At 35.5% G+C, this 285324-nt stretch overlaps 1 protein-coding gene across 1 annotated transcript; it reads left to right on the top strand.

Annotated features, from left to right (window-relative positions):
• The first annotated feature begins 49796 nt into the window (after positions 1–49796).
• On the top strand, positions 49797–242081 carry Ccdc102b (coiled-coil domain containing 102B). Its single transcript, XM_076837329.2, is given in 9 exon segments — positions 49797–49877; positions 80552–81164; positions 83560–83780; positions 91192–91300; positions 118336–118452; positions 145813–146022; positions 240283–240299; positions 240301–240451; positions 241950–242081. Coding segments are annotated over 8 exon segments (1554 nt in total). The 5' UTR covers positions 49797–49877; positions 80552–80567.
• Positions 242082–285324: the final 43243 nt, after the last annotated feature.

Here is a 285324-nt window from a genome sequence, read left to right as displayed (position 1 = left end):
TGCTATCAGTTTTTTTCCCCCATACACGGCCATGATATATAAGAACGATACTCTATTACATGACAGTTCCTGTACCTGTCACTACATATTACTTAAATGAAATTTTTATAGTACAAACAGTACCAAAGTATCCTTGAAATTCTTGCAACTTAAGAGAACAGCAAAAAGAGATTAGGATGTCAACTGATTCACTCTACGTTCATAATTAAAACAGACAAACCTCCTTGAACATTATTATAAGAAGTTTATAAGTTACATGCATCTGAGAACAAGCATCAAGTTTCACCCCTTATTGTATACAGCATGGTATTCAGTGCAACCTCTAACAGACTCAAATATGTATATATGCATAGATATATATTAAAAAGTACAAGAAGAAAGTAAGGTGACTATTGAGGTGATTAGAGTGTTCAAAAGGTGATAAAATACCTAGATATATAGTGTAAGATTTGACATCTCTGGAGAAACAGAGATGTGTGTGTGTGTGTGTGTGTGTGTGTGTGTGTGTGTGTCTGTGAATGCATTCTCATGTATTTCAATATTCACAGCCACAGCCTGTAAAAGAAAATATTTTCTCTTGAAACTTAATTCAAACTGTTCAAAACAGTAAAACCCACTAGAGCTATACCTATGCCTTCCAATGGTATACCTATCTTTAACTATCTTTAAATGTGGCTAGTGTGGCAGAGTAACCAAGTATTTAATTTTAGTAAACTTGTAAACTGACACAATTTAGTTATTGGAAATAATTTTGTGGTTGGAACAACTAGGGTATTTGAATCTACTCCCTCCTCCCTCATTACTGGGAATTGAACTCCAGACCTTGCCCATACTAGGCAAGTTGTCTACCACTGAGCCATATCCCCAGCCCATTTTGTTTTACTTTTTTTCGAATTAGGAATTGGCTAAGTTGCCCAGCTGGCCTGCAATTTGTAATGCTCCTGCCTCAGCCTTCTCAGTTTCTGAGATAACAGATGTGTGCCCAGCACCTTAAATATTATGTTCTACTGTAAATTTTATGAAACCTAAATACTAATCAAGAAATAAAATTTTGAAATTTTAGAGTCTGTAATGAAATGTGTTATAAATGTAAAATGTTGGGTTTCCATCTATTGAATTAATAAAACATTGTATTGATTTCAACTTTACATTTTTTCAATTTGACTAATAAAAAAACATGAAATTACATATATGACTTGTGTTATATTTTCATTGCACATCACTAACCTAGGCAATCTGAAAATGGTAAAAAAAAATTGCATTAATCTGATAATGATCAAAACAAACTTTAGGATTCTTGTGCAGAAAATATATTAAATTTCCATATGGTAAAACTTATACTAACTAAGTTCTTAGTACTTACTCATCTGTCTCGAGTAGTGATGAATGCCCTTAATATTTAAAAGTTTTTATAATTGTGACAAGTGTTTTTTTTTCTGAAAAAGACTTTCAGATGAACAATGGATGCATATATATGCTTTTTATATTTTGCATGCACATTGCTATGGTCTAAATATCAAAATATCAAAATTTATATTTTGAATTTTTATTGCTTATGTAATAATAAGTGATGGGGACCAACAGGGGTAATAAATTCATGATAGTGGAACCTTCATGAATGGGGTTAGTGTCCTTATAAAAAAGGTTAAAAGGAGCATTTTAGTCCCTTTTTTGCGTCTAACTTCTACCATCTGAAGACACAGCAAGAAAATGCCACCTTGAAACAGATAAGACACCCAGTCTGCTGGCACCTTGATAAGGAATTTCTCAGCCTCCAGCACTGAGAAATATTATTTTTAATTAATTGTAAGTCACCTAATCTGAATTATTTTGATGTAGTAACAGAAGCAGGCTAAGACGTACATCTTCACCAAAAGGTGTGTATGAGGATATCTATAATAGAATTCTTTCTGTGAAAGACTAACAACTAAAATGTCCAATAGTAGGATGGATAAATTGTGTTGTTCTCCTATAGCTATAAGAACAAATGAACTTTTGTATAGGGAACTTACATAGATACATATAATAAATTAAATGTCAAGCAAGAAAAGCCATTTTATTATGATTTTATTTTTTATTTTTAATCTATTTGTTTTGGGTCCAAGGGATTGAACTCAGGGACACTTGACCACTGAGCCACATTCCCACCCCTATTTTGTATTTATTTGGAGACAGGGTCTCACTGAGTAGCTTAGTGCCTCACTTTTGCTGAAGCTGGCTTTGAACTTGTGTTCCTCCTGCCTCAGCCTCCTGAGCCTCTTGGATTACAGAGGTACGCCCCAACAACTGGCATGATTTTATTTTCATAAGCTCAAAACTAGTGGAACAATAGCACCGAAATTCAGGGATTACAGGTAAATGTTCTGTCTCAATGTGGATTTGTAGAAATGCATCAAAGTCTTAGTGTTTGTGTACTTTTCTGTGTGTATAATCTAACAAGAACAGTTTAAAACAGAATAATAAATAAAATGATTCAGGGTTATGTTTTTCAATAAAAATATATAATGTTCAATGGTGCTTCTCAAATTCTAGTATGCACTAGTTGTTACACAGCAAAGATTGAAAAGTGGAACAGTTTTATAAAAATGCATGTTAAAAACTTAAAAGTCAGAATTCTAAAATATAATGAAAACTGATTGAAGAATGAAAAGGATTTGAGATTGGATAGGCATTAAAGAAGTTGAGTCAAAAGTTTGAAATTATCTCATAAGAAAACATTAGACCTAATTTCTAAGATGTCCATCTTTATGGAAAAACAATTGTATATACTATACATGTACACACACACACACACACACACACACTATATATATTGGTTTGTGTTAGTTATGACATTCAAGAGATATAAAACCTATAGGAAGAGATTAATTATTGGGAATTGGCACAACATGTCCCATGTTCTGCCACCTGTAAGCTCCAGAACAAGGAAAGCAGATGATACAAATGAGTTCAAGTCCAAGCACCTAAGAACTGAGAGCCAGTGATGTTAAGATCTAGTCAGAATTCCAAAACCCAAGAACTGGCAGCAGGTACGATGGGAAGAGAAGGTGTATGTCTCGGCTCAAGCAGAGGGAGTAAATTCACTTTCCCTGCATCATTTTGTTCTCTTCAAGATGTATGCGGGTGATGCCCACCCACACTGGAGAAAGCCATCTGCTTGATTCAGTTCCTGATTAAAATGCTAAGCTCTTCCAGAAACATCTTCAAAAATACTCCCCAAAATAATGTTTTACCACCTATCTGGGTATCCTTTAACTCACTCTTGTTGACACATAAAATTAACTAGCAGATTATTGTTACAAACGCTATAAGAGCAGAAAAATGAGGAATTTTCACCAGCTCATTCAATGAGGCGGCTATCAACTGGAACTATACCAGAAAAGGCATATGTGAGAAAGGAAATTATTCATTCGAAATTTCACAAACAAAAGCAGAAAACTTTCCCTCTGAAAATACCATCAAACCATATCTAATGGTACCAAAAAGACAATACATCATGACTGAAGTATATTTTCCAGAAATACAAGCATGGTTTAACATTAGATGAAACGTTAAATGTAATTTTCTGTAGTAACCTATGAAAAATAAATCCTTTAAGTGCAGTAAAATAATTTTTATATATTTAAATTTCTAATCATAACAGTAAAACTAGGAATAGGAAGTCAATTTTATAACATGCTGTGAATGGTAATTTGCATCAGTTCTGGAATTGCCCAGAGCTGTTGTGCTTAATTTCCTGCATGACACTAGCCTCTAGTCAAGATCCCAAACATGCTAATTAATAAATAACATTGCTTTCGTAATCTTGGATTCAAAGAATTTTCAGTGTTTGCTTCTTTTGTTCTTCTGTTTTGTTTGCCTGGTTGTCAGCATTGTTTATTAATTAGAGTGAGACAGTGGACTTACATTTGGTATCAGTGAGACCCCAGAGAGTTCTATGGTTGGGGCTGATTTTGTTGCAGAAATATGGGTAAGTGAGCAGTATTATATTTAAAAACCCAACTAAAATTCCACTTTGGAATTCCTAGTTCCACAGTGTTCTATGTATATGTAGGTAGTTCCTGATTCCAGAAAGAAAGTGCACATACCTATGATCCTTACAGTAAAAAAGATCTACATGCTCACCTGCTCTCTTTTCCAAACCGCTTGCAGTGAGACAGTGTTACTGTGATCCATATCATTATTTCATCACTGTTGTTATATTGTATCCTTTTCCTGCAATTAATCGTTTGGTCAACATCCTTACTTAGAATCCTGTGAAGGTTTTTTTAAGCAATTGAACTGTTTTTGTATAACCAGTATTAGAAATGAGATTACTAAATAGATTCCTGGCTTATTCTTTACCCAAAATATCAGTTAGGTATTACTTAGAAAAAAAATGATGCTGAAAACTGGATAAAAACAGTACTATTTATAGAGATAATTATTAAGCTATGCTTGGTTTGAAATACCACAATCTTTAAAATTTTATTTGTTATATATGACAACAGAATGCATTACAATTCATATTACACATATTGAGCACAAGTTTTTACATCTCTGGTTGTACACAAAGTAGAGTCACATCCTTTGTGTCTTCATACATGAACTTAGGGTAATGATGACCATCGCATTCCACTGTCTTTCCTATCCCTATGCCCCCTCTCTTCCCCTCCATCCCTTTTTCCCTGTCTAGAGTCCATTTAATCCTTCCATTTCCCTCATCCTTGCAGCATATCATGAAACAGAATCCTTAAATCAGAGAAATCATTCAGCATCTGGTTTTGGAGATTGGCTAATTTGACTTAGTATTATATTCTCCAGCTCCATCCATTTACCTGCAAATGCCATGATGATATTCTCCTTTAATGCTAAATAATATTCCATTGTGTATATATACCACATTTTCTTTATCCATTCATCTACTGAAGGGCATCTAGGTTGGTTCCACAGTTTAGCTATTTTGAATTGTGCTGCTATGAACATTGATGTGGCTGTGTCCCTGTAGTATGTTGTTTTAAGTCCTTTGGGTATAGACTGAGGAGAGGGATAGCTGGGTTAAATGGTGGTTCCATTCCCAGTTTTCCAAGAAATCTCTATACTGCTTTCCATATTGGCTGCACCAATTTGCAGTTTCATCAGCAATGTATGAGTGTGCCTTTTTCCCCGGCATCCTCGCAAGCACTTATTGTTGTTTTTCTTCATAATGCTTGCCATTCTGACTGGAGTGAGATGAAATCTTGGAGTGGTTTTGATTTGCATTTCTCTAACTGCTAGTAATGATGAAAATTTTTTCATGTATTTGTTGATTGTACATCATCTTCTGAGAAGTGTCTCTTCAGGTCCTTTACCCATTTATTGTTTGGTTATTAGTTTTTTGTTGTTGTTGTTGCTGTTGTTGTTGTTTTTGGTGTTTAGCTTTTTGAGTTCTTTATATACTCTAGAGATTAGTGCTCTATCGATATGTGAGGGGTAAAGAGTTGCTCCCAATATGTAGGCTCTCTATTCACCTCACAGATTGTTTCTTTTGCTGAGAAGAAACATTTTAGTTTGAGTTCATCCCATTTATTGATTCTTGATTTTAATTCTCATGCCACAGGAGTCTTATTAAGGAAGTTGGGGCCTAATTCCACATGATGGAGATTAGGGCCTACTTTTTCTTCTATTAGATGCAGGGTCTGTGGTTATATTCCTAAGTACTTGATCCATTTTGAGTTGAGTTTTGTGCATGGTGAGAGATAGACTGTTACTTTCTTTTTGTTGCATATGGATTTCCAGTTTTCCTAGCACCATCTATTGAAGAGGCTATCTTTTCTCCATGCATGTTCTTGTCACCTTTGTCTAAAAAGATAATTGGAATTTTGTGGGTTAGTTTCTGTGTCCTCTATTCTGTACCATTGGTCTACTAGTCTGTTTTGGTGCCAATACCATGCTGTTTTTGTTACTATTACTCTGTAGTATAGTTTAAGGTCTGGTAGAGTGATGCCATCTGCTTCACTCTTCCTGCTAAGAATTGCTTTTGATACTCTGGGTCTCCTATTTTTCCACATTAATTTCATGATTGCTTTTTTTCTTTCTATGAGGAATATCATTGAAATTTTGATCAGAATTGCATTAAAATCTGTATAGTGCTTTTGGAAGTATGGTCATATTGATAATATTAATTCTGCCTATCCAAGAGCAAGGTAGATTTTTCCATCTTCCAAGGTCTTCTTTGATTACTTTCTTTAGGCTTCTGTAATTTTCATTACATAGATCTTCAACTCTTTTGGTAAGTTGATTCCCAAGTTTTTGTTTGTTTGTTTGTTTTGAGGCTATTGAGAATGGGATAGTTTTCCTCATTTCCCTTTCTGAGAATTTGTCACTGATATACAGAAATGCCTTTGATTTATGGACGTTGATTTTATATTCTGCTATGTTGCTGAATTCATTTACTAGTTCTAAAAGTTTTCTGGTGGAAATTTTAGGGCCTTCTAGGCATAGAATCATATCATCAGCAAATAGTGCCAATTTGAGTTCTTCTTTTCCTATGTGTATCCCTTTAATTTCTTTCATCTGTCTGATTGACCTGGCCATTGTTTCAAGAACTGTGTTAAGTGGTGAAAGAGAGCATCCCTGACTTGGTCCAGTTTTTAGAGGGAATGCCTTCAATTTTTCTCCATTTAGAATGTTGTTGCCTGGGGCTTAGCATAGATAGCCTTTATGCTGTTGAAATATGTTCCTGTTATCCCTAGATTTTCTAGTGTTTTGAACATAAATGGGTGCTGTATTTTTTCAAATGCTTTTTCTGTGTCTATCGAGGTGATCATATGATTCTTATCTTTAAGTCTATTGATTTTGTGAATTACATTTATTGATTTCCAAATGTTGAACAAACCTTGCATCCCTAGGATTAATCCAACTTGATCATGGTGTATGATCTTTTTGATATGTTTTTGTATTTGATTTGACAGAATTTTATTGAGAATTAGTGCATCTATATTCATTAGAGATGTAAGTCTGAAGTTTTCTTTTTTTGATGTATCTTTGCCTGGTTTTGGAATCAGAGTGATATTGGCCTCATAGAATAAGTTTGGAAGTGTTGCCTCTTTTTATATTTCCTGAAATAAATTTGAGAGTATTGGTATTAGTTCTTCTTTAAAGGTCTTGTAGAACTCAGTTGTGTATCCCTCTGGTCCTGGGCTTTCTTGGTTGGTAGACTTTTGGTGATGTCTGTTATTTCGTCACTTGAAATTGATCTGTTTACATTGTGTATATCATCCTGATTCAATTTGGGCAAATTATGACTCTAGAAAATTAATGATGCCTTCCATATTTTCTATTTTATTGGAGTACAGGTTTTCAACATAATTTCTAATTATCTTCTGTATTTCCATATTGTCTGTTGTGATATTTTGTTTTTCATCACATATGTTAGTGATTTGAGTTTTCTCTCCCCTTCTCTTTGTTAGCATGGCTAAGGGTCTGTCAATTTTATTTATTTTTTCAAAGAATCAACATTTTGTTTTGTCATTTTTTTCAATTGTTCTTTTGTTTCAGTTTCTTTGGTTTCAGCTCTGATTTTAATTATTTCCTGTCTTCTGCTGCTTTTGGTGTTGATTTGTTCTTCTTTTTCTAGGGTTTTGAGATGTAGTGTTAAGTCATTTATTTGTTGACTTTCTCTTCTTTTAGGGAATGAACTCAATTCAATGAACTTTCCTCTTAGTACTGCCTTCATAGTGTCCCAGAGATTTCAATATGTTGTACCTGTGTTCTCATTCACCACTAAAAACTTTTTAATCTCCTCCTTGATGTATTCTGTAACACATTGTTCATTCAGTAGCATATTTTTTAGTCTCCAGTTTTTGGGGTGTTTTATTTCTTATTTTATCATTGATTTCTAATTGCATTCCATTATGATCTGATAGAATGCAGGGTAGTATCTCTACTTTTTTATATTTGCTAAAAGTTGCTTTGTGGCATAATATATGCTCTATATCAGTTAAGGCTAAATTATTGATTGTATTATTGAGTTCTATAGTTTCTTTGTTCAGCTTTTGTTTGGAAGATCTATCTAGTGATGAAAGAGGTTTGTTAAAGTCACCCAAAATTATTGTGTTGTGATCTATTTGATTCTTAAACTTGAGAAGAGTTTGCTTGATGAACATAGCTGCTTCATTGTTTGGGACATATATATTTATAATTTTTTTTAAAGAGAGAGAGAGAGAGAAAGAAAGAGAGAGAGAGAGAATTTTTAATATATATATATATATATTTTTTAGTTTTCAGCAGAAACAACATCTTTGTATGTGGTGCTGAGGATCGAACCCAGGCCGCACGCATGCGAGGCGAGCGTGCTACCGCTTGAGCCACATCCCCAGCCCTATATTTATAATTGTTAAGCCCTGTTGGTGTATGGTTCCTTGAGTAGTATGTAGTGTTCTTCTTTATTCTTTTTGATTGACTTTAGTTTGAAGTCTACTTTATTGGATATGAGGATAGAAACCCCTGCTTGCTTCCACAGTCCATGTGAGTGGTATGATTTTTCCCAACCCTTCACCTTCACTCTGTGAATATCTTTTTCTATGAGATGAGTCTCTTAGAGGCAGCATATTGTTGGTTCTTTGTTTTTTTTTTAATCCAATATGCTAGTCTATGTCTTTTGATTGGTGAGTTTAGGCCTTTAACATTCAGGGTTATTATTGAGACATGATTTGTATTCCCTGCCATTTTTGTTTATTTTTTTGTAATTAAAGTGGCTTGGTTTCTCCTCCGATTAGATTTTCCTTTAGTGTAATCTCTCCCTCTGCTAATTTTCATCATTGTTTTTCATTTCCTTTTCTTAGAATATTTTGCTGAGGATGTTCTGTTGTGTAGGCTTTCTAGTTGTAAATTCTTTTAACTTTTGTTTATCATGGAAGGTTTTTACTTCATCATTAAATCTAAAGCTTAGTTTTTCTGGATATAAGATTCATGGTTGGCATCCATTTTCTCTCAGAACTTGGTATATGTTGTTCCACATCTCCTAACTTTGAGGGTCTGGGTTTAAAAATCTGATGAGATATGAATTGGTCTTCCCCTATATGTGATCTGGTTCCTCATTATTATTGTTGTAATTTATACATTTGGTGTCCTGTAAGCCTCTTGTATTTGGTTTTCCAATTTGTTCTTCATGCTTGGGAAATTTTCTGATATTATCTCATTGAAAGAGATTGTGCATTCCTTTGGTTTGAAACTCTGTGCCTTCCTCTACCCCAATAACTCTTAGAATTGGTCTTTAGATGCTGTTCCATAATTCTTGGATGTTCTGTTGATGGTTTCTTACTATCTTCACTGGGTGATCAACTTTATTTTCCAGATTGTATACTTTGTCTTCATTACCTGATGTTCTTTCTTCCAAGTGATCTAGTCTGTGGTTATGCTTTCTATTGAGTTTCGTATTTGGTTTATTGTTTCCTTCAAGGATTTCTGTCCCCTCCCCCCCCCGGGTCTATCTCTCTCTTGAAGTAATTTTTTGCTATTTGTATTTTCTCTCTTATCTCATTGTTGGAGTGATCAATTTTTGCCTGTATTTGCTCATTTAGGTTATTCTTTAATTCACAGATCATTTAATTATGAACCTTCTGAACTCCTTCTCTGATATTTCATCCACTTGGCTGTCCATGTTCTGTTATTATATTATCCTGGTTGGTTTGGGGAACTTTCCTCCCTTGTTTTTTCATGTTGTCCATGTGTCTTCCTTTCTTGCAGTGTGGTTCTGAGATATAACAGTTTCTTCCCTATATTCCTGTAGTGCCCGTGAAGATTGTCTGTAGGTTGGGCTTCCAGACCCTGCTGGTGTCCCTCAATGGATGCTACTGCATCCTGGATCTGGGACCCGAGTAAGTTGGAGCCAGTGGATCTGGGCCACTGGGCTTGACCACCCATGGTAGTCTGCTGGTCAGAAGGGGTGGTCCTGCACCAGAGGCTAGGCTCTGGCTAGGTATCTGCCCCACCAGGAAAGGGTTGGACCAGGAGTGCTATATACCTGGGCTCTGCAGAGGCTGGTATAGGTGGATCTGAGATGCTGGGCTTGACCTCCCCTGGTAGTTTGCTCAAAATAGCGCAGGCTTTGCAAACAGTTTCTGATATGAGACTTTCAACTGCAGTCTAGAAACATGGAACATGAACTCCAGAAGCTAGAAAGGGGACAAACTGATGGCAGGTTGATTAAAAATTCACTTCTGTGAGAAACGAGCTCACCTGTACAAACCCGTAGAGTGGACTAAGAGAATGAGGTACAGCCAAAATGAGGCTTCTCTCCAGTGGTCCTGCAGAGTGAGATGTCTGGGTGAGCAGGCACACCTAGAGCAGTTACAGTCAGTCAGAGGGCAAGGACCCTCCTTGGTTCCTCACTAGCTGAGTACTATGGGGTAAAACAGTTTTCCCCAATGTCATCGAGGTTGTACTGTCTCCTATTGGGTTATTTAAATATTTCCTTAGTTGTCCCCACTGATTTTATTAACCCTTGATTGACATGTTGACTTCTTGTATAAGAAATTCCATGTTCTCTTATGCATTTCCTTCCCTTGATGTGAGAAGTGTCCTTTCAGAAAATATCTGGTTCCTTTTTGTGGAATATTGATTTCAGGGACTATATTATGGGCTGTATGTTTGCAGATTAGGTTGGTCCCATGTGGGATGCCATTCATTCAGTGGGCAGAGTGATAAGATTAAATTATATATATAATTTATATATATGGATTTTTAAATCAATCTGTGGTTATATCTCAAATTATAGAAGAGAAAATAGTTTTCAGATTTAATATATATTAAATATATATGTATATAATTTAATCTATGACAGAATTAAATTAAATCTATTACACAATTAAATACATATAGAATTTATATGTATATAAATAATATGATTAAATTATATATATACTAATTTAATCTGTTACACAATTATGGTAATTCAGATATTATTCTGGAAAGTTTGAAATCTCTGAACACTGTTTCCACTTCAATAAAAGTACAGGAGTATGAATATACATATTTTAATCAAACTATGATTATATCTCAAATTATAGAATAGTAAATAGTTTTCAGATTTAAGTTTCAGTATCTACTATTTCCTAATTTTCTTAAAAAATAAAAATAAATTTTCTCTGGCTTTTTATGCTTACGACCACTTTTAGAAACTTTCTCCACTTTGACCTATTCCAGTTACTCAAATGTTAAAATTCAGAAAGTAAAAGAATTTAAATAAATATAGTACTTCAAGGATTAACTCTTGAATCTCTTTGCATGGGCCAAATAGCATTGACATGTTTATTTTAATGAGCATCCTGTGTATTTTAAGTATTTCTAGTATTCTGTGGTATGCCCAAAAGGGGTCTGGAAACGTGGAAGTCTTAGTCTTCTCAATGGCTATTCAGCATTTCTCCAGGGATTCTAAAAGAGTATGTCCTAGTCATCTTTCTTCTGTAACCCTCACTTGACCACAGATACTGTGACATCATCTCTTCAATTTTCTATTAAATGTTTCAGAACATCATGATTCCCAGAGGAATATATGGAATTGTAATTTTGAATCATCCAAGCCATGACCAGGGACCATATTAATTAACACCAACCTGAAACGAATGGATTTCCTTTTGGATCCTCAGATTAGAAACCTTCCATAAACTGATTTAAGCTGGTGACTAAAGGAAGACATTCAATTTATAGGGAGAACTGTACAGAGAAGATGTAAGAACTGGGGAAAAGTCATGTAGAGACTAAAGAGAATCAGAGGTTAAACAGACCCATTTTATGACCCTTATTAGAACTTGCAAATGTTAATGAATTAAAGCAACTCAGCAATGGAAAGAAAGTTGGTCCCACAAGCCCTAGTGAGAAAAGGAGAGGAAGTGAGGTGGGTGTGAAGGTGAGACACCAAAGATCCACACTTTGCACACACTTGTCTCTTTGTCCTAGAAAATAAGACTATGGTTTCTGAATTAAAAATAGTGTTGTTTAGTAAGAACCCTTTAAAAAAAAAAAAAGAAATAAAGGAGATGGGAAGAACATGAATCTCATGGTGGTTGCTTAATATAGCAAAATTACAAATCTCCCTGCTTAAACACCTCCAAGTATTTCCTTGTGGTTACCAGGGAAGCAGACAGGGAAGAGATGACAATGTGACACTCACCAAGGGAGAGGAAGGGTGACCTTACAGTCAGACATTATAAAACTTCAAGATAGCTTTAAAGAAGCACTGATAGTATAGATTTCAATGGGGCTGTAGTGCTTCCCTAGTAGAATATTAAGGATTTATCATGTGGTTGAGACTATGTTATTCACAGTACAGACTACCTTAATACTCAGAGGCTGAGATCTTCATGGTTGGACTTTGCCAAATAAATCCTTATGCCTTTGAGGCAAGGAACATCACATGTTATAACTTAACATTTGTTTTGAACTCATTACTTTCCCTTATTGATGAGTAAACTAAGATTCAGGAAACAAATCACCAAAAACTTTCCTGAAATGAAAATTAATCTAGGAGGTCCTCCAGTTAGCCATTTAGGTTCAGCCATTGAAAGGGAAATCATGCACCTGATTGCCTGGGTTTACTCCTTTCACTTTGTGATGATTTCTGCCTCCTGAAAGCGAAGATGGATTTTATCAGCTTGGAAAAACATTTAGGTTCCAATATTTTTTTTAGGAATAAGTAATTACTTCTGCTGAGACTGTGTGTCTCAGTATCAGAGAGCAAGGCTTGAACAATTCACTTCACCCATATATCTATCTGTATTTCCCAGGAAGGACCACAGACACATGTGAATGTAGCAATAACAAACACCCTACTTGGTTCAGAATAACAATTTATGATGAAAAAAAAAAAAAAAAGCCAAGCTCCTCAAGACAGGGGTTTGGGAACTGAAATCTTCTGGAATAATATTTTTGCCAAAAAAAAACCTACATGATTAAACTTAAAAAAATCAGAGAGAAAGCAGTGAGCAGTGGTTGCTATAGTATCCAATACGCACCTGTCCTCTGGGAAGAAGAATGGAGAATAGTGTGCTGCCACAGGGAAGCTGGCTTTAGGGCTCATTAAAGACACAGATGACAGGACATGCTCAGCTCTAAAAAAGACAAACAGCTAGAGAAGTGTCCATCCGTAAATACTTTTATTACCATCAGCGCATAGAGAGTAGCCCAAAAGCAGGGTTTTAATACCTGTATTGTTTCAAAATCTGAACTGCATTTTACAGTCAGCATGACGCAGTGTGCTTTGAGTGCCTCCGTGGAACAACAGTGAGGGACTGCTGTCATCACCTCGCCTGGGGAGAAATTCTATGCATCACATATACTTTAACCACAAAGAGAAATCGAGAAATGCCAAGGGCCTTATGTGTACTGATTCAAATGCCACCATTGTAAGTCTACTTAAGATGTAAGGCAACACCTCCTAATTCAGTATTCTGAAAATGAGTACCCTTTTTTTATTCCTTCAAAAACCTTTACAAATGTCAACCTTTTCAGAATTGTTTTCAGGCTAGAGGTCACAACCATTTAAGTACATGTCTTGAAAAAAACACTTGTAATTTTAGTCTCCATTCTCTGGATGTTTTCCATCTTATATTTTTGCAGCTTGGCAGGACAGAGACAAAGTGTATGAATGGCTGAATAGCTCCTTTGCTGTCACTTTCCTCAACCTGCTGATATTTTATGAAAATTTAGACTAAGATTTTATAGATAGTCTTTCTTTAATATTTTTTTAATAATTGGGTTTTTTTTTTTTGATCCCCAAATACTTTGTGGTATAATCTGACCAATCTTACTGCCCATCTCCCTCATGGCAAATCATTTTAGTTTTCTCTTCACGAATGTCTATGAATGGCTTCTTTACACACAAACATTTCTGAAATCTTGCATTGCCAAGATCATATTTTATGATAACAGTATTTGAAAAGGACTTCTGCTTGTGTGTACATACAGAATTTTCTATCCAACACTTTCTCCCTTAAGTACATAAAAACATAATATTCTTTATTTTCTTGCATTCATTTTCATTGTGAGGTCTGATGTCTTTCTGATCCCGTTTCTCTGCAGGTGATCTGTAAAGAATCAAGACTGAATTATAAAAAGCTCTATATGTTTCTGTGTCTTTGAGGTTCTTTAAATCTCACTATAGCGTTTCCAGACATGGGTTTTTCTCTGTGTATCCTATTGGGCAGGCAGGCACACATGACAAGGAGACTCAAGTGTACAGGCCCTGACTCACCTTCTTACCAGATGTCTTCACCTAGCTGCCCAGAACTTTGCAAGGGGTTCCCTTTTTTCATAAGGAACACACAATATCCAGTGTAAATTCCCCAATTCGAAACATCCTGTGTTGTAAGCTGTGTGGCTCTGTGGCTTTAGCTGAGTACTTGAATCTGCAGAGGTCAACATTTGTTTCTGAAGGCCTTTGACGCCCGAGGTAGCCTGACGTTGTGTAGGCTTGTCAGCTCTATTGCCACCCAGCCACTTTTCTCCTTAGAGACCAACTAGCCTAGGTCACCACAGGCACTTTGTCCCACAGTTCTCTTAGGCCAAATACCACACATCTTATAACCAAGCAATATTTTTTCACTGTATACTAGCTTCAATTATTTAAATGAAAACACGTTTGGGCTGAGGCTATGGCTCAGTGGTAGCGCACTTACCTGGCATGTGTGAGGCACTGGGTTCAATTCTCAGCACCACATGTAAATAAATAAAGGTCTATCAACAACTAAAATTTTTTTTTAATATTTTAGAAAAAGAAAAAGAAAACATGTTTTACAAATAAATACAGAGAATAGCAATTCTAAAGGCTGTGTTAGAGCACACACTGATCAAAGGTATAAAAATTCATTAAAGCATGTCAGTTTTGAGAGTACCTTAAATTTAAAGTTGTTCAACATTTGAATCTTAGTCACATCTTTAAAAATGTGAGGCATCATATGAGGCATCATATCATCAGTGATGATAATCTTAAATATTGAATCCAAGAGTAGCTCTTAGAAACATAAAGATGTTTCTCTAGCTTCACAGTGAATTAATGTTAACAGTATAAACTAACATATGCTTGTGAGCTTCAAATTATGTTTTTCTGGCTTCTTGGTCAAACTGATGATTCGTGTCACTACACCATGCATATTCCTTTATCACTCTGTCCTAACACTATGAGTTAAGCATGTGGTTTTTATAGAACTTTTTTTTCTGGATGCAAGTGCAAATTGTTATATGTGTGCTGTGTTTTCTCATGTTTGTATTTCAATGATTTACATTCTGTCTAGTTATAGCGCATTGAAGAGCAAACATCAAGCTTTGGTTCCTAGCAGAGTCTAGGCGGGATTCTTGGCAAGTGATTTGGTGAAGAATGTTCTCAGAAGAGCATCAGGGATTCAGGACGTGGGAATTCAGCTCAGCAAGAATGTGTGAGAGCTGATCCCTGGGGAGGCTCTAGAGCAATCCCATCCAGGAGAAGTATATGACATGCACACTGCACAGCGATGCCTCTCTTCATGAGCTGGTTCACCTGCCGAGGAGAACAAGAGAAGCAACAAGCTGAGGGGTGACTGGAGTCTACATCCACAGCAGAGGAAATACCTGTGCATCTTTATCTACTTTCCCAGCTATGAAATAGAAGGAAACAGGGAGGGGCAGGCTTGAAACCTGTTAGCGGACAAACCTGAAAAAATACAGTCAGACTATGTATTAATTTCCCAAAGCTATTGCAACAAGTTACCACAAACTAGCTGAGTCAAAAGAACAGAAATTTATTGCCTCACAGTTCTGGAGGCTGGAATCTCGTGCCAGGCTTCCTGCAGGATGGCTTCCTTCTGGGATCTGAGGGAGAATCTACTTCTTGCCCTCTTCCCAGCTTTTGGCACTGCTGGCTATGCATGCAAAGTCTTGGTTTTCAGCTGCATAGCTCCAGTCTCTGACTCCGTCTTTATGTGGGTTTCTTCCTGAGTCCATCCCTGTGATCGTGTCCTCTTGCAAGGGTACCAGTCACTTAGTGATCCCACTACAATCTCATTTTAACTTACTACTTACCTGTTTCTCTAACGACCCTATTTCCAAATAAGGCCATCTTCACAGGTGCTAGGGATTAGGTCTTCATATCTTTTTGGAAGACACATTTCAACCCATATGAGACTAATAAATTTCCAATGCTGCCCTTTGACATATTAATGCTTTGATATAAGGTAAACTTAATGACATAAATAATTTATCAATAGATAATGCCATGAACCACTAACACAGATTAGTGGCTGTCGTGGTAGAGCTGAAAACATTGATTTTCTCCATTCACTGACACCTTGATGCCATTGAGTTCCTGCTAAGGTCTTTGCTGTCTCCAGAAACTCCATCATGGAAATGAAATTTGGACTCACTACCTGCTTTAGAGAACACAGCCTGCTTTGTTTTCTACCTTTCCTGGACATAGGGAGAGTTTAAACACTCTTCTCTTTATGAGAGGGACTGTCATTAACATAACTAACAGCTGGTTTGTAACAGCTCTAGCTTTATATCTGGGGAGGCCTGGATATCTGGCTTTGACTTTTAGGCAAGAGTGATGGAAATTAATATATCTGTTTAAGTTCTGGTCTATGGAATGCTTTTACCTTGTGATTTTAACTAGCATGACGGGTGAGATGATTTGGTCTTACTATGGATCATAGTGCATTAAAATCTTCTTTTGGAGTTTCTGCCTTGAGCTCTCTGGAAGGCTAGCTTCATGATATACATCTTGATGGCTCAATTCAGAAAGTGCATTGGTGTGTGAGTAAGGAATGGGAGTTAACATTTGCATGTTTCTCAAATTCCCGATGCTTGGGGAACTCTCTTATCTTTCTCTTACAGAATCATCTGTGTTGCCACTAAGCAAATTTCTGTATGAGTAAGGCATGGACAGTCTTATCCTACCAGACACTTCAAGTCATGATACCTTTGCAGAGGCCAATGAAAGACTTGGGACTGAACTAACAAGCTTCTGAGGCTTAAAGGAACCATAATCATTTCAGCAGGAGACGCCCCAGCTGTCAGCTGCCAGAAAAACCACAAGCTCATCAAGATTTTAAGAATTTTTTTTAAAGTTAAATCTGAGAAGAGGAAAACTGAGGAGGAATCAATTTCTTTGAACTTTTAATTGTCAGGGCAAGAATTTTTTTACGTTGGATTTAATTCTTTTGGATTTTAATGTCTTTGGTCTTGAACACTTAGCATTTCCATTTAATTTCTTGCTTTGAAACTATAATCAACATATGGGACATTTCTATAGTATTGCAAATTTTATTAGAGTATCTCTAGTCAAAGGACTCTGAACATCTTGCTGTCTAACTTCATTGCAGGTTGCAGATCTTGTGATGTGCTCTGTTGAAAGTCTTAACTGGTCACAGGTTGAGTGGGATATGCAACAAAGAAGCGATTTTCCCCTATGGTGGTAGACTTGTCTTGGGGCTTTATCAATATGACCTTCTGATTAATTTTATGTTCTTAAGCAACAAAATAAAATTTAGCAACAGACTGGAGGTTATAAATTATGACTGATAGTCTTTGATACTCGTTTTATGAGCTCAGGGCTTATGTGTATTCCTTTTTAATATAGTTCTTGCTTGTAAGGACAGATTACAGTGGAGTGACTAACTTCTGGGCTTAGGTCAGCAAAGGCCACACAGCTTCTCCTAGTTCTCCTGGGACACTTGTTTTCAAATCAGCATGGAGTTGTTAGATAAGAAGTCCACCTGCATTGAGATGGCAAGCCGTGAAGAACCCTGGCCTGCACAGTCAGTGTGTAGGTGTTCTGGCTCACAGCACAGTGGAGGTCCCTCCTGACAGATTCAGCCACCTGGGATCAATCTGCAGACGTGTGAAGACATTTCCCAATTACCCCTCAGCTCTCTAGTGACCTCCATCTGTCAATTCACCCCAGCCAAGACAGCAGAGATGGGAGAGCGAGACAAGGCATTCACCCTGCATCAGCCTGTGGACAGTAAAACCCACTGCTGTGCAGCACCATGTTTTGAGTGAATAATTCTGCAGCTGTGTAACCAGAGCATGGTCTCAAAACTACCCATAGAGGAGGAGTTGACATTGGAGATATGATCCAGTCAAGGCTGAAGCCAGGCACCCAGACTGACATGGGTTTTATGTCTCTAAGAGAACAGCCTCGACCCTTATTGACTGTGGGATTAGCATAGAGAGCAGAGAATGAGAAAGTGAGCAGCGCTCTGGGCAGGCTTGTGCTCGCTTACTCCTGTTCCTGGAGTCAGGAAAAGAGGCACTAAGCCCTCTCGGATTCCTTCCAGTTCCTGTCCCTCCCCACAGAGGTAAGAGAAAAGGCAGTGGAAGTCATGTACTTGTTAGAGATATATGAATAAGAAATGGGGTGTGCTTAGTTCAAATCACAACCCTCGGCTTTCTTTTCTGGGAGCCACCCTGACCACAGAGATCTGAGCGTCCTCTGCTAATTTAATCACAGAGTACTGAGAGAGCCTAGCTCAAGTGAGAACCAGTCTTGAAGTCAGCGTGCCCCTGCCCCACCACATACCCTGTATGCTACCTTGTAGAACTAAGTTTATAAATAATAAAGATGCTTTGTTCTCCAACAGCCTCTTTCCTCACCAAATTAAAAAAAAAAAAGAATTATTGGTGCATTAAGGATATTTTTACTGGTGGGATATATTGTGACATACATGCACTTAATATAATCTAGCCCATTTCATCCCCCAGTACCTCCTTTTCCCTTCCTGCCCTGACATTTCAGTCCTCTATTCTATTGGTTTCCCTTTTATTCCTCCCCCATCCTTTTTTTTTTTTTTTTTTTTTTAACTTTCTAACTTCCATATATGAGATAAGACATTCAACCCTTGACTTTCTGAATCTGGCTTATCTCACTTGGCATGATGCTCTGCTTTTCCATCTATCTACCAGCATAAGAAATAATTTCTTCTTTTTTTATAATTGAGTAACACTTCATTATGTATATATACCACAATCTACCTATCCATTGATGGACACTTGGGCTGGTTCTGTAACTTGGCTACTGTGAATTGCACATGCTATAAATATGCATGTAGCACTACAGTGTGGTGGTAGAAGCAAATGTGACTCCATTTTGTTTTATGACTTCATCCTGTAAAATCCTGTAAAACAACCATGCCAAGTAGAAGAGTCATGACTGGGGCAAGATGCTCTTTTTCTTTTGCTATAGAAACCTTTAAGAACACGGAACTACCTAATGGGGTATTGTTTCTGTAACTAGGGTGAAGGGCTGTTTCTGTAACTGGAGTGACTGGGCTAACTGTGATTGGTTAGGCTTCCTTCCCTCTGCTTAACTGCACCGTCCCGCTTCTGTAACCTGGCTTGCTTGCATTGGTTAGACCCCCCCCCACCCCGAACATCCCTTTTGCGGTTTTCAGGCTTATAAGGAGTGCCCTTGCAATTGCTGATCAGGGGAGAGCTTTATGTTCTGGTCAGCCATCACCGGTGTGCTTCAATAAAGGCTTGATTCAATTATACCTAAGTGGTCTGGAAGTCAGTTTATGAAATCCTGGGAGGAAGCTTTAACTATAACAACAGTATGTGACTTCAATTCTTTTGGGTAAATACCAAGGAGAGAGATAGCTGGGTCATATGATGTTTCTATTCTTAGTCTTTTGAGGAAGCTCCATACAGATTTTCATAGAGTTTATGATCATTGACAATTCCACCAACAATACATGAGTGTTCCTTTCCCCCATATCCTTGCCAGAATGTATTATTTGTATTCTTGATGGTTGTCATTCTGACTGGAGTGAGATCAACTCTCAGTGTAATTTTGATTTTCATTTCCCTAATGGCTAAAAATGTTGAACATTATTTTTTTCTTACGTTTGTCAGTAATGTGTGTTTCTTCTTTTTAGAAATGTTTATTTATTTGCTCATTTGTTGATTGTTTTTGTTAAGTTGTTTGTGTTCTTTACTCAGTTGGAAAAGTTGCTGGCCAAGATTATCTCCCATTCTGTAAGATCTCTCTCTTCACACTCTTGCTTCCTTTGCTGTAAAGAAGCTTTTAATTTGGATATCATGAGTTTGTATCTAATTGAGTTAGCATTTTCAAGACTTCTATATGGTTCTTTTTCAGAAAAACTATCTCTTTACTGAAATGCTTTTTCATTTTCTGCATTTTCTTTCTTATTTCACACTTTAACTCTTTTTTCTAGTTCATTGGTCATTTTAATATTCAACCTTTTCATTTCTTGCCCTGACATTTCCTTTACTTTATGCCTATAGTAGCAGTTACTGGAGGGTTAGGAACTCTGGGAGGCATCTTACTGCCTTGATTTATTATAGTTCCTGAGTTTTTATGTTGATTTTTGGCATATCAACTGGAGTGATTATCTTTTCTACTTTGCTAAAACAAGAGAATTTTTAATGAGTTTATTTATCCTTGCTATGTGCCCCAGGATGAGTGTATATCTGTGTCAAAACTCCCACTCAAATGACCACATGCTGTGTCAGTCCCCAGGACTACTTGAAGAGTCACCAGTAACTCTGACCTTTCAGAAGGAAGCCACGTAGTAATAAACCTTAAGAAAACAAACTGTAAATATTCTCCACAACTCCACTAATCCAAAAGCAGAAAAAATCAAAAATGCTCTAGAATAGGCTGAGAAATTAGGCAATAATATAGTATTAATATTGAAGAATAATACTTGTCATGATATGAAAAAGAGAAAAATAAGAAAAGAGAAAAAAGGGGATATTAGAGACAGGGGCAGATAAGGCAAGAATAAAACAATCAATACTTTAGAACATTGAAAGAAATCCATAAAAATGAATTAAGGAATGCAGTATCCAATAATAGGGAGAAACTATGAAATCAATACAGAAAATAACATCTGTGAAATCAAAATCTGATGCTAGAGAGGTTTAAGTTATTCCATTCTGAACTATCATGATGGAGAGATTTCTCTTTGGGGGAGGGTAGATACCAGGGATTGAACTCAGGGGCACTCAACCACTGAGCCACATGCCCAGCCCTATTATGTATCTTTTAAAAAATTATTTTTTAGTTGTTGATGAACCTTTATTTTTTATTTATTTATATGTGGTGCTAAGGATCAAACCCAGTGCCTCACACATGCTAGGCAAGCGCTCTGCCACTGGGCCACAACCCCAGCTCTCCTATTTTGTATTTTATTTAGAGATAGGGTCTCACTGAGTTGCTTAGCTCCTCACTTTTGCCGAGGGTAGCTTTGAACTCATGATCCTCCTGCTTCAGCCTCCTGAGCTGCTGGTAGGTATGACAGGCATGTGCCACCACACCTGGCTGGAGAGATTTCTTGGTGGATCCTACAGGTTTGGATCCCATCAGGTTTGGGGAGGGTTAGCAAATGCCCACAACCCTTGGCTCTACCTCTCAGTTTCTCTGTATGTGGAGTCTCACCCTCACTTGCTCCCATCTAATGCAAATCTAAGAGGCTCCCTGTGGTCATTGGTGTGTCCAGGCACCTAATAGCTTTTGGTAGGTTAAGAGGAAATAAGCCCTAATTGTCACCTAGTAGCCAGGTCTCTCCCTAATAGGGGATGTAGTCTTGTGTCTCCACACACAGAAAATTTTCTTGTGCCCAGAGCTATTAAAACAGGTGTGAGCTCCCCTGTGTAGACTTCAAGGTATACAGAGCGTGATGCTGTGTGGCAGAGGTGCAGTGGCCTAGTGGCAGTGTTTCTGGGTGGTATGTGGGGGGAGTGAGGTAGTTGCACATACAAAGTGCACCTATGTCTGGAAGTGCTCTGTCCTGTCCGTTTTCTGTAGGGTATGTCCTTCCACTTGCCTCTGTGGCGTGCATGGTACTGCTTCTGCCTGCAGCTCCGGTCAGCAGGGCTTACTTCAGCAGGCTTGTGTCTGGGTGTGCTTGGCAGTGATTGGCTTCTGTGGGCGCACACATCTGCAGGCTGGCTCTGTTGGACTGCTGGGGCCTACGCAGCTTCTGATAGCTAGTGGGGATAGCTGTTCGGGTATGCTCAGTGGGGCCAGCATGCGTGGTGCACAGCATACTGCTGGGGCCCAGGCAGGTTCTGTCATCTGCTGAGGCTTCAGCAGCTGGGACCAGCAGCTGGGGCACTTGCTTCTCCCTAGTGGTTGAACTCCCTGAGAAAGACTCAGTCTCTGTTTCACTCCACCTCAGTCCCCTCAACAGGGATGAGAGTTAGCAACTGCCAGCTCTCTGGGATCCCTCTATACAGATATGGAGACAGCCCATCTCAAAGGTGTTCCCTATAATAGTAAACTGCTCTGTGTAGGTGGGCTGAAGCTCTATAGATTTAATTTCGTCTAGAAAAGTGGGCTTAGGCGTGGCCTCCCCAAAATGGAGGCCCAACCACAGTTTTCTGCCAGCAATTTGAGATAAGCTACGCTGTGCTCGCTCTCTAAGTGGCTTTGCCGCTCCTGCCCCAGCTTAACTTGCCTACTGTTGTTTTCGAAGTGAGCTTTTCCACTTTGCCTCTCCCTCCTTCTCCCTTTATTATTCCTCCCCACAACTCACGTTGGTTAGAGCTTGGGGTTAATCAACTCTCCTGTTTTCTATTTCCGTATTCAGAATTTTCTAATCCCTCCAAGTCTCTAAGGTCGAATACTGTGTCTTAGTGCGTTCCCTCTGTCACCCACATCTCTCATCGGCTGTTCTCTCAGGGCACTGATTCCAGACTGCGGAGGAGTCCACATTCGCTGCCTAGGTCCACTCCACTATCTTGCCTCTCTTTTACACTAATTCTTACTATGTTCAGAACTTGGATGAGTATGAAAGGTATCATTTACAGAGTACTATGGTTTAAATGTGTGCCTCAGAATTCACATGTTAGAACAATCTCCAGTGCCTTCATAAAATGACTAATGTCCTTATTGCAGAAGTGATTTGGCTATCATGGGAGAGAGAGTTGTTATAGTAGGGAGTTCAGATCTCCCCTATTCTTTCACTCTTGTCCTTGCTTACCCTTCTGTCTCTGCCATGGGATGATGCAACAAGAAGGCCCTCACCCAATGCACACCCCTTGACCTTGGACTTTCCAACCTCCAGAACTTTAAAAAATGAATCCCTATTCTTTTTAAATCACCCAGTCTCAATATTCCTGTTGTAGCCACACAAAATGGACTAAGAATTTGAGCTTCTTAGCATATACAAGAAAATTCCCCTGTATTTGTATCAGACACTCAATCATATTATTTACAGTGTCATGTGAATTGTCTAACCACAAAGCAGAGTAAACCTTTAATGTTATTACTAACTTATATCATATTAAAAATTTATGCAGTGTATGACATGTTGTCCTTATGCTTAGAAATAGACTCCAGATGTGTGCTTGGGAGCCAGACTGCCAATATATCACTATCATATTAAGAACTTATTACAAAAGAGCTGAACTTTGCACAATTCCTAGGCCCTTGAAGTTACCCTTACTTCAGCTATTTCTGAATATAGTCTGTCACTTAAAGAGGTGAGAAAACATTTGCAGATTACTAAGAAAAACAGTTAAAGCATTTTCAGATGGGAATCCTTTTCTATCCAAAAGACATTTCAAAGGGCTGTTGGAAGATGTATAAACTTTTTCTCAGAAAGGAATCTTAAGCAGTTTGTTACCTAATGTGATGTGCTTCTTTCATAATCCAAACCATACCAGGATTGCACAAAGGAATTACAAAGTCCCTAGTCATAGAATTCCTGGTGAACAGTAATATTACGGGTTTAGAACAAGCAATGGTTCAATATCCTCTTTGATCATAAGAAAAATTCAGTCATAACTTTACCTTCACAGACACAAGTTTTCTTCTGTTACTCTCCTTTTCAGGTTTGGTTTTATACCCCACTGCTACAAATATTTTCCCCTAAATTAGCTACACTTTTAGTTGCACAGATTCTATATTATTAATGAGTTATCATATTATAAAAATTAACAGCTTTATTGCAGTATAATTGATATACTAAAACAGAACCTATTTAATGTATACAATTTGATGAGTTTGGATGCAGGTTTATGTCCTTGAATCCATTATCATGATGAAGGTAAAGAACATAATTTTCACATTAAACCCCTCCCTTTTAAGTTAAGAACACTTAACATGCAAGCTACTCCTTCAACAGATTTTAAGTGCACAAGGCCACATTAATAATTGTAGGCATTGGGCTGTACAAGGATCTCCAGAAGTTACTCATCTAATGTGACCGACTGTATACCCATCCATCAACTTCCTACTTCCCCTCCCCCTCCAGCAACTGCTAACCAACATTCTACTCTCTGCTTCTGTGAGTTGGACTATTTTAAACACTGCACATGTGTGGCATTCACCAAGTGTCAGGTTTTCTGTGACTGGCTCATCAGCCTAATGTTCTCCAGGTTCACCCATGTTGTCACATGTGGAAGAACTTCTTTATCAAGATCAAATAAAACTCCATTGTACATATGTGTTAGTCCCCAGTAATCACTGTGGAAAAACTACCTGAGACAATCAACTTCTAAAGGGGAAAGGTTCTCTGGGCTCACAGGTTCGGAGGTTTCAGCCTATGACTGGTTGGCCCTGTTGCTTTGGGGCCTGTGGCGAGCCAGTACCTCATGGCAGAAGCACATGGCAGAGGAAGCTGCTCATGTCCTGGCCTCCAGAAAGCAAAGAGGGAAGCAGGGCCCGGGGCCCAACATCTGCTTCACTCTCCCAGTGACTTGACTTCCTTCAACTAAGCCCCACCTTTTAAAGATTCCACCACCCTCCAAGTGTGCAATAAGCTGGGACCAAGCCTTTAACGCCTGGGCTTTGGGGGACATTCCAGACCAAACAACAGCACTGGACATACCATGTTTTTTCTGTGATGGATAGGCACTGCTGCAGTGAATGTAGGCCTGTGGGTTTTCCTTCCTCACGCTGGTCCCAATTCCTTTGATTGCATAGTAGTGCAACCATTTTACGTTTCCACCAATGGTGTTCAGGGGCTCAAGTTTTCCATGTGTTCACTGACACTTCTCTTTTTGCAGTTGATAATAATCAACCGAAAAAATGTGAGATGACATTTCACAGTGGTTTTGGTTTGTGTTTTCCTGATGATAATGGCTTTGTGCCCCTTTTCACATAACTAAACACTTTTTCATGATTTGGGAGTAATGTCTGCTTAAGTACTTTGCCCATTTTTGAGTTGGCTTACTTGTTTTAGTCTGTTGTTTGTTGTAGAATTCCCTTATGTATTTTGGACTTTAACCCCTTATCTTACTTTCTAAGCTAGAATCCAGATGAGACAGGATTTTCCACTTGTGTGCACCTTGATGAGACTCTGCCTTAACATAGAAGATTGAGCCTGAGCAGACAGGCTGAATGCTAGGTGTGCATTTTTCTAACTGGCAGACTTGCAATCTGCAGTGGTGGCCAAAATTTCCTAACGAGGCAGCTACATATAGTTGTTTTTCCAATTGAGTAATTTGTAGTTCTCTGACTCACTGTAGTGGTGGCAGTTCCTGAGTCAGCATGTGCTGGCGGCACAATAGCAGACAACCCAGAGGCTGCACAGGCAGCGTGGTAGCTGGCTCAAGCAGGTCCTTCAATGCTTCCTGTTTTGAAAGCAGTTTACCACATACTAATAAATCCTCTTTTCAACCTGGCAAGAACAGACTCTGTGTTTCCTGTGTTGAACTCCTACCTGATAAGTTGCCTAGGTGGTAAAAGTATAGCAACATGTATACAAAAGACGGATTCTAACTCCAGGTTAATGGTTGTCACTAGCACTCTGATGGGGGAATAAGAATGGGGAACACAGATAATTTCACTGTATTATTCTTTACTTTTTATTTCTTAAATAGCTTATGAATACCTGGAATTTATAATAGCGATATCTATTCTTTTTGCATGTTAGAAATTTTTTCTTTAAAATATCTGACTGGACATTCTTTTGGACTCTTTGGGTATGTTTGTCCAGCCAAAGGAAAAAGTGGATCTTCATTTTCTTTGGTTGAACTCATCTTGAAACTTGGAGATTAGCAGTGAAGAGGACAAGAAACTAAGACCTAAGAACCAATTAACCATCTTATTATAGATAATCTTAAGTATGTAGCAATATACATACACCCAGGCACGTGTGCGTGCACATACGCACACACATAAAGATAAAAGATATATATATATATATATATATATATATATATATACACACACACACACACATATATATATATATACACACAGTTAAGATTATCTACATCCCAGTTTTATAAAAATAACAGAGTTCTTTGTTATTTTTAAATTATAAAAATTGTTCCAACATTGTCTTGTGTCCCAAATACTAAGAATGGGTTTTGTATAAGCCTGGCTTAATACTCAATCATCTCCTTCTTGCTCAAGTTGATTATAGATAGACCTGTTAATATTACTGTGTATCAATTTCTTCCCTTGAATTTTTTTTTAAAATGTCATTTTATTACAGTTCTTGTGAGAGATGATATTTAGTTGGGTCTGAGTTGTTTATTTCACAAAGGATTTGAAGAGGCTTACAACCAAGGTGACCATGATAAAAACTGCAAAACTTTTAGCCAAATGGAAAGGCCATAAATCATTCCCTCGTTCTGCCTTGTGAAGTCCTATTTAAATATTCAAAAGATTTAAAAAAGGAAATTCTCCATATTCATTGGAAGCCAGTAAAATTTGCTATATTCTGCATTTTAAGGAACCAAAAGAAAGTCTGCTAAATTTAGTAACAATGTGACTGAATTGAATTGAACAGGCTGTGTAAGATGGCTATGCAAACCCCTCTTAAGCAAAGGATGTATAGATAGGACTGGTGATTGGACATCAAGAGGACAGGGTCAGAAGCAATGGTGGGCTGGGGAGACTACTATGGACTTACTATTTGTGTCCCCATAAATCCATATGTTGTAACTGTAACCCCTGATGTGAGGGTTTTAGGAGATGGAGTTTTGGTACATTCTTAGGTCATGAGGGAAGAGCCCTTAAGAACAGGATGGATGCCCTCGTACAAGAGGCCCAAAAGAACTCTCCAGCTGCTTCCACCAAGACGGAAATGTGTAACCCAGGAGGTAACCCAGCAGACACTGACTTCACTGGTATCTTAATTTTGAATTTCCAGTCTCAATATGTGTGAGAAATAAATTTCTGTTGCTTTTCAGTTTCCCAGTCTATTGCATTTTGTTATAGCATCTTCAATAGACTAAGAGAGAACATCAAGTAAGCTATTTCAGATTGCTTCTTTATTCTTGATCTCCATTCATTGAGAAATGCAAGAAAGCTGCATAATAATTCAGAAAATTATGCAAAACCTAGAAAGCCTCAAAACTGTTCTCCAGTAGAGAAATAGATGTCTGGAGTGGGAGATGCTGCCCAGGAAATCACTCCAAGTCTTTATCGTAGTAACTACAGCTTGGCTGCTATTTCTAGGAAGATCTAGTTGCATGGTTATCCCTCAGTCTCTTGGACCACTGGACTTGGAGACAGAGGAGGTCCAGGTATGACTGACATGACCAGGCTTTATGCCAGCCTGACAGAACCAGTTCAAGCCCTAAAAAGTCATGATTGGAGAGAAGACAATCTATGAACAATGTATCAAAAGAAAGGAATGCTGATTTCTTTTAAAGTGAAAAAGTTTATTTTTCTCTGCAGTATTACTATTGTAGAAATAGAGATATTTTATACTTATAAAAACTGCAATGTAAAGCACAAATATGAAAATTATAGTTTTGGGTTTTGTCAAACATGATATGAAATATGTAAATTGTCAGAAAAGTAATTGAAACAGGAGATTTTATATTCATGTAATTGATTCATAATAGATTTAAGTAAAGAAAAAATGGAAACAATTGATAACAAAATTTTATTAATGTATATAAATATACATTATAGTTAAATATATAGTATATATATATATATATATATATATATATATATATCCAATATTTGAGATTTGAACTTCCCTACAAACATCAATAAAAAAATTATAAGAACCTATGATTTAGAAGACCAGTAAGCAATGAAGGGCATGGTGGCACACAGCTGTAATCCCAGTGGCTCAGTAAGGCTAAGGCAGGAAGACTGAGGTTCAAAGCCAGCCTCATAAACTTAAGGAGGTCCTAAAAACCTAGTGAAAGAGACCCTGTCTCTAAATAATATACAAAAAAGGACTGGGTATGTGCTCAGTGGGTAAGTGTCCCTGGGTTCAATCCCCAGTATCAAAAACAAAAGACCAGTAAGAACTTTTCTACAAATTACAAATAATAGAAATTGTGTATAGAGTTGCCAAATTTGATCAATCTAAACTTGGGATGCTCAGCTAGAACAGGGTTTCAGGTATCAGCATTTGTAATTCACTTATCATTTTCAGGGCTCCTGTATTATATCTGGGAGCCCTAAACACCTAGGTGATGCTTTCCAAACTGCCTCTGCAGACTAAGTATTACTATCAAACTTCTGTTTTTAAGTATTTTTTTTTGGTTGTAGATGGACACACTATCTTTATTTTTATTTATTTATTTTTATGTGGTGCTGAGGATCAAACCCAGGGCCTCATGTGTGCAAGGCAAGTACTCTACTACTGAGCTACAACCCCAGCCCAAACTTCTATGTAATACAAACCCACATTACCTCAATCACTTCAAATACTGTTCCAAGAAACTGTGGAATTAGAGAGCAAATCAATAATGAGATAAGTTAAAAAGTTGGTATTAAGCATTCAAAAATAAAATACCAAGAAAATTATCATACTTTGGCTCAAAGAAGGTTTCCAATAATAATATTTTCAAATCAATGAATTAATTCAGGCAAATAAGAGAGGATAACATGGAAAAAAATGAATATAACAAAAGAGAAAATTACTTCAAACACTAAAATTAAGTAGGTTATATTGATAAATTATTTAATAGTAAATTAATAGTATCTTGTAGTTTCTAAAATAAGTATAGCAAAGCCCCTAAAACAATAAAATAGATGACCCCCTGAGATAACAAAAACAAAGAAAACATATATAAACAAATTAAAATATAAAAGACAATATAGCAGATACAAAATGTATTTAAAAAGAAACTCTTTTAGGCAATGTCTTTTTCTATTCATCCTAGTAAACTTGCAAATTTCAATAACGCTTTAAAATAGAAATCCAAATTGCATGTGTTGATTCAATAAGGAAAACGTTTTGGTAGAGTGATGGCCATATGTGCCACATATGGTAGGTATTTCTAATTGTACTGAAGGCAAGAAATGCCATGCCCAGTGTTTATTATTTATTTAAAAGCTTCTGCCTGGAGTTTTGCAATATGGCACATAGCTTGTGATGACATACCTGGTGTCCTTAACAAGAGCCAGGGAGTGTTACTTCTAAGGGACATTCAGAAGCCAAGTCAATGCAACCATGGGGGTAGTACAGAAGTCCCTCGTACTTCAGAGGCCAAGTTTTGTAGCACTATGTACACGTCCTATTGATGCAGTGCTGTGTAGCCCTTCTATGTAGCATGTCCACGCCTGTGAGTTTAACCCAACAATTGTACTGAGAGCCAATGACAACTGGATGCTCACAGCTCTGCTCTGAGCTTACCTTCTAGAAGTGAGTTCTTCATTACTTCTGTAACTAAACCTGCATTGCCCCCATCACAAAACCTTAACTGTTACCAAAAGCCTTTTTTCCTTATTCCTGACTTCTTAAGGAACATAACTGTGTTTATTTCATGTTGAGAATATGGTACTAGCTTGCATGAAGAGAACAGGCTCATTGTCTTTACTGAGATTGCAGGTTCCAGAGAAAGGTATGATTTTATGTATGACCATAGACATTTCTGCCCCTCCTAGGAATTCTAATTTATTTTCAAAAACAAATTCAATCTAAAACAGCTGTTGAAACTGCCCCCAAACTGTCATGTAAGGAAAGGAGAAATAATTCTGTTGATGAAACTACATAACATCCCCATGGAAATTTCAGTTACTCCTAAGAGAGACGTTGTCATTTCTGCATGGATGAGTTGTAGCTTGAAACATAAGCATTCAAGAGTGCACACACACAAACACAGGCATGTCTTTTGGAAATAAGAATTTTTAAGTAGCTAAATTCTTAATGTCTGGTCAGCTTACCTTTAGATAAATAGGTTTCTCTGTTTTATATGGTGGTAGAAATATTGTTATGGTTTAGATATGAGGTATCCCTCAAAAACTCATGTGTGAGACAATGCAAGAATTTTCAGAGGTAAAATGACTAGATTATTAGAGGTATGACCTAATCAGTGTATTAATCCATGGATATGGATTAATTGAGTGCTAAATGTAGGTAGGTAGGGTGTGGCTGGAGGAACTAGGTCACTGGGGTGTATCTTTGGGTTTATATTTTATCCCTGGAAACCTAGTTGCTGTTCTGAGCTGCTTTTCCCCACCACAGCCTCTGCCATGATATTGCACCTCATCTAGGGCCCAGAAGGGTGCAGTCAGCCAACCATCGACTGAAGCTCTGAAACCATGAGCCAAAATAAACTTTTCCTCCTTTAAATTGTTCTTGTCAGGTCTTTTGGTCACAGCAATTAAAATGCCAACCCACACAATTATTGTTTCACTGAGCCTTTGTTTAGATGTTATTATTTCAGTTCTGCCCATTTCCAAGGTTAGGGATAAATATAACTCAGTGCAGAATCCAATGCAACGAGGAGGAGCAGAATCAAATTCTCCTGTGACTTCTGCCAAAGATCCAAGAGTTTTTGACTCCAAGTTTGAACACACTGGTTTGTGGATCAAAAACAAAAACTTCCAGAGTCTCACATGCAATCTAGTATCATTCAATAGAACAAAGATTTGCTCACTAAAAATGGATGTATTTTATTGAAACCTTTTCTTGTTGCCAGCATGAGGTGAAATGAAAAGCTGGAAACTGCTGAAAATCTGGTCAGCATGGGCCGCTGAACCAAACAATGAAGACAAAGCACTGTGTTCTTAGAACTTGTAGAGTACAAATTATCCACAGCTGTGAATAACTCCTAGTATTTGAACAATGGGTGAAATTTTACTTTTTGACCCAAACTGTCTGTCTTGGCTCTCTCCACAAACCCTCTGGCCAATTCTCCATTTTGCTTTGTACTTTACAGTCTTTGGCAGAATCTGTACTGCTAAGAAACCAGAAGTTTTCATTCTTAATTTTATATACTGGAGCCAAACTATTTAACAAGTCTTTTCTGATTTATTGACATATGTATATCTTGATAAGTGAAATAATCAAAATATTAATATTTTCATTCATTGGGAAATTGAGACTTAAAAACAAATTTTTTCTAGCCCAAGGAAAGAAGATATGTGAACAGTAGAGTATACCCTGATTTTTCTTGATCATTCTTAACAGACTAATTAAAAGAATAGCTTGAATATTGTTTTAGGTAGAGCTGGATGATACTCATCTCCAGGAACTTCTATCGTTTAACAGAAACTTCAGAAAGAATATCAGGGAGATAGAAACTTAGATGGCAAACTGGTACAAGTCTGCAAAAGCAAATTAAAGAGCAAAATTATTACTGAAAAGGGCAAAGGAATGTTAAAACGTTTGGAATACAAAAGAAAAGTCACAAAATAAAGGAATGAGTAAATTTCAGCCTTCACTAAAAAATACATCATGTGCTATAAGAACTTATTCCAAAGTTATAAAAGAAATTTTCATTCTTGAAGCTACCTCTTCAAAATTAAGAAGAAGAAAAAAGGCCAAGACAAAAGAATTGGGCTGAGTTCTCCCCTAAATTTGACACCGGGTCGTTGTTGCCAGGGTTAGAGGATGTCTGCAGCTGTAAATAATCTGAAATCCAGAAGTTGTGGGAATGATGCTGATGAAATCCTAGTGACACTGGAAGGGATCCAGGGAAAGGGAAGGTTAATTTGATAGGTCCTGCAGAATCCAAGAAGTTAGTGTACTTCATATGTTTTCAACAGAAGAAAAATTTAAAATGAAGGTTTTAAAGTTAATCTTCTATATTTTATTTTTTCAAAACATTTTTATTTAATGTAACTCTAGACTTTATGAAAAATTAAATGACTAAAATCCCTTGCTATATAGTATCCTAATATAAATGTATCTTAATTGTAAATTGGATCTTAAATGAGGTTTTTAAAGCTATGCTTAAAATAATTTTATTTGTTTCAAACTAAATATATTTTTCTTTAATTAAAGATATTTTCCAAGTACAAAATATGCAAACCATAATATTACGTATTGACTATCATTAAGGATGAGGATTTCAAAAGATGTAAAAAAATTTAATTGTTCAGGATAATTATTTAAAATATAAGCATGTTTGTGGTTGGTTGTCATTAAAATGTTTGAGTGGAAAAACACTAAGATGTCTTGCCTAATTTTCATATTTGCACAACATTTAGGGTTTTTTCACATTTTATAATTTTTTTGGTCCCTATTCTTTTTTTTTTTTTTTGCATTTGTTCTAATTATACATAACAGTAGAATGCACTTTGACATGTCATACATAAATGGAGTATAACTTCTCATTCTTCTGGTTGTACATGATGTAAAATCACACTGGTCATGCAGTCGTATATGCACATAGGATAATAATGTCCAATTCATTCTACTATCCTTTCTACCCCCATACTTCCTCACCTCCATTCACTTCCTTCTGCCTGATGCAACATACTTTTATATTTCCCTAACTCCTACCTTACTGTGAACTAGTATACTCATATCAGAGAAAACTTTCTGGTTTTTCATTTTCCTGCAAATGCCATAATTTCATTTTTCTTTTCTTTCTTTCTTTAATATATATATATTATTTTCTATCCATTCATCTGTTGAAGGGCATCTAGGTTGGTTCCATAGTTCGATTATTGTGAATTGAGCTGCTGTGAACACTGATGTGGCTTCATCACTGTAGTATACTGCTTTTAAGTCCTTTAGGTATAAACTTAGGAGTGGGAAAACTGGGTCAAATGGTGCTCATGGAAACTCTAGTCAGAGCAATTAGACAGATAAAAGAAATTAAATGATATAAATAGGAAAAGAAGAACTCAAATTATCACTATTTGCCAATTACATGATTCTTTATTTAGAAGTTCAAAAATATTCCATCAGAAAACTTCTAGAACTAATAAATGAATTTAGCAAAGTAGCAGGATATAAAATTAACACCCATAAATCAAATGCATTTCTATATATCAGTGATGAATTCACTAAGGAGAAATTAGGAAAACTGCCCCATTCACAATAGCCTCAAGAAAGAAAGAAAGAGAGAGAGAAAGGAAGGAAGGAAGGAAGGAAGGAAGGAAGGAAGGAAGGAAAAAAACTTGGGGAATCAATCTATCAATTAAAACTATAGAACATTAAAGAAAGAAATTGAAGAAAACCTTAGAAGATAGAAAGATCTCCTATGCTCTTGGATAGGCAGACTTAATATTGTCAAAATTAATAACCAAAAGTGTTATACAGATTTAATGCAATTCCTATTAAAATTCCAATGACATTCTTCATAGAAATAGAAAAAGCAATCAAGAAATTCATCTGGAAAAACAAGAGGCCCAGAATAGCCAAAGTAATCCTTAGCAAGAAAAGAGAAGCCTAAAGCATTACAATACCACAATTTAAACTATACTACAGAGCCAGAGTAACAAAAAGGGCATGGTATTGGCACCAAAACAGACATGTAGACCAATGGCATAGAATAGAAGACATGGAGACAAACCCACATAAATAGTTATTTCATACTAGACAAAGGCACCAAAAACATTCATTGGAGAAAAGATAGCCTCTTCAACAAATGGTGCTAGGAAAACTGGAAATCCATGTATTAAAAAAATGAAGTATAATTCCTATCTCTCATTTCACCCTGCACAAAACTCAACTCAAAATGGATCACAGGCATAGGCACTAGAACAGAGACTCTGTGCCTAATAGAAGAAAAAGAAGGTCCAACTCTCCACCATGTCGGCTTAGGAGCTGACTTCCTTAACAAGACTTCTAAAGTGCGAGAAGTAAAATCAAGAATCAATAAATGGGATGAATTCAAACGAAAAACCTTCTTCTCAGCAAAGGAAACAATCAAAAACATGTAGAGAGAGCCTACAGAATGGGAGAAAATCTTTACTGCATGCACCTCTGATAAAGCATTAATCTCTAGGGTATATAAAGAACTCAAAAAGCTTAACATCCAAAAAACAAATAACCCAATCATTAAATAGGCTAAAGAACCGAACAGACACTTCACAGAAGAAATACATGCAATTAATAAATATATGAAAAACTATTCAAAATATGTAACAATTAGAGAAATGCAGATCAAAACTACTCTAAGATCTCATCTCACTCCAATCATAATGGCAATTATCAAGAATATAAGCATCGATAAATGTAGGTGAGAATATGGTGAAAAAGAATACTCATACACTACTGGTGGAACTGCAAATTGATGCAATCATTATGGAATGTAGTATGGAGGTGCCTCAGAAAACTTGGAATGGAACCACCATTTGATCCAGTTATCCCACTCCTTGGTTTATACCTAAAGGACTTAGTATCAGCATACTACAGTGACACAGCCACATTTATAATTCTTTATTCTGACACTTCTATTCCTTAAGTATTAAAATGTTTTATATCTCTTAATAAATTTATACATCTGCATAACATAAATTTCTAGTTGACATAGAAGCATTAATTTATTGTAGATTATTCATTGAAATATTCTAACAATTGTGAAATACATCATTGATACTGTTGTCAGAGCCATCCTGGAAAGTTACTTTGCAGTCACACATGTTGATTCACAGCACAAAAATACTAAAGAACATTAAGTAATAAAGGATGTAATGTTTGTGTAGAAAAGTTATTAAGATACACACAGGGGAGTGATGCTGTAAAGAAATGTCTTGCCTTAAAGAAGTTTGGAGTTTGTCCAATTATATTGAAATGTGCAAAACACAAAAATATTTTACTTAGGTTAAAATTATCAGGAGAATGTTTTGATAGGCAACAAGTATTGTTCAATGATGTTAGCTTTTGCTCAATTTATAATTTTACTGAGAGCTTAGAACTCTGTTATGCATGGAAAATGGATGAGACTAAGGTCTTCCCTTTGGGAATTCTTTGTTGTAAATTCCATTGTGACAGTTCATATTCCCTCCATAAATTTTGCTCGTATTTCCACCAGAATAGTTACTGTATTTTTATTCCATAAATTATCAAGTTATGAACTCTTATAGGTCTTTCAAATAATCGTTGAGCTGCTTTTTCAGTCTCCCATTGGGACAAAAATCTGTTTTTATATTAATTCAACAAACAACTAGGGGTATTTTTCTTAGATGTTTTCATAGTTTCTTTCTAGTTATACATAACTTTAGAATTCATTTTGACATAATTTTTTAAAAGGATGGAATATAATTTGCTCAAATTTCATCCACAGTATTTTTCCTTTTCCTCCCATCCCTCTGCTCTCCTGATCTTTCTGCTATTTGCTTGTAGACATTTTTTTCCTTCGTTACTGTCTTGTGGTTGTATGTGGTGAGAGTCACTGTGGTATACTCACATTCGTACATAGGAAAGTTAGGTTAGATTGATTTAATCAAAGTTTTTGGCACCTTTGTCTAGTATAAGATAATTGTATTTATGTGAGTTTATCTTTGTGTCTTCTATTTTCTTCCGTTTGTTTTCATGTCTATTTTGGTGCCAATGCCATGCTCTTTTTGTTAGTGTCAACCTGTGATACACTTTAAGGTTTGGTATTACGATGCCTCCAGCATCACTCTTTTTGTGCAGGGTTGCTTTGGCTATTCTCAGTCTCTCGTATTTCCAAATACATTTTATAGTTCTCTGTGAAGAATGGCATTGATATTTTGATGGGAATTTCATTGAATCTCTATAATGTTTTTGGTAGTATGATCATTTTAGCAATTTTAATCCTGCCTATCCAAGAATATGGGATTTCTTTCCAACTTCCAAGAGCTTCAATTTCTGCCGTTAGTGTTCTATAGTTTTCATTATAGAGATCCTTGGTATCTTTCCTTAGATTAATTCCCAAGTATTTGTGAAGTTATTGAGGAGTTTAGCAATTTTGCTTACCCTTTCAAAAAATGAACTTTTTATTGATCTTTTGTATTTTTTTATTCTCTATTTCATCAATTTTAATATTTTCTGTCTTCTACCAACCTTGATTTTGATTTGTTTTTCTAGGGACTTGAGGCATAATGTTAGATTTTATATGGCTTATTTATATATATTTTTTAACTTTTTTAGTTGTAGATGGACACAATACCTTTATTTTGTTTATTTTTTTATTTTTTATGTAGTGCTGAGAATTGAACCCAGTGCCTTACACGTTAGGTGAGTTCTCTACCACTGAGCCACAACTCCCAGCCCCTGTATTTTTTTAAATGTATGAACTCAGTGCTATAAAATTTCCTCTTAGAACTGTCCTTATACTCTCCCAGAGATTTTGATTCATATCACTATTCTCATTTGTTTAGAAGACTTTAAAATTATTTTCCTGATTTCTTTTGCTATCCATTCACCAAAATGCATTAGTTAGAAACCAGGTATCAGAGTGGTTTCTGTTTTATCTTTTGTCATTTATTTCTAATTTCACTCCATTGTGATCCGATAGGATGCAAGGAATTCTCTCTCTCTCTCTCTCTCTCTCTCTGTCTCTCTCTCTCTCTCTCATATTTGGTACTACACTTAATTTTGACTAGATAGTTCCTTCTTTGAACATTCATCTCTTTTTTTGAAAAATAAAAACAAGGATAACACCGTAATTCCTTCTATAGCTATAACTAAGTCACAAATTTTGCCACAAATTGAAATTTTTCTCTTGCTTAAGAGAGTAAACATTACATTTAAAAATATTTACACTTTTTCTTTGAAGGTTATCCATTATTTGTTAAAGCAACAAATAAAAGTGATCATGATATCATTAAATCTGATAAGAGACAACATAAAAACAACACTAGAAATTGGTGGGCAGATCACTAGCATTCTCTTATAGATACCATTAAAATTATTATTTTTCTGATGTTTAAATTACTCTGTTCTATTAATAAGACTAATTTTGAGTTGGAAATAGTATTGGAGGATCATATTTTGGGAGTGAGGAATAGTATTTGTTACTGGGCTTAACATTGTTCCTTGGCTTTTTTATTTAATAAAGCTAGGATGTGTATGTGTATGTATAATATATTTGTGTAGTTGTACGTGTAATTTTATGTTTCTATACAAAATAATGGATTCTCACTCATATTCTATTTAAAATCAGGACTAAGCTTTCTCCTAACCTCTTTAATCTTTTCAGTACCTCTTTTATCCATGTGGCAGACCCTTATGCTGAGTGACACCAGAATCATATTAGTATATCGCATATCACGTAATTTTTCATTTGTTTTATATACTGTCCATATATTGTTTCATATATGGACACAATAGTCTCAGAATAACAATATCCATGCTGCCATCAACAATATGACTGCTGGAAAGTTTGATTTTTGCACTTATTTTTGTCAAATTTCCATGATATAAATAACTTGAATCATTGGTCATTTTGTGGTCATGACAACTTATTGAATGTACATGTGAGTTCATTTATTTTATTTTGTCTAGAATTGTAGAGATTGATTCCTTTTTAACTTAATTTCACATGGGCTCAAAATTGATCCTACAAGCAAGGTATATTTGATTTAACTTTTTTATCCTGTGCTTTCTACCCAATTATCCTGATAGTTGCCATTTTGAAATATACAGTTTATTCTTAACTTTTCCATACATATTGATGATATAATTCATACCACTCTTAGTTGTTGTTTGAAATATTATAGTTTAATACATTATACAAAAACACATTAAGTACATGATACATACATAGCTACATATGCATGTTTTGCCTTTCTTAAATGCATTGTAAGATGATACACTTTTTATTATGTTTTCCTTGGCTTCTTCACTCTCCATTATAGATATCACTTTATAGCCATGTATGGGAATACCCCTCATTCCTTTTTACAACTGGATAAATTACATTTTTGTGTCTATATTTAACTATGCATTTCATCCATTTTAAGATTGACAGATATTTGTGCTGATTTAAACATGTTTTTTCAATTATTTTTCTAATTAATGATTTTGTTACATGTCCTTTTCTGCTTTCACCAGTTTAACTTTGGCATACTGGCATTGCTGCTGCTTAAAATGCTAAAAGAATATGTCTAATTTTGTTAGTGCTAAATTCCTTTTATTATATGTGAGATCATTTTAATTGTTTATTTAGAATGAGCTTTACATAAGATCCATGCTTTGCACTTGGCTAGTCTGCATTTTAAGTCTATTTTAATCCACAGATTCCTCTTTTCCTTTGGAAATTAGTTATTAATGTTAGTAAGTGTGACTTTTTCCTTCTTCTCTGTATTTCTTATTAACTGGATGTCAGACTGAGAGGTTCGTTCTGGCTTTTGTGTGGGGCAGTTCAATAGGCTGGAGACTGTGGTTGACTTCTCTGCTGAAGTCACAGCTGTTTGGACTCAGGTTTATGTGAGTGAGAGTCAAGGAACCAGAGCCACACCTGTCAGGGTCTCCTTCCTGCCTATGCCCTGAGCCATCCCCAAACAGAGGACCAAAGTTCCCAATTGTAGAGACATTCTCTCACAATAAAACAGCCTTCACAACCGCTTTCCTCCTTGATTTCTAATGTGACTTCCTGCTTGGCCTAATACTTCTCATTTTTTCCCACAGTTCTGCAAAATATTGTTTCTTTTTTACTCTGCTAGTTAAAAGTTTATCATTGGAAGGGCCCCAAGGAAGTCTTTAGATTGTTATGCTGCTGAAAAAAATAAAGTTGTTCTATGGTAGAGAGGATTTTAAAGTTGCTATCAATAATAAAATATTCAAATTAAAGAGCTCACAATGTCATATGCCTCAAATGTATAACATTAGAATAAGTCAAAGAGTTCTTTGCCTAGTAGCAAATGAATAAACAACAGAAAGACACTAAGAACAGTTTCCTAAATATATCAAAGTAGTTGTTGCATTTGTTTGATTCTCAAGGGAAAAAAGAAAAAAAAAAACAAGTTTGACAAGCATATTGTAATGAATTCAATGGAAAACTTCCTTCCATCTTTTAAAGATAGATTCTCATTATCAAGGTCTTACTTGCTGACAGGGTAGAGGTACTAGATTAGAAATTAGTTCAGAAGCCATAGCGCTTACACCAGGGTGTTAATTAAACCACTAATCCATAAATCTGATAAGTGAGGTAGCACTTTCAGGCACGAAATAGCAAACATAAGACTGGCCCTTTTATCTAATAGAAGAATAACTTCCTACGACAGTTTGATGTACTTGGAAATCGTGTAGGTGGTGGACCTTTTCCCTCTTTGTAGTCTAACTGTCAAAGCATATTTCTTTCAATTAATGGTCAAAGTTTCTGGTTACAGGGCCAAAATCTTCACTTGCCAACAAAGGAAGTTTCTTGATTAATTTTCCAAATATAACATCATCTAGATTTTTCTAAGATTTGTTACTTCCTTTTCATCAATCTATATTCTATTTATGAATTCATATTGGATATTTACCATTTTGGGAGGAATCTAATTGCCAGGAATGGTTTATTTTACCTCTAACAATACTTCTAATTGAGTATCTGCCAAGAGTTAATGTAGTAAGCACCCACTTTGAGTTTGCCCTCTCACCAGACAATGCTGATTGTCTATCAGGACTTTTTTTTTTTTTTTTAATAAGTAACAAGCACAGACCAAGGCACATTGATTTGTGAACATTCTCCCCAAGTTGCACATCTAATTGACATGTGTTTATGTTTATGCTGAAAAATACCAAATCTCTGATGCATCACTGATTGAGTAACTAACTTACACACTTATTCAAAATGTGTTCATTGAAAACCAAGTACTTCTCAGGCTAAAGTGCTGGGAACTGGGGAGAAGGAGGCGAAGAGGGCTGGGAACTGCTCTGGAGGGATTCCCAGAGCTGGGGAAGAAGAGCTATGAAGAAACCGTGATGACTTTTGATCAAAATGATTTCCTGCTCTAGCCTTCAACTAACTCATCCTTTCCAAATTTCTCACTACAATGATGAAAAGGAGAAAAGTTAAAGAAATACAAAAACAAAAACTGAGAAAACCCAGTGCCAGAATTCCAAGAACAGAAAACAATTTTAAGGAAGATGGTGTGTGTATGTGAAAGATGAGCCCTCAGCACCTGGCTTGTCCTCAAATTGGGTAGAGGTTACTCTGAATGATAGTGAGAAGACATTTAATGTGCTCCTATTTAATGACACATGCCACCGGGAGAACTGGACAGCCATCCTCAGGCGCTTTTCTGTGACCATAACAGAAAACTTACTGTGGCAGTAATTCTGCACGTTTGTGTCTTTATACAGGTGGGTGATGGCCCTGGACCTGATGTCAAGACACACACAGTCCTGTCACAGAAGGATTATGAGGGAGGGTGATGATGGGGTGTCTAGCAGCAGGATATGCTGGGAATTGCATTTCTTCCCAGACAGTGTGCCTGGATTGCTGAAGTAATCAGAAACTGTAGACAAAATAACAAATTTGCTCTTTCATAGTTCAATAATATATAGCACATATTGGCACAATAATTCATGAATATATTTTTATGAATGAAGACATTTGTATGGGTGTGTGTATGTATGTATGTATGTATGTATATACATCGTATATTACAGGTTTATACTCAATGTAATTTGCCGATGGCTCTGTAGTCAGAAATGTGTGGAGACCACTACAATAGAGTAGCGAAATGTCATGCAGTGAGGGAAGGAAAAGGCAGTAAAGGAGAGCTGTTTTACAGAGATAAGTTATATTAGTTATTTCCCAGGCCTTGCTCTTGATTTTAAGGAGCTCTGATAAATCTTAGGCAAGCTCGCTGCCTCACATATGGGCTGACTTTAAAAAAAAATAAGTTAGTTTCATGGAGCTATAACTCACAATGGCATATAGTCCACTTTATTTAAAGAGTATGATTTAATCATGGCATTTACACTGCACCCATGAGCAGTTACTCTCCGTTTCCCCCCAACTTCAGTGGAGGCACTCATCTTTCTGTGTTTATACACCTTGCCCACTTTGGACATTTCATAAAAATATAACTTCCTGCAAATGGATTCCTACAGCATGTTGTCGTGTTTTGACTGGCTTCTTTCACTAATCATCACGTTTTAGAGTCTCTTCAATGTTGTAGCATATTATAAGCACTTCATTGACCTTTATTGTTGAATTTCATTCCATCATCGTTTATGGGGATATGTCTCCTTTTTAAATTAAATTTCAACAGGTCCGGTGTACTGTTTTGAAGAACTGCCAGATTACTTTCTAAAGGAGCTGTCCATTTTGTATTAGTCTCAGTGGCATATGAAACTTCCATTTCTCCCTCATCCTCATCAACACTTTTTTTTTAATCAACACTTTTTCTTATATCATTTTAATTAAAGTCATAATACTAAGTCTAAAATAATGTGCCATTTTTGCTTCCTAATATCTGTCATTTTGCACTTCCTAATATCTAATGATGCTATGCATCTTTTCACATACATATTACCATTTGTATAACTTTTTTGGAGAGTGCCCACAGAGATTCTGACAAGTTTTACAAGTTTTTTATTTTTTCTCGGCTGCAGGTTTCCCTACTGCACCACTTAACTGATGCTACCTGGATCAGAATCATTTTGCACACACTTACAGTGACTACTCTGTTCACAGTTCTATGTCAACGTTTCTGTTCTCTGTTGTAACATGTTTTAAAAAGACCTGGATGGGTGTCAGACAATGACGTGATGGCTATCACACCAGGTGAAAGGGCTGCTGGGACACATGCCTTACCAAGCATGAAGGAAAAAGCCTAGGACATCAGTAAAGTCTTTAAGCACACAGGATAACACACTCAGATTAGTGCAACTTGGACATAGTATCCACAGATAAGCATGATTATCTATGTATCATCTGTATCATTCACTAATGATGCCCTTAAAAGTATAGTAATGCCTGCCAGACTTCGCTGACCATGGAGGCAATGGGTGGCAATCTTCTTTGTGCTTATTTATGTTCTCTTTACAATAAATATCTCTGACTTATGTAATATATATTATCTTTAGACAAAGGTATATTTTAATTTCCAGATAATTGATAAAAGGCTAATGAGTACATAGACCAAAAGAAACCTGGACATATATTTTTCCTTGCTGAAGTCAAGATTCTTCATCTGTAAAGTAATGCTTTTATTGTGTTAGTTGTTTTCCTAAGTGATCCCATGGAGTCTGGGTTCTGTGGATGACCTCCAAGGGCCATTGTTGGAGGAAATTAGATGTGGGGAGAGTTTCCAAGTAGGCAGGTATCCAAGGTTCCTTAGTGGGAGAACTTTCACTTCAGACATAAATGACTTCTGTGTAATATATGCTTTTTTTATTGACTCTTAGAGAAAATGCTTCATTACTTTATAAAAAATTCTGAAATATGTTTTTGTTTAATAAAGATTAATTCCGGCCTTATACTGCCAAAATATTAATGTATGATTATTATTTTGTTATTTTTCAAATTGCCAACAACTTATCTGAGTATTGCTTATGTAATGATTTGGAGTTTAAATAGAAGAAAAATGAATTGGTTTTCCCACTTTATACATTTTGAAAGTTTTTATAATAATATCAAGTATCACTAAATCCTATAAATTATCTTAATTTAAGTGATAATATACAATAACTTTAATTTTAAGATGTGAGAGATATTACAAATAGAATAGTAATTGAGGTATTTTTGAGGGCTCTGGGACATCAACAGAAGAGAAATTGTTAACACCAAAGCTGGCTTTATTGTAGTTGTGTGTTGACAATTTTTAGCATTCAACCAGAAAGTTAAATCTTCTCTGGTTTCAAATAAAAACAAAAGATAATTTCTAATTGAAGAAATAGGTGTAGTCCTGGTTAATACTATACTACCAAATATTTTACCATTATTAAATTATTTTGGAAAGTTGTTTAATATTATTTATAGGCCTGATTTTCACATATTAAATATTTGTCCTTCTAAGATTTCAATGAAACTGTACATTTTTATTCTGCTCAAAAAGATGTTTTCTAAATTAATAGAAAAATTATTTTTTCTTAAAATTATATTCTACATTTTAAGTGTATGAACAGTCTTCTTAGCGAGGCTAAGTTAAATTGTAATTATATATAGCAAAAGAGCACTTTTCATCAATATAAAGGATGTTGAATTGTATTCTGAGATAAAATAGTGCTAAACAATGTTGATGTAGACTTATTCAGAACAAACCTTTTTTTTATTTGTTTGTTTCTGTGTACATGGTAATCCTGGAGTTGAAGTTACTTACAAAATAATTACAACACTCTGACTCCACTTAATAGTAGATTTTGTATCTTTTTTTTTCATTTTTATTCCTTATACATTTGATACCATAATGCATGTCTACGTGAATGACTATGTTTGAAATATGTGAGGGAGAAAGAGAGAGAGAGAATGAGGGGGTGGAAAGAGATATTAGAGTGCTTCAATTTTTAGTAAGATAGACTTTCAAGATTATTGAATTTCCTGAACTATATATATGTGGAAAATAAGATTAGGAGCATGGAGTCACTTTACCCAAGGCCACAGATCTGTCATCTGCCAGCAGCAGAGCTAAGCCTGGCTGAGTCTCATCTTTCGACAACTCTCCATCACTAAACAGTGAATCTTGATCAACAGTTATTTTATTCCTAAGGGGACCTGGGCAAAGTCTGGAAATCGGTGTGGTTGTCACAACTGGAGTGCTACTGCAGTGAGTAGGGGCCAGGGAAGCTGCTAAGCACCCCATAGTCTACAACATAGCCCACCCCCCACCACGCTCCCCAACAAGTGTCAACAGTGACAAATCCAGAACTCCTTCTAAAATGCAGAGTATGTCCTACTATCAACCAAATAATTAAGTTAACCATTTACTTCTGCTGAGTTCAAGCAAAATTCTATGGCTAAAATTTTAATGACATATATATATATATATATATATATATATATATATATATATATGAAGTATATCTGATGATTTTAAAGGAAAATGTTTGTTTTGGGGTCACTTTTTTGTGATTAGATCTTCCAAGGAACATTCCTGAAATGTTCAGAGTCTCACAATCACAAATGCATGGATTTTATTATAAGTAATGTCCCTAATTGTCTTGGTCAGATCCTAAGTGTTGGGTGCCAGAACAAGACCACAACCATGAAACTATCACTTATTGGCAGCAATATGTTAAGCCATCAAACTAAACCATGCCTACATTTATTTAGCATTTATATGTAGTATGTAAAATTTTGCTTTAGACTACCTTATAGATAATGTAGTTTAGGACGGCATAATAATAATTACTACTGATGGTAGCTTTCATTCATTCATATGTTAAGTACCTTTTGCAGCACTTTATGTCTGTCATCTCTTAACCTTTACAATCTGTCTAACACCCACCTCATAAATGAAGGCATGAGGCTCAGAGATGTTGCTGGGAGCACACTCCACTAGACGCCAGCTCAGGTCTGTCTGGCGTCATCTCTTTTCAATGTATTAGATTTTATAAATCAGATTCATGACTCATTTTTTTTCTTAACATTTCCTTTGACAAAATAGAACTATAAGTGACTTAATGCTAAAGCCTCACATTCTTATTGAGAATATATATTGAATGTAAAGCAACCGAGAGACAATAATCTCCATTTTTAAAATAGTAAGAGAGTTAAAAATGTTATTTTCTATTTGTCACAGCAGACTCACATACTGTCTTTTGGGTTTGTTTATGAGGTTGATGTAGGAGGGTGGGGACAGGTTAGTTAGCTTAATAGATGACCATGACCTCCCAGTCCACCCGCTTGATTAACAAAGGCAACTTTGTAACATCAGAGCTGTGGCTTAGGAATTTTGTGAATTTTGTAAATGTGTGTTTCTAATCACAATTCTAAACCACCTACCGATTCTCAGTCAAAATCACAATTGACTTCCTTACAAGAAATTTTCAGTTACTGACACTGTCACGTTTCCTGACACTGTAACGTTTCGAATACTGTTAAAACCATTAAAATTGTGGCACTTAAAATTTAAAAGTATGGCTTGGTTTAAATAGTTACTAAGGTCCACAGAAAATTCTATGTGTCTTACTTGGTTAGTATTTCTATTTTTTAAAAGTTGTCTGGGAGAAGCACATATGCATGATGTTGGCCCTATTAATTCTTTTAATTTGTAAAAGCCGGAAGAAATGGTAGGAAAAATTTAAACATCAACATGGACCTTTTCACTGTTATAAGGGCATGTTTTTTTTCTAATTTATTTTCTCTACAACTTCTCCAATTCTCAGATATTCTCCTTATTTTTATTTTCTTCAATGCACTCATAGAGCATTCATTCATCAACTCATTTACCATTTGTACTCTCAGCCATTTGTCCATTGACTAACTTGTCTATTTTCAAAAGACCCAAAGACAAATACAATATTACCTCCTTAGGAAATTTATGGTCTCTGAGGCAAAGCATGTAACTAAGTGCAGAGCTTTGGCATCAACCCTGAGTCATGGGAACGAGGAAATGCCTCACAGCAGGGTAAGAGATGGATGTGTATCTGGGTGGAGGTTGCAGTATGAGTTTTCAATTTTATGCTTTCTTCTGGACCTCCCAGTTAGGGGATAATGACCAGGAATAAAATCATTTTTGATGAATAGTTATTTCCCATTGCTTCTCCAGCAGAGACCATTACCACTTTCCCTCAGCTTGAAGCAGCTCCTGACTCAGTAAGAAGGCCCCAGGAGAAACCCGACAGTGTCTTAGCCAGGTGACCACCTTTCCCCGCAACACTGAGAGCTGTGCCAGCCCGGCTCCTTCTGCTCTTCTCACTCTGTGTCTTCCACAGGAATCAGGGGCCCAGGACAGCACCATCATTCAGCAGTGGCTTCTCCACCGTCAGCCTGCTGACCTCTCAGGACAGGAAGAAGAAAAGGAAAAAGAAGACGTGAACTGGGTTGGCATCTTGAGTAGTTTTGTTTTGTTTTTTTGAAAATGCTCATTAGATCTCCACTTATGTTTCATTGGCAAAACTTACTGCCCAGCCAAGTGCATTTGCGCAGGAGGCTAGATTGCAATTTCTTTAATTAATCACATTGTTGACTAAAACAAGAATAAAATTCTTATTGTTGGAAAAGAAGGGGAGAAATGATATTGGGTAGGCAAATAACAGAATCCACAGGGAAGGCCTAGTGTATGGAATAAAATTAGAATCTGTTCAAGAAGAATAAAAATCAATCCTCACTGATGTGTGCTACGTGCCTTAAGACATTGAAAACAAATTATGAAAAGTCCAAGACTTCATTTCCCCATGCTTTTTTCCCCATTTTTTCTTATATTCCTGGCGAATGTTAGGTGAGATGGAATGTTCAGGTAATGCAAGTGGGGTGTGTGTGTGTGTGTGTGTGCGTGCGCGTGCGCGTGCGCGTGCATGTAGATTACGGATCATGGTTTCAATGCACCCTTTGAGCTAGGATGGAGACCCTGGATTACCTCTCCTTGATAGTGGTAAGAACCATGCTACCAGTGAACAAAGAACCTGAGAGCCAGACCTAGCAGTAACTGTGAAGCAGGACACCCACTCCACTATCTGGCCCCAAGGGAGGTGGGGCTGTGTGAGAAAACATGATCCTTCAATTGAGAAAACTGCAAGTGAGACAGTGCCCCCATTCACAGTCAGAGTTCACTAGATGGTAATTTAGGAACCTCCTGTAAAAAATTATAGTGAGACAAAATCCTGACTGGTGCAGGTACTGCAAAGACAGAAGAAGACGAAGCAGAGACAGAGACATAAACTGATGGTTCAAGTTTTAGTACAAAGCTGAGTTACTAAATTTGAGAGGCAAAGTAGTATAAGGACTCAGGGATAACAAAATGATCTTAAGATGGAAATAGAGTGGAAGTTTTTGGAAGAAATACAAGAGATTTGGTGTAACTGAGATTTAACTGGTTCCTAGTGAATATTTCATTAGACTGTTGGAAGTACAGATCTGAAGGCTGAGGCACTATTATGGGGATATCTTGTATATTTGGAATTTTATGTATATTAGTTTTCTAGGGCTGCTGTAACCAATTATACAAACTTGTAATTTAAAACAAGGGGCAGTTCTTGTCTCACAGTTCTGGAGGCTAGGAGTCCAAAATGGAGATGCACCCAGACCTGTGCTCTCTCTGAGGGCCTGAGGAGAGACCATTCTTCTCTTTTCCTAGCTGATGGTGGTTTGGGCAGTCCTTAGCTTGTAGATGCATCATCCCAATCTTTGCTTCTGTCTTGCCATGGCATTCCCCCACTGTGTGGGTACAAATGCCCCTCTTTTTACAAGGAGCTAGACATTGGATTAGCCCTGGCCCCATCCTGCATGGCTTAACTTGATTACATTTGTAAAGATACTACTTCTAAGTAGGTCATATCGATGGCATTGGGTAGGATTTTAGCACATCTTTTTGGAGTTCACAATGCAATCTACAATGATATATATGATAAAAGAAAGCCTCAAAAATAGATGTGATAACCCTGACAAAAGATATGGAATAAGAACAGAACCACCGATGGTTCTTTGGAGGTATTCCAACACCGAGGAGAGAAGACAAAAAGAAGGGATCAGTGCATGATATAAGCAAGAGATTAAAAAAAAAATACACGAAAGCTTCGTTCTGGAAAATAAGAGAAGCTTGAGAAGGAGAGAGTTGACCAGAGGATTAGAAATCTTCTGCGTTTCAAGTAGTATGTGAACTGGATGGAGGCCACTGTATCTCTCACTGAACAACAAGATGAGCAAGTTTGGGAGAAGAGAAGAGATTTAAGAGGACATTGCAATGATCCGGAAACGATTATGTGCTTGAACCAGGGTGGTGGCAGTGAGAAGAGAGAAGAATGGCGAAGTTATTGATGAGGATCACAAGGAACTGGTATTGGAGGGGTGTAGAACAGGAGTCATGGTGACTTCCAGGATTTTTGTTTAGTCATCTATAAGCTCTGTTGGTATTTATTGGTATAACATAGTAGGCCCACGGCATGATGATGACTTCAGATTTAACATGTTGGTTCCGTATCTGTGATATTTTCTAGTGCAGGGGCACAATGTGCTAGTGAATGAGTATTGGAGACTCAGAAGATGATTGGGCCCAAAGACAGATATTGAGAAGTCATCTGAAAGAGAGATGGTAATTGAAACCATGAGCATGTTTGACACTAACCAGAGAGAGAATGCGTATATGTTTATCTGAGAACCTACCTGATGTCTAACAAAGGGTGGGAGGAGAATGGACACCACAAAGGAGGTGGGAAGAGGCAGCTAGAGATGAAGGTCAGGAGAGTGTTGTGCCAAGGTAAGCTTCACGTGGACAGGGTTGCGAAGGGCATCGAAGGGCTGCATAGATCCGTTAAAGTGAGGATAGAACAGAGTTTGTAAACGTTATCTTTTTTTCATATAAAGGCGTGTGTGTGTGTGTGTGTGTGTGTGTGTGTGTGTGTGTGTGTGCGCGTTTACTCTGCTGCATTAATGGAAGTGGATCCAGATTAAATGGGGTTATTGGCTGGGGAGAGCTCTTCCAATCACTTGACTATGAAGGAGAGACAAAAAGTTCTTGCAAATGAAAATGACTAGCTGGAAAGTGAAATTTATTGGCACAAGTGAAATCCCCTGAGGACTTTATGATGTTTAAAATCCCATGGGGAAGTCCAGGGAGGGGGAGAATTCAAAGACAAAGGGAAGCGTGATGGAGCCAGATAGCTCAAAAGGGTTTGTTGATTCTATGGGGAGAATGGTCACATTTCCACTGCATCGGGGAATGAGAAGGAAAGGATGTTGTGAAGTAGAAATAAATGATAAAAACTGATATTCAACTGGGCTGGGGTTGTGGCTCAGCGGTAGAGTGTTTGCCTCGCACGGGTGGGGCTCTGGGTTCGATCCTTAGCACCATATAAACATAAATAAGATAAAATAAAGGTATTGTGTCCAACTATAACTAAAAAAATATTTTTAAAAACCCTGATATTCAGCTAAGAATAATCCTCCAAATTAAAAGGTGGAAGAATAAACTCAGTTACTTGACATTTACTTCCTAATTTCCAAAGCTGTCCTGGTGTCACTCATGAGGAGCATACTGATTGTCTCCTCTGCCCTTGCTCTTTACCTTCGAGAATTGTGTCCTCTGTCAGCCAGGAAAGCTCTCTTCTCCGTGGTCTGCCAGCACCCCTCATCACAACACTTCCTGACAGCTGAGTTATGTCACTGGAAAGCCACTCCTTCCCCTGGGAAGAGGACTGCAGGTCACATTCCCTGCCAACATGACTAAGATCCAAGGGTTGACAGATTTTGTATTCTGAGTTGTATTCTCAAATACTTTATTAAATATGATTTCTTTTTCTTTTTTGGCAATTTAATGCAACCCAAATTGAACAAGTGATATTTTCCATTGTTCTATGACCTGCAGTAGAATTTTCCTTTAGCTATTTTCCAGATAGGGGCTTTAATAGTTTTTGTTAGCTTTAGGCTTTTCCATTTTTAGAAGTTATTATTATTAAATACTAAATATACATGTGAATGAGGAGGTAGGTATTTTCTTCCTTTTCTGCTCACAGAACATAGTTTCAAATGGGCTGTCTGGAAAGCTTTGAATAACAATACTTTGAGAACATTGAAATTATTTTATTTTGGTTATCTTACTTGTGATCCAAAGAGGGTGTTGTGGTATCGGTTTTGAGAGAACTTCTCAACCAATGGGGATCCTTTGGGAGTTAGCGTGGGGTGTCCTTAATACTGGAACAATCCCGTTGGCCAGGACCCCAGAGCTGCTCAGATGAGAAAAGGATGCAGGAAATTCTCTTGTTTACACATGTGTCTGCAACTGAGACGCTAGCGCAGTCCCGCAAGCCCAGAGGGTAAGAGAATTTCATAACCTTCTGGTTTTCTATTTAATTTTCATACTTTCCTGCTAGGCAAAGCCTGTGTTCTCAGAGCAAAGGAAAAGACAGTTGCTTATAAGATATAGAGGAAAACTACTTACTGTAGGTCTGGAAGCAGGATTTGGGGGATCTTTTTAAAATGCAGTTGATTTCTTCGCTTCCCTTCCTTTTTTCTACTCTGGGTATTATCTGTTCTGACAGCTTCATGCATTTTCTGTCTTAAAAAAAAAAAAACCAAAAACTGCACTCTAAACAAAACTCAGGTAAGAATTTCAACTCCAATTTTAGACAGTGGTAGAATAGATTGATATTGAACCCTTACTTTCTAGTTCCATTTGCATATAAATGAATGTGTTTGAAGTAATCTGTATTCTTGTAGTAAAAACAGTGAAATTGTCATGCAAAGTCTATGCACTTTTCATTTCATGAGACTTCATGCTGAATTCTTTTTATCCTTAACAGAAAAGTATACTTTATATATAGCACTAATACTGACTTTGTTTTATATGTTACCTGTATAATGTAGAAGAGATAGGGACATGGAATAAAATCATAAAATCTTGTATTTAAGAACAAAGAAAAGAAATTGATGTTCAATTATACAGAAATAAATTGCAGGGCTAAAGGAAAAAAACATCTATGATCAATTGGGAAGAATTTGCTTATGTTTTCTACAAAGATAAATTATCAAATAAATGCCCAGTGGGTAAGTCAGTTGGACATAAATATGAGGAAGATATTCTTAAAATAAAAGATACAATTAGAAATGCTTAAGTAATATAAGGCACTATATAATGATATTTCTTAATAATCTTATTTACATTAATACCCATTTTTCTGTTTTTATAATCTTTTTGTTATCCATAAATGTCCTTATGTACACATTAAATGTTCTTGAATTCTATTTTTTCCATATTTTTGAGAAATAGTAAATTGGAAAGGAATTTAATAAGTTAGTCAGACAATATTTACAGGTTTTGTGTCATTTTGCAATCTGGACTTAAAATATCTGGAGAAATAGTTTATGTGAATTGCTTTATTTTTCAGAAACTTTAAAAATAGTTTTCTTGTGAAATAATGTTATTTTTTGTTTCTCTTTTGAATTCTGCATGTTCATTGGCTTCAACAGTTGCTTCATCCCAGGTACAAAGCTTCTTGCCTCTTGCAGTGGGTATAACCTCTAATTTACGTATTTTAGCTAATTCTTAGAGGCAGAAAGATAATGAATATGATTCTTAAATATATGAAAAATATTCTCAGGTCACCTTTATTTGAAAAAGTGCCTTATTTTTTATGCTGATATGACAAGGTTAATTGAGATCCATCAAAATCTTAAAAATTTTTATTTTTAGCAGAGATGTTAGTATTATAAGAACTCATGAGACTTTGAAAGAGGTTCAACTTTCTGATGAATATCGAAAAATTAGTGAAACTTAGTTGCTCAAAACAAGAGAAATATGCTTACTTTGTGGAAGTTGTCAACTTAAAGGCACTACTTAGCATAAAGCATGGAGGAATAGTGGGAAGTAATCTGAGAGATCAGAACATGAAAAATGCACTTTGAGAATAGTTGACATTGTGCTCCACATAGGTGGAGCAGAAAATGTTGGTGGAGATCTTAAAATCCACACAATGTCTCAAGTTTTATATATCCTGCAGTGAGGGCGATGGCAAGTTTCTGAGCTGGAGTATATCATATTCTTACCTCATTCTCACCATCAGCAGCATATCCTGCCAACACAGATGGTGTTTCCTGGGTGCAAGATGATTGGCATACATGTCTTCAATTCTGATAGCTCTGCAATAAACTGAAATTCATTTTACAAGTTACCTTCATTTACACATGAAGAAATCTGGTGTTCAGAAATGTCAAATCATTTACTTATAGCCACAGATACAGTGAGTGCTGGAGCCAGGGTTCCAGGCACTGTCTTTCTGGCTCCAGAGTATGTTCACAGTGCTATGCTGGTATTTCAGGAATGTGAATCTGGTAGAAGTCAAACAGAGAGTTTTGAAATGGGCATTGAATTAATAAGGTACAAAGAGGAGGAAGGGAGACAACAACCCAAAGATCAATTTCAATATTCCGTATAGCCAATCAATCACAACTCTATCAAGTGTTCCACTCTTTTCTTTGGCAATAGAGAACAGAAATCAATGATGAAAATAAGGAACAGTAACTGTTACGGAGACATATCTGGCATTGTGGATCTGTGTCCCTGACTGCCAGGGAGGTGTTTACAGTGTTTTATGCTATTTTTCTAATAAAGTATGAAAATATGGATCACTTGAGGAAGGGACAGTAGGTTTCAGTGTGTGTGGGCACCTGTGTGTGAGTTCATATTTGTCATCTGCATCAAGCCTAATACCTGGTTCATGGTAGATAACAAATGAAAGGCAAATAAATATTTGGGTCTGTGGAAGAGATTTACTAAAAACAAGTACAAATAAAATGCTTGTAGAGAAAAAATAAGGAGCAGATTTTACATTTGAATTGTTTTGCCTCCTCTTCAATACTCATGGCTTTCTTTCTTATTTTAAAAAACATTAAAGAGAAGGTATCTTTTGATTTCTCAGAGGAAATTTCATTACAGGTTTTCAGCAAAGATAACTGTACGCAATAGAAATACTTGAAGTGCTTGGGAATGTTATCAGGAGCATGTTGACTCTCCTTGATTTCTTTTCAATGTGTGATGTTGAGGACTACTTAGTGACCATGCCCTCTTAACACTATGGAAAGATGCAAAATTATTATCAAAGGAAAGCACCATATACATTTTAGTTTTATCTCAACAAGTGGAAGAGTACACATAAAATTTATGTTCTTAATGGATTATGTAATATTCAGTGTATCCAAAGTAAAAATACTAGAACCTATTTATTAGCAACTGTCCCCCATGTATACAAAATTTAAATATCTTTTATTTCCTCCTGAAGTAAAATAGAACTAGTGTTTGAATTAGCATTCATTTTCTTCTTCTCTCTTTTCTATGGTTTGCATGAAGTTAAAAAAAACTTCAGCTTATGCTGTTAATGAGTTTTTTTGGAAGATTTATATACACATATACAAATATATGCATATATGATGGTTTCTATGCTATCAGTTATAAACATGTTATCTGTTATTTTATAAGTATAGTATCATTTAAGTAAGCTTTACAGGAGAAACATATTTTCCATACACTGAAACAGATGAAGATATTTGAAATGCAATGATCTGGTCCCTGACCTCATGACTTTGTATTTTAAATAAACAGATTTAGGTTATGTTCCAAGATTATATTGCACAGAATGATTTTTATTCCTGATGCCAAGTTCTCACCAATTACAGATGCTCAAATGTGATAGAATATGAACTTGAGACCTTGGGTACAAAAAGGAAAACTGGACACTGTATTAGAGGAAATAAACTAGCCATTTAATTGAAATCCTAACTTTGAAAAATTATTACTATTACTATGTATTTAAATATTATCTGGGTTGATTTAAGCCAGGTGAGTGAGGGATTCTGGAAAGATGGAAATAACAATCATATAAAATGCTACCGATTGTTCAAATAAAACAGGAATTTCAGGTCTAGAGTTAACCATTAATTAGATTTAGTGATGTAGAAATCATTCATTCTCTGATTTTGTTGGGGCTAAAACTGATTGAGTAACTTCAAGAGAGAATAGAAAGAGAAAAATGTTTTCTTAAAGATTTTTATTATAAAAATCCAGAGAAATGGGATGGCTCCTGAGCAAGGATCAAGATCACTTTTTGAAATTTGAAGGTATCACAACACTTCTCTTGCTGATGAGAATGGTCTAAAGCAGGGGTCTAAACTTATGTAACACAGGAGCCAGGACTGTGTTGGCAGGAGACCTGCCTTTGAGTAGGTGAGCGGGGATGAGATGTGCCTACGAACAGGAAACCTGACTTGAAGGCATGGACAATCCCTCTGCAGAGACACATAGCACATGTGATGGAGAGGTGTAGAGCGTGGGAAGACATAACAATTTTACCAACAAAGATGACTTAAGGAAGACAGGAGTCTAGTGGAAGAGAAGTGAAATGGGATAAGGTTGAGTTGGCAGTGGTGAAAGCCCCTTTGAGGTTCAGAATCAAGAACCTGAGGTGAGACCCAAGCAGGTGTTTTCTCTAATATGAGCAGGTGCTCAGGGGCACATATGGAGCAGGCAGATAGATGGCATTGACCTGTTAGGGTTTTCTAAGCTGGTGAGGCGAATGGAATGCCAGGATGAGACTTATCTATTAAAAATGGAGTACAGAGGAGGAGGGGAGGGGAGATGAGAAGTAAGTGAGAGACAGTGAAAAGACAGTAGAGTTGATTGACAGACTCAAAGCTGGGTCAAAAAGGACAGTTACAAGGAGGATGGGAGGAGGTAGTAAGAGGTGTTTGCCATTGATCTGGAAAGAAATGCTAGTGCAGTATGGTGTCTAGGGTGTATAAGCAGCCAGTGGAGAGGAGAAGTGAAGATATTGGAATTATTAGGAACTTAGGGTGAGAATATTAGTTATAACAGTACTACATGTGGAAATGTTTTGGACTTGGAGTTTTTGTCCTTGAAATGCTTCAACTCCTCCACTACTTAAGCAATTAAGTAACACAGTTGGTTTCACTAGATAAATTTTAATACCCGTTCCCATGCTAGGGTGCTGGTGTCTTGCTAGAATTCTCTGTCTCCTTTCTGTTTACATCATGTCCTGATTGCTCATACAAACTGCATTAGAAAAATAAATCTTCATGCAGAGAGGGATAAGAGCAAGATAGAATTTTTCACATCCAACAAATTTTAAGTCCACAATTTTTCTAAATGTTTATTCTTTGCCAAAGTTTAAGCTAAAATTTAAATACAGTTAAGTTTTAAGATAATGCTGTTCAGAGAGCATGAATAGGTAATATGATTCTTGGCCTCTAACTTCCAGTACAGCAAATATTTTAACAAATACACACTTTAAAAGTTAGCCATCACTTTTTGCACATTGTCTAAATGGTGGGATTTCTCAAAGTTTAGATTGAACTGTTGAGCAGATGTATCTAATTTTTTTAATGATGACCATTTGCTTGTGATATGACAACTGCATTATGTAACTGTATGGCTGGGAATAAAATGACCTGTACATGTATATTTAAATGACAGCCATAGACATTTTGGTGTACATTTTCATTATCAGAACACACTTTTCAAGAATATATTTGCCAATTATGTTATGAGCAATCACCTTAATTTGAAACATATATAGGAAAACTCTGCATGATTGAAACAGAAATGTTGCCAAAACATGTTGAACATGCTTTTAAAAAATAAAAATATAGTTTTCTATTTCTGTAAAATTCTCCATAAAAAAGAAACATTTTGAAACTTTTTGGATACTCTAGAATTGTGCTGTCCAATATAAATATAGTTCAAGCATGGTTTTCAAAAATTAGTAGCTAAAAAATTAAAAGACAAATAAGTGAAATTAATATATTTTAGTAAACCCAATATATAACATTATCATATAACATGTAAGATATATATATATATATATATATATATATTTCTTAGTGAGATATTTTATATTTTTATTTTTTGTGCCCTGTCTAATTCATACTTTAGATCATTTTTACTCATGCTGCCCTCATTTCTAGGGAGCACTATGTCCGGCAAGTAAGTACCATGCCGGGTGGCCTGTGACTCATGCACTGTGAAATAAAGTAAAAAAAAAAAAAAAAGAAAACACTCTCAAGGCAGTCATAGATCATATCATCTCTCTACTTATTGTAAATGAATACATAAAGTTTAATGAGCTTATTAAGGATGAGACTTGATCCAGATTTCCTAAATCTAACCCACCATCCTCTGGCTTCTACCAAACCTTATGATGTCGTCTTGTTTGCATATTTATGTTATCTTGACACTGAGAAGTACATAAATTCTGGCAACCTATAGACATAACCAAGCCAATATGCTCGCTGGTTGTTATTGATTAAGAGATTTGAATAATTTAGGGAAGTCTAATAGGTGTCAAAGCAGACAAGGATGGAAATGATAAACCCAATTCTAAGAATCCACAGAATTCTTAGTATTTATTTATGTATTTATAAATTAAAATTAAATTAAATCTATAAATCTGAGGAGGCAGAGATATTTAAGAGAAAAACAGCTAAATAAGAGTTTTGGAGGAAGATTTTAGATTGAGACGTTGGAGGGATTACTTGTGAAAGAGTAGATGAGAAGAAAATATTCAGACTGGGAGACGAGGTGAAAACAAAACTTCCAGCAACCAAGATTTTAATCTGGCCTCTGACTCTGCAGCTTTCCTTACACATGGGTTACATTTTCTGTTTCAGAGACTGGAAAGTCAGATCTTTTGAGAAATATAAACACTGCTTATTCACTTCCTGTTATTTTGAAATTTTTAATCCTGTTCCCTTAGTTTTTATTACTAAGGAAATAAACAACTAAGCCAAAATAAAAGAACACAAATGAAAACTGATTCCAGATCAATTAGCAATTATGTTAAGAATTCTGCTTTATAGTTAAATTGGTTTTCTTTTTTAGTGCTTTCTTTTCCTATGTTAAAATTAGAAAATCAGGAACATCAACACTTATAAAGATGATTGGAAGCTGAGGATCCTGTGTCTACACAAATGATTAATTCACTGACTAAAATAAGGAACATATGCACAGGGACTAAAACCAGGAAAAAGTTCTACTCATGTTTATAGCAAGTAATTGTTGAATAAAGTTCTAATATTTGTTTTTTTTTTAAGATTTCATGTCTTTCTTAAGATATAAAAATCTTATAAATGAAACACTTCCAGTGAGATCAACATTTGCATCTCATTGTTATAAGGAGCTTATGCACTACAAAAGCATCACGTTGTGTTTTCCGAAGGATGTATCTGAAAACTGAGTTCTTGTTTATATTACATTAAAATGAAAAGAATTACAATAAAATGTGATTGATAGTATTTCTATGGACTCAGAAGAGTCCACAGAAATGTAATGATGCCACACATCTAATTATGGTAACTCAGAAACTCTTGGGTAAACCTCCATACACTGTTAGCTAATGTCCTGCTAATCCATGGTAATGATATATTTATATTAGGCTATATATACATTATTTCCCTTTTGTTAGGTTGTACAAGAATATTAGTCTTAAATAATTCCATTATCTGTCTTTGATTTTTTGATAAATTTTCTGAGTTTAAAAATGCTCCTTAACAGGAGAAATTACTTGATTTAACTGCATATAAATGAATGTTATTTTATTTATGTTGAAAACACATTTTTCATCTTCCTTTGATCTTTTTTTATTCATCTCCCAAGACATACAATGATATACTTTCTGAAATTCATGCTATTAGTATTCAGAAGGAGCTAGCCTTGTGATTTCAAAATTAATTGTGTACTTTAAGAAAAAACAATTATGAAACAGGAAGTTCCATATTCACTAATAATTTTATTCTGTCAACCTCTTCTGCAACTTCATTAGTAAAGGCATTTAATTCAAGGACTAAAGCTGTCCTGTGGGTTTGGAGTATTCAAAGACTTAGTTTTTGCAGGGCTGCCCTGTGAACACACCGCTGTGGAGGGGTGGAGGCAGCCAGCTTTCCTGTCTCCATAACACACTTGGAGGATATTTAGGAAGTTCAGTTGACTTTCTGCCCCAGTCCCTTCATTTTCCATACAGAAAGTAGAGTTGGCTGTGTAAATATTTATATGTGGGAGGGTAATCAGGAGTATTAAACTCCAAAAACAGGGCTAGTTTGCTTTATAGTTTATACAATTCTATTTTCCAAATAATTCATTTTCATTCATAATATAAGTTTTGTTTCATTTAAAAATGTGAACAGCTCGCTAACTTGATAAAAGTGAGTCTTTGGAAAACTTTTCTTTTTTAATACTTACTTGAATTTCTCAGTCAGATTTCACAATCACAATGGGAGCTCCTTGAGGATGGACATTCAAATCTCTTTCTTCTCTGGTACAACTTCAACCTCTAGAATGATGTGCTTGGGACATAGTGGACACTCAATAAGCACTCACTGACTTAATACAAAAATGCAAGTATAAAAATATAAGAAATATTTATCTTTATTCTACTGTAACATCATGCAGAAATGAGAAGACATTTTTGTGTGTGTTTTAATAAAATGGTCATCAGAATACAACAGACACTAGTATTGCTGTATGTATATACGTGACTGTATAACCAATATGATCCTGCAATCTGTACACGTGGAAAAATGAGAATTCATACCCCATTGAATCAAATGTATGATATGTCAAGATCATTGTATTGTCTTGAGCAACTAATAAAAAATAAATTTTTTTAAAAAAAGAAATAAAATTAGAATAGAAATGAGCAAAAAAATGGTCATCAGAATACATCATTTCATATGAACTTGCCGGCTTTTGTGTCTCTTATTTTGCTTTTGTTATCACATGAGCTCCTTGAGTGTTAGACAAAGGAAAATAATTATAGGCACTTGAAAATCTTAAAATTACTGTAGTTTACTACTTTTTGTTGTTTGATACATAATTTACTTTATATGATAATCTTTTTCATTGAAGTTTGGAGCCACAGAAAGATTTGCAACAGAATACAAATCACTTAGAGTGGAATAGAATATATTATATGCAAGGGATGCTGGCTTAGGAAACACACACACAGACTCACACAATATAAAATCTAATATAACTAAAAGATTTAAAAGGATAGTAAGCAGCTATGTACTTTTTCAGATGAATTTTATTTTTATTTTTATCTTTTTTTCAACAGGAAGTTATTTATAAATCTCATTGAATCATTTCCACAAAAGGGAAAATCATTTGGGTTACTATAGCAGCTAGCATAGCCCCACTTAGATTTTTATCTATGCTTGAGACAGATGCCTGCTGATTAAAATGAAAACACAACAGCAAAAAAGACCAAACATAACTTTTTGTAACTCTACAACACCATTAAAAATTTCAAGGAAATCTCCCCTAATCTGCTTTACCAATCTAGTAACTAAAATCTCTATTGTTAGTGTGTCTCACTCTGCCTTTTCTCTGAATGCTTCCTGAATGAAGTTTACTCTTATAATTTGCAAGTTCAGGGATTTTTATTGCAACTCTGTTTAAAAAATTTCTTAATGAGGAAGTCCGAACATAAAGTCATAAATCATATAGAACCTCCACAGTAACATTTAAAAAACTGTTACCTTTCTATGTTGATACAATGTCAACTTTAAGGAAGGGAGCAATTGACTCAGGCAGGAGAGGTTTGAGGACAGAGGGTTCTGGAAGGAATGGGCAAGGTGAAGGGGAGACTGGAGGGAGGCTGCTTTCGGGAAGGTGAGAGCAAGGGAGAGAGCAGGGATCAGGGTGGTGATCCCCTGATGCATGGAGTAGGGACAGCCATGAGACTTGGAGGTGAGTGAGCCAGGGAGGTGAAGTCTGGATCTGCAAGGAGCAAACACCAGGCTGAGTTAGGACTTAATGCACTGAGCCTGCTGACTTAAATGAGAGAGTGGCTCAGTCACTGAACATGAGTATCTTCCATATTAGAAGGAAAAATAAAACTCTGCCAAGAGAGAATAAGATAAAACCACACGGGAATACATAGGCTTGGATTTTTATTACTACAGACCAGTCCTTAATCTTTTGTTGTTAAACACTATTGTTGAAACATAAGGAGATTGCAAGAACTACAAATCATGGTTAGATTTATGAAAAAGAAAAGCAGCTTTTCATATTTCCATGAGTTAAAGTCTCTATTTTAATGGGAAAACATATTTTAGTAATTTTACTTAAAAATAAATCAAAATCCACTTATGTTAATGTATCAAATAGTCTCTATTCTACTTTATTCTACTTTATGTCAAAGTTTTAAAGTATATTTTGTGACAAAATTTAATTCATAACCAAGATAGTAATTTCAGGAGAAATTTTCCTTTTGTGTCTTGTGAACATAATAATATGTGACCATATGTGATTACCTACTTAGGGATTATGTACTTAAAAAGGAGTGGAGAATGACTATCATGTCTTGGTGCAGTTTAAATAATAGAAGTACTTAGAGAAAATATTAGGGAATTCAAATGGCATCTCAACAGGCTGGCATAAAACATCTCTTTTAGCAGAGGCTATGCTTTTCAGATCTTTATATTAACTGAGTAGGTTGATGCTTTTATATAAGTCAAGAACAAGTAAAATACAAAAATGAATAAAATATATCAAGACCCTAATGAATATTGAAGTTTGAAATGTGAACATAAATATCAGTACAAGCTGGTACTTGTATACTCTTCATGAAAGAAACACTCCTTCTGAATAAATATAAGCAACATACAGTGAAGCAAATACTGACATTCCAAGGAAATTGATTGATATCCGTAGCACAAGATTAAAAGCTAGGGAGATAGAGTAGGGGAAAAGGAAACTTGGACGAAGGGAAGGGGAGTGGAGGGAGAGCCCTTAGACGTCTGTTCCAGTAATTCAGGACAGAGGGGATGGTACTTGGACTAAGTAGGTGCCAAGAGAAAAGTGAATGGAGATGAAGAACTTTCAGAAGTTACAGTGAGCAGGACTGACAGCTGATGGTGTACGGGGACGATGAAGAATGTTTAGGAAGGAAAAACTGACAACCTTCTGGCTTCCACCAGCTCAAAGATGCTGGTGCCTTTAGATGGTACGAAAAAATGAAGGAAAGCAGCTAATCTTTTTTTAAAAATTACAAATATTTTATGAATATTAATCATATGATACATACATTTTCCTTCAATCAAAGTTATTCGTATCATGCATTTAATGGGAAATTGTTATGTCAACAGTTCCAAAAGTAAAGTATCTTTCAGACCATATACTTTCTCTTTAAAATCTCTGCGTATTCTTGTTGTGCTTCTAAAAGTAGCTTTTGGCTTGACTTAGTAGATTTGGGTGTAATGGTTCTAGTGGGTCCAGGTTCAAACTCTGTGGTCACTTCTTCTAGTGCTCTGGGGAAGCTTTTGCCGGCCGCCTGCTCCGTCTTGGCCAGGTGGTCCTCCCCGCTCTTCCTTGCAGGCTGTGGCTGTGAGGAACGAACCACTACGTTGTTTTCTCTTGGACCAAGACTTTCTCCGTGTCCCTGACTGTGGTCCTGATTTTCTAGGCTGCAGAGTTTGATCTTAGAAAGCTCTTGGGAAGCAAGCTCACTGTTTTCTTTGGGGTGGCCTGTGTCAGCCTCCGTCTTGGCCTGAGAACTGGAGTAGTCCTCTCTGGTGCGCTGGAGACCCAGTTCCAGGTCTCTCCCCGGGGTCTGACTTTCGTAAGGATGGGACGGCGCCAGATCCAGTCTGGCGCGGTAGGGTTCCAGCTCGGCTTCCAGTCTGGCCTTGCCTTGCTTCAGCTTCTCCAGTTCCGACGTTAGCATCGTAATCTCAGCTTTCAGGTCGTTCAGCTGCTCGTTCCTCTGGAACGTCGTTTCTCTCTGCGCTCTCTCGTACACTCGGATGGTCCTCTGGAGGTCGTCGCTCTTTGCTTTCACAGTTTCAATGTTCTCCAGGTATCTCTGCTCCATGTCCTGGCTCTGCCATCTCACCCTGTCGATGTTCACTCTGAGCAGAGCGATTTTGTCCTCCAAACTGTTGTATTTTTGCAATAGATCTTTTTTGGTACATCCACTAGTGGGCACCTGGGGCTGGTCACTGTCACCAAGCCTCTTGGGCTCTTCCTCTGGAGTTACTCCCAAGCCGGGGGCTGAGCCGGGCGCTTCTGCGCCTGCCTTGATTGTGTCCTGTGGGCCATCCATGTTAAAGTTTCCCCGTCCTCCGCGTGAGAAGATACAGGAGCCTCATCTCGCAGCCTCTTGACAGCTAAATGTCCAGACTGAGCAAAAATTTTCTGCTAAAAGGCTGGGGGTCGAGTTGCGACCAGCTTTTTCATATTATACACACGTGCCTTCCACAAATGACCAGTGAGTCCTCCCAAAGGGTGGTGGGCACTGCCAGTTGACCCAATGCGGGGGTGGGGGTGGGGGTGCTCCTGGCCGTTTCTTGCTTTGGTAGAACCGAGAGCAGCCGCCGGTTGACAGCGAGCCGTTCCACCGTCGTTGTCCCGGGCTTCGCTACCTTCCAGGACCGTTAGGACCCTGGTTCTTCCCGGTCAGGACCAAGTGACCGGGAAGAACCGTCAAACCGCCAGCGGCACGGAGCTGTCACGCAGCGCCCCATCTGCGCGGCTCACGGGTCTAACTCGTGGCAGGACTTTCCGTCGTCCATCCGCCGTCTCGGCCCTCGAAGCCCCTGACGGCCACCGCAGCGTCTGTGGGCCACCCCAAGGCGCCACGTCCTTAGCGGTGGCTTCACCCTGGGTCTGAGAGGGTGGGGCAGGGAGGCCCGGCAGCCGGCAGTCATCAGGGCACCCAGATGACCAGAGAGAATTTATATACAAGGAGCAACATGGTATCTGTTCCCAGGCTCCCTGGAGCCGCAGAATTCATTGATTCTTTCTAGGAAATGATGGGAATATTTCTATACTGCCTCAGGGGGAAAACTGGAATATTTTCTCTACTCCAGTTTCTAGGAAAGGTGTGAAAAATATTTCTTCAGTCTCTCTTTTTTTTAAAAAAAAAAAGGGCGGAATTTTTTAGTTTGCAAATTATTGATAATGTTTTTTTCTCCTAAGCCTTTTCTCTAAATAACACGCATTGTGCTCTGTTATGCTGGAATAGTTATTCAATTTACATGATCTCTTTCAACAAATCACACACTTTAAATTGAAATAAACTGGCTTAACCAATATTCTTTCTTAGAATCATAGAACTCTAGGTTCAAACAGTAGGCTAGCTCAGCTCCATTCAGACATTTCTTAAAATCTATCCTGTATAATTACATTGTTTTCAAAGGAAAACTGAAGAAAGATATAGCTATTTTCTGTCTTCAAATATTTCTTTTGATTCTCTAAAAAAAATTAAAAGGCAGCAATAAATGACAGAATATCATTTCATAGAAACTGTTTTCTGAAATGTTTAGAAATTAGCTGAGAGCATGCATTTCAAAAAATGCAAATGATCTCAGAAGTATTTGAAGTAGGAATAAGTGCTGTAACATTCTTCTCAGAATATTTCATTTAAAATAAAATCAAGGTGAAAGAAAAAACTCTACAATGTGTTTATTATAAGTTGAAAGACTAAAAACTAACTTTAATGAGGAAAACTAATACCTCAGAACATTTAGGATAATTATATTTATTCTTCTGCTACATAACTCTATCGCTGCTAATGTTTTTGGTGTGTTAGATTATTTTCCCGGAAAATTATTTTCAACAATATTAATTAATAGAAAAGGTTGTGTATTGTAGCTACATGTAGTTTCTTAACCTCTTTTTATTGAAGAAATAAAGTATTTTACATAGGTTATATGAGTAAACTACCTTATCACACATTAGCTTGAGGTTTTTAGTTATTGAAAGCTAAATGCTTTTGGTCACCAGTTCTGAAATATTAAAATTAATTACCATTTCCTAGTTATTATTCTCTCACCTTTTCCCTACATTTCTTTGATCCACACACTCACACCCACATCAACCACACATGCAAATACACACATACCAGAAGTGTTTTTGTCTCCAACAAGACTGAGCTCCAACAAGACTGAGGAATCCCAGTGGATACTCATACCCACATCAACCACGCACAAAAACACCAAACACATACTGAAATGTTTTTGTCTCCAACAAGCTTGGGGAGATGCCTGATGATTGGAATATGACTCCCTTGTAGGATCCCAATGGACACACAGAAACCAAAATTCATAGATTTTCAGTAACCTCTTTCTAAATTGAATTGAGGTTTTGATTCCCCCTAGATTCACTAATTGAATATCTTCTTTATTCTGGTTTCTGTGAGAACTCAAAGGAGATGCTGCCCCTATGAATCAATCTCTCTCTCCTCTCTCTCTCTCTCTCTCTCTCTCTCTCTCTCTCTCTCTCTCTTTCACACACACACACACACACACACACACACACACTGAACACTTTTTTTTTTTTTTCAAAGCTTATGCCCTACCTTCATTTCCCCAACTCTTTCTGCAGACACCAGGTCTGTTTTTCAGTCTAGACTGTGTACCTAGCATACTGTAGTGTAAACCAGGACTGACAACAGAGAGGACAGCAGAGCAATGGGCCCCGTGAGGTGAGCTTTCTATTTGGACAGGAACCAAGGGAAAATCAGCTTCAGTTGTTTACTTCAATTTATCATTTCACTGTTCCCTTAACTAGATTATTTGGAAGTGGAATTGTTTACATTCCTACATCCTGTTCATTTTTTTATCTTTAAACACTTTGTTTTCTAGATTTTATTAATCTCATTTCCCCTAATTTCAGTTTAGCAGATTTTTTTTTTCCTGCCCGAAGGAAGAGGAGAAAATAAAACACACTGTTCTTTACTAAAGATGTGACTGACACTAGCAATCAGAAATGTGTGCCAGTTGGCTTTATATTCTGAATTTTAATTTCAGCCACAGATTCACCATGTACAGAAGGGGAATATATATATAGAGAGAGAAAAAAAAGCATAAAATAATGACAGATACCATCTATTGAACGTGTGTGTTGTTCCTGGAGTATGTGAACATGTGTGTATGAATGTGTGTGTGTGTGTGTGTGTGTATGTCTATAGGGGGTGAAATAGCCACAATCACTCCTGTTTTATTGTAAAACAGGACAAGTTAACTTCTATGGGTCACACCTGCACAAAAGTGGCACATTGGTTTTCAGTCTAGCTTACTCCCCATTCCCTTTCATGATTTTTGGAAACAAAGGAGCTTGTAGAAAGGTTCTCTTGAAGAGCGATCAACAGCTGTCAAACAGTAATAATGGGTAAAAGCAGCATGACACAGGGGAAGGATCAGCTTGGCTGACTTAATCTATAATAAAACCAGAGATAAAATGTATGTTCAAAGTAACTCTTGTGATGGTTAACAGGATGCTCTGGACCGGTCTAACGTTTTCCATTCCAGGAGAGAGAAAGTAGTGAGTTGTATAGAGCCAAAAGAATCTCGAGCCATCCCACTACTTAACTGTTGCTGTTTAGACCAAACAACAACAACAACAACAATATATATATATATATATATATATATATATATATAATGTTACATGAGTTTTTATATTTTAAAATTAAGTTTATCACTACTTTTATAAAATGCTTGATTGACATGATTATACTGGTCTGAGAATTCTTTTGATCTGAAATAGTACAGAGATTCCTATAGCATAAAATAAGGTTGAATTTGTTTTTCCCCCCTAAATTTATGCAACAGAATTCCATGGGAAACTTGGGGATCTGAAGTAAAATCTTTTATGTTGCCAAGGATTGTTAGAAATTTATAAATAGATTTGGCTTTCATAAGCATAGTGAGCAAGAAGAATTCAAAACTGGAATTAAAACTTTTTCATAATATCAAGTTACATATTTGCTTTTCTCATTTTAATTTTAGCATTTGAATAGCAACATAATTATTAGAATTCTGTTTTTGTGTGTCCTAACTGTTTGAAATGGAAATATGTATAAAGATGGAGGAAGTGGGTAGGTTTTTTAATTTTTTCAAGTCTAATTATCTTTGTTTAGTTCTTGCTCATTATATTGAAGCAGGCCCAGAGAATCTTGCACTGACTTATTTAAGTTGAACATTTTTGTGAATGCAAGAATGGTATCTTTGAGTGGATAAGGTATTAAGAAATGACCTCAGTTGCCTGTTTGTATAGGATCACAGGACAGTTGATCACTTTGTCATGAGACTTCTCAAAGATCATACAAATTATTTGTTTGCTGATATTTATGCCTTATTTCTAGTAAAGGATGTATATTTAAGAATCAAATTCTGATAATATGAACATAGCATTTTTAATGAGTATTAATTTCACAAGACAAAAACATATATGGAGAACTTAATGTGGGTGTTTGTATAATCAAACATGTTTCTTTGTATTAAAGAGACAATTCGAAAAGAGCTAAATTTTTAATTTTTCGGTATATTGTCACTTCATTCCAATAAAAACAAAAATGAAATTTGTACATGTGACATATATCATGTTATTTGTATATATATAGTATCGTATATATAAATCTCATCATACTTTTACTGCAACTAAGTGAATTTATTGGAGACATTTTGCATTTTAGAACCATTCAGAATTTCCATAATAAACCACACTATTGGAGGAGACTTTATTAGACCCACTGAGGTTGTCCACTCTTTGGAGGAGTGCATCTCCTTTCAGGCAGAGCTGATGTAATTTGCAGAAGAGAGGGAACCATGTGGACCCAGCCCCGTGGCCAGGCTCTTCTCCCCCAGTGTGTCTGCAAACTCTTTTCTCCTTATACTCTCCCCTCAGCCACCAAGCAAAGGCTCAGTGCTGCTCTGTGGTCAGTCTGAACTCTCACAGGAGCTCACCTTGCCAAGCAGGACGATGCTCTTCATCACGTGTCTCCTGCCCCTCCTGGAAGCACCCCGACTGCTGAGATCTGGATGGATATATAAAGACATCTCTGGCTGCTTTCTGGTGATCTCAGTGCTGAGATTCAATGTTGGTAGATTCTCTAAAGTTATTTAGCCAAAGCACATAGAGCTCATGGATTTTTGAGAGCAGTCATGAAGTCACCCTCCAGCTCAAGTGGCAGAGCCCTGTTAGAATGTCCACCATGCCACCTCCTCATCATCACCCCCGGGCAGTGGAAAACTCTAACCTCTGTCATGCACACTTGTGCCTCCTTTGGGGCTCATTATAAATGTGAATATGCAGAATGCATTATTTTGTGTGTTTCTGAAGTTCATCCCCATGGCAACAGCATTGATTTGTGTTATGTAATTGCCCATCACATGACTATGGCAAAATTTATGCGTTCGTTTTTAGTTCACAGACAATGGATCCTTTCAATTTTGAGCTATTAGGAAAAATGAAGTGGGGATAGCTCTTGTGGTTACGGTTTTCCATTGTGGTTTTAATTTGCATTTCCTTAGTAACAGATGGCATAAGGATATTCCATATGCTCATCGACTACAGGAATATTGTCTTTCACAAAATGCATTTTCACGTCTGTAGCATGTTGTTCAAAAATCTTGTTTTCTGGTCAATATGTGACTTCTTCAGTTCCAAGTCATTCCGTGAATGGCTGATACCTTCTCCAGTGAGACTGTTTGTATTTTCATTCTGTTGATAATCTCTTCTTTTAAACAGAAAATCTTAGGTTAAACACAGTTTAGCAAATGTACAAATATTTTACTTTGTGGTTAATATTTGGTATTCTGTTTAGAGAACCTGCTTACTGTCATGTCATGAGTGATTTTTCTTAGTTAACTTACAGAAGACTTATTGCTCTGTCTTATGCATTTGGGTGAGCATTTTAGTTTTGTTTTCTTTGTGGCACTGGGGATTGAACTCAGGGGAGCTCTAAGACAGAATGATATTTCCTATGACAAATTTTTCATGTCTTTATTGTTATTGTGAGATAGGGCTTGCTAAGTTGCTGAGACTAACCACAAACTTAAATCTTCCTGCCTCAGCCTCCAGTCTTTGGAATACAGGAGTGTCTCCACTGTTCCTGGCTGAGCACTCTATTTGGAAGATTACTCTTACATATTGTGATGCAATGGTTAGTTCTATGTAAACGTATTGTTGAATTGGCATTTTTTTGTTAAAGGAAAAACTATTTCCCCTATTGAATGGTCATAAATCAGGTTCAAAAGAAATGTGTCTGTATTTAGATTTTGTATTCCCTTCCATTAGTGTATTCATCTCTTTTATTTGCCAATATCATATTGTCTTAACTACTGTAGCATTATCTTATTTCCTTCTAACTTTATTTTCTTCTAATTCTTGCTCTTTTTTTTAAGTTGTAGATGGACACAATACCTTTATTTATTTATGTAGTGCTGAGGCTAGAACCCCGTGCCTTGTGCGTGTAAGGCAATCTCTCTACCACTGAGCCACACAACCCCAGCTCCTTAATTCTGCTCTTTTGTAAATATTTTCTTGGCTTTCTTTGATTCTTGGCATTGCCAAGTGGGATGTAGATTCCAGCAGTCAACAGTGAATTCCTCACCTGGAGCCATGGACACACTTCAAGGGCTGAGTGAAAGGAACCATCCAGTATGAAGCACAAAACTGTGCTTCAGGAACAGGAAGCAAAGATATCTGATGAAAGAAGCTGAGGAAGCTACCGTCAGCAGACCTTCCCCTAAAGACTGGCCAGAGGAAGTCCTTCAGGTGGAGGAAAGACAAAACGAGTGAAGGTTTCCTGGAGCATCAGAAAACAGGGAAGAACAACTATGCAGTGGAAAGATCATGTGTATGAGAAAACACTTTCTCCTCATTGGTTTACAGATCTGATTATTTAAATAAGAATCAAGACCACTGTATACCCAAGAACGTGATATTTAAAGAAATGAAAAGGGCCTAAACATAATAGTTTTTCTACACTGCGCTGTATGTCATATTTACATATTTTAATTTCTAGACAATCACTATGAAACCTGGACAAAGTGATATACTCAAGACATCAGTCAAGTGGATTTAAAAAAAAAAACAATGTTTGAATAACATATGGCAGAAAAGAAGACAATGACAACAATGAAGAAGAAGAAGAGGAGGAGAGGGGAAGAGGGGGAGAAGAAATAGAATAAGAAACAGAAAACAAACAATAAAAGGCAGACTCCAGTTCCCAAGTATCAATAATGCCTTAATATCCTTAATATACTCACTAAAAGTCAGGGGTTGCCATTTGACCCAGCTATCCCTCTCCTCGATCTATACCCAAAGGACTTAAAAAGAGCACACTTACAGGGGCACAGCCACATCAATGTTTATAGCAGCACAATTCACAATAGCTAAACTGTGGAACCAACCTAGATGTCCTGCAGTAGATGAATGGATTAAAAAATGTGGCATATATATACACAATGTAATATTACTCAGCAATAAAAGAGAATGAAATCATGGCATTTGCAGGTAAATGGATGGTGTTAGAGAAGATGCTGCTAAATGAAGTTAGTGAATCCCCCAATAAACAAATGCTGAATGTTTTCTCTGATATAAGGAGGCTGATTCATAGTGGGGTAGAGAGGGGGAACATAAGAGGAATGGAAAAAATCTAAATAGGGCAGAGGGGTGGGAGGGGAAGGGAGAGGGTATGGGATTAGAAATGATGGTAGAATGTGATGGACATAATTTATCCAAAGTACATGTATGAAGACACGAATTGGTGTGAATATACTTTGCATACAACCAGAGAAATGAAAAATTTGTGCTCTATAATATGGATTGTAATGCATTCCACTGTCATATATAAATAAAAAAATAATTTAAAAAGTCAGGTGTTGACAAGTGAGTAAAACAAGATAAAATAAATAAAAACATGAGCAAGATATGTACTACTAATAAAAAGATCAACAAATAACTAACTTCCTTCAACTACCAATTAGCATTATCAACCATCATCCATAAAATAATGAAAAACATACTGGGCAAAGATTTGCTTAAAAAACACACAGAGAACAACATAGCTCCTAAACACATGCAGATAAAATTGAAACTGTAATCCACGAAAATTTCAGTGTGGCACTGGAAGTTCACATACCCTAGAACACTTGGGAGCTTCCCTGTAGGTGTGGAGCTGCACCAGGACACAGCACCTCACACTCAGCACCCTGCACAATGCCGACCGCAGAGTGGCCTCCCAGTGGAATACTCTAGTCTGAGAGGGATTTCAGAGTTACAGTGGGTTCACATTTGACCTAGCCTTTTCCATTTCCGTGTTACACATTCCACCACCCTGCCATGACTTGCCATCACGCAGACCTCTGAGACATCATTGCTTTGTAGTATCCAGAATGCCCAGTCTCACTATCACCTATGATCCTTCTTTCTAATTCTCATAGTACACCTGAAACCCAACATTTGTTCACTGTTTTGCTTACAAATATAGTTAACTTTAAAGTTCTATTAAAATCTTAAAGCTATATATTAATGGATTGTCACTTGAGTGGTTATTTGTACAATGAATGTATGTTTATTTATATTTTTGTGTATTTAAAAATATGCCACATGTGTTAGATATCAGTATATAGAAGGAAGTTGCAGTCACAAAGTCTACATAGGAGAACAATGAAACTTTCCATTTTCTAAAATTATAATCATAACTGCTTTAAAAATTAAATAGCTAAAATACTCTCTGATGTTTCCTTCTGACCTTAACATCTTATTTAGATTATTGTGTGATACAAATTAAAAACCAATTTTTAAAAATATCATTTTGAGGACAATAACAAAATAGTATTATTGAGAGGACAGTGAACTCAAGCACAAAATGCCCTAATTTATCCCCTTCCAGTTACCCACTTACTATGCAGTGCCTACCAGCCCAAAACATAATCACTTGGACAAGATTGCTATGGTTTAAGTGAGAAAGCATAGGTTAAATCATTAAAGAGCGGCATTTTTAAATTATACATACAGATCTATTACTTGGAGTTTTCTGATTTCTGTTTTTTTTTTCCTCCAGAATATTAAAAAAAACCCACAAACTAACTGTATCTCAACTATCTAATATTTAGTTTCATGCCTATTTATGGCAAAAGAACATAGTAGAGATGACATTTTAATTGTTGTACAAATATTCCAATAATGGGAGGGAAGCTTAGTGTACTCAAAGTCAGAGTGAATTCTCAACTGTCTTTGGGTGATCCATTCCCTGAGTAACTTTTCAGATGTATGGTGTTGCAGAAACCTCAAAGTTTTGTGTTCTTTACCCTTAAGATTTAATATGACTAGTAATTTGAAGGGAATTCCATCCATATGCTTATAATTTAAAAAGCTTTTCACCCCTTCCAATGTTTGATGTCTAGAACTCAATTAAGCCACTTTTTTCAGGGGTCTTTTGGCAAGATGGTACTAAGTGACAAACGAAAAGCTTCAGTTTGGAATTCAACGTTCACAGTATTACATACATTCTGAACTATATTAAGAAGCCTGCTCATTCTGAATCTGAATGTCATAAATTAATTGTTAGTTTGAAGGTTATTCAATGGCGTTAAAAGATAACAAGGATTACTCTAATGTTAGAAGTCAGTACATTTTCCTATTAAATTGTATGAATATTTTTATAGAAAAATGTTAGTATTATCAGTAATCTATTAATTTTTTCCTTACTATTTATTATTTAATGAGTTAATATTTAATGAACTATTTCAACAGCATATTTGCATCTACTTGACCAGATTTTTCAAAGAAGTTATATTTGTCTGCTCTTTAAAAACAGGGTCTAAAGTGGCTATGGTGACACATGCTGTAATCCCACTGGACAGGAGGCTGGGAAAGAGGATTATGAAATTTAGACTGGATTCGACACTTTAGTGAGACCCTGTCTCAAAATAAAAAATAAAAAGGGCTGGGGAGGTAGCTTTGAAGTAGAGTGCCTTGGGTTCAATCCCCAGCAAGTCAAAAGCAAAACAAAAACTTATTGTGGATGGGGGAGTAGCTCTGTGGTCTCCTCCTTTCCTCCTGTGTGGGAGGCCTGGTGCTCACTCCAATACTGCAAAGGAAAAATACATGGGCTTTGTTTGTTTCTATTACAGCATCATCCATGCTTACTAAGCAAGCATGATTTGAAGGTAAAAAATAACTGTAAGTTATCTTAATGATTATCTTTTAATTTATTCTCTATAATGAAATGAAAATTCATTGACAACTTGATTACCTTTGCAGTTACTACGGATTTTTTTTAAAATAAGAGTCTTAACTATGGTATGACCCTGTGAAATAATAAAATATAGGAATGCATAACCAAAATATATTGGAAAATAACTGACACGATTTATGTCTTTGCTCCTGTATAATTGTAGTGCACACAGACTAAACATAAAAGTAATTTGACATAGAAGTATTATTTTCTCCAAGCACTGCAGACATTCATAAATATGCACAAACATGTAGTTTAATCTACTTAAAATATTAAAATCATATATAATCCAGTTATACATATATATGTATATGTATACACATACACATTTATATATACAAATGTATTTAAATACATGATTGCACATGTTATATATTGTTTGATGGGGTCTGGGAAGGCACTTTCATGGTATGGTAACTTTAATTCTTCTGTTTTCTGTTTTGAAAAGTGATTTAATGTTATGCTCATGGAGGAAAACTGAGCTCCAAGAGTACCTTAATTCTGAAGCCAAGAATGTCAGATTAGTACATGGAGTGTGTGTGTCACTACTTTCTTCTTTATCCAATCCATCTGGTCTTTACACAAAAAATATTAAAAAAAAAAAAAGTGGCCCTGGCTGCTAAACTCTGTAGCCTAACTGGATGATACGATGGGTTGAAGCTAAACTCTTTCTCTTGGTCTTTACCCAAAGTTAAGCATTCATGAGACCTCACACTGTGTGTGGTATTGGGTCAGGCTACTGATACTCAGTTTGAATATTTAGTGAAGAAACAACTTGGTACAGTGGCAAGAGCTCTTTACTTTCAAAGATGTGAAGTAATCTATGTTGCTGCCAGTTATTATGTTTCAGATATTAATCAACACACCTAACCTTGCCTAATATAAAATAATATCTTTTGCATCATGCAAAATCAAACTTTTAAACTCATTGAGAAAAACATACAAAACTGATTTCAAGAGTTAATACATCTCTGCGAAGATGAGGAGGGAGCTGTGTGCCAAAGGAGGTGGACGACCTTGAGAAGTTGCAAGGGCAGAGGGACTGCCTGCCTGCTTAGGGCCCTGAGGAATGCCAGCCCTAACCCTCTTCACTTTATCTCAGTGAGATTTATTTTGGCTTCTGAACTTCAGAACTGTGTGATAATAAATATCTGCTGCTTCCCGTCCCCCCGCTCCACCCCGGGATTGAACTCAGGGACACTCGAACACTGAGCTACATCCCCAGCCCTATTTTGTATTTTACTTAGAGACAGGCTCTCACTGAGTTGCTTAGCAACCTTGCTGTTGCTGAGACTGGCTTTGAACTCATGATCCTCCTGCCTCAGCCTTCCTGAGCTGCTGGGATTACAGGCATGTGCCACCATGCCCTGCAATATCCATTGTTTTAATATGCTAAATGTATGGTTTAGCAATTTATTTATTGCTGCAACAGAAATAGGAGACTTGTCCCTCACTTTATAAGATAAGCTGATTATTTGAAGGGTTGTCATTTGCTTCTTAGCTAAACTTAAATTGTTCTATAATAGTACTGTTTAGTATACAGAATAAATAAGTTACAAATTAACTTTTATTATTTTTAAAATACTGTTTTACTCAACCATCCAGGCAGGAATGACAATCTTATATGACTTCTTAGGGGTACTTCAGAAATGTTGCCTTTCTGTCTACCCTACTCTTGAAGCCCAGTGTTGGTTCCATAAATCTGATCTTTCTCTTGTCTAAAATTAACCTATATTGACCCATCTTTCTTAGATGGTCCATATAGCATTTGAAGTGATTTTGTGGAACTGGGCTTTTGAAAACACTTTTAATTTGATATAATTTCTATTTTAAAAGGGTAAATTTTCTTCTGTGGTATCAGTATAATATTACTGTTTACATTTAAAATTAAATTTCAGATTATACATAAGAAAAATTAGCAAAAACGCACAAATATATTTGTTTTAGTAAGAAGCAGAGTAAACAACAAAGTATTTGGAAATATGCATAGGTGTAGCACATAAAAGTCTAAATATATTCTACAATTTCTGCTCTGAATCCATGTTTTTCTTTTAGCTCTTTGATGTGGAATTCCTTTACCCAGTTTGGATTATTAGTACAAAGAATGTACTGTTGGGAAAATGAAACAGACATTAAGAATAAATTTTACTTATTGAAAAATTTGTAACTGCTTTCCAAAGATAAATATGACAGTCATTTGGCAAGCATGCACCAAAACTCATGATTAAGCCTGAGAAAATTTCCGGACATCTAACAGAGTAGTTGGCGGTGTGCACACTCCATCAGATGGGTGTGAGAAAATGTTATTGAATCATACTGACACAGAGAGCCGTCTCATGTTCAGTATCAAGCATAGCCAGATCCATGAAGAACCTCTGACTTAACCTTATATATTCTTTAAGATGAAATGTGAATGGGGTAAATGGCTTGGGAATTTCACTTAAGAAATGCCTAGGAAAGGGGCTTGGGTTGTAGCTCAGTGGTAGAGCCCCTGCCTAGCAGTGTGAGGCTCTGGGTTCAATCCTCAGCAACACATAAAGATAAATAAATAAAATGAAGTTATTGTATTCATCTACAACTACAAAAAATATTTAAAAAGAAAAAAAATGCATAGGAAAGTCATGGGGTACGTACTGAGAGATGCACAGAAATACTGGAAAGTGTTGATGAATTCAATGTTTTAAAAGTCTATAATTTTAAAAAATAAATGGCTTTTAAATTTAAAACAGACAAAAAGTTTTAAAAATAAAAGCCCAGTCTTGGAAAGCATAAGCACCATCTTAGCACCACCTCATTTGTAGTAGAATTATGCTAGGAATTAATTCATCCTGTGATCCACAATCATCATATACATTCATAATCATAATTTCAAGTTGTCTACTATGTGCTCTTATTTTAAGTTCTTTTTAACTGAAATTTATGAAAGCAGTTGTACTGTCCTCTCTAATCTGTGGAGGTCACACGAGACAGGCTTTCAGTGTAATGCAAGTTCCAGAGAAGTCATCCGTTCAAGTTTGAAAAGTGGTAGAAGCTTTTGCCACTGCTAGACCTGAACAGCTTTATTTTCCATAAACTGTGCATGTTATCTGTGAGCCACCTGGAAGTTATGCTAAAGGTATTCGTATTTATATATTTAAAAAAGGTTTGGTGGAGCTCTATACTTCTAGTACAACTAATATTAACTTCATTTTTTGGCTTAAGATATTAAGGAATATTTTGACTCTTTATTTGGCACTATTAAGTTGGATTATACTGTATATTAAACTAGTTTGTGATTTTGTTTACAAAACTTTGTGGAGTACATAAATTAAAAAATGCTGGAAAATTCAACCAGTGTCAGGTTTTCATACAAATAGGTACTAAGTAGTATAGATGTCATATATATAATATATATATTATTTATATAATATATAATATTTCCAATATTATATATAATATACATAATATAATATATATACACTTATATTATATATATATAAATGTACTTAAGCTGTTAAACTCAAATATTTATGCCTCAAAATTTGTACAGTGGTGAGAAATTTCAGGAATACTTTAAAACAGATTTTTTTAAAAATTGGCACTCCAAGTGCTAAATTAGAGTAGTAAATAATGTATCCACCAAGAAATTTTAAATTGGGCATAAATTTGTACTCTGCAGGAAAAGTACTATAAAGTGTTCAAGATGATCCAGAAAACAGGAATTCTATTTTCCTAAGATTCATTACAAATGATGGATTGACACCTTTAAAATGGTTTATGGACTTTGGAATCTCTCTTTATTCCTTAATTTGTATTCCAGATAGATCAGACTGGTTACTTTCTGTCTCCAACTTATAAGGTTATTATTTGCATGTAATTTGGCATTTCTTTTTTAAAAATATATATTTATTTTTCAGGTGTAGATGGACACAGCACAATGCCTTTATTTTTATGTGGTGCTGAGGATCAAACCTGGGTCCTGCCAGTGGTAGGTGAGCATGCTACCGCTGAGCCACAATCCCAGCCCAAATTTGGCATTTCTTAAAGCATAGAAAACATAGGAATATCATCACAAGGAAAAATTATTCTGAAATAGCACCTTTTTTGGGGGGCGGGGGGTACCAGGAATTGAACTCAGGGGCACTCAACCACTGAGCCACACCCCCAGTCCTAGTTTGTATTTTATTTAGAGACAGGGTCTTTCTGAGTTGTTCAACTCCTCATTAGGTTCCTGAGGCTGGCTTTGAACTCGTGATACTTCTGCCTCAGCCTCCCCAGCGCTGCGATTACAGACATGTGCCATTGTGCCCGGTTGAAATAGCTTACTTTAAAAGAAATGGAGTTAATTTTTAATCAGTGAACATTATCAAAAGCATTATTCTTGTCACAATTTTTTTAAGATAATTTCTATTGTAAACCTTGGCCAGTGTTGATTTGAAGCAGTGAAGCCCCACGAACAGGGAGCCACGAGAAAGAAGAGATAGAATAAAAAATGAATAGAAAAGTCATAAAAGGTGAGGCTCATTGTATGAATCCCATGTTCATTCTAACGATAAAGGTAATTTCTATGAACAATCCAAGTAATTTATAATTTAATTATGACTCTTGGAAACTATAAATAGGCATGTTTTACTGTGTTTATGGTTATTTTATAATACCATGCTTTTGGAAAGGAAAATAGATAAGCTTTAAATAATTATCAAATTTATTTTACATTCTTTAGTTGACTATGGAATTTTTTCTGCCTTTATACAATTCCAAACTCTTTCATTTGCAACAATAAGCATGGACTCTAATTTTCCATGCAATTTGCCACAGTGTAAAGATAAATTTCAAGTACAACATTTAACCAGGAGCAGAGCCTGAGCCGCCTTGCAGTCCTGTCTGGGGCCATTCACTATCACGGTTCCTCTCTGCTGTCAAACCTGCTGTCTTCACATTTTGCATTCAGTGTTCTCTTGCACAGCATCCCCAGAATACATTATCTTTATGTTTTCAATCCAAACAAAATATATATGCTTTCATACACGTCACATGTGTGTGTTTGGCAGGCCACACATTAGAATATAATGTGCTGTTTTCTCATAGATCAGAAAGCGATTCTTCCTCTTCTCCTTTAGTCAGAGTATAAGGCACAGTTGCAATCATTGCTTTAGGCTTGTGCTTTAAATCTGTATTACTCTGTTCTCTCATTGCTATGGCTTTTGCTATTGTTGTGCATGCATGAGAGGTCCTCTCCTTCTTAAGAAAAACAAATATGGGAAAGGTTTCATTAGAATGCATTTTCTGTAGGTTAAGGGGAAGCAATAACTGTAAATTTTTTAAAAAAAAATCCCTTTGGATACTATTTTGTTCTGCCATGGTGATGCAACTTCTGCCAAAAAGGCTTTTCTTTCTGTTCCACTTCATTCTTCAGAAAATACATAAAATGTCACTTGGGAGAGATTTAACCAAGTAAATAGAGACATTTTGGATCAAAATCCACTATGTGTTGCTTTTAAAGACTTAGCTAAAATTCATGATTAATTTATTTCTTGTTTTGGGTTATTAGCAATGTCCCAGGATGGCAGAAGCCACTGTCACAGAAGACCCCCACTGTAGACATTCCTGTGAGACTTGGGCCTCTGGAACATCTGGGGTAGTAGGATTATCGGTCCCATCAGCAGTCAAGCAGAAGCTTCTACCTGGAGGGAGAGAAGCTGGGGAAGGGGTGCCAGGGAGGGAGGGAGGTGTGCCCCTGCATAGCAATCAGATGGCCTAGAGCTGAACACGCAGGGGAGGTCCTGCAAGGAAGGCAGGTCCAGGTGGCTGCAGCAAGACACATAGAGATTGGAATGACAATTGGAGGAGCTGATACCATTTCTTTTAAGCTGTGATGAGGCCATTAAAGGAACTCAAAGGATGATGTCAGCATCAGCAGACTAATGGTGATGTGATCTGATAAGAGATACTTTAGCATAAGAATATCCAAAATGGATATCATTGTGCTGCAGTGAAAATGGATAATGCTTTGAAGCTGTAGATTTTTGACAAGGTGAGGTGGGGGCTTCTGTTACATGAAATTCAGAACACTATTGTGAGTAATATTTTTCCTTATGTTCTCCTGTTTTTTTAAAAGACACTATTTATCTTTCAAAACAGAGAAAATAAACTGAAAAAATTAAATGTGACAATAGTCCAGTAACAGTACTATTGACTCCTACTTGTAATACTAAGAGAAACTTTTGCCTTACCTTGGAGAGAGCTGCTGTGTGAGCCAATCTGCAGGTGAAGTTCTATTCAGCAGTCAAAAGAAAACAGTCCTATTGAATACAAGCTGTCTCTGTCCCATTGACAAACAAGGATATTGAGTCAAAGGCCCTTTGCATCATCTGTCCAAGACCTTTTCTCCAAAATGCGGGAGAGTCAGGATAAGAACCAATACACTCAAGATCCCACTTGAATCAAAGTGTGAAATATGATATATCAAGAACTATGTAATGTTTTGAACAACCAACAATAAAAATTAATTAAAAAAAAAAAAAAAAAAAAGATCCCACCATCTTATACATTAAGCTCCTCTTTGGCCAGAAATATGATCTTTAGTAATATTGGATGGACATTGCATTTAATATTCCTATCACATCTTATTTATTTGATTATGTACAATATTAAAATATTTGCAGTAATCATGGTAGCCTGAGAATTGAGAATTTTTTAAAATGCAGAAATAAGTACAAGAAACCAAAGTCAATGGCATTAAAATGTTTTCTCTTACATCAAAGACCTTGTGCCACGATTACTGGCAAATACTTATACAGTCATCTTAAATAAATCACAGAGGATGAACGTGTATATATAGGGAAAACACTTACTTAAATGAATCCACAGAGATGTTGAATATCTCCACCTCAAGCAGGTCATCTTTGCTGGAGAAAACTCTTTGGAATAGGAAATACTATTTTAAGTTCAAGGACTGAAGGATTAAACCAAACTCATTTTTATTTAGTTAGATGTGGAAAAAATACAGAGTTAATTGGTGGGAAAGATCGGACTGTACCAGAATCCAATTATGGAGTCTTCAAAATACTAGTGAAATAAAAGTTAATGAGACATTTTAAGGACATTAGAATTTTATGATACTGATTTGTTTTGAAAAATGTCAAGGATAAACTTAAATTTAATATGATAAATTAAATTCTCTGTGTTCATTTTGGAATTTCAACAGAAAGAAAATGTAATTAAATATGTGTGTGTATGTTTCCAGTTATGAATTTCTTTTGTTCTTTTCTCTCTTTTTATATTGATCTTGATCTAATAATTATCAGAAAAGTGTGGTCAGTTTTATTATTATGTCCTCTGAATTACAGTAAATGTGTAGGGATGGATTACTCCAGTCAGCTCTAATTCAAACATGATGAACACAGATGCCATCATGTAACTACAACCATGAATCTACATTATTTTAGTAAGTACTATAATAGGGAGTGAATTGGTTTGGCATCACTATAAAGTACTTATTAAAATGTGCTTTTCTTCCTTTACAAATAAAGTTATTATACATTAGTTTTAATATTATAGTAATTAATTTGAGTATTATAAAGTTACTTAATTGTATAGTCTTTAGAAAATATTATGTAGTCTTTTACGGTCACAGGCTTATTTTATAAGTAAATGGCTATAATAAATCAGTTATTAAGTTATTCAGTTCTTAAATAGATGGGTCATAAGAAGATGGATTATCATGCACATAAAATATCATCTATAATTATTTACACCAGAAAATTATATCTGAGAATAAAAACAACAAAATCTGGTAACCATGAAACTGTATTAATTTGAAAATTCAAGTATTAGCAATTATTTTTTAAAAATGTTACTTGTTATGTTTCCAATATAGCTATATCAGACAAAGTAATAGGTACACATGTTTTTAAAATGATATGCTTTTACAAATTACTTTGTAATTTGGTATATATATATGGAAAATTTATTTTTATTCCTTTACAAAGCTTTGAAATGATTTTTTAGTGTTATCAATTCAGGGATACATCTTCATTTGTGGGAGATAGTCACAACTAGTAATACACCTTGGACATATCACAAAAATCTAGCACTAAATTGACAAATATATACCAAAAAGCAATTGAAAAAATAAACACAGTTTTATAGTGTAAATTATATGTTTTAAATTTGTATGTATATTCGTGTCATCCATTAGACTGCAGAAGTTTCAACAACAAGGGCCACATCTTATTCATAATATTTTATTCTTAGAGGTCATCACAATGTTTACCATGGTAGGAAATTAATTTTTGTATTAGGTAGATATGCTTCAGACTGTAATCAACAGGAAACTTAAGGATCATAGCTTAAATCAATAAAGGTAATCCTTCTCATCTGACAAAGGAACTGGAGGTATGCATTCTAGGCTTTAAGCAGCATCTCAGTCATGAAATGTCTCTCTTCATCTGTCTTGTTCTCAACTTACATGTTATGAGAGGGACTTCACCTTGCTTTTCCAAACCAAATCCTAGTTCAGGTAGGAAGAAAGCAGAGCAGTGAGAACTTTTCATATTGATGCTCTCTTCTGAGCAGAGGTTACCTGCCTGTCTTGAGAGTAGGGAAGAGTCCCCCCGGAGGAGATCATTAGGGAAGAAGGAGACTAATCATGGTTTGTCCTCTGGGGTTGCGATAAGGATTTCTGCACACAAAGAATAGAGTCTTCATTCAACTTCCACGAATTGGGTTTAGTTAGCAGGAGCAAAGGAGACTAGTGTGTAATTTAGTAGACAACAAATATTCCAGTTTTTTAATTTTGTGATGGACAATGTTGCAATTACAAATGCATGAATTCTTCTATAATTTTGGTTACACAGGGAGAGAAAGTATGCAATATTGAAAAGATGCTTTGTTTTTCAATTTGTTTTCTCAGTATAGGGCTTGATCTAACAATGACAATGGAAATTCAAATGTGTAATTATGTCCTTTCCTAGGCCTTGAAAGACAAATATGAACCTAGATTCCATTCATCGATTAATTGAGGAAACTCAAATCTTCCAGATGCAACAGTCGTCGATCAAGCCACGCTGTGACAAGGAAGCTCCCAGCCCCTGCCCTAGGGACACCTGTGGTTCCTGCTTGCCACCTTGTGGGCTACCGTCTCCTGCAGCCTGTGATTTCAGGGCTCAATCCTTCAACACCAACAAATGGGATATTTGTGAGGAACTCCGCCGGCGGGAACTTGAGGAAGTCAAGGCCAGGGCGGCTCAGATGGAAAAGACCATGCGCTGGTGGTCAGACTGCACTGCCAACTGGAGAGAAAAATGGAGTAAAGTTCGAGCCGAGAGGAACAGTGCCAGGGAGGAAGGAAGACAACTCAGAATAAAACTGGAGATGGCCATGAAGGAGCTGAGCGCACTGAAAAAGAAGCAAAGTCTGTCACTTCAAAAGGAGGTGACAGAAGCCACAGTAACCCAGGGCCTGGAGCTTCCTGGCTTTGAAGGGTCTCACCACAGGAAAGACCAGCTTCAAACTAGTTCACCAATGTGTGGCTCCATCGGTTTGGAGAAAAGACAACTTGTTGAGGAGGAGGACACAAAGAGTAAGGTAAGAAAATATCCGCTCAGGAATCCAGACATCGCTGCACTTTCAACATTGTTCAGACCCCTGGGGCAAAGGGACAGGAAAAAACCCAGCAGCACCTCTCCCTGGGCCAGCAGGGCCACAATCTGGGTGGGCCACGCGACACTGATTTACTCTTCCACAGTTCTAGGGGAGAGAAGTCCAAGACTAAGGTGTCTGCAGGATCCTCTTCTCCTGAGGCCTCTCTCCTTGGCTTGTAGGGTCTTCTCCCTGTGTCTTCGCCTCATCTCTTCTCTGTGTCCAGATTTCCTCTTCTTACAGGGACAGCATCACTAATTCCTCTTGAATGCCCCCTTTTAACTTGATCACTGCTTGAAAGACCTATCTCCAAATACAGCCCTGCTCTGAGCTATCAGGGATGGGTATGGAGTTTTCAGGAACACGATTTATCATATTGTGACTTTACTAACATACAGCAAAAAAAATGGTGCAGCATTTAAAAAATGTGAACAGAAAATATTTGGAGAGATTTCTCTCCATTCACCCTAAGTGTGTCAATAATAATACATTATTAGAGGAGATTGTTGCTTAAGGCTTTAGACTAGCCTGGCTACTTGGAAAAAGATAACTTTGGGCAAATATAAAGAATACATCCCATGATTCATACTTGGAGTTTTTCTAGAGTTGTTTGCATCTTGAGATTTATGGGAATTCTGCATAAAATAAAGTTTCTAAAAAAAATGTGTTTTAGTAGTTCATACATTCATTTATCAATAATCTCCTCCCCCTTTTTATGACATGGTAAGTGCTTAGGGACATACTTAGGGAAATTTTAGAAACTCATGAAAGCTTGGTCCATAAAATCATATTGTTACCCCATCTATGAAATTCCATCTCTAAAAACCTGCTAGTCAACATCTTGCAGCTTTAGAATTTATCTAAAATCTTAAGTTTTTTATACTGTTTGCAATTTATGTTAGATATAGTCTAGATCCAATTGCAAATGAAGAATTTCAACAGACTGAAGTAACATGATTACTTCTACTGGTTTGGTCTTCTAATTGCTTTTGCTTTCCTTGACAATGAAGGCTGCTAGTACCTTTATATACATCTTCCTAGGAATGGGAAATGTTCTCCAAATTCAATTGTGTTAATATACAAATTTGGAAATAGAGATTGGCTACAGGAATGCAGTCAATATAATGTGCCATAAATCCACAAAATACTTCTTTATTATTAGAAGTCACTAGACTGTATTTGAGAAAATGGAAGATTTTCTGTACACATATTATGCTAGGAAATTCTTAAATTCTTGCACTTTCATTTGGAATATTTTGTGTCATTAGTGTCAAGAACAAATAATACATAGATGTATTTATTCAAAGTTTTATTTTGGAAAAAATACACAAAATGCCTTGTGATTGCAAGAAAATAAATGTTTTCTGTTGAAGAAATTTCATTGGTTTCTTTACTTTGACAAGTTTCACTGCTAGCTCTGGACACATAAGAAGAAAACCTGTGAACATAGAACTTAGGTGAACACTGTATTTAACCAATGATTTTTTTTCTTAGACCTTAAAAATGAAGTACAGAACTCATTTTATTGTTTTTAAAGTATTGTAAATAATTGCAATATTAATTATGAAGACAATTAAGACATGAATAATACTAGGTAACTTGGTGTTCACATAGTATTTTAAAAAGAAAATACTATAAATCAAGTATCATTGAAATTTTAATTGCACTTAGCTTTCTTCTATTTAAATCTCATAAATCAGGTCAAATTTAAATTATAAACAAATATGCACAACATGAGTTCAATGGAGTTTTGGAATTATTACACAGGATTTTTGATTCAGTGTGCTGTCCTGGTAATTGATGTCCATGTTTATTAAAATGTCTTAATTTCTATGTGAGATCTGACTAGTAAACTAAAATTAAACAAACATGCCTATTAAAACATTCAGGACCTTCCTGAAAATTCTTTCTATCCCATCCTTCAAAAAAATGCTTTAAAAAATCAGTTGTTTTTTTTTTACTTTGAAACTCTTAAGGACCTTGTGACAAAATAAATTTTAAAAAAGAATTAATCAGTTTATTAAAGACTCTGCATCTATTCAAATTTACCCAGGTTTATTTTTAGTTGTGATTAGGAAAAGAAGACAAACTGCAAGTTAAAGCAGACCCCTGGAGAAATTGTTTTATAATAATGTTAGAATACAGAAAGAAATAAGTTTGAAGAAGAATGTGATTTTGTTGGGTCACACAATATGACCCTTAGGGAATGATAATGAAATGCAAATATAGACTTGATGTTTATCACACCATTTATTTTCCTTTGAGAATGTTTTCCTTATGAGTTTTCTCCTGAATCTAAAATATTCAACACGATAATTGGATTATGTTTTCCTTTTCTCAGGAAGAAGGTGTGGTTCTTGATTCATTAAGATTAAATGATGAGATGAAACCAAATCCAGATTGCACTGATTTGTTCAGGAAGGGTGGTTTTGGAAGCTGTGCCCTGAAGCCTGGGCTGAGACTGCCTGCAGGGAACCTGTCCCCTGAGAATGCAGTGACTAAAGTCTCAGCCTGGCAGCTGCCTTTGGAAGACTTCCAAGAAATCCTGTGGAAGGAGAGAGAGTAAGTGCTCATCTTTGTCTCCCTGAACAGAGTTCCTTCAGTCTGATAAGCTGGTCATTTGATGATGCATTTGACCTACGTGTAGACACAAGTTGTAAGGTCTATGCCCAGCATGTGTGAGGCCCTAAATTCAATCCCCAGGGATTGGGAAAAAAAAAGTGTACGATTTGAAAAGATGAGCTACACACACACACACACACACACACACACACACTCTTTTAATTTTGAAAGTAACTCATAACTTGTTAATCCTTACATTCTTTTAAGATGACTTTTACCATTAACATGTTTTCATCTCTCATTAGGCTAATGATAATTGTATTTGGATTTTTAATGTAGACTTTCAAAATACTGTGTATTCTCTATGTTTTATAGCTTTATTAGACTTTAGTGAGTCAACAAAGATGAATAAATGTTAATATTATTAATGGACAAATCAGTTTTATGACTCATTAATCACAGAAAGGAACCCTTACATGCTGTCCAAGGTGAAATAGAGGAAGCACACTGGACTTGAGACTAGGTGACCTGGACCTCCTTCCTCCCTGGTTCTGACATGTTCTAGCCAGAGATATTGGGCTACTGTTTCCCTTAAGGGCACAAGGTGGCGCTACTATGCTGCTGCTATCCTTTAATAACATATGTTCCTAATCCTGTTTGTTTTGTTTTGTTGATATTGGGGATTGAACTCAGGGGCCCTCAACCATTGAGCAATATTCCAAGCCCAATCTTGTATTTTATTAGAGACAGAGTCTCACTGAGTTGGTTAGGCCCTTATGGTTGCTGAGGCGGGCTTTGAACTGATGGTCCTCCTGCCTCAGCCTCCCGAACTGCAGGGATTACATATGTTCACCAAAATCCTGGTTCTTAAAGCAACGCCTCCATGTACTCTATCATAAGCATGGCTGGACAGCCCATCTCTCACACATGGTTTTGGCTGGGATGGCTCAAATTTTCAGTTAGCTGGAAGGCTGGGAGTGGGATGTCTGAAGTTTGGATCACTCACAGTTCTGGAGGTTGGCCTTGGTTCTCATCAGGGGTCTCTGTTGTAGCACTCACCACAGGACTGCATGGTTTCCTCCCAGCCCAGTGATTAGATTGCATGAGAGCATCTTAAGATCACCCAGAAAATAGGTAGCATTTTAATGACGTGAAGTCAGGGAGTGTTTCTTCTGACAGTTTTGGTGCAGGCAGTCTCGCTAGCCCACTAGGGCTCCAGGGTGAGGGCCCCTGGCAATGGGAGGAGTGTGGATTATTTCATGATCTGGGCAGGTAGGAGGCAGTCATGTGGGAGACACCCTTGTCCTGTCTTCTTCATGGCACCCTTGTGAGGATTACACACAAATGGTGTCTGGGAAAGAGGCCGAAATGTGAAATACTAGATATGGAATATGTTGTGTGTGTGTGTGTGTGTGTGTGTGTGTGTTTGTGTGTGTGTTACCTTCACTATTAGCTTAAAAGTATTAGCATAATGTGGATGGAATGTTTTGATGCATTTTAAAATATACCTACCAAATCTGAAAGTAATTATTTCTCCATCTCCTTAGTTAAAAGACTCTAAATGGATAGAGCTAGAAAAAGAATAGCGATGTACACACACCCATAGATGATAAGTATATATTATATACTTCTATATATGTCACATATTTAAATAATTATATAATATCAATTTTTATAGATGATGTAAGTGTGTAATATATTATGGATTTGATATCTGTTTTGTATTGACTCAAATAGTAAAAAGCATGTGCACAAGCTTTTCAAATGTACTGCAGCTGTTTATCTGCCATTCCTTCTCCATCAGCCTGAAGTGTCTCACTATTCACTCTCCATTTTTCAAGCAATACTAATTCCTTTTTGCAGATTTTTTTATCCGTGCTTCACAACATTTATAGATTGTGTTAAATTGTCATCTGTGTACTAATGTATACTTATTATTCTGCCATCAAGTATAAATTCCTAATAGAGAAAAAAAAACATTAGTAGAAAAAAGAACGCAACTGATACGATTTACACTTGTACACATGTTAAAATCTCATCTGGCCCTTGAAGTCTCAGTGAAATTGGAGCCTCTTAGTTTTTATTTCTTGAAAGATTTAGCTCTCTGTAGTCACATACTTCTCTCAAATCTGCCACAGTGTAATAGGAACGGTGTTCTGCATTTCTCCAGATAGAACCTTTTCTATTCTAGGATGCCGGATTTAATGGTATTCATATGCTACCTTTATGCGTCCAGTCATACACATACACAAAACATATTTCTGACTTCCTTGTACTGAATTGTCAATCCCCAGAGGAAGCAAACTCTCAGTTCTCAGCTACTTCAGCATGTAAACCTAGATATGCCAAAGAATGAAGCAGGGTGGGGGTCTGACTCGGCTCTGGCTCTGTCTTTCCACTGCCTCTTAGAAACAGTTCCACGGGGGTCATGAGTCCTGGTGTGTGTCTGTCAATCAGCATTTGCATGGAACCCACAGGAGGCCACTGCAGTCTTTATACCACAAGAGAATGTTCCCAGGGATATAGTATTGCTAGCATTCTCTCTAATCTTACAACCCTTTCCTGGAATGTCAATGAGTGGGTGGTTTCAGTAAAGAAGCTATGAATATAATTTTTTCTGTGTTTCCATCTAGTCTCTTGACTAGAACCCAGGAACCAGCTGCAGAAATACAGGGAATCATTTTACCCATGTATGTCCCTCTCTAGAACCTCTCATCAAGTCCACTAAAATTATTATATTGTTCATATTCAGAACACTGTTTAATTTTATGAACAACTTCCCAACATAGAAACCTGATGTTCTTACAGACCTAGGTGGACCTAAACATTAAGAGAGCAGAGTTTTGGCACTACCAAATCCTCTGTAAAGGAGGCCATGAGGTAAACTACTTTGATGAAATGTCGAAGCATATGAATCAGTCTTCCACTTCAACTATGCAGAGCACTCTGTCCCTTATAAATGCTTGCTTTGTGTCATTTAAGCTGAACTTCAGTTCATCCTATTTTAGTTCCTTAATCCTTAAAAGTAGCATGCTTATATTTTGCTTTGCTTCATTAAGTGTTGAAAATTTTTGATAATAAAATGAGATTTAAAGTACCATAGAGAAAGTGTAGTGAGTTAAAAAGCTTTAAAGATATATATATACACACACACATATATATACATATATATGTATATATATAAATATATAATATATATTTAGAAAGATAAATATGACATTTCTATTTCCTATATATATGTACATCTATTATTCAACACAATGCGAAAAGTAATATATATTGAATATATTGGCTGCCAGATACAAAACTAATATCAGGAGAGTGTTCAGGCAGCAGTCAGGGAGAGCTGTAGGCAGTGCGGTCTTCTTGGATGGGTTCTGTGGCATGACAGTGCACTTTGTCCCTGATTGCTTTACCTCCAAGCCTTGTTGTCTGAGTTAATGTGCTTAATTAAATTTCTTATCTAATTAAATAAATTATACATGGCTTTGTTGGCAACTTAAGAACACCCATTGATAAAAATGTAATTATAAGTAGCTGGGAATGTGATCACAAAATAACATCTTTGTTGCTTTTGAAAATATATTTGTAGTAACTTTTATTGTTAGCAGTTAAATACTAACTCTAAATTTTAGACGGTTATAAAAATAAATACATTTGTGTTTTTCATGCTCAATTATTTTTATTTGGCAAAAATATTTTGAAACTAATGACTTACTAGGAAATACTGATTAGACATTTTTTCAATGCAATTTTCCATAGTGCAAAATTATTAGTATTTATTCCCAGATATTAATGTTTCAAGACTTCACTTCCAAGAAATGTTTTGAATAGGTCTTCCTGTACAAATATCTAAACTTAATCTTCAACTACTATGAGATCATGATAGATAATAATGTATTAAAAATCAGACATAGGGGCTGGGGATGTGGCTCAAGCAGTAACGTGCTCGTCTGGCATGTGCGGGGCGCTGGGTTCGATCCTCAACACCACATAAAAATAAAGATGTTGTGTCCACCGAAAACTAAAAATAATATTAAAAAATTATCTCTCTCTTAAAAAATATTTTTAAAAATCAGACATAAAAGTAATTTTAGCATTTTATTAAAGTAATTTTAGCATTTTACCTTTTAGAACCTTTTCATTTCATATATATCAATCTGATTTTTAAAAGTTCATAACATCAAATAAAAGATAATCTATTTTTGTTGAGTCTTATGTTTTTAATTTTGTTTTTTTAAATAATGTGTACATGAAATATGTAATATTTTTTAAAGTAGATGTGGGATTTTTTTTCTTTGTTTCTTATAGTTCAAGTAGCATCACCCTGGCATTCATTTCAATTGTACATTTAGCTATAGAATTAATCATTTTTGAAAATCCCTCTGAAATGGAATAAATTGATTAGGATAAAATATTAAGGACTTGTAGGGTGCCCTCTGCTGCATAAATGTGGATGTGCAATATCCTCAATGCTTGCACTAAACCACACATTTTTAAAAAATGGGGCCACGCTAAAAATATTTAAGCACCACATGTTCATTTAATGATTTTTTTTGTGAATTACTTGCCTCCTCGTGTACATGATCAAAGTGTAATGTTTTACTTATTACAAGTATTTGACTTTTTAAGGAAACTGATATATTGGATGTTTATTTAAGATGTATACTTACAGAGAAAAAATAGTACTATACTGGATGTTTATTTAAGATGTATACTTACAGAGAAAAAATAGTACTATATTTGAAATGTTACTAATTTGTTTTATATAGAAAACAAGTCATTATTAATTTTAATTTACTTTGGCCTGATTATATTCTGTTTAATTCATGGATTGGCTTTAGATATTTAGTGTAGGTCTAGATATAATATCTTTATATCTCATGTGACTGAAAGTATATGTGAAATAATATAATTATTTATATTACAAATCCTCCAGCTAGTGTTTGAACCATCCTTACCTAATCAGAGAAAGTCCAGAGAGAGAGAAAGAGACAGAAAGACAGAAAGAGAGAGAGAGATGATCTTCTTCAACTAGGTAAAAAACCCTGAAAGAAAAACAACTCCAATAATTTTGATAAAACTTAATATTAAGCAACGTGGGTCAACATTCATTCTGCAGTGATCAAATAACGTTTTGTTAATGCACATTATTTTGCCCAAAAAGTTTAACTCAATTTGAATTATTAAATTATCATTTGATTTAAATGCAATGTCAAAAACTGACACTTGATTTCTGAATATATAGGGTTTTGAATTTGTGATTTAAATATCTAGAATTTATCATTTTTTCAAGTATAATTTTCTTAGCATTTGTTTTTCAAATAACAAAATTAGTTTTAGGCAAAATATCAAAGCATATTCCATTACACAAATGTAGTTAACTAAAATTTTTGATTCATTTTTTAGTGATTTTACATTTTGTCTGCCATTTAAGTTTTTCAAATATTGACAATATTCCAAATTTCTATTCATTCAAACCTAATAAATCAAAATTTTAAATTTTATGATGATTATCTTGAATGTCCCTTGACATTCAAGGTAATCATCATAAAATGTAAAAGTTCTAAGTTTCAATCATAAGTTTCAATCATCATAAAATTTAAAAGTTCTAAGTTTCAAGCTTAGAACTACAATTTTTAGACTATTCAACTTAAATTCAAAGTGCTAGTCAATACCTGAAAACTTTTAATATTCTAATATGCATTATCATCCCAAATTTAAAGTTTCCATGTGCCCAATAGGTATTGAATTTCCTAAAGTATTTCAATGATTTGTAGACATACTTTCTAACTCAACACAAAATAATATATTTGGTGATCTGAAAATTATTTCTGTACTTATTTTCTTCTCAACATCCCAAACACTGTTTCTGTGTTTTGTTTTTTCTTTCTTCTCAACATCCCAAACACAGTCACTAATTTGGACAGAAATAAATCTTGGTAAAAAGCTTGGGTGTTAGCTGGCTGGGTTCGCTCATCAGAAATTGGAGCTGAGGCTATTAATCAGAAGCATAGATATTCATAGGCACAGTTTTGAAACCTAGACTTCTACACTGAACTTTTTCATTTGGTAATTTTGTTTAATGTATTTGCTGTGATAATAAGGATTGCAAATCAAAATCCTTATAAAAATTATGGTGGATTTTTTCAACCTGAGTCCTTTGTAGTTAAACTAAGCTGTAAATAAGTCTTTTATATCCTTGTATGGCTTGATTCATGCAAATGCAATTATATAACTCTTTAATAGACTCTTTTTACATTTGATTGGATTAAACTAATATATTTATAGCCTGACACTATTTGAATTATTCTTACAGCATTGCTACAAGGAAAATTCATATTTCCTACAGATAGGTAAATGATGCTCAATTTTGATTCCACATGCATTTTCTAGCTTTATAAATACATTTCAAGATCTTCCTAATAGCACTTACCATTACTAAAATAAATCTGTGTGTGCTTATTAATTATAATTACAATAAGGCTGTAACTATCAAACACAAAAATCTCAGTGTTATGTAACACTCAGAATTTATTTAGCTAGAGCTGAGCATGTGCGGTCTTCACTAGTTTTTTGCTGTTTCACATCTAATATCCCCTGTCTGAGCTTAGAGTTGAGGAATGAGGAAATCAACTCCATCATGAAATGAGGAAAAAAAAGGAGGATGTTTGAACAGAAATCTAATATCTCAGACAGGCAAGGACAGGCCAGCTGTAAAGGTCAACCTATGCTAATGACAATCACACAGAAATTAATTATTTTCAGTGACTCACTCTAGTGGACATTGTGGGCAAGGAAAAAAATATCAAAGGCTTAGGTGTTAAAAGACCAGATTTTATCCTACTTCTGTTTCTATTTCTACAAATGGAACATTAATCTAAATTATTTCCAGTAGTTTAAATAGAGATCACACTGAAATTGCTTTGTTGAAACTAAATTGCAAATAATAAAAATATTTTCGATCCCCAATAAGTGACTAATTTTTAAACTTAGATGAGCTTCTTGGTGTTCTGTGTCATCTCAGAGGATGCTTCCTTCATATACGGTTACAAGAGGAAGATGTGTCAAAACCGCGATGAAATTAGAAACATGTATGTCCTTCTGTGGGTGGAAGTCATGGAAATGTGAGGAACTGACAGAAATGCACGGCAGCAAGCAGAAGGGCAGTGTTGGCAAAGCTGAGTTTACTTTGTTTGATCTACAGTAAAGCTAATTGCCAGAATAACAAATTCAACCAAGTTTTAGTCAATATTTATACATTTTATACATTAAAAGCACACTTTCTCTCATAATGGCCATTAACAAGTATCAAAGATTAGGAAGAAAGAAAACACAAAAATTGATACATTCCTAAAATCTTTTTCAAAATATGTCTATTTCAATTTCTTTTACTTCTTAAATGTTTTAGGATGCGTGTTGCTCTGGAAAAGAAGGTAGAACGCCTGGAGTCAGCTCTGTCCCTGTGGAAATGGAAGTATGAGGAGCTAAAGGCCTCCAAGGAGGCCAACGTGCAAGAGGTACATCAAGATTCAGAGGATTGTGTGTCTCTGGGGTCTCTCTTTTGTGATGGGAGACTATGACTAGAGATGATGAGTTTTGTTGCACTTTAATGCAGATTCATTCGTTTCCTAAACTGTGTACAGATTTTGATGGCATATAGCAGTCTGTGGTTTGGTCTTGGGACTTATATTTAGGTCTAATGATGTGATGGTATTGAGGTTGGTATCTCTTGGCAACCTTGGAGGGTTGCTCTACTGACAAGGGATATTAACAGGAGAATGGTCTGGAGTATTTGGGGGTAGCTAGGGACTTGATAGCACTATATAACGCCTCAGAACATTGACCTATACATATTTAGTAAACTACACATAAACAGCGTCCTGATGCTTGGGAGGAAAGGTATTAGATGGGAAGGGAAGAAGTCACTAAAGAGAATGAGAGTAAACAGGCAGAATTCAAGGAAAGGTGAATAAGGAAATTGAAAAGAAATGAAAAGACAAAAGAAAAAAATAAAAAATAAAAAAAATTAAATAATAAAAAATGTTTAAAAATTTAAAAAATAAAAATTAAAAAAAAAATTTTAAAATGCAGTCTTAGAGTTCGATTAACTTCTCTTCCAGTAGGTGGAGCTGTGCCCACCAGGCCAAGCTTCTCCTCTCAATACGCAGGAAGCAATCACTGTGAAGCGGCTCCTCCTCCCGCACTGGGCGGCTCTCCAATCCTGAGTGTCTAGGGCCTTTTCTTGTGTCTAGTCACTTCCCCACTTTTCCTCCAGCCAGGCCCTGCTCACTGGTGACGCTCACCACAATACTGGATACAGGCCAGGTCTGCTGCTCCAGAGAGAGAAGGGAAATTGCATAGTAAAGGAAGGAGACCCTCATTGTTATACAAAATTACATATAAGAGGAAGTGAGGGGAAAGGGAAAAAAAACAAGAGAGAGAAATGAATTACAGTAGATGGGGTAGAGAGAGAAGATGGGAGGGGAGGGGAGGGGACGGGGGATAGTAGAGGATAGGAAAGGCAGCAGAATACAACAGACACTAGTATGGCATTATGTAAAAAAGTGGATGTGGAACCAATGTGAATCTGTAATATGTATACGGGGTAAAAATGGGAGTGCATAATCTGCTTGAATCAAATGTATGAAATATGATATGTCAAGAGCTTTGTAATGTTTTGAACAACTAATAATAAAAAAAGACAGAAAAAAAAATAAATCCAAAAAAAAAAAAAAGAAAAAAAAAAAACATTCAGAGGAGAGAGAGCAGCAGGTTGCCTGTCTCGGAGTGGGTAACGCAGTGAACCCAGGGCAGAAGGCATGGCAGAGAGGAGAAGGTGGATAAAAGATTGAAATTCCTCTAAAGAAAACTATTTGAAACCACGTGTCAGTAGCAGACTTAGTCACACCCTGGCTGTAAGAGTCTTGTTCTGAATGGCACACTGTGCTGCAGTTTTATGTTAGTATTTCTGTTTCTTAGAACCCTCTATTATATATATTTGAGATGTACATAGAGACGGTGAGATGGTTCTTGATCAACATGACAGTTGGTACCACTATAGACTCCTGGAAAGGGTCTGCTCACGATGTATTTCCTACCATCCATCATAAACAACTAACTGCTCATATTCTTTAATGAAGCAGTCTGAAATATCAATTTATCCCTAGTGGATTTAGGTTCTGTTCATGGTGGCATTATAATTATTTATGATCAACCATTTTTCTTTCTAAAAAAAAAATTTTGTTTGTAGATGAACACAGTACCTTTATTTTATTTATTTATTTTTATGTGGTACTGAGAATAGAACATAGTGCCTCACACATGCTAGGCAAGCGCTCTATCACTGAGCTACAACCCTAGCCGCCCCCCCCCCATTACCTTTTTACATTTCTTTTGATTTATTGACTGTAGAATATTGTCATTGACCCTCTCATTTGAATGGTTTATTAATATCTAGTATTCAAAGACATGAAAAGAATGAAATCCTGCCATTTGCAACAATGTGGGTGGAACTGGAGATCATTGTGTTAAGTGGAATAAGTCAGGTGCAGAAAGACATCCTCTGCGCAACCTCACTCCAAAGTGAATATTAGAATACAGATGTCATACAAGTTGTGAGTAGAAAGGTGGTGACCACAGGCTGGAGCCAGGGAAAAAGGAGGCCTAGTAGAGGTCAAACAGTGTGGGGTGACTGAGATGGGACAAAGAGGTTTGAGCTTGGTGTTTCACAGTAGGGTAAATATAGCAATGGTAATGTGTTTCAAAAATCTGGAAGAAAATACTTTCAATGTTTTGCCATAAAGAACTGGTAAATATTTGAGGAGATAGGTGTGTTCAATACGATGTACATACTACAATGTATTCAATACACAATGTATTCATGTATTGAAACAACACACAGTGTCTCATAGACACATATACAATTTTTAAGTTTTAGGTATCAGTTAAAAATAAATTTAATAAAACAAAAAGAAAGTTGGGCACGGTGGTACACACCTGTAATCCCAGCAACCTGGGAGGCTGAGTCAGGAGGATCGCAAGTTCAGAGACAGCCTCAGAACTTAGCAAGGGCCTGAGGAACTTAGCAAGACCCTGTGTCAAAAAAATAAAATAAAATAAAATAAAATAAAATGAAAAGAGCTGGGGATGTTGTTCAGTGTTAAAGTGCCTCTGGGTTCAATCATTTACTCTACCCCCCAAAAAAATTAAAAAGGAAAGTAATTGTACATAATTCTGTGTTCATTGTATCAGTTAGTGTTCGGGAAAGAAAAATGAGCAAATCAAAGGAAAGAAAATAATGAGCAAGAATTCTGACAACTAAATCCTTTCAAGTAGGTTAACATTTAGCAGGTGCATGTGAAATATGCAGATATTGTGTACATGTACACACACTTACATGGATATATGAACTGGTGATATTTATATATGAACAAGTACCTAACTGAACCTGGAGACTCTGGGTACAAACATTTGCAATTAATCACTTTACTTTTACTGGAAGAATAGTTTACAATATGAAAATCATGTTATTCTTAAATATGTGCATATGCTATATATGCTAAAGGATTCTAAATTTGACTAAGAAAACTAATATGTGAGATAAAATTGTTCTGAAATCCAATTTTCAAAAAGGCCACATGCATGTACTATCTCTTGCCACTAGTGTGCAGTGCAGACTTGATAATGTCACTGAGTTTCATAAGCCTTTTTATTCAAGAAATTTAACAGTAACATTGCAACTGGTTGGGGAAGAAGTCATAGTTTCGATTCATTTATAAAGCAATATGTATATTTTTAAATGTTTGATATTTTATACTCAAAGATGATTTTTGGTAGCAAGTCTGGTAATGTTCACTCTAAACAAATCAACAAAAATATTTAGGTGAAAAAAATAAAACAAATATACAATTATAAAATATAAATTGTTGCTTCTTTGATGTCCATACAGAATTACATATTTATACACATGTGATGCTTTTACAATATATAATAGCGGTATGGTCTTCAGAATAGAAGAAGAAAGCTCAACAAATGAATAAAGAATTTTTATTATAGATGAAGAAAATTTATAGACATAAATGGTTTGTTCTATTTATATGGGATTGACAAAAATCTCTTTTCACTTCCTGACAAGTAACTCATGTTATTCTTAGACTCTTTTTGTATGAATGTTGTATGCACATTATTTTAATTTTTATATAATGCTGAAATGTTTAAAAATACTCAAAACTGAATAAGAATACCTAGTCACATATAATTATATGTCTTTTGTTTAATTCTTTTTAATAATGGATCACAACAGAAGAAGGATTTTATGGTATATTTTAAAATGGCATTGTCAGGTAAGTGTAAGGACAAAATATTCAAAGTATAGATACAAGTTGATTGACATTCAGAAAAAGTGTGTCATGATGCATGAGTTGAAATTTTATATGTATTATTCTTTCTTACTCTCTGTCTCCTCAAAACTTTTGATAATTACCTTCACTTTCACTGTCTGGTTTTATGGTTTTATACATAAAACTGTTCGAATATAAGAGCAGTTCTTTTGTGGATACCAGAAACAGTTTAAAAGCAAATTCATGTCTGGTTGAGGACTGCTGATGAAAAGATTAGCAATTGTTAGAGCTGGAAACAGATGTGCTTGGTCGAGCTAGATTTTTAAAAATGTATTTAAAAGTCTGGTGTGCTTTAGTGAGAAATCATTCTTAAATCACTGACATTTAGAGAAGAGAAATGGTAAGAATTTAATTGTAAAATCTAAGTAAGTATTTAAAATGCAACCAAGACAATGAGCAATAGAGGTAATTATATCCAAAATGCTGTTCCTGTGTTGAATTTAATACTTATTCAGCTCTTTCCTTGTAAGTCTATACATATTGATTTGGAATTAGATTAAGAATTCTAAGTGTGCTGAAATGATCATTCCTATGAAATCGCATGGTCTAGAGGATCAAATATTCATGCAAGAAACATTGATTACAAATAATTGTGACAACTCATTTAAAGAATCAATGACTCTTATTCTTTCCATAATGGAAGAGATCCTTTGACATATATGAGAATACTGCTAACATTTTAAATCCATCTCAATCTAAAAACCTGAAATTTTACATTTTTCCTGAAAATACTGTGCTTCTACCTCTTATTCTTTTATGGATTGTATTAAATAAAATATAAAATATTCTATCATTTTATGATCATAAAATATGTCTAATAGTTTATAATTTGCAATGCTCTTCATTAAATGTTTGTGAATGATTATGTTCAGAGGCAAAGGCATCTCTTGCTACCCCAATTGTACTTACAGCCTGCATCAGAATCTTACCTCTGACATTTCAAACACCTTTCTGATGTGGTGGAAATAGGTTAGAATTACTAGCTGCACAAGCTAAAATTTTACACTTACATTTTTTAAAGATATATCATGGGGAAGCTGTTCTACACCTACCAAGTAAAGGTCCTAGAAGATTCTTATTAGAAATAGGTATCTGGAGAACTATTAGCACAGTTGTGAGAGCCAAGCTAATTTGGAAACATTGTCTCATTGCTATTCTTGGGGCTTAAGAAATAGTTCCATAGAAGTGAGTGAAAACATTAATGTGTCTCTTCAATTCTCCCTCCAAAATACAGCTGGTACTGTTCCTTTCCATTCCTGCCCCATCCCCTTCAGAGCCAGCACAATCTCTTGCTTGGTGTCTCCGTCCAGGTCTCCTCACCACCATGCCTGACCTAGTTGACTCCCTTTCCATCCACCAACCAAGGAGATATTTCTAAAGCTTTACATTTGTTTGAAACATTACAAGACCTCCCTTGTACTTAAAGTAAGCACTGTCTTCCAAGAACTTTGGGAGACCAGGAAATGCAAATTCACCTGGCCAAACCACCTTGCAGACATTTGATGGATGCCCAGTGATGACACCACTCATTTCTACCTTAACTGCTGAGCAGTGACACAATTTTAGCTAATAGTGCCCAACAGACTTTTTTTTTTTTTTTTTTTTTTTTTAAGTAAGTACCATCCCTTTGACTCCTCTGTTTGGAGGGCAGCCTTCTTCCACTCAGCCACTCTGTGGTTCTCTGGGTTCTCAGAGGCCACATAGCTGGATGATAGGCATCAGGATAAAGATTAGGAAAAAAGAAGGAGGTCAAGTGGGAATGATTTAGATGGGCCAGGCTTCGGAGTAGAGCACATGATTTCCCATTCCCACTCACAGGTGCATTACTCAGTGGACGAATTACACCGAATTCTACATTGAGAAATACATTCAAGTGTTTTACCCAAAAGGAGAAAGAAAATAGACTAGATAAGCATCTAACCAGTGTCCCATTTGGGGTCAACATGTTATCTAATACAGCGATTCTTATTAATATGACATCTTGTTAATAAATGCCTTGGCTAAAATATTGCTTTCATTGTAATAGATGAATGATGAAGAATTCAGCTTATATTTAAGAGAACGTGGGCTTCCTAATTCTGAACCCTCATATTAAGCGCTTGCCTTATATCCATGCAGCTGTTTTTACCCCAGGGGACCCTGTCACTTCATGGCCTGTGTTCTGGAGAAAGATTGCAGGGTGTGTGCTTCCCACACACATCTCTTTCCCAGGGAAATGGGTGGTGGTGGGGGAACAGAGCTGCACATCTCCAGTTTCCCCTTCAAACTCACCAACCAGATGATCCCCCATCCACTTGGGAGACGAGTGGAGTCTTGGGGGGCAGCTGGGCATCTAGAGGGGTGATGGCCCATGTGGTTACTGGTCAGCAGTGCCTCTGCTCTTCTTCATCTTCTCCCTGGCCATGTGAACCTCTAGCTACACTGGTGTCCATACCTTTCAACAGACAAACAGAAGGACTTGCTCAGTACCTGGGCCCACGCTGCTTAGTGGTTAGGTCCACCCAGCCTTCTCTGTCCAGAACACCATAGCAGCTTTCCCTGCTCCTACCTGCCAGGCACACCTTGCTGTGTGCCGCAGTCTGGCTGGGCACAAAATCACGAGCCACTCAAGCAGGAACAAACTTTATTTTTTGAAACTGCCGCCAATGCTCCGTATGTGTCCGGGAAGATTGCCGATCGACCCACGCTGCGTTTTCCCTATCCCAAGAGCAGGGTCCTCCTCCCTCCTACTGCACTTCCCCAACCAATGGGAACTCTTCAGGAGTCCTGTAGCAGGCCGAGGTGGACAGCAGGAGTCCAATATCCATATGAATGCAAATCTTAACATAATCATATCATCTCAATGGCTTGCTGGCGTCACCTTTCAACCAAAAATGCCATGCATCATATTACTTGGCTGTGGCTCTTAGCAGCTGTGCACCTCAGTTTACACATTACGTCATTAGAGTCATTCTTTCCAACACCTGCTTCTTTTCCTGTTTACCCTCCATACAAGGTGTGAAATTTTGAAGACCTCATCAGAACGAGTAGAGCTTTGTATTCATGTGCCTCAACCCGGTGTTGAGCACAAGTTCTTCAATTTGTGGTGGATCTGAAATGAGTTGGACACCATCCTGGTATTTTCCTTGCTAGCTCTACTTGCATCTGTTCTGCACACTGGCTGTAGCTGCCGTGTGAGGAGACTAGTTGAAATCCTACACTTGGTCTTTTATTAGCCTGATGATTCCACTGCTCTGCATCCATCCCTAAGGATTTTAGATTTTCCAGAGCACTGGAATGAGTCTTTATCCCTGAAGTCCTATCCATCATGAAAATTTGTTCAGCCCGTTCTTTGTATGACATAAATTAGCTTATCAGGAAAAGAGTAAGGCAGATAAAACACCAAATTAGAATTCGGCAAATGCAGAAGAAAAATGAAGCATATGGGACCCACTTTGCTGACATAAGTACCTTCAAGACCTTTTTAAACAAATGTAATTAAGAATGATACAAGCACTAAATTACATAAGTCAGAATTAATTAAACTACTAGTGGATAATTTATAGGCATTGCCAAGGTAACCCTCAGAACACTGAGATGACTGAATATACTCTAAGATTATTATGAGACTAATCAAAGAAATTTAGCCTATTCCTAATCCATTTTACTTGTGGAAACATAAATTAAAAAGAAGATGAAAACAGATATTTTAACATTTATTTAACTTAAGCAAAACATCTTAAAAAATAGAAGGAAAGAAATCAGCTAATATTAAATTAAGATATACACATTAGTAGTTTGAGAATAATGGTAATATTAGGCTAAAAGAAATAAGGACCAAGGTCTCTAAGAAAGTGACAAAGAAAGTTAATTTACCCCACACCTTAGGGATGTTTCACCTAGTATGGAGCAGAGAATTCATGAAATATTTTTATCTCTATTCCACTGGGTGGGCTATTTTGCAGTGGTCCTTGCCTCATAAATGCAAAGTCTCTGTCTTTTTTTTTTCTATCAGAAAACCTTATGCAGGGACATTCTGTTTAGACTATTCCATAGATAAAGATTCACCTCAGTACATAGCATTAGTCTTTTTAACTGGAGGACCAGCTGTCCTGTTGAGAAGGAGATTGAACAAGGTCACCTGCCTTCTTCCCTTCTCCCTGATGGTTTGCTCACCTCCCCACCTCTTCCCCCATGTCCCGACATCAAAAGTTTTGATTGTGTGTATGGCTGGGTGAAAAATCAGATTGAAGCAAAGATACGTTATCTCACTTTAAAAATGCTCGGACATACAGACATCTGAAATGATAAATTGAAAATTGTTCATTCTTTTACATATATTGTATAACCTTCATTATTTTATAAACATCCCCTTTTAGCCTTTTAAAATACATAATCTGAGGTCGAGGAACCAAGGTGGGAGTTCAGGATCTGTGGGGTTTTGAAGAGGCATGTTTGTATGTAACAAGATTAAAATTGCTTGCATGAGGAATATAATTGAAAAATGGGTAGTGCTCCTCCTTTTTGGAATTTCTGAACCAAATGCAACATAAATTATAATGCTCCTTATTACTCTACCCAGCTTGTGCTTTGTGCTAATGTAGAGGTTAGAATTTTCTTTCTTTCTTTGTTTCTTTCTTTTTTTTCTTTTTGAGTTTTACACCATAGCTGTACACATTCTTTAAAAAATTACAATCATTTTCAAAAGATATAAGCTCACCCAAAATAAAAATGTTGGATAACACAGATGAAAACAAACATGTACAATAAATTCTATGTGGATATTTCACTAGTATATCCTGAAATAATGTGGTTTAGGCACTGAAGAGTGAAAGAACAGCACAGGAAATGAACCACACAGAAACTAAGGGAGAAAGCTGGATTCCTTTGGATGAGAGGAGATAATAGAAAAAAAAAAAAAAAAAAAAAACAACACCACTCAGGGGATTGAAATACAACAAGTAAACAACAACCAGAATGAAAACAAAAGAGGAAAAACAAATGTGCAAAAAAGCCAAGTCACCACTTGCCACTGTCCCATGCTCTGGGGGAGGGGAGTCCTGCCTCTCCACACTCCCGCCAGCAGACTGTCTGGAGTTACAAACCCCATTTCTGGGTCTTGATCACTTTTTAGTGACTCATTATCCCCCAGTGCTTCAGACTACTTCCTAGGTCACTGGTCACCCCTGGAGAGCACAATTTGATGTGGTGCAATCAGGATTGCACTGGGGATAGCAGGACAAAACGTGGCAAGTCACGTGGAAGGACTGCCTTGTAGCTGCCCCATATGGGGTTGTGCCATGGGAACACCCATAGCATCCCCAGCACCTCTCCTGGCTGGGTGCTTCCTAACTGGCACCTATAATTTACGAGCATTAAGAAATCACAGGCAGAAGGCTAAAAGAGCACTTCAGCTAGCATTTTCCCACAGATCACACAGGAGGTTGAAAGACGCATAGCCTGCATCCTGCAAGAGAGGGGACCCTTTGAAATATACTTTAGAATGTGTAATTGCCACTTGAGGCAAATTTCCTTTGCAATATAGTACAGAAGTTATGATCAAAGCCAATTGGGATATGATTTTATACTTATATTAAAACGTTGTCTAATGTGTAACAAAATGAGGTGCTGGCAGAATCTTGTATGGTAGCTCTCACATGTATAATCTGAATACCATACAAATATTTAAGATATTTTAATGCAGTCATGATGAATTAGCCAAATTCATTAGATTCAGCTAGGAAGAATTTAAAAATTATGGATAGATTGATAGATATATCTTTATCTCCAGGTCTCTCTTTTAGAGATTTTTACTTAATTGATTACAGGGCTTCTTAGGGATCTATATTCTGAGATGCTCATTATTCTTCTGTGCATTCTCCTTTGAGACCTGCTGTTTTAAGTCTCCATATTCCAAAGCTAGAAGAGAGCATGGAGATCCCAAAGACCAACTGTGATGTTTAATTCTGTGTGGCTGCTTGAGTGGACCACAGGATGCCCAAATACTTGGTCAATTATTTTCAGTGTGGTTGCAAACATATTTTGGGTGAGATTAACATTTGAATCCAGAGTCTAGGTACAGCAAATTGCCCTTCCCAGAGTAGCTATATCCCATCTAACAAATTAAAGGCCTAAATACAACAAAATTCTGACCTTCCCAACAGTGACTGGGAACACCACCAGTCTGCCTTCTTTCTAGCTGGATGCTGGATTTTTCCTGACTTCATGGGTCTACAGCTGCTAACTGCAGATCTTTGGATTTAGCTTACATAATTCTTTCTGGGCATGTGTATACTTATGAATAAACACATGAACATAACACACCCTCACACAAAAAGCAACGTACACACACAAACATCTGATCGGTTTTCTCTGAAGAACCTGGCTAATCTATCCAACCCTCTCAAAAGAGTCATAATTTGGCCCAATCAATTCCCTGCAAGTTCCAGCTTCTTTCCATTCAACTGTTTTTCCTCTTCTACTAATTGTGTTATGGGGCCCCAAAGAGGTACTTGTGTTTCTAGTTAATAACTTCAATTCTGAAATGAAATGTATAATTTATTTAACTTACCCTGCATATTACTTTGTAAGTTGACTTAAAATAATTTTGCATGTAGGGTAGAGCAAAGGATATGTTGATGAAAAGATAGTTCATATTTTATTTGTTTATTTGAATTAAACTACATATCATTCTACAAGGAAGGGGCATGATTTCTCATTTCGAAGGAAGAATTAGGGGATGCTGATGAAGTTTAAGATCAGGGCCCCTCTAGGTGGACCTCTTTCAGGTCCTTGACATGGAATAGCTGTGGAAATGTTTGGGATCTTACCAAGTCAGAGTTGAGTAGAAGCTATATGCAGTTTGTAGGCACTGGAATATAGTTTTGGAATTGTTTCTCGTGTGCGTGTTGATGATATGAAAATTGTCTTGACAATGCAGTATAGCTTTAAATAAAAGTTACCCAGAAAGTATTTTCCAAGATACCTATGATGGACAAACTTCCAGAAGTGAAAATGCTAAACAGTGAATAGACCTACATAGTAACACTGTGATCTTATTTAATCCCATTTAATTCACACACACACAAAAATGATCAACTGTTCTGGAAGAAAGGCTAAGGTTTCTCTATGAATAAAATATACTAGAAAGTCACTGCCATACTAAAAGTTTATCAAAGCATGTATTTGTTTATTTATTTATTTATTCATTCATTCGGTACAGGGATTGAACCCAGTGATGCTGAACCACTGAGCTACAACTCCAGACCTTTTTATTTTTGAGATAGGATCTCACTAGGTTGTTTATAATCTTGCTAAATTACTGTGGCTGTTCTAAAATTTGCAATCCTCCTGCTTCTGCCTCCCAAATCTCTGGGATTACAGGCGTGAATTACCAGGATCAGCTCATCAAAGTATTTACAATTAAAAATCTAGGGTCATCACTTTGTGATTTTTATGGTATTTGTAATCTTTGTGAGTTGTGCTTATCATTCTGAATAAATATTTACTTTCATCCCTCGTTCTTCTTTGTCCCCAAATTGTGAAGAAATCAGAGTCTCTAAGACCTGAGTTCTCCAAGGTCCTACTCCCTTTCTGCATGCCCCCTGTCTCCGCGAGGTGGCGCTCCTCCTCGCGGCGCTGGTACCTGCGTGCGCACAGACTGATAGCGCGGCACCCAGGCAGGTCATCTGGCCTGTTTGTCCCCTACTGTGTAATCACCTCGAGGGTAGAAACACTCTTTCATCCTTCCGGGCTCCTCTGCTACCCCAGTGTCCGACTCCCACTTACAAATGGACTTAATGGGGGCAGATGAATGCTGCAGGGCTGGAGCAGAAAGTTGCTGAGAGTCAGGACGGCGTTCTTTGTCCTATTTACCACGGTTCCGACAGGTTTTTGTTTTTAACTTTCCACCACATAGCAAGCAGGTTTTTGCTGATTCTAGATATCTGCACTGTTTACCCAAAAAAGGCACAAAGCCCCAAAGAAGAAAAGTGATTTTGTCAGCTATTTGGTTGTGAGAAGTAAGCGCCAAGGTCAGACTCCTCTGGCAGCCAGAGACTCCAAGAACGCCATATGTCGAGGGAGAGTTCGGGAACGCGTTAGCAAACTGTAAGTCACAAGATGAGCGAGGAATCATCCGAGATGGAAAGTACGCCGTACCACGTGGGCAACTTCAGGCACCGTTTCAGTTCTGAGTGTGAGAAGCAGCGTTCCCTGCTGAGCCCCATTCCTCCCTGCTGAGCCCCACTCTGGATGTTAGATTATGTCACACGTAAGAAGTGAGTGAGTGGGGCTTGGATTCTTCCTGAAACAGGGGCTCCAAACTGACAAAAGAAGCCCGGGGCCCTGCCAGGCTCAGCCTGTTGGATTACGAGAGTTCCAAACAGAAGCTCTTTACAATTTCCAGTAAAATTGGAAGGCATCACTGCCCTTACCCTTTTGATTAAAGCGATCTTTCTTTGCTTTTTACGTATTTTTAGTAGATTTATTGAAATGCAATTCACATACCATATAATTCATACATTTAAAGTACATAATGCAATGGTTTTAATAGATTCACAGAATTGTATAAGCTTCATCTTAACCAACGTCATAGCATTTATATCAGCCTCCCAGGAACCTGGTAGCCACCTGCAGTCAGAACTCATTTTCCCTGACCCCTGTGACCCCTGTGGCTTCTGTTGCCACAAACTCATTTCATGCTATAGATCTACCCATTCTAGGCATTTCGTGTAATAAAATTATGGACTGGCTTCTTTTATTTTATGTGATTTTCAAATGATTTTTGTAATCTGCTACATTAGCACCTTTTTCTGTTATAACCCAGTAAAGAACATAAACATGCTGATTTTAAAAATAAAAAAGCTGATTTTAGAAAAAATATACATAAGAAAGTTTAATGTTATCTTTTCCAATAGAAAAATACTAACATTTAGGTGTTTGAGGCATGTCTGGGCCAAGAGGTAAATTTTTTCAATGTTATTTTCCTTAAATGAAAACTTCAATTTTGGCAAATTCTTGTTCACTATTTCCTGTTTGATAGAGACGTACTAAGTCAGAATCAAAGAAAAACTTCAATTTCTAAAGCCATGCAAGAATTGTAAGATATTCTCTTATTATGACTAAAGTTAGCACTAATTTTTACTTGATGATGTCTATGCTTTAGCTTTAGTAAATACATTCAACCATGATTATTTCATTTGATTTAGTTTCACACTATTTCGATTATTTGCATCTTCAGGCAATATTTAATTAAGAATTAAATAATGTTAATTCTTTTAAAAGTCTGTTTATCTACAACTAAAGATCTAAAATGTGTTTTTTCCACCAATAACTTTGTTATGAATAATTTCAACTTCTGTGTGAGCTGAAGGAATAAGGGCTGTGGAGGAGAAAGAGGTATCTTAGATAATAATCTGTAAAGTTTTAAGTTTAAGAGCAATATATTATAAGGGAATCACTTTCAAGAAAATCTTGACGATACTTCCACATAGTATGTTACTAAAATCACAATAATGATTTGTTTTACATCTGCAATTCATAAAAATATTTATTATACATGATATAAAGACTCCTGCATGCTGTATATATATATATATATATATATGTATGTATAGACACACATGTCATATATATAAATGTGTTATATATGAGTCAAAAGATATGTATGTCAAACCTAAAAGTCAGTTAGTTTTAATGTAGTATAGTTTGTATGTAGTAATGTTTTGTTAAGTAATAATAACTTTCTATAATATTTTTAATTAAATCAATTTTTCTGAATTAATGAACAAAGTGCATTATGCACTTTTGTGTAAAACTTTGAATGTTATATTGTTTCACGATGTTAATCATTTTTTCTACTATTAATTTATCAATAGACATTGTTTCAATCACTTTTGTAGCACATTGGAAGCTACTTAAACTGATATCTAGTCTGCTTTTCTTCTCTGATGGAAAGTAAAGTAATTGGAGATCTGAAGAGTGTGAAATGCCCCAGTGTATATGAGAGTTTTGTCAAGACCACACCTACAATACAAGATTCCTGGTTCTTTTACAGTATCTTTTCAACTACTTTGCTGTTATTCTTTGATCAAAATGCTAGAAATTTCATTTGGAGCCTATGACTAAGAAGTCAAATTTACTTCTTGTGGTTTAGTGTATGAAGTTTTTAGAAATGAATAATTCATGAATTAAATAAAAAAGTCATGTTTCCAATTTAAAAATGGAATAAAGGATAACAATTGATTTCTATATAAAAATTATATTTCTCAGTTATTTCATTAAGTAATTTCTTTATACAGATCACATTTGTTTTATCATTTCTGTCTGCATGTATATTATGTAGGTTAGCAGACAATTTCACAAAGAACTATAATATTTTATCTGAAATATATGCTAGATAACTTCTGGATAAGATATAAATTAAACTTCTCAGATGTTTTTTCTCTGCGAGTCATGATCAATCCTATGTTGACTGTATTATGTTCTCTCTAACCTTGTGGAAAAATTCTTAGAAATAATAATTAATTTTTTGGAACTCATATTGGCTTTTCCCTGGCCTTTGAGTGACTGTGGGCAAAATTCAGCTATCAGCTGAAATGCATAATCTTGGGTTATTGAAGCCAATACTGGACCTTTACTTCATTGCAAGTGAGAGTCAAGTAGCATACAAAATGGCAGTACTTATCCTAAATGACTGTTTAATAATTCTCAATAGACACAATGGATGTTATTATTTTTCACACTGTTGATTTTTAATCTTATAACTTGGTAGTTCAGCTCTTGGAGGCACACCCACAACAATATATAAAAGAAAAAAACATGCATTATACAGTTTGTGTCAAAAATACTAATGTCTTTCATAGTTGACAGGTTCTTTTAGTGAATTACAAACATGAAGAGGAGTATATATTAATAGATCTTACACTTTGAGATTAACAGAAATGTTGATACTTACGGTTCTTGAGGTATGCTCATTCACAGAGACAGGGGATAGAGTTCGTAAGAAGGGAAATTGTCATTTAAAATTTTTTTTCCTATGGAAAATTTCAAACACTTACAAAATAAAAAGAATATCATCACAAACCACAGTGTTTATGTTAGCCATCAATAATAATTATCATTTTGTAGCCAATCTTGTTATTCTGTACCATCCCCATGCACATTCTTACCATTTATTATCCTGTTTCTGGATTTCTGCATGTGACTCAGAACATAAGGACTTTTTAAATTTTTTTGATAAATGTAACCATACCAGTTTAAAAATAAAATTTAAAAACAATGTACTCCTATCAAATATTCAGTGTTCAATTTTTTTCTAGTATTACAATGTTTCTTTTCAAAGTTCACTTACTTGAATCATTAATTTCAGACATTGATTGGATATATGGGTTTTAAAATGTGTAGGGATCCCCCCCCTATATATCTTTCCCCTTTTCGTCTTTGAATTTATGTAAGATTTAGCCAGTGAAGCTGAGCTTGGGTTCCACAGGTCGTACCCTGTAGTGCAGTTTGGTGTGTCTCCTGTGTTTCCTATAGGGGGCAGCTGGACTTGAGGGATTAGGTGCGACAGGGTTCCAGGACGACAAGTCAGTGTTTTCCCCCAGGAAGACCACAGTGGTTGTCTCCATGGGGAAAACACTGACTGATAATGATACTCACTGACTGTATCCATCAATCTAGGAGTTGCAAGATGTTGACATTGGACCAGTTACTTCTGCTTATTAGTTGTGCCTAGGAGAAGGTGGCGGGTTAGAGGCAGGACACACTTCCCAGCAGTGCTTCAGCTCAGGATTTGGACAGGGGGATGCTCCTCGGCCAGGAGGGAACTCACTGAATTCCACATTGGACAGCAAAATGATCACAGAGACACAGAAACGTAGAACTCTGAACATAATATAAAAATAAAGTGTTAGAGATGGCCCAGCCCACTGCAGAGGGGAAAGGAGCACAGGAGCAGGGAGCAAAGCTGAGGAAGGAGGCTGTCCTGGGGCTCTGCTCAAGACAGGAGGCGGAGCCCAGCCCACCCAAAGGCAGTGGAGGAGTCCTGGGGAGAAGAACAGTGATGATTAAACTCTCAAACAGCTGTTGATCCTGCAGTTCTCGGATCCTCAGTGTATTGGTAAGCCAACTTGCACATCAGGACTCAGGGAAAAGGTCCCTGGTTTTGTTGCAGATATCCATAGAGTTTTGACTTTGCTAGACTGGTTGCTTTGCCTGCTTTTGTGGAGTTTTGCAGGCGTTTTTTTTTTTTTTTTCCTTTTTGCAGCACTGTGGAAGGAACCCATGGCCAAATACATGCCAGGCTAGTGCTCTACCACTGAGCCACATCCCTAGCCTGAAAACCTTTAAAGTAGTTGTCAACACCGCACCCTGGTCACCTTCCCACAAGTCACCACAGGAGTAGCTACATGGTTTTCAATCCAGATTCCCAAGTATGGTCTTTGTAAATTAATCTGCCTAAGGACAGAACTTTGCCAGCAAGTTCTTCTCGCCCATGTGACCTTCCAGCCACTTGTGAAGGGCTTATTTCCAATCTTCAGTGATAGTTTGAAGCTTGTGGCTGGGGTGGGGAAGACGTCTAGAGTACCTAACAGGAGATACTTTGAACTATTGGTGTTGTGAGACAAACTAAGGGATAGGTCACAGAATCTGTAGCATTTCTGATGGTTTCCAATTTCCTTTTCATGAAAATATTGGAGCAGGAGCAACTGGATTGATCAGCTTATAGATAATAAAAACTAAAATGTTAATATCAACTCAAAATGTAGCTTTCCCATATACTTAGAAGGATAATAAAACAACACTATGACTGCTATTACAAAACATTTTATGTTTCTACCTAACATGTGAAATCAAAATTTTCAGTGCCTACATCAACAAAATAAAAAATAAAACTGATGGTAATTATTATCTCATTTTATCAATAAGTTATTTCACCTATATATACACAAATTAATTGAAAAATATCTATTCACTTATCTCATTAAGAGATGAATTTCTAGTAAATGATTAGTTTATATTTAATACTTACCTATTAAAATAAATAATTTCTTGTTTTTTTAAAGCAACTATATACTCATAGTAATTTTTATTTGTTTTTCTTACATATACATGACAGTACAGTGTATCTTGACATTTTATATATACATGGAGTATAACTTATTGGAATCAGGATCCCATTCTTGAGATTGTACATAATGTGGAGTTGTCTATTCATATATGCACAGGTTGTCTATTCATATATGCACATCAGACATTTACGTCCAATTCATTCTACTATCTTTCCTATTTCTATTTCCCCTCTCTTCTCTTCATTACCCTTTGTCTAATCCAATGGACTTCTATTCTCCCTCCCACACACTTTTTGGTGTTAGCATCTGCATGTTAGAAAAAACATTTGGCCTTTGTTTTTTTGGGATTTATTTCACTTGGCATGATTTTCTCCAGCTCCATCCATTTACTGGCCAATGCCATAATTTCATTCTTCTTTATGGCTGAGTAATATTCCTTGTGCAAATATGCCACACTTTCCTTATTCATTCATCTGTTGAAGGGCACCAAGGTTGGTTTCATAGCTTAGATATTGTGAATTGAGCTGCTATAAAAATCGATACAGCTGTGTCACTGTAGTATGCTGATTGTGGTCCTTTGGGTTTATACTAAGGAGTAGGATAACTGGGTCAAATGGTGGTTCCATTCCAAGTTTTCTGAGAAATCTCATACTGCTTTCCAGAGTGATCACACCAATTTGCAATCCCACAAGCAATTATTAGTGTGCCTTTTCCCCACATCCTCGTCAACATTTATTGTTACTTGTATTCTTGATAACTGCCATTCTTACTGTTGTGAGAGGAAATCTCAGTGTAGTTTTAATTCACATTGGAGGATCTATTCGGTAATGTGAGAGATGTGTTAAAGTCATGCAGTATTATTGTGTTATTGTCTACTTGATTCTTGAAATTGAGAAGAGTTTGTTTGATGTATGTAGAGGCTATATTGTTTGGGGCATAAATACTGAAGATTATTATGTCTTGTTGATAATATATATATATATATATAATATATTATATACATAATATATATTATATAATGATATATTTTTATATATTTATATATATAAATATTATGTATAATATTTATATATATATATTATATATATTTTCCCCTAAGCACTATGAAATGTCCTTCTTTGTCTCTTTTGATTAACTTTGGCTTGGAGTCCATTTTATCTGATATGAGGATAGAAACCCCTACTTGTTTACGAGATCCACATGGATTATGTTTTTCCCCATCCTTTTCCTTTAGACAGTGGATGTCTCTGCCTATGAGGTGCTTCTCTTGGAGACAGCATATTGTTGGGCCTTGTTTGTTCATTGAATCTGCTGGTCTATGTCTTTTGATTGATGAGTTTAGGCCACTAATGTTCAAGGTTATTATTGAGATATGGTTTGTGTTCCCAGGCATTTTGGCTTATATCTCGTTTTTTATTTGAATTAGTTTCTGCTTTGATAGACTATTCTTCTAGTGTAGTCTTTACTTTTGCTGTGTTCACTTCTTTAATTTTTCGTTTCTTCTTCATGAAGTACTTTATTGAGTATGTTTTGTAGTGCAATTTTTCCAGTTTTGAAGACTTTTAACTTTTCTTTATCATGGAAAGTTTTTATTTCTTTGTCAATTCTGAAGCTTATTTCCTACAGTAAAAACAGTAAGTTTGCAAAAGGCTTTACAGTTTTGAATTATGGAGAGGGAGAGGGAAGAAGTGATGTAGCATATGATGATTATGAGGGAGGAGGAGAGACGATAGAAGTAAAAAAATTAAAGGAAGAGGCATAGAGAGAACAGTGGAGATAGGTTGTTAGCAGATGAAAGAAAAAGAATCAAGTAAAACAGGTAAGTGAGAGAAAAATACATGTAATGTAGAAATTTTAAAAATTAAAAATAAAAATAAAAGAATACGTAACAAATCTGAAATATACTAATGAAACATCCTAGTCCTCAAAATACTCATCGATGAAAAATCACTGGCTTCAAAAATGCTAGAAATGAGAAATAAATTTGAATATGTACAAATGTCCATGAACTATTAAGGTCACAATTAAACAGAGAAAAAGAATTAATAAAAGACTCAATGAAAAGCTCAAGAATTGTTTCTGTTGGAGTTCAAAAGGTTCTTAGCTTCCCTTCTCAGCAGTGTTAGGTGCGGTGGTCTGGAGTGTGATGCTTGCTCCACCCTCAGGGTGGGGCTGCTGGAGTGGGAGAGGAAATCCTGTAGGTGGGACTCCTGGAAGTAGACTTAGGTGGGCTCCAGGTTCTTCTATGAATGCCAGTTGGTCTGGAGATTTAAATTCGCACACCTCCACAGCCGAGCAATTGCTGGTCCACCCTGGAGGACTGCACCCAAGGATCTCCCCTGAGTTCTACTTGTGCAATGGCGGAGCGAATTTTTGGTTCACCATGTCACTTGCAGACCCCATGTTTCTGGTCTCAGGTTCAGTCTATAATATCAATGTCATCCACCACTGTCCTTTTGAATTTTTTTTGCCAGGCTCATCTCCCCCAGTGGGTCCTGCAAGCAACTGGATTTGGGGGGGTGGGCAGGGCTGGAGAGCAGGGTTTCCATGACCAGTTGTTCCTGTTTAAACTTCTGCCCACGTCTGATTTTCTCCTTGTCACTTGGGCTCACTCGCTGTGGTACTTGGGTTTGCCAGGAATCACCTCCCCAAGATGATGGCCCTGGCACGGTTGGCTGCAAAGCGGTTCCTTGTTCCTTTGTTCTCTGCACACATCCGAGACGGGCTACTTTTCTGCCTAAGTATATTGCATAGCACACCTTCCAGCTTAATTGGGCTTTGTTTTGGATCTCTAAACTCTCAGTACCCAGACACTCCTCAGGCCTCATACAAATGTGAATTCCTTAAGTTTCCTCATCCATCCACTTTGCTCTCAGAGGGCAGCTCTGGCTGTTGCCTCCAGCCACGGTAGTGGGCGGTGCTGGGGATTTCTTCCTTATTTTATTATATCCAACCTCCTAAGTCTGCAATCTGCTTTGAATGTCCAGTGATAAATCCCAGTAAATTTGCCCCCACTTTTTTTTCTTTTCACCCACTTTGCCGAAAAGCTGCTTTCTTGGTCTCATACCACGGAACAGCCAGGGAGGAGGCCTTCTCTATTCCACCATTGCCACAGTCTGGCTGGGCACAATTCAGGAGCCACCTGTCAAAAGAAACGAACTTTATTTTTAGAACCACACAAGCCAAACAAAACAGCTCCTCAGGAAAAAACCTTCAGAGCCCAACTGCTACCATTGGCTTCCCACAAGCCCCTCAACCTCCCCCACTCCTCCTGCTCTTGAGGCCGATTGGCTGGGTCTCGTGGGCAGAGCCAAAAAAGTCCCCCAATGAGCAGCTCCATGGCCTGAAAGGGCGGGGAAACAGTCCAATGAGCATCGCGGCAGAGGAGCCAATCAGTTGGCAGCTAGAAGTTTGCTGGGGCCGCTGTGAGCCAATCATCAGCTGGCAGCTGGAAGTTTGCTGGCAGCTGGAAGTTTGCTGGGGCTGCTGTGAGCCAATCATCAGCTGGCAGCTGGAAGTTTGCTGGCAGCTGGAAGTTTGCTGGGGCCCCTTTGGCTGTGGCTCTCAACACACCATCTTGAAGCCTCCCTCATATTAAGATAATTTACCACAAAAAACTTGACATTTGGAGCCTTACAACCACAATATATGCATACATATGTTAAATATGGACTTTTATTGCATATTATAGAGAAAAACAATTTTTTAAGGATAAATACATGTTATACTGCGATAATCTGGAAGAAATAAAATAGAAATACGTTTTCAAGAACTAAAATTAACAGACATTAACTTTGAATACATAGCAACAAACACAGATTTGTAAGGTTGGAGTATCACTGATGGCCATAAAGTCGGATATTTCATTTAAAGGGCCATTATTTCAAATTTACTAGAAATTTTATCTTAAAAGCTGTAAAAAATGCACTCTTCTAAGACAAACTCTAAGGTATGGTGAAGTGGGCCTTTATCCCAGCAGCTCATGGTATTGGGGCAGAAGGATCATGAGTTCAAAGCCAGCCTTAGCCACTTAGTAAGACCCTGTCTCAAAAATAAAAAATAAAAAGGCTGGGATGTGGCTCAGTGGTCAAATTCCCTGTGTTCGATCCCCAGAACCAAAACAGACAAAAAAGTAGACAAACAAACTTTAAGGATGTAAGGGTTAGGCCTAACTCCCGACTCAGTGCTGTGCTCCTGTAATCTAGCAACTCAGGAGGAGGATGTAGGAGGATAGCAAGTTCAAGGTCAGCCTTGGCAGCTCAGCAAGGTCCTGTCTAATAAAAATAAATAAAATGGCCTGGGGATTAGTTTAGTGATGGAGCACCCCGGGGTTAAATAACCACTACCAAATTAATAAAAAAGAATTTTTTGAAGGATAGATCTGCACTAGAGTAAAAGAGCACACAGACCCCCCGAGATAATTCACTTATCGTCCTTTTTTTGACCTGAAAAATTTAACCAAGCTTTCATTTATCAAAGCTGGCTTTCCTGCTATTATTTAAGGTTATAGAAAAGAATTAGATGAAATTTACTTTAAAAATTTTCAGCTGAAATATTCTGAGCCATGATCTAATACATGAAGTGCCTCTCTGTGGTGTCTCTGAGTGTGTGAAGACGTCTTTGTGGGTTCGTTGTTAACAGAAATTACTTAGAACCCCAACCTGGCTGTTGGATATTCTGACATTTGAGTGCCATTCCTTCTCACCTCCCTCACCTTTTATGAGGATAGGGCAATACTGTAAGAACCTGGTAAACAGATAAATCTTGTTTTATTTTTATCCTGAATTAATGGATATTCAATAGTTATCCCAAATGTCGAATTAAAAATGTGTGCATCACAACAAAGACAATGAGAAGAGTCTTGGAAAAGCACTGGCCAGGAATAATTCGATTACAATTTCAAAGGTCAGCTCACCTTCAATGTGAAAAGAGATTTGGGGGCAAGGATGATACAGACACTGTCAAATTTGTCTTGGTCATCCAGAGAGAAATAGGTGGTTTCCTATGCTCGTTGGGGGAGGAGAAATAGGGAGAGTTGAGAAATACACAGGATGAAAAAATGGCAAAACTTGGTGATTAGTTAAATGTTGTGGATGTGTTGGGGTGCAGGGGACATGACCGAGAAGGAGAAGTTAACAGATTCCTGACGTTGTCAACCAGGTGGCCGTTCATTAGGAGACAAACAAGCAAGAAGAAAAACATAGGGGGAAAAGCTATGAATTTATCAAGTTTGAGATGGAAATGTTTGATACATCTTTGATTTAGGACCATAAAGAGAGGCTTGAACAATGACGGAGCGATGGTGGCTGAAGCCAAAGGAGGAGACGGGGTGACACTGGGTGGGTTAGCCAATAAAGCACATGGGGCTTGGTGGAATGACACCAGGAGGACAGACGGAAAAGGAGGAATTGCACAGAAATCTAGAAGGAAGGGAGAAGGATTAGCTTTTTTGAGTCCGAGACAGAGACAGGATATTTTCAAAACCATGTGCACTTCTGTCAAGGATTCAAGTAAGAAAGGGTGAGATGTGGGTGCAGGAAGGCCTGGGGAAGGCTGAAGCCAGTGGAGAACCAAGCGAGAGGGAAAGGTGGGGAGAAGGTGGTCCGCAGCGCTCCAAGGGCTTTGGCAGACCGAGGGAAGAGGGGGGGCGAAAGCGCCAAGCCTGGAAACAAGGAGGGTCTTCTCCCCTGGGCCTCCCTCACTCGCTTGTCCCCAACCTAAATGAGAAGTATTGAGGAGTTAAATATGCCGAGGAAACCTTGAGGAAAGATATCAGATCCTGAGGGCAAGTGGAATAATTAGCCTTCAATTCTAGGAGTTATTTAAATTCCTTAACAAGAGAAAAGAAGGAAAGACTCCCGTAGATGCATGCACACTGGTAGATTTTATCTTAAGTAATTGGAAATCTTGGCTATGCGTGGCTTCTTCTGCATGAAGGGAAGCTGCAGGATTCTTTACCAGAGCAATGGGAGAGATGTTTGGTGTTCAGGGGAGATTGAAAGGTGCTGTGTTGTTAATGATATTGACATAAACATTCCACAGGTTATTTCACAAAGAACAGAATTTTGCAATCTGCCTTTGTTATGTAATCCTTGCAGACCATCCTGACAGGTAAAATGACAGGCAAAATGAAAATAAATGGATGGGTTAGATTATATTTTTGTGCCCTTTTGTTATGAATTTTCCTCTTCCTACCATATTTGGATAAGTAGAAAAATTTTTATCGATATGATATACAATATTTTCATTTTTTAGACATCATCTTGAGGTTGTTTTTCAACCCATGCTTATCTTGATCCACAATACACATTTACATATAACGTTGATAATTTTCCAGAAACAAATCATGGCAGATATTTCTGAAGTCACAGACGTGGCACATTGCCTGGTCTAACTTTCTGTAAACACTGCAGCATGAAAAGTGGGTTTTTAAAGAGTAATTTTGGAAATATACTTCAGTGCGACCTTGGGGAAAAAAGACCTTACAAGAGAATATACTAAATAAATATTAAATAAAAGGACATGGGCTTGGAAAATGCTTTCTGATGCTGACTCACTCACTTTATCTGGTACCTGCTATTTCTGTCACTTGCAATTTAACCAATGTGACATGTCATTTGTGGATGACATTCATAATGTTTCTAAATTAATCGTCTCTAGCATCCACAAGCCCACTGCTTTCAAATTTCAGTTTCTAAATAGATTGTTACAACTCCATTAATCTAAACCTAAAGTCAAAGAGGTAAGTGGCAAAATTAAAGTGAGTTCCAGTTGAAACTCAAAACTGCAAAATAATCAGTTTAACTCAGTTTTTCAAGTAGAAAGTAGCTGTTTCATTAATTTATCAGTTTTCTCTGCTATATATTACTTTAGTAGCTTCAGATGCACACTGCGTCATTTCTTATATTTAGTTATTTTGCTCTTCTGTGCTTCAAAGGAACACTGAGAAGGACAGTGTGGCTGAGCAGGAGATGAGGGGGGAGGGATGGTACAACCAAGTGGATAAAATAACTTTAAAGTGCGTCTTTTGCTGATTGGGAACTTGCTGACGGGATCTGAACAGAGAGAAATTACAGGATCTGAATTACTTTCCAGAGCTTTCTTTGGCTGCTGTTTTGAGAAAAAGAGCATGGGGCCACACGTGGAAACAGAAGGATGGAGGCTACTCCTATGCTAAGTGAGGGATCCTGGCAGCTTTTAATCAGAATAGCAGTGGTGGATTTGGAGAGAGGTAACTGGATTTATAATTGTTGTAAAGGCTCAGCTAATAAATCAAATTGACTTGCTTTTAATTTGGATGGCACATGAGAGGATTGAATTAATACATCCAGTATTGTTGACCTGGTCCACAGGGAAGATGGGATTGATAGCTGCTGAGTTGGTGAAGACTGATGGACCAACAGGTTGAGGGAGAAGTTCTGACTTTGGCTTTCCAGGGTGTTGAGTTTGAGATGTCTACAGAGGTGAGAAATTGAAACCTGGAAATATATCCCAAGTTCAGTAGAAAACACAGGCTACAAATAGACATTTGGGGACGGTCAGCATTTTGATTAGTGCACAATGCCACCAGTGCATGTGAGCTGACCTATGGAGCAAATGTGTGACATTCACAGGGCCAAGGATGAACCTTGGGACACTCCAAAATTCTATTCTGTATTCCAGCCCATCTGGGAAATTTGTCTAAAGATACATTGTGAAATTTCTTAGGGGACGATCTTTTATTATCTTTAAAACTTGTATTTGCTCTGTCATAAACTTCTGAAATTTATGAATGCAATGTAATAACTGGGCACGGTGACACATGCCTGTAATCCCAGCAACTCAGGAGGATGTGAAGAAGGAGGATCACAAGTTCAAGCTCAGTCTCAGCAATTTACCAAGACCCTAAGCAACTTAGTAAGGCCCTGTCTGAAAATAAGTACATAAGTAAGTAAGCAAATAAATAAGTAAATTAAATAAAAAAGCCAATAGACAATGCAAGTGTGGCTCAGTAGTTAAGTTCCTCTGAGTTCAATCCCAAGTACCAAAAAAAAAAAAAGTAAAGAAATTAATGCAGTATACTCTTGCCTTTTCCTGAAGATACTAGTTACTTTTTAAATCAGTGTATTATTTTATTCCGTAGTTTGTGTCCTCTTGTTAGTGTCTCCCCTGCCACCTGGCATTCTGTTTCTTAATCTTGGTGTTAGCCATTTTTTCCCCTTTCTTCTTGCTCCTGGGTTCTTTGAATGTTCAGAGAGCTTTGATTTTGACATTGACATTGATGAGTAAAAATAGAAATTTTAAAGTGTCTGGTGTGGATTTCCTTTGCTGTTGTTTAGGGAAATTTACATTCTGACTCCTTTAGACAATGAGAAGATTTATTGATTGACATAGTTTCTTGTGGATTAAAAGGTAAGACTTCTGAAAGTAAGCCAGGGCCATCAAGTGTCCACAGGAAGCTGAATTTTCTTTTGGTGAACCCAACTCAAAAAACAGTTTAACTCTTGCAGCTCGCCATTTCCTCTGTCAAAGTGACTTTCCTTTTATTTTACCTTGGATTAATGTCACACTAGTTAACTCACATGGTAGTGGGTTGAACATGCAGAGACCAAGGGTCATGAATTCTGCATATTTCTTGCTCTGACTCTCAACTCCTCTGAGCTCTCTTTACGGCACTAACTGAACCATTTCGGCAAAATCAGCTCCTGTCCCTAGTGTACTCCATTGCCTTTGTGTTGGGCCTCTGGCCTCTTTGGCTAGGCTTCCTCTACTATCTCTATTAGCTTATTGCTTTTCAGAAAATCATTTTACTGGATTTTATCTTTATAACTACAGATGCAGTGTTGAATTCAGATGCAGATAATGAATTCAGTAAAAAGCCTCTTGAAGTTTTCTCCATCTAGTTAGTAACTTTGTAAATTACAAAGATGCTTATGCTTCTTTAAAATATGGTTCATGCCAGGCGTGTTGGTGCATGCCTATAACCCCAGAGGCTTGGGAGGCTGAGGCAGGAGGATCTCGAGTTCAAAGCCAGCCTCAGCCAAAGCGAGGCACTAAGCAACTCAGTGAGACCCTGTCTCTAAGTGAAATACAAAATCGGGTTGGGGATGTGGCTCAGTGATCGAATGACCCTGAGTTCAATCCCCAATAATAAAAAAGAAAATATATGGTTCATTTTTCTGTAGAGTAGGGATAATAATAGCAGTGCCTAACATTTGGATCACTATCAGCATGAACTAAGACAATGTTTCAAGTTCAGTTCCTGGAGACTAGAACATACTGGTAATATTATTAGCATTAACAATGTCATGAATAATCCTGTTTTTAAATTTTTGAATAGGCTGTACTATATTGTCTTGTATATTCTAATTTATCATGAGATTATATACAAGTTATATATAATTAATGATGGAAACATTTACCTATATGATATAAGGAAGGTATACATTAATAAAATAGAACAGCATGTATGTATAGCTACATATTTTATATATTTATTTAATTTCATATTTCTGCTAAAAACTTCTAATTATAAGAACAGGTGTGGAGAAATATCACCATTTATGTTAATAGAATTTTTTAAATTCCTAAGTTTTTATACCTGTTCCTAGGTTTTATTGGTATTTTTCGGTATTTTTATGTTTTATATACATTTTACCAACCCAAGCACCATTTATATATTTTTTTCTCCAAGTTTGCCTCCGCTACAATGAATTTAATATTTATACTTATGTTAAATAGATATAAGACTGATTATAAAAAGCACTGAGGTATTAATATTCTGGACTAAAAGATCAGAATTAATTCATTAATTTGGAAGTCAACTGACCCATTGTTAGGAATACGCAGAGGTAACTGAGTTTTGTCCACTTTTCAATTGAAGGATGAGATTTATGGAGACTTGCTGATTTTTTTTTTCCTAACAAATCAGTATTTTTCAACTACAAGCATTGTAATAAATGGTCCAACTATAATAGTTATAATAGCAACAACAAGGCCTGTCAGAATCCACATGGAAAATAAAAAAAGATTTTACAAAATCAGAAAGATTAATGGGCATTAGTCTGGAACCAGCTAGCTTTTGTAGCGTGTTGTGATTATAGTTCGAACTTTGCTTTTCAGCCTGACATTCTTCACAGTCAACATGAAAGTGAAACAGGAGGAATTTCAGGAGACATAAAGGAAAAATCTACACCTCAAAACAGCAAGGATAGAGTCATCTGTGAGCTAAGAGCAGAGGTAAGGTATTGGATAAAGGGTGTAACATTATTAAATCACACTTGAAAATTACTAAATTATATACCATTTTAAATTGCACAAATGAGATTACTTATGAGGGTGAGTGCTGCTTGTATAATAATAAGCTTATATACTTTATGTAAGATTCTTTGGAATGATACTCCTAAATAGATGTGAGCTATCTGAGCAATCCAATAGACAATGCAAGTCTTATTGTGGGTAAATATCTATTGAAAGTTCAATCATCTGATGGAACATAATGTTAACTTATTTTTAGAAACAATGACATACAAAATATGTGGCATGTGGATTCTGGTGACATTATCAACGCTATTAGCAGCTAACAACACTGAGACACAGGATAAATTCACATTGGTTATAGCTAATTGATTTATTTTCCGTTCTGACTAGCAACTGCAACCAATAAATTTTCATGGATTTGTAAACTCAGAGTGTTTGTCCTGTTTTAGATACAAAGCAGAAATTATTATTCCTGGACATAGGAGGAGGGGTTGAATTATTTATATTTCATTGAAAACTGTGTTGCGTTAAAAATAGAAAATAGCAAATTATTTATTTTATAACGGGTGATTCTGGACAAATGCTTTGGATACACATGTGTAGGAACAAGTTAGGAAATGGAAAAGAAGTTGGTGAAAATATAGGCTGGGGGGAAGGTGATTTGGATGAGGCAATTTGTTTCCTATAAAACTCTTCAAAAGACAGAGCTCATGCTGGAGTGTATTTTATGTCAGATGAACCAAGTGCATTGGGAAGTGCGTAGATTTGGGAGTCAGAAGCAGCAGAATCATCTTCTGATTATTTTGTTGAATTCCTGAAGCCCCTCTGTGTCTGAGTTTACAGAGATGGGAGTGATAATAGTCACAGCCATTACATAGGGGCTTTAAAAACAAAAATGTGCCTGGGGAATACTTGGTGGAGAAGAGTTCTTGTACTTTGGTACTCAGCCCAGCTGTTCTGGAAAGTCGGGGCTTCAGGTCTTGCCTGCACTGCCTCTCCCTGCTGCCGGGCTGTCCTTACCCCTCGCCCTCAAGACGCCTTGCAGGTGTTGGGACCAGGAATATGCACCAACAGATCCAGATGAGAAGGTGACTATTGAAAACAACCGCTTTTCAGTCAAAGGAGAAAAGAACGGCTCTTGTGCCTTTTGTTTCTAAGAGGCTTCCAATCCTCAGGACAGCTGCCACTTTCCCTGGGCTCTGCGCTCTCTAGAGCACCTTTGATAAAGCACTGCTGGACGTGCACCTAACACCAGAAACAGAGGAGGAGACCTGTCAGACTGCTTCCTGTAGCTCTCCTCAAAACCAGGGGTGTGGGTGCATACACGCGCGTGTGTAATGTTTTTAAAGAGCAGTTTTAGTTTTACTGTAGAATTTGGCAGGAAATAGAGTTTATATATTCACCCCTGTCTGTACGACATCTCTCAGGATTATGGTGCTTAGTAAAATCGATGAACCAACGTCCACACATTATCAACTGAGTCCAGGGTTTCCATTAGGTTTCACTATTTGTTGTACATTCTGTAGGTTTTGGCAAATGTCTAGTCACAAGCATCTATCCTAAAACTCCTGTATAAAACTCCTGTAAAAAGCCATCCTTTTCTCCTTTGACTGAAAAGCGGCTGTTTTCAATAGTCACCTTTCTCATCTGGATCTGTTGGTGCATATCCCTGGTCCCAACACTTATCCCTCCCTTCCCTGAAACCCTGATGACCACTGATCTTTTCTTTGTCTCCATACTTGCCTTTTCCAGAATATCGTGCGGTTAGAATCATACAGTGTGTTGTATTTTCCGATGGACTTCTTCAACTGAGCAATATGTATTTAAGGTTCATTGACATCCTTTTTTTGGTGGCTTGATAGTTCATTTCTCTTTAGTGGTGAATAATATCACATTGTCTCGATATACCACGTTTTGTTTATCTCTTCACCTTTTGAAAAGTATTTCTTCCCTATTTTTTTCTAGTATACATAAAGCTCCTAAAAATTTTTTTCTGCAAGTTTTCAAGTGGAAATAAGTTTCAACTCCTTTGGATTAATACCAAGGATGTCTATTGCTGAATCATATGGTAATTAGAGGTTCAGTTTTGTACGAGACTGACAAACTGTCTTCCGAAGAAGTGGCTGAAGCTCTTTGCATTTGCTCCACATCGTCACCAGAATTTGATGCTTGGATTTTGGAAATTCTAGTGGTTTTGCAGGGGCATGTCGTTGTGGTTATAGTCTAAAGTTTCCTAGTCAAGTGGGATACTGATGTTTGTTTCTATGCCTGTTTGTTATTTTGTCATCTGTGATGGGTTTTGTGTTCATATCTTTTGTCAACTCTTAAGTAAGCTTGTTTATTTTCTTATGATTGGGCTTTACGAGTTCTTTGTGTATTTTGTTTAACAGTGAGCTGCCAGATCTGTGTTTTGCTAATATTTTCTCCTAAACACATAAAACTTCAAGAGTATGCATTAAAGAGGATCAAATGTAAATAAAATTTGCAATATTTTTTAAAAGTTAACAACTTTAGCCCAAAGAAGTTAATTATAATAAATCTTTTGAAAAATGATGTGATTATTTTAGGATGATCATATCCAATTGTTTTATTTTAAACATTTCCATATCTAAGCATGTTTATTATAGAAATAATTGGAAAGTATAGAGAAGTAAAAAAGAAAAAAAACATATACATATTAATGTATTTGCTTATATATGTATAAATAGATATTATATATATAAATATATATGGTTTCTTAAAATTATACTTTTTATGTTCACATAAAATTGTGTAATTATATCAATTTTATTAAAATATAAACCATTTTTTAAAAATGGGTTCTTGCTTTTAGATATACAATCAACACTGTAATAAGTAGCCTCATGCAAATACATACATTTAAAAATGGCTTAAATTCCTCGAAGTAGAATGGCTTGGTCAAGAGGATGTTTATTTTTGAAATCTTTTATACACACTGCCAAGTGCTCCATTAGAAACATTATATCAATTTACATTTTCACTAAGTAGATCTAAAAACTCTATTATTCACAAAGCAAACATTAAAGACTCAGTAAAAGAGCAGAGGCTTTCCACCTAGGCAACCTGGGAAACAACTGGCAGTCTGCTGCGCTCCTGGGGTTTTCTTTGGGCCGCATATACACCACAAAGATGTTAGCCGTCTGGGAACACCAATCGGTAGAGACAGATGAAGAAACAAAAGCCATAATGAAAATGTAACCTAAGTCGGTTTGCTTTTGTCAAAGGACCTGGGAAGATCAAAAGTTTGAGGAGAGTAATGCTTGAATCCAGCCAAACTCCCAGAAAAAAAAAAAAAAAAAAAAAAAAGAGCCCCACCTCCACTCCTGCTAGCAGAGGCTGAGTCGGGAGGACATCATTTCATCCTGGTCAGGTGGTAAGAAGTTCCCCAATCCTCCTTGGGAGGATTGCTATGGTTTAGATGAGGTGTCCTCCAAACTCTCATGTGGAGACATGCTAGAATTTCCAGAGGTGAAGTGATGAGATCATGAGATACTTAACCTAATTCATGGAGTGGATTAATCCACTGAAATAGATTAATTGGTTGGTAACTATACGCAGGTAGGGTGTGTCTAGAGGAAGTAGGTCATTGGGAGTGTGCCTTTGGGGTCTATATTTTGTCCTTGGGTAGAGGAGCTCTCTCTGCTTCCTGGCTGTCATGTTCTGAGGAGGTCTCTTCTGTCACCCTCCTGCCATGATGTTCTGCCTCGCCTCAGACCCGGAGCTTTGGAGTCAGCGAACCATGCGATGGACCTTTGAAACCGCGAGCCAAAGTAAACCTTTCCTCCTCTATGTTGTTCTCGTCAGGTTATTTGGTCACGGCCACAAAGAAGGTAACTAAATAGACGTCCATTGCTAGTTGGCACTAATGAGGCCCCCCAAGCTCTGGTGATGTCAGAGGAGACCCCATGCAGAACTATCTGGATGAGGTCCAGCAGGCAGAAAAAACTGCTGTCACTGCCCAGCAGTGAAAGGAGACCCTCAGTTGGGCCTCAGGGAGGCCAAGCGGCAAGTCAACCCTTCATCTTCCAGGGGTTTTCAGTAGGACTCTTCCATAGGGTCCAGTTTTGTGTGACGTAATACCCCACATATGCAGAATACAATGAATGTTACCAATTGAATGTTACTCATCCTGTCTCAAAGCAATCAATCAACAGATGCCGCCCCTGAAATGGCAACAATTTTTACTTATTTGGCAAGAGTTTTGGACAACACTCAGTAAGCAACTAGAAGTTAAATACATTTCTTAAAAAAAACAGTAAGCCTTTTAGTAAAGAAATTGAAAGTTGCAGCAAATAGATGGAAGATGTAATCAAAGAAACAATGGAAAACTTAGGCGCAAAGAGCACACTGAAAATTTTTAAATTAAGAATGGAGGAGACAAAAGAGAATCAATGAACTTGAAGGCAGACTAGTAGAAATGATCCTGTCTGAACACAAGAAGAAAGTTGGCTACAAAAAAAAATATGCATCCTCAGGGACATGTGGAATATATAACAAAAAAATATGTATATCGGCGGTCATTATCAGAGAAGTAGCACTAGGCGGGAGAGTACTGAAAAGATGAGTGAAATTTAGGGAAAGGGTCAAAATTACAGCCCAGAAGCTCAGCAGACTCCAAGGAGCATAAATCCAAAGACACCCATCATCAAGCCACACGGTAGTCAAGCTCAAGAGAATCTAGGGGAAACGTCTTGACCTCATCATGGCCAAAGCCTTGCCCCACTGCAGGGACGAGCATTCAGCAGCCATGGCACGTCCCACCAGAAACCGTGGAGGTCAAGACAGAAGCAGCATGCCAGTGTTCAAGTGTAAAAGACCGGCCGGCTGAACACGCAGTGCCTGATGAAAGGTTCTTGAGGACACCCGGAGAGCAAAAGGAATGTGACTCTAGCAAATCAGCATGTGAAAATGTGTCATCAAGAAAATTCAAACTAGAAGGACCATGAGATGTAACTACAGGGTGGCTAAAATTAGAATAAAATAGCCACAGCACTACGTACCAGTGAAGAAGCAAAGCCACGGGCCACTCATCTGTTGTTAGGGGAGCGTGAACTGGTGAGAGCACAGTGGAGAAGAGTTTGCCCGTTTCCAGCATAACAACTATCCTCTGGTGAAGCAGAGAACACCCGGGCATTTACGTTCTTAGGAAAGAAACTTAGATTCACATGAAACTGTAGGTGAATCTGTATACGGATTTAATTCGTAAATTCCAAAACCTGGAAACAATACTTAAGACCTTCAATGAGTGAAAAATCAAACTGTAGCTGAATATTCTTCAGCAATAGAACAGGGTGAACTCCCCATTCGCGAACCATCTCAAAGAGCCTCCAGAGAAGTACACGGAGTGGGGATCGTTAGTCCCAAAGACTGCATAGTCTGTGATTTTATTTACAGAATAATTTTTGAAGCAGCAAATTTAGAAACAGAGATAGATTTGCGGTTACCAGGGAGGCAGGTGTGTAGGAGTGTGTAGGAGTGGCCGATGTGACCCTTTGTGGTGGTGGGAACCCTCTGCCTTTTGACTGCCTTGTCCATGTTGGGTTGGGGTGTGTGCTGGAGTTGCAAGGTGTCATCGCTGAGGAAAACAGGGGAAGAGACACGTGGATTTACCTATATACCTTGCAAATGCCTGTGAATGGGCAATTATCTCAGAACAAAAATTCATTTCAAACACCCTAGTCCTCTTCCAAATGTATGCCAAGTTCCACCTTTTCATGTACTTTTCTAAAAATATGCCTCCCACATTTTCTTACCATTCCAGGATCCAAGAGAGCCAGGTCTAAGTTTTTATCTTAACAGTATCTAGTGTTTGGCTTCTCAGTAATTACACAGGCTGTCTAAGATTGTTTGCTTATGAGTTTGTTTGCAAACTGGTGTTAACAGCTTATCTAAAAGATGAATTGATTCTTATATGTAATAAGTAAAAGTGGGACACTACATGTAGTAGGTACTCAATAAATATGTCTCTCTTTCCATTCACATTTCATTTAGTATATTCTACATTGGCCAGACTATCCAGATTCTGAGATTTTAGTGACATTATACGTATACTTGTCAGAATGCTTCCACGTCCCTGTGTTTACTTAACCTCCGCTCAATTGTAGGCTATTCTGAGTGTAAAGGTACTGTCTTATAGCAAGTGCAATTCCTGCAGTTTTGGGTGCCAAATACACTCTCCTGGTATTATATTTTTTTTTCCCAAGACAGATTCATATACCATCCTCCATGCATAGGTTATGTGTTGATCCATAGGCTAATCTTTGAGAATTTTTTGGACAAAGACTATGAATGTCTTGAACTGGAAAGAACCTAAGGTACAATTCCTTGTTTCAGATGCCTGTTCTGATGTTAATGAACCACCCACAGTGGGCTCTCCTTGAGTGATCTCTCAGTGGTACATTTTGTCTGATACTTTGTATTCAAGTCTTTTCACATAGTGCAATAAAATGTTATTAAAATGTTTTCTTCCCAATCCTAAATAAATGCAGTATGATATAAATTGAAGGTACCAAATGCATCATTTTTTCCTCACTTTCAGAATGTCTATAGTTATCCCCTTTTAAAATGCTGCTTCCAAATTGGAAACAAAATACTCGAATAGGTAAGATGTTAAATTTAACTTGTGATTATAAAAGTAGTCTTCTTTATTTTGCTTATGCAAAAAAAAGACATAAACCTTTTGCTACATTATTATTATTATTTTTTACATCCAGTAATATTGTATTACTGGTCAGGTCTTAGAAAGGGGATTTTCTCCACATGAGTGCCTTTCTACGTACATAGACAAAATGCAGCAACAAAGGCGTTGTAAGAAAACCACCCCAAGCATCAGCATGGAAAATAACAAGGTGCATTCTCATTCATCCAAGGTCTCATTCAGTCATTTTTTCAACAACTACTTCTCCAACGTCTTCCATGTGTTTGATACTGCGACCAAGCAGTGAGGACTCTCTAGGGTGGTTTGGTGTCAAGATCAAGCACTGAGGTCTCGGGATGCAGGGTGGCCACAGGTGGATACACAAACAAGCCAGAGAGGAAAGTGGTGTGTCATGTCTGATAGGTAAGGTAGAGAGATCTGTGCAAGCACAAAGAGACAGTCAGCTGAGAAAGCTGAACTGCCTTCATATAGTGAGGTACAAAGGCAGGCATGTGACGGAGGGTAGGAAAAGAGACAGTGAGACTGCAGGTCAGTAGTAGGAAATCAACACTACAGAAGGCGGGCACTTTGAGTACTGATGGTGAAACAAAAAGCCCTTCCTCGCCCTCTTGTACTACTGTAGATGTTAGGAAATGTTGATGTGAGGAATACTTTGAAAATCCGAAGAATACACTGTTTTTAGTTTAAGCTGAAGAAAAATGCTGAAGGCAGAAAAATCTTTTTATTTTGTGTTAAAAATGAAAAAAAAATTATCTTAAAAATGTTTTCTTAAATCATGAACTCTCTCTTTAATACTTCAAATATTGTAGAGTACCTAATGTGTTAGGATCTAATAATTCAAGAGTGTGGTAGAAATGGTCCTGCCCTCAGAGAACTGCCTTCAGGGAGGGACGCGGTATTCCTCAAAATCCTAAGGGCATCTTTTCCACTTTACTGAAGCTACATACCAGACGGGCCTGGGAGTCGGAGGATTGGCTTAGTCAGAAATCAGAGATGCTCCGAGAAGGGCAATAGCTGGGTCCACTGAACAGAATAGGGAGGAAGAGCATGAGAAGAAGATCACCATTAAATAGGGTCCAGAGTGGGGAGGGAAAGAGAGAGAGAAGGGAAATTGCATAGTAAAGGAAGGAGACCCTCATTGTTATACAAAATTACATATAAGAGGAAGTGAGGGGAAAGGGAAAAAAAAACAAGAGAGAGAAATGAATTACAGTAGATGGGGTAGAGAGAGAAGATGGGAGAAGAGGGGAGGGTAGGGGAGGGGGGATAGCAGAGGATAGGAAGGGCAGCAGAATACAACAGACACTAGGATGGCAGTATGTAAAAAAGTGGATGTGGAACCGATGTGAATCTGCAATATCCATACGGGGTAAAAATGGGAGTGCATAATCTCCTTGAATCAAATGTATGAAATATGATATGTCAAGAGCCTTGTAATTTTTTGAACAACTAATAATAAAAAAAGAAATCAGAGATGATACACTGGAGATTTTATTTACTGATATGGTTAAATAATATCATCTTTGACTAAAAAGGTATTGCATGATTAGAACTCTGGGATCATTATACTTTAATTTTCTGAGGTAGTCACAGTAGGTGTTGATCTGAAATGATGTACATCTCTCATACCTTGATTCCTCTTACTGATATACACATTTAGCAAAGAAATTTAGATTGCTGAGAACACTATGAATGTGTCAGAAATGATTACACAGTTTTGACACATGATACTGTCATTTGTAAGAGGTTCATTCAGAAGCCTGTTAGTAATATGGACTTAAACATTCCGAGTTCATATTTACAGAACGTAGGGAACAAAATCTATAAAAGGAAATTTGTTACAAGTAAACCCTTAGAGCAAAACAACAGCCTGGGGAAACTGAAAGTCACACTGTCACAGAGGGATACGCTTTCCGGGCACTAGGTACACACAAGCCTAAATACTGTAGTTGTCCAAGGCTGAGACTATCACTTATCCAGCATTCACTAAAACCTGATAGATACAAACTTGAATACTGGGTGAAACCCTGTGGAATAATTTATCCAGGAAGTATCAGATGTCTTGAATGATACATTTCTTTCAAGAAAAGTTGTGAACCATGTGGAGTGCATTAAAGTCCTTAAAACTTCTTTTTTCAGACATTCCGTCAGGAGTAGTCATTCTTGGCCAGGTGTGCTGATGTATATGCCTGTAATCCCAGAGGCTCAGGAGGCTGAGGCAGGAGGATCTCGAGTTCAAAGCCAGCCTCAGCAAAAGTGAGGTGCTAAGCAACTCAGTGAGACCCTGTCTCTAAATAAAATCAAAATAGAGCTGGGGATGTGGCTCAGTGGTCTAGTGCCTCTGAATTCAGTCCTCAGTACTAAAAAAAAAAAAAAAAAAAGAAAAAAAGAAAAAAAAAACCAAAAAGGAAGTAGACATTCTTTGTGAGCCATGTCTGTGGAAAAGGTCTCTAGCTAAGTTTACTTACTTAATTACAATCTGAAGTTTATTGCCATTAGCAGTTTTTTTTTTTATTTGCTTCTGCTGGATGACGTGATGGGAATAGAAGGGATTACATTAGTTTAAACTGTTTAAAATGATAGGTTTTCTTAGGTTCGTCCACTTCTCTTCAAAGTCCTGCACACTGTAGAGCCCACCCCAGAGCACCTAGTAAGCTTCTGGATGCCTTCCACGGAAGACCTTCCTCCACAAGACCTGCCCAGTGATGCCCTCCAGGTCTCACCCTCTCTGTGTGTTTCTGGTCCTTTGAGGGCACACAGTACGAGTCATGCCTGCTGCAGGGCCACAGTCAGACACGACACATTTGCACCAAGATGCCCTCTACGTTTCCCTGTCCTCATTGTCAACCATTCCTCCCAAATCTTTGAACTCAAAACCAATTTACTAAAACCATTAGAGTACAGTTGTGTTTGACAAAGACACAAAGTCCTAGTAAAATAAATATTCTGTTACATTTTAGAGGAAGTTGATTCAGAACTTTCCCATTATTATTCTCAAAAACATTTTCCTTGGGAAACATATTTTCATACAAACAGAACTTCTGATAATATGGGCCTTAAACCAAACGGGCAATTGCACTTGTTTTCTTTTGCCAAAATCCCAAGTTAATAAAAACAGGACATAAAAAGGCCTGTCACTTTAGATGCTAGAATTCTTACCTTCATTCTGCAATAGTTCCTGGATTATACTGGCTGAGTATTTTTTTAATTCAAAATGCTTTGGACCAGAAATGTTTTTAACTCCAGATTATTTTTTTTTTTCAGATTTTAGGGGAAAAATATCTGTCTATCTATCTATCTATCTTGGGGATGGAATCTGAGCCTAAGCATGATAATTAATTTATGTTTCATATATACCTTATATCCAAAGCCTAAAAGCAAGTTTATATAATTTTAAAAGTAAGTTTTAAAATAATTTTATCATGAAACAAATTTAATGGTGTGGAATTTTCCACTGTGCTCTCAAAAAGTTTCAGGTTATGGAGAATTTCAGACTTTGGATTTTTCAAATTAGGGATGTTTAACCTGTAATAGGTGCTCAACAAATGGTCATTGAAAGGATGCGGAAAAGATAAAGCAGATAATAAAGAAAGGGAGGCTTCTATTTTAACCTTTATGAGTTCAGGGGGAAAAAGTCAAAATGGAGGGAGGATATTGCTTTTTAGATTCATTTGAAATTTGGAATGTGGTTTGATGTGTTCTGTAATTGACTGCATCCATTGGTCATCATTATGATTTGAATGTTTGTGCCCCCCCATCCATACCCTGAATTCCTAACCCCAAGGTGAAGCAGTTAGGGATAGGCCTTTTGGAGGTAATTAGGTCATTAGGGTAGGATCCTCAAGAATGAGAATAGTGGCCTTATAAAGAACTCTCCAGAGAGCTAGTTCTTCTCATCTACCTTATTAGCTTTCGCGGAGAAAGCACCATCCATGAAACGGAAAACAGGTCCTCATTGGACACCATGCACACTGCATTTCATTCTTGCACTTGTTAACTTCCGTTGCTTATAAAGTGCCCAGTTTTATGGTATTTTGTTACAGCAGCCTGAAAGACTGAGGTTGTTATTAATACGAATAGATAAGGGTAATGTTTTAGGGATAAGAATATAAAAAAAATAATAAGTAGACAACTAAGTAATAAAGATAAGCCTCATTTTCATAGAATAACTCTACTTTCAGTGATTAATTGAATAAAATCAGTGGCCTCTACATCTCATTGAATTTGATACTTTTTTAATAGAGTAAGATTTTTCTCTTAAATACTACTAGAAATCCTTCTGTATTTTAAATATCTAAAGCAGTACACAAAGATGTTAATTAGATAATTTCTATACATTTATGAATCAGTAAAACTTCGATTTATTTTTCATCCTGGTAGGTGTAGGTGGAGTGGCTTTTGGAACAATTATTTTTAACAGTGATAAACCATATTGGTTTTCATTTTTAATATTGATTTGTACAAGTTCAAAACAGCTGTTCTGGAATTGAGTATTATAGCCTGAGGGACATTTTTTTCTGTGTGTTTAGCAATGATTCAAATATCATAGAAAAGAGAAAAAAAATCGAGTCTCTGATTTTAGTCTTTCTAGAAAACTCTACAATAGAAGTTGCTTAGCCACAGAAATAAATAAGAGCAGTGATATATCAAAACAATTATTCTTCTGAAAACTTTTATCAACCAATGAGTGGAGGACACCATTTGGACATGAAAGGGGACAGAGGGGAAAACTCAGGCCAAAAGGGAAAGGAAGAGAAGCTACATAATAGATACACTTCTGCAGTAAATGCTGAAAAGTAATGGGAGGTGCTTAAGTGACTATTGAAATCTGTTTTTCTTCAGATTGAATCTCAGTAGGTATTTATAGTAAATTTCATGGAGACTTTATGGTTCTAGGTGTCTTGTTAAGTACCTCACACTTCAGATCTCATTTACCTAGCTCATCAATCTTATGAGGTGGTGTGATGGTGAATTTCAGGAGCCAATTTGTTTGGGCCAAGAGGTTCCCAGTCTTTTGAGGAAACATTTGTCTGAGTGTGTGTGTGTGTGTGTGTGTGTGTGTGTGTGAGGGTGCTGTGGATGAGGTGAACATTTCACTGATGGACTGAGTAGAGAAGATTACCCTCCCTAATGAATGTGGCCACGACTGTGGGAGCTGGGGCATCAGTCTTCTGAATGTTCAGACGTGGGGTGTGTTACGGTTTGGATATGAGGTCTTCTCCCAAAGCTTCTCTGTTCAGGCTGGAACATTCATAGGTGAAATGATTAGGTTATGGAGCTGTAACCTTGTCAGTGGATCAATCCATTTAATGAGTTACAAATTTAAAGGGATCAAGTGTGTGATAACTGTAGGTAGGTGAGGCATGGCTGGAGGAATTAGGTGCTGGGGGTGGGGTTTTAAGATTTATATTTTGTTCCTGGAGTCTCCATCCATCATTCTGCTACCTGACTGACAGGATCTGAGCAGTTTTCCTCCCCACACCCTTCTGCCATGATGTGCTTCCTCCCCTCAGGCTCAGAGCAATGGAGTAAGCCGACCACGGACTGAACTTATGAAACTGTAAGCCCCAAATACACTTTTCCTCCTCCTTGCTGTTCTTTTTAAAATTTATTTTAATTTTCTTATACATAACAGCAGAATGCATTTCAATTCATAGCACACATATAGAGCACAGTTTTTTGTTTTTCTGGTTGTACACAAAGTAGAGTCACACCATTCGTGTCTTCATACATGTACTTAGGGTAATGATGACCATCTCATTCCACCATCTTTCCTACCTGTGCCCCTTCCCTTTCCCTCCCTCCCCTTTGCTCTATCCAAAGTTCCTCCATTCCTCCCATGCTGCCTCCACCCCCATTATGGATCACATTCACATATCCAGAGAAACATTTGGCCTTTGGTTTTTGGGGGGATTGGCTTACTTCACTTAGCATGATATTCTCCAACTCCATATATTTACCTGCAATGCCATGATTTTATTCTCTTTTAATGCTGAGACATGTAAAGAACTCCATGCTGTTCTTACTGGATATTTTGGTCACAGCAATGAAAGTTGACTAGCACAGTCTGAAACATCAAATATTACGAAATATCCAACTTGATGGCTACAGAAATCTTCATAGTCTCCAAATTTTTTAAGCCAATTCATTATTTCTTTCTCTCTCATCTTCCTTCCACCCCCTTCTTCTTCCTGCCTCCCTCCCACTGTCATATGCATGTATGCATATATGTATATATATATATATTTATATATATATACACATATTTATTCATTCTATTTCTTTAGTGAATTGTAATGTATACTGTATCATATACATTTTTTTCTTTTTAAAAAATGTGACAGCAGGAAACAGAGTCATAAAGTGACATACCCAAGGCAAATGGCTGAGTTAGAATTAAACAACACTACTTTGACCACCATAAGATGCTGCTTTATACCACCAAAAATTAAATAAATATTTTAAGTATTAATTTATCTTATTGTTTTGTAATTAATTTATTTGCTTATTCTTATAAACATAATTTTTCTATCCTAGAATACTAAGCAATTATATATATATATATATATATATATATATATATATACACACACACACACACACACACACACACACACATACAGAGAGAGAGAGAGAGAGAGAGAGAGAGAGAGAGAGATGCCTTCTATGCTGTGAACACATAAGGAGGCAATGTGTGATTATGGGAAAACTTCATTTTTTTCAAAAAATAATTTTAAAAGCCTTTAACCACATTATTATTTCAGTAATAAAAATCATTAAGTGTCCTGAAAGAACCAATCATAATTTGCACTGCAAGAATGGACTTTGCATGCTTCACTTCATAAAATTTGAATTAGAGGCATTTGAAAAAAAAATGCAAATAAACAAAAAAACTTTTTTTGTCACAAAAATATTGTAAATTCATGTGTTGTGACACAAAGAAAGCAAATGACAAGTTCGAGAACATTCCAGCATTTCTTTGGGCCATGACTTTATTTACATGATCCTTCTCCTAAGCAAGTTTGATTGTTCTCATTTGCTTAATCTTCAAGCTCCAAATGCTGGTGGAGAAATGAGCCAAGACAGTGGCAACTGGTGGTGAAATATCCTGTTGTTGTTCTCCTCACATCAAGCCCTGCATTTAAGCAGATTGATTCTTTCTACTCTATTCATTGATTTATTTCTAGAATTGAAAGTGGTCTATGGTAACATTAGATATAAATTGGGTAAATGAATGACACATTTAATCCATTTATTCGATTTAGTTCCTTAGTAAACCCAGAATATCACCATTATTTCAAGCATGTATTTTATTTTAGGGTTTTCCTTTCTATCTAGTACAAAAAGCTAATTGTTAATCTTACAAGCCTGATAAAGGGATTGCCTCATTTTCAAGAGAAGCCAAAGAAGATTAATCCTTTACATCGAGCAAATTGAGCATAGACATGTCCCTGTACTTTCTCTTCAAAACTGCAGAGTAACAGGAATAGGAAATAGCAGGAATCAAGGTAGGATTGAATAGCATCGGTTGAAATGTGTGCAAGAAGTTTTCAATCACTGATCCCTTTCTTCCTCTTTTGAAGCCAGCCAGTGATTATGCTTGACCTTCTATAGAGGAAGACTGGAAGTTATAGAAACTGTAAAACAATGGAACTAAATTTTCAAAACTCTGAAGGAAAATGATTCACATCTTAGAATTCTGTTTGCATCTAATATCCAATAAAATATAGAACAAAGCACTTTAATACATACAAAATCTCAAAAAAAAAAAATACCAGTTGTGGTAATCTCTTTCTAGTTCACAAAATAACCTAAGAAACATAAGAGGGAATTGAATTAAGTAAGAAGGACTAGAACAGTGTTTTTAGGATTCTGGGGAAACTCAATGTCAAGTGAATGTCATCTATAAATGATATCCACAAATAGTTTTCTGGGATCATTGGTATTTCTAGGAAATTTTTACTTCCATGTGGAATGTTCCATATTATTGAAAACTATGCAAAGGATGATCTAAGGTACTGTGTAAGTTCAGTAAGTTAAAAATATATAACAAAATACATACAATTTAGTAAACTGCATAAAGCATCTGTAAATTTTTCTTTACAAGATTCAGACAGACTATGTACCATGTTCTCTGTTAAGATGTTAGAGTTGGCCTGTGTGCGGGATTTGGAAAGAGGAAAGTGGAAAGTAAACTTTTCATTGAAGACTTTTCACAGTATTTCAAAAATTAAAAGGTGCCACATTTATATGAATATAAATACATGTTTCTGTTATTCATTACTATAGTTGACCTTGAAAAGAACCTGTTTTCTTCCTATATAATTCTTTAAATTAGGTCTCCTGAATAAATTTCTGAATGAATGAGGAAATGTATCTAAGACTATGCATATTTTTGTGACATTTGAAATGTATCATTAAACTAATTTCAAAAAATTTATTCCCATTTATATATCAAGGATCAGTATAATAGTTTTCGTAGATGACATATCATAGCCCATAGTGCCAAATTGTGTGTCCAAGCCATTGTCAGGAGAAGACGGGTCCTCACTTTAAGAGAAGTGTGGTATTATACAAATCACACACAAACATTAAATGTTCAGCAGCATCATATTTTTATTTTTAAAACAAATTATATTTTTAATTTTTGTTATTAATACATTATCTGATAACCAATCTGAGACAGGGTATTGCTTTCTTTATTCATACCAAATTTTGGAAAGAAGATACAACTAATTTGCAACAAATAGTAAATAAGTAAAGAATGAAATTCGAAAATCCTCAGGGCAGTATAAAGGGTAGGAAGTAGAAACCCATAATATGTGTACAAGTAGTGAGGAATACTTTTTTCCATATACAATAGAAATGTAAGAAGACCTATCATTAGCATATATTCCTGTGATGTGGCTATAGAAAGCAGGATTCTAAAAACAACAAAAGAGTTATCTGAACCTACAGTCAATATTAATTTTAAAATAGAAGAAAGCCTTCTGTTGAACTTTCTTATGTAAAAACCTAAATTATTTTATAAGCTTAAAAATATCCCCAACATATGCTTTAAGATACTTGCATCATTTTACATTTTCAATGCTTGTTTTTTCTAATAAAACAATTTTTTTCCCTGGGTCCCTAGAAAATCTTGTTCTGGGAAAAAATTTCAGGTAGCTAATAACATATCTCAAAGATATGACACTTACTTGTTGTCCCTTATAATACTGTAATCTTATTCATTGATCAGGAGAATTCATAATGTCCTGTTTATTGTATCCTTATTATTTAATCTGATACTCACTGATTTCACAAGGACCCCCATAAATTGTTTCTATTCTCTAATAATTTGCTCATAGAAGCTCATCATTTTCCTGCTGTCATTGTTATGGCACTGTGACTTTTATAAGGCTATTTGATAGTCCTGGTCACTTTCCTGTACTGGTCCTACACTGCCTCTCCTCAGGGTCAGCAGCCTGGTCTCCTCATGTCCCTACATATCGTTCATCCTGGTTTCCATCCAGCCTGTCCCTTTATTTGACCTGGTGGCCAGCACTGGAGGCAGGGAAGAAGGGGCGAGTGGAGGCCCCTCCTTCTCCCATCCCTTTTACTCTGGGAGGTGACCAGGTGGGGACAGAGCAGTGGGATGGGGAGCCAAAGTAAAACAGGTATTCTGGGCAACTCCAAGGAGACTTGTCTGCTTCCAGAGGAGAGCCACTTAAACTTTTCTCACAAATGATTTTGAATTCTGGTCATATGTAATCACCCGAAACAAAATTTCAAATAGCACTCAAGTTTATCCTTTGACCTTTATCAAATCTTCTGGGGAATTCTTTCCTCTCCCATAAATGTCTAGAACTTTTCTGTAAAAGGTCAGGTGAGCAGAAGATTCTTACATAATCGATCCATAGACATTGACATTTGTTTTTGAATTTGGACAAATGTTCGTGTTGGACTCTGGCTCACTGACATATTTGAGTAATCGATCTTTTTAAGGGACTCACACTTGAGAAATATTCTTCTTCTAGAAGAAAAAACTTCAACTACAGATATAAAGCCATACCTAAGCGCACTTTCAATGTTGTTATCAAAACTAAAATTATATATTTTGTAAAGCATCCTAAGCTTTTAACCTTACCAACTAAATAAAAACACATTAGTCATTATATATTTATACATTACAGTGGGAAAGCATTTTTTTTTTTTAATCAAGAATGTTGTCTTGGGCTGGGGATGTGGCTCAAGCGGTAGCGCGCTCACCTGGCATGCGCAGGGCACTGGGTTCAATCCTCACCACCACATAAAAAAAAGTAAAATAAAGAGGTTGTGTTCATTAAAAACTGAAAAATAAATATTAAAAAATTTTCTCTCTATCTCTCTCTCTATGAAAAAAGAATGTTGTCTAATTCTGCAAGAATATAATTGAAATTTTGGAAGCAGGACTCTGGCACTGGTGAGAAGGTCAGCAATTCATGTTGCTGAGTAATAATTCATTGTGTATGTATACCATTTTTTATTTATCTATTCATCTGCTGAAGAATACCTAGGCTGGATCTATATTTTCCCTATCTATCATACACTCCTGCTCACTACTCTGTATCACAATTGAGATTCTTCCTACAAGATTGAGAGAACTGATGGCTGTGGACCTCTCCAGTCACTTTGGCTGCATAAACGGGTGACCTCTGTGACAGTATCTTTTCTTCCTCTATGTCTTGTGTTTCCTATAGACAGGAAAGTTAAGCCTAGGACAGAGATCTCCAAACTCTGCTCCACTGACATGTTTTGGGTGTTACCCCATGAACATAGGACAGTTGGCAGTACTCTGGGCTTCTACCTTTGGGATGCCAGAGGACCTCTTCACCAAGAGTTTGCTAAATGTCTCCTTCAGGAAAAACCATCCAGGGTGAGAGTTTTTGATGGAAAAACTAGATTACACTGAGGTTAAATTTTATTGAGAATAATGAATGGATTACAATGACGCCTTCCTGCTTCATATCCAGAGAAATACAATGATTCCTGTTAGTGAGGCCGAATGTGAACACTTGGTTAAGATGTGAGCTTCAGCTTTCTCAAATATAAAACTGTACTCAATTTGAAATTAGTGAATGATTTGTAGGATAACCCTGGATATTATTGTGTTCTTCAAAAACAGTATCCAATGATTTTGGCACTCATTGGTGATCTTTATGTGAAGTAATTAGCATTATCATAATTGGTAGTTGCAAAATTTCTAGTTCTACTATCATGTTACATTAATTAACAAGCGTTCTCCTGCCTTCTTAAATTAATTTTTCATTATTTTTCTCTTTTTCTGTTGAGTAATGTTATAGACTTATGAGTGAATCTTTTCAACCTGTTGTTAATGAACAATTATCTTCTGTGGTCTAGTATTTGTGCCCCCAAAGTTCACAGGCTGAAATCCTACCACTCGGGGGAGGGTTCTGGGGTGAGGCTTTTGAGAGGTGATTAGTTCAAGAGAGAAACACCCTTATGACTGGGATTAGTATCCTTATAAACCCCCAAAGTGCTGGCTGGTCCCCTCTGCTCTGAGATGACACAGGAAGAAGCTACCATCTATGAGGCCGACAGCAGACATTCACCAGATGTGAAACCTTCCTTGATCCTGGACTTTTCAGTCTCTAGAATTGTGAGGAGTAATGTCCTATTGTTTTATAAAGTACCCAGTTTGTGGTAGTTTGATATAGCTGCTTGAATGGAGTAAGAAACCAGCTCTCTTTTGGATTCTCAAATTGTTCCAAATATAGCCATCTGAAGCCCTTTTAAGTTGAAACTGTTTTTGTTATATTTACCAATTAATCATTGAGTGCTCAGTTGTTTTAGGCACAAGGATATTCTGGACTCATCTGTATTTCTTGCTTCAGGTTCGGAATCAAGTGTTTCTCTAAAGAGTGCTGGTTTATCTTATTGGAAATATTGGGTGCTAAACATCTTCATTTCCTTGATTTAATTTAATTCATGTTGGAGTGTGTTATTATTTTTCTCTGTCATGTGTTGGTTTTATGAGAAGTATTTTCAGAAGCTGAAAGATTTTCTCATTTTGTTTTCTGTTTCTAATAGCTTCGTACAGTTGCTGCGTTCCTTTTTCTGTCATGATAAAGTAGTCCATCAATTTGCTTGGGTTGTCATTACAAAATGCCAGAGACTGGGTAGCTTAAGTGACGGACATCTACTTTGCAGCTCTGCAGGCTGGAGGTCCAATACCAAGGAGCCTGCAGAAGAGCTCCCTGCACTTCCTAAGCCCCCTCCCTGCTCCTTACAGCAGGTGCTATCTCATCCTCTGGGCCTCAGGCCCGATTCTGTCTTTCTCCATGCACAGTGATGGTGATATCACTTCTCTTGCAGGTAGTTCTCCCTCCTGTGTTTCACCTTCTATCCACTTCCCACTCACTGCTCCCAGGTGGTGTCCAGAAAATGTTCTGCTGCTCTTGGGTATTTATTTCCCCTCTAGGTACAAGTCAAAGCTCCAAGTAGATTAAGTCTCTTCGCTGGGTTTGCAGGTATGGACTACCAGTTATTTTATTTCTTGTCATTCTCAGTCTTCAGAGACTGTGGTGAAAAGATTGAGATTTAGGCTCTGGTCTGGTTTAAACTACAGAGTTTCAAAAGGATACTATTTTTTAAAAACAAAGACAGTCATCTATGTTGATTACTGAATATAATTTAAGAAATGATTTATTTTACTATTAGAAAACAGATATCTAAGTAACCCATAGAACAAATAAAGAAATTTAATGGAATTTAGGACTGAAAGAAAAAAACATTGAAATGTTCAGGGATGCCACAGAGCTCAGGAACATCATATAAAATACATCATTGTGTATATTAGCATGAGAAAGTGCCTCTCATCTCTCAATTACAGGGAGTATGAATAACCTAGAACCCAGGTTGCTGCGCCCTGAAACCGAGCCAGTGAGACTCTGCTTTCCACAGGCTACTTCTAGCCCAAGGCAGGTAGGCTAGCCCTGGCGGTGCCAAGTCCCTCTGACTCTAGACCTTGATGGCCTCACCTAGCTTTGCCTGGACTGCATCAAGTCTCAGAAGCTTCCACCCTTCCTTTGTCCTCCTTCCCTTCCTTCCATTTCTCCTAACTCAATGCCAGTCCAGAATCAGTTTGACTTCTCTGCATGCCTCCCAGTTATCTCTCCAGTGTTAGTCACAGGCCTCTTACTAATGGATGCATTGCTTTTGAAATCTCATTGTACAGTTGCTGCTTGGAATACTCAAAATCACCAAATAACAAAGACAGAAATGTTAATGAGCCGATAATAATCTACTTAAGAAGTTAGTAAAAGAATGTCTGAAAAAATATCTGGAGAATGCTGAAAGAGGAAAATAAAGACAATGCTAGGAATGAATAAAAATACCAAAAAAAGTTTCACTAAAATAGCAAAGCCAGAAAATGGTTCTTTGGAAAAAGTCTTAAATGGAATTTAAGCAATGTTAACTAAGAAGCTATAATTAGAAAATATTAGTTTCTAAAAAGAGATATCCTTTTATACAAAGCAGAGATTTAAAAGATGATGCTAATAAAAATAAATCTATGTGGAATAAATTATTGACCAGAAAAATAGAACTTATCCAATATAACTTACCTTTGCCTGAATACATTTATAGTAGTAAGTTAATTGAATTAAAAATTGGTAAATTAAAGCTTTTATCCCAATAAAACTCCAACATTCTAATGCTTTATGGTCATGCTAAATAATTTATTGTAGGTAATTACAATTGTATTCATATAGAACATAGAACATCTTCTAGAGTAGGGAAAAGAAAAAAAATATTTTTCAACTCTTTTCATTCTGTTAGTTCAACTGTAATTCTGCATTCATAGAAGGATAATGAAAGAAAGGAAAGTTACAGTTAAACTTACACAAAAACACAGGGCAAACTATTAATCAAATACAAATAATATTAATATAAATCTAGTGAATTTTTAAAAAATTTCTTTGTCACAAGAATGGAAGCTATAATATAATATTCTATCATTTGTTATGTGTATCACCATACTCAACAGAGTAAAAGCAAAATCAATTATGTACTTATCTTAAAAGCACTTGCTGAGACAATTCATGATTATAGAGAAAAACACTTTAGCACATTTGGAATCAAAATGAACTTTTAAAACCTGATGTAGAGTAGCAAATTTTAGATCAAATAATTTTATTTACTGTTGAAGTATTAGAAGCATGCTATCACTTTAATTTAAGCTGGTACTTTGAGTTCCAGCTATTTCAATAAAAGAAGACAAATAAATCATAAGAATTGGAAAGATGCAAAATTACAATTATCAAAGATGATGTAATTATCTATTTAGAAAGCACAAAGTCATCTCCAAAATATGATTTGTAGTTTAGAGATGTTATTGGGTATAAGATAAATTGTATGTATGTATTCAATAAAAATATGTGTGTGTGTATATATATGTGTGTGTGTGTGTGTATGTATGTGTGTGTATATATATATATATATATACACACACATATATATATGAAATTCAGTAGTATTTGTGTGCCAATAGTTAAACCAAACAAATAACATATTAAACCCAGAATCAGAACACACACACATACAGATAACTGATTTAGCAACAGAGTTGTCCTTGTTAACTCAGTGCTACGTAGAGAAACCAGTAAAAAGGGCTTACTTTAAAGATCAATGAAGTCAATTAACTTGTACAATTTTAATCTCTTTTATGAATAAACAATTTTGACATAAAATGCTTGTGTATTTCTGATTTAATTAACAAGAATATTTTAAATTTTTCACTATGTTTTTGTTGAAAGAGTTTGTTAATATATGTCTTTAGGGAAATTTCCCTCCAATCTCAGATCTTACAAAAACAACATGTTTAAAATGCAAAATTGGTATGCTGAGTCATTCTTGGCAAAGCTGTAAGATACAAGGTGATGAGTTACAGAATACTCAGAATTTTGCCATTATTTCATTCTATCTTGTAGCATCATCCTAAAGCTTTATTTCTCTTTACTATCTTTTCTCCTACTACTTTCCCTTTGTAAATCAGTAGAAATAGTTTTCTTGTCACAACTCAGTGTTAATAATTAACTTTGTATTTTATCTGAACCATGAGAGTAAATGTATTCAGACAATAATACTCCTATCTGAAATGGTGTCAATTCTTTAGAATAAAACACACATATGGATTAGCATGAGACTGTCTCAGCTAAGTATCATCAGGTTCATGTGCTTCGGTTTCTGGGAGTGCTCAACAAAACCTCTGAGAAGCCCTTTCTGACAACATTGGTGGCAAGATAGCTTGTCTATTTTTTTTAAATAAGTTTTTAGGAGAGATTTTTGAAACAAAAAATATCTACTGCTCGTGCTTAATTGCAACGTTCTTGTAATATATTCGTTTCCTAGTACAGATCTGTCAAGCATTGTGTATTTGCTTTTCCTAGGAGTACAACACACTTGAGATGATAGTTAGTGCTGGATAAAATGAAGTCCACTTAGAGATTACCTGACCTTAACTTCTGGTTCCTATAATCACTGGAACAAATCTACATTTTACAAGCTCCATTGTGTTTCACTTCCCCAGTTCTGTACGTACTGATTGTGTAAAATTTCACACTTTCCCACGTTAATCAGAGATCCACTGTAGCACATCACTGTTCTGGACAAAAGCCCTACTTTCCTCATTGGTTTAGATTGAGACTTTGCTCTTGTTGTTCTCTAATTCTCATGTTTAGGGATAATAGCATCCTGTTTATTTGTACTTTTCGCCTAGTTCCAGCACTATGTGTAGATGATTATTAACTTCTACACGGAAATGGAGACGTTATGTGGGTATTAACTTTTGTAACATCGCTTAGGTTTTGGAGATATGGCCTGATTGTTGCAAAATCAATGAAATAAAACACAAGTTAGTATTTTTACTTTGTGAAGTTGGTGAGTTTTATTTTTCTGAGCCTAGTCAAAGTCTCCATAAATGCACTTCCCTTTGTTATCCTAAAGTATAACATACTGACTTATTTAGAGATAGATGTGCTTTTAAAAGTTTGTTTGTATTGTTTTTGATTTATGTTCAATATCAAATGCATTTTGGCCTCACTTTTATATTTAAAATCAGTCCACATGTGTTTCAGACTAGTAAAGCAGTTTTTACTTTTACAAATTCTCCAAGGATTTAAAATGAAATTCAAGTAACTAAAATATATGAGATGTCACATATCACTTAAATCATTTATTGTGCTCTTGATTTTTGCTCAAAGAGGAAGAGCGATGCCACTGGGCTATATTTAACTATAGACAGCTTGGAAGTAGACTTTTCATTTTGAAGGGAGTTTCTGCAATTCTTATTCGTGATTCTAAAATATGCTTAGAGAAAGAAAGTTAAAAGACACAGGGGGTGACTTCAATAATATGAATCAAATTACATTTGACTTGTCAGACTTTTGAATTGACAGAAACTTTCTCTCTGTTAAATTGTTTGCTGGCAGAAAGAGACAGAATAAAGAAGAAAAACCCTTAAACATGTCAAAACAAAGCCAAACGCAAACAAAACCTTTCTTATAGAGCAACCCAGTGAATTGAGAATATGGTTGTTACTGTTGTAAGAGGATATGCTTGCATCTATCTGTTAGCATCAAGTGCAGGAATATAATTGAAGAACTTTAGAGGAACTGTGCCTGGACTTCTGGCCCACCTTGGTACTGTCTGTTGATTCTTGGAGCCCCAATGTTGCAGGATTATTGTTAGAATAAGTAATACCTACACAGCTCTTTATCAGGAGTCTAGTAAGAATGACAACCTCCTACTGCTAGGACACAGCAAAGCATCCTTCCTTTGGCCTCTTCCCTATAAAATCACATGTGCAATGAAGTCTTATGTCTGATTTATGAAATGAAATGAAAATTCTGAGTATTTGCACATTCACTATTGGACATCCACATTGATCCTAACTAACTTCCTCCAGCCTACAGAATGCCATATAGTTCATTTTCTTAGGATTTTTTTTCAGTTGGTCAGGATTGTTTACAAAATGATTGTCATTTGGATAAAGCTTGATTAAAAATTAATACACTATTTTGATCTGCCAGCATTTGAATTGACTATTGAGATGTTTTGTTTTTTAGAAAGCAAAGGTATCAAGCAAGAACCACCACTGGAAATCAAGTATAGATGAGTGTTTAGAAAATGCCCAATAGTCTATGCTTAGGAATAATCAAAACATCTCATTTTCACAACTCAAGTGATTGTTCGATCCACACTTCCTTTTAGTGAATTGGGGTCTCTTGTTCAATATGCTCACCTGATGTTCTATGATTGGATAGGAAATTCAAACCTCTTTCTTGGCTGCTTTGCTTGTGAAGCTCTACCCTTGAATTTGTTTTCCTGCTGTTTTGACTTATACCTTAGACTTCTAAGGCCTTCTTTCATCACCCAGATGATGCAGCTCTTTCCCAGAGCACGCAGGAATTTTTCCTTTCTTAGAAACTATTCAAGTTCTACTTATGCATTTATTTGTATTTTGAAAATGTTATGTTCAGTGTTTTTCTTTTAGTTTCTGATCTATAAAAGTGACTCAATAAATATTGGATAAAGAATAGAAAGGCTGGATATTTATGTATTTTTTCTCAGTGTTTAATATGTATAAAATTAAAGATCACTAAATCAAGACTTATTTCAGTGCTTATAAGAATATACTTTTACATTAAAATGTTCAGATAAGGTTTTTCAATATTTTCTATTGAATCATCTGAAATTCATATAACAGTAGAATATACTATTAGTTAAAATTATAGGGTTAGATTTAAAATATTTTAGGATTTTCTCTTAGTCATTAGAAGAAAATTAGTGGGATGCCATTTCATTTAAAAAAAATCTTGGAATTTTCAAAAATAAACTATGAAAACATAAAATAGTGTCTATTTTTTCATTATTTTAACTTGCTTTTAGATGAATGCCCTTAAGATGATGGATTTTTCATGTGATTCTTGGAAAATAATATGACGGATAATTTTACAAAATGAAAATTAAATAAAACTCCTATACTTTCTATGATGTTCTTATTTTCACAGGACCTTTAACTTTTATATGGATCATGAACAGATATTAAATGATCGGCACATCTATTCAGATTTATTAAGATCTAAAACTACCTGCGAGGGCAGGGCCGCCTGGAGCAGCTGCGCATGCGCCGCAGGGAGAGGCCAGGCGCGCGCCCTCCGGGTGCGGCCGTCGGGGAACTTTCCCTAGGGATCCCGAGGCCGTGTCCGCCTCAGTCTCTCTGGTACAGGCGCCCCGTGGGAGTTTCTGGTTGGAGACTGGTCACTTTGTCCTCGGGTCCCCGGCCCCCTTCCACAGCCGCCGAGCTGCGAGGGGACGGCGCTGGCTCCGGGGAGCCGCTCCACAGTGGCGTCGTGGCCGGACCGGGCCGCCGCCCCCAGGGCGCTCTCGCCGGGTCAGCTGTGTCCACGCAGCTCCGCGGGCTTTTCTGTAATCGCGGTTCAGGGTTCCTTCGCCTGGCCCGAGGGAGGAGTGGCCCCCGGGGAAGGCGGTGCCCAGGGCTGGGCCGCGCCTCCCTGCTCCGCCCTCTGCCTCCGCCCTCCGCCTGGGCTCCTCTCTGCCTCCGCCCTCTGCCTCCGCCGGCCCGAGGTTCTGGGCAGGTTCTGCAGCGCTCTTCACTACTGAGCTATCCCTGCTTCCCGTTATGGGTCCTTGGGGTTTCTGTCTTCATGGTTCGGTTTTTGCAGGTTACAGGTGTCCGGAAACTTGGCCCTTCTTCCAGGCCCTCGGATGTGTTGACACTCACTTGTTCATAGTAGTCCCTAAGGTCCTTTGTCACTGGCACCACTGGAAGTCTCTCTTTTCCTTTATGATTTTGCGGGTTCAGGCCCGTTTTCTTCCTGTTATCCTGTCTAAGGATTCATCAACTTTGTTTATTTTTCTAAAACCAACTCTTGGTTTCACTTACGATTTGTGCTTCCTTTTCTTTCCTTTTTTCCTTCAGTCTCTTTCATTTATTTCTGTTCTCATCATTATTATTTCTTTCCTTCGATTCATTTTGAGTTCGGTTTGTTGCTCCTTTTATAGTTCCTTAAGTTATGTTGTTGTTTATTTGTAATCTTTCTCTTTCTTTGCTGAGTTGCTAATAGCTATAAACCTCCATCTTAATATGGCTTTTGGTGTATCAGGTTTGGGTATTTGATTTTTCCATTTTCATTAGTTTCAAGAAATTTTTGAATGTATATTTTGATTTCTTTATTGACTCATTGGTAAGTCAGGAGCTTGTTTATTTCATACACACACACACACACACACACACACACACAATATTTAAATTTTACTATTGACTTCTAGTTTTATTCCATGGTGGCCACAGAACACATGCAATGTTTTGATTTGTTGTGAACTTCTTGAGACCAATTTTTTTTTTTTTTTTTTTTTTTTGGTCTATCCTGGAGCATGTACCTTGTGCTGATTAGAAGAATATGAATTCTGGAGCTGCTGGATGCAGTGTTCTGTTAGGCCCATTTGGTGAATAGTGTCACTTAACTCTGATGTTTGTTAATTTTTTTAACTTAACCCTCTTATTTATTGACTTTTTTTTTTTTGTCTAGGTGTGTCTGTTGATGTGGGAGGGGTATTAAAATCCCCAAATATCATTATATTTGAGTCTGTCTATCTTTCCCTTTAGGTATAATTGCATTTGCTTTATTTAATTCTGTTATTGGGTACACATATGTTTCTAATTATTATTTCCTCTTATTGAATTGATCCCTTTGTCATTATGTAGTGCTCTTGTTTTCTTTTACAGTTTTGGACTTAAAGTCTATTTTATCTGCTGTAAATACAGCTACTCTTCCTTGCTTGCGATTTGCCTTTGTATGGAGACTCTTTTCCCAACCTTTTACTTTTAGTACATGAGTGGCTCTTCTGGTAGAGTTTCTTAGGGGAATGTATGCTTGATTCTTTTTAAAATCCATTTGACTGATCTATACCTTTTGACTTAGGAATTTATTTCATTTACATTTGAGGTAACTAAGCAAATGTTTACCACTTTCTAACCATTTTAATTGTTTTGTATTATTTTGTATATTATCTTTCCTTTCCATCTTATTCTTTATTTTTGCAGCTTTGTAGTTTTCTTCAGTGATAAGGTTGGATTCTTCTCCTTCTTTTGTATCCACTTTGCCAATGAGTATTTTTTAATATGATTTTATGATGGTAGTTATCATCTTTTCATTTCCAGATGTTGAACTTTAAGCATTTCTTATAGGGCCTGCCCAGTGATGATGAATTCCATCATTGGGAATGGGAATTTCGGGCAAAAAGTCAACAGTTTGTGTTTTTCCCTTGATACGTTTAATAGACAAATAAGGTCCAAAGTTAGTAACATGAGACAAGATGATAGGAATGTTTACATAGGGCTTTAGTCCAGGACTTTTGTATTTTACTCAAGTTTTCAAACAAGTAGAATTTTCTTTTTAAAGTTCCTTAAATGAACATGTCCTGAACATTGTGTGTGTGTGTGTGTGTGTGTGTGTGTGTGTGTGTGAGAGAGAGAGAGAGAGAGAGAGAGAGAGAGAGAGAGAGATGGACATTGCTGTCCATCACATGCTGCTTCTTTGTGCTCTTTTGACAATTACATGTGTCACATGCTGCTTCTTTGTGTTCTCTGTGTTTAGCTAGAGAGAATACAGGCTGAAAATACATTGGAATGGGACAAGAGAGAGTTACTAGAAACTGAAAAACAAGGATTGGAGAGAGAAAATAGAAGGCTAAAGGTCCAGGTGAAAGAAATGGAAAAGCTCCTGGACAGGAAAAGCAGATTAAGTGAAAGCTTTCAAGGTCCTGATTTCAAGACATCCTACAGTGAACTACAGGAAAAGAACAAGGTAGGGAGCTCGGGGAAGCACCTATTCCCTCACCCTGTGCTCCCCTCTGACGCCTGCGCACCTGCTGCCTTTACCAGTCCACGCTAAGTCTTAACTTCCCATTTTGCCCTCTAATAAATGATAGCTTGAACTTTTCCTCATTTTGATAGATAGCAGTAATATTCAGATGAAACACTGTGACGAATTTTGGATGAAGATGTTAAGAAATAACAAGTCCTTCTTTTTGATAAATAATTTACAGATGTTTAAATGTACTTTCAGTGACAGAACTATAGTTAAAAATCTGTGTCATTGACTATCAGTTTGCTACCAAATACATACTACTTCTATTTTTTCCTATTAAAACATCTATAGAATGTTAATGTTCAAATCTATTTTTCACTCAGTATTTTTAACAGTTTGAAAAGTGAATGTATAAGTTCATGTTTTTGATTTATATAACTAATTCATACTCATACAAACTCTAAGAGCAAAGTGACCAGAAAAATTTAATTTGATGTAACTGTTCAGTTCTTTTATGATTTTAAGGATGTATTGCAAATATAGTATTAAATTGCATTAGTATTTCATGACTTGACAATACAAATTTTTAAAGCCAAATGTCGTAGTCAGTGATCATTAGTTTGTATGATACAGACTCATGAACCATCTTAATGGCATGTGACATTCTGAAATACATATAACTAATAAATCTATAGAGAATTATTTTGCAGATTTCTACTTCTAAAATCACACAATATTTTATCATTTATAGAATGTGGTTTCGTTATCCAAATTTGTCTTCCTATTTGATTCATTGAAAGAGGACAAGCATTTGTTCATGTATTTTCTGTGTCAGCAACTGCTCTAGAGGGATAATGGGAAGATGAATGGATCACTGTCCCTCTGCAGCATGAGTTTGGAGTTTACATAGGGACACACATACATAATTGATAATCAATGACTCATTGTGTTTATTGCTAAGAATGAAGTCTAACTGAAACATAGATGAAGAAGAAATACATTCTATTTAATTGTGTCTAATTGTGACATATTTCTAGTTATGCAGAAATGTCACAACATGAAATGTGCCAGTTAAGAAATATGAGGGTTAACAGGGACTCTTAGGAGCAGTCATAGGTGATGTGTTCTTTCATAAAGACCCACTGTAGCCAGATCTGCACTCTTTGGAACCAATATAGTTCTTTCAAACCAGGCGGAAGTTGGTGACTGTGAGTATTTTAGAAGACTCAGACCTTCCAAATCAGTGGGTGTGCTCATCATTTAAAAGACTGTACAATTGCTTAAGTTTATATTATGGTGATGGTAACAGAGAGTTTTGGTGAATTTAACTCTCTTCATTAAGAATTCAGACTTACTGCAAAAGAACCAAAAGAGGAACCAAAAGAATTACTTTTCATGTAGCAGTCGCTGGTCAAAAGCCTTGGTGCCTCGTGGAAGTCCAAAATATCAATATTTATATGTCCTGAAATGTTAAATAAATCAGAATTCTCCAAAAACATACCAAAGTCCAGGGAATAATGTAGATTCAGTTGTAAAACAAAGCCAGACTGTAGTTTTAACATCAGCACAATAGGATGGCTTGCTCGCTCTATCTATCTATCTATCTATCTATCTGCCTACCTACCTACCTACCTACCTACCAATCAATCATGAGTAGGAACATCATATCTGTTTCTTCTCTATACATCCCTGTATGTGAGTGTGGACCACATGAGGCTTATGTGTAGACTCATGTACATGAGTACCGTGTCTATATGTGTGTATGAATGTTCTACACAAGTGAGTGCTGGCAGGGGAGGAACACTACAGTAAACATCACACAATTATTGCTCTCTCAAAAATATATGAGGTTTCTTACCACATGACATTTACATCTACTCACACTTGCTGAATGTCTGTGGCTGACTGAAACTGAAACTACTTGCTTCTTATAGAAATCTCCATATCAGGGATGATGATAGAGTTTGTAGAGTGCTTGCCTCACATGCACAAGGCCCTGGGTTCAATCCCCAGCACCAAAAAAAAAAAAAAAAAACCCCAAACCCGAAATCTTCATATCAATGAATTTTTAAAAATCTTTGAGTTTTATTAATCTTAATGTTCAATAAAATTTTTATATATCCATAATAATTCAAAAAGCATATTTCACCCTGTTTTTTTTTTACTTTTTAAATTTAGTTTAGTGTTACAGGAAATGTTTTAAAAATGTCAATGTTTTAGAAAACATACTACTGTTTTAAAAATGCCTCTCAATTTTAAATTGAACTACTAATTAAAAACAAATATTATTCTTCATGTGATATTATCTCTTTCATGTCCATTTGGTAATTGCTTTAATAAACTATCTTTGAGTAATTTTCTATTTTTTCAATCTTCTACAATTTACAAAAAATAGTGGCACAAAGAACTTTTCATATTGGGAAATCATCATTCTAGCAGTAATTAATTTTAAAGCATAAACCACCACTATATTTTTTTGTAGAAAAATCTTTGCATCTTTTGATTCCTTGTGGATATTGGAAATAGTGATACTATTCTGTTGTCAGTGAAAGTAGTAGTAGTGAGGCATCAGAGAACAATGACTCAGACAAGAGAACTTTGGAGGCAGTATTGAATACTCTTCTCAGAATACAGCCCTCATTTTATTTATTTATTTTTAAAAATTTATTTATTTATTGTAATTTGTTGTATATGACAGAAGAACACATTTCAATTTATAGTACCCATATAGAGCACAAATTTTCATGTCTCTGGTTGTATATAAAGTAGAGTCACACCATTCGTATCTTTATAAATGTACTTGGGGTAAAGATGTCCACCTCATTCCACCAGGTTTTCTATCCCCCTTCCCCATTTCTTCCCGTCCCTCCCCTTTGCCCTATCTAAAGTTCCTCAGTTCCTCCCATGCTCTCCTCCCCATCCCCATTATGGATTAGCATCCTCATATCAGAGAAAACATTTGGTGTTTGTTTTTTGGGGATTGGCTTACTTCACTTAGTATACTATTCTTTAGCTCCTTCCATTTACATGAAAAATGCCATGATTTTATTCTCTTTTAATGCTGAGCAATAGTCCATCATGTATATATACCACATTTCTTTATCTATTCATCTACTGAAGGACATCTAGGTTGGTTCCACAATTTGGCTATTGTGAATTGTGTTGCTATAAACATTGATGTGGCTATATTACTATAGTATGCTGTTTTTAAGTCCTTTGGGTATAAACTGAGGAGTGGGATAGCTGGGTCAAATGGTGGTTTCATTTCCAGTTTTCCAAGGAATCTCCATGCTGCTTTCCATATTGATTACACCAATTTGCAATCCCACCAGCAATGTGTGAGTCTGCCTTTCTTTCCACATCCACGCCAACATTTATTGTTGTTTCTATTCTTAATAGCTGCCTTTCTGACTGGAGTCAGATGAAAAAGTAGTTTTGGTTTGCATTTCTCTAATTGCTAGAGATGTTGAACATTTTTTCATATATTTGTTGACTGATTGTATTTGTTGATTGATTATATATCATCTTCTGAGAAATATTTGTTCAGTTCCATGGCCCATTTATTGATTGGGTTATTTGTATTTTTGGTGTTAAGGTTTTTGAGTTCTTTATATATCCTAGGGATTAGTGCTCTGTCTCATGTATGTGTGGTAAAAATTTGCTCCCATTCTGTAGGCTCTCTGTTCACCTCACCGATTGTTTATTTTGCTGAGAAGAAGCTTTTTATTTTGAATTCATCCCATTTGTTGATTCTTGATTTTATTTCTTGTGCTATAGAATTCTTATTAAGTTTAAGGTCTGGTATAGTGATGCTACCTGCTTCACTCTTCTTGCTCAGGATAACTAGCTATTCTGGGTCTCTTTGTTTTCCAGATGAATTTCATGACTGCTTTTTCTATTTCTATGAGCAATGTTATTGAGATTTTGATTGGAGTTGCATTAAACCTGTATAGTATGGCCATTGTGACAATATTAGACATTTAGGGTTTTGTCACAATATACAGAAATGGTAAGTTTAATTATTATATATAATATAAATATGTTTACAAAAAGTTCTACAGTTTTTGATGGTGGACAGAGAACTGGGGGTGAGGTGTAGGATGAGATGGTGAGGGGGTAGAAGGTGAGGATATAGAGTTATTAGATCTTAGAAAGCATGAAAGAAGAATCTAAAGAAGTTGGTGAGTAACAAAAGAAGAGACAGAAAGTGATTTGGGGAGACAAGTGGGAAGACAGTAGAGTACAAAAAACAAAGAAACATAAATATTAAGAAAAGTAAATAATGTAAAAATAGGAGATAAAAGAATATACAACACCACTGTAATATACTATTCAGACTTCCCAGTAGTACCCTATTCATGAAAAGTACTTGGTTTCACAAATGTTGGGGATATGAGGGTGGGAGGAGAGGGAGGGAGGGGGGGGAGAGAGAGAGAGAGAGAGAGAGAGAGAGAGAGGGAGAGAGAGAGATATCTCGAAGGAAGATACAAGGATTGTTTTGGTTGGATATAAGTATCTTTCCAGCTTCCCTTCATATGCAATAGGTGGGGTTGTCTGTTGTTTCCTGGTATCTCCACCCTCAGAATTATGAACGTTATTAGGGTGGGAGGGTTGGTCTCAGGGGTATGGCTCCTGGAGGTGAGGTATATTACTTGTAGTCCCTGATGGGAGACTGTACCACAGAGACCTTCTGTGGAGCCTGCTTCTGTGATATGGGTGCTTGGTCTTATCTCTATATCACTGTGGACCTCATAATTCCTGGTCTCTAATTTAGTCTCTAAACTGTATCTCACTCATGCTCTCCTTTTCTAGTTCCCAATCAGGAACCTTTCTCTCTGGAGATCTTGTGGGATGAGCTCTGGGTGCTGCACACCTGTCATGGAGAGCTGTTTTATATTGGGCAGTCACTGCATGGAATTAGTGGCTGCCAGGGAGTGGGGGGGAGTTCCCCAACTTGGTATCTGTCCACCCAGTGTTCCAAACAGGGAGTTGACCCAACTAAAGATGGTAACAAAGGTGTCCCAAGATGAAAACAGCTGCTTTCAGTGATAGGATGTTGGGTCGGGTGGGGCTAGGCTGTGGCGTTGAGCCATGTGTTCAGAGATGCAGCTCTGTGGTGTGCAGTGTTGTGGCTGATGGTTGCTTCCAGATCCTGTATGATGTCCCTAGGTTTAGGCAGGCTACCATGTGTAGAGGACTATGGCAGCTGTAGAGTCCCAAGATGGAGGTGACTAGGGGAAATCCCACATTGGTAAATGGGGGTCCACACAGGATGGAAGCTGGAGTTCCTGAGCATGGGTAGTGGCCAGGTGTCCTGTATGGGAGCAGCTGTTGGAAGTCCTTTATCACTTGCAAAGAAACAGTATTCCCACTACTTGAATCCTAGTTCTCGAATGACACAGAATGCAGCCTCCCTTTAGCCTGCAATCTTGAATCCGCCTCAGAGCCCTCATTTTAAATGATAATAAGAATGTTGGAGAACTAACTTTATAAAAACATTAGTAAATCAAGGTGTATATTTTAAATAGAAAACAATTGGGTATACTTGAAACTTTGGATGCACAGGCATTAGGAAATTATGTTGGTGATGCATGATTATTAAAATATTAATTTCATGCAAAATATTTCAGAAATCTACCTATACTTATGAATATACAAAAATAATCCTATTGGAATAGTTGATAAGATTTAGTATTTAAAAATTTTTCAGTATATTTCATAAAATCTGAACTTAATAATCTAAACTCTCTTTTAGAAAATGTTCTTACCTTTCGTTTAAGATCCAAGTGACTAAAAAGTTTAAGTATATCAAAAATTGTAGCAATATAGAAAATGGTGTGTACATGTCACATTGTGGTGTGAAAAGAAACTACTAATGCTATTTTTTAGCTCTTGTTTTTTGAATTTCTATGCTATGATTATAATACATATTTATTATGTTGGTACAATAGCATGTCTATATAATAGAATAAATGTATTTTAAAGATTAACTTATAATATTATACAAACATAAAATGAACATGTCAGTTATTTTACTTAACTCATTACTTGACAAAGGAATCATTAAGTTATCTGAATCAGTTCAAAGGAGATTGTAAATATTAGAAATTGAGGCATAAAAGGATGCTGAAAGAAAAAAGTGCTTAACAGATGAAAAATTGACTCTTTGATAGTATGTAGTAAGGTAAGATGTCAGAAAAAAATCCCCTGCAAGTGTATGGATGAGATTAATTTGCATTGCTATGGATTATCTATATATTGTATACAATAAAGCATAAAGATATTCAAAGTTCCTGGGCTATATAAAATCAGCAAATACTACCTGGAGGAATTTATTAGACACAATTACAAGAAATCTATATTGAGCATCTCAAAGTCGCTCATAATTTTTTTTTTCTTTTTTTTAATTAAAAAATTTTTAGTTGTTGATGGAACTTTATTTTATTTACTTATTTTTATGTGGTGTTAGGAATTGAACCCAGTGCCTCACGTGTGAGACAAGCACTCTACCACTGAGCTACAACTCCAGCCCCTCATAATTTTTCTTGATAATTATTTGATATTTGTTTAATAACCCTTTATATAGTAACATATCAACAAACCCTTAGGGAGTGTTACTTTGGACTAGGGATGGGCAAATATTTTTTTGTAAATGTCAAGATTGTGAATATATTAATATAAGTTAGGCCATATAATTTCCTGTTGCATTTTTAAAAAATCATAAGCTTTTAAATATGTGGAAAATATTTTTCATTCATGAGAGGTATGCAGAGAGGTCTGGAGCGGAAATCTGTGTGAGATATAGCTACAGAACCCCTGTTCAAGACCAGAAGTTGATAACATTGAATGCCTGGGACGGGCCAAGAGGGACCATGTGTGACAGAGCCAGGTGCACCTCAGCAGGGTCAGCAGCACTTCCATTTTACACACTTTCTTTCTCACAGTAGGCTTTAAAAACAGCCAAGGAATGAAGGAATTTGTAGTATAAGGCCAGCCATAAAGTGGTACCTGGATCATAATACTGGAAGAAGAAGTTGAACGGCTTTTCATAGATTTGCTTTGAGAGGAAAACGGGCTCTAGAAGTCAGTATGAATGGATACCCAAAGCTAACAGAGTGGACAGGCATAGACAAAAGGGAGTTTCAAGAACAAATGGTAATCCTGGAGTTAAAGCCAACCATTTTTCCCAGGGTGTGGGGCAAGGAAAAAAGAATCTTGGGTCTTTGGCTGCTCAGATCCTAGAGTCTTACACTCTTACCCTCATTTTCTTCCGGTTATTCACTTTGAGCTTCCAGGACAGAGAATAACTGTGAGAAGACAAATCAGAAGAAAGAAAATAACCAGTGGGTTTTGTGACCACTAGAGAGAAGAAGACATAATAACCAAAATGCATGACCTAATATTTATCAAGACAAGTCCCAAGGTTTGGGTAATGCAGATCAGTAGAATTGCAACTCTCAGCCGTTAGTTATTTTTGATATGATATCTATGACAAATGCTGATTTGCTTTATTCAATGTAGAACTCTATCTCTTGCATTTATGATACCATAATTCTTCTGTTGATGCATACACTCTTTCCCTTCTATTGCGAATTATATTATTTTTAAATGAGAAGTTATTGGGAAAAAATGGTCAGTATTCTTGTGGGTAAAACTCTGTGAACTAGTCAACGTGCCTCTCATGAAATGATTTGGAAGCTTGTTTTCTTAGATGAACTCAGCTACTGAATCCCTTCATTTAGGTCACATAATGGGTCACTTTCAGAAAGCTAATGCAGCAGGGCAGTAATTGATGTGTCTAAGGAAAATGATGAATTAATTTAAAAGTTGAAAGCCTGTCAAATCAGTTCCTAATTGATGTGCTACTGATGGTTCCAGATTCAAGGAATGACATTATATTTACTTTGTTCAGTAACTTTGGCTTCAAATACATTTATTTTGTTTTGTAAAATGTTTAATATTAAAACTCAGTCCCTACTGCAGTGTTTGTCATATGCTTATAAATGTGTCAAGTGGATAAGTCCATTCATGCATTTATACTTCCATTTTCATTACATAAATGTGAATATATATCTTAATCTTTAATTCCTACATCTCCCATTTATTTGCATAACAAGGCAAATGCTATAAATCTTTAATATTATTGGAGTCTCATATTATCCTTTAAAATTTCTATGTGTACCAGACAAATGATATGGTGTCCCATATCAATTTAAAATGCAATTTTTGACATTTTAATCATTCATATTTTGTTTTATAATTTCATGAAATTTCACAATATAAATTATTACATTCAAGTACAAAATGATGTCTTTCTGCTTTTGATATGACTAGCATACTAGACTAGCAATAACCCACTATTTATTAAAGCATGATTAGTAATTTGCATAAAATTGATTTTTTGATTTAAAGGATAAGAAAAATATTTACATTTCAAGTTAAGAGGTCATAAAACTGTAGTCACAAAAGTTTTGTTTTAATTTTTTAAATTAAAACTACATTAATAAAAACCCAAGCAATTTGAACCGACCTGAACCATTTATTATTTTTGACTTTTTACTCAATTGAAATCACAGAACATAAAATTAATTATTTTAAACTGAAAAATTAGTGACATTAACTACTTTCACATTGAGTAACCACCACCTCTACCTAATTCAAAAAGCATGTTTATTGCTCCAAAAGGAACCCCCCAGGGAGCTGTATGGACCTGCTCCTCCTCCCAGCCCTGGCAGTCACCACTAATGGCATTAAGCCCACTTTTGCTTGCATATTGGCATTTGTACACCTTCTATGCAGAAATTACACTTAAACACTTTGTGTGTATTGGGCGGTTTGTAGTTTTTCTGTTGAATTAAATGAATTCTTCATATATTCTGAACACCAAGCTATGGTAAGATATATGACTTGTGAACATTTCCTCCCAGTTTTATGCTATATTTTTACTTTCTCAGTAGTGTCTTTCAGTGAATGCTGTTTTGCATTTTGATGAATCCCAATCTATTTTTTCCTTTCATTGTTTGTGTTTTCTTATCTAAGAATCCATTGCTGAATCCAAGATTTATCCCTATGTTCTCTTCCAAGACCTCTGCATTTTTTCCTGTTATATTTAGATCATTGATCCACTTTAGTTAATTTTTGCATATGGTGTGAGATTGCACTATAGCTATTATTTTGCATGTGGATATTCTGTTGCCTCAGCACCAATTTTTGTACAGTTTATTCTTTCTGCCTTCAAATGATCTTGGCATCTTTTAAAAAACAATTTGCCCATAGATGGATAGGATTATTTCTGGATGCAATTCCATTATGTTGGCATATGTATTTTTCTGTGAGTACCTACACTTTTTAGATTGTTATTCATTTGTTGAAAGTTTTGAAATCAGGAAGTGTTAAATTTTCCAGTTTTTGCTCTTCTGTTTTCAGTATCATTTTGGAAATCCAGCCCTGTTAAAAATTAACGTGAAAACATTTGCCATTTGGTTTTTTTTTTTTTTTTTTTTGGAGGGGGGGATTGGCTAACTTCACTTAGCATTATCTTCTCCAACTGCATCCATTTACCTGCAAATGCCATTATTTTATTCTCTTTTATTGCTGAGTAACATTCCATTGTGTATATATGCCACATTTTTTAATCTATTCATCTACTGAAGGGCATTTAGTTTGGTTCCACAGTTTAGCTTATTGTGAATTGTGCTGCTATAAACATTGATGTGGCTGTGTCCCTGTAGTATATTGTTTTTAAGTCCTTTGGGTATAGATCAAAGAGAGGGATAGCTGGGTCAAATGGTGGTGCCATTCCCAGTTTTACAAGGATTTTCCATACTGCTTTCCATATTGGCTGCACCAGCTTGCAGTCCCACCAGCAGTATATGAGTGTGCCTTTTTCCCCACATCCTTGCCAACACTTATTGTTGTTTTTCTTCGTAATAGCTGCCATTCTGACAGGAGTAAGATGGTATCTTAGAGTAGTTTTGATTTACATTTCTCTAATTGCTAGTGATGATGAACATTTTTTCATGTATTTGTTGATTGATTGAATATCCTCTTCTGAGAACTCTCTGTTCATGTTCTTGGCCCATTTATTGATTGGGTTATTTTTTTTTTTTTTTGGTGTTTAGATTTTTGAGTTCTTTATATATCCTATAGGTATAAGGTGACTGACTCATAGTTGGGAGTCATGGGTTGGGAGAGGGAGCATGGGCGGAATAGATAAACTCTAGATAGGGCAGAGGGGTGGGAGGGGAAGGGAAGGGGCAGGGGGTTAGCAATAATGGTGGAATGTGATAGACATCATTATCCAAAGTACATGTATGAAGACATAATTGATGTGAACATACTTTATATGCAGAGATATGAAAAATTGTGTTCTATATGTGTAATAAGAATTGTGATGCATTCCACTGTCATGTATTTAAAAATAAAAGCAATTAAAAATAGAAAATAAAAAATAAATTTTATGAAACAAAAATATTAATGTGAATCTGAGGATCAGCATTGTCACTTTTGCAAACAAAGACTGGTGGGATTTTGATAGGGACTGCACTGAAGATGCAGAGTACTTTGGGGAGTACTGATGGTTTAACAATATTAAGTGTTCTTACCTGTGAATATGGGATGTCACTTCCACTTATTTTAGCAATGGATTATCATTTTCAGTGTATAAATTTTCACTGCCTTGTTTAAATTTATTTCCACATAATTTATTTTTTAGGATGGTACTGGAAATAGGATTTGTTTTTTAATTAATTTTTGGATGGTTCTTTGCTCAGGCATAGAAGGATAAGTAATTTACATGTGTTCACCTGGTTCCCTACAACTTTGCTGGATTTGTTTATCAATAAGATATTTTTAATGGTCTTTTGTTGGTTTTCAGTTGTTGTTCTTGGTGTTTTCCATATATAAGATCTTTATCAGTGAGTAGGGATAGTTTTACTTCAGCCTTTGCAGTTTGGGTGTTTTCTTTCCTGGTGTCTCTGGCTAAAATCTGCCATCACTGTTGGACAGCAGAGGTGGAAGCCAGCTGTCTCAGGGAGACAGCTTTAAGGCTCCACTGTGGATTATTAGGTCAGCTGTGGGTTTTCATATGTTGCTCACTATGTTGAGAAAATTCCTCCCAACCTTTTTTCTAGTTTATTGAGGATTTTCTTTTCTCTCCTTAGGGTGTTGGACTTTGTCCAATGCTTTTTTGCATCAACTGAGATGATGATGTATTTTTTCACCTTAATTCTATTAATGTGGTGTTCTCTGGTAGGTGTTTTTTTCTGTTTTGTTTTGTTCTGCAGTGCTGTGAGTGAACCCAGGACCCTGTGCAAACCCGGCACACTCTCTACCAGTGAGCTACATCTTCAGCCCTGATGTATTTAATGTGATTGATTTTCTTACCACCCTGGCATTCTTGGATGTATCATATTCACTCATAATGTAAAATTCTTTCAAGATGTTGCTAAATTTTTTTTGCAACTATTGTGTTTAGGATCTTTACATCATTCATAAAGTATGTTAGAGGTAGATTTATTTCCTTGTGTTGTCTGACTTTGGATCGGGTAATGTTGAGCATTAAAGGACAAGAAAAGATGCCACAGAGATTCAAGTTGTTTTTTTCTGGATGCAGTGATTCCTTGACTCTGGAAACCTGTGACTGTGTTCCAGAATTCCAACACAGTTGATTGCACCTACTTCCCTTAATTTTTATACGCTTGAAGCTACCTACTTTGCCATATTTTGCTGGCATCCTGTGGCATACATTATTTGTCTTAGAAAAAACTGGATAAATATCTCCAAAGCCTCTGTATGCTTTCTGTTTACTTAGGCCACCTCATGATTTAGCTGGAATTTTTGTATAAATGACATTGCCTTTAAAAAATATATTTTCCTCTGACTTTTTAAAGATACAGCATCTGGTATTATGATAATCACAACTTACTGTGACAGAAATCAGTGTGATAGGTTTTGCTCCTTATTAAGTTCAAATAATTATATCTATTAAAATTGCTATAGCATGCAGTGATTTAACATGGAATGCGATACATAGTTGTACATATAAAATTCACATCATTGGGTTTCACTTAAATTTACTGAGTTGTGTGTTTGTATACTACTCTTCAATATGTTAGTTTTGTTTAAATGGACCTGTATGTATTTATCTAGATCAGATTTGTAATATGGCTGCTGTAGTTGGCAATCATTACATGTTAGGTAATGATTGATGGTTCATGGTTGCTCACACTGGAATAGAACTGAGTGAGGTGGTGCATACCTGTAATCCCAGCAACTTGAGAAACTGAGGCAGGAGGACTGCAAGTTTGAGGCCATCCTCTGCGTCTTAATGAAGGCCTCAATAACTTAGTGGGACCCTATTTTAACATAAAAAGTAAAGAGGGCTGGGAATGTGATTCAGTGGTAAGATGCCCTCTTGGTTGAATCCCCAGTACCACAAGTAAATAAATAAGTAAATTGTATGCACTAGAATCTCCACAGTGACTAATTTGAACAGATTGCTTTTACCCCATCTATGTGGCACCAAAGATAAATTTTCACATGGCAGAAAACAAACAAAGAATGACTAAAGAGAAGAGGAGAAAGAAAGAAAACAAGTGGAGGAAGGAGGGAAGAAATGAGAAGGAATAAAGGAAACAAAAAGTAAAGGAAAGTGTAACAAAAGAAAAATAGAGCAATTAAGCAATTAATACATTATAGGATCTGTTTTTGTAAACTTTTAAATAAAAGTTTAAACTCTTTTCTTCTCAGAATAGTTATTTCCATCAATATGCCTTCCTTCCCAAATGTTAAATAAATATCTAAATTAAATGTGAATTATTCCTTACTAGACATGATTGCCCAATGATGTAGAGCCAGTTTCTCCAGGTCATGCTTTAACATATTTTTGTTCAAAAGGTAAAAACATATACTTTGGGAGACTATGTTAGATATGAAGGAACCTCACGTTATTTTGTCACTAAAGTGATGCCACCATTTCTTTTCAGTAGATATAGAATGTGGCTGAAAAAACTCTCATTCCAAGTTTATTAGAATGCAGTATATTTTAAAAAATGGTTGTTGGTTAGTTCAGAGGTTGTGAAGTCAGTTCATAAGTCAACCCACAGAAGTCAAGGCCTTCCAGCTATGTGCAGGTGTTCAGCTTCATTTTTGATGGTGATAAGTACCATGATAGCCTGAAAATAAGACAGGGCTAGCTGAATATAGGGGCAGTAACAGTGCATCTCCAGGGACTTAAGTAGCTTCTGAACCTCAGCAGCTTCTTCAGTTACTTTGTGATACTTGGCATTCACTTTATCTTTCTTTTTAAATAAGACTTAATTGGAAAAAACTCAGATAAAAATTATTTTGGGGAGGGGTGATGCAGGTAAATAGATTACTTTGTATAAATTTTTTATATAAAAATAGGAAAATGGTTAAATTTTAATGAAAACCAGTTAGTGTGCAAAATGTACAGAACCTTCTTAGAATTTTTAGGTAGTGTGGCAGAATGGTGTGAGCATCGATTAGTATTAAATGAATTTGGCTAAGGTTGATTTCCTCATGGTAGTAAGGCCTATTAAAACATGAAAGTAGGATGTAATTTTATTTATCATCTTCATTCATCATCATCAGTCATTGTGGACTGAATTGTGCTTTACTACTGAGCTACAACCCCAGGCCTTTTTAGTCTTTATTTTTAGACAGGGTCTTGCTAAGTTGCTGTGGGTCTCATTCAATTGCTAAAGCTGACCTTGAACTTGTGATCCTCCTGTGTCATCTTCCTGAGTCACTGAGAGTGCAGGTATGTGCCATCATGCCCAGATAGAACAATTTAATTTTATATTACTTCCTAAATTTACAAAGCTTTAGGAATGACCTAAGGAAAGCAGGAAGACCAGGGGTCACGAGAGAGCTTCTAGTGCAACAGACATAGGTGCATATGCTGAAGGCTCACAGATGTATGGCTTCTTAAGAAGCATGTGGTCCTGAGAAGTATTTATAGGAAGTCTACTCTTTCTGCCTAGAAATGAAACAAAAATGCAAGGCTGGTTCCACTCTAGAAGACTCTACATGTTTCAGAAGCAATTCAGAAGGCAGCGCTGGGTCTGTATCCAAATTACATTGTTTGGAGCTGCTGTAGCTTCCTTAGAATCCCTTAATGTATTGTGAACCAGGGATAAGAATTGTATTAGAACCAAATGGGGAAAGAATTTGAGAGGTTGGAATAGAGAAATGAAAATTAGTTCTGGGAGCTAAATTTCAGTGTAAGTCTACTTAATATTATCAACCCAATCAATACCATTTGGTATTGTCAGAGTTATTACTGGGTATGGTGGCACAGGCCTATAATCCCCATAGCGTGGGAGGCTGAGGCAAGAGGATCCCTAGTTCAAATCCAGCCTCAGCAATGACAAGGTGCTAAGAAACTCAGTGAGACCCTGGCTGTAAAGAAAATACAAATAGGACTGATGATGTGGCTCAGTGGCCAAATGCCCCCAAGTTCAATCCTTGGTACTCCCCTCCTCTTTCCCCCCCACCAAAAAAAAAAAAAAAAAAGCAGAGCTATTACTGAACCCCAAAAAATATTTTGTAAATCTTTTTAAGAACAACAGTATGATACATACCAAAATCACTACTTTTTTCTTTGCATGCACAAAGCATTTTTCTTAATTTATTCACATCATTCAGCTACTTGATTAATTTTGCAATTTGAATCTGGAGAGAACTTCTACAAGTTAAATTAGTTGTACATGGTGTCAGTCCTAGGTTACAGAAAAGCACCTGATAAACCTATTAAAAAGAAAATTTTATTAAAGTTTTTTGATAATCTGTAAAACACCACTCCATAAGTACTATTTTAGACAGTATTTTAGATATAAAAGATACAATTACATATAAAAAATGTACATCAAAACATTTATGTTCTGTCCAATCCTTTTGACTTACTATCTAGTCCAGATGTTCTCAAAATGTGAAGCTTACATTAGTAGTAGCAGCAAATGCCCTGTCTCAGACCTCCTCTATCAGAAACTCCAGGTTTGTAGGTAGACTGTATTTTAACAAGCTCTACAGGTGGAACCTGATGCCAATGAACACCTGAGAGCCACTGACCTAAACTATATACCTGCATGTGCTGGCAGTGTCTTCAATGTGTTGTTAATGTAGGTCCTTTTCTAACATTGTCTTGGTTGTTTTAGTATACAGTGGAAGAGCTACTGGTTAACTTGTGGTTCAACTCACACGTCACAAGAACATTGGACTTATTGAAATATGAAAGGAAGATGCTCTTATTCTGGGTTTGGGCTGAATATTTGAGTACTTTTGGCCAAGTGATACACTGTGTTCATAATTTTTAAAAGAATAGCTTGCTTTAAATAGCTGAAATACCTTCTACTACCAAATCCCATGATTCCATTGTACTATCCAAAATTTAGCTACTGAGTTTAAAAAATAGCACTAAATTGGGTTCATGAAGGCAGTGTAATATTTCCTTGAATTTCAGTTTATTTTTAATAAAATGGCTGTTTGCTTCTGATACAGTTGAGAATACCCTTTCCAATTGCTGGATTTATTTCTTTTTAATTCACACAGTTAAACTTAATATGGTTGTTGACATAATTGAGAGATTTTTCATTTAATATTTCTCTGCTACTGGCCATCGCTTTCTGTTTCCCTATCATTTTATTATGCTTAATTTAATGGTATTTAAATCCCTGTAGCATTTGGCAGCCTCTCAATTTCTCTCTAAATGATAGGAAATCAGAGCAGAAAAAGCATCAATATCTCAGTAACAAGCAAAAATCATCTCTTTGCTTTTTAACCAACTTTGATTTAAAATTCTATTACATAGTCTTTTTAAAAAAGATTTTGTGGTGATGGTTCTACTTATATACAAAGTGAATAGGAAGTCAGTAAAGTTAAAGACTGATTATAGACCACATTGCTGTTTCAAATTCACTTCTTATTCCATCATGCTAAAATCAGATTACCACATGTATGTCCAGCAAAATTTACAGGGTGAAGAAAACAAATGGAATTTAGAGACAAGTGCTTTATCTGATTCCTTATCTCCCACAGGGCATTTCTTAAATCTGGATTTTCTTTTTATCTCTACCAGATAGGGTATTTTATATAATAAAAATTTAGAATTAGTAGACATATAAATTTGGGACCCAAAAGTGTGTATATTTAAAAACAAACACATAGGTAGTTTTTCGGTGTACAAAAATCAGAAAAAAAAAAATCAGTGTTCTCAAAATACATTATAACATCTTTTGTGAAAAATGTAAATAACTTTAGTTTCTTTTCTCTTTTTATTTCTTCTTTTATTTTTCTTTCTTTTTTTTTTTTTTTTTTTTTTTTTTTTTTTTTGGTACCAGGGATTGAACTCAGGGGTGCTTAACTACTACCACTGAGCTTTTATTTGAGACAGGGTCTCACTAAGTTACTTAGGGTCCTATTAAGTTGCTGAGGCTGGCTTTGAACTCAAGATCTTCCTGTCTCAGCCTCCTGAACTGCTGGAATTACAGGGGTGTGTCACCACACCCGGCACTTCTTTATTATGGAAAAGGTAGATGGCTATTTCTAACTTGGGATTATTAAATGTGTGCATATCTCTGTGTGTGTGTGTGTGTGTGTGTGTGTGTGTGTGTGTGTGTAAGTTCAGTGAGGGCAGTGATTGGAACATGTATTTTTGTGACTGATAATTTCAAATAATATATTTTTACAAATTTATAATATACCTTAGAGTTATATTTAAATAGATGTCACTAATAAAATATATTTTCCATCTTGCTGTACCCACATTTGACAATCTGGTTCTCTTTTCTGGAGGCAAGGTGGTGGTGGCTGCCGGTGGTATTGTCCTTGGCAGAGTCCAAAGAATCAGGGGAATTTGAGAAGCCTGCCAGGCCGAGGTGAGGCAGGTGCAGGGATTGGGAGCATATGGGCAAATAATTAACTGGCTGAGTCTGTATTTCAAAAATAATTTTACCTTAAGCCAGTTAAAATTAATTATCCTACCTATGCCAGATAAAATTAATTTAATTTCTCACAAAGAAACTGTTTATTTGGCACAATTGGGGTGGATATAACTGGTGTATTTTTTACCCTTGTGAGCCTATCATAATTAGTATGTTGTTGTTTGGATTAAAAAATTTAAAAACTTTGATGTATCCTTTTCTCCAGGGAATTGAGTTTTAATGTTTTCTATCTCATCTTTATATCTCAGTGAGTCACTACTTATTAGCCTGACCTGTACATATGAAAAATTCTGCTTTCATTATTTATTATTATATTTGTCTTATCTACTTTTTTACCAAACAACATGTAATCCATTTTAAGGAAAAGCCATTTTAAGCCAGTTTTTAGTTTTAATAGTTGTAAAGGAAATATATATGAAGGTGTTTTCAAACTGATGTAAAAATGTTGCAGTTTTTTTTTTCTGTGATGTAAGGGCAGTGTGAGTTTTCAACTATTGCAATCTTTCTCATTACTTATTTCACATGTGTTAGCAAGATATAATCCACAAAGAACTCAAGAAAAATATATGACATAATTTTATAAAAGATGCACAATATGTTCTTAGATATAAGAAATTTCATGTAAATTCAGATAGCATCTACTATCATTTGTTTACCCAATTATCTAACAAATAACTGGTGGGAAGGGAGGGATGGGAAAGACTGATCAATGGCTATAAAATTGCAGTTAGGAATAAAAAGTTCTAGTGTGCTTTTGCAGAGTAGGATGACCTTGATTAATATGAATTGTCAACTTGACTGAATTAGGAGATGCCTAAGATTAGGAGGCTTCTGGGTGTCTCAGGATGTTTCTAGGCATGATTAGTATGGGGGGCAGCAAACCGAGGCAGAGACCCATCTTAAATATTACCAGCATCATCCAGTAGGTTGGGAGCCTGTGTGGAAGAAAAGGAGAAAGAACAAGGAAGCAGCAGCAGATGACAGCTTGATTCTTAAGTGAGTTCTTTTTTTTTTTTTAACTTTCAAAATAAAATGTTTTTTTTTCCAAAATATTTTTCACACACGTGTGTGTGTGTGTGTGTGTGTGTGTGTGAGAGAGAGAGAGAGAGAGAGAGAGAGAGAGAGAGAGAGAGAGAGAGACACCTAGGAATATATAAAGAATATATGGAGTACCTATATTTAATGTAAAACAATTTTATATTTTTTTGTAATCTCTGCCACATCCTCTTCTGCTGCCTTGCTCTGGTCCGTGTCTTCATAATACATTACTTGGGTTGTTGGAAATAGTGCTCTAATTGATATCTTTCCCCTCTAGGGTTTCTCATATTCAAGTCAGACTACCTGAGACTATAGGATTAAATTTCCTGAAATTCAGCTCTGATCTCATAGCTTTCTAATTCAGATATTTTTGATAGGTAACAGATGTGAGCTATGGGAACATGAGTTTAAGGAGATAATTCTATAAACTGGGCCCACCATGCTAACTCCCACATGTTTTCTTTTTTTAAAAAAATATTTATTTTTTATTTATATATGACAGAGGAATGCATTACAATTCTTATTACACATATAGAGCACAAGTTTTCATATCTCTGGTTATATACAAAGTATATTCACACCAATTCATATCTTTATACACCTAACTCTAACCTCAAATAATATGCTACTGAATGAACAATGGGTTGCAGAAGACATCGAGGAGGAGATTAAAAAATTTTTAGAGTTGAATGAGAGCGCAGATATAACATATTGAAATCGATGGGACACTATGAAAGTAGTTCTAAGAGGAAAGTTCATTGCATGGAGTTCATTCCTTAAAAGAAGAAAAAGTCAACAAATAAATGACTTAACATTACATCTCAAAGCCCTAGAAAAAGAACAAATCAACACCAAAAGCAGCAGAAGACAGGTAATAATTAAATTCAGAGCTGAAATCAATGAAATTGAAACGAAAGAATCGAAAAAATTGACAGAACAAGAAGTTACTTCTTTGAAAAAAATAAAATTGACAGACCCTTAGCCACACTAACAAAGAGAAAGAGAGAGAAAATTCAAATTACTAACATATGGGATGAAAAAGGAAATATCACAACAGACACTACAGAAATACAGAAGATAAATAGAAATTATTTTGAAAACTTGTATTCCAATAAAATAGAAAATATCAAAAGCATTGACAAATTTCTAGAGTCATATATTTGCCCAAATTGAATCAGGATGATATACACAATTTTAACAGATCAATTTCAAGTGACAAAATAGAAGATGCCATCAAAAGTCTACAAACTAAGAAAAGCCCAGGACTGGATGATTCACAGCCAAGTTCTACAAGACTTTTAAAGAAGAACTAATACAAATACTCTTTATTTCAGGAAATAGAAAAGGAGGGAGCACTTTGATCGAGTTCTTGATTGCTGCTGTCCTGAGGATGCCAGACTCCTGCTCCTGCACTCTTCCAAAGAAGACTGATCAGTGACTCTTCAGGGAATGTTTAGTCCTTTGGCCCTAGTGTCGGGTGGCATCATTGATCCCTCTTCTTCTGAGTCTCCGGATTCTTGCATTGAACAGCTACATTTCCTCCAGCCTCCAGCCTGCATTTGGCCACTGTGGGACTCTCCAGCTTCTGATTGTCTAAGCCTGTCTAACAATCCCCTTTTCATAATTACCTGTGTGTGTGTGTGTGTGTGTGTGTGTGTATCACCTTTTGCTTCTGTTCCTCTAAAGAATCCTAATACAGTGATAAGGATAATGTACTGAAAATTGCAGAAAAGGAGAGGAAAGGATTTTGAATGTTTTTTAACCACAAAGAAATGATAAATGTTTGATGACAAATATGTTTAACCTGGTTGAAATATTACACAACATGTACTCTTTTTAGTCAGCTTTTTTTCCTGCTATGACAAAAGAAACAAGAAAAATTTTGGAGGAGGAAAAGTTTATTTTGGGCCCACCATTTCAAAGATCTCAGTTTGTAGATGGCCAACTCCATTGTTCTGTGCTAAAGATGAAACAGAACATTATGGCAGAAGGGTGTGGATGAGCAAAGCACCTCAGGACATGAGCACCAGGAAACAGAAGGCTCCTTCTGCACAGTGAGGACAAATAAAAACCCCAAAGACATGCCCCCATCTGCCTGCCTCCTCCACCCACACCCTACCTGCCTTTCCTTAACACTTAGTTGATCTATTTCAGTGATTTAATCCAATGATCAACTCACAGCTTTTATAATCTAATCAGTTCACCTCTGAAGGTTCGTGCATTGTCTAGCACATGACAATGGGTGGTACCTCTTATATAAACCATAACTGTTTAAGTTTTAATTTAACATAATAAACAAAGGACAACAAAGATAATCTGGAGGTATAGCAATACCAGAGTTCAAACTGTACTACAGAGCAATAGTAACAAAAACAGCGTGGTACTGGTACCAAAACAGGCAGGTGGACCAATGGTACAGAAGAGAGGACACAGAAACCAATCCACAAAACTACAACTATCTTATATTTGATAAAGGGGCTAAAAGCATGCAATGGAGGAAGAATAGCATCTTCAACAAATGGTGCTGGGAAATTAGAAATCCATATGCAACAAAATGAAACTGAATCCCTTTCTCTCGCCATGCACAAAAGTTAACTCAAAATGGATCAAGGAGCTAGATATCAAATCAGAGACACTACATCTGATAGAAGAAAAAGTTGACTACAATATACATACTGTGGGGTCGGGCTCCAAATTCCTTTATAGGACGCCCATAGCCTAAGAGTTAATAACAAGAATAAATAAATGGGACTTACTTAAACTAAAAAGTTTTTTTCTCAGCAAGAGAAACAATAAGAGAGGTAAATAGAGAGCCTACATCCTGGGAACAAATTTTTACCCCTCACACTTCAGATAGAGCCCTAATATCCAGAATATACAAAGAACTCAAAAAAATTAAACAATAAGATAACAAATAACCCAATCAACAAATGGGTCAAGGACCTGAACAGACACTTCACAGAGGAGGACATACAATCAATCAACAAGTACATGAAAAAATGCTCACCATCTCTAGCAGTCAGAGAAATGCAAATCAAAATCACCCTAAGATGCCATCTCACTCCAGTAAGATTGGCAGCCATTATGAAGTCAAACAACAATAAGTGTTGTCGAGGATGTGGGGAAAAGGGTACACTTGTACACTGCTGGTGGGACTTCAAATTGGTAAGGCCAATTTGGAAAGCAGTATGGAGATACCTGGGAAAGCTGGGAATGGATCCACCATTTGACCCAGCTATCGCCCTCCTCGGACTATTCCCTGAGGATCTTAAAAGAGTGTACTATAGGGATACTGCCACATCAATGATCATAGCGGCACAATTCACAATAGCTAGACTGTGGAACCAACATAGATGCCCTTCAATAGATGAATGGATAAAAAAAAAAAAATGTGGCATCTATACACAATGGAGTACTATGCAGCACTAAAAAATGACAAAATCATAGAATTTGCAGGGAAATGGATGGCATTAGAGCAGATTATGCTAAGCGAAGCTAGCCAATCCTTAAAAAGCAAATGCCAAATGTTTTCTTTGATATAAAGAGAGCAACTAAGAATAGAACAGGGAGGAAGAGCATGAGGAAAAGATTAACATTAAACAAAGACGAGTGGAGAGAGAAGGGAAAGCATATGGAAGTGGTAGGAGACCCTCAATGTTACACAAAATTACATAGAAGAGGTTGTGAGGGGAAAGTGGGGGGAAACAAGGGAGAGAATTGAACAACAGCAGATGAGGTAGAGAGGGAAGATGGGAGGGGAGGGGAGGGGGGATAGTAGGGGATAGGAAAGGTAGCAGAATACAACAGTCACTAATATGCCATTATGTAAAAATGTGAGTGTGTAACCGATGTGATTCTGCAATTTGTATTTGGGGTAAAAATGGGAGTTCATAACCCAATTGAGTCAAATGTACGAAAGATGATATATCATGAGCTTTGTAATGTTTTGAACAACCAATAAAAAAAAAGAAAAAGAAAAGTATTTTATCCTGGATCACTAAGAATTATGTTGTCAATAACAACATCGGAATACAATGGAAAGGCATGTAATATGAGAAAATGCATTATTTGGAAGAATGGGGAATACTAGCCTGATGTTAGGACACTAGCACAGAACAGGCCCAACTAAAGGCCCAACTAAAGGATGGGTTCTCCCTGGGGACCATCTGGAACACATGAAGTCAGCATGTCCTTCTGTCTGCTGCTTTGATTGCTATAACTTAGCTCCAAGATATAAGTGGGGAGTTCCCTGTAGAACTGGGCTACCAGCTCTGTTACTCCTCATTGCCTCTCTTACCAAAATCAGTTCCAAATCAGTTTTCATGCATCATTTTAACAGCATCTGAATCATTTCTGGAGCTTGACCTATAAGAGATTCAAGGAAATGTGGATGTGCCATATCATAGAAGGGAAAATTAGAGGAAGCTGAATGAATGTGGAGATAGTCATCCATTTCAGGCCTACAGTGTAGATGGAATATCACGTTGTGATAGCTGTCTTCATGAAACTTACTGTCATGTGTAGGAGATGAAAACAAACTGGATATTATTAAGTTATAATATCAATTCCAGGAACTGGTAATTCAGACTGAGATCTAGATGACAAAAGGAAATAGGTACCTTGAACAGAGTGATCTGCAAGCTCCCATCCCATGTAGACTGGATGAGAGCAAGGGTCTTCCTTGTCACTGATGGAATCCAAGCTCCTGAAAGGAGAAGGGGTGTGGATGTGGTGGCATGAGCCTGGGAAGGAAAAGCTGCAGGTCTCAGTGGCTCCACAGGCTCAGTATTGCTCTTCATACTAAATCATTAGGAAACAAGGGAACAGCAACAACCAGACAGGGGTTTTGAAGTAGGATTTGGTTCCAAATCAGAGCTCCAGATAAAGCAGAACTGTCTTTCCACCTCCTATTGTTGCTCGAATTTGTGCCTCTTTGTTTTATTTGTTTCATTGTTTTTATTTGGAAAGCCAAATTTCTTGAAAACCACCCGTTTTTTTTTTTTTTTTATGAGATAATTTTAAGTGTCTTGGGAGCAGGACAAGAGCAGTGGCATTGAGGAAGAGATACATGGAGGAAAACTAGGGTTCCAGATCCCTGAGGTCTGTTTCTGTTGCAGACACTGAGCTGGTGGTAGCCATCCCAGAGAAATTCGATGATTGCAGGCGAGGGGAGGGGAGTAGCTGTGCTCAGCCAACACCTGCTGTGGGGATGGAGGGAAGGTACAGAAAGGGGTCAGATGATTCCTAAATTAACCTCCTACCTTCTATTGGGAACAGATCTGGTGGTTATACTTAGCTAGTGTAGCTAAGGGAACTGTCATGTCATGACCTTTTTTAGTAGGTGTATCTTTAGATCATGTTGTTCCTCTCTGTCCAAATTTATTTGCCTTAGGATTCAAGTACTTTCCATCTTGTATTAAGGACTTTATTCATCAATTGAGATTTTTCTTGACATATGCTAATGAAAGAGCTAAGTTTCTTTAATTATCAAACTTGTGAAAACTTGTTATTTTTAATGTTTTAACATTCTCTGTAAAATACTGTTGACTTTTAATTTATCTAAGAATGGCAACATTTTGCTCTGTGTCTTTCTCTCTTTTTATTCTGTTAGTCAGCTTTTTATTACTGGAACCAAAATACCTGACAAAAACAATTTAGAGAAGAAGTTTATTTCAGGGCTCACAGTTTTAGAAATTCAGTTCATAGTTGGCTGACTGAAATTGCTTCGGACCCAAGATGAGGCAGAACATCATGGAAGAAGGGTGTATGGAGGAGCAAGGCTAAGCTTATGGCATCCAGAGAGCAGGGACTGAGAGAGAGGAAGGGGTCAAGGAAAAATATAAACACCAAATGTGTACCCCCAGTGATCTACTTCCTTCAGCTATGCCCCACCTGCCTACAGTTACCACCCAGTAATCCTTTCTGTTATTAATCCAGCAAATGAATCATCTCACTGATTCAGCTACAGGTCTCATAATTTAGTAATTTCACCTCTGAATGCTGTCATATAATCTTCTCTAGGAACAGCTTATTTTCAAACCATAACAGATTCCAAATGTTTTTTTCACTGTAATCACCATTCTTCACATCACAATAGCAAGACAACCTGAAAATAAACTGCTTTCACTTAAAAACTGGACAAGGTGACATTTACTATCTTTGAATATACTCAACCATTTTATTTGTCATGTGCACACTGTGGTAATTTCTATACATGTGTGTGTGTGCACCTAGTATTTTTTCTTTTCGTACACAGAGGCACATACCTCTAAGGCAAATATGTCACTGTGGTAGACCAAATATTGACCCATCTAGCATGATAAAAAGCAGTTCGAAAATTCCAAGTTTATTTATTAGAACGATGATCTTGTCACCTGAGATCAGAAGATTCTAAACTTACACAGAAACATCTACTTTATTTCTGAATAAAGTATCTATTTATGAAGGTAAAAGTTATAAAATTAATGACTTGTTGAGCACCAGCACTGTATTGAGATACCCCTGAGCCTTTCAAGTATCTGAGTCAATATATTTTATTCTTAATTTAGGAAAATTTGAATTTGTTTGTAATTCAATGCTATCAAAATGGTTCCAAAATTTACAGTAAGTATATTTTTTGAAATATGTAGGTTTTAAAGAAATTATGGGCTGTAAACTAAAAAGTAACCTCACTCTATTGTTTCAAGAGAAAATAGGAAATTGAAAACTAATTTTGCTAATTATTAAGTAGGATAAGGAAGAGGTATTTAACTTTTTAAAAATATTATATCCCTGTTTATTTTGAGATAACGGTCATTTTTACAACAAAATTTGATCTTTTGAACACAACTATAAATGAGCTCATGTTTAGCCTATTTTGGAGCCATTCTAACATGGAGTAAGGTGGGAGGCAGAGTTTTATCTTAAGTAAGGCAGGGCTCTTGACAAATAACACAATACAACATTATATCAAAATATGAAACCAACAAAGGCTTTTTTTGTGGAAAAGGTGGTAAAATGCTTCCATGTTTTATAATGTCACCTTTAAATAGATCAGGCTGTCCTTATTACCTTCCAAAAATACATTTAAATTCCTAATACAGGGTGAAGAGTAACACAAAATTGTATATATAACATACTGACAACAGGTTATTTGTCCAGCTATAAAACATCAAATAACATGAATAAGTATCAACCAAATTTGTTATTTCTATACAAATCTGAGACTATTACTACTGATAATTTTAGTTTGGAGAACATCAACTTGGCAAAGTCCTCTCCTAAGCTTTACATTTAACTAATGTTAACTTTTAAAGTACAATTTTGAATCCATAGTATACAGTAACGATAATCACAAATCTGCATGGATTAGGAAAAAATAAAGGATAGCCTTAAAACTCATAAATTTAAGAAATTGTTAATCATCAGAAATTGACTTAATCAAAGCAAACAGATGTAAAACAGGTCTTCAAATGATAGTGTGGCCCATCTATGTCAGATACAATGTACAAAAGTGTTTATTAGTTATCTTGCCAGTAAAATTACATAAACTTTCACTTTATAAACTTTTACATAATACTTACAAAAGCCTTAGACAGATAATAATTCTCAGATGCATACATATACCTAATCACATATATTTAGATTGTCATTTATATTATTATAATCTAAATAACCTTTGTTAGTTTAACCAGTTACAAAGTAATCATTTAAGACTTTAAAACAGGTACAAATCCTAATGCCTTTAAGACTTAGTTTCCCCAAGTAATAAAACCTAACAAATACAGAAAAATTATCCTGATGGGTAAGAGAAGATATATGTTTCAGACTTTGCTTCATATTAGTTCCTTAAAGTTCAAATAACTTTAATTGACTGTGCTAATTATAGCCAATTTAATCACAATCACAAACTTTTTGAGATTTACCTTCCACAAACTGTCTGCGACTTATTTCCTTAAACATTCACAACTTCTTTACATCCTTAGTTTTGTTTTCTTTTATATTGGACTTTAGCACAAGAATATTACTTTGTCAGACAAAAATAGTTTCTTATCCAGAGACATTTCTTTTACCTTCTAATTTTACATTCTAAAGTATTTCCATACCTATAATTTTTTTTCTTTTTTAGTTTCCCACCCTTTCTTAAATTCATATTCTGAAATAATCCTTATGAATTTTATCTGCAAATGTAATTTACAAAACAAATTTCATCCCAAGGAGAGGTTTGGAAAATCTGCCATATACAAAAATGGTCTTTATCTTTTCTCTCTCAGGTGGCAGTCAGGGGTTGGAGTACAGGATATTTTTTAGCCTGACCTGTCTGTCTTATCATTATCACAATTCCATCAACTTTAAATGAGTTCTCCACTGTCAATTTTACCCAAAGTCTCCTTTTGGGCTTTTTTATTCTTATACTCTGCGTATTGATATGTAATGGAAGAGGCCCTTTCCTCCTTTTTTCTTTAGGCTTCCTTGAAGATACCTTTGCAGAGACAAGGGTTTGCCTTAGTTTGTCTTTTTCTTTTTTGAGTGCCATTGTTAATTCTGCCAGTCTCCCCATGCATTTAGCTTGATGGGGTACTGTTATAGTAAGAACTGCTTTCACCAGTGATGGATCGCAAGAACTGATTTTTCCCCTGGCCAAGGGGGTGTCCTGTCAGATCTTAAAAGGGGAAAGTATTCCTGTCCTCAGGTCATAAACAGTGCTGAAACCTAGTGCCACATCCTTTTTAGCCAGCAGCCTCCACCTTCCATGAGCAAAAGGGGCTGGAAGGCAGGGCAGAGGTTCTCTTTGGCCATTTTTCTATGACCTAGGCTTCTTTTCTGGGAATTTTCCCAGTTTAGGGATAGTGTCCTTGACCACACAGTAAGATGATCTGCAGCTGCCTGAGGCCAGGCTAAGAAGCAGTGCTGGGAGTGCCAGGACTGGGTTTAAAAGATATAAATCTTGTTAACTCTTTCTTCTGGTGTGCTGCTATCCTTGCACACCAGAGGCAGTGTCTTTTGGCATTTTCAACTTATTTCCTGATGGTTCCGACCCTTATCATACAACTGCATAAGTACCTCTACATATAGAGTCTCTTTTATATACTTTAGCCCTGACCAATCTCAATGTCAAGATTGTATAAGGATCTAGAAAAACCATTCAAAGGCAAGATTGTGTTATAGTAAACCATCTTTTTCTTAGACAGACTTATAGCAATATGTGACCCATTCAGCCAAGATTTCTCTGCTCTAGAGATTATGGATAAAATCAACACAACATGGCCCTTGTCTTAAAAGACCAGTAACAGATACAAAAAAAAAAAAAAAAAAAAAAAGAGGATCACAGAAACCAGGGTTGACAGATGGGAATCTTTAAAACAGACAGATCTACACATACAAATTTCTTCCACTTACTTCAAATTTGACAGACCAATTCTAACTGCAAGATTGTATAATAATTCAGAAAGCTATTCAAAAGCCAGATCATTACAGTAAAATGTTATCTTAGGCTTATAAAATAGGTGGCCCTTCAACTTACTTTACTTCTAACAGACTAACTCTAATTGTAAGATCGTACAAAAATCAAATACAGAGACAACCAGAGAGGAGACCCAAAACCTTGGCCAAGAGATGGGAACCTTTAAATTGACCAGCCAAGATCTTTCCCATGAGACTACCTATAGGATCAACGCAGAATTGGCCATGTCTTAAAAGGGGCGATAATAGATACAGACAAACAAAAACACAGCCAGCCAGCCAGAGGGAATTCCCAAACCCAAGGCCAACAAACAGATGAAAACAGATCAGAAGGGAGTAAATATCCCTAGGTTTTCTAGTCCCTCTTAACCATGACTCCTTTACCAGTAGTGACACAGATGTTCACATAAAGAGGAACCAGATGTGTGGAATCAAGGGTCTCAGTGTGCACACTAGGGGACCTCCCAGAGAGCCAGGGGTGTGAGGCTTGAGTTCAGTTTCGTTTTTCTCAAAGTGGACCACTGTGGAGCTTTCTGTACCATTCAGGGAGAGAAGGCAGGAGTTCCCTGAAGCAAAAGGAGCTTCAGCAGCTGTTGGGATGGTCCCTCAGTCCCTCTCTTTAACTCACAGAAACAGCTACTCTAGTTTTTCCTGAAGAAAAAAAACAAAACAAAAAACAACTCACCCATCTCCTAACTTTCCTGCAGTTGGCTCTCAACAAGTTTGCCAGCCATCTTGCATCTTCAGCATGGAAGTGGGGTTCCTTAGAAAGTCAGGACTACCCAAGAAAGCTGGAGTGGGGGCTGCTCTTGGGTTCTACCCAGGGTACCACATTTGTTGTGAAAAGCTTGCTTGGTCCTTGTCCCTGATGCCAATCCAATTATGAGGACATGGTTTTGAAGAAAAAGGAGAAGGTTTATTGCTTTGCTAGCAAAGGAGAAACACAGGGGACTCCTGCCCCAAAAGTTGTGTTTCTCAGTATTTATCTCTTAAACACCAGACCTGATTTGTGTGTATGGAGAACGGGACTGGGTGTTATCGTGGCTCCACGTGCAGTGTGCTTACAGCACGTGTGAATCATGGAGAACTTCTTGCATGTCTGTGCTCCAGAAAAGTAGTCCTTAAAACACTTTAGTGTTTACCCCTTATGTCTGTTTTAGGGAGAAGTATTTTGTGATACGTACTATTCATAAATATTATATTTATTTTTGTAAATGGCATATTAATCTCACCAACCACTAGTTCCCAGTACTTACTGTATTTAAAGAGATAGTGAAGCTTTGTTATTCAGCATATATGTAAATATTTAGAAGGAGTATATGCAATAGAAGAGAGAATGAAACTTTCTTATATTGAACACACTTCTAATCTTTAGTAGGAATCCAGGCTCCTATGTGAACATGCCTAGGAGAGAGAAATACAGCTTTCTTATTCTTATGTACTTTTACCAAAGGTACTTGCCAGAACCCTCCCTTGTCTCCTGCAGCTTCTGGCCCCTCCTGTTATTCCTGGATTTCTGGCAACAGCACTCTAATCTTTGCCTTCATCTCCCTATCTCTGTCATCTCTGTTTTTGTGCTTATCAAATCCCCCTTTCTTTACTCATAGAAGTGTATCAATCAGTGAATTTAGGGCCCATTCTCAATCCAAGATCTCACCACAAGACTCTTGATTATGTCTTTTGAGACTTTGCTTCCAAATAAGATCATATTCATAGTTACTGGGATTAGGGCTTGGGTACATTTTAACAAGGAAACAATTCAACCTATTCAGTGATTAAGCAAGTATGAGGCTGGTTTGCCACACTGCGTAAGTGCCAAAGGTAAACAACGAACCAGGGCAGGAATATTGTAGGATAGTAAAAAAAGAGATTCAACAACATGGTAGACCTGTTTACTTGTTCCCAAATCCCAAGAAGTGGTCTGTAGAACAAAGGTAGATCCATCTGTCAAAGTATAGCACTATTCAGGGCCTTAAATTTCAACTAAACATTTCAAATATCCATACAACTGAACAAGTTGCACTCATCCAGAGACCGAGAGTTTCTAAAGAGATCATTATATGGTTACCTTGATCCCTAACTACCTACATGACTGACGGCACTGGCAACAATAACAAGTAGAGATGTCAGGGCCATGGTGAACTTCCTTTTCCAAGAATCCACCTGTTTGTACTACATATTCTTGGTTGAATTTAAAATTTTGTATCTGCATATCTATGCTAGATAGAATAATGGCTCTTGAAGACTTTTATACCTCAGTCCCAGGAAATTGTGAATGTGTTATTATTATTTTTTTATAATTCAAGATGTTTTGCAGGTGGACCAGAGTATGCTAATCAGCTGATATTAAATAGGGAAATTGGGCTGGGAATGCTGCTCATTGGTAGAATGCTTGCCTAGTATTAGCACAGTTCTATTTCCAGCACCAAAAAAGTAAACAAATAACTGAATATGAAGATTTTTCTGGTTTATCTCCTTGAGACGAATGTAATCACATGGTCCTGAAAAGTGAGAATGCCAGACAGAAAATTTGGTCAGAGCTTTCAGCATGAGATGGACTCTATCTGCTGTTGCTACCTCTAAAGATGGGGGAAGTAGGCATGAGCCAAGGAATTCAGGCAGCTTTTATAAACTGACCAAGACTAATAGCTGACAGCCAGAAAAAAAAAATGCAGACATTGGCCCTTTGAACACAAGGCCCTAATTTCTGCCAACAATCTGAATGATTGAAGATATTGAATATCCTTTAGAGCCTATAGAGAAAAAAAAAAATGCAGTTCTAACAAGTAAGAGCCATGGCAGATATCTGATCTCCAGCTCCCCAAAGAATAAATTTATTTTGTTTAAACCAATGTTTGTCATACATTTGCAACTAGAACAACAACTAATATGATGTCATTACTCTGCAACTTAGATTTAATATTCTGATAGAGGCTGTAACCAATTCTAGTCCTTTTGTCTAAATCATACTTCATTGATGATATTTTAACAGAATTCCAATCCGAAGGCTGAGTCCAGCTGGCATTGTTGACCTCAGCTATGCAGTCAGGGTTCCATACTTGGCTTACTGGATAAGTCCCAGAACAGAGTAAAGGTATTATTGCAGATGAGCAGGTACAGGTGCACTTTCCACCTGGCCTGAATTAAGTCAGTTGCATTGGGAAGTGTGGGTGGCTGTACATCCTCCTCCCTGCTCATTTGAGAATATAGTTCTATGGGATGTTCATTACAACATATAAAAGGGCTGTTGAACTCGAAGGGCTTGTGATGTCTCACTAGGGATATAGATTACTGTTGTTTAGGACTTATTGTTTTGCATCAGTATTACATTGGTTTGGTAAGCCACATAAACAATATCACCAAATATTTGTGTCTTCAATAACCATGTTGCATAAACTAAAAGCAAATGCCAGATGAAGCATTTGAATTTTTTTTTTTTTTTTTTTTTTTGGTGGCAGATACTGGGAAGTGAACTCAGAGGCACTCGATCACTGAGCCACATCCCCAGCCCTATTTTGTATTTTTATTTAGAGACAAGGTCTCACTGAGTTACTTAGTACCTTACTTTTGCCAAGGCTGGCTTTGGACTCACAGTCCTCCTGTGTCAGCCTCCTGAGCCACTGAGATTATAGGCATGGGCAACCAAGCCTGGCACATTTGAATTTTTATCAGTTTGAATGAAGTAAGCTTGCCCTTCAGGGTGTTTGAGCATGCACAGAGCCACTTCACCTTCATGAACTGTGGTTGATGGCCTCAGGCTCAGGGGACTCAGCCATGCCTACCTGGGCTTTTCTGTTCCTGGAGGACCAAGATGGGAAGACAAACTGTGCTGCTTCTGGACTCAGGTAAACAGGTGATGGTTTCTCTAGGCTCCAGTAGTGAATATTAAATCATCCCTCTCTCCTTACAACTTCTCAGGTGCTTTCTAACAGGTGTCAGGAATGCTACTCTCACGGGCTACTCCTTCATGGACACATTGTCTATATACCCAAACCCATAACTCTCTTGCACCCAGGTGGCAGGATCATGGAGCTGGGACACTGCTGAGATTCCCAAGGGAGAAAAGTTATTTGCTAAGCACCTACTATGCATCATTATATTGGCCTATTTGAGTTTGTGTTAACAAAAACCTTAAGATATAGATTTATTATTGACATTTTACAAACAGAAGCCTAAGCTTTCTGACTCTAAAGTCAGAGAGGTTTAGTAACTTGTTCAACCCTGACACTGCTAAGCCTTCCAATCTCTTGCTTTTGCATATGGCTTGAAACCAAGAAATAGCCTTTATGTCAAATTGAATGAATCAATATGATTCAAAATTCCATGTTCCATTCATCTGCCATATTACCTTCTACTACCAAGAAAGGAACATAAAGCATCTGATAAATTAAAATATATGCACAGAGACACACATACTATTTTGTTTATCTTTTTTTTCCAGTGTGTCCCACTTTAATAAATACCAGAATTATTATTTAATAATTTATTGAGTTCCTAGATAAATTTCATAGGCATAAAACAGTACATTTTGTATGTATACAAAACTATATAAAATGTATTTTTATTGGGCAATACAGAAATCAGGGTATAAAAATGTCTATACATTTAAATAACTGTAATACAATATCTATGCAAATAATGCAAAACTATGTAGATGCTAAAATGGTGATTTAATTGTTTTATTTAGCAACTAATTGCATAATATTAAATAACATTTTTTAATAAGAAAATAGTTCCTATGAATTGTGCACACAGCATGTTCAATGCCTTCTGTCAGGTATGGTACAGACATGAGACCATATAAAAGTATTCTTAGATAGGTATTTTTATAATCCCCATCCCGAGAAGAGAAACCTGTGATTCTACAAGCCTGCGTAACAGCAATAAGCAAACCATTCTCCATTCAAACACAGATTTGCACTGCACATTGAAGAAAGCATTGTTTGAATCAAACTGCCATCCTGTGAACCAAAAATTAAAGTGTTAGGGGTGACCCTGGTAACAGAATTGCATTAAGCTTATCATTCTTATATCATCTAAAAACAATATCACACATGAGTAACCACCAACATAGACTGAATTACACTCTGGCCATAGCAAGCCTGCCTTTGCAGTAGATGGATTTATGATAATGGATATGTAGATACTTGGGGATTATTTTTAATTTACTAACTACAAAAGCAATCTGTGACCATCACCAGCAAAATTTGCTGTTTGTCCCAGAGCTACCTCCACGAAGTGCTCATTTTGTTGCATGTTTATTGCTGTAAGTGACATCATTTCCAACCAAGGAACTCTGTTAGGAGTGAAGTTTCTGAAATACCTATTTTATTAAAATTTGTATCAAAATTTCTCATTCTGTGAGGTCATATCTGCCTCTCCTTACATACCATATGTACCCTGATTTTGTTGGAGATACCAAAACAAGTGCAGCATTAAAGCACTCTGGATATACTGCTTTTCAAATTGGCAAGAAAATCTCCATGGAAGTCTTGGGGAGGTCCAGCAATTCTTCTTCACAGGCCCCCCGCATACCTTTCTTTCTTTGACCCCACTTCTTCACATGCAAGCACATGCCAGCCCTCACTCAAGGTTGTGGTGCAGTACTGACAAAGTTCATTGAGTGGTATGAGCACCTTTACTCGTGCCAATGATTCTCAAGTGTTAGTGGGTTGTCACAATCATTCAGACTTGTTACACACAGGTCATTGGTCTTTAGCCCTAACCTGCTGAATGGGCAGGGCTATAGTGGGGCCTATGGACACATTCAGAGTATCTGTGGAGAAAATTATATTTAATCCTACAATTCTTGACCCTAGCTGCTTCTTAAAATCACTTGGAGAAATTATTAATAAATAGTTAGATGCCACACCCTATATAGTCTGATTAAATCAATATGGCCTGCTGGGGTAATATAAGACAGGACTGAGAACCACAGCAGCTTGATTACTTGTCAAATCATTCAATGGGAGGGCGATGTCACTGAAAACGTGGTACCAGGTAAGCATTTTGATTCAGTGTTTTTCATCTCTGTTTCTTTGTGTTGTTCTTGACCACAAAGTTGGTGCTCTCTTACAATGTTAACAGCTTTTCCCTCTCATTTCCTAGATGCATACTATATGGCATTGCTTTTCCAAGCTATAACATAAATGATCATCTTGCATTTGTTTATGTGTGGATACTAATTCAGATGAGCAGTATTGAGATTTGGAAGTGGAAGGACAAGGTTACTCTGAGACAATAATGCCTTGATTCATAACTGAGGACACCCTACAGTTATCTCTTAATCATATTCACCAGTGGTCATTCTGCTCACTGGAAAGCTTGCTGATGAATGTTATATAGTGAACACCATTGCAATTGATATGTGCCAGTTCTGATTATTTGGCTATTTTGGGTAGCATGCTATACCTGTACACAAACTATGAGACTTGTAAAAAGATTTTGAAAAACACCAACCTCTTGACACTTCTTTACTTTTGCTAAGCATATCATTCAAGACAAAAATATGATAATTGATATTACATCCATACATTTATTTTATGTTTTCTTCTGGTAGGATAATAATTTATTAAAATATTGTGAAAATTGGGCTGAGGATAACAAGTAACCCAGGATGGAGATTTGATGGCATTTGTACCATTTAGTGAGGAAGGTAGTAGAGGAATAACTCATGGTTATGTATTGGTTCTTATGATACTATTTGCCATTATAGAAATAATGAATATTATTTTTAGGGTTAGAAAGTTTCAAAATTTAAACTGGAAGATAACCAGGAGAAAATATAAACATATTTTAAAGTGTTTTAAGCTGTTTAACCAAACATAGTCTCAATATTTATAATTTTATGTTAATCACTGTTTCTGCCTTTGAAACTGCCTAATGGCTTTATGCCAGCCATGATGAATGATATTACAAGATAAAGCACCTGTAATAATTTATGAAACATCCATTAGGGGAAGATAGAATTGAAAATTTCTATTAGTTTTTTTACTTTGACTTGTTCCTGGTATCTATTTTTAAAATACTGATCTCATTTAAAAGAGTTAAAAGTTAAATAGAACACAATTCTCTTTTAGAAACCACTATAATAAATGTACGTGTTAATTTGATTTGAAGTTATGAGATGATTGAGTATTATTTCACATACATTAAAAGTCATGAGTACCAATGAAATTATTAAAATATTTCCAAAGTGAATATTATTGCCATTATTAACATAAGTTGCTTTTACTATGAATATAATATTATCTAATAAATATTTTTGTGGAATTGCTTTTCTTAATCTGTTTTTTTGAAGATGAATTTCACTTTTGACATGATTTTTCACTACTTGGATTTTCACATTTAATTTGTGTTTAAAGTTGTTTTACGAAATATTTATTTAGTAAAATACAGTAATAGACATTTGATTCTAAGTAAAAAAAAGATAAATAATTACCTTGAGCTATAATTGGAAGATCTGGTATAGATGAATCAGAAAAATACTAAATTTAGCTTATTTTTAGCAAGTTTTAGAAGTCAGATGATATAACCAATGATTTACAAAAAGTCCATATAAAATGAGCCAAAGTTTAGATTTTGCTTGAAACGTCAACTGATAACACCATCTTGAAATATTAGAGTCTAAGATAAATGGAGTTAGTGTGTGAAATAGAAAGAAAAGTAATTCACAAGAGAGTGAACTTCATAGGTTCTACAATCTAGATAGGGTTTTAAAACAGCATTAAGTCCTAGATTCCTGATTAAGAATCCTCAAAAGATACTATGAAAATAAAATAAAATAAGATAATGTCTATAACACATTGATAATGCATGGCACATCATTATCTCTTTCAATTACTTAAGCATTCATACATTAAATATCCTGAAACCAGTTAGGACAGGAACAACCTCTGGGAGGTACAGAGAATACTTTGTTAGTGAGAAAAACTTTCTTTCCAGTGGAGTTTGAATTGAATGCTCAACAGTTTCTATATCCCCCCGTTTCTCGTATTCATATAACTTGTATATTTTATTCCACATATGGTACCCTATTGGGTAGAAATTTTCCTACCTGAGGAGTAGCAAAATAATCCTCAAAAACATGTTGACATGTGGTTTATAGATTTAAACATCAATAATCACACAAAATATGATACACATAGTTAATGCATTTAACCCATAAGTTAACTAGACTTTTTTGAAAGTCAAATAGTACCTACCACTTTCCCTGCTTCTGGTGATATAATGGTAACCAAGACAGAGAATAACAGAATGCATGGTCAACACTCCGGAAAAGAGGAGTATCAAATAATTGCAGGTAACTAAGAGATTGGAAGTATTGGAGACAGAAAGGAAACATGTAAGCTATTTCCCATAATTTATGAATTGTATAAATATGAGGATCAAACATATTGGCACTGACTGAAAGATTTCTTCTGAAAATCACTTGGAAGTTTAGGTGGTTGCTTTAATTTTCCATATCCCACAAATGACCCTCTGACTATTTAGAAGGATATTGTAACAGAAAGGACTGGTTAAACTGTAAACAGGAATTATTTACAAAGTTGAGAAACCTATAGCAATTGCAAGATCAAAAAATTACACACCCACGTACACGTTTTTAAAATAAATAGATGCTTTATTTAAAGACTACCTTATTTTGCATGCTGGAAAACACTGCTATTATTATGAAAGGAGCACTTGAAATTCATTTGTTATTCTTTACTCTGAATGAGGTATGATTAATAAATTTAGATACAGCTCAATGATGTGGTCACTCTAAAATTTAAGGTAGTTTTTACATTTTGTTTTTTAGGGTATCCTAATTTTCTTTGTCATAACACAAATTCTTTATGGGTATTTTTGTTGCTTAGTGGCACATACAATTAGGCTGAAAGTGTTTTGTATAACCAAGAAGACTAGAATTTCGAAATAAGCCACTCTTCTCCTTCAGGTAAAAAAAATACATAAATTATCATTAGTTGACAAAATTCCATATGAATCTTAAGTTGTATATATATTTGAAAAATTAAAATAACTGGAGAAAAAGTTTAATGACATTTTAGTTGTTAAAGTAATAAAACTAATATGTAATATTTTATTACCTACTTAAATGTAACAATGAGAAATTTGTATGTAGGTATTATTTATTATGTTATCATTTAGCTTAAAATTGAAAGTGATAATGATTATTACAGATTATTTTGCATTTGTTCGACCTAAATCTATTTAGCATTTTTTGGCTATATTTTATATAGCATTTTTTTATATTTCAAAATTAATAAATATTAAATAATTAACTCCATTTTATTGAATCTGAAGGATTCTCACTTGATTTCACTTTGTTAAGCCTCTGTATATTTGAGAAAATGCAAAATGGACTAATGGATTGCAGAATATATTTAGTACTATGTTTAAAGTGTTTTAAATAAAAAGTAGCCAGTCTATGAGTATTCTATGATATACTGATGGGTTTATCATAGAGATAGCTCTGAGAAAGGTGAGAGAATGAGAATATGGGAAGTAGGGCAGTAATTAAGCACTGAATTACAATGGCACCCCCTCCCCACCCAACCCTTAGGTTTGTTTGGGAAGAAATTCTATGACTGAGTGGATAAGCTTACAGCATAATGACATCACAGTCTGACATTATTTCTTTTCATGGCAGATATAATTTGTGAACCATTATTATATATTATCCAGAGAAATTACTTATCTGGTTTTCTATAATTGGGACTTTACAGATTAACTTTGGCCAACTATTGATTTCTTTAGCTAGAGAATATGCAGGCAAAGCATTTGTTTAATTTTACATTAATACTTTTTAAGTCATTTGTGTTAAGTACATGTTACTTAGGTTAGGCTAAATGTGCACTGACTCAGCTTATTTTATTTATACCACATTCACACAACACGCTGTGACCCTGAAGCCTTATATTTTGTCCTTTGAATACTCCTAGGGTTCACATTCTCCACATGGGCCACATCATTCTGTCGTGTAAAAACTGTGTTCCCCTAGGGAAGGCCAAAACAGTTTTAGATATCACTATAGTTCATGGTCCTCTGAAGGACCATGAAATGTAAATAACGATATACAATAACTATAAAATGTATCCACAATATCAAAACTTCACTGGGAGGGAGGATTAGGGAAAAATATATCTAAAAAGACTCCTTGGGGAAGGTATTAATGGTGGCATGCAGGTTCTGAGAAATGCTATCTAAGGTATTATTGCTTTTTCCTTCCTTCTGGCAGAAGATACCAATCCATAGCAGGGCTCTCTACAAGCATGGGAGTGACAGGAAACACTCCCAGTCATATCCGCTGACCAAACTCAGCCATAGGATCATAGCTAGCTGCAGGGGAGACTGAGAAATGTAGTCCAGCTGTGTGTCCAGGACCAAGAGGAAGACAGGTTCTGGTGGCTATTGAGTTTTTGTTTTAAAATCTATTTTGACATAGAATTATACATATTTTATTTAGTACATGTCCACAATGTATATAAACCATATCAGGGTGAGCAACATTTCCATAAACATCTATAATTGTTTTGGGAACTAACATAATTTATAAGTTCTTGATAAAATGTATCATAATTTGTTGTAAACTTTAGTTGCCCTCCTGTGCTATAGAACATTAAAACTTATTCCTTCTATCTCACTGCCTTTTGATACCCCATATCCACCCTCCCTTTATCCTTCCTGTTGATTAAATGTTTTCCGAACTTTCCTGGAAATGGTGTGTGGATCTCTGTGTAACTTCCTTCTAATATAGTTTGTCCCAGCTCCATAGATTGTCAACGAATTTTTGACCCATTTTGTAGAACTGTGAATCCATTTTGCTTTTATGATATTCTTCCTTATTAAGCACGGGCATGAGGTAACCTAGCTGTATTTCTGGGAGTTTAGTGTATGCCTCTGCTGTGAATCTTGTTTTTCTGATTCTATATATTGCTTTTAATGGGTTTTATTATTAATCTCTAACCATTTCAAAATTTTAAAATTGATCTTTTAACTATTACTTGTATAAGCATATGTTAAATAATTTTGCATGAAGTTGAAGTACTTTTCATTATAATAACCAAATAGGCAAATGACAGAATCTTTTAGACCACATTATGCTTTTAGATTACTTGTGTTGGAGAAGATTATAGATAAAGACCTTCAGACTATATTAATATGTAAACGCAGTGCATACAATTACTCCTAGTATGTTCCTTTACTTACTTATTTTTCCTCTATTCTATTTTACACAACACCATCTTCTGGAGAAGTCCCTGTACACTGCTATCCACTTCAAAACACACATCTTTTGATACTGGATTTGAAGCAATACAATAAAAGAAGAAAAACAATACAACAAACACTGTTTATGAGATGTAAGTTATAGACCTGTCTCACTGTGAATCACTCAGACCATTGAAGAATTAGAAACTTGGATTTCCTTAGGAGTAAACAGAGAGGCTTCCTTGGTGAACTTTATCATTCCTTCCATTTTATTGATCACAGATACAGAAAGACTCCTGTCTTTCTATATCCTCTTTCTGATCTTGTAGATTTTAAATGAAGATGACATCTATCTAAGATAGTTGTTGGCAAACTCTACTTAAGAGAAAGTTTTATGAACCATCAGAAAATTGTATAAAAGTTCATATTTCTTGATATATTTGGTAAACTAAGTGGATATCTCTATTTCATAAGGAATACAAATCTTTGTTAATTTTTTTATGTTTTTTTAAAAGTAATTGCCTTAGTACATTTTGTATTGTGGAAAATATCTAAGGTTGAGTACTTTATAAAGAAATATGTTCATCTGCTCCTGGTTCTGGTGTTTGGAGGGTCTAGACATTAGGGCCCAGCATCTGGGGAGGCCCCTGGCTATATTACTACATAGCAGAGAGGCAGAGGAAAATGGCTGCATACACACAGAAGTGACCAGTCTTACAGGCTGCCCTTACTTTATACACCTTACTTTATATTGTCTGCAAAGGTGGTGCTTTGACACAACCTGCTCTCATGAGAACCCACTCAGTCCTGGAATAACTAACCTAATTCCCTCCAAAGGCGATCCCCTATGATCTAATCACTGTCCACTAGACCCACTCCTCAAGATCCACCACTCCTCAAGATCCACCACTCCTCAATATTATTACACTGGGGACCAAGCTTCCAGCACATGAAACTTGGAGAGACACACTTGAACCAGGGTAGTGACCTCCGAACCCTTAACGTTGAAGTTATATTAAAATTGAAGTGACATAATTAATGATTCCTACCCATGCTGGTTTCAAGGGCACTCAATGTTTTCAACTTGTACGAAAAAAGATTTAACTTTGAGTTAGTTGTCACTGTGGTACATGCCTATAATCCCAGTGGCTAGGGAGGCTGAGGAGAGGGTAGTGCAAGTTCAAAGCCAGCCTCAGCAACTTAGTGAGGCCCCATCTAAAAACAGAAAGTAAAAAGAGCTGTTTTGGCTCAGTAGTTCAACCAAACCAAAAAAAAGAGAGAGAGAGAAACATTTAAGTTTGAACCAGGTACATAATTGATGGCAAATCTTATCCTAGGTCTGTCCTAGGAGGAAATCATTTTTATACATGCATGAAAAATACATAAAATATATTAATAGGAAGTAACTATAATAATAGGAAAATAAGTGTTTCTTTTATACATTCAGCAAATAGTATATCTAAACAAATTCTATGAAAACATTGTGATCGTTGTATAAAGATTTAAACATCTCTCAGATTTTTGTTCATCAATTTGACAAATTCTTATTAAACAATTATTATCGAAGTATTGTTCACTTGGAAATGTTTATTATGCAAGCTTTTAATTTTCTAATTTATTTCAAGGATGGCAGAAAACATACTTGTTGCTTTTTCTTTCTTTCAAAAGTATCCCACAGATAGCTACATTTTTATGCACAGCTTGTTTCTATACATTAGTGAATCACATTGCATATGGGGAAAATCATGTTATAAAAGCCAAACTTTTTTTTTTCATGGTACATTAGATAAATACTTACTAACTCTTTGATTATAAATAAATTTTCTCTGGAAAATCTCAAAAAAAAAACTTGTGATATGCAAGTCAATGAATTTTCATGAAGGTAATAACATTTCTTATTACAGAAGAATTTTCTTTGTTTTTAAAACCTGGGGACAATCTTAATTGTTATTTCATTTAGGCATCTGAAAAAGACCTTTAAAGCAGGGTGTATGCTGAGCTTCATAATAATAATGATTATATGTAAAGTCACTTAAACATACATAGTCACACAAAACATACATGTCACACAATAATGACTGCATAGTCACTTGTTTTAAAAAATAGAGGGCTAGAATTAATGCACAAAATGCAGTTTTATTATATTTATTATAACTCAGACAGTTCCTCTGTCATAACATTCAACAAAGTACCTTTATCAGAAAATAGAAAGCTCAAGTTCCTGAACTGAACAGTGTGATTTGCCAACATGAACCTTATTTTAAGGAATGAATGATTGACTCAGGTTAAGTTGCTTATTAAGAAAGTCAACTGTCTTCACCAGAATGCATTGTAATCACACTATAATCCTACTATATTTAATCCCAGAGGATCTGAAACCTAGGTATTAGAAATGGGCTGTTTTTCTGCATCGAAGTTCAGCACTTAATCCTTAGCATCTCTCTCTCTTTCTCTCTCTCTCTCTCTCTCTCTCTCTCTCTCTCTTTCTCTCTCTCTCTCTCTCTCTCTCTCTTTCCATGAGCATTCACGTGCACACACACACACATATAAACTCACCTAGCCTCTATAAGGAAACAATGACTTTTAAAGCAGGTGTTAGAGAGAAGAGGATAATAAAGAAATACAATTGCAATTACTATATTGATCAGAAAAGTCAAAGAATTCAGAAATTTAAAGTGTTATTTTTATATTTGATGGGTAATTAAAATTCATTTGACCAGTAAGTCATAATATCACATTTAGTGTATTCATTGGAGTCTCTTATTTATTAAAGATCCAACCTAGATGTTTAGCTGGTTACAGGGTAAATGGTGAATGATAAGTCTAAATTCATTGTCTTCAAGCATATATCTGCACAATAATCATATACCTTTAAAATATTGTAAAGTATAATGTGATTCTTGATTGTGTTGTTTTTTTTTTCTTGTATTGTATGGCAAGGTGACAAAACCTGTTGTGAACAATAGGACTTGATGGTGTGTAGAGACCAACTTGATAGTAAGAAGTTACTGTATTGTTAGTTTTAATTCAGCTTAGATGTTCATCATTGACATATTCATTAACTATTAAGTATAAAGTGCAAACATTACTAGAAACATGGCTTAGATGTAAAATATTATCAAAATGCAATGTAACACTGCCATAAAGTTGGAAATGTGGAGAAATTCTTTCATTTTCTGACTCCAGAATAACAAATTTAATAGTATTTTATACTCAATGGGATGATTCTTCAAAGGAAAAAAAATTCACATTTCCTTCATGTGTTGTGTCTATTATAATAATATAGGATATCAAGTCCTTTATAAAATTGTATCCTCCTGGTTTGTGAGCTACTTAACCAGGGATAATGTTGCTAATTGTTCTAACTCTTGGCAAAGAGGACTGCTACACATGGCAGCTCATTCGAAAAGCTCATGTGCTATTTGGAAAAATGGTAAATATACAGTCTCAGTGGAGTGATATATAGAGATAGAAAATGGTTTTGGACACAAAAAAAGTTAAAAGCCAGAAGGTAATTTTGACTGTTGGAGTTATCTTATTGTTGTATGGATGGATTTTTCATACCAAATATCTTAAAGATCATCACACTTTAACATTTGAAGTCTATGTAATTCTTAGTGAGTTATGAGTTTGTTAGTATTAAAATATTACTAAGTTGGTTTGCGATTTAAGGTCCTAACTGTGGTATTTCTGGACAGATATTATTCATACCTTAGTGAAAGAAATGATTTCATTGTAATGTCTTGATCTTTTATTGAGAGTTTATTATGTCACTTTTTTAGGCTACAGATTGTGTCTACACTGTGAGAGCACATTTACATGTTTACTTTAGAGTTATTATAACTAAATAATTAAATATTTGAGTTACATTCATTAAAAATTTTCACCAAAACATAAAGACATTTTTGAGCTAAGCACAGTAATGAAAGCTGTCTTTAGCCAACAGCTCTGAGTACCAGCCTCTGAATTATTATTCAGTTATCTCACATTATCAATATCTTAGCATGTCTGGGTTCCATTACAAAATGCCTTAAATGGAGTGGATGTAAACAACAGACATTTGTTTCTCATGATTCTGGAGTCAGGAAGTCCAGGACAAAGAAGCCAGTAGATTCAACATTTGTTGCAGGCCTGCTTCCTGATTTGCTTGGCATCTTTGGAACCTCACCTGGTGGAAAGGGCAACACAGCTCTCTCGGGCCACTTTCATAAAAGCATGAATCTCATTCACCTTATGAGGCCTCACCTCCTAATTCCATCACATTGGTGATTAGGTTTGAACATATGAATTTGAAGGAAATACGAACATTCAGATCCAAGTAGATAAGCATCACCATGAGATCAATATTAGCACATTACTAGAGCACTAGCAAGGTTACAAAAGTTGCATGTAATTAGAGCTAGCAAGTTCCAGACTCAGGTTAATGTTTGCATCTGACTCCAAAGCCTATAGCATGTAGTACTAACCTTGATTGTCCCAATGGTGATGCCTTCAATCAGAACCAAGTTCTTCCCATTCCTCAATCCTTCTCCTTTATAGAAGTCATTACTCCCGACTCTTAGAGATTCCATTTCTACCAATGGTGTCTCAAAGTTCAAAGATGATTGCTTGACTCCAGAAACCCCTGGGTTTGCAATCAGGGAGACACAGTTATAGGCACCAGTGTTCTCTCAAATCCAGAATTTGCATACCCTCAACCAACATACTGCCCCCATGAGTAGATTCACTTGTTAATTTGGACAAATAGATGATAAATTATAGTCACCACCACTTTCTTTTGCATCCTACAGAAAAAATGTGATGACATTTTTTTCTATTTATAAAAAGTTATACATTAAATACTGAGCTAAATACCAGCAGTAAACAGTCTACTTTATAAACTCCCATTTAATTAAAAATGTGTCAGCTTAATCCAGTGAAAACTGAAGATGCAATTTGTTTACCATGAGCAAATAAAAACTTGTCTGCCTTTCTCTACCTCTATCTTCAATATAAAAAAATAATTTATTACCAATTATTTTAATTTAAAAATCAAGAAATACCCATGCTGAAGTATGATGCCTAGTTTATTTGACATGACTTTGTTTTGCTATTTGGCAGAATATTTAATAGTTTGTTGATTTTCAGTATATAATGGATAGAACCTATTTTTAATAGTGCTGGTTGTTGAAGCATGCTGTTCCAAAGTAACCTCAAGGAATAAATACTGTGGGAGATCTCTTGTAGAACAGCATTGCAGCATTTTAGCCTTCTTTATTCCCAGGAGAGCACATCCATCCCCTTTGTTCCTATGACAGAGTACTCTAAGAATCGTACTTCTTAATTTTAATATTGTAATTGTGGCCAGTTATTGCTGATACTACTAAATTTTCTAATCTGATTTGTAGGCATTAATAGAATTGATCTTGCACACTTCCAGGCTTGGAGAAAAGGCATTTTTAAGTACAGACTTCTCTAAATGACCACTTTATTTTCTGCTTCTATAACATACTTGTAGATATTCACTTTCCTATTTTGTTCTTTTTCAATACATTTCATTTTATTTGTGGTTTGGTGGCTTAGTTATTAAGTTTCTTTTCTGCTAAGTGCTTTGTAGTCTTTCTGGAGACTTTATTTTTTGTATCTTAAAATTATGATGTAAGAAAAATCAGAATATATTTAAGTGAAAATGAAGCTCATTCATGTAGACAGAGCTACACATAATCTTTTTTATAAATGATTTTAGATAGTTTTCTGTGTTCATGCATAAAAATTCTGCTATATACATATGCACTTACCGAAAAAGACCTGTGGAATTTAGCTTCTGATTTTCACTAAGCAGCACATGTCCATCTGAACTACTTTGCTTCTGAATCATCATACTGGCTTTTTCCACATAGACATTATTCATACTTGGAAATACATGCACACATATGTACATATGCTGTGTGTAAATAAAACACATTGTATACTTCTGGCTAAATATATTTAATAGAGCTGTTGAGGATGTCAGCTTGCCAAATGTTTTTGTCATTATTCAAGTACTTTGCAAAATAAAATAATTCTATATATATATATTTTAAATTGTCATTTAGAAACAATTTTCTATCATCTCAATCCATAGGTTAGAGACAAATATTATATAGATATCTTATTTCTTAAATTTTCACAAATAATCAAAACCAGATATTGTTGGTTGTTTGAAGCACAGCAAAATTACATTTTGGTACCCTGGTTGTGAGATGGTCCTGTTTGATGAGCTGTTGTTATTTAGCCAAACCTAAGGGCTCTGAAAGTAAAAGAGTTGTTAAATTACAGTTTAATATGGTTACTTAATATAAGTTAATCATTAGGATGAAAATCTATTCTAGATTGGACCACCTAAATATGCACTGTTTTCAAGGAAATGGTATTATTATTATTCCATGACTATAATTGCTTTAGTAATTTTGTTTCTGCACATTTAATTGTTACAATAGTATTCCAGAATAGACATATCATGGATCAGCAAAGATTTTACAAGATACAAGATGCAGTATTTTAACAGAGAAGTGGGGACTTTGATGTATAATATGTGTTCCAGAACAAAAATCACATTATTATATACCATATGAACAAGACAGTCATATTGATTTTCAAAACAATTTGAGATAAAGAGTGCATTTGCATGTGACATCTTTGTGTCGAGTAAAGCATTTACTTCTCCATGACCTTGGGAAAATCTGATTTTGCATCCCCTTAGAGAAAGGGGCTGGTGCTTAGAAGCATATATTTCTGGAACCACTGTCTCCTTTAATCAGTTTTCTATCATTTAGATAAATTTCTAAATATAGGTGATAAGGTATTGCAATAATTGGAAAAAAGGAAAGACATTTAAAATTATAGATCACTGAGTAGAGTTTGGAGCTCATACTTGTAATATTCCTGTACTTACACATAGGGTCCAAAATATATGACTGCATGTGCATCCCTGGTCCCTTAGTGAGCTTCTAGTTCAGCCCTCTGAGAAATTAAGAAATGGAGCAAGCAATTTTTGCATCTCTTCAGCTTGTAATGGGTCTGGTATTAGAAATTCTATTTCGTTCCCTCATTCTGTGTTCATTTGGCCATTACTCATTGTTCACATACATTTTAATACACTAAATGTGATATATTTGCCAAAGTGTTTTCCTGTTAAGTGGCAGGTAAATTCCAATATCCAGTCTTTCTTCTGTGAATTCCACTTACCAGTTCTGAGCATATTTTATTTATTCTTTATTTTGCAAGAACAGTAGCTTGACATACTCTAGAGGAACCTTATTTTGCCGCTATTTTCTTTGTATTTGAATATTACTAAAATATATTGGAGTGTGATAAAATTGTTATTATTATAAAACATGAAATTTCAAACATGGTTCTTCTTTCTATTCTGGTAAAATATTCCATGTTATTATTTCTAATGTGAGATGGCTTGTATTCCTATTTGATCTATAATTCACTAGAATGAAAGTAAAAGGTGGAAATAAAATTTTATTTTTTACTTATGTAAAAGAGTCAAGAACACGAATGGGAACCACCCTACCTAGATAAGTTTTAAAATCCAAATGTTGATATATTGTTCATTATGGGCACTGCCATAGTTGGAAATGCTTTCACAGTATGTATATTTCACTTTCTAAAAGATTTCAATTTTGATTGAGTAGAACCAGTGTATTTGTGTGTGTTTGTATGCTTAAGCTAATTGGAACTTTATGGCTTCTGAACTGTCACATAATATGAAAGAAATTAGCACCTCTGTTTTCCTGGTAACAGAAATGAAAATAAATTAGAATTACAATTAAAGCACATTGTTAATATATGGGCTAATTTATTTGCAAATGTTTTTTTAAATCTAGAGTATTATCTTCCTGTGTTTTAACTAAAAGTCATGATTTCCTGCAGGGCAGTGCCTAATTTGCACTCCTTTCAAAAATTATATTACTCTTGATATCACCTTTTTTCTGTTACTTAATATCTAATATATGCTATTTTTATTATTACTTAATATTATTTTCCTCAACTCTGGCCTTTTCATCACTAGGCAAAATAATTAAAGTGTATCTAGAAAAATTAATCAACCATTCAAGATGACACCACAATAACTACAAAATCACAAAACCGTCAGATACCTTTGATGGACCCATAATTGCTTGGAGGGCTGAAATGGCTCTGTGACCACACTGATTTTGTCCTCTTTGCAGACATTTTCATCTCAAACTGTTTGAGCAGTTGGGAAGAGAGTGATGTGCCAGCTCTCTCTTCACCCACTCATATCCCCACTCAGTCAACAGATTTACTGAGCTGTCTGCCTGTGGTCCTTAGTACTGTGCCATTCTCTCACACAGATAGTTATGCCGAATAAATAAATAGCATGCTATTCAAGACAAGTTAGTGAAAAGTTAAAACAAGCTATGGAGGATAGAGAATGACTGCTGTGTCTTTGGATGGAATGGTCAGGGAAGGTATCTGACATGCGTATAGAGACAGAAAGGAAATGAGGTTGCATTCCGTGCAGACCCAGGGAGGGGAGGCTTCCTGTGGAAGAAGCCTCAGGGACCATTGTGCGGTAGGAATATGCTTGGTTTATATGGGTACATGGGGTTATTTATGCATCATACAGGAAATAGAATCCCTTGAGTGAGTTTTAATCATACTTTTATGCCTTCTCTGATGTGACTGCTTCATTGCATCTTGCTTTTGCCTCCTGCCTCAGTGGCAGAAGTCTTCTCCCACAGGAACTCAGTCTCTCCATCAGGAATACCTTCTTCGAGTCAGAAACTTTCTCCTAGCGTTCCTCTCTTTCTCCACTATGTATGCGATCCTATTTCTATACTCTATATTTCATATTAAAATACTCTCATTCTAAAATAGTAAATTAAACATCAAGAAAACAGCCATTAATATTATAGCCTCTTTTAACTACTGCATATCCTGAGGGGCATCCATGATGAAATAGTGTTTAATTGTGTTAGTCAGGTTTTTGCTGTTGTAACCGAAATACCCAACGAGAACACCTTAAAGGAAGAAAGTTTTATTTTCACTCACATTTCAGAGGTGCAGTCCATGGTGGCCCACTCCATTGCTCTGGGCCCAAGGTGAGGCAGAACATCATGAGGAAAGTTCTTGTCAGAGAAGCACTGTTCTGTTGACAGTGGTCAGGCTGCACAGAGAGGGAGTAAGGGGAAGGGATGCAGGGAAGGTGAACCCTCTCAGGCTTGCACAGACGACCCACCTCCTCCAGCCATGCCCTACCTGCCCACAGTTACCATAGAATTAGCACATTCCAACTAGGATGGACTGATGAAGTTACAGCTCTCTCGTTATGTAGTCAGTCCACCTCTAAGCCTTCCTGCTAACACAGGAGCTTTGGGAGTATATCTCATATCCAAACAATAGCACTAATAAATAATTCAAAATAACCATATATGCTTTGTATTATTCCTGGTTTAAGTTGAGGAAGCATTTCTAGTTATTGTCTCTAAGAGAAACACCATCAGCCTGGATACTAGTTCTGCCATTGCTAAAATGTTCGGATTCTTCTATCAATGTTAATTACCTGAATCTATCTAAGAAGCCCACAATCTCCATGCTGTTAAATTAAGTATCTGTTCTTTATGCAAGAGATATGAGAAAAATTCTTACTATCCTTAATTGCAGAGTTGAATATAACTGGGACTTAGGACTTTTGGAGATTTTTGGATGAGGTTCTGTTCTAAAATATTTTCATCTGGTGTAGTCTTGAAAAAATGTTACAAACTATGAAAGTACAGGCAATGCTAAAATATTACTACATGGCCTGTAGCAAATTCAAATATATGTAGAGCTAAAGTCTATAAGGCTTTTATATTTTAACATTGTATTTGAGTAGAATTTCAAAATTGCAAAACTTCTACCCTATATGTGGAAGATGTATAAATAGTAAAAAATGAAAACTGGATAAACAAATGTATAATAGCATACTGACATGATGAGATAAATTCCAGATTTTAAAAAAAAATGAGGTGAACATCATTTAGAAATATTTATTTTTAATTTTGTCTTTTTTGGACTTTCTATTGTATTTATGTGGAGTGGGAATCCTGCCTATTCCAAGTCCTTTTCCTGCTTGGTTCATTAGATTCAGGTGGCATTCAAAATTATTTCAGTATGTACATAAAACTTTTTAAAAAGTAGGGAAAATAAAAGAAGAAATATTGTCCAACTTTCCAGCTTCTTTATTTTTTGAAAAGCTATATGCATACACCTCCTATTTTCTTATGAATGTAGTGAATAATATGGGTTGGTTAATTTATTTTAGGAGTGATGTGTTTTCACTTAAAGAACAAACTTGTTTAAATTTATATGTGATGTTTAAACATGCTAGAGATAATGAGAAAATTATGACATTAGATATGAACTTTCATATACTAGAATGTATTCTAAAAAATCAACAACTACCTGCAGGGATTCTCTTAGTACTGGACTTGTGAACATATGTGGGACAGAATTAAAACTCTGAAGGGATTATCAGTGATATGGGAAGAGATTGATGGAATAAGCTGTGAAAATGTCAGTGCAGGAATGGCATGCATAAAGTTAGCTGAAAGATTTTGAAAGGAGGCAACTTTAGCTGAGCCTGGAGCAGAGAAAAAGGTGGATAGAATTTAAATAAACACAGTTGATGGCATGGAGTTCCATATTAGAAAACCAACATTGAAGAGAAGCAGAAGTGATAATTCAGACAGGTTTTTTTGGGAAGCAGTTGGCTGACAATTTGGCCAAGTCTGACTCTGAACAATTTGGTTTAGCGTCTACTTTTGGAAATTAAATTGGAATAGTAAGAAGACCTTGGATATTCATTCTGTCACTCAATGAATACATCACAGAGATGTATATTTCATTTAAAATATTAGATGTAATTGGAGACAGTACCTTTATTTTGTTTGTTTATTTTTATACAAGCTGAGGACTGAACCCAGTGCCTCACATGTGCTAGGCAAGTGCTCTGCCACTGAGCCACAATCCTAGCCCCTGCATGTTTCATTTTGTTTTAAGACAAAGTGATTATAAGACTACTCAATTTTGAGAATATTAAATGCTTCAAAACAAAATCCTTACAATGTTTTCTCTTTCCATCCAATAAAATTATCACATATTTTTCTATTCTTCTAGAAAAATAGTAGGTGCATGCACATAAAATTCTCTGTCTAAACAAATTTACTGGAATTGTTTTCTGGTCAGAAGAGGATACTGATTCCCATTATTTGATTTTATTTCCATTGCTATTGTTTCCCCACTATCTAAAATGAGTTTTAAATAAATGTACCAATGCCCTATAAAAATAAATTCTTCTATGTCATACTACTCTATAATAGAGCAATTGGGTTAGGAGTTAGACAACTTGATCTTTAACTCTGTTTCTAAACTGATTACTGGAATGATATTTTGGCAAATTGTTCAACTTAAACGTGATAAAATAATGCCCCTCTTTAAAATATTGCTAGTCACAGCTAACCTATACTCAAAATTGTAATGATTAAATAACTCAAAACATATTGGGAATTACGGTTGGTTTTGCAAGCACACAGTATCTTTTCATTTCATTACAGCTTTAGAGAGAGATTGGAAACGTTGTACCCCATAATTTTGAACAAAACATTAGTAACATTGTCCAGAAATGGATGATAAGGTAGATGCCTGTCTAGGATAGAGGAACCAGAATGATCTGCCTCGCACCCAGTGCTTTAGTGTTTGCTGTAACTGGAGGAGATGCCAAAATTTAGGGGTCTGAAGTGAAGAATGAAGTCAAGGTAGGGTTTGGTCAAGTCAAATTTCAGTGGGTAAGAAAAGAGTCATTGGTCAACTCCAGTGATGTATGGTGTGGTATGCATGATGTATGGTGTGTATCCATACTTGGCCAAATTTGTCAAGGTCGATAATGCTAAGCACTGTCAAGGATGTGTGACTACAAATTCTGTTTTATATAATCATTGAGAAGCTAACCCATTAAAACCACTTTAGAAAGGTTCTGCATTACCTCTTATAAATTTGCACTGCCTGTAAGTGAACAATTCCAGTATTAGATCATGAACTGTTTTGTACATGTAAAAGAAACATGAAGTACTATGCTATACGAAGTACTTGAAATTGCAAAACATAGAAAAATATCTGCCAAAATACGGAGAAACAAACTATGGTATATGTTAAGGTCTGTAAACAAGTCAAGATGGCGCCTGGCATTTTGCCAGAGGGAGTGGTTTGTGAAGTAACGAGCCATTAAGTGTGGAGATTCCTTATTGGTTGACTGCTGTATCTAGTTTATGTTAATTAAGATAAGCTGTGTGGAATGTATATATACCCTTCCTGTCCTACAATAAACAGCTCCAACTCCTGGTGTATCAATGTACACAAATTCCTTGTCACCCCCCGGCTATTTTGCTGCAAGCCGGACTGTGGCAGGTATAGATAAATAGTGGAATGTTTTAGAGGAATAAAAACTGGAAATGGAACCACCATTTGACCCGGCTATCCCACTCCTGAGTCTGTACCCAAAGGATATAAAACAGCATACTTCAGGGATACAGCCACATCAATGTTTATAGCAGCACAATTCACAATAGCTAAACTGTGGAACCAACCTAGATGCCCATCAATTGGTTAATGAATAAAGAAAATGTAGTAAATATACACAATGGAATACTATTCAGCATTAAAAGAGAATAAAATCATGGCATTTGCAGGTAAATGGATGGAGTTGGAGAATATTATGCTAAGTAAAGTTAGCCAGTCCCCAAAAACCAAATGCTGAGTGTTTTCTCTGATATAAGGATGCTGATTCATAATGGGGTGGCAGGGGGAACATGGGAAGATTGGACAAACTCTAGATAGGGCAAACTGGAGGGATGTGAAGGGAGGAGGCATGGGGGTAGGAAAGATGGTGGAATGAGATGGACATTAACACCCTAAGTACGTGTATGAAGACACAAAGGATGTGGCTCTACTTTGTGTACAACCAGAGATGAAACATTGTGCTCTATGTGTGTAATATGAATTGTAAGGCATTCTGCAGATATATATGCAAATTAGAATAAATAAATGAGTAAACTATAGTTTCATACAAAAGGATGAATATTAGAAACATAATATTGAGTTACCAGATTCAGAATACTAAATCTGGTAAATACTAAATAGGATAATATTACTTTTAGAAATAACAAAGACAAATAAAAAAATCACATATATATTATTAGCAAAGTATAATATTACATATGGGATTAGTTGATGTTTAAAAACTTTAAGGTTGTTTTATTTTTAACTTTTTGAGAAACTTCCATCATGTTTTCTATACTTGCTCTACTATTTTGCCTTTTCATCAAAAAATGTACTAATATGTCAAATTTGCCACATCCTTACTGATAGTCATTGTTTTCTCTTTTTCCTTTTATTCTTTTGACAACAATGATCATAACAGGAGTGAGGTGATATCTCATGGTTTTTGAATTGCACTTCCTCAATGATAACAGATGTTGAGTCTTATTTATTTGTTGGTCATTTTAACATGTGCTTCAAAGAAATGTTTATTCAACTTTCTTACCATTTTTGATTGGGTTATTAGTTTGTTTTCAATTGAGTTGTAGGTATTTCCTCTATGTTTTGGAAATGAACCCCGATCAGAGACATGGTTTGCAAGTGTTGTCTCCAAACCTGTTGGTCGTCTCCTAACCCTGTGATCGTCTCTATTGCTCCAGACACTCCTCAGTTTGCTGAGGTTCCACTTGTCTATTTTTGCTTTTGTTGCTTTGGCTATTGGTGTCATATAGACAAAATCATGACCAAGACAAATGTTATGAAGTATTTTACTTATGTTTTAGGAGTTTTTATAGATTCAGTTCTTAAATTTCAGTCTTCAGCCTATTTTGAGTTGATCCCTGTACCACAGGAGAAGAGATGGTCAGGAGGAGGGTCAGAAGAGTTCTTTGAGGGGAGAAGAACTCAGCTCAGGGCCAGCAGGGTTCTTGGCACAGGCAATGGAAAACAGTTTCAGCAAGAGCCAGGCAACGGGACAGACAGCAGTTAACTTACACAGGTAGATACACATTCACTGGAGAACACACTCTCTCTCCAGAGTGAGAAGCCCACCTTTGGCTGGGGGTCCAATATTTATGGAAGGGCTATATCAGGGGACACATTGGAGGTGGGGCCAAGGTGGAACTGGACAATTTCATGCAGGTTTTCACTGTGTTTGCATATTGCCCTCATTTTACAAGGGCATGATCCAACAACCACTTGCTCAAGATTTACAACTAGTGCTTTCTGAATCTCAATGATTCATTTCCCTTAAGACTCTATCCCAAATTCCTATCTCTCTTGTGTGTGGTATAAGATAAGGTTCAATTTCACTTTTCTGTGTGTACCAGGTTTTTCAGAAACAAGTTCGTAAAGAGACTATCCCTAACTCATTGTGTATTCTTGGTGTCTTTGTCAAGATGAGTTGACTGAACATGCATGGGCTTATTTATGGTCTCTCTTCAGTTTCCTTGGTCTGTATCTCTGTTTTTACCAAAGTGTCATACTTTTTTATTACTTATGCAATATTTAATTTTGCAGATTTTGCAGCATTACTTTTTTTGCAATATATTTTGAAATCAGGATCCTTCCAGCCTTGATCCAAAAATCCCATTTCATGGTATTTGTCCTAAAATATATGTAATCTGTATCTCAATGAGATGGCAACACTTCCATGTTTATTGAATCACTATTCATCATGGGCCAGATATGGAAACAATCTAAATGTCCATTGATCAATGAGTGGGTAGTGAAAATAAAGCATGCATGCACAGTGGAGTACTTCAAGTACTTAAAGAAGAAGGAAATCCTGCCACATGCCAAATCTTTCTTAAGTTTGAAAACATGATGCTAAATGAAGTAAGCCAGCCAGTTGCAGAAGGAAAACTCTGCATGACTAGACTTATATGAGGTCAAATTCATAAAAGCACAGAGTACAAATGTGGTTGTCAAAGGGCAAAGGGGAGACCAAAAGGGAGTTGCTGTTTTATGGGTATAAAATTTCTGTTATACAAATTATAGAGGTATGCCATACAACCTCATTCTTATTGTTAACAGTATTTTATTGCACATTTAAAAATGTTATTTCCTCAATAAAATAAAATAAAATTTAAAATTCTTAAGGACGATGAATATAATATTCAAGACTTGTTACTCTGAGAGGGGCAGATGAGGTAAGGAACAAACACACAAGAAGACATAACAATGTTGACAACACTTTTGTTCTGTTTATTGTTGGGTAAAAATGATATTTATTTCATTATGTCTTTCACAGTATTCATATATATATTTGTTAAATTAATCTAAAATCATATTAAAAATTAGAAGAAAAATTACAGGAGTTCACCATGACTATCTGTATAGTGACCAAAATAAATGTTACAGGAGATACATGTTTATCTACCATTTTATATGGTGGAAGGAAAATTTCACTTACTGGGATAAACATTTTCACTAAAAAGAACTTGTTTAAATTTAGGATGACTCATTTAAATAAACAACTCTTAATTTCTAAGAAAGAAAAAAAAATGAAATAAGCAACTAGAAAGCTTATTCCAGGACAATTATATACCTTGCTCGGATCAATTAAATTCAATATTTTGTTAAAAAACGTATGGTCCTTTTAGGTTGTTATAGAGATAGGTAAATGTACATAAACATTTCTTCCTCAGGAAACCCAATGAAGACGTGAAGAAGGTAAGGGTAACAGGTGACACCTGAACAATCTTATTTCCTGTGAATATCTCCCATCATTATCACTGGGATTTTATGAAGCTTTAAACACACAACTGACTTTTAGAATTATTTCTTAACTTTTGGATCATTATTTGTATCTATTTACATGGCATTAAAATGCTCAAGTGATTTCATTGAATTGCTCTTTCCTTTGATGTCTGACTTTTAATTGCATTCCCTCATGATTGCAGTTCCTGACTGGAGTATTTGCAGCTCTTTATGTACTTTGCAGTATGAAAATATTATAAACCTGGAGTACATTAACATCCGTGACACAGATTCTACATAGATATGCTGACTTGTAACAATGATACAACTTCCACAGGAAATGCTAATCTGTGGATGTATCTTGCCAGCTGTTAAAACAAAGAATAGAACAACAATAGTAGTTCCATTTCATTCTTTTTCATTTGCCTGAAAACTGTCAAATGATAATAATGGCTATCAAATCTGATTGAATTAAAGTAAGATTTGCATTTATATTTACATTTAGCTTAAAAGGTGAAATACAAATATTTATCCCTATCATAGGCATGAATGCTATAACATAGGTATAATTTACTTCTGATAATGTAGAGATAATGTTGAAGTGGAAGAAGGAAGAGAGAATAGGAAATATATACTCTATTATATAATATATACTCTATTATATAATAGGAAATTTATACTCTGTGATATTCTATATTCCATGTGAGATACTTCACATGCTACATAATTTACTTTTTATGAATCTATGAAAACCCTGTGGAGCTACTAAAAATAATATGATTTACCAAGTGAAAACTTGAGATTTAGAGACATTACAAACAATACTAATGCAGTGGAAAAATATAATTTGAAATAAAAAATTTCAACTAAAATCAGTCATAAATTCTACATAGTGGGAGGAGAGAAGGTATAGATAACAATATGAGCTATTTCCATTAGAATGATATGTAAGTTATTGGTATTCACTCATGATTAAATAAATCAGAAATTTAAATTTCTTCAGCATTTTTTATGCTTCTGTTACCATCTGGCTTACTGTGGTAACCATTTGCTAAAATTCAGTGTCTTTAAGGTTGCTGATGAAACAAAGGCTTCATGATTTATATGTGGAGGCTTTAATATTAAGAACAGATTTTCTATATCTTCTTTTTAAATACTGTGAAGACATCTTTGTTGTGTCAAAGAACACTTCCAGAATCTTCTGGAGATCAGCTTAGGCTAACATACTATGCGACAAGTCCTGCAAAGACAAATCAAAATGTAATATGTCTTTGCCCTTCCCCCTAAGAAAGGCGGAGCCCTTAGCACAAGGCTCTGCCCTTGGAGTCAGAAACACCACCTGTGCATTGTAAGGGTTGACTTTGAAACTCATTTTTAACCCACTAGGTCCCAAGTTTTCAATTAAAATAAGTATTCAAATATTATTAAAATGGTACCATAATTTCTATAATTCTTGCTCTATTTAAATTTTGGTAGGTATTCCACATTTGGGACAATGGGAGAAAATGGGGTAGGGCACATGTTGCTATTTTACTAGTTTCCTTAAAATCAACATTATTTTAAAATGTGTTTTCTACATAGGAGTACTGTGGATAGGCAATGTTAGGTAGAGGTTTTCCCCCAAGACAGGAAGGCAAGAAAACCTGTAAATACAAAGAAGAATGCATCTAATGGCCTGCTTCCCATTGTGAAGCTCCTGGGAAAAGTCAGTGGAATGTATTTCAGTTAATTGGAGTATCATTAAATGCTCTCATTATTTTTTCTAATATTGAAGAATATCTTTTCTGTTTCTTCCTCTCTGTTTCTATAAGTTTCCTTTCCTACCCTGAGTGGGTTCCATTCTATCCCTCCAAGCTGTGAGCAGCACCATTCACACATTATTTATTGGTTTTCCTTCTTTGTTTTGTTTTTTCCATAACTTGAAAGAATTTGTCTGTGGACCCTCAGTGCCCTTGTGTATACTGAAGTAAACCCTAACTGCCATTCAGAGCAAAGTCTGGTCTTCTTGCTATTTAGGCTGCTACTGTATTTGTAATTCTTCACCTCTGAAAACTCCTCTGTCCTCTAAACATGCTGTATTTTATAACCTTGTTCTGTTTTCCATTGGCAGGTTAGAATTATTGTCTCCCACTTGAAAACAGAAATTTATTTGTCTAGAAATATAATACTTAGTAAATTAGAGCTATCATATAATGGAGTGGATACATTTGACATTTCCCAGTATTGTATTATTTAAGAAATGTTATTCTGCATCTGGAAAGGTTTCCTACACATAGCCACTTGATAAGTTGGAGCATGTCAAGAATAAATGAGGAATTGTGTCTAACTCTATGCAAATATTCCTAGATTCTGGACTCAGTGTAGTCTACTTTTTATATTACTAAAATAAAAAAACATCTAGTTGTATATTTTCATTATGTATTATTATTTCTAATCCATTTTATGCAATGGACTTTAGGTTTAAGTGTCCCATATTGGCTGTATGGATTCCAGTTGGCTAGTTATGCAGGGAACTAATACCTTATACTCTATCCATGCTCCAGTAGTCTATAGTTGAATATGTTAAATAACAGACCTTTCTAGGTTTTTAATTTTTTTAAAAAAATATGTAAATGAGAAATGTTTACATACATCTCATTGAATTCTTGAGACATTTTTGGAGTGAAATATTAATTAAGTTGTTATGTCCTCTCTTACTGAGGACTGTTACTTTCCAGGATCTTGGCAGAATCATCTCACTTTGGAATTTCACCTAAGCTTGGCCCTTGTTATCTGGGATTATAAGAGCATGAAACTGTGTTATCCATCAGTAGAGGCAAGCTTCATGACCCATTGTAAACTTAGCCTCACTGAAATGAGTTATATTAGCACAAACATATCATTGTATTTTAAGATACAAAATCTTAATTTGGGTTTGAAATATTAGACAATGAACATTATTACATTTTTGATGTTACAAAACAAAACTATTATAATATGTTAACTTAAAAGGATTGATTAAATAAATTGGCACACCAACTTTCTTAATAAGACTCTTAAATCTTGAGAAATAAAACCAAGAATCATTAAATGGAATAGCTTCAAATTAAAAAGAAAAGGAAACAATTACAAGAATGAAGAGAGAGCATATAGAATGGAAAAAAAATCTTCTTCAGCTATTCTTCTGACAGAGAAGTAATGTCCAGAACACACATATATCCCAATCAATAAGTGGGAATATAAAGTATTTCTCAAAGCATTTCTCAAAAGAAGACACACAAATGGCCATCAATTATAAAAAAAAAAAAGATGTTCAACATCCTTAGCAATCAGGGAAATTCAAATTAAAACTACACTGAGGTTTCATCTCATTCTAGTTAGAATGCCAATTAATAGGAATACAAATCACAAAAACTGCTGGTTAGGATGTGGGACAAAAGGTACACTCATGCGTTGTCAGTGGGACTGCAATCACTTTGGAAATCTGTATGGAGATTCTTCAAAAGACTTGGAGTGAAACAGCTAACCCACTCCTGGGTATTAGCCTTGAAGAACCAAAATCAGCATACTACAGTGCTACATGCATACAAATGTTTACAGCAGCACTTTTCACAATAGCCAAGTTATGGAACCTGCCTGGGGTCCCTCAGTAGATGAATGGATAAAGAAAATGAAATGTGGTATATATACATTTTGGAGTTTTACTTAACCCATAAAGAAAAAGGGAATGCCATTTAATGGAATTGGAGAATATCATGCTATGTGAAATAAGCCAGTCAAGAGTCAATTTTTTCCCTCTCTTATGTAGAAGCAAGAGAGAAATAGGAACTTAATAAAAAGGGGATATCATGATAAGAGAAATGACACAGTAGAGTGGAGGTATATATATATACATTAACTAAAGAAAGTTATATATATATAATATATATATATATTATATATATATAATATATATAATAACTAGAAGAAAGAAGGGAGACAAGGGGAGGGAAGGAGATAGTCTTGGGGATTGAAATGGAGCAAATTATGTTACATGCATTTATAAGTAAGTCAAAATGAACCCCATAATTATGTGAAACTATATAAAGCACTAATAAGAAGGAAAAATCAACAAATCAATAAATTGGTATATAAACATAAGCATGATGAATGCTTTCTGTTTTCTCCATAGAATTCTTATGTGTAAAAACAGTGATTTTCTTCATTTAAAATTATTTTATTTCTATACAAAACCATTCAAATTTATGTAAATAAATGGTGACAGTATCATTTGATCTTATATTTTCAATCAAAATTAGATAAGAATTAGATGAAAACATTTTAAACTTAGAATTATAAAAGTTCACTTCATCTTTTGCTAATAAGACAACATTAAATTTATTTGAAATGGATTTAGAATAAATTGTTTTGTGAATATTCATCTGCAAATTACTTTCTTACTATGTTATTAAATTCATGGAAAATTTTCAGAATATCATTTATTGTAAAATGTTAGAATGCAAGTATAAAATAGTCATGCTATTCTGTCAATAAAATTGTTATTTGGAATTTATTAGAAGGCTTTGAAATCCATCTTACATTTTCTCATTCCACAAATTGCATTGTAGCATTTTCATATGAATATTCTATGCCTGTGGTGTTATGCTCTTATAAAATAAAATAACACTTTTGTAGAAATGTTGTGGCACTGTAAGTTTTCCAAAAGGTATAATTGGATGCCAACTCACATACAACTTTATGGATCTTAATAGAATTTTACTTGCTTTTGCACATTCATCCTCTGTGGGACTCTATAAATTTATTCTACTTTTAAATTTCATAAGATATAAGATGTCTAAAAATTTTACTGCTGATATTATTTTTATATATGGTGTGTGTATCTTAAATAATAAACATTTCCTTCACTAGATGTTTGCTGTTAATGTATCCTAGAAAATTAGTTCTTGCTTTTCCAAAGAGCAGTCAAATTGGTACTTAGAAATGTCATCCTAAAAGTTGTGATATTTTCTAATGTGTTCTAGCATAGATCCCATTCTTTATTTGCTTTGCTTTCCTTTCCTATAATTAGGTTGCAGCAATGTTTTCTTAGTTTTGTGATTTAGTTTTGCAAAGCAAATAAAGCCTTGCTTCATTTATTTTCTAGAGCCTCCTTTGAATTTAGTTCTGCACTCTACATGGCTAGCTCACAAATCTGTATATTTGGTACTGTTCTCTTACACTCTCTTCATCCCTTGATCTTCAACAATCCACAGAGTAAATGGATGACTCACTAGCATGTCAGCTCAACATCTATGCTTTATTTCTATATCCAGATAATTCATGCTTTTCAGTGTGGTATTGTTCTCCTTCATTCCAGACGCAAAACATATTACTAATTACTATACTATCATTTTATAACATTGCTTATATTCAGAAATTGATGCGCTGATGATTATTATTTCATTCTTCTATTCTTCCATTCATTGTTTGGTATTGAGCATTTCTCATTATGTCCTGGGTTAGGCACTGTCTATATAGTAGGAAATTAAACACCATTGCCTTCCTAGAGCTTAGGGTTGAGGAAAAAGGGAAGGAAACTAGGTCTTATTGATTTTTTTCCCCTCAGCAACATGTCTAGTATCCATTACTTAACTGGCTGTTGTATTCTCATCAGGTCTATATACGGTGGCAGTCTCCAGATTTGCTTCCCTTGCTTTCTGCACATTGGCCTCAACAGGTTTTTAAAATTATTTTACCCTCAACCAAAGACACTTTATTATTCCTATTTCCCATTACACCAAAGAATCAAATAGTCTTTCTGATTTTTAAGGCTCTGCTTCCTTGACGCACTCTGTCCCTATAGTCATTGGTTACACTGTATTCCATTCTACTGCAATTCCATTCACTCTGGACAGGAAAGGATTTTTTAGTGGATGGATGGAGGTAAATTTGTCATGCTATATATAAAGATAAAATCTAGATTTGTTGTGGGCCTACATATGAATAGCAAAGCCATCGGGCTATGAAAATCTAAAAGAACATCTTCAAGATTTTGCAATGGAGAAGAACCTTTTAAAACTCAAAAGCAAAAATCAATTGCAAAACAATGACTCTTTTGAATAAAAATTAAGAATTCATGTTTGGATCAAAGATATTTTAGTCAAAAGTTATAAGTCAATTTATGAATTTGGAGAAGGTTTACAAATCTGAATTACTAAGAAAAAGTTCTTGTAGGAAATTCTTTCAAATCAGCCAGATAAAATGATAGGAAAAATAGAAGCAAAATGTGCTGTATTTCTTCCACAAATGATTACCTTTAAGCTTAGTGTATGTTTAAAGGTGTCCTTTTATTGCACCACATAATCAGCATATACATTCCCTGTTAGCAAAGCAGCAACTTTCACATGTGCTCTCCTCCCCGTCTCCATCTATACTGACTCACTTGTCATATTGAGGATCTTCTAGGCTCCTACTTAAAGAATATTATTGCTTTTGTAAGCAACAACTAGCAGATGTGCAGTAATACCTTACAATTTTAACTGTAGGTCTTTTTCATGGTGTTTTGTCTAATGGCTATAACTTTGAAGCCAGTAATTAATTTCTTAGTATGTATGGATATGTGTGCATTAATGTGCTTATTTTAGTAAAACTGTTAATTCTCCCAGATAAAGTGTATGGATGATGTTGTAGGTGGCTCAATGGATGTGTCTGATTTTCTTACTTTTTCTCCCTCAAACCAGAACATGTGAGTACTACTGATTGACTACTTTTTTTCAAATATGCTGTGGCAGAGATGTCACATTTTGTTTATAATTAGGTTGCAGCAATGCAAGGCTTGCAGGTCTCTTTCAAGAACAAGAAGTAATATGTATGCTAAATTCTGAAAATTTCTTCCCTATTGCTATGTGTATTATGTAACCACAAAAGTATCTTCTGCCAGAAACCTAATGAGTCAGATAAAGTTCTTGATATGTCCTCTGTTTCTTTTAAATATAATTTTATTTTATCCTTTATATTAAGTTATCATTTGCAGTACATTCTGGATTAGTACCTTGGCTCTTGACATTTGATCAAATTCACTCTTCCCCTGTGAGAAATTTGAAATTCAGCTCACTATTCTCATCATTTTATTTTCAATGACCAAATTCTAATTTCCAAACTATCAGTTTAATTTTTTATGGATATAATTTCTCTTTATCTTGCTCTCTGAGGTTACTAAGAATATTTAAAAATTTGTTCTCTCTCTCTTCTTTTAACGCTAATTCTTTGGATAGAAAGCTTATTGTTGACTTTGGTCCTTGTTTTATATTCTTGGCTTTTCTCAACTTTTTATTGAATTTTGGCTGTGAATTTGGTTTTGTCTTTTGTTTAATATTGCCAGTTATATCATCTATGGATGGAATTAGTATAGTTAAGCCCAGTTTTCTTTTGCTTAGTGTTTGCTTAACATTCTTTCCCCATCTTTTCTTTTTGAATCTGTGCCTTTAGGATGAATTTCATGTAAACAGTATATAACTGGAATATAATTTTACAACCTATCTCACTATGACTTTTCATTGTTATGCTCAGACCATTCTTCATACCTGCTCTCCTCCTGGTGGTAGCACCACTCCAAGACTCCAGCTCCTTTATTTTCTTCAGGATTATTAGTCACAGGTTTTAGTATAATTAGAATATTTAGAAATCAATTAGCAAGCAGGAGCCTGTATTCTTAAATAAGCATTATTTTTATCAGGAAAATTTTGATGCCTCTCTGAACTTAGGTTTGAGGTCTTGTGATTTGGTATTCAGGAATACATGAACTTCACATGAATTCTTAACTCCAAACTTATTTCTCAGATCCTCAGATCCTTATTTCTCAGTTCCTATTATTCATGTAATACAGAAATACCCTTTTTATCATATTTTATGTAGTAGAATGATCAACAGGCATCTGCCTCAGAGGAAATTAATCATAGCTCATCAACACATGAAAAGATGCCTGTCTTCATTTCATTTAGGTTGTGCATATTAAAATGACTATGCAATACCTTATGACTTACTGGATTGTGAAAATTAAAAGTTCAATAGTATAGGTGTGATAAGAATGTTGTGAAATGGAAACTTTCCTCATTTGAAGAACAATTTGGTATAATATTGTGAAATCTCTCTATAGACAAATATAGTTTACTGGTATTACCTTTTGACCAGTCCAAGCCTCTGCTTATATTTTATTATTCTTCTCCTATATAATACAACTGTTTTAAATATTCTATCTATGTACATGGAGAACCACATCAGAAGTGCTGTGGCATCTGCTGACTCGTGAAACATAATATGGAAAACTTCAAAAGAGAAGGGATCTGCGGTGTTTACCCACATCTTTACTTCCCTTTGCTTTCTTGATGTTCTAGGATCCACTATTTTGTCTGTTAGAGAACTTCCTTATTCATTCTTTTGACTTTGATCTGGTCACAAATTTTCTCAGTTTTCCTTTATCTGAGCCTGTCATTTCATTTTCATTCTAAAAGAAAATTTTGCTTGCTATAGAATTTTGAACTGACAGTTTTTATTTTTTTCCTCCCCCTCCCTAGCACTTGAAAAGCATTGGAACAAAAAAAAAAAAAAGAAAAGAAAGAAAAAGAAAAAGAAAACACCCTTGGTTCTCATGGTTTCTTATGAGGAATTGAAGATTTATTGCCTTATATAGATAAGAGGTGATGCTGATGACTTTTTGAGATTCTTTTGTTTTTATTTTTTGTGAGTTTCACTAAGATGTGCCTTAACACAAGTTGCTTTGAGTTTAATTTGTTGCTGTTTGCTTACTTTCCTGAATCTGTAAATGTATTGCTGTTAATTTCTTCTACTACTTTTCCAACTGTAGCTTCATTCTCTTTCTAGGAATTCAACGGCATGAACACTAGAATTTTATATTAATCCTTCAGATTACAAAGGCTGTATTTATCCTTCTTCTTTTTTCTCTTAATTGCGTATTGAGTGATTTCTATGGTTCTGTCTTGAAGTAACCATATATTCTGTGTGTCTACTCAGTTTTGCTATTGAGTCCATCCATTATGTTTTTGTTTAGTTATACCTTTCACTTTTAAAATTTCTATTTAGTTCTTTATTATCTTTTATTTCCTTCTGAGAGTTTTTACTTCTTGTTAGGAGTTTCTTTTTTCTTATTTGTTTCAAGTGTGTTTTTGGTTGCTTGTTAGAATAATTTTTTAAATGATGGTTTCTTTTAAATCTATGTCAGGTTTTTCCAAAATCTATGCTATTCCTATATAAGTGTCTGTGAGTTATTGTCTCTTTTAATTTGAAATTTTTGGGGTTCTTGGCTGATGGGCAGTTTTGATTGATAGATTTATAAACCTGTGCACTAAGATTTAGTATGGCTGTAGAATAATGTCAATAGTATACAATTTGTTGAAGGATATGTAATTTCTGAGTAAAAGATTTATGTATAAATATTATGAGCAACTTCTATATTTTATATATTCCTCTGTAAGTTAACATACAAGTATTTTTTAAAAAAATACATAACCCATTAGTATCTATATGTAGACCTTATTTTTTCAAATCATACCTATTTTGATTTACATTAGAGCAGAAAAATTTCTTAGGTTTTCACAGTTGAGTATGATGGAAAATAACTTGCTTCTTTTTATCTGAATTCTGATTATGAGTCACAATTTCCTAACTTGCATTATTTTACATAGCATATTATCTTCAGTTCCACCAATGTTGTCCTAAATGATAGACTTTCTTTCTTTTTAAAGGCTGAATAATGTTCTGTATATCAGTATAAATAGGTCCCAAATCACCACATAGTACACATTAATTATGGACCACTGGTTATTACTTAATGGGCTGGGAAAATATAGAAAATCTGTTTATTTGTTTATTTTTACATATTTGAAGACCTCAGATTGTGTCTTATTGTACTCTGTCATGATCTGTAGAAAACCCATAGGCATGAGCTTCAGACTTCTACCTATAAAAAGCATGCTCATTTGCTTATACTAAAAAAAAAAATAAAATAAATAAAATTTTAAAAAAGAAAAGAAAGAAAAAAAGTCCATCCATCCCAGTGTAACAAATTAGGACAAATTCATCTCTCAATTGGGTCCCAGACCTCATCCAAATACCTGATCTTCACCTCCATTACTTGGATCAACCCACTACCAGGCCCCTTAAGAAGGCCACATAGTTCTTTGGTTTGCTTGGCTCCATTCAACTTGAGCCTCACCCCTGCCTTACTTATCTCCACCTGCCCATGTCTAGAGTTTCTTCTTAATTCTTATGAGCCTACCAATGGAAGCTGTATTGATCCAGTGTTCTGGAAGTTTTATGGAAAGAAATTCACCTGGACCACCTGATTTAACATGTTATTGTCTCTACATTTTGCTTTTTATTTTTCTGTTTCCTATAATCACTGGTTAGCTCTGTGGTCTCAATTACTGTATTTTTCTCATAACTAACACAAGCCTGGTACACAGCAGTTGCACAAGCAGTACTCATTAAACAATAAATCATAACTATCAAAACATATGTGGTGATAAAACATTGTCATAAAATTTACTTCAGGGTCTTATTTCTTATTTTACATGTTGACAAAAGTTGTTCTTAGTATTTTAAAATATGTTCATGTTTTTTGCTCCATTACAATTTGTATTACTAAACATTTTTGATAAATGACTATCTTGTTTTTAACCAATAATGTCAGAAGTATATAATTATTGGTAATATTAGAAGGCATATTATGATGTTTTAAAATTATTTACTTGCCTAAGAGTAAAAAATATTTTGTGATTACATATGTGCATTTTCTTCTTGTAAAAGCAAATTAAACCATCATGATGTATAATTTCATTACTTTTCAGCAAATCTTATATCATGTAAATCCATCAGCCATGGCTGTTTTTCTTATTAAATTTGAAAATGAGAAATTTAGGTTAATGTTAAGCTGTCAGAATGAGAGTATTTCATAAAATATATTGACATAAGAAATATTTAGCATATTTATTGCCATGAAAATCATAGACTGCCTGTGTTTCAATAGTAAACAAAGATACAATATCAGTAATAAATCTTTAAAGGATACTTATTTCTCTATCTTTCACGTTCTTTAGATATTACTTATTGCTTATGGGAAGAATATAGCCAGGAGGGTTTTTAGATGAAATAAATCAAATGTAAAGAAGAACTTTTACAAAATTGGAGTCATAAATATTCCTGTGTTTATCTTACATAATTCTTTATTAAAAATATTTGCTCATACCTTATTAGAAAAACAACAAATTCATCTGTTTCAAGTCAAAGGTGGAAAAGTGATTTGTGCAGAGAAGTACCTGTTCTCATTGCATTCTTAAACTTACCTGTGTAAAGTCTACTTCGTCCAATTGTGTTAATTACTTTTTTTGTGGTTCTGCCTGGTTTCTAATCCCATGTTTTCCACATACTTGCAGCATGCCCTTGAGAACATCTAACTTATTTTTAGCTGAAGTTCTTCATCTGTAAAATGATGATATAATAGTAGCAGGATTGTTTGAGGATTAGATGATTTCATATTTGTTAATAACAGAACATCCTCTAGCATATAATAATTAATTAATGTATTGAAATTATTTTCTGAATGCAATATGCCTTATAAATAATTTTTGAATATCATTGCAATCTAAGCTTAAATAGTCCAATAAATTAAATATGATACATGTTCACATGTATAATTATATGATAACTTTGGTAATTAGTATATAAGGTAATGCTTTCATTCTAGATTTTAGGTGTTTATATTTTAGGTCCATACTTTGCTATGGACATGAGTTTCATAATTTGACCCAAGTTATAAGAAATTAAATATGATTTTATTATGCAGCAAATGCACATATATATGAAAACAAATATTTGGTTATAGCCAAGATAGCAATAATCAAGTCAAACAATGTGAAGTAAGTATTTGAAATACAAAAACATTATATTTAGAGATAGCACACTATCGTTAGAAATAGTAACGAATCATATTTAAATACCTTTGTTAACAGTCATTCTTAGTGAGCTTATAATCAAATTAATTTTGATTAGTTCCAAATTTTCATATTTCCTTTTATTTCTGGTATGTACATCTACATGTGCTTGTGAAAATATTTTCATATTGTGTATAATTAGTACCATTTTCACATCTTACACTTGCTTATGCAGCAAATTATCATGTACTGTTTTTTTGCAGATTTATGTTCAATTCTACCCTTATTTTAATTTTACTCTCACAAATTCATCTGCTCTATCTTCCACTTGAGCCCAGAAATTATCTAGTAGTTGTTGTACTCATACATACATATATGGATACCACTTTAGGACAAAAATGTGAGCAATTCAGTGTTTGACTCATTTCAAATACAGTTTATGATTACCTGCAATATTCACAGATCTCTTTTCTCTGAAAATTATTATATTTTGGACAAATGTAGTGTGAATAGATAAATTATTTGCACAAAAATAATAAGGGGAAAGAGATCTTAAAGAATGAACATTAAGTTCTTAGTTTAAAAACACTGGACATTTGCATCTGAGAAGAGGAAATTGTCTAGGTCACTAAAAGAACAATGTACTTTAATATTTTCAGATCTTTTCCTATTTGCATTGCTTCTATATTTTGTCATCCTGTATAATACCCAGTTATTATTAATAACGTGGAATACATCATATTATGTCATCATTATTAATTTATATATACAACTTTTGTACTAAAGTGTATACTTTCTCTTCAAAAAATAATAATTACATCTAACTAGATCTGCCAGAAAGACAAGGGTAAATGTAGGTCTTTTCCTGCTCTTTCCCTTCACCTCTCCCTGGCTTTCCTTTACCCCCCATCTGTCCCCTTCATTTTCTATATGTTGTCTCCTGCAAATATATCTGGTATACTTAATGCCAAAACAATATAAAAGGCATTTAAAGGATGTTGTAAATCAGAACATGGGAGTTCTTAGAAATATTAGAATAGTAATTTGGAAGGTATACACTTCCATAAAACAAAACAAACTGTAGATTCGGGAGTTGTATCCTGAATTCTTCCTTCAAAGAAAGCATTGGAATTTAGACTACCCTTATCCTTGCTTCATATTTCTATGTGAATTCTCTCAACATGAAGGAAGGGGACAAAGTTATCTGCTGGGTGTTTCAGGCAGCAGGAATTGGCAGAATCTGCCCTGCCACTCCCTTTCTGGTCTGCCTGCAAGACTTTGCTCTCAGGTTGACTAACAGTGTTCTCTGTAACATTTTTATTTCTGTTTCTTCAAATCTATCTATTGCAGCTAGTTCCAAACTACTGGGAAAATGTTGTTTATCTGTGAGCCCCTTTAAATTTCCAATAGGGAGTTGACATATAATTGCTGCATAGTAAATATTTTAAAAAAATCAATAGATTTCAGTAAATTGATATTTAGTTTCAGAAATGGGCATAGAGAGATAATAGGATGAATAACATAATATATTACTATAAGTTTAACTGAACTTTAATAACAAATGGATACTTATTTGATGATTCTTTTCAAATTTAACTAAAAAGTACTGCCATGTCCAATTATGCCCGTTTCTTAAAGTGCTTTCTATTTTGTGTGACTTTGTTAGCTCCTTAATAAATAATGCAAGTTAATTTCTGAGTATCAGCAATAGTAAAGGAAAAGAATACTTTCCATTTCATGTAGAACATTAATGAAATCTTTAATCAGGAAATGTATTTATTTAGGAAGGATGACATGTAGAGGCAGCAAATCTCTTATGTTCCTTTTTGTGAGATTTAATTTGCAGGTACTCCACTGGTGATACACTCAAACCATTGAGTGAGTTTATTGATTTGCATATTGCTGTACTCTGCATGGGATCTTAAATCTTTTAAACAGCCTGAGAAGATTTGTGATGGACTCTCTTAGTATTGCATTTTTGTCTAATTTCTTGTTAGATGGTGAGAGCTCCTTTAGTGTTATTCTTATAAAGTCAACATAATTAATAACAAATAAGCCTATCATTTTAAGAGCATATCTAATTATGGACATAGAAATAAAATATAATTAAGGGAAATATGTAAATGACCACCTAGCTACAAAATCTTAAATTGATTTATTTTTATTTTTTTGCAGTAATCACAGCATTGTAAGGTATAGTTGACCAGAGTTAACCCACATCACTCCCAAAGTTGTCATGCTTGTTTATTCATCAATGTCTCTGACTTGGAGACACTAAGAAGTGAATAATAAATATAGAGATCAACAACCAAAAATATGGTCTGCTGATATCTATCAGCCTGTGATGATTAAAACATAGTTGTGAGTATACATTTTCATACAAATATTCATTAAAAAGTAATTTATTATTATTTAATAAGACATTAATTTGCCTGTTATCATAAACATACAATATTCATGATTATTTCAATGCTTTTATTTCTATACAAACAGTATAAGTTTCAACAATGAACATTTTTAAGGAAAGAGCCTTCAAAATTAGGGCAAATATTGTTGATTGTTTTGGAACTAGAATTTTAAATGTAATTTTTTTTTTTACTTAAATAGTCACAGATTTGCTTTCTGCTATCCTATAATCACAAACATTGAATTTATTGCATTTTAATTGCTGCAACATTGTCTTGGCCAAAGCTGAGTCACTTTCTATATGAATGATGTCAAAAGAATACTCACCCCAATATAAAGAACTAAATTGGAATTCTTTGTGAGTTTTACTAATTTTATCAGGAATTATGGTGATTTAATTATTTGTTGTGGTTAGAGGGCTTTTTCCACTCCAAATTTCATTTTGAAAAATATCCAGTGCAACAGTATTGGCAGGCAAGGCCTACGAGAACAGTTAGAGCACTAGAGACCCCTATCATGAAGGGATCAATGCCTCTGCAGGTGGGGGTGGGTGGGAATGGCTTCCTCTCCTGCTCTTCTGCCTCTGGAGGAAAAGGGTCCTCCCCTCTAGAGGAAGAAGGATGGAGGGCGCAGTGTTGATGCAGCAATTGGGGCAGATAGATTAGGGCTGAACATGCCAGAACTTTGATTTTGGACTTTCTAGCTTCAAGCAATGTGTGAGAACAAAATCTGTTCTTTAAAAATTAGCCAGTCTCAGGTATGCAGCTATAGTAGCATGAAATGGACTTAGCCGTCATTGTAGTAGTAAAGATTTAAAACCAAATTCTATAACTGAATAAATCTTTTTATTTTCTTTTTCTGTAAGAAAAAAATGTTATAGCTTGGCTATCTGGAGTCAGATTTATTCCTTATATTATTTTTCTTTTATTTTATTACCCTAAGAAAATGATTTTTTGTTGGGAATAGATATTTGTTTGCCACAAATATATTAACCATACAATAGCAGATTTTTCTTGAATGATTTTAAATTTTGATAGAACATAATTTTCTATTAATGACTATGAGATTATATGCATAAATACTATAAATGATATTGAAATTAAAATTTTAAAGTGAAAAAGGGTAGAATTATGATGCAGGAATGTAGAAAAGCAAGATGCTATTACCTCCTGTTGTCTTTCTATATGTGGTACTTTTTCTCAGTCATTAACAACAAAATGTCCAAATAACTGTTTAAGGCATTCAGATAGGCTGCTTTGTTAAGGACAGGTAAGATATGTAAGTCTGTCAAAATTATCTCTTTCAATGCTACTGTATGTTAAAAGAGTCATTCTATTATTTATGTATCTATCTATCTATTATTTATTCATTTATTTTTGATGTGCTTTAGTTGGAACCCAGGGTCTTGCATGGGCTTGACAAGGACTCCACCACTGACCTACCACCCTAACACTGAAAGACTTCTAACGCTATAGGAAATCAAGAGTCATAAGACATCACATTGCTCAAAAGGCACACACATTCAATGAGATTGCAAAACATGTCCACAAGGAAAAATTGTAAAGCATGTTATCCATTGTCAAGTGAAGAGTACGGGCACCTGACTCAGGCTCTGGTGCTGGCTCCACCTCTGCTTCTACATTCTGACACCGAGGTTTCAGTTTACATATGTATTACATATCCCTTTTTTTCTCTTTATAGCTTAAATTTCTAGTCATTATCATTTTACAAATATTACACAGGTCAAAGGAAGGCAGAAATTCAAATATTAAATATTTAATTAAATTATGTTTTCATGAGAAAACAATGAGATTATACAACAATTTGTTATATATAAACTCTTACCAAATATTTCAGGAAAGAGGCTGATATCTATTGTACAGTCTGTAATAATGTTTGAGAATTATTTGTAAATTAATTTTTCTAATTATACCTTTGAAAGTTGTTACCATAGATGCAAATTGTTTCTGAATCACTTGAGAAGCATCATTTTGCATATCTGTCCTGTTTGAGGGGACACTAATGAATGATAAGTTAAAGCAAAGATTCCATGTCTATTTCCAAGTTGAAGAGTATACTAGGGAATCATTTTTTGAGGTTGAACTGCTTTTCTGTGTGATGTTCATTCATTAAAATCATTGTTGTCTAATAAAATGACTTTGAAAAGCAGCATTCTCTTGCTATGAGTCGTTAATTCTCACAGCATTAGTGGGCCTGATACACACACGTGAAACCCTCCACACACTGAGTGGCTCTTTCATTTAAAATAAATTCTTCACCTGAAATCCCAGGCCCATAAGGACCTCCACTTTTCAAAATTTCTAATCATTAATACTTTCTCTTCATTCTATGGAATAGTTTGGATATTTGTAAATATAGCAGTAATTGAGGTTTTTATCTTCATTGGAGTCAACAGAAATGCAAATGCCACTCAGAAAAGTTTGCTTTGAGGATACTTTCCCCACAGAAAATTCCTTTTCATCAGAGAAATGGCATTTTCTCAAATTATGTCAATGTTTAAAAAAAAACTTAAAAATTTTTTTGGATTTTTAGGTTTCAGGTAAGTGGTATTTAGATTCCATTTTATGCATACAGCAAACTATTTGATGAATGGAGCTCAAAATTACTCTAAAAATATCTAATGGACTTTCACAATATCTAATATCAATATTAGAAAATTGATTAAGTATACTCAGAATCATAATTGACTATTGGAAAAATTGTTATATTTTAATGAAAAAAATTTTGATCATTTTAATAAGAAATGATGTGAATTCATATAAAAATCTTGGGAAATACAGAAACTATTTAAAAAGAAATACTTTATAAAATTATTAAAACTTTGTATGAGTATTTTTAATATGTTCTCATTAGTTATACATGATAGTAGAATGTATTTTAACATATTATACATATAAGGAATATAACTTCCCATTCTGGTTTGTACATTGGGCATGTATTCATATATGCACATAGGAAAGTAATGTCCAATTCATTTTACTTTCTCTCCTATTCCCATTTCTCCTCCCTTCCCTTCATTCCTCTTTGTCTAACCAAGGTACTTTCTTCTCTGTGAGAAGAAAAGTACCCTTCATTCTGATTTAGCATCTGCATATCAGAGAAAACATTCTGCCTTTGGTTTTGGGGATTGGCTTATTTCACTTTGCATGATAGTCTCCAGTGCCATCCATTTACAGGCAAATGCCATAATTTCATTTCTCTTTATGGCTGAGTAGTATTCATTGTGTAAATATACCACCTTTTCTTTATTCATTCACCAGTTGAAGGGTACCTATGAAGATTTTGTAGTTTAGTTATTATGAATTGAGCTGCTCTAAACATTGATGTGGCTATATCACTGTAGTATGCTGATTTAAGTCCTTTAGGTATAAACCTAGGAGTGGGATAACTAGGTCAAATGGTTCCATTCCAAGTTTTCAGAGGACCTTCATACTGCTTTCCAGAGTGCACCAATTTGCAGTACTACCAGTAATGTATGAGTATACCTTTATCCCCATATTCTTCCCAGAATTTATTGTTACTTATATTCTTGAAAATTGCCTTCTGACGGGGGTGAGATGGAATCTCAGCATAGTTTTGATTTATATTTCTTTAAATGCTAGTGATGTTGAATATTTTTTCATATATTTGTTGACCAATTGCATTTCTTCTTCTGTGAAAAGCCTTATTCAGTTCCTTTGCCTACTTATTGATTAGGTTATTTCTTCTTTTGGTGTTAAGTTTTTGAGTTGTTATATATACTGAGAGATTAGTGCTCTATCTGGTGCAGGTGGCAAAGATTCTCTCCCATTCTGTAGGCTCTCTTTTCATATTCTTGATTGTTTTCTTTGCTGTGAAGAAGCTTTTAGTTTGATTCCATTCCATTTGTTGATTCTTGATTTCACTTCTTGTACTTTAGGTGTCTTGTTAAGGAACTCAGTTCCTAAGCCGATATCATGGAGATTTGGGCCTCTTTTTCTTCTATTAGGCACAAGATCTCTAGTCTAATGCCTGAGTTCTTGATCCACTTTGAGTTGGATTCCCATATGGATTCCCAATTTTCCCAGTATCATTTGTTGAAGAGGCTAACTTTTTTCCAATGTATGTTTTTGGCACTTTTGTCTAGTATGAGATAACTGTATTTATGTGGGTTTGTCTCTGTGTCTTCTATTCTGTACCATTGGTCTACATATCTTTTTTTTGTGCCAATACCATGCTGATTTTGTTACTATGCCTCTGTAGTATAATTTAAGGTCTGGTATTGTGATGCCTCTTGCTTCAGTTTTCCTCCTTAAGGATTGCTTTGGCTATTATGGTCTCTTATTTTTCTAAATGAATTTCTTTACAACTTTTTCTATTTCTATTAAGAATGTCATTGGAATTTTAATAGGAATTGCATTAAATCTGTGTAGTGCTTTTGGAAGTATGGCCATTTTGACAATATTTATTCTGCCTACTAATAGGGAAACCAATGGAATGTACAATCTTTTTAATGGCATAATATGAGAAAATTTCCCACACCTAAAGAATGAAATGGAAAATCAAATACATGGCTTAGAGGATCCCAAATAAATATACAAAATTATAATAGACCGATACTAAGGCACATTATTATGAAAATGCCAAACATACAGAATAAGTAAAGAATTTTAAAGGGTGCCAGAGATAAAGATTGCATTACATTTAGAAGGAAAGGTATATGGATATCAGCTGACTTCTCGACCCAGATGCTCAAAGCTAGGAGGTCTTGGAATAATATATACCAAGCTTTGAAAGAAAATGGATGTCAACCAAGAATACTGTACCCAGCAAAATTATGCTTCAGATTTGACAATGAAATAAAAAATATCCATGATAAACAAAAGTTAAAAGGATTCACAACTAGAAAGCATGCAGTGCAGAACATTCTCAGCAAAATATTTCATGAAGAAGAAATGAAAAATAAAAATGAAAACAAGAAAAAGGAAGAACTACACTAAAGAAAAAGTCAAACAATGGAGAAACTAATTCAAAAGGAAAATCAGAAATTAACCAAAATGCCTGGGAATACAAATCATATCTCAGTAATAACTTTGAATATAAATGACCTAACCTCATCAATCAAAAGACATAGACTGGCAAATTGTATGAAATATTCTTAATGAATACATTATAAAGTTTTAGAAATAAAGTACTAAAAGAAATCCTAGAAAGTAAATGATATTTATATTATCATTGCATTTTTCTGATTTTCACTTTGGGTCAATTAACAGGTAAAACGTTGGTCACATTGTAATCAATTTTATCATGTTGTCAACTTTGTCTCTAAAATTGAATCAATTTCTTTTCATTAGAAATGAATACTTGACTTATAAATCCTCCTAATTCCTTAATATGTTTTTGGATTTCTTTGTTTTAAAAATCATCTGTTTTTTTTCATGGTGTCCCTGGTTTTAAATATTTTTGTGTTAAATATTTTAATTCACAGAGTGAAAAAAAAGCACTATATTTCTTTTTCAAAATATTCCTGGCTCCTTCCTTATATCCTTACTTGCAGAAGGCTTTCCACATTATTGTTTTATGTTCCCAAAGAAAATCCCATTATGATCCATTTTATTTGTCTGATATTTAATTTGTGAATGAATTTAGAGGTTAGCTTTATACAACATGAATCACTGCATATATCAAAGGTAGTGCTTCTTCACTTTTCTAATCTTTGCATTCTGTTAGAAAATTTTCCTTTATATATACTATATGTATTTTCTGTTCAGTTTATTCTTAGATATTTTGTAGTTTTTTTGCTAATATTGATTGGATCATTCAATTATAGTTCCTATATGTTGATTCTGGACAATAGGAAATTCTGTGTATATATATATATATATATATATATATATATATATATATATATATATATTGATAGATAGATAGATAGACAGATAGATAGATAAATTAATCTCCAGATTAATCCTGTGATTCTCATAAATTTTCCACTTATGATTTTGTGGGTAAACTGTTTATTCTTGTGTACAAAGAGTGATGATTCTGTCCCTACATTTTTAGTTACTTGTAGTTTTTCAGTATTTTAAAATGTTGTTGTGGTCAAAATTTAGGTAGCAGCACTAAAAACAGGATAAAATAGGCATCCCTGTTTTTGTTTTTTTTCCTTCCTGGCTGTATATGTGTACTAGGAAAGGTGGCCATGATGACAGTAGCAATGATGTCCCAGACTCTGCCTGTGTGAAATTCCCTCCTTATGGGGATTCACTCAGCTTTTATTTTTTGAAATGTATTTTACATTTTTTTTTCAAATATTCTTAGGTTTATATTGGAATGACTTAGGGCCATTTTCTCCTTCCATTTAGCAATTTATGGGTTCAATTATGTGAATAATCTCCTAATAGCAAAACATTTCTGCCATACCACAAAAAGTGCTCCTCTATCATTTTCTATTATTCATTTAGTCTACCGCAAAATTCAATTTTCTACTCTTCTACTTGGGGTTTATCAATTTACTCTTAATTTGATTTCATATAGACTTGAACATTCTTTTCATTTAAGTAATATTTATTAATTTTGATAGGTTTAAAATATATTTTATCATCATATTAAGGACCAAATTTATGTGGATGTGAGAGTATTTAAGACACTTTTTTATGATATTAACTCCTTAATTAGTAGCTTTTTGAAAAGCAGAATTATGATTTGATTTCATATAAACCAGTGAATTAAGGTTATATGTTTTCTTTTGACTTTGTTATAATTAGTTATGGCTCTTTGGAAATTATAATTAACTTAGATTAAAATACAGAAAGATATGATTAATTTAGGTTAAAATATAGTGCAGGAAAATTCTTTGAAAGAATGTAAAATTAAACATGAGCAATGAAGAGCATCTTGTCCTGTGGATTGTGGTGAAAGTCAGCTGTCTTGTAATCTGCCGGTCTTTGTTTTGTCAAGACAACCTCATATAGATGTCCTGAGAGCTATGACTTCGCAGGCACAGGCACAAAGGGATCAGAGCTGCAGAGCCAAGCCCGATGACTAGCTGGTTAGTCTCCTTTCCCTAGACAACACTGAGCTAGTCCACACCCCAAAGCACAACATACATTAACAGTTCAAGCCCTAGAGTCAAACTATGAAGTGCAAATACAATACCACCACATAATTAAATGTTTGATAAATGTTTGCTTCTACTAATACGTTTATTATTATCCTGTTCTTTTTCAGTGAGCCCTGGGCACCAGATCACCTATTGCATAATCAGGGAGATGGTAACCTTTTCTAGTGATTAATAAATTCTTTAGAAACTTCTTTTTAATGTGACATTAGCCTAATGATTACTCATATCCTTTCTGCATATTGTCTGGAGAGATAATGATGTTGTTTCTAACAAAAGATTAAACATGCCAGACATTAAAAAAAATGTAAATTCTATATGTTAAACTATTCTAAAAATAGCTATTATTTCTTATCTAAGATTAAATTAATGAAGATCAGAAACATGGAAATGAAAGAAAGAGGAATAAAATCAGGGATATAGGTGTTAAAGTATATTGATATATATTGTATAAAATGTTTATACTAAGAATTAAACATTTGGGTAAAAAAGGAACAACCATAAGCCCATAGTCCTAGATCCTTTACAAAATAAAATTTCAATAATTTTTCCAATTAGAATTAATATGGGCCATAATACAGCAAAATATAATCACAAATATTTATACACTATCAACTATAAAATAGACATTAATTTGGCATTTTTTGGGGGGGGATTGGCTAACTTCACTTAGCATTATCTTCTGTAATGCCATCCATTTACCTGAAAATGCCATGATTTTATTCTCTTTTAATGCTGAGTAAAATTCCATTGTGTATATATGCCACATTTTTTTTTTATCCATTCATCCACTGAAGGGCATCTAGGTTGGTGGCACAGTTTAGCTATTGTGAACTGAGCTTCTATAAACATTGATGTGGCTGTGTTCCTGTAGTATGCTGTTTTTAAGTCCTTTGGGTATAGTCTGAGGAGAGGGATAGCTGGGTCAAATGGTGGTTCCATTCCCAGATTTCCAAGGAATCTCCATAGTGCTTTCCATATTGGATGCAAACAAATGCCAAATGTTTTCTCTGATATAAGGAGGCTGACTCATAGTGTCGTAGGGAGAGGGAGCATGGGAGAATTAGATGAATTCTAGACAGGGAAGAGGGGTGGGAAAGGGAGGAGGCAGGGGATTAGCAAAGATGGTGGAATGTGATGGACATCATTATCCAAAGTACATGTATGAAGACTCTAATTGGGTGTCAACATACTATATATACAGAGATATGGAAAATCGTGGTATATATGTGTAATAAGAATTGTCTTGCATTCTACTGTCGTGTATTTAATAAAATAAAATCAATAAAAAATAAAATAGACATTAATATCTTTATTTTAAATATCTGTGTTAGAAAAGTAATTACTCATCAAGTGATTATTTCAAAAATCATGGAAGTTAGTAGCATTTTTCTTAATAGTCAAAATCTAACAGCAGTTCACAATTCATAAACAATAATGTGGTTAAACCAGTTGTGATGTGTTTTTATGATGGAAAACTACATAGGAATGACAAAACAAAAGCAAAACCAAAAACTAATATATAAGACTCTGCATAAAGGATTTGAGCTGCAGACTTTGTATGTGGTTGCATTATTTATAGAGACCAAAAGTCCATTTACTAGTATGAAACAAAGGCTTAAGACAGATAGAAGAAAGGACAAATGAAAACCCGGCCAGCCAATACTGTGTGCAGCTGAATTATTTAGAGGCTGAATGTCCTGAGAAGGAGTTCTGAGCTCCATTGAGGAGTGGGGACAGTTTATGAGCTGCATGAGGTCAGAATACTGGTTATGTTTTATCAACTACAAATACTGTTCTGAGGCTTTGAAGGCAGAGTGAGGCAGAAGCCTTTATCCTGTGGATCTTCCCTTCCGCTCCCACTGGCATCTGCATAGGAGCCCGACGACCGAGAAGGTATACCTAAGCGAGCACTTCATCCCAGAGTGTGGTGACCTCTCCAGTTCATCAAGGGCACCCGAAACAGTGACTATGTAGATATCTATTTCCGGTGTATCTGCTCTCCCTTGCCTTCTTGACATGGTGGAGAGATAGGACCGTTGCTGGAAGTTCTGTAGTGGTCTCCAATTGGGAGATCCAGGGTCAAATTCTTTCCTCCAGAATATAAACATTTTATCGGCACCTAATTCCTTGTCACTTTCTTCTTAGGAAATTAAGAGCTTCCTGCTGAATAAAGAATGATACAGTGATCTTAAATATGTTCATTCATTTATTCAAGGATTAGCCTAAGGCCTGTTATGGGGTAGCTGTTCTAAGTACTGGAGTTCCTCAGTGGACCAAACAGACAAAGGCCCTTGGCCTGGAGCTCTTTATATCCTAATCAATGTAGTCAATCAAGAAAATCCAAAGAAGAATAACTGTAGCAAACCTGAGAAAAGCACACTCATTCAGAGTGCATGCCCTTCTTAAAGACTGCAGGTGTTTTTTAAATTCTCTTATCCAGGGACATACCCAGGCACATTGCAATTTTTAGCTTCTAGTATACTTTAAAATATTTTGCTTTTTAAAATGGAACTTGGTGATTATATTATGATTTTACGTGGATGACTAGAAATCAGTTTCCATTTTTGTTACTTTATTTGCTTTGTTTGGTATGTTTAGGTAATTTAGAATATGTATCCTTTAGCCTTATATACTTCTTTCCTGAAAATAGTGTTTTCATAGAAGAAGCTAATGAACATTATTTGATAATCATTTTAGAACCCAGTGAAGAATTGCAGCAACATTTGAATAACATATTTTCAGACCTTATAAAGTAATGGAATGCTTGCATATCTGTCTATCGAAAACTTATATAACACAATTCTGTAGGTAGAGCATTTTAAACATAATCATATCTTTTCTAGTTTGTATCACAAACCACAAAGATTTGTACCAGAAAAAAAATGCAGTTTTAAAGTGAGTGTTTTCATGGTGTGATTTTATTCATATTATTCAATTTCCATTTTCAATAGCTTACTCTTTTTCTTTAATGGGAAGTATGCATTAATTTGAGATGAATCTTGGGGGTGATTAAGTTACCTTAAGTGTACTTTATTGATTTAGGTGGATATATGAACTTTTCAGACATTTAGTAAATCATTTCCTCACTTTTATAATCATTATCTATTGCCAAAGGGAAATGGACATTTGGCAAGTAACCAGTTAATCTGAGCAGACACCATGCAGGGGAAACATCTCTTGGCGCCTGAAGGAGGTATTAATAGACCAAGTGGTTTGATGCAACTGCAGGGATAGTCTTATCACCTTGTATGAACTGACCCTGTAAATCATAGAGCATGAGACTGGTTGGGCATAAGAATTCAAGCGAAAGTGTTAAACTTTTATTATTTTATAAGCCTGTGATAAAATAGATTGAATGCTTTTTTCCCCTCAACTGCATGTAGCAATAAAATAATAGTCTCCAACTTTCCTAAAGGATCTTTGATCATTTGAAGTAAAAAAATATGAAAAACTAAATTTATTTATGCAAGTATCAATATAAACAGAGAGGGAAAAGAAATATTTGGAGCTTAGAAAGCTTTGAGTGTAATGTTTGGTGTGAGATTTTTGAACACTTAAATTTTATGTGTCTTACAAGTTTACTACATCGTCTATGAGTTCAACTTTTTAAAATTCTCATATAAGTGAAATCATGCAGTATTTGTCTCATCAGGCTTTAGCATAATGACCTTCAGATTTATCCATGTTGTCATATAGGATTTCCTCCTTTTTAAAGACTGAATAGTACTCCATTACTTATATTTGTATTCATTAATTGTCTTTATCCATTCATTGGGTGAACACCTAGTTTGCTTCCATATGTTAACTATTGTGAATATTAGTGCAGTGGAATACTTTAAAAGACATATTTGAAGTACATAAAGAAATTTTAGAAAAAAAGATCTACATATGGTTTGAATGACCGATTTTCATTTATTAATTACAGCCTCGAAATATAAAAAATAATGTAAGAGCAATATCTGTAACACTGTCTTCAGTAGCAGATTGAGTAAGCTATTTAAAGATATTAATGAATTTTTTTAAAAAAAATATATCTAGAGATTTACTTTTTTCCCTGAGTTGTAGGCCTCTTTTTATTACTAAGATGACAAGATTATGTGCAAGTAAAAGACATGGTAGAGTGAGAAGATATTTAAATCATTTTTTTAAGTATTTTTTTTTAAAGAGAGAGTGAGAGAGGGAGAGAGAGAGAGAAAGAATTTTAATATTTATTTTTTTAGTTATCGGCGGACACAACATCTTTGTTTGTATGTGGTGCTGAGGATCGAACCCGGGCCGCACACATGCCAGGCGAGTGCGCTACCGCTTGAGCCACATCCCCAGCCCCTAAATCATTTTAATTACTATTTTTAGCATTACTTTTAAAAGAAAAAGCAATGAGATTATATTGTTAAGGCTTTCCATACTCTGTTTATCTATAGCAACATTCCCAGAAATAACATTAGTTATTTATAAAATTTTATAAAAAACTCATGATGTGTTTTTTCAGTGATGGAGCATACCCAGGGCCCCATGAATGCTAGGCAAGTGCTCTGCTGCTGAGCCACATCATGTTCTGTTTTAATGCACATGAGCTCATTTATCTCTTCTAGTAGAATGTGACCACCCTAAAGCCATAACTGGTATCTAGTGATCTACGGGTTCACAGAATGTGTATAGCCTGCTTCTTGTGAGTCACTGCATGTTGACTCCAACATGTGACTGCCCTCTTACAAAAACTTAGCTGTCCAAGTCCTGGGCACCTGGAACTTGCAGATTCTTTGTGTAAACAACCACTCCATAAATTTGAATTGCCAGATGCTATTGGGAGAGCAGTTGGAAGGCAGGGCTAGGAGTATTGACTTACAGGACAAGCCCTCCCAGTGTTTACAACCATGCCTCCAGTTCACCAGTTCTTGTATATTCATTCAGTAATTCAATGAATATATCACAGAGATGCATGTTTCATTTTAAAAATGGCTTTTTTTTTTTTTTTTAGTTGTGGATGGACAGTGCCTTTTGTTTGTTTATTTTTATGCAGTGCTGAGGATGAAAACCAGTGCCTCACATGTTCTTCCCATGGGGATTTTGGGACATGACATTTATGCCTTTTCTTCTTCTGTTGACTTAAGATTTCTTTTTTTTTTCCTAAAGAAATTCTGAACCCATGCAATATTACATAGCTGAATTTATCATTCATCCTGGAGCAAAACTGGACTTACATTGTATGTCAGGTAATCTTGGAGATCTGTATGAGAATATATTTAGACTTAGAAAAGTTAAGCTACTTGGGTTTTTTTCAGTTTTATTTTAATATTCTGCCCAACTTTAGCTTCCAAGAATTCTCTTTTAAAATCACCAACACAACCTGCAACATGAAACACTCCATATTAAAGGACTTATTTATGTTACTTAATTTATCACCACATTAAACTGTTATGTATTTCCAGACACCCTATGAGAACACCTTAATGTATTGCACAAGTTAAGGTTGACCTATATAGAATTTTAAATAATTTCATCAGATAATAGAAATTGATTTTTGAATATGTAAGCCATCTAAATAATTAAATTATAATTAGTGCCATGAGTAGTTACCTAATTCCTATGTTATGGAAGTAAACTGATTTTGTGAGTAATACATCTTCCTCATAAAAGTTTTAAAAAACGTAGTTAGCCTTGTTGTCCTATACCTAAATTTATTTGTTTCAACCAAAAATGAAGATCCAAAGAACCACTCAATTTGTGTACTTGTGATCTCTCATCTAGTTTCTCAAAGAAATACTTGGTCAAATATGATGATACGCTGGTATTGTATGGAACAGTAAAGTTTTGGAGATTATTATTTATTTACCAACAGATAACACAAAAATTTTTGGAAGGCTTAAATTCAATACAATAGAAAGAACCTATTTTTAATCTTTTTTATGTCAATTCATATTTTCAATTTGATATACTTAGTTTGATATGTAGTATATATGTAGGTGTGAAAAGAGATACAAATATGAATGTGACGAAACTTCTTTCTTCTTAAAACTCAGTATATCCATTAGGACTGGTCAAGTAAATAGAAAACACATCACGTCTACAATCAGCAGGGACTTAATACAAGTAATTTGAAGAACTCAGAAGCTAAGAAATAGATTGCTGCGGGGTAACCTGAAGATTAGTAGCAATAGGGTAGATTAACATCTAGAATGGAAAGACCCCGCCCTACAGCATGGACAGTGTCGAGAGACCTGGTAGCTGGAGCAATTTGGTGAGAACTAGAACTCCTGCTGGTGTGTTCTTAGAGCCACAGTAGATGGAAAATTGTCAGACAGACGCAGCTTTGGTTAGCAAAGCAGAACTCGGCATCTGTCCCACTACTGCCGTCCAGTCTTTGCCAGGTTCTCCCACTGCCTGAAAAGTTTTAGCAGTCAGCTGGCAAGGGGCCTGGGAAATGGGTCCCTTCCACTATGAGGGAGGACAGGGGAGGAACAGATTGGAGAGCAAATGTGCAGGAGGTCAAACAGCACAAGGGCAAAGGGATGGGAAGACTAAAGCTGATGGAGAAGATGATATTTGGATGTGACTTATGATTAAAGGAAGATATTCCTTATCATCTAAACTAAGAAACTTTTAAGAATGGAAGGGGTACTGTTAGGAAGTACTCCAATGCAACATACACAAACTTGAAAATATAATACATGAGAAAGACGGCACTCCAATCAATCATACAATTAAGTGTAATTTTTTTTCTAATGTAAACTTATCGTTCTTTATTTGTTGTTCAATTTTTCAAGATTATGTCATGGAAGATATTTTCAAACTAAATGCCAATATCCACCAACAAGTTCCAGCATTATTTATGTGGAAGAATCATTATATCATGCTGTCTTTGAGATTATAAGGTTATTCATGGAAAGATTAAAATCAGGTTGCTTTGGGGCTTGTTGAGTGTGTTACTAGGACATGTTTGTAGGTATGTGTCAAAAGATAATTAATGCCACAAGTTCAGTGCTCCATTCCATGGAGCTCATGGTAGTAAGGCCTTGGACGATGCTCCTGCAAGTTGTCCTGCTTTATTCAATACTGCACTTATTCTTCTTGGTCAAACTTCTGTCCTTACCTGCTTTTATCTGTGTTCTTTGGCCACATACTGTGCTTGCTGGCTCTTCACCTTTCGTGTCCAGCATTGTTTAATTCTTGGAAATCCATCTTCTCTTATTTCATTCCTCTGAAAGTATTCTTTCAAACTTGACTAGTAAATGTGTATGTGTCATATAAAACATACATTCTTCAGTTTTTATGCTTCTGTGCATTTCTGGATCAGTTGAAATTATTGGTGCTCTTGAAAAGACTGGTATCCTTGGCCCAAAATATCTTGGACTGTTTTCCTCCTATAATGCTTTAAAAATGAAGATTAACTACAAAGTAAAATGCAAATCACCTTCTACTAAACCCCATAGGGAACACATTGTCTACATTTTCAAATGTTTGGTTAACAAAACAAATTGTAAGTGGGAAAGATAGCAGTGAAATTTTTTTCCATACTCCTGCCTTGAACATGTTCTGCTTTTCTTCATTTCTGGTTAAAATCAAGGGATATCACAGAGCACCTTCAAATCGTTGTTGGGCACTGCTAGCAGTTCATCATACCCGTGGTTATGGATTCTAGACCCACTCTGCTCCTGTTCAGAGACTCTGCATTCCCTCAGCTGGCTGCGTGGGGCGCGAGGCCACAGAGGGCAGGTGGTATGTGTCCCTGCCTTCTCTCCAGACTGCTCCTCCATCAGTACCCCGCTCACTGGCCTGTTCTCACTGTTCCTGAGTGGGAGACATCTAGAGGAGAGGAATCAGGGAGGAGGAAAAGTTCTCCTCTTGTCATCAAAATGCTCCTCGTATATTTTAAAGATGTATTATTCCACTAAGGACTAATTTCTTTAATACGGGCCTAATCATATAGGCTACTTCAAATATTTATTATTAGAAGTAAAGCTGAGGGAACACTTCTGAACACAACTGCTTTGTATGAATCCTGGAATTTTCCTAGAATAGTTTTCTTGTTGTGAAATATACTTTGGTACATCTCAGTAAATCTTGCTCTCCCCTGAAAACATCACTGATATTTGTATCCTCCTTCAAAAATGTTCAAGAATGTCTTCCTTACCATTTCTCTATCCATATTTTTATTAATATATTTTTGCCGTGAGGAGTATTGATTTTCCTCCTCAGTGACTTTTCCTTCCTTTGTGTGCCTTCATCTGGGCCTCTGGACAGCTTCCTGTCAAGTTTAGGACACTCCACCTGGCGTCATTGCTGTTTGCCTTTCTCACTTTCCTGTTGTCCTCTCTGGCCATTCTGCTCTTTTTCAGACACAAATGCAAGGAGAAATTGTTTGGATATTGCTTCTGTAAAACACAATACACAGGTCCATTTATTTCATTTAAATGATTTATTCTCTAGAATTATGAGCATAAACAATAGCATTATTCATTCATTCATTCATTCATTCGGAGAATTTACTCTGAGTAGAAACTGATTTATCAGATGAAAGCATTTTGAACAACAACATGCTTTTTCGGAACATATGTAGCTCTGTGCAGTTACAGGGCATTGAGAGTGGGCAGAGAGAATGCTTGCGACTTTGTTTATAAAGCATTATTCAGCTAAATGCTTCTGGCTCTAGGGAAAACCATGTAGGAGGAATGCTCCCCCCACTGATGTGAGTCACTCATCTGACTTTCTTCCTACCCATGGGGGCCTGCAAAATAGAAAAGGAGCTTGTGATTCCATTTACAATTTTGGTGAGTAATCATTGATGTTTTAACTTAATACTTGCACTCTAGAGACAGAATACTGCCTAGATAATAAATTATATTTGTTACTATGGTTTAACTGTAAGATTAACAGTTTTATTTTCAATTATTTAGAAAACTTTAAATATCACAGAATCAGAATATAGTTTATAACGTATTAAAATGTATTGCTTAATATTACAGAGCTTTATTTGTCGATGTGATTGGTGATTAATGCAAGCTTTTATTTATTTATTTTTTTATTGTTTGTTCAAAACATTACAAAGCTCTTGACATTTCATATTTCATACATTGGATTCAAGTGGGTTATATTTGGGGTAATAATGCAAGCTTTTAAAAGAAGAGAAATGTACAAACATGATTTCTATTTGACCTACATAATAAGAACTAATTTATCTTTCCATATGTGATTTGTATGGGATATACTCAGGATGTACATGTACAAAAACAAATACATAATTATGAGGTAAAAATAAATAAAATCTGGCTGAGTAAGTGCTACAATTTTCCCTGTAATGTTTCAAGGTACATTTGGCATTGATGTAAAGTCTTTTATTTTTGCCAGGGAAGAAATCTTGATTTTTTTCTTTTTATTTTCTCCTTAATCCAGTTCTCTGAATGAAAGGAAATAATTGTTAGTGATAGACATTTAAGTAATCCAGAATTGCTAGGGAAAGGAGTTTGGACTTCTCATTTGGATTCCATTGTATAGAATAGAGTCCCAAACACTTAGATCATGTTTCATTCCTGTAGAAGTAAATACTTATCAGTCACTATCCTTATGCCCATCCAAGCAAGAAATACATTGACAGCAAGTTCTGTGGGTTCTGGGGTTTTCTCAGGAAGCTCTGACTGCAACCCATGTGGCTATCCCTGCTCCCTCCATTTCTCTTTATTTAGGTACACAACTTTGGCTGTAAAGGTAGTGTCGTCTGGGGAGTTTTTGATAGTTGATGATTCCTGTGTCACCTTCCACCCAGCAGGGCAGAATCTGAACTTGGGGCCAATGGTGATTTTAAACCTCAGCTATAACTGGAAAGTTTTCCAGAATGCCAGTCTTTCCTGATTATTTCTTTCGTAACAACCTTGTAGTCATTTTTTTTTTAATGTGCCTTATGTAGTCTTTGCTGCGTCTGGTCTTGCATCTTACCTGCCTATTTTACTTTAATCCAGATCTAACTGTGCTTTGACTGAAGAATACCTCCTGTGCTTCCTCCCCGCGGCTCTCTGCTGATCACCTTCAGTGGCAGGCTCCCTCTGACACTCAAAGAGCTCCAGCTCTTCCTTGCTCATTCACTTATTCAGTTGGCTTGTTAGTCAGTTAGCATTTTATCATTATATTATAAGCAGTGAAAAAGACAGAACTTGTCCCTATTCCTTGACATATACATCATAGTAGGTTGTAGGGTTGCGGAGTCTGAAAACAAGATCAACCCAATGAACACATCAGATAACATAATAGTAAATGGTATACATCAGAAAATTAAATGAGTAATATGATAGACAAGAGAGATGATGGGTACGAAAAGTTCTTTATCTAACTAATTATTAATTGTTTGTCTTTATGTTTACCCTATTTTTTTTTTTTTATCTAGACAGCCAGTGAGGGAAGGACTTAAGGAGGAGTACTAAATGAAACAGAAAATGTGTAATGGGGCCTTGTGGTTTTTTTCAGGGTAAAGCAGAAGGAAGTGTAGTTGCCAATGCCCAAGGCTGGAACTGCATAAGGACTGTGTCCAGGAAGAGGGACAGAAGGTCCTGGAAAGGGGTCAGCCCCAGAGTGTGTAGAGTCCGTGAGTCTCTTAAGTAGTGGGGGCCCATCACACTGGTGATACAACTGATCTGACTGTTTGAACATCATCTGCTGTGATTTACCTTTGGTGTGGAGGAAGGAATGGGAAGAAGAAAGGGGAAGGCTAGGGTTGAACCCCCTTCTGTGTGGCCTAGTTTATAGAACATGGTACCTTAGAAAGAGGGAGGCTCTGGGGATGGAGGAAGAGGCAGAGAACATGCTCTACAAGTGCTATTTTTTCCTCTTGCAGGCACCTTGAGAAGAGTGTCAACAGGGTTTTTCCAGTGTTAGATGTGGGACTGATATAAAATGTGGAGTCACACAAGGATCTAAGTCATAGCTTCCTGCTAGCAGAAGGTAGAAAGCAGCTTTGAGGAGACCTTTAAAACTTCATTTTGGGTTGAATTTAGTTTCCTTTTTAAAATTAAATATTTCAAATACTTTAGGAATGCAGAAAATTTCAAAATGAATATATGTGTATTCACCACCCAGATGTAAGTTTAATGACAGATATCACAGATCTTTTGATATTTTTAAGAAAGACTCACACAGCTGTAGCAAAAGACCCACCTTCCATTTCATCCCCCCTCCTTTCCGCTAATGAAGAGATACGCTGGTGAATATCTTTTTATGTGTATTTTTACTCCCAGATCACGCCTTAATGTAGTCAACAATGTATTATTAGCTTATATACATTTAAAATGACTGACATTGTACTGTTTAATTCTGCAACTTAGTTTTTATACTATACTTATTTTATAGATGTTTGAATATTGATAAATACAAACCTAATTTACTCATGTACTGTATTACAGGAAACCCTGTGTTTATTTATCAATTCCTTATTGATTAGTCTGTATTTCCTCAATTTATAAACTATGCCATATTGAAAATTTTGTGTGAAGCATGTAATCCATATGTCCAAGCGATGTTTCACATTAACAGAGCTGTTTTTCAGATGTAATGAATGCCACCAAACTGCTCCCAAAGAGTTCATGCCAACTTACATTCCCACAGTGTTCATCCACCTGTGCTGAGCATATATATGAACATAAATTGAAGAGTATTTTACATCAGTATGTATATCTATGCCTATGGATATTTAAAATATGATTATTATGTGTATTTTAAATAGAACTTTTAGTAATTTGGGTATTCTCTGGACTGTGATATATCTTAGTTGGTAGAGTGCTTACCTCACATCCACAAGGCCCTGGTTTCAATCCCCAGCACCACACACACACAAAAAAATAAATAAATAAAAAGAAAGAAAGAAATTTGGGTATTCTCTGAAATAATTTATGTAACACTAAGTGTACTTATTTCTCTATGATTTGATAAAATTTGTCTAAATTGTTTCCTGAGCTTTCTTTGTTCAACTTTCTAAAAGTCATTAAAACAAACAAAAAACAACAACAACAACAACAACAACAACAAAAACACATGCTTCAGATTGAATGGAGCATGGAATTAAAAGAGCTTTCTGTTTTTAAGATGCAAGTTCTGAGATATGATATTTGGCTCCCCATGCCATTCATGTCTGTCTTGTGTTTCCTTTAGATGTGCACCTATCATACCCACCTGGATCTCTCCACACTTCACCTCTTGCTTGTTCAGTTGTCTGCATCTACAGCTTGGTCTGTGATGGTAGGAACAGAGATAACTTGGTTCACAGTGGACACCAGCATCTAGCAGTATACCTGAATGATGTATAGACTGAGATGTGTTTTCAGTTGACTTGTTGGAGGTTGGTGGGAGAAAATTTGTTTCTTTCCTATTGATACAGTACATGCACTCTGGGAATGGTGAAAAGACAGTCACAGAATGAAATCCTGTTCACTCAACAAAGAGCATGCATATCGAATCTCCATTAAATAAGTTTCTCTATGATCCCTACTAAAGAAGGATATTGCCAATGATAAGAACACAGTGAGCATAGCTCATTATTTGGTAATGAGAACAGTAACTAGGTACATAGAAAAAGAAATATATCTGCAGAAAGCACTATGCATATGCTATTCTGTACTGGGTACTCTGCCAATCATCTAAAAATTCACACATTTAGATAGCACAAGGTCCCTTAGAGATGGGACTACTCCTTGTTCACATATGATATAGGAGAAAAAAAATCTTCTCCATCACAGATGTCTTAAATCTCCCCAGAGGGAAGATGGTGATATTAGAGCTGCACCTACTCTAACCTAGCACAGCCTGCCCAGGCTAGCTGCTCATCATGAGCTCCACTGGTGCAAAGATTATTGACACCTGTCTAGATCCATGCCTCATCCCCAAGGGCAGCCTCTCCCACCTCTCCCTCCTTGTCTCACACACACATCATGAGTCACTACTCTCCAGCAAATTTATCAAATGCATTTCCTGTACATTTCCCCATTTCTCCCCCTCATTTCAATTTGTAATACCAGAAGCACATAGTTATAGTAGAGAGTTAAGTGATATTTTAAAGTAGGATGATAATTAAGTCAATAAGTCATTATGTTGGGATATTCATAAGAGAATGTCCTTGTTCTAGTACATACTCTTACTTCTGACTCTATTTCCACAATCTGAAAACCTGTGATATATTTTTAAAATTATTTATTTGTTTTAATTAGTTATACATGACAGTAGAATGCATTTATGCACTTTGATGAATCATACATAGATGAGATATAATTTGTCATTTTATGAGTGTACATGTTGCAGAGTCATATTGGTCACGTAGTCACATATATACATATAGTAATAATGTGTGTTTCATTCGAATATCTCTCCTATCCCCACATCCCCTCCCCTACCCTCCCATCACTTTCCTCTACCTAATCTGAGGTAATGCTGTTCTTTCTAGTGCCCCCTGCCTTATTGTGAATCAGCATCTGCATATTTCAGAAAATATTTGGCCTTTGGTTTTGTGGGATTGGCTTATTTTGCTTAGTATGATATTCTATAACTCCAACCATTTACTGGCAAATGCCATAATTCCACTCTTCTTTAAAGCTGAGTAATATTCCATTGAGTATATATACTGCATTTTCTTTATCGATTCATCTGTTGAGGGATACCTCAGTTGGTTTCATAGTTTAGGTATTGTGAAGTGAACTGCTATAAACATTGACGTGGCTGTGTCACTATAGTATCCTTATTTTAAGTCCTTTGGGTATAACCAAGGAGTATGATAGCTGGGTCAAATGGTGGTTCCATTCTCAATTTTCTGAAGAATCTCCATACTGCTTTCCACAGTGCACGAACCAGTTTGCAGTCCTACCAGCAATGTATGAGTGTAACTTTTTCACCACATCCTTGCTAACATTTGTTGTTGTCTGTACTCTTTATGATTGCCATTCTGACAAGAGTGAAATGAAATCTGAAAACCTGTGATAAACTTCAAAGTTTAAATTTGTGATTATTCATATGTTAACACAGTACTTCTATTTAGCTAGAACTGATAGATTTCCATACTGATTGTTTTTTTTATGCTAAGGGATCTCTTAAGACGTGAGTATGTGGAATCTTTTAATTGTGCGTTATTTTTTTTTCCTACTACATATGAGTACTCTCTTAAAAAATAGGCTCATGGTCATGTGTACCACACCAAAGTACAAAGACTCACCTGCATGTGCGTGCACACACATGCACTCTCACACCCTCAAACTCAGAAGCACACACACACAATCTTCCACTTATACCTTCAAAAATCAAAATCACACCCACACCCTCTTAACACTCAAACTCACATTAACACTGTAACATACCCACAGTCACACACTCACCACACTATCACACTCAACACTCATGCACACTCTGAAGCGCACACCCTCACCCTCACACTCACTCTTGCTGCAGTCCAGGCACCTTCCCATTGACACATCTTTGGTGTATGCTGCTACTTCAGCTTGGAGCATCTTCCTTTCAAACTTTCCTCTTCAAATAATAATTTTTTAAAATTTTATTTGTTATAATTAGTTACACATGATATAATAGTGCATTTCAATTCATTGTACACAAATGGAACACAACTTTTCATTTCTCTGGTTTTACACAATGGAGAGTTGCACCACATGTGCAGTCATACATGTACCTAGGGTAATGATGTCCATCTCATTCCACCAGCTTTCCTACCCCTATGCCCCCTCCTCTTCCCTCCCTCCGCTTTGCCTAATCCAAGTTCCTCCACTCTCCCCATGCCCCCCCATTGTGGGTCAGCATCCACTTATCAGAGAAAACATATGGACTTTGGTTTTTTGAGATTGGTTTACTTTGCTTAGCATGATATTCTTCAACTTCATCCATTTACCTGCAAATGCCATAATTTTATTCTCTTTTAATGCTGAGTAATATTCCATTGTGTATATGTACCACAGTTTTTTTATTCATTAATCTGTTGAAGGTCATCTAGTTTGGTTCCACAGTTTAGCTATTGTGAATTGAGCTGCTATGAACATTGATGTGGCTGCGTCACTATCCTATGCTGATTTTAAGTCCTTTGGGTATAGACCGAGGAGTGGGATAGCTGGGTCAAATGACGGTTCCATTCCAAGTTTTCTAAGGAATATCCATACTGCTTTCAATGTATGAGTGTACCTTTTTGTCCATATCCTCGCCAATACTTATCATTGCTTGTATTCTTGATAACTGCCATTCTGACTGGAGTGAGATGAAATCCTAGAGCAGTTTTGATTTGTGTTTCTCTAATTATCACAATACCAGACCTTAAACTGTACTACAGAGCTATAGTAACAAGAATGGCATGAAAATAGACTTGTAGACCAGTGGTACAGAATAGAAGACACAGAGACAAACCCACACAATACTCTTTAATTAACTTCCAAATTTCAGAACCCATGTCCCCTTCTCTATGAATCATTGCCATTTTCCATAATACTATTAACTTCTTTGTCTCTACAAAGTGGCCTGAAGCTTGATTTTATATAGTACCACTTAGCCAATTGCCAGAAATATTCCTTGAATGGACAAAAGAGAGAATGAGGAAAGGAGGATAATCAAGGGAAGGAGGGAAGGAAAGAAAGGAGAAAGGGACTTTATGTTTGAGAGATCAAGAAAGATCCCGTTGTCACTACAAATAATAGAATTGTGTTCCATATTCCAGGTTTCTTTGTTAACAAATAAGGCATGTAACTTGACATTTGAAAATTGTGTTCTGAAAAGAAGTGAGAGATCTTTTTGTATTTCCAATGTGATCTGTGATGCTATTCAGTAAAATGCTGCAGTGATTTCACAGACCGCTGTGTTGCTGTGCAGCTACTGACCAGCTGACCAGTGTGTGGGCCACATCTAATTGCCCTGCTAGATCTGTTTCCTCCTCTCTCCTGCAACCCTTCCTCAGAATTGGTCACTAGAGGTGGTGGTTCTCATTCCAACCATTTATTGTACTTAATACAGTCTCCAGGTTGGTCTATGTCACTAATGACAACATTTTGTTTCTTTTTGTGGCTGAATTGTCTCCCATTATGTATATATTCCATCATGTATATGTACCAAATTTTCTTTATTGATTCATTGGTTGACGAACACTTAGTTTGTTTCTATGTCTTGGCTCTTATAAATATTGCTATAGCACATATGGGGGTGCAGATATCTCTTTGACTGACTAATTTCATTTACTTTAGATATATATCCAGTAGTTGGAAAGCTGGACCGTATGTTGTCTTATTTTTAATTTTTTGAGGAATCACACATCATTTCCCATAATGTCTGTTCTAGTTTGTATTCCTACCAACATAATGTAAGGGTTCCTTTATTTCTACATCCTCATAATTAGACTTTTGAATTTTTGATGGTTACAGATTCATATATATTTGTAAGAAATAATACAAAGAGAAGTGTGCAGCCTTTACCCAGTTTCCTCCAATGTCATCATCTTACAAAATTGTCATATAATAGTACAACCAAGATATTGAAACAGAGAAAGTCAGAACAGAGAGAATTTCCATTTTAAGAAGATGTGATATTGCCCTTTTATCTCCATCCCCTGCATTTCCTGAGGACCCTCTTACCCATCTCTAACTTGATTTCCATTTCTGTATTTTTGACATGCCAAAAGATTAGGTACATTGTAATAATTATTCCCCTAGTTGAATGAAGATGAATATCTTTCAAAGTTTAGGAGATATTCTATTTTATTTTCTGTACATTTTGTCTTTTCACATTTTATATCCAGTTAATTATCATAAACTTGATAACAATTCTTTGTATAGTAAGGTACTTGGTCTCATGTACAAAATACTATTTTATTTACTGTGCACAAATTGTATAATTGTGATTACATTTATCATTTTATGATCTCTTGACTTGGGATTATACTTAGGAAAACTTGTACTATTTGGTGATTTAAAAAATGTATCCACATTTTTCTTCTAACATTTTCCAGTATTATATACTCTTTTTTATTTTTTTACTTTGATTTTCTGATTCATCATTATCAAGATGACAATTCATAAAAGATGTGAAGAAAAATTCTATTTCTAGTTGTCTACCTAATTTTCCTAAGTAATTGAAATAAGATTCCAAACTGATACCATTCTTTGTGATTTTTATATATTAATTATGATGACAGTGTTTTTCAGAAAGTCAAAGAAATATCATTGGGTTTTCCTACAGTATTATAATATTAGGAGGAAGTACAGATTTTTTTCTTTAAAGCTTTAAGAAAGCTGTATTCCATGATGACAATACTGTTAATGTCATGCCGCGAATTTTCACGAAAAGTAGAAACCCTTATTAATTATCTGTGGCCAATTACTCTATTCTATAAATGTATGTTGTGCCTGGTGTTGATCTTGGCAACACTGGTCAAGCAGCTGTGCCATCATAGATTCATCTGCTTCTTTATCATGTTCTCCAAGTCGCTGACTCAGATTCCTTGGTTTCTGGAGGGGTGGCTGGTGACAGTAGGATTGCAGCTGCTTCTCTCTCAGAAACACAATTACTAGCATACAGCCTCATAACTTCCAAGACTTCTATTGACATTGTAGCTGAAGAGCTCTTTTGCTTTTATTTTTATTATATTTTACTCTTCACTTATGGGTATGTGATTTTCTTCTTTGGAAAAGATACATTCAAACATTTCCTGAATAAGGAGAGAATTGAAACATTTACTTAACAGAATAAAGAGCTGCATTTTATTTTAGCCATTTTAGACACAAAGGAATACATCTTCCACTTACAGTTATATGCTAATCATAGTATTAATTGCAAGCTGGGCACAGAGGTGCTCACTTGTAATCCCAGTGACTTGGGAGGCTGAGATAGGAGGATCACAAGTTCAAGGCCAGCCTGGGCAACTTAGCAAGATCTTGTCTCAAAACTAAAAGTTCTTGTGGTTCCACATGAATGATTTAAATTACATGCCCACTACAACCCAATGAGAGTTCTGATCACTCCATCTATTTGCCAATGCTGAATGCCTTTGTTTTTCTAAATCTTTGTTAATTTGGTAGATCAGAATAGTAGTAAATGATTTTAATTTGTATATTTTTGAAGTTTCAAGAGAATGATTAGACTAAATGGCCTACATATGCTTGTGTCTTTTTCTAAATTTTCCACTCTGTTCCAAGAATCTTGTATACATTCTTACAGAATAAATATGCTCTTATAACTATCAGTTTAAAAAAAAAGTGGGGCAGGGTTGTGTCTTAATGGTAGGGCACCTCTGTGTTCATCCCCAGTGCAGACTCCAACAAGAGACATTAATTGCAGCAAGATAGAGTTTGAGATGGAGGAGGTAACCCATCTAACTTTTTCCTGGAATACTTTCTCCTTGGTCGGAAGAACTTGTCTTTCTTCCGACTTCATCAGAGTAGATTACAAATAATGGATCCCTGCTTTCTCTTAAAAGGAACTGTTGGAACTTCAATGCTTATCAAAAACTAAGAAGACAGTACCAGGTGAAGGTGGCAGAACTGAATCCTGCAAACAGCCCAGTGGATCAGAATGAGGCAGAAGCAAAGAAACTCAGATTTCAAGTGGAAGAACTGAAACTGGGACTGAACCAAAAAGAAGATGAGGTACTTTATAAATAAGCATGTAAGCATGTGCTAGATGGCTTCAAACAGCACTTTATAGTGTGTATAAGGCATTTTGTTCTTTATTAATGCATCATTAATCAGGGTAAAAATATCCATATTTTAACAACTAAAGTCAATTTTTAAAATTATATGGAAAGAGAAGAAAGATTACAACATGCACATTTGAGTGATAATAGTATGTTTATAGCTTTAACATTTCAGCATGGTCTGATGTGTGTGTGTGAGTGTGTGTGTGTGTGTGTGTGTGTGTGTGTGTATGTGTGTGTGTTTTTAAATATGGACACAGTATAACTAAAACCTGGAGTTTTAAATTTAAGACTTAAGCGTATGTCAGAGAAATGCAATACTTGTTGTGACTATACATTACATATATTAGCACTACTCTCTGATATTTGAATGAGGATCATTTTGCTGTGTGAGGTCAACTTGTTAATGGCTATGAAATATCTCAGATGGTTCCAGAAGGCATGCATCTTGGTGTGATGTCTTACAGCACGACTGTGACGCTGGTGCAATTTTAGCTTCACTTATGAGCACAAAGAGTTTGTTTATTTGTTTGTTTTCACAGCAACAGAGTCTCCACTGTCACTGTGACTGTGGGACTGTCCCTCCAAGTTGTGGCAATGTCAGATGGCATTCCAGTCACTGCATCTGCTCCTGTTGGACAACTTGTGAGGCAAAAAGCAAAAAGCACTGGCTCCCTCCTTAGAAAGACTGTTTACATTTTTGCATGGGAAATAATAACAGAACATATTCTACATTTTGTGCTTTAGTTTTTAATCAATGTGATCTCAGTCAAGCAAACTGTATTTCTCTAGTAAAATCCTGTGAAAACAGATTCATTCCACGAGTGCAGCTCACACCCTGCTCTCTACTCTTACTAGTGTTGTTTTGTTGGTGGGCACTTCATCCCTGATATGTCTCTTTTTAATGAAAATATGCATCCATTTATTGATATTCATATATATGTGAAGAATAAGCCCAAAGAAGACTACAATAGTCTCAAGAGAATAATGTTAGGTTTTTCTTCTATTATAGCCATTATTTCTGGGAATAGTTTTAACATGCTCATGGCTATTGGGGTGGCAGGTGTGGTAAATAGATTGTTGTGTTTGTCAATATAAGCTTTAAGAAATAACTTGGTGCTGAATTATTTGCAAGGGAATGAATATATATTCTAGATTTTGTTAATCAATGAAATATTATTCTCCAATGATCTGATTCAACAATATCATGGAATAATGTAGAAATGAGCCATGTTCTCAAGGATGGGTATATAATTTGCTCCTCTATGTAGGGTTATGTGTCCCACAGAATCAGTGACAGGTGCGGCCATCTGATGCTTGCTTCACTGATATCTCACAAGGAGAAGCAGAGCTCATCAGTTGCTATGTTAGTCAGGGTTCTCTAGAGGTTCAGAATCAACAGGAAGTATAATTATAAAAAGGAGACTTATTAGGCTGGCTTGCACAACCAGAAGCTGGATAGTCCACCATGGACATCTGCAGGCTGCAGAGCTGGAAGAACCAGTAGCTGTACAGTCCAAGAGCTGGAAGAACCAGTAGCTGTACAGTCCAAGAGGCTGAAGTCCCAGAACAAGAGGAATTAACAGTGCTACCCTAATCTGACACTGATGGCTTCTGGGAACTCCCTGAACACTCACTGGCAGAGTCTACTTTGGAAGAAGAGGGAAGAAGCAAGAGTCTGACATCCTCAAAGCATTTCATCAGCAATCAAGAACCAGTTCAAGAAGAGTTAAGCTTGAATTTGCTGTTGCTTCCTTGTTCTTCCAACTTTTATTCCATCCAAGCCATCATCCTATTGGATGGTGCTGCCCAAGTTTGGGAGGGTCTCCACTTCAGTTGCCTATTCCACATGCCAATCATTTCTAGACACATCCTCTTTAACACAGCCTCTTAATCATTGGCATCTCTTAACCCAATCAAGTTGATGATTCAAATTAACCATTGCAGTTGCCATCAGAAGCTTGAGAGCCAGTACAGGGCTTGAGCATGTCTTTCTTCTTTCTCTCTTCCATGTGCATTTTCTTCTAGATCTCATGTCATGAAGCATGTCCCAGAATAGAACATGTTCATAATCTCCACAAAGATCCCAAGATAAAGAAGATATGAAGCAACACTTTTGCTGACCCACCATGGAATCCATACAAGTAAAAGTCACTTTGTGCTGATGCAAGTCACTGAAACTTTGGAGTTATTGCTGGGGGAAAAAAATCTTAGTTGAAGCTGATGCATATGGTCATTAACATAATATAAGAAAACAAACTCTAAATACATACTTGGGCTTCTGTGCCAGAAGAAGGAGGTTAGAAAATATATTGGAGGTTGGAATGATACAGACCTATTTTATGGAGTGGTGAAACTTCTGGTACATTAATTTCCTTTGATATCTTCAAAGACAGATGATGACTGGGATTATCTGGTGGCTTTTAGGTGTAAAGATGTGAAATAATATTTCTTGTTTGCTATTGATGCATTTTATAAGTGCCTAAAATAAAGAAGAACTATAAAAAAATTGTCAAATTTTTAAACAGACATGTAAGATTATACAATAATTTAAGACATCCTGTGGTTTATACTGCTGTAAAACACATCTGACTTTCATTTCCAAATGAGAAAATATAAAACTAAGAATTTCTTCAATAATAAAGGTCAATTAGAGTTGAATTTTGTGGCAAAGACCAAATCAATGGTGTGTCTATCAAATGACATTAAAGCCCCAACTCTATTAAAGTAGCTCCTAATAAATCCTTTAAACTGAGTAAATTGGTGCAGGGAGGAAAGATTGAGGCTGTACCTCTACCAAAACATCTCATAATTCAGGTAACTAAAAGTAGCTTGGCGACAGAGTCATGTCTCCAAAGGAATTTAAGATGTGATTATTGACATGCAGAAGTTACTGGAATGAAATAGAAGAAGACTCTGTTTCATTTATACTGACAAATGAGCTTTCAGCCTGAGCTGAAAGAAATTAATTTTTCAAGACTTGAAATAATTTTTTGTTCCTCCAAACTCCCACAAGAATGTTGCTGGCTGACTGTTATTTCAACACCGAGGGAGGAAATAATCCTTATTAACATATTAGACATAGCCATAATATGATGTTGATGATGATGATGTTGTTGTTTGTGGTCTTGGTTTTGGCCTCAGCATTTTAAAAGGTAACAATAATAATAAATAAATAAATAAATAAATAAAAGAGTTGCCTACATACTAGGCAACTATTTTCAGGAAGCATAAGTCAGGCAAAATATAGAAATATTCCAAGGGACACTGTAAGTGCCCCATAACATCTACCAAGTTAGAATTCATTAATGTTTTCTATTTTGCTTTTATATATGGAAGAATTTATTTGACTTTCATTGTCCTACTTTTCCTACAGTATATTGAGTATGTAGGTGTGGGTGTAAATTACTTTCCTTTTTAATGCATAGATCTCTGGAGCAACAGAGGACACATTGAGATCTGATACAGAAATTATCATGAGATCTTGAATGTTGAGACCAATGCTGAATTTGGAATGTCATTTGTATAATCTCTTTTAGGGTAGCAAAGGAAAATTTTTGAGTGAAGAATAGAAGAAAACATCTTATGACCAAGAGAGTGGGCTGTATGGATACTATATATAAATGGGTATTTGTGAGTGCATTTGTGTGTGGGGGGTGTCAATATTGCTGCCCTTTCCTGAGGGAAGCTTATGTTCCCAAGCATAAATGGCAGGCTTGATCCTGGTACTTGTTTGGCTAAAGAAATATGTGTTACTTTCCAGAAGGGGAACCATGGTTCCATATGTAGAAGGATAGGGGTTTATTTTATATTTAAAGCTTAAAAAATGGATGCATCAAGATGTATGTTCAACACACAAAATATTTCATACTTTTATACTTCTACTCCAGTTAATTTATCACTAGAGAGGATTAACCCAAACCACCAGCAGCTCAAAAGGAATCATTTTACTTCAGTTGTAAAGTCCTCTACTATTTTCTAATTAAATATCATCACTGATTTTGATGGTTGGGAATAAAAATATTCACCGTGAAAATAAGATTTTTGCCTTAGATAGCATTCAACATTTCCATAGTTTCACATATTATGGAGAAGCAAAGAAAAATCATGTCTGTGTCATTGCTGAGCTTTTCAATTTCATAGTAGCAAATTCTTCAAATTGCAATTAGCGTTTAATTAGAATTGCCAAAATCAAAGTTTCTGTTAACTCCCACAAGTCAACAGATTTCAAATAAATTAAAATGAGATATTAATCCTCTGTACTGTAGAGAGAATAGATATTCTTGGGCCCAAAGGAGCAAATCCAGAATCTGATTAAACAAATGATCAAATTAAAAAATTCCTTTTTTGGGTGAGTTGTTTTTCATTAGCAAATATAGCATTAAAAAATCTAATTTTATATATATTTTAAAAAGTTAATATCAGTTCTCACCATTTCATCAAAGTTTTTATGTGTTTATGAGTTACATTTTCAAATAGAAAAATTTAATCATCATATATCCATATTAAAATATCAAAATAATACTTCAGTATATGTGGTGAGTAAAGCAGTGTAATAAAAATACAACAGTACAATAAACAATGTTGTTAGAGATAGAAATAGGCATATGCTGAACTCATAAGTTTCTGTTTCTTGCATCAAAGAAGGAATGCACATAATATAAATTAAAAAGACACATGAATATTCAACCTTTAGAATTGGTGTCAGAAAGGCTAAAGGATGGAATGAAATATTTGCCAAACATTTTGTAAATCATTATCACATCACATAAAAAAAGGAAAATAAAGGGGAAAAAGTCAATTGGATTATCACCACACAGTACTAACATGGTACTTTAGCATGTGGGCTCAAATGACCAGAATATTTTACACACCATTATAATAATTGTTGCAAATAATATTATATCTTGTTTTATTGATAATTATAACCAGTTTTCCTGTTGCTTTTTAGTGTCCACAGATAGTGTTTCAAGGGATACAGTATTATCTCAAGGGATATAAATCAAAGCATTAATCTATCTTTCCAAATTGGAGGTTATTTGGATTTTTCCCCAACATCCTTCTACCTAGAGACTCTTAAAATATCCAATAGACATCTTTATTTTTTTTTTTCATTTCAAAAGTTCTCAAGTGGAATTACTACCTTGTATGAATGAAAATGGTTCTTAATATGTGTATTCTTACCAATCTTCTTTCATTCTCAGTAATAGTTCAAATCATGAAATGACAGCTGCTACCTGATGCAGAATAGTAACTGCATCTAATTAATGCAAAAGTAAGGTGACCCTCACAGACTCTATTTATAAAATTAAAACGCTTTTAGTCGCTTAATTTGTGATGTTCTTAATTGTATTTTTTAAATTCCAGTTACTTCCTGTCTTTGATTTTTTTAAAAATTTAACTATTATTTAATATTAGTTATTTTAAGCTTATTTTATATTTTCATACTTTACATATTTTAATTTTAACTTTTCATTAAAAATTTTATGTTTGATGCTTTGATAAACTAATGAACATTACCTTCTCTTCTCATGGTTTATCTTTATGTGTATGTTTTAAGAACGTGTTAGATCTACTCAAATTCAAGTATGCACCTCAGTGTTCTTAGCTGTAGTTATTAGGCAATATACTGGATCTCTAGAACTTTTTCATCCTATGTAAATGAATCTTTGTACCCTTTGACTAAAATCTTCCTGGTTCCCACCACATACTCCCTGGTAAAAAAGCATTCTGTTCTCTCCTTCTATAAATTGGACGTTTTCAGATCTTACATGTGGGGAATGGTGAGTTGTACCATGGTCTTTGACTGCCTCGGAGCTGTGGTTGCACTTTGCTCTGGGAACTTTCTATGAAAAGGTGCAGACAAGATTGCCTAGGAACTATGGTAATGCCCTGCTGAGAAAGTTCTGTGCAAAGGCATGGAACTATATCAGTCTTGACCTTGAGCTCAGACACAGGCTACCAGTGATAGAGAATTCTGAGCATAACAAGGTAACCATAATATCTTGCAAGCACTGCAACCTTCAAGACTGCCTGCTTTGCTTTTCCCACAAATAATCTTTTTGTGATAATACTTATAAAGTAAACATGCTGTGCTGGCTTTGGGTTACTGTTCTCCCATCAGAGGTTGGTGTCCCATCTGGTCCCAGCTTCTCTCTATAAATGTCTGTGTGTCTTTCTTAATCCCTCATTGCTCCTCACTGGTTTCTAGGGCTCGGCTGTACAGGTTGTGGCACTTACATATGAATGAGATTGTGCAATATTTATCATCGTGTTTATTTCCCTTAGCATATTTTGTCCTTCAGGTTCATCCATGGTTTTGCATATGGCAAGGTGTCATTTTTTAAAGGCTTAATATTATCCCATTGTTTATGTTACATATAATGATATTTAATGAGTATTAAGTACATTATAAGTTTATTATGCTGTATTCATCCACAATGAACATTTAGCTTGTCCATATCAAGATTTTGTGGACAGTTCTGCAATGATATTAGAATGAAGATATCTCTTTGATATATATTTATGCTGAAGAGAAATTGCAGGATCAAATGGTCATCATATTTTTAATTCTTTTCAGGAACCCATAACATTTTTCATAATTGCTATACCAATCAACATTCCCACTGAGAGTGTACCCAATGTTCTCTTTCTCCACGTCCACACTGAAACTGACGAATAGGTCTCTGGGAGGGTAGCCCTCCTGACAGTGTGTGAACTGATAGCTCGCTATAGGTTGAACTTACATTTCTCATCTTTTTGTATACCTGATTATTTGTATGTCTTCTTTGGAAAAAGTGTATTCAGGTCTTTTGGTCATTTTGTTTAAGTAACTCGGTTTTGCCATTCAGTTATATGAAATCCTTATCTATTTAGAATATTGACCCTTATCAGTTTTCCAGGGTTTCCCACCCTGAGACTGTTTTCATTTTGCTCACTGTTCCCTTTTTCATGCATAAGCCCTTCAGTTTTCTCTTGTTCCAGCTTTGTTTTTGCAAATTTATTGTCTATGCTTTTGGTATCAGATTAAAAAATAATTACTTCTGAGACAAAAAAATCAAGGAGCTTTTACTGTCTTTTTTTTCTTGCAGCTATATGGTTTCAGACTCTGTGATTATGTCTAGGTCATGTTGAGCTGGTGGTTGAGGATATTATTAAGGGCCCAATTTCGTTCTTTTGCACATGGGCATCCAGTTTTCCCATACCACATGTTATAGAGACCTCCCTTCCTAATCATGAATTCCTATGTGCTCCTGTTGACATTTAGATGGCCATACATGCATGAGTCTGTTTCTTGGATCTCTGTTCAGTTTCACTGGCTTATTTGCATGTTTTTATCCCAATAACATAGTGTTTTGATTGCTGTAGCAAACAAAAACATAACTGGGAATCAGGAAGTGATTGCCTCCAACTTTGTTCTTTCTTGCTTTGACAATTCAGGTGTTTTCATGGTTCCACACATACACTACATGTTTTTTAATTTGAAAAATATTATTGTAATTATGGTAGGGATTGTATTGAGTCCATAGATTGCTTTGCATAATATGCATATTTTAACAATATTACTTGTTTCAAAACATGGGATATCTTCCCTTGTATTTACATCTTCACTTTTTTTTTTCATTAGCCCTTATAGGTAACAGTGTTCAATTCTTACACTTCCTAAATTAAATTTATAAAGTATCTTATTCGTTTTGATGTTGTAAATAAAGGTGTTTCTTAATCTATTTTTGGGTAATTGTTGTTGCAAATAAATACTACTCTTTTGTGTATGTGCAGTCTGTACACTACAGAATTTGTTTATTATATCTAATAAGGTTTTCTTGCAGTCTTTAGAGTTTTCTTTTTTTAATATTTATTTTTTTAGTTGTAGTTGGACACAATACCTTTATTTCACTTATTTATTTTTATGTGGTACTGAGGATCGAACCCAGGGTCTCGCACGTGCGAGGCGAGTGCTCCACCACAGAGCCACAACCCTAGCCCAAGTCTTTAGAGTTTTCCACATTCATATCAGATCATCTAAAAACAGAGGGATATGTATATATATATATATATATTTTTTTTTCTTTTACAATTTGGATATCTTTTGCTTCTTTCTTTTGCCTAATTTCCCTGGCTAGGACTACTTTGAGCAGAAGTGGTGAGAGTGGGTTTCTTGGAGGAAAAACATTCTTTTCCCCATCCATTACTATGTTAGCTGTGGTGTTTCATAAATGGCCTATATTGTGCTGATGCAGGTCATTTTATATCTGTTTGTTTAGACTTTTTATCATGAATGGCTGTTGAATTTTGTTAAATTCTTTTTCTGCATCTATTGAGATGATCCTGTGGGTTTTACCTCTCATTTTTTAATATAGTATATCACCTCATTTGATTTGTACACATTGAAATCTGTTTCTTTAATTCAATTGCAGTACTTACTTTTGTTCTATGCACTTGTTTAGAAGAAAAAAGATTCAATAAATGAGGATGTTTGAAATACTTAGTGAATCATTTTGTGTTTAAAAAGATACAAATCAGGGTAAAGTAGTTTCTAACTGCCAGATTCTTATATTCACAAATAAAACTGCATATAACAAGTGCTAGTTTACAGTAATTGAAAACTGCAAGGTCTACGTTATGTAAAGGGAAGAAAATACTCACCTGGTCTTGAGGTGACCTTCATGCTTTAAGCAATTCATTATTTTCTTTGTTGAAATATGATTTATTCAGCTAGGTGCTCACTACAATTCTGGGTGCAAAAATATATAGAGAAAACATTTTTCTGGTAGTGTTAAAGTCTTTCTAGTAGTGTTAAAACTAGCTGCACAATAGTATCACTTTAGAAGATTCAAAAAATATTGATACTTAAGTTTAACCTCCAGAAAATCTTATTTGATTGTTATAGGTGCAATTAGAAAACTTCTCAAACTATTTCAATGCATGCCCAAATGTCAGAAGTACAGGTCTAATGAAAAAAGGCTGCTACAATTGAGAATCAAATTTGTTTAACTATAGTATACCTGGATCACATATATTTATGTTAACAAATTTTACCAGCACAACATAAAAATAAAATGGTCTGATACCCAAGTAAATTTTTTATGTGGTCTAAACCTAACACTGTAACATACAAAATTAATTAATGTAATGCTTCTTCTAGTTTTGAAAGAAATTCAGAGATGAAAAGTCATTTAAGCAGATGGAGAGTGAAGTTAGTGTTTTGCTAAATGCATTCTGGATGTAGTTTTACAGTTAGCAATTATCACCTTATTGTTACAACTTAGCTAATTTTGGCCTCACATTTGAATACCTTCAGGTGTCAAAAAGGTGAATATTTTCAGAAGTAGGATATCATCAACAAATAATGAATGTGAAAGACACTTTGATTAAGCTAATACATTAATCATCTAAACTCATGTCCAATTTTTAAACAATCTTTATTTGGAAAGGCATAGACATCATTTCCCAGACCTAAATCCATTTCAGTAAAATCTCATTAATTTATTCCCAGAGATTTTAAGATTGTGAGAATAATGACAGACTGTAATTCACATTTATCTATGAAAAGGGTGTGGTAAGTGTTTTGGATAAGATTAAAAAGAAATCTTAAAGAAGAGACCAACTACAGTTTCACCTGGGGACACAGATGGTGACAGCTTCTCCTAAGATCACCAGGCCCTATCGAAGTCAGCCCAGTTCATTTAATAGCCATTCCTTTATAACCTCTATGTAAATGTTATGATATACTTCATTTCTTCCCCCAAAGAATTTTACTGCATAAGGGCTATCAAAACATAAATATATAGAATCAAATATAACAAAATAAATGTGAAATTCATCTGGAACAATTTTCCATGCTCTTTCCTTCCCATGTTCAGGCCCTCATGATTGTTTGTGTTTGTTATTTATTTTCTGACACCCCAACTGGCATGCATGTGGGGATGGCAGGGTTTTTGACTCTGCCAGCAGCTCATCTTGAAAATGAAGGCACTACCAAAGGAAGAACAAGGCTGTGGAAGAACAAGGCCAGTGCAGGTCCCACAGTTCAGTTTCCACTCATTGTCAATCTGAATCGCCCCAATAGTTCTGCTTCTCTTTCTATGGATAATTTGAAATTCATTGATATTGTTCTTTTGCCTGGCTGCTGCTTCTGCCCCATCATAACCTGTAGGAGTCCAAACCATCCTGCCTGGCATTGCATCAGCTACAATTTTGATGAGTTGTACATGAGTGGGAAGGGGAGCCCAAGTCAAGAGTCTGAGTCAGGATGAGATATTTTAACAACAGGGATATGGAAAGGCTTAGATCATGGTCTGTCATTACTTTTCCTCCCTATTTTGTGTGCTAGACAAACACCCTTTCTTTACTTTTTTTTCTTTTTAACAACATCTGATTCCTCATTCCCTTTCTTCTTCCTGCTCTATCATTCATTGCCCCTTGATTTATGAGTGGTTATGATAATGATGGATTAAACATTTTTATATTAGATAAATGATGATAGAAAGATGACTATCTTTCTCTTCTCTTTCTTTATCGCCTATTTTTTGTTTTATTTTATTTTATTATTTTATTTTTTGCTCTTCATTCTTTTGATAGGTAACCCAAGCTGAGTCAGAACTGGGATACTATCAGGTTATTTCTTGGCACAGTTGTTGATTTCTAAAAATAGCTTTCTGTTTATTTGTTTATTCTGTTTTATTCTCATGCTCACTCTAATTGCCCTCCTTCTGTGTGCTGCTCTTTATATTATTGTGTGTTTTTTATATGCATGTTTGTGCATGATGTGTCCTTTGTTTTATGTGTGTGTGCATGAGAATTCGTGCTAATTCTGTTTCCTCTTCTTACCTGCTAGAGAAACTCATAGAACCCTGAGGGGAGACACAGCAAATGTGTGGCAGCACTGTTCAGGAAGTCTCAGGAAGAGGTGGCTGGGATGTTAGCTACTGAGGAAGTAGAGAGGAAAATCTGGTGGACGTGCAACATAGGGGACTCCACTGTATGGAATTTTACATGAACAACTACACTGAATGCTCCTAAAAACATGCTTAATGTAGAAAAGGTAGAAAAACATAGTATTTTTTTAAAGTAATATATCCTTATGCTCTGTGACTATGATTGAGTAATGCTAGAAGATGAAGGTGAAAAATATAGATCTGGCCTAGCTTCTGAAATTTTGACACTAAGTATGATACATTGGGTAAAATAGTCAGATCTGGAAGTTAACTGTTGTGCATTTACCATTGGTATTATCTTGAGTTAGTGTTTAGCTACATGTGTTACACTTTGCTGACCTGCAAAATGAAGAATAATGTGTGGGCTTACATAAATTTAACTACTGAAATGTCTGTATTTGGTTTAATAAAAACTTTAAGAGAAATAAATATTGTATATGTTAAAATATTAAAAATGATACATAGTTGATCTACAAACATCATGGATCAAATGTTCAGCATTTAATTTACAGTGTTTAATTTAGTCTTTCCTTATATAGCCACATTTGATGGAATGCTCCAATATTGAATATATAATAGTGTTTAATATGTTATAATATTTTACTATTATTATAAATCTATACGTGTTGTTATAGTAATTTAGGAATATAAATATTAACAGTTTTTTTTTTCATGTCAGCCTTATCACAACATTGCAATTAGGTACAATGATTACAGACTTTTGAAGCTTCAGGAAGCAAATGCTAAGGCAGGAGTCACTGATGGGAAATGAAGAGCTAAGACCCCTCCCCAGAGGTTGAAGTGTATGAGCAGAGCATGTCCCCTGGGGTGCTGCCATGTTTGACTCCATGACAACACATGGATTCAGCTACCTTTTCCTGCAGAAGAAAGTTTAAAGATGAAAGGTATATTAAGTGCTATTCCTTTCATGTTGAATTACCAAGCAGGTTTAGCCAGATTGTTATTATTAATTCCTGGTGAGCCATTTTAATACTTGAAATTTTTTTTCTTGGCTTTAATCAGAATGTTCCTTTCATACAAAATCAAAATGGAGTTCAGAGGCAAGTATTTTGAAATAATGTTCCAGAAATAAAAATAATAAAATAAAGTGTGTTTTATTGTATTTAGGGAAGGAAATAAAAGCTTGCTTGAGATTTTCCTATGTAAAAAATATAAGAAATAGTGAGATTGGGTGTTAAAATTATGTTTGAAAGAAAGCATGTGTCAAGGGTGGATTTATTTTTTCAGATTTCAATAAAATAAAATAAACATAATAAATCCCTCCTTGGGTCTAAAATGCTATTTAATTCTTACTTAAATCACTACTGAAGTAGCTTTGGGAATGGGAAGGAATTATAGATCCTATGGCACCCTTATTACAACTTAAGAAGAGTACTATCTATGGTCTGAAGTGGAAACTAAATCAAGTAACTTTGAAAAACAAATTTGGGAGAAAGAGAAAACAACATTTGCTAATTTATTTTGAATAATGTCACAATTTTATAAATAGTATATATTCAGAAATCTATATTATCTTTATATTGGAAATATGGAATTTCAAATCAGTATTAAAAAGTATAACTATATATGTATGCATGTATATATGAGTGTACACACATATATTCTTCATAAGTTTTCTGTTACACAGAAATGCCTGTGTAGATAGTAATCACCTAAAAAACACAATAGTCTGCTAAGTGAGCATATGCTATTTCCTGTGAATTAAAAATATTTAGCCATATTTTTACTCTGTCACCTTATGAGTTGTCTAGGGATACAGTTAAAACAACATAGAAAGCAAACACCTCTCTCTTGGTCAAAAAAGACATTAGAGATTTGTTTTATGGCATGTCTGTCTTCAGATTTGTGTAAGCAAGGAGATTCTGAACCTCCAGGGATGTCCTATATCTCAAGGGTAGAATGGCCAAGATCAGAAGAGTCATTCTTCAGCTGGAAGAATCAAGGCAACATGGGACATCTGGAGTTTCCAGAGACCAGACCTGAGCTTATACTATCCACCTCTCATTATCCTAGGTGCATGTACATTTGCACAAATGGTGTGACCCTACTTTGTGTATAACCAGAGAAGTGAAAAATTGTGCTCCTTTGTGTATAATGAATTGAAGAGCATTCTGCTGTCAAGTATAACTGATTTGAACAAATGAATATATTTTTAAAAAACAATATATCCATTTAATAAAATTAATATAGTACTTATTTTTTTAAAAAGTCATAGAGCCAGGAGCCAGTCAGATGGAAAATAAGGGTATAAAGGATTCAAAGTCGGGTGAGTAGGAGATGCTCTGAGCTTGAGGGACTAAATGCAGACATGACAATAAGCTTTGTCCCTCCCTGGAGTCCTTCTTATTGAGGGAATAGAGGCCAATTTCCTCTGATTCACAACAAAAGGGAAGGGTAAATGGAGAAGACAAATTCTATTATAGGTACTATCCATAGATAATTTGACCTGTAGAGAAAACTATTCACATATGAAAACAAATTTTAATTGGGAGGCACAGAAATTTAGAATAGATTGATATGTTTTTTCCAAAGAACATGGGTTCATTCATTTTTTAAAAAGATTCAGAATAGAAGTAGACAAAGACATTGGCAGAGTCTTAAAACCAAAACAAAGGACTACTTCAGAAAGCAATGGGATTGTGTTCTTTGGTAGGAAACAGAATAGAAATAATTAGTTCCAGAACTGAGAGGCAAGTTGCCATGAGAATCTATGGCACTTATTTTAAGGCCAAAAGAGAAAATTACTATGTATGAAAGTGTTTGATGATGTTAACATTTAGCAGTATTGAGAATGGGAAACTACTGATGTATGTGTCTTGTTCTCATTTCAGAGAGATAAGACCTAAGTTCTTGATGAAATTACAAATGCTATTGCTTTCACAAACAAAATATTTTATTTTTAGTGAAAAATTTATATAGATAATGAAGCACATCAAAGTTTTTTGAATTTTGTTTGTTTGATTGATTGAATAACATGAATAGCTCAGTGAAGGGAAGATGATTTTTTCATTACTTGGTAACAGCGTATTGGATTGGAGGACACATTTAAGATTAAAGTTAATGCCTTTAATCTTGAAGTTGTGTGTTCCTGAGGTGATAAGCACATTTTAGACCACAACAGGCTATAACCCATCCAGACTAGGATAATGCCGAGAACAGTTGAGATTCAGAACTAGATTAACAGGCAGGGAAGGAGGTGAGACAGACACTGGATCAGAAGGTAGGGAAGAGTGGCCTGGACTTTACTTGCTAGGTAAAGTGGGAATAACATCTCAATCTTTTTATTCTCTGGTCATGAATTAGAGAACAGGATGAAATGAAGCTTTATTTTTCCCTTGTAGCAACATTACTCTATTATTCAAAGTAAATACAACTTAAACCTATTCCATTCAAAATTTTAAAATCGTTGTTTTCCATAGTTCCTTTAAAAATGTTTAACAGGGCTTAAAAGATCTTTAAGAATAGTGGACCTTCATTGGATTGGGTCATTGGACCTGTTGCTTGAGGTCAGGTGATTTTCATATCCATGATTCTATGGAAACTTTTTGCTTCTTGACTTTATTAAAATAAGTTTGCAGTTCTAATAAGTCATAAAATAATCTAATGTACATTTTTCAATTTTCTTGATTGGCATAAGATCAACACATATGTTTCCTTTCATGCTCATACAATTTGTACCATGTCAATGGGTAGTATACTTTTAGAAATCAAATTTTCCATATGCTACAAGCAAGATTCATTTTTATGAATTTGCATGCAATATCCAGGTGCAAAACATTAAGTCTATTAACATTTTCACTTTAAAGTTGTGACAGTTGGTTTAAAATTTTATGTTCAATGTTATGCATTCTAACAGTGAAATTTTATACTCTCGACATGTTGATGGAGAAGTTTTTTTTTTTTTTTTTTAGGCAAACTAAAACTTAATTCATAGTAAAACTATTTTATATAAACACAGAACTGCTTTTTTCTTGAGTATTGCATAGGTGTGATATTGCTCTGAGTGTCAATTTACCAATGCCTACTGCATAAAGTAATACGTAAGTAGAAGTCATTTGTCTTGTCCATGGAATTCTGAATACAAGAATATGTGTTCCAGGTTCTTAAGTAGGCAGTGATGATTCAATGGTGATATAAAAATGCTAAGGAAACTGACAGCCACCTAACAGATACTAAAATATATATGGAAAAATGCACGGTCTTGGGTTTTGCAGAGGTTATGATCCATTTGATAAAATAGACAAAAGCAATTATCCTGGAGAGAGTTTAATAGCTTATTGGGGGCAACTAGGGACAACTAGCTTAGGCTAGTCAGAAAGCTTCTTGGAAGAAATATAAGCTATAGGGCAGACCTTGAAAATCTAAGGTGAACAGAGGTTAGCATTAGCTGGAGCCAGGGCAGGTGGAGGGAGGGAGCAGGTGAGCCCCCTTGAAGGCCACGTAATGGAGAAGAGGCTGGCGAGTCCAGAGAGGAGTGGCAGCACTGCTGAAATGTGGCTGGCTGAGAGAAGTGGTGGGGGAGAAATCAAAAAGTCACTGGGGCCGAGCACAAGGCTTAGAGCCAGCAGAGAACTCAAATTTTATTCAGAAGAAGAGGCAAGCCATGCAAATATTTCAGGCAGGACAGTGATATGGCTGGTGACCATCGCAAAGTGATGACCATCTTCTTTTCAATACCTCTTGTCCTCTGGCCTGAAGGTGAGGCGGGGGTCCTAACTTGCCTACCCCAGCCCTTCAGACCTCTGCTCTTCTCTCTCACTCCCCTCTTTGTGCACACACACCCCTACTCCCATCACGTACCTGGCATAGGGTACCCTCCTCCTGGAGACTTCAGCACTTATCTCCACTCTTCAGGACACCACTCCAGGTGATTTTAATACCCAGAAAGACAATTTTTAGTACATTGAACTGTTCATTCCTCAATTCTTCTCTTCCAATTATCTAGCCCAACACAGACCTTAGCACCCTTATCTCAAAATCATGTATAAATGTGGCTGTGTTTTCCCAGCATCTCAAACTTAGCATCCTGTTCTGCAAACACATTCTTTTTTCTTTACAGTTTATTCCCTTTAGTCTTCCAAGTACCGTCATTTGTCCACCTCTATTTCTGATTTCACCCTATGCACATTATAAATGGTGTGGCTCAACATTATAACCATTTAATTGAGGTCCATTTTATTTATTTATTTTTTTGAGGTCCATTTTAGATATAGGTAGACATAGATAAATAGACTAGACAGGGATATATAGACATAAATATGTGTGCAAGTATACCTATGTAAAAATGCATATACACTTAAACTTTCATATATAATAGTAGACTAAATCTCCATGAGTAATTACAGATACTCGTAGGTTAATTAAAACAGCACTTTGAGCTAACATCTTTTAAAAGACCTATTGTTATTGCTATTCTAAATATAAGAAGCCTTCATTCTTAATCAGGTTGGATGATATGCTTCCTTATTAATGTAACCCATATGTAAAGAGGCATGTGTTAGATATGTGAGGATAATTTTGGCACTGCTTATAGAAACTTCTATCCAAATGTAAATTGTCTTAAGAGCTCATCCTGTGGGGTGCATACTCCATTAGGAAAGCACTCTTCAAACCCATAGTTCTCAACTCAGCAGATCCTAGAGTAGGTTGTTGGAGGTCCATGAGGTCAACACTATTTTAATAATAACTTTAAGGTTCTCTTTGCCTTTTTCTCTGTATTAAATTTAAATTGTTCATTGAAAAATTATCAGTAAAAATATTTACAATTAGTTCTGAGATTATAGGCAAGGGCTGTGTTCAAAGTAAGAAATGGCAGGCAGACAAGGGTGAGTTTGGAAGCTGAAAGTCATCTCAAGAAAGCGCTTGCTGCTTTCTCATCAGTTTTCATTTATACAGAGCAGAAATTCTCTTCCAAGGAATGTGCTTTAAATATCAATGCTCTGTCTTTATCCCTTCAGCACTAAAGAGTCTCCTTTGGCTTCTGAAATACCACTAATGCTATGACTAGAAGTGATGTGTTTCAGTGAAATGTAACTAAAAATGTGCCACTTTTATTCTACTTACTATTTTGTGAAGAATTTTTTTCTTTCTATTTTGATATGGCATCAATTTTGTAAATTGTGACTATGCATGTACTCTATTCTGCTGCTATTCAAAACAGCTTACCAGTGATGACAGCAAACAACCATGAATTGGTCTTAGACTTAGTTTTACTAGGAAATATGTATAACAGAATACTTAAGCATTTTGCTTTATCGTAAATACTTTACATGCCATATAACTACCTTTTTTAAAATATTCATCACTTCAGATACTGATATATTGTTCAGAGGAAATTAATCAAAGTTTTTGGTACAGTAATATCTAGAAGTAAATGTTATTTTGGACCTAGTTATGAGTAAATTTATGCTAGACAAATCAGAAAGCTTAGAATTCAGATTAAATTAATTTAACAAATAATGAGGTGCCCTTTTTTCTATATCAAGGCATTTTTGAAACAGAGCATTTTTTAAGTTCCTTCAAACTGTTTCAAACAGTTTCTTCAAATTGGCATAAAAATATGGACAATATTATGCTTATAGATTACATATGTAAAAGTTTGTATGCAATTCAGTTTGTCTTGCTTTTAAATAGATATACATGTGTTTTTTATTAAAAGATTTTAAAAAAAATTTAAACCCATAAAAGGATTGATTTGATTTGTTTTGCTTAATTTTCCATACAAGGAAGGAAACCCAGAGAAATGGGTTTAGGTATCTGTAGCCCAAAGGGCTTTATTAATGAAGGAGAGGATGCGGGGTACAATGATTTCCCCTGTGTTTGTCATTTGGAAACTGTCATCAGTAGAGGAAACGTTTCTTCCTTGTACCACATATGCTTATTATCATTATGGTCCTTTTTAGACCAGGTTCTCTTCTAAATTTAAAAAAAAAAATCAAATATCAGGTTATAACGTCATTCCTTTTCTCTGAGCGACAGTAAATATTACTCCCTTAACTTATAATACAATCATAAAATTGTTTCTTGTTTTCTTTTCATAAAATACATAAATAATTTTTTATTTCTTATAGTTTTATTTCATGCAGTCTGCTTTATTGTAAAGCACCTTTTTGGAGGCCTTCCTACTCATGTTTTTGTGAATCTATTTTGATGTCACATCATTTTTCTAATTTGGGATCTTTAAAAAATATTTAACAATAGCCTGAACCTGTTTTAATAAATAAGCCAAGAGGGCTTTTTTTGTTTGTTTGTTTGTTTGTTTGTTTTAAGAATTTTTCACTAGTTCCTAATTTTTTTCTTTTGTTTTTGTTTCAGATGAAGACTATGTAGCTTTTAATAAATTGCTTTTTCTGTGTTTTATGAAAATTTCAGTACCCTTTGTGGCAAGGAATTATCTGACTCACTGGTAGATTATCACATCATGGGCAGGTGCACCTTTAAAAACTGGCTTGAGTTGCTGTAGTGCCAAGGTACATTGTAATAAATAAGTGAGTAAATAAAACCAAGTAAATTGATTTTGAATTCTTATGTTCTTAATATTTAATTTCCTCTAAGAGAGTTTCATAATTCAGCCACACTTCATCTTTGTATTTAGGTATGTATATATATATATATATATATATATATATATATATATATATATATATATATATATATAATTTAATATGCTTTTCTTTGAGTTCAAATAAAACAGAATTTGATACACCTAGATTCAACATGAGCTGGGGGATGAGTCTGATAGTCTATAGCTTGTGATAACAGATTGGAACTCTGGAGAAAAATGGCAATTAAGTTTCTTTCATTGAGTTTCATGATGCTGGATTCCTCCCCACATCCGAAGGCAAAGAGGCTCATAGCCCAGAGTTCCTAAAATGCTTCCTCTGAAAGCAGACATCTGTCATGTGTTATTTGAGCAAAGATGACATAGGGAAGGAAGAGCTGTCAGTTCCCTGGGTGCTTTATTAGTGCTCTCTACTGTTCAGGTGTTCAGAGCAAAGTGGGAAATAGGTACATTGTATGATGATCAAATACTCATGCTGTTGTCATGAAAAGTAGGGTTGATATTAGTTGACAATGTTTTGTCTTCCTTTGATGTTAGACATCATGTTATTCTTTGTATAAATAATTTAGCATATTACTCATATTGATGCAACTTGAAGTTAGTTTTAATAAAGATCCATACCAAAAAAATCTTATGACATACTGGTTACAAATTAAGCACCTATAACATTTTGTCATACTTCTTGATAAAGAATATTCTCCTCTGTGAAAAGAGATTTTCTATAGTTGTCCTTAATTTTGGTAAAATTGGATAAATGACCCCTATCAAGACGCCACACCATACCGTGTAATATTGCCATAACAAGGTAAGTGGAATGCTGCAGTGGTCTCCTGGCCGCAGTGGGCCACATGATGCTGTGGCTTCCATTCTGCAGCTGCTATAGCATCCTGATTACATGCTCAGTATTCCTCTTCAGGGCACAAACTAAGAAGCACCATCCTCACAGCAAGTCAAGTGCTTTGCTCCCTCTGGTCATGGTGCTGGTTTAATTTAGTTAAAAAGAGAAAAATAATTCTGAACTGTGTACATATTTTATTATGTTTAATGGAATGCTTTATATGTAAACATCATAAGCCCATAAGATTATCTAGGTTAACATGTTTTAAAGCAATACCAGTATTTATTAGATTTATTAAGGCATCAGCACCCACATTTTGCATCAGTTCTTAAGGAGATTTTAAAAGTTCATCACACAGAGTTAAAGCAATGAAATGGTAGAGATTCAAATGATGTGATTATTTAAGATAACATTCTTAAGAACTTTGGAATCATGTATGTTCAGTTTATTTGTGGGTACTCTAGAATTATTCTTGATGTGGCTTACCACAAAAAAGGGTAGCAACCAAAATGTACGTCATACTCATATTTCCATTAACAGTTCTATTAAGATCTAATTCACATACAATAAATTTCAGCCAAAGTTTTCAGTTCAATTGAATTATTTTTAGTATAACCACACATAGAGTTATGAAACAATCACTACTATCTAATTTACAAATGATTGTCATCACCCAAAAAGTCAAAAACCCACACACACCAGTGGGCATTCCCCATTCTCCCCTTGCCCACAGCTCTTGGCATATTAATCAGCTTTTTTCTCTATAAATTTATCTGTTTGGGAAATTTTATGAATGACATATGAAACATAAAAATATAATCATAAATGACTATATTCTTTCATTTAGCATAAATTTTATTCACATTATAACATGTATTAGTGTTTTATTCTTTGGCCAAATAAAATCTTACTGGAGTGATATCTCACATTTTTTTTTCTTCATTTTATCATCTGAGGGGCATCTGAGTTGTTTCCAACTTTCAACTATTCTGAACAACGTTACTATCAACATTCATGTACAAATATTGGGTAGATGTATTTATATTTCTCCTGAAATTTCTGGATTACGCAGAGTTAGACCCATGTTTAACTTTGAAGTAGCTGCCAAAATATTTTTCAAAGTTCTTGCATTGTTGTACATTTTTATGCAAGCAATCTTTGAGGTTTCTAATTTCACCACACTTTTACCAACACATGTTAGAACTCCCCCCTCTTTGTATAGGCCTGGAGATCATACTCATCAGGGTCTTGTGCATGCTGGCCAAGTGCTCTACTCTACCATTGAGCTGTAGGCCTTGTCTTGTTTTATTTTTATTTGTTTTTCTCTATAGCGATCCTTGTAGATATCGATCATATGTGCTTGTGATTTTTATCTGAATTTCCCTAATGATTAATGATCTTTAGAATGTTTATGTATATGAATTGTCCATTTGTATATTTACTTTGGAAAATTTCTTTTTTATTATTGGTTGTTCAAAACATTACAAAGCTCTTGACATATCATATTTCATACATTTGATTCAAGAGGGTTATGAACTTCCATTTTTACCCCAAATACAGATTGCAGAATCACATCGGTTACACATCCACGTTTTTACATAATGCCATATTAGTGACTGTTGTATTCTACTACCTTTCCTATCCTCTACTATCCACCTCCCCTCCCCTCCCATCTTCTCTCTCTACCCCATCTGCTGTAATTTTATGCAAAATTACATATAAGAGGTTGTGAGGGGAAAGGGGAAAAAAAACAATGGAAAATTTCTATTGAGACCCTTTGCCCGTGTTTTAACTGAGTTGTCTTTTTGTTTTTGTGTTTTTATTTATTCTGGATACAAGTCACTTCTCAGACGCATGAATAGTATTATTTTCTCACTTTTTTTTTGACTCTGTGCATTTCTTTTTACTTCCTTGATAATATCTTTTAAAGAACAACTTGTTAATATTTTTTATTTAGTCCATTTTTTTCTTTTCTTGCTTTTGCTTTGAGTATTGTGTATGGCCCCCAATTCAGTGTCATCAAGATTTAGTCTCATGTTTTCTTTAAGAGTTTTATAATTTTAGCTCTTAAAGGTTTGGTCCTGATCTATTTTGAGTTACCTTTAGCCAAGGTGTGAAATGGGGGTTCAGGTTTATTCCTTACTTATACAAGCCAGTCGTTCCAGAAACATTTGTTGAAAAGTATTATTTCCTCATTTAAAGTCTTGACACACGTCAAGAACCCATTGGCTGCTGGGCAGGGTCACTGCCCATAACCTTGGATGCTCAGAAGGTGGGAGAGAGGATCACAGCTCAAGGCAGCCTAAGCAACACAGTGAGATTCTGTTTCAAAAACCAAAGATCAAAAACAACTGCCCATAAATCTAAGAGTTTATTTCTGGGGTTTAGAGACAATTTCAATCCTATATCTCTCTATGCTGGTTACTACAGTTTTCTAGTAAGTACTGAAATCAGGAAGTTTGAGTTATCCAACATTTTTCTTTTATTTTAGGATTGTTTCCATGATAACTTTTTGTTTTCCTCTTAAGAATGTTGACATATAACCACATGTATAAGAACAATGGCACAAAACCATAGCTACTTGGATCACTATTCTGGATTTTTGTTATTTAAGATAACAATAAAGATTTTGGGGAAATAATTGGTTCAAGATATTCAGAATACAGGTTTCATCATTCCAATCACTTCAATTGTCCAATTAGGAAAAAAAATCTCTCCAAATTTGGGGAATCAAATAAAGTTTCTGTAATATCTCAAATTGAAACCTGTGTCATTCCATATAGAATTCGTTTTTGATTTTATTTTTGTTAGTACTAGAAATTTAACCCAGGGCCCCATAAATAAATTTTAGGCAAGTGCTCTGCAAATGAACTACATAAACATCAGGCCCAGAATTACTCAACCATACCAATTCACCTGTAAATGAACCCTGAACCTTCTGTTCTAAATAATATAAATTAAAGATTAAGATATTTAGCTGTGATACCCTCTTTTTAATGTCATTGGCCCTATATCAACAAAAAGTGCATTGTAACTACAGCTTATTGGAAAAGTTATAGTTCAGACTTCAAATGTCAGCAAATTATTTTAGCAATGCATTTATACAATACTACCCTGTTTAATATTTCTTAAACACTTGGCAATCTCCCATTTGACAATGAGGATACTTATTTTAAATGGAAACCATGCTGTAGAAATCTAGCAGCTGGTTCTATGAAAGCTTTAATGTCTTATGAAGTGCAAGGGTGTATGCATATAAAAAAAAAGATTAGTAAGAAAATTGCATAAATAAATCTGATAAATCACACCCTCCTCTTTATGGGTTACAAGACCCAGGACATTTTGTATTAGAAGATCATATTTTAATACTGACTGCCTTAGGAATAATACCTTAGACTCACTAAATTTAAATCACCCAACAATTTCCATATAGATAGTAAAAAGATATTTTAGAAACTGAAATTGATTCTGACATGGAAAAATGTGTGGAGTCCTGTAACATATGCTATGTACTTTGCAAATCTCTCAATTACTTTCTGCCTGAAATTACTAAAAAGTTTTAGCAAAGTCCTGATTGAGATTACTAGTTTTTTTTTTCAGTTTAAGAGCTTATTATGGTCTAGTCCTATAATAATGTGACTCAGAAATTTTCAGTTCCAATTATCAATATCCAAGCAAAATTTACTATGTACTAATTATTTAAAGTCACAAAATTGTCATGCTTATTCATTCCTTACAAAGGTTCTGCATTACCTGAGCTTCGGTTAGGGGATTTGTAAACAAAAACCTATCTAAATTTGTGCCATTATTCCTTACTACCATGATCGAATTCTAAGCTGCTCAGATTATAAGGATAACCTACCATGGATACCCTGGAGCAGACTTGAACAGATTGGTCAAAGAGACTTGCCAGACTCCCCATGCTCAATTGTCACCTCAGCTTCCATGACAAGAAATGGTCCTGTTCTGTTGCTAATGGGAAGACTGATCACCAATGTTTTACAACTGAAATTTAGATAAAGATTTGTAATATCAGTAAAAATAAGATTTATATTCTGTGTTCTGTAGCATCTAACTGGAATTTCTTTTTCCAGTGTTTTTCAATTGTTTATCATATTCTCTTTTCTTTTTTAATTCTAGAAATCAATGTTTTCTAAGAATTATAATGACTTTTTAGCTGAAAGTCTTATTTCCACATTACCAAAACTTAGACTATAGTTGAACTTTATTATACTGTCTGCTTGATCAGATTCTAAGATAAAAATTGAATATTTCCCTTGACTAATGAAATTTTGGGCATCTACCCAGATTTTAGGCAGATTGCCTGAGACCTTACCAGAGTAGCAGTAGGAACAAAGCAATTATTCTGCATTTACAGTAAATATTGAATTGGATTCATTTGGCATATATAAAGCTTTAGGATACTATTTATATAGAATTTTTTAAATTATGGCTTATTGGCTTGGCAAAAACTATTAACCACAGTAGATGGGCATCTGTTGCTTTAACCTGTCCAGCATCCATTTATTCTTTTTAAGTGAACACACACTATTCCAGGCACTTGGAATACATGCATGCATAAAAAAGTACCCATACTGCATAGAATAAATACCCATGGTGCTTGGAATTTGCATTCTAGTAGAGAGCCAGAGGTCATTAAGGTATGAATATACAAGTATTAGAAAGAGAACATCTGAATTCTTACATTGAGTTCAGCTCTCAATATTAAGTGTGGTATCTGGCCTGAGCTTTGAGTAAACTTTTCAAAGATGTTAAAGAGAGTGAATTGTTCACATAACTGTGGAAAGAAGGCTCCAGGTAGAGGAACAGCCAGTGCAAAGCTCTTGATGGGACTGATCAAATAAGAAACCAGATGATATGTGACAGAACGTTGCATATTGATGAAGTTAGGTGTGCCCTTCAGTAGGTGAAAGGGTAAGGAAACTAATGCAAAAGTGAGGCGCAAATTAAGTGCACTGGCACACGCACAGATACGCCTCCCCATACACAGAATATGTAGCTGGAGCACTGGCAGAACCCTTCAGTCTAGGAAGGACTGAGACAGAAAATACAATTTAGTCTGATAAGTTCCAGGACAAAGGTAAATAACAGGCATAGTGGAGTGTCTAATAAAAGCTGCACTGCTGGCATAGGGCAGTGGTCTTGACCTCCACTCCAAGTACCCAGAGCAGCAGCACCAGTGTCACCTGAGAACATGTTGACATGCCAGCCCCTGGACTCCACCTAGAACCCATTGAGCCAGTATTTTGCATTTGGACAAGACCGTAAAGTGATTTGGAAGAATTCTGACATTTAAGAAGTCTATTTTAAAAGATTTTAGGAATGAAGCAGTGGTCCATTCCAGAGAAGAAAGGACTTGAACCAAGTTGTGGGAGAAGAGAAAAAATTATATATCACCACCTCCAACAAATCTGCCCTGCTATGTGCTGATAACTATAAAACATCAAGGGTAGCTGGAGCCAAAGACAAAACGCCAGTGGAGTGTGATCTGAGAAGGCGAATTGGAGAAGGATTTACAAGTTAATCTGGGAACTGAGGTTTGTCTCCTAGTCATTGGGACTGTTGAGGGATTTGTCACAGTTGCAATTGAGCTGGACCAGATGAGGGACTGTGAAGGTCTGGATTACACCTTAGCACATTCTTTTGCTCTTAAAACACCCTTAGCACTAATTTAATTGTTTATTTATTTATACATAGTAAATGTTATAGAAGCTTGGCACAAATTTAGAAAATGTCCAAAACATCTAAACAACAAAATGATTATAATGATATTATAGCCAATTCCATCAGCAGTTAAGTAGTATTTTTGTTTTTATTATTTTCTCATGAATAATTTTACATAAAAGTCATATATTTTTTACAATATTATGAGAGTTTTTCTCAATTTAGACATAAAAATCATATTATAAAATCTATATGTTTTAATGTCTGGAGAATGCTCCACCAGAGTAGTAGATTATAATTAAACATAATACTTTCAGAAATCAAGTAGGTCAATTTAGCTTTTTCATTATCATAATGAAGCATACTTGTGCTGAGATCTTTTATGTGTTTTGATATTATTTTTCACACATTAGAATACATGATGAATATTTTAGGACTTCTGTTATGATTTTGATTCCAAAATCCTCTGCAGAATTTGTTTCATACACACAATCCTCCTCATTTTATATTTTTCCCTGATCCAAAAGAAATGCCCTTTATTAAAAGTGTCATATACAAACAAACCAAATACCAGATAAAAACTGAGTGCCCATAATTCTGTTGTACTAGAGATAATCTATACTAGCATTTTCCTTCCAAACCCGTTTATCTATTTATTTTATATCCATCTCTAAAAATGTATGCTTGTGTGTATATGTGCATTAACCAACAATTATTTGTACTTTTCCATATATTTATCAATACACCCATGCATTCTGCCACAACATATTTCTCTTTGTTCATAATAAGTATACATTGGAGGTAGTATATGAAGCTTCTTCCAAGCAAATATAAAGGCAATTATTTCTTCAGGATGTTCGTACATGTAACATGCATGAATCTTAAACATCATCCAGTGACTCAGCATTTGATTATAACACTTTTTGTTAAATAAAAAAAAAACTCAGAATAAAAGAAAGATTTGTGGGCTAGATGAAGGGGAGTGAGGAGGAAGAAGGGATGGCATAAGGAAGAAGAGTGGAATGAATGTGACCTGACTTTCCTAGGTACATGTGTGAATGTGCCACAGTGAATCCCACCATCTTCTATATCCACAAGACACAACAACAACAGAAAAAACAAACAAACAAAAAAACCTATAAGCAAATAGTAGAGGGTACCAAGTAGACAGAAGGGTAGAGGAGGAGGGGGGGAAGGGCAAGCACTAGAGACTGAATTATATTCTATGCTTTTATAATCATGTAAAAACGAATCCTAATGCTATGCATAACTAAAAAGAGCAAATAAAAATAAAAGTAGAAAAAGATAACTTTCTTATCAGCTGCTCATCTTAGCAAGGCCCACCTGTACATTTTTGTTACCTTACCACCAGTTGGTATAGCAAATAGTGGACAGAGCCATTGGATCAACGCAGCCCGGGGGGTTCCTGCATTCATCATTCTGTACCCATGTGAACCCCCATCCTGGAAATCCCACTTTCTAGTTGAGATCTAGACTATCTAATTTAAGATGAAAAATCTATTGAAAAAACAGCAAATTCCATCGTGTGATCAAGGACTTCATGATGCAGGGTGGAGACTTCACAAGGGGAGATGGCCAGGAGGAAAGAGCATCTGTGGTGAGTGCTTCCGCGATGGAAAATTCAAGCTGACACACTGTGGGCCGGCTGGGTGGAGACCCCAAGGACTCCCAGTTCTTCATGACTACAGTCAAGGCCGCCTGGATAGGTGGCAAGCATGTAGTGTTTGGCAAAGTTTTAAAGGGCAAGGAGGTGGTGCAGAGGGTAGAGAGCACCAAGACAGACAGTCGGGACAAGCCCCTGAAAGATGTGATCACTGCAGACTGTGGCAAGATGGAGGTGGAGAGGCCCTTTGCCATCGCCAAGGAGTAGGGCACCAGGGACCACGTCCCTCTGAGCAACCCTCTGTGCAGGTCCTGTGGCCCTCACCAGGGAAAAGGTGGCCCTTCCCAGGGCTCCATGCTGCACTGGCCCTAGAGCCAGCATCTGATGGAGACGACCCACTCCCCTCACATTCCACAGGCCCAGTTTTGTAACAGAATCAAGGCTGACCAATTAAAAAAAAAGTGGGAGAGAGAGAGAGAGAGAGAGAGAGAGAGAGAGAGAGAATGAGAGAGAGAGAGAATACCCATCTGAAGTTAGAAAAGAAAATGCCTTAGGAGAACTGCATGTCCACACTTTACAATACTGGGACTCTGCTTTATGTACAGTTGGAGAGCCTGCTTTTTCTAAATTAAGATGTGGTCAGCTACATTTTCTCCAGAATTACTTTGTGCTCTGTGGATGAAATTGTGTTATTCGTCTTAATGATTTCACTGATTCAAGACATGGGTCCCTTGTTCTTGTTATTTTGTTATCATAGTTTACACGCTGACCTGGAGATATTTTTTTCTTAAGTTTTCTGCATTATAGATTGATTTTGCCATTCTCAGTGGCATTAAATGTCCTGGTAGCATTCTGTTTTAGACTTGTTGATATTTTAAGAAGGTGACTTTACTCATTAATTTCATGTGTGTGTTTGTTTACAGTAAACTTAACTCACATATACTCTTGAATTATTTGATGTGCTCTAATGTCTCAGCTGCTATGAAATCCATGGTTGTATATTTCTATTCCATATTATTGTCATGAAATATAATTATCCATATTTAATAAAGTAATTTTGCCATTTATTACTATTAGTCTGTATTTGAAAGAAGTATGGTTAAGAACAGTAACAATTCTTTGAAAATCCACTTCTACAGCATTACTAAAAGAAAATAAATTGAATGATTATAGGATAATGTCAGTTAATGTAAGTTTTTTCCTATTCTAACCTTGAAATTTTAAAAAAATATTTATTTATGTATTTTCATTTGTTCTAATTAGTTATACATGATAGCAGTATGCATTTCAATTCATTGTACACAAATGGAGTACAACTTTTCATTTCTCTGGTTATACATGATGTAGATTTGTACCATATGTATAGTCATCCATGTAACTTGGGTAATGATGTTCATCTCATTCTACCATCTTTACTACTTCCTTTCCCCTCCCCCTCCTTCACTCCCCACCTTTGTCCAATCAAAGTTCCTCCATTCTCCCCCCCACCCCCACCCCACCCCCATTATGGGTCAGCATCCACTTATCAGAGAGGACATTCAGCCTTTGTTTTTTTGGGAATGACTTACTTCACTTAGCATGATATTCTCCAACTCTGTCCATTTACCTGCAAATGCCTTAATTTTATTTTCTTTTAATACTAAGTAATATTCCATTGTTTATATGTACCACAGTTTCTTTATCCATTCATCTATTGAAAGGCATATAGGTTGCTTCCATAGTTTAGCAATTGTGAATTGTACTGCTATAAACATTGAAGTGGCTGCATTACTGTAATATGTTGTTTTTAAGTCTTTAGGGTATAGACAAAGAAGTGGGGTAGTTGGGTCAAATGGTGGTTTCATTTCAAGTGTTCTAAGGAATCTCCATACTGCTTTCCAGATTGGTTGTACCAATTTGCAGTCCCACCAACAATGCGTAAATGTACCTTTGTCCCCACATCTTCGTCAACACTTGTATTCTAAAGTGATTCTGGAGAAAATGTAGCTGACCACATCTTAATTTAGAAAAAGCAGGCTCTCAAACTGTACATAAAGCAGAGTCCCAATACTGTAAAGTGTGGACATGCAGTTCTCCTAGGCATTTTCGTTTCTAACTTCAGACGGGTATTCTCAATAGGTTTCCATCTTTAATTAGATAGTCTAGACCCAAACTAGAAAGTGGGATTTCCAGGATGGGGGTTACACATGGTTACAACAAGATGAATCTTTTATTATATTGATAACTGCCATTCTGAATGGGATGAAATGAAATCTTAGAGTAGTTTTGGTTTGCATTTCTTTGATTGCTAGAGAAGTTGAATATTTTTCCATATGTTTGTTGATTGGTTGTATTTCTTCTGAGAAGTGTCTGTTCAGCTCCTTAGCCCATTTATTGATTGGGTTGTTTGTTTTCTTGATGTTAAGTTGTTTGTGTTCTTTATATATCCTGGAGATTAGTGCTCTATCTGACATGTGTCGGGGTGGGGGGCAAAAATTTTCTCCCAAAAGACTCTCTCTTCACTTCATTGTTTCTTTTGCTGAGAAGATTTTTAGTATGAATGCAACACATTAATTGATTCTTGATTTTATTTCTTATGCTTTAGGAGTCTTGTTAAGAAAGCTGGGGCCTAATCTGACATGATGAAGGTTTGGGCCTACCTTTCCTTGTATTAGGCATAGGGTCTTTGTATAATTCCTAGGTCCTTGATCCATTTTGAATTTTGTGCATGGTGAGAAATAGGGGTTTAGTTTTATTTTGCTGCATATGGATTTCCAGTTTTCTCAGCACCATTTGTTGAAGAGGCTATCTTTTCTCTAATGTATGTTTTTGGCACCTTTGTCTAGTATGAGATAACTGTATTTATGTGGGTTTGTCTCTGTGTCTTCTATTCTGTACTATTGGTCTACAAGTCTATTTTGGTGTTAATACCATGATGTTTTTGTTACTATAGCTTTGTAGTATAGTTTAACGTTTGGTATTGTGATGCCTCCTTCTTCACTTTTTTTGTTAAGGATTGCTTTGGCAATTCTAGGTCCCTTATTTTTCTAAATGAATTTCATAATTGCCTTGCTTTTTGTATTTCTATTAGGACTGATGTTGGGAATTTAATTGAAATTTCATTGAATCTGTATATCACTTTGAGTAGTATGGCCATTTTGACAATATTGATTCTGCCTATCCAAGAACATGGGAGATCTTTCTGTCTTCTAAGGTCTTCTTCAATTTCTTTCTCTAGTGTTATGTAGTTTTTATTGTAGAGGTCTTTTACCTCTCTTTGTAGATTGATTCCCAAGTATTTCTTTTTTTAATGTCTTTATTTATTTTTATGTGATGTTGGGGATCGAACCCAGGGCCTCGCCTGTGCTAGGCAAGCACTCTACCTCAGAGCCACAAACCCAGCCCCCAGGTATTTCTAACCTTGAAACTTTATGAAGTATTTACTACAAATCTCAAATCAACCTCACTTTTCTTTTGCAATTACTTAGACATTCAAGTACTCTTTTCTTTAATAACTCTATTGGATAAATCTTAGAACTTCCTTTTGTGGGGCCAGGGGTGAATATGTATATAGTACATGTATAATGAAGTTTATTTTTTAACTATAAAAACCTGTGAAAAGGTAAACATTGAAATCCCATTATCATTCATCCTATTAGGCTGATCTGGTCTGGTGTTGTGATCCATACCACTATTCCAACATATGGAATAGCAACATATTGTATTTTTATATCAAAATCATCAAAGTTTTTAAAGGGTGTGTATATATGTGTATGGCTATTTATTTCCTGCAGTTTTATTTTTTATTCTGAGAGATATGTATCTATATACGGAGGGTGGGGAAGAGACGGGGAGGTTAGGTACAATTTTTTAAAATGTGATAGCTTTCTCAGGTTTTAATTTGACTCTGTGACTAAGTTTTTGATAAATTTGCTAGTGTTAAAAAATCAAACAATAGGGTTATCTAGATTTCTAATTAGCTACATTCTAGAAATTTTACTGATTATCCTGAATAAGTTGATTACCTTACTGATCTGCATTCTACACCTCCAACTATATTTGTAGATTTTATTGTCCTGTAATAAGAATGTGCTTGATTGGTAAGGAAATGGCAAAATTTTGTGATTATATGTACCTCAAAATTGTCTTATTTAATCTTCCTGATACATGAAAATGAGTCTGTGTTTCTTTCAAGAGTGGATGCTGCATTATCAAACCTTTAAAAAATAAATCTGTCTCCAGAGGCTAAAGTAAGCTTTAACAACAGGATCACTTGCCTCTCTACCAGGACAGGAGGGACCTGAGTGCTCATAAGGAGGAGCTGAAAGCTACAAGACACAACCAGTAAAGGAGACGCCTGAGAGGTCTCAGCCCTCTGTTGCACTGGGAAGGGGAAGAAAGAATACCAAAGTGTTGGGGGGGGAGGAGAATAAGGTTCAAGAAACATATACATTTATACAAGTGGATTTAACAGTTTTATCAATAAGCAAAATAAACAGCTTTAGAGCACACAGGTAGCCAGTACCCAGTAACAAAGCTGAAGTGGATTTTTGCTCTATTAATACAGAGTCAAAGCTGCACTTGTCAGACTCTTCTTATACACAGCAATTCTGCTATCCACACACAGTCAGCAGATATTCAATTTATATCAGTTTCACTAAAAGAAAAAAGCTTAACCGATCAATTCTCCTCTTAGATAAGAGAAAATTTGACACATATACATCAGGAGAGACATACAAATATATGACTATTCGGGGTAGCACCAAGTTGAAAACATTTAAATACTGTGAACAGAAGGGTAAGTATATTAATCACAGCATATTCATGCAATGCTATATTGTAAAGCAGAACAAACTACAGTGACAGAAACCATGTAGCTGAATCTTAACAATTAAAATTGAAAATATGACCCAGAAGATTACATTCAGTATAATTCCCATTTTGTTTGTTAAAAACAACTTAATATATTTTAATAATATTTATATAAACAAGTAAATTTAGTATACATTGTAGACACACTTAGCACATGCATATATGTGTGAGAATATATGCTCATAGATTTTTTAAAGTCATGAGAAAACTTAATATCTATTTATGAATAGATTTATCTATTCATATCTATTCATATTATCATATAAATTTATGAATGTACAAAATATTATTATCAACTGTATCCACCATGATGGAAAATAGGTCTCTCTGTCTCTTGAACTCAAGCAGTTTTAGTTTCACAATTTCTTGAATCATATCTGTAAGTTTCAGAGGTCTCTGGATGAACAGAAGGAAACAAAATTGAATTCAGGCACTTACGAAATTGGTCATTACTTTACAAAATATGTTGGATTCAAGATTGGGATATTAGATAAGAGAATTTTGATGTCTTTTATATTTATTTTATGTTTTTTAAAAATATTTTTAGTTGTCAATGGACCTTTATTTATTTTTATGTGGTGCTGAGAATTGAACCCAGTGCCTCACACATACTAGGCAAGCACTCTGCCACTAAGCCACAACCCCAGTCCTGTTTTCCTAAATATTAGGAACATTATTTTCAACAACTAGAAATATTAATGAAAGAAATAGATATTTGAAAAACACTTGATTTTCAGGATCTCAGCTTATATTGCTTTTTGCCTAGTAGATTTTGCATGTTATGGTAAAGTAAATTTAAATATCATTTAAAAATGACTTTCATTCTAAAATGAAAATGAATGTTGAAAGACAAAATGAGATTTTAGAATACATTTCACATAAAAGATGGAAGAGTTATAATATCTGCAAGAATAAAGTAAGTTTAAAACCATGTAAGTTCCTGGACAGTTGAAAAAAGAGCCACTACATTTAAGTGAAAACAATTTTTTTAAATAATTGACAGACTCCTGTGCATGTGTTTTCTTCATCTATGTGGTTGAGGTGGCAGGCTGTCTGTGGGGGGGGGGGGATTTTTTTTCACCCAGAGAGGTAACAACAAATTCCTGGAATAATTGAAAAATTTCTGCATGATTCTCATATAATTCTGGTCACAGGGAAGAAGTGGACAGAAGAGTCAGACCAAATGTTTTGAATTGTAAGGAGACTAAAAGGGCAAGCTAAGATTTGCACTTGGATTAATATGAATACCCTAAGAAAAGGAATAAATCACCTGTGGTGGAGCCAAGGGAAAGCTGCCAGCATTTCTGAGAAGATCCAAAGACTTTTAATTTGCATCTGTAGACATTCCTGGCACAGCAAGTAGAGGACCCACAGGCAACAGAAAGGACTGTCCAGTGGCAGAACAGATCAAAATACAGCTCCATTTTCCCTTTAAATGGTAGGAGCAAAACAACTTATAAAATTGCTCTTAGATGAGTATTTTTAAAAAATCTTTTGTATATATTATAGCTTTCTACTCCACATTTGAGGCGAGTTTTTAAGATAAAGTATTTACTTTGAAACCAAAGACACTATATAATCTTAAAAAAACTATGTGTAAATGAAGCCAACTTAAAAAACTTGACCTAGTCAATAACCTACTCATTTCCTTACCTTTCACATTGGTAAGTGGAGAAAACAAAATATTACTGACTCATCAGTGAATGAAGATTAATTTTTTCCAATACACTAATCTTTCTCTTTTATTGTCATCCATTGACATTTCACTTTTGTCCCAGTTCCTCTAACATTAGTAAAGAGGAATTCAACCTTTGAACCCAATGTGCCAGAGGTTTGCTAAACACTGGTCTTGCATATGCCAGGAGTTTTGCATATTTGTATGGTACAACAGTGCATTTTGTGACTGGGAAGACTTGCTGGGTCCTACACTGAACCATGAACTCCCTTCCCCTTGCTTCAAGTACCTCTTGTATACAAAATTCCATTTTTGTTCTGTTTGTTGTAACCTCTTCTGTCCTATTACATTCCCTGTTAACCAACTGACTTAGGGATCCCAACCTGGAGTCTTCAGGATAGACTGCAGATAGGCTCTCATATCAGACACAGACTATTTGAGAAGTGAATGTAGTTTTGAGAAACTAAATATTAGTCTCTCTCTGCCTGACCATGTTTCTCTGTTGTTCTGAGTCTGAGCCTCAAGCAGGTGTGGCCAACCTGTAAGACAAGGTCCTCCCAAGATCCTGAATGTGAGTGGAAAACAAAGAGTCCCCCTGCCCCTGTCCTTAGACCTCAACACTTTAACTCAACCTGTATAGCTGGCCTTGAGTGGGCACTGGAATCTGCCCTAGATCAAACACACAGCATAAAGAGAACATTGAGATTCTTTTCTAAATAGTTGTCTTGTTTTATAATCCCAGCGCCCAAAAGAAATGGTTCTTATAGCTTCACCTAATGTCATGTGTCTTCTCTAGACTTTCATTATAACAGATTCTTGTGGAGAACTACCACTTACAGGCTATTATGAGTAAAGCATTACCCTAATGGTTTCTCGTGCATTAACCACTTCATCTTCATGAGACACATATGATGGAGACTACTTTTACCTTCATGCATCAGATAAGGAAATTGAGGCACAGTTGTTTAGTACATAGGATTATGGAAGAAAGCATAGGAAGATTCATCCTATGCAAAGATGTGGTCACTTAGTGAAAATTTGGCTTCTATAGGCCAGAGCCTAGGGACCATGTCTGCCTAATGGTTTGACACATGGATAATCTTCACAGGGATGTGGTATCTAAGGCAATCTCTAGAGAATTATACAGTGCTACTTCCTTCATATTCTATTGGCAATGTCAGTTCCCAGGCCATCCCTGATTCAAGGCAGTGGCCCCAAGGTCTTACAGAAGGAGCCACATGAACATGTAGGGACACCTTGGGGTAGGGGGTTTGCATCCATCATTCCATGCAGCTGAGCACAGCAAAATGCAGAAAGTCCTGGTCTAAAGAAGGCCTCTGTTGTCTTTCTGTTATGTTATTTACCTCCATGCCTATAACGTGGAAAAATCAAACCTGGTGGAAAGATGCTCTTAATGGAAAAGTGAAGAGTGTGGTGGTACTGGTGTGTGTGTGTGTGTGTGTGTGTGTGTTTGTGATCTGTGTTCCTTCTTCAGCAGCTTGTATTGATTTTTATAAGATGACAGCACATGGTTGTTTAGAATGGTCTTTGGATGCCTTTGCTTCTGAATGTACTCTCCTAAATAGAGATTTAAATCAATAGATAGGAATTGCTGCTTATGATCTTGTGACCTTGAGCATTCTTCTTATAATAAAATTAATTCCCTCAAAAACTGAATGAAAAAATAAATATGAAAAATCTGATAACAGACCTGTCATTAATAAATACCAAACAAATATTAGTTTATTCATTTCTTTGTACTTTTCAAGAGATAATATCTTTCAGAGCAAATAAATTTAGAAAATAAAATTACTATGCAAATTAAAGTACCCTTTTAATAAAATCTTGAAATCATCACATAAAATTTTAAAATCATAATGACACTTGCCCCTGACTCCAACGTCTTAATCCTTTAGCCTCTTACTTGCTGTATTTTCTTCTCTTTGGTTGACATATTTTAAGAAATTATTCAGGTCTCTATATAATATCATTTATAATAATAATCTGGATATTACACAGTTGACACTTATATAGGAGACTTAAAAATCAAGTATACAGCATCATGATGTGAAAATACAGACATAAGCTAATAATCAGTAGCTGAATTTTTGTCTTTAAACATTCTAATTTATGACTTTAATGAAAATGATTAAACAGTTTTACACTTTTATGGTGGGATTGTAAATTAGTACAACCATTATTATGTAAATCTATATTGAGTCTCCTCAAAATACTAGGCATGGAACTACTAGATGATCCAGCTAAATCACTCTGTGGTATTTCCTCTGAAGAATTAAAGCCATTTTCCTACAGTGATGCATGTGTACTCATGTTTATAGCAGCACAGTTCACAAAAGCCAAACCATGGAACCAGCCTAGATCTCCATCAGTGGATGAATGGGTAAAGAAAATGTGATATATATGCACAATGGAGTTTTATTCAGCCATATATAAATGAAATTACAGCAATTGCAGGAAAATGGATGGAACTTGAGAACATTATTTTAAGGAAAATAAGTCAAACTCAGAAAGACAAGGTGTATGTTTTCTCTCATGTGTGGAAGCTAGAGAAGAAAAAAGAAAAGCTGGAGGGGGATATCATGGAAAGGGGCCAGGAAAGGGGAAGGAAGGGGTAAGGGGAAGGGGAGATACTGGTAAATGACATTTGCTAAATTATATTGTCATGTTGGTTTCACGTGCATTAACCACTTCATCTTCATGAGACACAGATGATGGAGACTACTTTTACCTTCATGCATCAGATAAGGAAATTGAGGCACAGTTGTTTAGTACATAGGATTATGGAAGACAGCCTAGGAAGATTCACCCTATGCAAAGATAGGGTCACTTAGTGAAAATGTACAAATATGTAACAACATACATGTACAAATATGTAACAACAAATCCCATCATTATTTACAGCTACAGTGCACCAATTAAAAAAATAGAAAACAAAAAAAGAAAAATGGTTAAAATTATATATTTAGGAATACTCACAGAATAAAAAGAAATATTATCTAAATATTTTCTTTAACCTGATAGATACTCAATTACTATTCATAACCACATTAAAAAGGAGAAAGTCCCTATATTATTTTTAAAAACACCCCTTTTAATTTAATTTTGTGTCAACTAACTTCTATATATATATATTTTAAAATAGAGCTATAGTAACTTCAGACTACTTTATATTGATCAACCTAAAGAAAAAGACATTGCAATAAGAAAAAATAGTTCAGGGTAGCAAAGGGTTATATAAAATGGCTGTGGCTCAGTGGTAGAGCACTTGCCTTGCATGTGTGAGGCACTGGGTTCAATCCTCAGCACCACATAGCAATAAATAAAGATATTGTATGTTCACCTACAACTAAAATAAATAAATAAATAAATAAATAAATAAAATGTGTGCAGAATTTGTCTTTCTTTAATTCTCCATGCTTCCAATAATGACAATTTTATTAACTAGCTTTATAAAGGTAAGTAAAAATAAATGTAAGAAAGGACATATTAGGCAGGTGATTCTAAATCAGACTGTTGCCACTGCTATATTGTCTACAGACACTACCCCAACAGATGATGCTCAGACTTCAAAGATTAGTGTCAAGCTAACATATGTTTGTTGTAAACATTTTCTGACAAAATTTGAAGTTCTGGTATGTCTTGGCTTGGCATAGCCTTAGATTATCTTCAGGAATAACAATGCAGATTGTGACTGCTGTGGGAAATGAGATAGTCCCTAACATATTTACATCTTGATGTGACCCTTTTTACTAAGGATGAACGTGGGAACAGAGTAGGAAACATGGTAATGGTTATTTCTGAATTTAATACATTCTTATTAGTGTGATGTGTTTCTAAATAACACATAATTTTCCTTTGAATTTCAATTTTGGGGAATTTTACATTATTTTATAAAATTACTTACAAATATCTGATTCCTATGTCTTTAAATAAAAGCCCAATTCTGTGTTCATTTGTGGACAAAACTACCGCATGAACTTTTGCAAATTTCTACTTCATGAAAATGATTCTGCTAGTTACAAAAACATACTTTTTAGAGATGTGTTCAGTGCCTCTATATTCACTGTATTCAACCAAAAACTAGTAAACAATAAAGAGAATTTTTGAAAAGCAAACTCTACCCGATTTATATAATTATTTTTGCCAATAATGACTTGGCAAGTTTAAATAGGAAAACCATTTCTATACTGAATGTTCTTATTTGGACCTGTAAAGATCTATTCACAAGCAGAACATATTTCAAAGACAAATGGATTCTACTGGGAAAAAATACTGCTGAGGCCAACTCAAACCATAATTATGGGGTAAGGCAACAATCTGTGGCAATGGTGACATTGGAAAAAGTGTTCCTAAGTTAGCTACTCAATAGGCACGTGGATGATGGGGATAAAGAAACAGAAATCACAATCTATGATTCTAAATGATTCAATGCTGGAAAAGAATTAGAAGTAAAGGAAGTTCCTAAAGGAAGAGAATGTAATCTATTAGCATAAAAATATTAAAGGTTGCTCACATAATGGAACTTCATGTATAGGAAAGGTAGGTTCAGGTAATTCACAGTGACCTCCATATTTTCCCCATGTGCATACACTATTCTGCTAGCTTCATAAGGTAGGGATTGACATCCATTTTGAAGGTAAGAAGCAGAACTTCGGTGAAAATATGATTTACTTAAGTATCACACGTGTGTCTGTAGACTTTCTTTTTTATTAACCTGCTAAAATTACAGAAGAGAGGGTCTGGAAGCCATTAAACATGCACAAGACATTTAAGCAAATCATTTAATCTTTCAGCAATAACAGATAGGAAAACTTGTTGTAATTATAAGCTTGCAGCCATAATTGAGTATATGCTAATTATGTCAATTTGAAGGAGGCCAAAATGTTTCATGATTATTTTATGAGGTTTAAATCAGTAGTAGATTAAATAAAAATTAGTAATACACAATTTTAAATGTCTTCAATAGCGTTGGGTTCACCAGCCTTTTAAAATTTTATTCATTTAATTTAATATGCATTTCTTTAACATTGAAAATTGACAACACTTTTTCAGTTTTGGCTCCCCCAAAAATGGAATTAATAGGATCTCAAGAACAATGACAATGATTTATATGTTTGAGAATATTTCCCATGAAAAGATATTATAAAGAATTTATTGTCTGTAGCTTTCAACAGCTATTGCAATTTGACTGTTAATGTCAAACAAATAAAATCTTGTTCAGGGAAAGATATGGGCAATCTTCTATGGCAATAGATGGCCAGGCAGAAGTATATAACAGAATCTTAAAAATGAGAAATTTCATCTTACTATTATGCTATAATTTGTGATACAGAATGAGATAATAGCACTTGGATCTACATATTGTAATTTTGTGAATGAACATGTTACTGTCCTCTTAGAGATACTATGATTCAGTTTTGTAATAGCAGATTATATCCAATCTCTTTAGCTTGTTTTTAGGTGTATTACCTATTCTCCTTGAATAATTAGATAATAACTCAAAGAATATTACAGCTGAATGAGAATCCAGCTCTTTAATACCCTAATTCCCTAGGTCTGAAATATATTTTGGACAAAATTCTCTCATCTTTAATGTGGCATTTAAAGAAGTTACTGCTTTAGTTGAGATGTTAGGAGAGACTTAATATACTTTATTTTTATGGTGAATCCTGTTATCCCATGATAGGTTTAATGTTTCCAGAGTGTGAATCATTAATTAGAAAAGATATATCTGTTGGGTGGCTACAAAATATACACACACCTCTCCATGTATCTCATTGAGAATAGGAGCCTAGGTATTGTATAGATATTATTAACAAAGATGAAAGAAGTTACTGAAAACATAAGAATTGAAATACTTGTTTCACCTGAAGGGTAGGAATGACAACAGTTTTTATTATTAACTGGGGCTTTACCTAGTAACATTGCCAAAAGGAGCTATAGTTGCTATAAATATTTGGGAACTAGAAGAGAGGTCAACATGTGTCTTGAATAGAGCTGAGATAACTTGGTATTTCTTATTCCAGAAATTCATAAAATCATTTTAAACAATGTAAAGTAATATTTAAAAACATGAATTTCACACATGGCCAAAACATATTTTTTAATGTTTGAGTTTATTAGCTATTGGAAAAATGCCACTCTTCCAAAGTTCATATGGAAGCAAAAAATATCCAGAATAGTCAAGACAATCCTGAGCTGTGATGCAGGAAGCACCACAATACCTGATTTCAGATTATACTGCAGAGCTCTAGTGGAGAAAGCAGCGTGGTACTGGCAGAAACAGACGTGAAGACCAACAGAATAGAAGACACAGAGACAAATCTACAGAGATAAAAGCATACAATCTCTGAAAAAGGTGCCCTTAAACTCTCACTGGTGAAAAGGTAGCCTGTCTAACAAATAGTGCTGGGGAAACTGGATATCCACATGTAGAAGAATTAAACTAGATCCGTAACTTTCACCCTGCCCAAAGTATTTCAAAGACCTAGGCATGGGGAAGTACTGAGGAAAAGTCTATACCAAATTATGCTATGTCCATGTACCTCAATGAATCATATGTTATATATATATATATATATATATATATATATATATATACACACACACACACATATGTGTGTATATAGATATATATTATTACTACTAATGAAAGTAATAATAATAATAGGAATTAGGCCAGAAACTCTGCAACTGCTAGAAGAAACTATAAGGTCAACACCCCAATACATTGGTGCAGGCACCAATTTCTTTATTAAGACTCCTAAAATTCAAGAAATTAAACCAAGAATCAATAAGTGGGATGCATTGAGTATAAAAAGCTTCCTGCACTGCAAAGGAAACAAGAGTATGATGAGAGAGCCTATAGAATAGGAGATCTTTGCTAGCTATTCTTCGTATAAGAATTAATAGCCAAAATATGTAAAGAACTCAAAAAACACCCAAAACAACCAAAATGGGCTAAATGGGTAAAATAACTAAACAAATATTTCACAATAGAAAAAATACAGATATCCAACAAATAGATGAAAAAAATATTCATTCTTAGCACTCAAGGAAATGCAGGTCAAATCTACAAGGAAATTTCATCTCATTCCAGTTAGAAACTTAGAATGGCAACCATCAAGGACACAAATAACAATGATTACTGTCAAGGATGTGAGGGAAAAAACTTTTTAGTTTGAGTAAGTCCCATTTGTTGATTCTAGTTATTAACTCTTGTGCTATGGGCGTCCTATTAAGGAATTTGGAGCCCGACCCCACAATATGTGGATCGGAGCCAACTTTTTCTTCTATCAGGGGCAGAGTCTCTGATTTTGTATCAAGCTCTTTGATCCATTTTGAGTTAACTTTTGTGCATGGCGAGAGAAAGGGATTCAGTTTCATTTTGTTGCATATGGATTTCCAGTTTTCCCAGCACCATTTGTTGAAGATGCTATCCTTCCTCCATTGCATGCTTTTAGCCCCTTTATCAAATATAAGAAAGTTGTAGTTTTGTGGATTGGTCTCTGTGTCCTCTCTTCTGTACCATTGGTTCACCTGCCTGTTTTGGTACCAGTACCATGCTGTTTTTGTTACTATTGCTCTGTAATAAGTTTGAAATCTGGTATCACTATATTGCCTGATTCATACTTTCTGCTTAGAATTGTTTTTGCTATTCTGGGTCTTTTATTTTTCCATATGAATTTCATGATTGCTTTATCATTTCTACAAGAAATGCCATTGGGATTTTGATTGGCATTGCAAATTGCATTGAACCTATAGAGAACTTTTGGTAATATCGCCATTTTGATGATGTTAGTTCTTCCTATCCATGAATAGGGTATATTTTTCCATCTTCTAAGGTTTTCTTCTATTTCTCTCTTTAGGGTTCTGTAGTTTTCATTATGTAAATCTTTCACCTCTAAGAGAAACAATAAGAGAGGTAAATAGGGAGCCTACATACTGGGAACAAATTTTTCCTCCTCACACTTCAGATAGAGCCCTAATATCCAGAGTATACAAAGAACTCAAAAAATTAAACAATAAGAAAACAAATAACCCAATCAACAAATGGGCCAAGGACCTGAACAGACACTTCTCAGAGGAGGACATACAATCAATCAAAAAGTGCATGAGAAAATGCTCACCATCTCTAGCAGTCAGAGAAATGCAAATCAAAACCACCCTAAGATACCATCTCACTCCAGTAAGATTGGCAGCCATTATGAAGTCAAACAACAACAAGTGCTGGTGAGGATGTGGGGAAAAGGGTACTCTTGTACATTGCTGGTGGGACTGCAAATTGGTGTGGCCAATTTGGAAAGCAGTATGGAGATTCCTGGGAAAGCTGGGAATGGAACCACCATTTGACCCAGCTATTGCCCTTCTTGGACTATTCCCTGAAGAACTTAGAAGAGCATACTACAGGGATATTGCCACATCGATGTTCATAGCAGCACAATTCACAAGAGCTAGACTGTGGAACCAACCCAGATGCCCTTCAATAGATGAATGGATAAAAAAAAAATGTGGCATTTATACACAATGGAGTATTATGCAGCACTAAAAATGACAAAATCATGGAATTTGCAGGGAAATGGATGGTATTAGAGCAGATTATGCTAAGTGAAGCTAGCCAATCCCTAAAAAACAAATGCCAAATGTCTTCTTTGATATAATGAGAGCAACTAAGAACAGAGCAGGGAGGAAGAGCAGGTGGAAAAGATTAACATTAAACAGAGACATGAGGTGGGAGGGAAAAGGAGAGAAAAGGGAAATTGCATGGAAATGAAAGGAGACCCTCATTGTTATACAAAATTACATACAAGAGGAAGTGAGGGGAAAGGAAAAAAAGGGAGAGAATTAAATTACAGCAGATGGGATAGAGAGAGAAGATGGGAGGGGAGGGGAGGGGAGGGGGGATAGTAGAGGATAGGAAAGGTAGCAGAATACAACAGTTACTAATATGGCATTATGTAAAAATGTGGATGTGCAACCGATGTGATTCTGCAATCTGTATACAGGGTAATAATGGGAGTTCATAACCCACTTGAATCTAAAGTATGAAATATGAGATGTCAAGAGCTATGTAATGTTTTGAACAACCAATAAAAAAGTAAAAATAAAAGGATGTGAGGGAAATGATAAACTTATACATTGTTGATGGGACTGTAAATGAGTTCAACTACTTTGGAAAGCAGTATGGAAAATCTTCAAGAGACTAGGAATGGAACCATGACCAATTATCCCACTATTGGTCATTCATCCAAGTACTGAAATCAGTATTCTGCAGTGATACATGCATTCCAATGTTTATAGCAGCACAATTCACAGTAGCAAAGTTATGGAACTATCCTGGGGATATATCAACAGACGAATGGATACAGAAAACATGGTATATATACACAATGGAATTTTTCTTGGCCATAAAGAAAAATGAAGTTATTTGCTGCTAAATGGATGGAACTGGAGAAAATGATGTTAAGTGAAATAAACCAGAATCAGAAAGCCAAGGGTTAAATGTTTTCTGTCATGTATGAAACATAGGGGTGGGGAGGGAAAAGAGTTAAAACAATGGTATCTCACCAGTACAGAGTGCAGGAAGTAAATGGAGAGGGAGAAGAGCCAGGCATGGGGAAGTACTGAGGAAAAGTATTGACCAAATTATGCTATGTCCATGTACCTCAATGAATCATATGTAGTATGTATCCATATGTGTGTGTGTGTGTGTGTGTATATATATATATATATATATATATACATACATAATTATAATGCCCTAATTAAAGTAATGATAATAGAATAGAGGTCACTAGAGCAAGCAGATCAGGGGAAGAGAAGAATAGAAGGTACTATTGAGGAATGAGACTGATCAAATTATGTTTCAATATGTGTAATAATAATAATGAGCCAAAATAAAAATAAATTTTTAAAAAAATGCAATCAAAACCACAATGAGATATTGTCTCATTCTCTCTAGGATGGCTATTATCAAAAAGACAAAAGTAACAAAGGGGATAGAGGACATGAGGAAGGAGAACTCTCATACACTACTTTTGGGAATGCAAATTAGCACAGCTACTGTGGAAGGTGCGAGGTACCTTGAGAAACTGAGGATGGATCTGTCACATCATGAATGCAGCAATTCCACTCCTGGGTATAAAAGGAAATGATAGCCTATCAAAAAGATACCCACACACCCATGTTTGTTGCTGCACTAGTCACAGTAGCTAAGATATGGTATCAAACTAGAAGCCCTTCGGTAGATGAATACACTTTTAAGTGTACTATATACACACGATGGAATATTATTCAGTCATAAAAAGAATGATATCTAACATTTTTAGCTAATTAGATGGAACTATAAAACATTACATTAAATTAAGTAAATCAGATGCAAAAAGAAATTCCAAAAGCTTTTTCTAATATGTGAATGTAAGAAAAAGAGGATTAGAATATAAAAAAATGGTGATAACAGGGCCTGGGATGGGTTGGGGGAAGGGCAATAATGGATAACAAGAGTAATAGTTCTAGTGGTCTACAGAGCAGTGAGGAGACTACAGTTCACAATAACCTTTTATACATTTTTATGAATACCTGGAAAGAGGAGCTTAAAGTCTCCAGACACAAAGAAATGAAGGGAGGCAGAAATATTCATTACCTTGATTGATCACTAAATACTACAAGTTTGTTTTGAAATATCATATTGTAGCACAAAAATATGTACACTTGTTACATGTTAATTAAAAAATTTAAAGGAACATTTAAGAAAGTAAAAATGTTAATTACCCTGATTTGATCATTACACAATATATATGCATATTGAATTATTACACAGGATCCCTTAAATATACAAAATTAAGTAATAATTTTAAAATAAGACATAAAAAATAAGCCTAGAATTTCAGAATTGTAAAGTGCAGAGGCTTGCAAAGTAGCAGTGTGTATTTCATGTGGCCAAGTTCACTGAGGATAGGATTGCTTTGGGGACACCTACTATGCTTGGGTGATAAGGTATGACACCGTGGTTACACAAAGTTGTCAAATACCACAATCTGAAATATTGGAAGGAGTCTAGGAGAGAGAGTACAGATAATACTGACTTTAATAAGAGTATATCTTTCTATTCACACTGAATCAATAAACACCTTGTATAGTAGTCTACTGGAAAATATAATCAAACCTTTAATTTAAGAAGGAGTGCTAATTCTTCTTGCATGAAATTCCCTTTATGTTTTTAAAATTCAAGATTTGTGATAACTACAATAATTGAACATAAAGTACACAATATATGTTAGTCTGATTAAATCTTATTTGGGGATTGACAAAAACTTTGGTAATATATATATAATATTTGTAAATTGGTATCTAAATATTGAATTTTAAATTCTGTATTTTTTCCTCATTATAACCTAATGGAATTGAGTTAAACTTTGAACAGAGTACAGGTGTCCATTAGTTCTTGATCTAAGTTTATGTAAATTACTAACATTAAACATAAATGTGTGAAATGAATCAATACATAAGCATATAAAATTAAACAAGTAGATCAAAGAGATATTCAAAATACAAGGAAATGAAGTGTTGTAAGAAAATGTGATAGTATCTTCATCATTTCAGAAGAGGTTTTTT

Source organism: Callospermophilus lateralis, chromosome 17 (assembly GCF_048772815.1).
Source record: "Callospermophilus lateralis isolate mCalLat2 chromosome 17, mCalLat2.hap1, whole genome shotgun sequence".
Classification (NCBI taxonomy): domain Eukaryota; kingdom Metazoa; phylum Chordata; class Mammalia; order Rodentia; family Sciuridae; genus Callospermophilus; species Callospermophilus lateralis.
The sequence above is the reverse complement of the archived record's forward strand: the minus strand, read 5'-3'. Positions and strand labels throughout refer to the sequence as shown.